Source organism: Heteronotia binoei, chromosome 1, assembly GCF_032191835.1.
Source record: "Heteronotia binoei isolate CCM8104 ecotype False Entrance Well chromosome 1, APGP_CSIRO_Hbin_v1, whole genome shotgun sequence".
Taxonomy (NCBI): Eukaryota; Metazoa; Chordata; class Lepidosauria; order Squamata; family Gekkonidae; genus Heteronotia; species Heteronotia binoei.
In genome coordinates this window covers 207670152-207958509 of record NC_083223.1, presented here as the reverse complement: position 1 = coordinate 207958509, position 288358 = coordinate 207670152, and the positions used below count along the sequence as shown (strand labels likewise).

Genomic DNA, 288358 nt, shown 5'->3' with positions numbered 1-288358 from the left:
TCTTGTTTCTGAGACATGTGTCTGACTGCAGATGAGCATTTCCCAGGTACAAGGTTGTTCTTCACATGTTAGAAATTCACCAGTTATCGTATTCATCGTGGTACCTCCGCTGGCCAGATGCAAGCAGTCACAGCTGTCCTTGTTCAACAATCTATTTTGTAGGTCTTAAGCCTGAATCAAGATTTTACATTGAGCAAAACTTGTAGTGAACCAGAATTCTTTACAGAGCCACAGCCCCTCCCAACATCTTTGCAGAATGCTGTCCCACCTGCCTGGTGAAAATGCCTTGTGAAAAAATCCATACAGCTCTCACCTACCTTGCACTATTTACATGTTCTGTAATTTCTGCACAACCTGTAGGACCAGCTTCGTATGCTGTTGCAGATGAGATTTTACACTCTGTTTAACGACTGGATGACTAAGAGTGTAAATTCAATACTGCTGATCACATAGAAGCTTCATGTCCTTTAAAGCCAGACAAGAGCAAATGAACAGTAAGATGATAGATGTAAGACGTGATGTAAAGGAAGACAGGGCTCCAGTGGCTTTTGTGTTTATTTATTTAAAAAACTGCCCTCCCCTGCAAGCAGATGTACTTGGATGGAAGAGGAAATGTTAGTGTGGGGTAGTGGTTAGCATGTTGAGTCAGAACTTGGGAGACCTGGGTTCAAATGTGTACTTGGCCACAAAACTAATTGGATGACCTTGGACCAGCTGTTCTTTCTCAGACTACCTCGCCTTACAGGGTTGTGGTCAAAAACAATGAAGGAGGGCAGAACCATGACCTTGTGTTAGTCACACATGTTCAACCTTAGCTTACCTCACAGGGTAACTTTAATTACCCCTTTATCTGGAGAAGTGTGCTTGCTCCAGGCCTGTAGCTACAGGGGGCCTGTGGGGGCATTGCCCCCTGACTTCCTGTAGGGTGCCCCCAACCTTCCCTCCCTCCCTCTGCCACCACCGTGGGAGTGAAAGCTGAGAGGCTGGGGGCTACCCCCTCCATCCCCCCATGATTTAAATTGCATAAGAGGGGTACCCACTGTCCCTCACATGCCATTTAAGGGGCTCACTGAATGGCGGGCCCTATAAATGGTGTTGGAGGGCAGTGGCTGCTCATGGGTTGCTCCAGTGCAATTTAGATCACGGAGAGGAAGGAAAAGGGCAGCCCCCAGCCTCTCAGCTTTCTCCCGTGGCCCCTCAAGAAGTGGCAATGGCAGGAGGGAAAATCAGGCACACTGACTTGAGTGCCCTGAGTCATAACGGTGGCAGCCAGGAAAGGGGAGCCACTAAATGGTGCCCCCTGACGTTTTTACACGCCCCCCAACTTTTAAAATCCTGGTTACGGACCTGGCTTGCCTGCAAAAGCATATACCTTGAATAAAATTTTGTTGGTCTTAAGAGGTGCCACTGAATTCAAATTATAATAAACTGTACCTGCAGAACTTCCGTCTTGTTCTATACAAGTGTAAGAGAGTAATGAGTCCTTTCACATTGGCATTTAGTCATACTGGAAATTAGTCAATTGTTATAATTTTTTCCAGCCTGTTTGTGTTGGCATGTTCTGATACTCTTTAGAGATGTGAACAGGTTTGGGAAGAAGTTGCAGCAGAAAATCATAGAGCATGCAAAGGTTATGCAATCAACAGCCCCTTCCAACAACACTTCTCTGTCACATATTTGTTCCACTCAGGGCTTGTTCACTATAAAAAGCCCAGCAGGAACTCATTTGCATATTAGGCCACACACCAAGCCAGCCAGAATTGCATTACTGCTCAAAAAAAGCCCTGATCCCACCCTTTCTTCCAGGGAAACAGGGCAGAATCTATAGCCCTTTCCTCCATTTTAATCTTTACAACAACTCTGTGAGGTAGATTAGGCTGAGAGAGAGTGATTAGCCCAAGGTCACCCTGCAAGCTTTATCATTCAGTGGGGATTCAGACCTGGATCTTCTCAGCCCAGCCCCCAAACTACTCTACTACCTTGGCTCTTACTCTTCTACTCCAAATCCCCCTCTTCAGAAACTATTTGTCTCTAGAAGGAGCTATTTCAATACATGTACTTGTGCATGTAGTCTGGCATTGCTCTCCAGCATTAAAACCATTCCTTTGCCATTTGACCTAGAGCTTTTGGAATTATGCTGTTTATTCGAATCATCATGGGTCTTAAAACATTCCCAGTGCTAAATATAGGCTGGTTTTATAAAAGCAGCATTGTTGAAAGAGGATGCATTTGGTTTCTCAGCTTTGATAGTTGGTTGAGGATAGTAACTTTTTTATTTTTGAGCAACACTCAAAAAGACAAAGTTTGTACTTTAAATGAATTTAGTTAGTAAAATTTTTCATCCCACCTCTCTTCAAGAAGGTCAAGGTAGCTACATCAATCTCCTTTCCTCCATATTGCCCCCGCAGCAACCCTGTGAGGAAGGTAAGCTGAGAGGGTCTGATTTGCCCAAGGTCTCCCAGTACATTTCATGGCAGAGTGGGAATCCCAGATCTTAATCCTGCAGGTTGACCATTACATCATGCTGGCTTGCACTCACAGACCATGCTAAAAGCAGGAGGCTGAAGTTGGTTCCTTATTCCCAGTTCTGTATTCATTCCTTATTCGTGAATTCAACCAAAAACACTGAGGAGAGTTTGAAAGCTCTGAACCCCAAAATAAGGTCTCATGAAAGCCTGCTAAAAGCCAGGCTTTCATGAGCCATAGTTGTTTATCTCATTGCCAGGGACACCAGGCCATATGGCAAACCTATAGACATTTGTCTGGTTACAAAATTATTCTTCCATAGATAACAAATATCTGGGTCAGCCTCAGTTTACTTCCCGACATTCCATGTACATTCAGACAGATAAGATGAAACACATCCTCAGTCTGCATGGTGAGAATCCACCCATTGCATCTGAAGTCCATAAAAATTTATGCTGGAATAAAATGTGTTAGACTATAAAGCCCACCAAGATTCTGGTCTACTTTTTGCTGAAACAGACTACTAGACCAGCACAATGTAGCTACCAGCCATCAGAGGCCATTCAGCATGGACTCTGGGGTTGAAAATTGTTGACTGCATTGTTAAATTTATTTAATTTTAATTCAATTTTAAATTGTTGTGTATTTCTGGAAATGTTGTCCCCCACCCAGAACCCTGTTTACAGGAAAGAACAGATTATAAATCAAATAAATTAATGAAAATTCCTGGAGATTTGGGGGTGGAGCCTGGGGAGGGCAGGGTTGGGGGGGAGAAGGAGCCTCAGCAGGGCATAATCCCACAGAAGCCACCCTCCAAAGCATTCAGCTTCTCCAGAAGAATGGGCCTCAGTAGTCTGGAGATCAGCCATAATTCCAAGAGATCTCCAGGCCCCACCTGGAGGCTTGCAGCCTTCACTCTTTTGTGCTCAAGCTATACCAAAAAAGGGGCAATTTTTTTAATAAACAAAGGGCAAATTTACAACAGTGGTTGTAGCCACCTAATGTTTCTACTGGTGGAAAAGGAAGCCAGGGTCCCCTTTGAGCACCCAAAGAGCCTTTGCTAGAGACCTTCAGATATAAAAGACAAAAGCAACAGGGACTGCAGTAAAGAAGAGAATTGCATCAGATTCAGTGAAAAAACTGGCTGGATTCCACTCAGTATTATTCGACTACCTGAGCATTCTAGCTGCAACCACTACTGCCACTCTGACAATAATCAACTGCACCTTGAAATACAAAACCAGGACACTCAACAGAGTGTGCTCATTTTGATTATGATCTAAAATTGTAGATATTTGTGTGTTGGTGGTCTCTGGTTGGTGTTGATTGAAGATTTATTGTTTACGTAATAGAGTATGGGGAGAACCTAACGACTGTTGGCACTGAGGCTCATCAGCTTGCGATAGAGTAATCAGATGAATTATGAGAGCTGAAGTCCCTTCACCCTTGCCAGTCTCCCACCTTCAGAGACATGGATTGTAGATGGGGAGGGGTTGTTATAAGCAGATAAGCCAAAACATTGGAAGGAATCCATTCCTGGCTTTTACAAATACCCAGAAGCAACGAATGCAATTGGCTTTGCCTGCTATAGTAGCCCTGAATGCTTGATGCTGTTCACCATGACATCAACTCTAGCCCCTTTCCTGGGGATGCTCAGAATTACAGTTACAACTCTACCAGCCGATCTACCTCCTTAGTTATCAATTTTACATCATATTGTAGGGCTCAGGATGCTTGTGTTTGCAGTTTTATGACAATAGAGTTGCCTTGATCAAGGCAATAGCATAATTGTATTGTCCTTATATTGTCCATCTAAACAAAGTTCCTTTGACTTCTGCAGAAGACTTACCAAAAGTATGGTATGAATGAGTTTGATATAATTCAATTTCTATAGCCAACTTGAACAATTGGAAACTCTAACAATGATACCAAACCCTTTGCTGGGGTCGCCAGCCTCCAGGCGGGGCCTGGAGATCTCCCACTTTTACAATTAGGGTTGCCGGGTCTGTGTTGGAAAATACCTGGAGACTTTGAGGGTGGATCCTGGAGAGAGGAGGGTTTGCAGAGGGGAGGGGCCTCAGCATGGTATAATGCCATAGAGCAGGGGTGGCCAACGGTAGCTCTCCAGATGTTTTTTGCCTACAACTCCCATGAGCCCCGGCCATTGGGGTTGATGGGAGTTGTAGGCAAAAAACATCTGGAGAGCTACCGTTGGCCACCCCTGCCATAGAGTCCACCCTTCAAAGCAACCCTATAATCTCCAGCTAGCAGTGATCAGCTCCCCTGGAGAAAATGGCTGCTTTTAAGGATGGAGTTTATGGCTTTGTACAATGCTGAGGCCCCTCCCCTCCCCAAACCCCACCCTCTCCTAGATACACCCTCAAAGTCTCCAGGTATTTTCCAACACAGACTTGGCAACCGTAATTGGTCTCACTGGTCCTTTTTTCAAGAGTTATGACACTTGTTACACGGTTCCAGTGCACTGTGGTAAGGCATTTGTACAGCACTTTCATAAACAGTCAGAAAAATTAATATGAGCACAGAGAAACCTATTTTATGGCCAAGGCTAGTTCCTCTCTCCCACACAAAGACATTTTCTTTTATCTGAGGCCTCTCTCAAACTCCAGCACACTTCCTCCTTGTTGCCAGGCAATGGCATTAGTTCTGTTGTGAACAAATGTTATGCAACCATTACAGTTCTGCTTTTCTTATTAAGGGGATGCACACCTTAGCCAAAAATGAAATGTTTCCTTTCTTCAGCCTCCCCCCCCCACCCCGAAAATGTATCCAGCCCAAGGGTGTTTCTAAAAAAGACTTTTTCTCAGGTCAGTGTATGGAATCAGTCAAGCCTTGTTTACTGGTTCCAGATGTGTGCAAGGTCTACGCTATAGCACTGTAACAGCCTCTACTCCTCCAGTTACTCAAAAGATAATGTTCTTGATTGGAATTTCCTATATAGGCATACCTCAAAGACACATTTTAGGAAAGTATGATTGTGCCTTTTGGGGGAAGCTAGGTTTTTTTTTTGGGGGGGGGGTCTTTTGGACTACTTGCTTTCATTACTGGTGTTCTCAATTCATTTGCTTCTTTTATGCCAGTTCATGCAATTGATTTTAAAAAATAGACACCAAAATAATAGAAGAAGAAGAAGAAGAAGAAGAAGATATTGGATTTATATCCCGCCCTCCACTCCGAAGAGTCTCAGAGCGGCTCACAATCTCCTTTACCTTCCTCCCCCACAACAGACACCCTGTGAGGTGGGTGGGGCTGGAGAGGACTCTCACAGCAGCTGCCCTTTCAAGGACAACCTCTGCCAGAGCTATGGCTGACCCAAGGCCATTCTAGCAGGTGCAAGTGGAGGAGTGGGGAATCAAACCCGGTTCTCCCAGATAAGAGTCTGCACACTTAACCACTACACCAAACTGGCTCTCCTGAAAATGATTGAAAATGTATTAATATTAATGTATTAAAATGTATTAATATTGAAAATGTATTAATATTAAGATGGAAAATTGGCATAAGAAAAGTGGATTTTTAAAAATTAGAAACATTTATGAGCCCACTTTCCCCCCAGATAACTTGAACTCAAGAAGAGCAACAATAAAATCAGTACAAGATAATACAATTCTAAATGGAAAAGAATTAAAGCAACCAGCATCAGAATAAAACTTAAACAATAAAGTTAAACAAAGATTAATGTATTTAAAAACACCCAAGATAATAATATTGAGGAGTCAAAGGCACACAAATAAAGGCTCATGAGTTCCATTTGCTCAAGACAGAAGCAGAATCAAAATGGGGAATTGGGTGTCAAACCAACAAAGATGAGAGAGGTTCAATAGCAACCCTACACATTTTAGAATACACACAAAAGAAATGAATTACATCTATGGGCAGTTGTGCATATATGCTCAGTGCAATAAGCTCGGGGCTGCTAAGCAACAAATCTGTTTCCTGAAGGCTAACAGTGGCTTACCTGAAGAAGCTGAGAGAGTCACGGAGTGTGTGGAGGACACTACAGGTTTGTGGTAGAAAGGTGCCATTCCCACACTGACAGTTTATCTACTGTGACTCCAAATAGAGGTATTGGGGCAGGATAGCATCATATACAGAGAAATTATCTTAAACAAGAAACTTGTTTCTCAGGTGATGAACTGCTATGCTCTTGAATAACTTATATGCCTTGGAATAGGCAGAGGTGGAAATTCCTGTTAGTGGTCATCATCATGTCCTTTAGAGCCTCTATGTTCCTTACTACTGAGCTCCCCACAAGAATGCAGAGCCCCACTACCTTATGTATGGGTGGGTAGGTTTTGCTGCTTTCATCACACAACAGGGGGTGGAGGAGGGGGCAGCAGCCAGTTTACTATTAGATATAAGTTTGGAAATTCTCACAAACTGGTAACGTGGAGCTGCTTGGCTCTCCTGTATCCTCTAGGCCAAGGGGATGGGGAGGGCCACAGAAGCAGCCCAGTGAAACTGACTTAATGTTTTCTCTGTTAAGAAAAATGTAATCCAAGATCTGAAGTATGTAACTAAGAACCTCTCCAAAGATGGAACTGATGCATTTTGCTGTTATTTAGGAAATATCAGTGCATAATTCCTTTGTTATAAAGTATCTAAAATTCAGTAAATACAGGGTGGGAGCATGCGTGTAGTGTACAATGTGCAGTAATGGCACCAACCTTGGGTGTCTTTCTCAGCACATGAATGTTTCGCAACTCATAATCCTTGAGTGTACTATGAGGTGAACTGCATTTTCCTAAGGCTTCCCAATCCCCAGATCCCAGCGGGGGATCCCCCATTTTCACAGGCTTCTCCCTGCCCCCAGCCAGCTGGCAGGCGGGGGAAGCCCCACCCCCCACAATCACCATGTAGTTTTAGAGCTCCTGCAGGTCCGTTTTTAAAATATGTGCCTTTAAGGCTGAGCAGGAAGGGCTTTGGAGAAGGGCCCCTCCCTTTCTTTTGCTTTCGTTTTCTAAGCAAGTAAAGTTCTGCAGGTACAAGACGCAGTAAGTATTTGTGTGTGAGAGAGAGGGAGGGGGCAGGGGATTCCCTGGTTTGGAGGCCCTCCCCCCCGCTTTAGAAAGCGTGGGGGGGGGAGGGAAATGTCTACTGGGCACTCCATTATTCCCTATGGAGAATGATTCCCATAGGGAATAATGGGGAATTGATCCGCGGGTATTGGGAGCTCTGGGGGGGGGCTATGTTTTGAGGTAGAGGCACCAAATTTTCAGTATAGCATCTAGTGCCTCTCCCCAAAATACCTGCCAAGTTTCAAAACGATTGGACCAGGGGGTCCAATTCTATGAGCCCCAAAAGATGGTGCCCCTATCCTTCATTATTTCCTATGGAAGAAAGGCATTTTAAAAGGTGTGCTGTTCCTTTAAATGTGATGGCCAGAACTCCCTTGGAGTTCAATTCTGCTTGTCACACCCTTGCTTCTGGCTCCACCCCAATGTCTCCTGGCTCCACCCCCAAAGTCTCCTGGCTCCGTCCCCAAAGTCCCCAGATATTTCTTGAATTGGACTTGGCAACCCTAATTTTCCTCCAGAAATTCTTTTACACCTACATGTGATTGTTATGAAGGATTAGAAGGTCTGGGAGTCTCTGGCATCTACAATGTTGCCACTGCCTAATGAAGGCTGCAGCAGCTGTCCTTTTTGCTGTTATGAAAGTTCTGGAGAAAGTGGAGCAATGAGAGGGCGTTTGTGAAAGAGTTGAGGTGGGGAGGCCAGTTTACCCTAGAGTGGCTCACAAGGGTCTGGGGGTGGAATGTGAAGTCTTTAGGCCTCATTGTATTCCCATCTATGTGACTGGTAGTGCAACAAAACTGGAATGGGGTGGAGTTTAATCCAAAGTGAGCCCAAATTATCTTGTTTAATCTAAAACAAGCCTGGGGAATGCTTAGCTATCACTAAATTAAGCTATGATAAATTATCTTCAGTATGTGGCGTTATCCATATTCACAGTATCTTCAAGTATCATTCAACATGTACAGTAATCCATATAAAACTACACCATAATTTCAGTTCTGCCTATATCCTTTTCCAGCAAAACAATACTTATTTCAGCCCAGAAAGTCTTGTTATGATTAAGTAGCCCTATGTGAGGTACTGTACTGGCAAAGCCAACTTTCCATTGTAACTTGTTCTTGTTGACTATTTCTCTTGTAAACTTGATAGGTGCCTGTCTCTATTTTCGCAAAGAACTTGGCTGAGGAATTCATCAGAATTAAACAACAACAGAGGTTTTAAAAATATCCAGTGGAATTCAGAAACAAACTAGAGAAATGTAGCCCACATCAGCAGAGCACGTGCATCTTTCAAATACACACATGTCAGTGTACCATTGCATAAGACTGATGGTTTTAATGTGAAGTGGAAGAACTGGGTAATGATGTCTAGAGCAACCATAAATAAATGATGAAAAGGTTTACCTGCTGCCAGTAATTTTTTATACTTACTTCCCATCCTAAAATGAGACTGAATTTATGTATTAGTTTTTGAAATTATAAGAGATTTACAGTGAAATTTTAAACAGAATTGAAGTCAATGGATTTGGGAATATTCTTAGAATTGTACTCTTAAGGAGAGGAAATATAAAGGCAATGATAGCAACGTCCTCACGGTGCCAAGATTCTTTGACTTGTGAGGCTAGCCAATTACAGTCACACAGTGAGACAAATTCCAGACAGCAAAAAGAGGTAAGAAAAGTTTTATTCAAATAAAGAACAACATACAGCCAAAGGTTCAGCTCAGTTGTTCACTGAGCTCCAGCTGTGTTCAAACTTTTATACTCTTAATCGCTCCTTCCCTTTACATCATTAATCTGATGCCACCGAGCATGCGCTCTTGCAAGTTCTTTGTCTCTAACATTCATTAATCTTACATTTAACAAACAAGATGTTGCTGGCTTATTTTCAACTTTACTGACCTTCCCATCCACAGGTGTGTTGTCAAAACTTCCTAATTAAAAATGAAATTAAAATCTTTCTAGACACTGACTTTCCTGTTACCTTTAATTGGCTCCTTTCCTAGACGTTCCATCTCTCATGAACTTATGACCTTAAACTCATATCGCAAGCAAAACTTATCTTTATATAGCAAAACTTAACTTTATATTGAATAATCTTGCTTCTACATACATAAAGATATATAAAAACACTTATTTATTAAGCATTCCTACAAAATATATAAAAAGAACTGATAATAATACTATATCAGCCATTTCTTAGAAAAATTGAACTTTTATATGGACTTCTCAACTTTTAAAATAACATAATCTGAAATAATTTATTTTTCTCTCTTGAATACCTTTTCTTGTTTATTCTCTAATTGATCAGGAAGCTTTTATTTGATTTTTGAAAATATTCCAGTTTCTTATCTTATGCAAAATGTAAACAAAACACTTTCCTTCTTTACCACATGAGGGCCTTCTTTGTATAGAAATAATTTTTGCTTCTCATTATCCCAATTTTCAGAGTTTGATCATTTACTTCCACGTAGGTCAAAGGTTTTAGACAGTAGTCATAAATCTAAAAACATCTGTTTTGTTAGAAGTATCTTCTAGTTAGCAATTTCTTGGATCCTGGCCTAATTGGCTGAAAATACTTTCCAGTAACAAGGTTCACCTTTGCTTGTTAAAAATAATGCTGATTGCAACAGGGTTTTTTAAATTCCTTGCTACTATCATAGAGTCTAAATGATCAAGCTGCTTATTTATGGATTTCTTTAGCTAATAATCCTTTAACAATTCAATATAACACAGTATTAAACATTTCAAAGCCTTGTGGTAAAACATACAATAGAGGAAAACTATTCTACATTTGAGTGCTAATAAATCATATTAACTAGCAAAGCCTCTCCTGTTGTCTGCCTCATTCAGAGACTCTTAATTCAATTACAATTTCTTTTAATCCGTGATGCTTAAAACTATTATTTTATAAACTTTCTCAGAATCTAAACTTTAAGCAACAGGTTTCTTAGGTAATATTAATATATTATATGCTAAAAACAACATTTTGGAGCTTTGAACTTCAGTTCACCTTTTGAAATGGTGAAAGGGCATTTTGCCAAGTTGTTTTTTCTGTTCAGAAACTTCATAAATTTCCAATTTTGACAGCTCGTTATTGCATTCCACTGTATGGCTTGTGGATAATGAGGACAGCTTAATTTAATTTGACAAAAAAAAACCAGGTTGCTTCTATCTTCTACTGTTGTCAACTGCTTTCTGGAGGCCCAAAGCCTGCTCCAGGAGATTTCCCAAAGATCTATGAAACAGCACTCATTTAGGCCTTGGGCTCACTCTACATTCAGTTCAATTGCTCAGGAAGAAGCAATTCATTTGCAAGTAGGGTTGCCAGCCTCCAGGTGGGGTCTGGAGATTGCCAGCTTTTACAACTGATCTCCAGTTGACAGAGACCAGCTCCCCTGGAGAAAATGGCTGCTTTGAAGGGTGGACTCTTCATGCTGTGGCCCCACCCCTCACCAAGCCCTGCCCTCTCCTGGATCCACCCCCAAAGTCTCCAGGTATTTTGACCTGGCAACCCTAGTTCTGGCCAGTGACTGCAAAGATGATTGACAAGCATTTGGCCATTTGGCACTTTAATTTATTTTAACTGAATTAACGTTTACTTTTCTAAAAGGAATGCACTAAATCAAATAATTTTGAACACTGTAGTTAGTGTTCTGAATTAAGTGTCCTTTTTTGGTATTTTCTATGACATCCTTTCAGTGTAAATGTAGTTACCCCACTGAAAAACTACAGGCTATGGATCTAGGATTGCCTGGAGAAAAATCTCCTGTACCTTTCATAGAAGTTTAATTTGTGGAAATGGGCAGCTGAAGCTTTTCACAGCACAGAGGTAAATAACATCACCTGGTAAATAACATCGCATTAAACCTCCATTAGCTCTCACTCCAGTCCAACTGACAACCATATATCATGGATATGAGCACAAGAGAGGCTCGAGGACAACTTAAATCTTGTGTATGAAAATACACTGCAAAGCAGGAAAGCTTTTAGTCACCACTCTTTTTAAATGGATGAAAGTTGCTGAAATAAACAGAAGTATTCCTCTAATTTAATTAGTAATTGTTAAAGTTAATTATGGATAAAGGGCCCAAGGGAACACTACAATAAACAGGATAAACCAGTTCACTGGACTCTAATGTTATTCTGTTGCTTCAGACCAACATGGCTACCCACTTGGATCTATGTTCATGGAAAGCACCACATTAAGCTGCATGGTATGGAACTCCAGTCCTTTTGTTAACCATCTTTTGTTAGCCGCCCTGAGCCACTTGTGGGAAGGGCGGGATATAAATCCCAAATAAATAAATAAATAAATAAATAAATAAATCTTTTTTTTTCTTTTTAAAGAAACCTAAGAATTATTCTTGCTGACTGTTGGCTGGTTTTGTCCTCAACTGTTTTTGAGCATCTTGCTTTGTATCATAGTGAATCTGGTCCTGCTCTGACGGATAGTCAAACAGGATCCCACACATTTCCTGGCTCTTCAGCTGGATGTAGGTAGAGGAAGCATCCCAACTGATTTGTTGTGTGATGAGGGATTATCATATTAGGGCTTCAGACAGCTTGAATTTTTGGCAGCTTGCTAACCACTCAATCTGGCAAGACTGAGGTGGAATGTGCGTGCGTGTATGTGTACGTTTTGCACATTTAGCACATCAGTTAGCAATAGAAAGCTTGCTTTAGCATTTTAGTGTTTTGTTTCATATCGGAGAGTTGACCAAAATGTGAAAAAATGCCAGAGATTATCTTAGTCTTTATAATATTAGCTTAATTTACAAATTTGCAGAGTATAAAAACTCATTTGTTATGAGGGCTGGATTTGACATAAATCAGACCTTGTTGGGCTGGGCCATGTGTGTCATAAAATGTAATGCCAGGTAGTAGAAATATAAACTTTATAAAGGACACAGACAAAACAAAGATTTTTTTAAAAACTTAAAATATGCTTAAAATATTAGCACTCTTGCAATATTTTGTTTATTTAACTGATAACTGACATATCTTGCTCTGAATTGTTGCATCAACATCTGGAGACAATGTATGTGCTGTAGCAATCTTGAGTATGCTGTTCAAGTATTGTTCAGGTGTGTGTCTGTAAGTTGGAGACCTACTTTTGCTTTATTGAGATTCATTACAGAAATCTCATGGTCAATGCTTTGTACCTAAGACCCAGGGGAAAAAATTAAATGACTGAGCACTGCAAGCTTCTGTACGTAAGTTGCTTAATGTGCTGGTCAGCCAATGGTCTGTAGCTCCTGCACAACTGAGCAAGCCTGGCAAAGCAAGCTGTGATGCAGAAGGAAGCAAGAGAGACAGAAGGATGCAGATGACAGTGAGTTGCTCGCAGGCCTGATAGGAGCCCTCTAGGGGCCTGATTTGGCTCTCAGGCTGCACATTTGACACTCCTGGATTAGAATTATTTAATTAATTAATATATATATATTTAGTCACTACTCACGTGAAGGGTCTTGTGGCAACTTACAATATTAAAACCAAAAGGTAAAAAACATAAATAACTAATATAAAATATTAATATTAAAATATGTAGTTATCACCATATTACTATTAAAACAGCCCAAACATGTTGCCCTCCAAAGGGCAACCTAAATAATTCAGCCTTGCATGCCATTTGGAAACTAAACAAGTCCAACAGGGTTCAGGTGTCATCCAAGATTGCATTCCACTAGGTAGAGACCACAACTGAGAAGACCCTTCCCCTGGTGATAGCTAATGAGCCATCCTGAGGCCAGGCACCTGCAAGAAGCCCTTGTAACCACAGCAGTGCACAAAGGGGTGTGGCTCCACCAATCATTTGTCATACCCCTTCAATCAGCTCTAGGGGTTGTGAAATCTGTCACAAGTTTTCTCCCAATGAGAGAAGGCATTTCTTTCCCTCCTCCTGCCTCCCTCCCAGGCTTTGACAATGAGGAAGAGATTCCAATGAGGGAGACGGAGACTGGCTCCTGAAAATCTAGCAGAGAGTTTGGAGACCATGGTTGGATGGATGAAGCAGAGCCGGCTGAAATTAAATCCTACAAAGATGGAGGTCCTGTAGCTGGGTTGGGGAGATCCATGGCTGGGGTGTCAACTCCTGACTCTTGACAGAGCGTATTTAACACTGGTGCCAACAGTGAAGAGTTTGGATGTGATACTGGATGCCGCCTTATCAATGCAGGGCCAGGTCACTAATGTTGCCAGAGTGGCGTTTTTACATCTGCATCAGCTCAAGCAACTAGCCCTTTTCCTGCCCCAAAGAGCCTTGCGCTCACAAGATCTACAACTACTGGTTACCCCCAGCCCAAAGGATGTCTTCCTAGCCTCCACCAGGGCCAAGGCTTCCTCAGCTCTGGCTCCAGCCTGGTGGAGTCAGCTTCCACTGGATATCAGGGCCCTGTGGGACCTTTTATCATTCCACAGGGCCTTTAAAACAGAGCTGTTTCCGCCAGGCCTTTGGGTGAGGTGGTGGGCGTCCGCCTCAGATTGGACTCCCTGCTCTAGTGCCCAACTTTTACTGAAGCACCACTGACTCAATTTACGTGGCCTTAATAGGTCTCTTTTAATTGCTGCTACCTTGAATTGTATTGTTTTAATGCTTTTAATCTATTGTAATTTATTGTAATGAGTCTTTAACTCTGCTTGTTGGAATCTGCCCTGAGTCTGTATGGGAAGGGTAGAATAACCCCCCCCCCCCCCCAAAAAAAATATATCAAGTCCATGGAATAGCTACCCTACATGGCCAAGAGATGGATTTGTCAAGGGAGGGTCAGGAGACCTACATTCCCTGGGAGTTTGTCACAGCTATCCTGAGCAGCCCCTGAATTATCAGGTTTGCCTGTGTATTGCTTAGAACAAAAACAATCATTAGGACCTGGCTTGGGCTATGGCAGAGTCTTTATACTGGTACCAGTATAATACTTGTTGATATATCAGCTGCAGGAATGTGCAACAGGTTTGTACTCTCCTCCCCATACCTCCAGTGTTCACCAATTCCCTCCTACAGCTGGAGATTACAGCAAACTATGGTTACTATGTCGTGCCTTGTTCCTGATGGCTACCATGTGATGTCTCCTGACATTTACTGCACAAAAAAGATTATTCTGATTTTGTTTCTATTTGCTTTAGCAAATCTTTTCTGCTTCACAGAAACCGTAAAGAACAGTTTAAAGGAAGGAAGTGATGAAAGGGTTTGTTATCAAACACCTCACACCAACAGTTCTTTAAGCTGACACAAGACCTTTCCATTGGTGGATGCAACAATGTACAAACCATATGATAAAGGCTGGCATAATGACATGGCATTAAAAGAACCCCTATTGTTCTGTGCTTCCCCTTTCACGAACAGTGGAAACTTCAGAACAACCCAACTGTTTCCTCTGGATGATTTAGTACAGGACACTTCTGGTGTACAGACTGACCAGAAAGAAGCATATAGGCGGTCAGTACTTTCCCCCTGCAAATCCTGCCGTCTCCACAAACAAAAATTAAAAAGGGAAGATTCCTCTCCCCCCCCCCCTCTTAACAATTCTGCCAGCCAAGCAAAACACTCCTTTAAATTCTCCTTTCCCCCACTACCTGCAATCACACTGAGTAAACTAGTGTGAAGGTTACCACCTATCATTTGGATTGCTGCCTTCCTTGGCTTATCAAATCATGCCAAAAGGTGAAAGAGCCCAAGATTACTAATATATCTTTAGTGAGGATAGTACTTGCACAACTTCTGAAAATTATAATTAGACCTTTCCTCAGTTATAACAATTGGACCTTTATAGGTCTATTTCCAACCTGATTAAGCTTTGTGGATGATTAACGTGAAGAAGTGAAATTAGAAATCTGATTTGAGCCCATTTCATTCCGCTTCAGACCTGGATATGAAACTGAAATGGCTTTAGTATTTCTAACAGGCAATCTTTGTCTACAAACTGATGGGTGCTGTGGCTGATTCTTGCTGATTTTTCTGTCCTTTTTGTAGATTTTGACTAAGTAGGTCATGATATTTTGATAAAGAGTTGGGAACTGGGGCAATGGATCTCAAATGGTTTCATTCTTCTTTGTCCAATGGGATGGAGAGAGTTTCTGTCAATGATGTAGTTATCAGGCTTATAGGATTTACTTTGTGGAATCTCTCAAGAGTCCATCCTATTCCTTTTAAATATCTTTGACAAGTCACTGAGTGAGAATACCCATCCATATAGGTTTGGCTCTCATCTCTGTATCTAAGCTTCTAACACCTGCTATTCATGCCCTGAATCAGTGTTAAGATGCTATGGTCAAGTTGCCGAAAGAGAATAAGCTAAAACTGAATTCAGACAAGATGGAGGTAATGTTGGTTGAGAAGGCTAATGTTCTAGAAGAGACCCCGCTGAATGTAGTACTGAATGTAGTAAGCATTGAAAGATCATGTAAAGCAATGGTCCCCCACCTTCTTGGTACTGGGGACCGGCCCCAGGGTCGACCCACCCACCATGGCCTCAGGGCCGGCAGGGTGGGGGCACCAAATTTACCCCCCATTCCCCTGCACAGCATCACCGCCCCCATGCCATGCAGCTTTACCGCACGCCCCCCCTCTCAGCGCCTCCGCAGCGGCAGGCGACCCACTGAAGAAGCAGCCCGCTGGAGTTCAGCTCCCTTGCCCCCCCCCCCCCGCACAACGAGGCTTGAGTCCCTCCTCCCACCGCTGCCTTCCCTCTCTCCCAGGCGCTGCAATGCAGCACGGTGCTCCGTCATCATCGTCATCCCCCCTCCCTCCCTCAGATCGTGCTGAAACTGGGCCTTACCAGCTTCACTGCAGCCGCACCATCTAACATTTGAAGTTCACGAGAAGGCTTCTCCCCCCTCCTTCCTGAAACCAGAAGTGAGGGGGGAGAAGCAAACTTCAAAGTGTTAGATGGCGTGGCTGCAGTGAAGCTGGTAAGGCCCAATTTCAGCGCTGCTCGACGCAATCTGATGATGACGGAGCGCCGTGCTGCATTGCAGCGCCGGGGAGAGAGGGAAGGCAGCGGCAGGGGGGAGACAGAGCTAAACTCCGTTGCAGCAGGAGGGTGTATGTGCCAGGCTTCATGGCCAGGTTGCAAACAGGCTGCGTCCCAGTAGCAATCCACAGTTCAGGGGTTGGGGAACCCTGATGTAAAGAGCTTTGAGGTGCTTACAGACCCAGTCTTATTGTTGGAAAAGCAGGTTGGTATGATTACAAAGAGTGTGTTCTTTCAGATATATTTTCCATGGTTCATAATCTATGAAGCTGATGGGCAGTAGGTTCAGGACAGACAAAAGGAAATACTACGTTACACAGAGAGTGATAAAAATGTGGAGTTTGCTATCGGAGGATATAGTGATGGCCACAGGAATAAACAGCTTTAAAATGGGATTAGATAGATTAATGGAGGACAAGTCTATCAATGGCTACTAGCCATGGTAGCTAGGGGAGCCTCCACATTCAGAGGCACTAATCCTCTGAATGCCAGAGCTAGGACCCAGGAGGCAACATCAGGGGAAGGCCTCAACCTGTACGCCCTGTTGTTGCCTGTCCAGAGGAACTGATTGGCCAGTGTTTGAGACAGAATACTGGACTAGATGGACCATTGGTTTGATCCAGCAGGGTTCTTCTCATCCGTGCTTTTTTTGAGCAGGAACGCACAGGAATGCAGTCCGGCTGGCTTGGCATTGGGGCATGTGGCCTAATGTGCAAATGAATTCCTGCTGAGCTTTTTCTACAAAAAGGCCCTATGTGAAACAATGGTGACATCAGGTGGTGTGGCCTAATATGCAAATGAGTTTATGCTGGGATTTCTACAAAAAAAGCCCTGTTTGTAATTATGTACTTTCTAGGCTGGAGTGCTATAATGTTAGGAGGAGCTGCCTTCAAAATGACTCAAAAGCTTTAGTTAGTATAGAGAATTTGGCAGCTTTGGTTTCATAAGAACATAAGAGAAGCCATGTTGGATCAGGCCAATGGCCCTTCCAGTCCAACACTCTGTATCACCCAGTGGCCAAAATACACACACACACACACACTGTGGCTAATAGCCACTGATGGACCTCTGCTCCATATTTTTATTCAATCCCCTCTTGAAGCTGGCTATGCTTGTAGCCACCACCACCTCCTGTGGCAGTGAATTCCACATGTTAATCACCCTTTGGGTGAAGAAGTACTTCCTTTTATCCGTTTTAACCTGACTGCTCAGCAATTTCATTGAATGCCCACGAGTTCTTGTATTGTGAGAAAGGGAGAAAAGGACTTCTTTCTCTACTTTCTCCATCCCATGCATAATCTTGTAAACCTCTATCATGTCACCCCGCAGTCGACGTTTCTCCAAGCTAAAGAGCCCCAAGCGTTTTAACCTTTCTTCATAGGGAAAGTGTTCCAACCCTTTAATCATTCTAGTTGCCCTTTTCTGGACGTTTTCCAATGCTATAATATCCTTTTTGAGGTGCGGTGACCAGAATTGCACACAGTACTCCAAATGAGACCGCATCATCTATTTATACAGGGGCATTATGATACTGGCTGATTTGTTTTCAATTCCCTTCCTAATAATTCCCAGCATTGCGTTGGCCTTTTCTATTGCAAACGCACACTGTCTTGACATTTTCAGTGAGTTATCTACCACGACCCCAAGATCTCTCTCTTGGTCATTCTCTGCCAGTTCACAACCCATCAACTTGTATTTGTAGCTGGGATTCTTGGCCCCCATGTGCATTACTTTTCACTCGGCCACATTGAACCTCATCTGCCACGTTGACGCCCACTCACCCAGCCTAAACAGATACCTTTGGAGTGCCTCACAATCCTCTCTGGTTCTCACCACCCTGAACAGTTTAGTGTCATCTGCAAACTTGGCCACTTCATTGCTTACTCCCAACTCCAGATCATTAATGAACAAGTTAAAGAGCATGGGACCCAATACTGAGCCCTGCGGCACCCCACTGCTTACCGTCTTCCACTGCGAAGACTGCCCATTTATACTCACTCTCTGCTTCCTATTAATTAGCCAGTTTTTGATCCACAAGAGGACCTGTCCTTTTACTCCATGACTCTCGAGTTTACTAAGGAATCTTTAATGAGGAACTTTATCAAAAGCTTTCTGGAAGTCAAGGTAAAGAACATCTGTTGGGTCCGCTTTGTCCACATGCTTGTTCACTCCCTCAAAGAACTGTAACAGGTTAGTGAGGCAAGATCTTCCCTTACAGAACTCTCAATAACTTGTGTTCATCAATGTGCCTACTCATTCTGTCCTTGATAATGGTTTCTACCAACTTTCTCGGTATTGAAGTCAGACTGACTGGCCTGTAATTTCCCGGATCTCCTTTGGAACCCTTTTTAAAGATGGGGGTGACATTTGCTACCTTCCAATTCTCAGGAACGGAGGCAGATTTCAATGAAAGATTACATATTTTTGTCAGGAGATCCACATGTTCAACTTTCAGTTCTTTCAGAACTCTTGGATGTATGCCATCCAGACCTGGTGACTTATTAGTTTTTAATTCGTCTATCAGTTGTAGGACCTCCTCTCTTGTCACCTCAATCTGACTCAGGCTTTTCAACACCCCTTCCAAAGTTAGTGGTTCTGGAGCGGGCAAACACTTCTCATCTTCCACAGTGAAGACAGAGGCAAAAAATGCATTCAGCTTCTCGGCCATTTCCCTATCCTCCTTCAGTAATCCTTTGACCCCTTGGTCATCCGAGGGCCCCACTGCCTCCTGGCTGGTTTCCTGCTTCTAATATATTTGAAGAAATTTTTATTGTTGGTCTTTATATTTTTGCAATATGCTCCTCATAGTCCCTTTTTGCCTGCCTGATCACAGTCTTGCATTTGATTTGCCACAGTCTGTGTTCCCTTTTATTAATCTCACTTGGACTAGCTTTCCACCGCTTAAAGGAGTCCTTCTTACCTTTTACAGCTTCCATTACTTTGTTTGTTAACCATGCAGGCCTTTTCTTATACCTGTTTGTGCCTTTCCTAACTTGTGATATATATTCTATCTGAGCTTCTAGGATTGTAGTTTTAAATAGCCTTCAAGCTTCCCCAAGGGTTTTGACTGTATTTACCTTTTCTTTCAATTTAACATGGTGGCAATGTTCCCTCTAAGCTGAGCTAGTGTGAGCTAGCTCACAGATTTTTAACCTCCAGCACACACATTTTTGACTTAGCTCAGGAAGGATTACCCCGGAACACAATAATGTATGCAGTAGCTCACAACTTTAATGCCAGTAGCTCACAAAGTAGAATTTTTGCTCACAAGACTCTGCAGCTTAGAGAGAACATTGCATGGTGGCGTATACTTTTAAAGCCCTTCACAACTTGGGATACACATACCTGAAGGATTCATCTGCCTGTATGTAACTGTTCACCCATTGATTACAATAACCGCCAACGGATCCGTGTTCTGCTTCTTAGCCATTTGGCCAATTCTGTGGAATAGCCTGCCAGGCAAGGTCCGCAGGGCACCATAATTATCTGTCTTTAGAAAGGCTTGCAAGAATATCCATGCTCAGAGTGCCTTTGGATGGGTGGTATCCAGGAGCTGTTTTGAGGGCATTTGTTGGGCTGTAAAAAATTTTATTTGGATTGTTTATGTATGAAGATGTTGGATTATGTACTTGTGATTTTGTGACCATATTTTTCCCTCTTGGTATATTGTTTAGTCCCTATAAATAAATACATTACCCAATAAATAAATTACCCAAATGCTTTATTAGGGATATTTCCAATGAATAGAATATGAGTTAGCCCTGTCATTTGCTGCATCAATGTTCTGAAAATTGTGTTTGTCAGAACCAAATTTAAATATTGGCTTACATCAAGGCTGGACCTGATAAGTCCTCAGAAGATGAGGGGGTTCAAGGCAATTGACTCTGCAGAGATCTCAGGAGACCCTGCAGTCCCTGGGTCCTCAGATACTCAGGATTCAAATAGGCCACCTGCCAAGACCATGGGACCAGCAAAACTCATGAACAGGAGCTGGACACAGATGTGGGGGCCACAGAACAGCCTGTCAGTGAAACCCACCCTCTGTCAGGGATCCCACATGCAGCCCCACAAGCTGCTGGCATGGAGGAGACAGATAGCCCAGGAAGAGGCTCAGCTTGGGCAGTGGAGTGCTTGGTTGGCCGCTCAGGACCTCTCCTCTGCCCATGAGGCTTGCCAGGGTCAAGATTTGATGTGAAGTTTTGCAGGATGCTGGATTAAGTCCCGCTGTAAGTCATTGCAGGATTCTTGTCTCACAAGCATTCCTTCACTCAAATGTTTATGTGCCTCAACAGATCCTGGTTTCATTGTCTTCGCTCTGGGCAGGTTTCTCTGTAGTTGGGGAATGCATGAGGATGTCACTGGGTGAGAAGCCATTATTAGGACAGAATGTCCATGTTTGTACAGTATGCAAAGCCATAATTAAGAAATACACCAAATTCAAATCAACATTCCAGTTTTGTATATCCAAATTAATCATAGTCTCACTAGCCATTGGTAGCCTAATTAAACCATGATTTTGCATGATCACAACTAAGCCATTGTTGTCTAATGCTGACAGACCTAGGCCTTTTTCTACCAGAGAAAGTTAATGGCTTCATGAAAATTGCTTTGCACCTCCTTTGCATTAGTGTAACACATGTGAAAAGTGTCAGATGCTATAGTGATTCCAGCATAGCTCTTTAATCTCTTTTTAAAAAACAGCAGCTATGTGATGCAGCGGTCACATAGCAGCAAAGCATCAATGCAGTAAATATCCAGTGCTTTGGCATGTGGTGCAAAGCTATCCTACATGACTCAGCCACATCATTTCAAACTGCATGTGCATTCATTTGGCTCCTTCTTGACATGCCCATTTGGTGGTCTTATGAACTGCCACTCTTTTGGGATATACAGTGAAAAATAAGGACATCTGTAAATAATGGGCACAATCCATTTTCATCCTCACTTGTTTCAGCAGGAGCTAAGCACATGTTTCTCTTTTTACATTGACATCAGTGAGACAGTGGTGTGCCAAAAGTTGGCTGGATTGTTCCAAATATCATTTAGGATCATAGCATCATGTAGACCCAAATGACTTGCCATTGGACATGCAATAAAAAATACTCCTAAATCTTCAAAGAACAACAACGATAACAAATGTTTTCTTTATAGACTTAGGTAGAAACCAAAGGTGGATTTCATTGTATTAGAGGCACTTTTGCATTCTGCTTTTCCCCTCCCATAAAATAAAAACGTTTAAATTAAAAAGTATTTCTTGAGAGGCTTAGGGACATAAAGCTAGCTGCAACTACACGGAAATTCCACCCAAAACACACCTCCAGCGATAAACAACCCAATAGAAAAACAGGCGCTCGGAACCCTAATGTGCACGGGCTTCATTCAAATGGATATTACCTAATTGGCTGGCTCAGCAAGGGTGGCCACTCTGAGTGTAGCTGCAAGGAGCCTCTCAAACAATGGGCTTCATTCAAATGGATATTACCTGATTGGCTGGCTCAGCAAGGGTGGCCAATCTGAATGCAGCTGCAAGGAGCCTCAGCCTCTCCAACAAAGGATCTTCATTTGAAGCTCCCAGTACACGACAACATTGTCATAAATGGAAGTACTAGGTCACTGTGTAATCTAATACACTCTCCAAGTAAATAAAAAACACATACTCTTCCCTAAGATAATGTTAACAAGCCTTCTATAGAGTTTCATCAAGAACAATATGCTTTAGGGGCTCAGACAAAGCTCCTTTAACAGAAGATGGGGATATATAAACCATGGGCTCTTCTCCATCAGAAGCTTTAGGAACTAGGACCTAAAACTTTTAATAGCCTCAATATCTTCAAATTTCTAATGTATACATGGTTAGGCTCCAATTCACATTGTGTCCCAGTGCGAAGGAGGAGTTCAGTAGTTGCAACTGGAGTCCTCACAAACCTGTCTCCAGGTCTGTCTCACTGAGCTATGGCCTTCCCCATAATATAATTCATATTATGTATAGCAATTAATGCTTTATCATCATGATATTAAAGGAAGGTGGGGAAATATAGCTCGGGTCCACCAGTAAATTTTCATTAATGGAAGGGGGTTTTGTCAATGGATTTTGTCAACTCTGCCCTCTCACTGCACATATATTTCACTGAGATATGATCCAGAGACCCCTCAGTTTGCTCCTCATGGTGTTCCTGTGTGTTCCCTGTCCTCTAGAAACAGTATTTCAGAGAGGATTTTCAGGCTGTGGCAGGAGTGGGAAAGTCACTGCTGAATCTAACCTGCTGCATATGAATCCTTACTTGTATGTTGAAGAATGCATGCAAACAGTGTGCTCACAGTGCTACATATGAGAACACCCAGCCAACATCTCACCATACTATTGTAGCCATGCTCTTGGTATCAATTTATCAGTGTTTGTTTATGTAAAACTGGCTTTGAAGGAAGGTGGCGCTGTAATTTGCATCATATCTCCAACCTGTATGCAAACAAATGGAAAGGTCAAGCTTGCAGTTCAAATGTGTCTCAACAAACAGACAGAAGTCTGAGCTTTGGAGCTGGCTGGGGAAAGTTTTGAGGCGCTGCAAGGAAGCTTGTGTCTCCATAGTTTCTGAGGCCTGACTGGGTAGCTGCCAGCTTCCCTTTGCAGCTATATTTGAAAATGAACAAGTATTACAAAACACAATGAGTCTCCAGTGTTCTTTCCTCACAAGGAAACTGGTTGTGAAAAAGATTGCCCCTTAAGGAAGTGGTGACTTAATATGATTTCGGGGGAGACTGGCGGCTGCAGCAATAAGAGCTAGGGTTGCCACCAGCTCTAGATTAGGAAATCCCTGGAGATTTTGGGGATGGAGCCTGAGGAGATTTGGGGAGGTGAGGGGAGGAGAAGGACCTCAGTGAGGGAGGAGGAGGAGATAAAGAGATTTGATTTATATCTTGCTCCTCACTACCCCAAGGAAGCAGTTTACAATCTCCTTTCCTTTTCCTACCCACAACGGATAGCCTGTGAGGTAGATGGAGCTGAGAGACCTCTATCATAAACTGTTCTTGAGATGAAGAGCTCTGTGAAAACTTGTGACTAACCTGAGGTCACATCAGCAGGTGGAGGTGGAGGAGTGGGGAATCAAACCTGGTTCTCCCAACAAGAGTCTGCACACTTAACCACCACACCAAACTGGCTCTCATGATACCATACACTTCACATTCCAAAGTAGTCATTTTCTCCAGGGGAACTGATTTCCAGGAGACCTCCAACCAGAACATGGAGGTTGGTAATCTTAAGAGAAGTGCAAGAGGATAGCCTGCTTTCTGGTTTACTAGATTTTTCACATTTTCCCTGTCAAAAGCTGAAACACACATTGACTGCATTTATTTTCACATTTATTTTGCTCTTTCTGTTTCCTTGTTAGACGTTTTCATTAAAACGTGACAATTCTATTTTCAACTGACTGTCAAAAAAACGACAGTTGAAAGGTTGATCAGCACATAAACCAGTAGTTAAATTCCACCTCAGCTGCAGGCAGATGAATCTTCTGATTCATTGTGGGAAGAGGGTGAGATTGTGGATGCTTGTGTCACAGTTGAATACAACCCATGATATCAAGATATGACCTGTAATCATTGAGTGCATCCCCATTAAAAAGATTCTTATAAACACCTTCATGATCAGGACTGCATAATTCACAGCTTTGCTGAGATGTCAAAATTCTTTCTCAGCAGGGAATTTACACATGGAATAATCTATTTTCAATGTATAGTAATCATTTGCAGGTGGTTTATGTTGTTTCAGAGTTTTTCTGCAAGAGGTTTTTTCCTCAGCTGTAGCCCCATACTGCTTTGGTTTATCCCCTAATTTCTGCATGCACTTCTATGCCTTTAGATTTCACTTCTCACTCCCAGGCTTTTTTTTGTTCGAGACCACTTGTACTCAGTTCTTTTGAGATCACTTTTACTGAGTCTTGTTCTTTTGAGACCATAAGAACATAAGAGAAGCCATGTAGATCAGGCCAATGGTCCATCCTGTCCAACACTCTGTGTCACACAGTGGCAAAAAAATGTGTGTGTGTGTGTGTGTATATATATATATATATATATATATATATATATATATATATATATATATATATATATATATATATATATATATATATATATATACACACACACACACACACACACACACACACACACACACTGTGGCTAATAGCCACTGATGGACCTCTGCTCCATATTTTTATCTTGAAGGTGGCTATGCTTGTGGCCGCCACCACCTCCTGTGGCAGTGAATTCCACATGTTAATCATCCTTTGGGTGAAGAAGTACTTCCTTTTATCCGTTTTAACCTGTCTGCTCAGCAATTTCATCGAATGCCCACGGGTTCTTGTATTGTGAGAAAGGGAGAAAAGTACTTCTTTCTCTACTTTCTCCATCCCATGCATTATCTTGTAAACCTCTACCTTGTCACCCTGCAGTCGACGTTTCTCCAAGCTAAAGAGTCCCAAGCGTTTCAACCTTTCTTCATAGGGAAAGTGTTCCAGCCCTTTAATCATTTTAGTTGCCCTTTTCTGGACTTTCTCCAATGCTATAATATCCTTTTTGAGGTGCGGCGACCAGAACTGCACACAGTACTCCAAATGAGACCGCACCATCGATTTATACAGGGGCATTATGATACTGGCGGATTTGTTTTCAATTCCCTTCCTAATAATTCCCAGCATGGTGTTGGCCTTTTTTATTGCAAACGCACACTGCCTTGACATTTTCAGTGAGTTATCTACCACGACCCCAAGATCTCTCTCTTGGTCATTTTCTGCCAGTTCACAACCAATCAACTTGTATTTGTAGCTGGGATTCTTGGCCCCAATGTGCATTACTTTGCACTTGGCCACATTGAACCGCATCTGCCACGTTGACGCCCACTCACCCAGTCTCAACAGATCCCTTTGGAGTTCCTCACAATCCTCTCTGGTTCTCACCACCCTGAACAATTTAGTGTCATCCGCAAACTTGGCCACTTCACTGCTCACTCCCAACTCTAAATCATTTATGAACAAGTTAAAGAGCATGGGACCCAGTACCGAGCCCTGCGGCACCCCACTGCTTACCATCCTCCACTGCGAAGACTGCCCATTTATATTCACTCTCTGCTTCCTATTAATTAGCCAGTTTTTGATCCACAAGAGGACCTGTCCTTTTACTCCATGACTCTCAAGCTTTCTAAGGAGCCTTTGATGAGGAACTTTATCAAAAGCTTTCTGGAAGTCAAGGTAAACAACATCTATCAGGTCTCCTTTGTGCACATGTTTGCTCACCCCCTCAAAGAAATGTAACAGGTTAGTGAGGCAAGATCTTCCCTTACAGAACCCATGCTGAGTCTTCCTCAATAACCCGTGTTCATCAATGTGCCTTCTCATTCTGTCCTTGATAATAGTTTCTACCAACTTTCCCGGTATTGAAGTCAGACTGACAGGCCTGTAATTTCCCGGATCTCCTCTGGAACCCTTTTTAAAGATAGGGGTGACATTTGCTAACTTCCAGTCCTCAGGAACGGAGGCAGATTTCAATGAAAGATTACAGATTTTTGTTAGAAGATCCACAAGTTCAACTTTGAGTTCTTTCAGAACTCTTGGATGTATGCCATCCAGACCTGGTGACTTATTAGTTTTTAATTTGTCTATCAGTTGTAGGACCTCCTCTTTTGTCACCTCAATCTGACTCAGGTCTTTCAACACCCCTTCCAAAATTAGTGGTTCTGGGGTGAGCAAAAAGTTCTCATCTTCCCCAGTGAAGATGGAGGCAAAAAATTCATTCAGCTTCTCAGCCATTTCCCTATCCTCCTTCAGTAATCCTTTTATCCCATGGTCATCCAAGGGCCCCACTGCCTCCCTGGCTGGTTTCCTACTTCTAATATATTTGAAGAAATTTTTATTGTTGGTGTTTATGTTTTTTGCAATATGCTCCTCATAGTCCCTTTTTGCCTGCCTGTGGCAATGGTTGATGGTAAGATGGAAATAGGTGTCTTGAAGGTCTATGAGTGCCATCCAAGTGTTCTTGGGAATTAGAGGAAGAATAGACTGCAGGGTGATCATGCGGAATTTTTTGTATTGGATATGACGGTTGAGTTCGTGGAGGTCCAGTATTAGACGTTGTTCTCCATCTTTCTTGGGACCAGGAATTATTGGGAATAGAACCCCATGCGATGGAATTGAGGTGATACTGGTTCTATGGCTGCCTTGGCCAGCAAGGCAGCGATCTCTTCCTGGAGGGGTAGAGAAGGAGGAGTAGGTATAAAGCGATGGTGCTTCGGGAGCAAAGCGAACTCTATGGTGTAACCCCTGTGGATGATCGCGAGGACCCATGAATCCGATGTTATGGATTCCCACATGGGGTAAAAGGGAAGCAGTCTTGTTGCACGGGGATGGAGATGATGTATTGGTGATGGTGGCATCAGCAAGTCAAAGAGAATGTTTCGGGGCCGTAGTCACCTTCTTAGTCGATTGTGGTCGTGGTCGCTGATGGAATGGTTGCTTGGCTGGTGGAGCTTTGCGTTTCCAATAATCATCTTGCCTGGGTGAACAGGGGCGCTTGTAGAAGGATGGTTTCCATCCTCTTTGCCTGTTAGTTTGAGGTTGTTGCTGGCTAACCCCTACTCTCTTGGCTCTCTTTCTGCTGTCATCTACTGTGGTTAAGATGTCATCAGTGGTTGCATTAAAAAGACCTTGGCCATCAAAGGGCAAATCTTCTATTTTAAACTTTATGTCAGGTTGAAGTGATGAGGAACGGAGCCAGGCATGCCTACGTAAGGCAATGGAGGTAGCCATGGTTCTCGAAGAGCAAGCAACAGCATGCTGGACTGAGTTGATTTGTTGCTTACTTACATGGTTAAGCTCTTGCAGTATCTTTGAAGCTTGTTTCTGTGAAGTTTCAGGTAAGGATGGAACCAATGTATTCAGTTGGGACGATAAATTGAAAGTATAGGCAGCGAAATAGGCCAAATAGTTATGAATTTTGGATGTAGCGGTGGAGAGGGAGTAGAGTTTTCTGCCCAATGTGTCCATCTTCTTTCCTTCTTTCTCCAGTGGAACAGGGTGACGTGTCTACTTTGATTTCGAGGACGAATGTACAATCATTGAATTTAAAGCAGGATGATTAAATAAGAAATTTGAATCTGGTGCATGTATTTTGTATAGGGATTCAATTCGTTTAGACGTTGGTGGAACTGAAGCTGGCTTATCCCAAGCTTCCTTCAATGCTTCTAAATGGACAGGCAGCATGGGTAAGAAGGATCCTGCAGGTAAATCAGCATGGACCAGGTCGTGGACCACGTCTGATACTCTCGGCAGATCTGTGGTTAGTTTTATGTTGAGTGTATTTGCCATGCTCGTGAGTAAATCCAGATAAGCTTTAGATCCCTCAGATGGAGATAGGTCAGCTGGCTTTGTAATGTCAGATGCAGGTGATGTTGGTGACGAGACTGAATGTGATGACTCAGAGTTTTCGGCTTCGGAATCCTTTGGAGCATCTATAGGAGTCGTGAGTCTGTCAAGTACCGGTGTCATCAAAGTTAAAGGTTTCGTCACCAGGGTAGGTTGGTCTGGTTGTACTGTATGTTTAGATAGAGCGGATGTCGAAGGAGCCAGTGATGTCTGCTTTGGTTCCTGTTGGAGTCAATAGTAGGCTTCGTCATGGTACCGGTGATGTGGATCTTCAATGTGCCTGTAATGAGCTTCTTCTTGGTACCGAGGTTGATAGGATTCCTCACAGTACCGGGGTTGGTCACGGTACCTATATCGGTATTCTACAGATGGTGATCTAGAAGGCCTGTGATGGTGTCAGTATGGAGATGGAGACTGAGATCTGGACTGGCTATAATAATATCGATCTCTACGTCTACTTGGAAATCTTTCTCGGTACCGACGAGCCAGGGATTCCCGATGGAGTGGGGAGATAGCAGAATCTTTAAATGTTCTTGGTGCCGATATGTCACGCAATGAATGCACCTCAGGTTGGGTTGTTGTGTTTGGATTCAAGGTGATGGTTCCATAGACTCCGTGGCTAAGATGTCTTTGGGCAGGGACTTGTGAATGGATGGTGACCAGGATCGAATCCATATGATCTCGTCAGCAATCACATCTGTGGGCATCGAAAGTTCTGGTGGAACAATTGGTGCCGTAGGTTTTGATACCGAAGTTTTCAATACCAAGGTTGTCAGATCCAGTTGGGTCCTCGAAGTTGACTTCGATGCAGCTTTCGACTCCTGCTGTCGCTTAGACAAAGGTTCCAAGTGGTGCTTTCTCTTTGGATTTGTCCGACTTTTTAGTATGTTTGATGGACTTAGGCTTACTGGGAGCCAATGCCACTGAAGCTGCTGGTTTTGCCACGTGATGAGTTTTGGGACCCAGAAGCGTGGGACATCACAGGCCGCAATAAAGACTCTAAAAGGTGACTCTTCAGCCTAGGGGCACGGTTTTTTCTCGCCTGTTTTCCAGATTGGCTGCAATGGGTACAAGTGTTGGTCCTGTGAGCCTCCCCCAAACAAAATAAGCACTGAGAGTGTCTGTCTGTTGAGGGGATTTTTGCCCTGCAGCGAGTACACTTTTTAAAAGTTGTTTTCGGATCCTTTCCTTCCATGCACCCAGGAGGGGGGGGAGGGAAAGGAAGATGAGGCGATAGTAAAGCGGGTAAATTTTTTTTTATACAATACCAGTAGAAAATCGAAGAAGATGAAGACAAAGACGGATGATGAAGGAATACGAAGGTTGAAGAAGGTAATAAGGCTAGTAAAGTTGAGGAGACGCAACGAGGAAGGACTATCCCGAGCGGCGGTTAGAAAGAAACTGGGTGGGTGGAGCGCCTTCCCCTCGTTCCAGGCATGCGCAGTGGATGCATGCTCCTCAGAGTGGGAGGGAATGCGCGCCAAAATAAATGCTTAGGCTAGCTTTAAATTCTCTGAGGTCGGTTTGTTCCAGCCGGAAAACCCATGTGTGGGACTGCACAGAGACCACGATGAAGATCACTACTGATGACAGCACTTTCCCTTGAAAATTCTAATTATTTAAGCCATCTTTGGAAGGAAATAAACTGACAACTGTAAAAATACATAGGGGGCAGTTGTGTAGAAAAATCCTGCCCAAACCAATTTCAGTATTTGTGCATCAACTCTCAAGAAAATCAGGAGTAACTCAAACATGGAGCAAAGGTCACAGAAAGTAAAATCGAGCTGCAAAGTGCATTGGAGTGCATTATTCAGTGTCTGTGAAAACTACGGTTGCCCAGTTGGACTCAGGAAATATCTGGGGATGTTGGGGGTGGAGCCAGGATACTTTGAGAATAGAGCCAGGAGCAAGGTTGTGACAAGCATGATTGAACTCCAAAGGGAGTTCTGGCCATCACATTTAAAGGGACCACACATCTTTTAAATGCCTTCCCTCAATTGGAAATAATAAGGGATAGGGGCACCCTCTTTTAGGGTTCATAGAATTGGACCCCTTGGTCTAATATTTTTGAAACTTGTGGGTGAGGAGAGGTACCAGTTGCTATGCTGAAAATTTGGTGCCTCTACCTCAAAAAACAGCCCCTCCTTGATACCTACAGCTTGATTCTCCATTATATCCTATAGGGAACCAGCCTCCATAGGGTACAATGGAGTGCCCAGCAGACATCCCTCTCCCCACTTTCTAATAAACCTGAAGTGGGGCTCCAGACCAGGGGATTTTCTATTATACCCTTTGGGGAATCGGTCTCCATAAGATATAATGGAGTGCCCTGCAGACATTCCTCCTCCCCCCGCTTTCCGAGAACCTGAAGTGGAGGGAGGGCCTCCAGACCAGGGGATCCCCCCCCAAACTGGGGACACAGAGCTTAATATAAAAGTACCCAGTCATTCAGTAGAACTGCGCATGCAAACACTGTGGCTTCAGCAGATACTCAGAATATAGTGGAACAGCTGTGTTAGTTCATTCCATTTTCAACTCATTCTCAAGTTAAGAATTAGATATACTGGTATGACTCTAACTGTTTAAATGTATTATACACCAATTGTTTGCACCTCAATCTACCTGCAAAACAATCTGCTGTATCTACAGGATGCAGGCGATATAAGGCTAGGCCCTCATTTCCTACTGCACATAAAAAAGGTAAAGGTAGTCCCTTGTGCAAGCACCAGTTGTTTTCGACTCTGGGGTGACGTTGCTTTCACAACGTTTTCACAGCAGACTTTTTACAGGGTGGTTTGCCATTGCCTTCCCCAGTCATCTACACTTTCTCCCCAGCAAGCTGGGTACTAATTTTACCGACTTCGGAAGGATGGAAGGCTGAGTCGACCTGGAGCCGGCTACCTGAACCAGCTTTCGCTGGGATCGAACTCAGGTCGTGAACAGAGGGCTCCGACTGCAATACTGCAGCTTTACCCTCTGTGCCACTCTACTACACATACTTACTCCCATTGACACCTCCAAGATCTATTTCTATCTTTGAACTAAGCTTGCACATTGAATAACTGGGGGATCATCCAGTTATCGCTTATGGGAACATGAATTGAGACAAAAAAGGGATTTTGGTCAGACAAGAGCAAGCTATTCTGAACAGAAAAACAAAAGGTTCAAAAATAAAGATATTAATATAATGGCAGGCAATGTGTTTATATGTGTATGCTCCCTTCAACTCACCTCCTTTCAGAATAACAAGTGTTTTGACATAATGGCATTGCCTATTATTTTAATGCACTGTATTATTATACTTTATACAAAGCCTTTCCACTAATTTTATACACTGATTCACCAAGAATGAAACAGATGATGGTGAAGGACAGTTCATTACCTCTAGAATAGGGTGTGTTTGGGCAGCTTTTGTCTGCAGTCCAAAAAAACCTGTTTCACAGCACATTGCAGCTGACTAAGAAGCATTCCAAAAACTTCATGAACTGTCAAATCGCCACCAAAAAAAAAGGATTTCGGTCTCCCTGCCTTACTCAACAAACAACCTTCCAAAGGAGATTATCTACAGTACACAGCATATGTATTTGCATGATTCAGTCTTGCTCAGTGTCTGATTCTGTAGCTCTTGGCATTTCACTTAAAGTCATGAAGTTGCTGGACACAAGAATCAGTGACTCAAATCGATCCAAAAGCGTTCTAAATTACCTCCTGAAATTCCCACCCAACCCCGTTCTTTGCCAAAACCCAGTTCCTTCTTTTTTCAAAACCTAGCACTTACATCCAAATACTGCACCTTTTAACTTGGCTAGCTTGTCACTCTTCATTTCCTCAATATTCTGTAGTACAAAACAAACCTTTGTTCAGATAATTTTTTTAAAATAGCAAAATATGGGTATAGGTTTATCTAAATGCTTCCCTTCTGTGTAACAAACCAGATTTTCATTTCACGTTTGACGACCCTGTACCAACTGTGCTCTGGGGTCACTCAACAAACAATCTTCCAAAGGAGATTATCTACAGCACCAACTAACAGTGCCTCAACAGACATGATCACTCAGATCCATAGGCCATTCAATCCCGAGCAGGTGTACCTTCAACTGGGGTTGTGCTCCCTAAGGCCTAAAAGTGTAAAAGTGTAAAATAAGTGTACTGCAGAGCAAGATTAACTATCATACCATGCCAACAGCCTCTGACAGATGGACAAGGAAACAGTTGGAATGGTCTAGCCTCATACCAAGGATGTTCACCGCCCCAGGCAAATCGAGGCTGCAACTGGCTGCAACATTTATTCTGTCCTCCTTATTTGAAAGCCAAGGAGGGGGGTGCTTGTAATGTCACCTAAAGACATCATTAAGAACATAGGAGCCCTGATGAATCAGGCTAATAGTCCATCTAGTCCAGTATCCTTTCTGTCACAGTGGCCTACCAGTTCCCTTGGAGAGCTAACAACAAGGCATAGAGGCCAAGGTCTTCCCCTGATGTTGCCTCCGGTATCCTGGCTCTGGGATTCAGAGGACTGGTGCCTCTAAATTTGGAGGTTTCCCTAGCTACCATAGCTAGTAGCCACAGATAAACTTATCCTCCATTAATTGATCTAATCCCTTTTTTAAACTGTTTATTCCTGTAACCATCACTACATCCTTTGGCAGCAAATTCCACATTTTAATCACTCTCTGTGTAATGTAGAATTTTGTTTTGTCCATCCTGAAACTAAAGGTAAAAGGTAAAGGTAGTCCCCTGTGCAAGCACCAGTCGTTTCCGACTGGGGTGACATCACATCATGATGTTTTCACGACAGACTTCTTAACGGTGTGGTTTGCCATTGCCTTCCCCAGTCATCCATTTCATTGGATGGTCTCTAAATTCCAGTCTTTTGGGAGAGAGAGAAACATTTATCTTTGTAACTCTCTCCATCCCATGCATAATTTTATAAACCTCTATCATGTCCTTCCTTAGTTGTCACTTTTCTGAACTGAGAAGTCCCTGATTCTTCTGCCTTTAATATTAGAAGAGTTGATTTTTATATCCCACCTTTCACTACCTGAAGGAGTCTCAAAGCAAATTACAATCACCTCCCCTTCCTCTCCCCTGTGAGTTATCATGATGATGATTATCAAAATCATTATCAATAACAACAACAATAACACTTAGATTTACATCCCACCCTTTCCGCCAAAGCAACACTTTGATTTACATCCCACCCTTTCCGCCAATCTCCTAGTTATCCCCGGGCCAAAAGAAGCCCGCTTAAAATCTACCAGGGACCGGGCCTTTTCTGTTATGGCCCCCTCCTGGTGGAACCAGCTGCCGGAAGAGGTGAGGGCCCTGAGGGACCTTGCCCAGTTCAGCAGGGTCTGTAAGACAACCCTCTTCTGGCTGGCTTATGACTAGCTGGTACAAGAAACCAGGTGCAGGTGTAGTTATAATAGAGGTTGCTGTCCCTAATGTTTTAAATGGTTTAAATGTCTTAAATGTCTTAAAATTTTAAATGTATTAATTATCTTAACTGTTTTTATGCTTAAATTGTACTTATGTGGAACTTTGTGCTGTGAGCCGCCCTGAGGCACTTGTTGGGAAGGGCGGGATAAAAATCATAAAATAAATAAATAAATAAATAAATAAATAAATAAATAAATAAATAAATAAGCAGGGTCAGGGCAGGTTACAACAAGAGTTAAAAGCAAGTAGATAACATTATATACAGAAAATAGATTAAAATATCAGATAGTTCACACAAAAAAACAACTGAACAAAGCAGTAGACAAGTTTCACCTTTAAGACCAACTAAGTTTTATTCAGAATGGTTGGTCTTAAAGGTGCACTTGTCTACTGCTTTGTTCTATTCTTCAAACCAATATGGCTGCCCACTTGGATTGAAAAACCAACTAACAGTGCCTCAACAGACATGATGACTCAGATCCATAGGCCATTCAATCCCAAGCGCCGAGGGCGGGGGAGGCCAGATAAAACGGCATCCTCCACCTTAGCTAAAAGCCTGGCAGAAGAGCTCTGTTTTGCAGGCCTTGTGGAACTGCAGCAGATCCTGCAGAGCCCTGATCTCCAAGGGGAGCTCATTCTCCCAGGCAGGTGAGCCAGATGTCTCTGGGGCTGGGGATCATCAGAAGATGTTGGTTAGCTGACTGTAAAGACTGCCAGGGCTCACCTGCCTGAGATGGAAAAAAGCAGATCTGGCTGTGGCAGTGACCTAGGCCTCCAAATCAAAGAGGCATCCAGGAATGCCTTCAAGCTCTTGGAACCCCATCAAAGGATGGGAGCCTGATTCCCAATCCCAGTTCTCTGCCGCCCAGACACAGGACATCCGTCTTCGATGGACTCAATTTCAGCCGGCTCTGTTGCAGCCATCCAGTCATGGCTTGTAATACTCCACCCAGCTCCTCTGGGACCAAGTCCAGGCAGCCATCCATTAGTAGATAGAGCTGAGTGTTATTTGCATATTGGTGCCAACTCAGCCCAGACCTCCAGAAGATCTGGATGAGGGGGTGTATTGGAGAGAGAATTGCTCACTGTGGCACACCACATTCTAATGGATGCCATTAGGACAACTGTCCCCCAAGCACCACTCTCTGTCCCCAACTGTGGAGAAAGGAAGCCAGTCACTGTAATGCATGCCCCCATATCCTCGCATTGGCAAGGCAGTGGGTCAACATATCATGGTCAACCATACTGAACACTGCTGACATATCAAGGAGTATCAACAGTGTCGATCTGCCTTGATCCAGATGTCTCCGGAGGCCATCCATTAAGGCAACCAGCACTGTCTCTGTCCCATGGGCAGAGCAGAAGCTGGACTGGAAGGGATCCAGGATGTTAGCATCCTCCAAGAAGGCCTGGAGCTGCATCACCACTGCCCCCTCCACTATCTTGCCCAGGAATGGCGAATTTGAAACTGGGTGGTAGTTTGTAAGGACAGTAGGGACCAGAGATGGTTGTCACGGCTGGGGCCGGGTCAGGCAAAGTCCAGGGGCAGTCCGAGGTCTGTAGCCAGTAAGCAGGAGGGTCCAAGGCACCAAATCCGAATCACTGTACAAGTATCGCAGGTCCGAGGTCCAGAAGCCGAGGTCAGGGAGTCCAGAAGTCACAAGCCAAAGTCAGGGAGTCCAGGAACCAAAGTCAAGCCGGAGTGGATGCTAGAACGTCAGGGAGATGACTAGTTGCTTCCACAAAGCCTCCTCCCAAAGCCTACAGCTATATAGCCCTCTGCTGGTTGTTGCCCATTTGGGCTAATTGCTGGCTCAGAGAGGCAGCCAGGATCCTGTTGCAACTCAAGCATCCTTGCTCTTAGAAGGGCCAGAATCCTCTCAAAACTCAGGGCTCAGGGAGCGTCTTGCTTGTGAGCGTGCCGCCCTCCTCCGATCCCTGAGGTCCTGACAGAGGCGGTCACGCACACGCGCCACCCGAGAGGGCGAGGCAGGGGGGCTGGGATCTTCTCCAGCAGGAGGCAGGGGCACAGTTTCTTCTGCAGGCTCAACTTCCTCTGCAGGATCCCCAGCACCCATGACAATGGTTTATTTTCTTTTTTTTTAGTTTTAAATTTTTATTGATTTTAGACATATGATAGGTACAGAAAGCATATGCAAAGGTACAGAAACAATAAGAGGGAGGGGGGATACAGAATGGGAAACCAGAACAAAGAAAGCAGCAAATATATCAGTTACATTTCTACCTCAAAACAAAATACCCAATTCTTTCTACCTGCAAGTATTGAATGTTCCCCTTATATAACCATTATATTCTACAGTCTTCATTTTTCATTATACACTTTTTACTAATCTGTTGCTTAAGATACAAGTCTAAATTATTATTCTTCAGCACATATAGATGCAAAAAGTCAGAGAGGTCACAACACAGAACTAACTGGCTAAATTTAACCATATTAAAAGTAAAAGCTAACTAGTTATTTTAGCGGTCTTCATTTGGATAAGCATAAAAAACATATCATTTCTTTATCCTTCTAACTTACTTATTTCAAATGGAGAGAAAGAAAGCAAATTTAAAATAACATAAAAAGTAGAGAGATAAAAAAGTGGAGAACAAAATACATAATAGTTTATCTGTCTCAATATAAACAGTTTCTCCAGTCAAACATATTAAGAGCAGATCTACAAGATTACAAAATAGTTGTGTTGTCTGCCTTATTAAAAATTGACCCACGTTAATTGTTTACTTATGTAAAATTCTTTTTAAAGCTTTTGGAGACTATAACTCCTATATCCATATTACTCTGAGAGGCACAAACCTAATATACCATAACAGCCACAACTCCCACACTTATTTATTTTTACCTAAAAAAAAAAAGAACAAAACGGCATCTATTGTCTCTATAGCCCGCTCTTTAATACATAGCTCTATTTAACTTTTTTTTTTAATGTAGAAAATAACAGACAGAAGAGAAGTATTCATGTCCCGAGAGTCTCAGTTGGCCTTTTGAAATCACACGTCAGTTCTTGTTAAGAGTTTCATATTAGCCAATTACCTACAGAAAGAAAAACAATTTAAAATCCCTTCTTCTTGAAAGTTTTCCACGTCTTGATTTTTTTACTGAAGTGTGCCTCTTCTTTCCTTAATACGTTCACCCATCTTGGTAAAAATAATAAAGCTCCCATGTAACCACTTTCTCTCAGAAAAGCTTTAGTTGGTCTTGATTTCTGGTCCTTAATAACTGCACAATCTAACTCCATTTTATTTTTCTTCGGCTCCTTTCCCAGCGGATCTTCATCCATTTGTCTCAACTCAACAGACTTCACCGGGATCTCTTTAACACCCTGCTCATGTAGATTTAAAGTTTCGCTGCCTTTCAAAATAAGAACTTCCATTTGCTTTTTTATCAACTCTGTTAATGAATTAATGTCCTGCTTTAAAGAGATTATGGTATCCATTATATCTTTTTAATGAAAATTTTCACTTTGCAATGCCATTTTTCTGTCTAATAATCAAAGTTGAAAAGTAACTCAGAAACCCAGTTAGATCTCCTCCAGCCATGTGTTCTGATTGCTGTCATTTCAGTCCCGCTCAAGCAACAAATACAAATCTCTCTAAAATATATCTATTTTTTGTTCAGACCAAATTATAACTGGGTAAGGGTCTCCTTGTCACTTATTTAATCATAAACCGGGTCGATTTAAGTATCTATATTCAGTCTAATTCAGATTGTTGCAAATGCTCAAAGTTGTTCTTTGTCTTTTTGAAGCCACACTAGTGGAAAAGTGGGGGGGAATCGACTTCTTTCCCTTCCTTTGAACTGTCCCATTTGTTGTTATATAAAACAACCCATTAGCCGATGGCATTGAAAAGCAAACTTACTTGTGAAGTAGAATTTCAGTGCCTAAGGTAGAAAAGCGATGCATCAGAAGCTTGTTAGAAGAAGAAAGCAAGTGGTCGGGTGTTCACCTCTTTCTGCCATAATGGCGGCTGTGGCGGCGGAGCACTGGAGCAAACAAGAAGGACAGGGAACAGCTGCGGCTATTTCCCTGGCTCCCTGTGGAGCCGCTTGCTGGCAGGAGACCTCTCCAGGGTCTCCCTAGAGATGCCATGGCTGCGGCACCTCTCCAACCGCCCGGTTTGGGGGGTTGCTAGAGACGAGCTCCGAGGACCCCCACTGAGCTTGAGGTGCCGAAGTCCGGAAGCGCTCTGGGATCAGAGATGGTTTCTTCAGGAGAGGGCAGACCATAGCCTCCTACAGAGCCCCTGGGAAAGTTCCCATTGAGAGGGACTGGTTGACAATCTCCTTCAGGGGGATTCGTACCTCATCACCACAAGTAGGTGAGGCTGAGAGAGCTCTGAGAAAACTGTGACTGATCCAAGGTCACCTAGCTGGCTTCATGTGGAGAAGTGGGGAATCAAACCCAGTTCTCCAGATTAGAGTCCATTGCTCTTAACCAGTACACCACACATAGGGAAGGTTTTCCAACCTCCTAATCATCTTGGTTGCCTTTCTCTGTACTTGTTCTGGCTCTTGAACCTTGAACCTTTTTGAGATACAGTGACCAGAACTGTACACAATATTCCAAATGAAGCTGCACCATAGATCTATACAGGGGCATTACAATATTGGCTGTTTTATTCTCAGTCCCTTTCCTAAAAATCCCAAACCTAGAGTTTGCCTTTTTCACTGCTGCAGCACACTGGGTTGACACTTTCATTGAGCTATCCACCATGACCCAAAGATCTTTTTCCCTCTCAGTCTCAGTGAGTTCCGATCCCATTAGCCTACACTTGAAGTTGGGTGTCAGGTCTTTGGTGCCCCTCCCGGTCCCCCGGCGTCGCCGTTGCCCCACCCGGGCACTCTGGGGCGTTCCCCGGAGGTCTCAGAAACAGGGGGGTGGGCACTGGGTTACTTCACCGCAGGCCCCCGTTCCCTCCTGGCTGTGCTATGGCTCCTGTCCCTCTCTCTCGCGAGGCAGCCTCTTTGCGCATCAGCCAGCTCTCCTCCGCGACCTCCTCCCTCCCTCCTTTTATGCTTCCCGACCCATCCTCCCCCCTCCCAGGACCTGCCCCTCTCTGGCTCCTCCCCCCTTCAAAGCCCCAGACGCCCAGGAGAGGTGCGTCGGGGCCGGGCTGACTGGGCGTGCCTCGGGCGTCCCAGCCCTCAGCGGCGTGCTGCAAGGGAGCGTCTCGTGCTGCGACGAGCTGAATGGCTCTCCCTCTTGCTCTCCGGCGTCTTGCCCCGGCCAGACCTCACGGACTCGAAGCCGGGCTCGCCGTCTGGGAGGCGTCGCTCGGGTGGCTGCTTTCGCCCCGTCAGTCGAGGTGAGGGGTGGGGCCTCCACAGGGGCTTGGAGAGGTGGGGGGGCTCTTGGGGCGATGCCGGGGGCTTGGAGCGGCTGGCAGGCGCCGGGGGGTCTCCTCCGCGCAGTCCCTGCCCGGGCTGGGCGGGACACCCCCCCCCGTGTCCCTTGCTTCTCCGCTTCCTCCTCGAAGACCCGGGAGAGGTAGTCGGCCACGCGGTGGTCGGCCCCGGCTTGATGGTGCACTGTGAAAGAAAAGGGGAGAAGAGACATATACCAGCGAAGGACTCGGTCATTGGAGTCCTTCATCCTCGACATCCACAGCAGGGGGGCGTGGTCCACCACTAACCGGAAAGGGTTGTTGGTGAGGTAGAATTTCAATGCCCCGACGGCCCACTTGACCGCCAGGGCCTCCTTTTCTACGGTGGAGTACGCCCGCTCGGCGGGCAGGAGCTTGTGGCTGATGAATAGGACCGGGCGTTCGTCCCAAGGGCCCCCCTGGAGCAGGGCTGCCCCGATACCGGTCCCCGAAGCATCTGTGTGCAACACAAAGGGCTGGGAGAAGTCCGGGTTTCTCAGCACGGGGTCTCGGGAGAGGCTCGTACGCAGTGCCTCAAACGCTGCGTCTTGGGCTGGCCCCCACTGGAGGACGTTCGGGCACGCCTTCCGCAGGCAGTCCGTCAACGGGGTGGCCACTGCCGCAAAGTTGGGGATAAATTTGCTGTAATAGCCCGCAAATCCCAAGAAGCGCCGTAGCTGCTTCTTGGTGCGCGGGCGGGGCTGCTGCTCCAGGGTGACGACCTTCTCTGGCAGGGGTCGGAGTTGGCCTTTCCCTACCAGGAACCCTAGATATTTTAGCTCCTGGAAGCCGAGGCGGCTTTTCCGCGGGTTAGCGTGGAGCCCGGCGGCCTGCAGGGCGTGGAGTACCTGGCGGAGGTGGAGCAGGTGGGCCTCCCAGGTGGGACTGCACACCACGATGTCGTCGATATAGGCCCGAGCGAAACCCTCGCATTGGGCTAGGGCCTTGTCCACCAGCCGCTGGAATGTGGCCGCAGCCCCATTCAAGCCAAAGGGCATGCGCTTGAATTGGAACAAGCCTTGTGGGGTGGCGAAAGCGGTCTTTTCTCTGTCGGCCGGGTGCATGGGCACCTGCCAATAGCCCTTGGTGAGGTCCAGGGCGGAGAGGTACCGGGCCTCCCCCAGCTGGTCGATTAGGATATCGGCCCGCGGCATCGGGTAGGCATCGAATTTGGCCAGTTTGTTCACTTCCCGATAGTCCACACAGAAGCGCACGCTGCCGTCGGGCTTTGGCACCAGGACCACCGGGCTGCGCCACTCACTCTGTGATGGTTCGATGACGTCGAGGCGCAGCATCTCCCTTACCTCCCGGGCGATCATGTCCCAGCGCTTCTGTGGGACGGGCCTCCACCGGGCGCGTGCCACCTGGCCTGCAGGGGTTACTACCCAGTGCTTGACCAGGGTGGTCAGGCCCGGCTGGTCGGAGAATACCGTCGGGCACTCGGCCAGGACCTTCTGCAGCTCCTGTCGCTGGCTGGGGGTGAGAGCGGCGTCCAACACCGGGCCTCCCCCGGCGCCCCCCGCGGTCGTCCAGGGCAGGGTTCCGTCCGGGAGCTCGCCCGGATCTTCGGCCACGAGCCCCTGCTCCGGCCGCGCCTCCCGCCGCACCCAGGCCTTTAGGCTGTTCACATGGAGGGTCTTCCTTTGGCGAGCACGAGGCCCGCACTGGACCTCGTACGTCAGGGGACCCAGGACTCGGGTGATTTGGAAGGGTCCCCGCCACGGGTCCCCCTGGCTCTGGCCCATCGCTCCCCTGTGGACCAGGACATCGTCTCCCGCCTGGAACCCGCGGGCCCTAGCGCCCTTGTCATAACGCCTCTTCTGGACCTCCTGGGCCTGTGCGAGGTTCTCCCGGGCCTCCCGCCGCACGTCTTCTAGGCGTCCCTGCAGCTGCCTGACGTACTCCTCCGGGGTCTCTTCCGGCACTGCTCTGCCTTGCACCCACTGCTCTCCGAGCAGGCCCAGGATGCCCCGGGGTTGCCGCCCGTACAGCAGCTCGAACGGGGAATACCCCAGGGATGCCTGGGGCGTCTCTCGGATGGCAAAGACCAGCGGGTCCACATAGAGGTCCCAGGCAGTGGGGTGGTCATATGCTGTCTTCCTCAGCATGGCCTTCAGGGTCTGGTTCATCCGCTCCACCAGCCCGTCAGTCTGGGGGTGGTGGACGGAGGTGAAGAGCTGCTTGATGTGCAGCGCCTGGCACACCTGCCGCATGAGGCTCGCCGTGAAGGGTGTGCCTCGGTCTGTGAGTATCTCCCGGGGCAACCCCACATGTGCGAAATAGTGCATCAAGGCCCTGGCCACGCCCGCGCTCTTCATGGTGGGCAGGGGGATAGCCTCCGGGTACCGGGTGGCGTAGTCCATGAGGACCAGGATGTAGCGGGCCCCACGAGGGGTGCGGGGTAGGGGCCCGACAAAGTCCATAGCCACTCGTTCGAACGGGACCCCCACTATGGGCAAGGGGGCTAGGGGGGCTTGCGGCTCGGCCCTAGACGCGAGGCGTTGGCAGATACCGCAGGAGCGACAGTAGGCCTGGACCTCCCGGGCTACGGAAGGCCAGAAGAAGTTGGCTAGCACCCGGGTCAGAGTATTCTTCACCCCCTGGTAGCCCGCCCATTGGTGGTCGTGGGCGCCCTTCAGGACCTCGGGCCGGTACCTGTGAGGGACCAACAGCTGCTTCCCGGGGCCCAGCCGCCCTTTTACCTCTCTGAACCACACGCCCTCTTCCCGGATGATTCGAGGGAGGCGCCGGCTCCGGCGCTCGTCTACAACCACCCCGTCTCGGACTGCTTCGTGCCGCCGCAGCGCCTCCAATTCTTCGTCTTCGGCCTGAGCCTCCACGAACTGCGGGTCCGCCGGCCACGCCTCTCGGCCACCCGCCACGGGACGTTCTGCGTTGGACGGGCCCTCCCCGGGGTCGCTGTCCTCTGTCTCCCCAGCGGGGGTGGCGTCATCATAACCGGCCCCGGCAGGCTGGCCTGGTCGGCCGGGGTTGGCTGCTTCCACTACGTCGCCAAAACGCGGAGCGTCCCGCCCGAGCAGTATTGGGTAGGGCAGGCTGCTTACTTTGGCGACCGGCACGCTCCAGTAGCGGCCTAAGTATTTCAGTGGGATGGACACCACCGGGCTTCTTTCGATGTGCCCATGGACGCACCGGATGGCGGCGGTGCGGATGACAGGCAGCGGGGCAGGCACCAAGTGGGCTCGTATCATAGACAGCGAGCTGCCGTTGTCGACCATGGCCTGCAGTTGCCGCCCTCCCAAGGACACCGGGATCGTCCAGGGGGGGGGGCGAGCCCCCGCCTCAGCCGTCTGCCAGGACTCTTCCCAGCTCACGTCGCACTCCATCAGGGGGCACTCGCGTTTGAGATGGCCCCACTGGCCACAGGTGAAGCAGGGCCCTATGTCTCCTGCTGGACGGCGGGCCTCCGGCGGCGGGTGCCCCTCCTTCTCCCCCTCGCGGCCTCCGGGGCGTAGACCAAGTCCGGGTAGCGCCGGGCGTGCTCCGGGCCTCCACCACCCCGGCGTGGCACGGGCCGGCGGCGTCCGCGCCCGGCCCCCCCGGTCTCCGGCCCCGGGCGCCCTCCCGGGTGTCGCTCCTGGGGCGGCCCGTCCGCCGGGTGGGGGCAAGCCCTTCCCTGGCTTGCCGCCCTCTGCGCGGAAGGGCAGGCCGCGGTGGTCGGCGGGCTGAAAGTTCTCCCACAGCTCCTGGACCTCGCTGAGACGGGTTGGCTTCCAGCAGGCCACCCAATGGCGGGTACGCGGCGGCAGCACCTGCAGCAGCTGCTCCACTACCACCAGCTCCACGATGCGCCGCCCGTCGCTGGTGGTGGGGTTGAGCCACCGGGTGGCGGCATCCTTGAGGGTCGCTATTGCTGAGCGTGGTCGCGTCTCCCCCGTAGGCAGCCAGGAACGCAGCTTCTGGCGGTGGGCCTCAGGCGTGATCTCCAGGCGGTCCAGGATGGCTGCCTTGAGCGCTGTATAGTCCGCCGCCTGAGCCCGCTCCAGGGCCTTCATGGCAGCTTGGGCCTCCCCGGTCAGGTAGGGTCCCAAAATAAAGGCCCACTGCTCTCTGGGCCAATGAGCGGCCTCAGCCACTCGCTCAAACGCTTCCAGGTATGCCTCGACATCGTCCTCCGCCCCCAGCTTCGTTAGAGGGGGCCAGGGGCTCCTCCCGGCGCCGAATGGTGTTGGCCCCGCCGGCTCCGGGCGGGCGAGGAGCGCCTGGTGAAGATCCCGCACGAGGGTGGCTTGGGCCGCCGTCTGCTGCTGGGTGACCTCCCGTAGGAGCTGCGCCTGGTGGTCTGCGAGCCACTGCCCAAACTGGGCCAAATCCACGGGGGTGGGGTTAGTGTCCATGGCGGCGGTCCGCCCCACGTGTATCACGGAGTCCTCACTTGACTCGTCCGTCGACGACTCGCTGGACTCCGGCTCAATGGTTGGGGTCGCCACTCGGCTTGAGTGCCACCCGGGCGGGGCCGGAATATGGGGGCGTGGTCGTCCTAGGCTCGGGAGAGTGCCCGCCTCCTCCACCACGTTGTCAGGTCTTTGGTGCCCCTCCCGGTCCCCCGGCGTCGCCGTTGCCCCACCCGGGCACTCTGGGGCGTTCCCCGGAGGTCTCAGAAACAGGGGGGTGGGCACTGGGTTACTTCACCGCAGGCCCCCGTTCCCTCCTGGCTGTGCTATGGCTCCTGTCCCTCTCTCTCGCGAGGCAGCCTCTTTGCGCATCAGCCAGCTCTCCTCCGCGACCTCCTCCCTCCCTCCTTTTATGCTTCCCGACCCATCCTCCCCCCTCCCAGGACCTGCCCCTCTCTGGCTCCTCCCCCCTTCAAAGCCCCAGACGCCCAGGAGAGGTGCGTCGGGGCCGGGCTGACTGGGCGTGCCTCGGGCGTCCCAGCCCTCAGCGGCGTGCTGCAAGGGAGCGTCTCGTGCTGCGACGAGCTGAATGGCTCTCCCTCTTGCTCTCCGGCGTCTTGCCCCGGCCAGACCTCACGGACTCGAAGCCGGGCTCGCCGTCTGGGAGGCGTCGCTCGGGTGGCTGCTTTCGCCCCGTCAGTCGAGGTGAGGCGTGGGGCCTCCACAGGGGCTTGGAGAGGTGGGGGGGCTCTTGGGGCGATGCCGGGGGCTTGGAGCGGCTGGCAGGCGCCGGGGGGTCTCCTCCGCGCAGTCCCTGCCCGGGCTGGGCGGGACATTAGGATTTTTTTGTCCCAATGTGCATCATTATCTTTGTGGGTTTTGAACTACATGCGTTGATCCATATTTGAAACATATGTATTGTGACTCCGAGAAGCAGCATCTTTGAGAGAAAAGGCTGAGGAAGGACCAAGAACTGAGGATACAAAACTGTGGAAAATCCTAGGAACACAGTCTCTTGGTTGGAATTTTACAGTTGAACACTGGAAGGCTCCATCCAAAGTTGCAGACCTACGAACTGATTCTGTAGAGGCAGTTGCCTGTTGGAACATTGAGAGGTAATAAGACTTTTGGGGGGGAGAGCAGAGCACCCTGTGTTTAGGTTTTGAGTAGCTGCAAATAATACATGACTGTATTTGATGAATGTTTAATTGAACTGCACTGATAGAATGTATATACACACTGAATGTGTGAAGGTATAATTATTTATCGCTGATTATTCTCACAGATTATTCTCTATACACACTAGCACCTGTTATATATCACTAACCCTTTTATCCAGGGGAGCTGATCTCTGCCAATTGGAGATCAGTTGTATAAGTGGGAGATCTTCAGGCCCCACGTGGAGACTTGGCAACTAAACAAGGGAAACACAGCCAAAGTTGAGAAAAATGTAGGAGACTGTGAAAAATTACTGTACAAAGAACAACTACAACTCGTGTAATACAGCTTAATACAAGAATTACACACTCTCCACAAACATATCAGCACTTAATTGCACTCTGCAATATATTGAGTATTTATGTTAATGGCGTTTAAAAACACCACAATCAACTTTTTAACAATAATACTTCTAAGAAAAACGTGTAAGGTTTGGCAGGTTTAAACAGCAATTACTTCTGTTAACTTAGAAGGGAAAAATGTCCTTTAACAAAGGCAGTGTGTGAAAAGGGGAAGCTAAAGTTCTTCATGGCATAGAGGCAAATAAAATCACTTGGTAAATAAAATTCCATTAAGTTTGTAGTTGTGTATGTGTGGACTAATGTTGCTAGTAATGGGGTTCCTGCCTGGCTCATTGGAGCCTTTTAGTCTGAGCTTGGGATCTGGGGAACAATGGGTCATAGGATCCAAATCCCTACTGCCCTGCTCCAATCACAGGCCCCCTGCTGGTTTAAACGATCCAGTGGTGTCCTAGTGTGGGAACCTTGAACTGTATATAGTTGGCCCAGTAATTCAGTCTTCTCCTAGTTTATAAATTACCATGCCGTAACTAATAAAGAGAGCTATGATCACTGCAACCGCATCTCCTCCTTGCATTGAACCCACTATATTATATCTGTATTAAAGGAACAGATCTCTTTTATCCCTGTGAGCAACTTGTTGACAACCCTAGTTTACTTCCTTTGTTATACCTGTTATGAAAAAAGAGTTATAAAATATTAAACTACAGTAAAGATTTGGGGACAAAAAAGTGCTGTGTAAAGCAGATGTAACTATAAGAGCATAAATTGGTATGAGCAGAGGGGCAGGAAAGGTCTTTCCTTTTTAATTCTTGGAATGCAGAATTTCTGCATATCTTTCAAGCAATATTTGCAGCTGCCAGTCACATGGTAAGAAGCCAGACACTGCAATTAGCAATCTTTTTGGGCCTCAAGATGATGAGCAATCTCCCCCACGCCAATGATGTAAATAGTGATTAAACCCACGAATAACTAATCCCTTGGTGACTCAATTCCAATTCAGAAGATTTATAAAATGCTGATTAATGTTCTTTTCCTTCAAAAGTTTCTGTTTACAAAGCACCTCTCTCTGCTATTAGCAACTTTGATATTCCCTAAAGATTGTCAAATTAAAACTGATCCACTAAGGCAGTGCCATCCAGGCACTTAATCTGTAATTCATTTTTTGTTCTGTTAACCCAGTGGCGCAGAGTTTATTTTTGGGCACTACCTACGCTACAAGCAGCAGTTGTTTGGTTTCTTAACATGACTCAGAGCTTAAAGGATCTGTTTGAATACAAAATAGTTTGCAACAAATAAGTAAGACTAAAAACACAAAGGGTGCTTCGTTCAGATAATTTGTGCTATGTTTCTGAGAAATACATAATGCCTATCTACCAGGATTCAAGACTAGTATCAAAATTAGGTGGCACAGACATATATAAAACTCCACAGTATAGCAGCATCTATTCCTCTCGTTTGGAATAGCAGTGATAGATGTAAGTATCAATGAATCAAACTCTGATCCAATTATTAGGTGGGCTGTCTTCCTCCCACCCCCCCACCCCCATAAGTGAATGTACCTACATTCAACTGAATTTTTGTTTCTTGTGTTTTTGTTATTAAATCCCACACAACCATCCTTTTAAGATGAAAAACTTATCTGGAGAGGAAGAGGGAAGTAGACTCATGATGTCTGTAATGTACTGTCGGAGATGTTCAGATGGCAACATGCTTTATTAGCGAGTACATCACAAAGACAACATGGCGGAGCCAGGTCCCTTGTTATATTTCCCAGAACAACCTTCTTTCTGGTCAGGTCCAATCCTGGCCAGTTAAACTTCTCGCCACTGATTGTCATAGGTGGGCTGTGTTCGTCCCTTCCAGGCACCGCCCCCAGGCGCGCTGTGCTGTACCTTCCGGGACGAATGCCAGACACAACATTCCTCCCCCCCCCAGTTCAAGATACATAGTCTTTCAAATGAGTGGGCAGCCGCTGCTCTCCATGCGACCGCCGAGGTTCGATCTGGGGAGCTGGAGCTGCTGCCTGGGGTTCGGTAACCGCTGGTTCCTCGCTTTGGGGCGCAGTCGGCACAGCATTGTCTCGAGCCTGCAGAAGTATCTCTCCCACCCTGTCCCTGTAAGGCTCCTCCGCCAGCAAACCTGGAGAGCCCGGCAGGGTCTCTTCTTGTGGCAGTCCCATGCTCTCCCCATTCCTTGCTCCCCCTAGCCCTGCCGGTTCTTCCAGCAGGGTGTGGCGGCGAAGTTGGTCTATGTGTCTGTGGAGGAGCTGCCCCCCTTCCAATGTGACCTTGTATGAGCAGGAACTGGTGAGCTGCAGCACCCGAGCTGGTATCCACTCCGGCCCGCTTGCAAAGTTCTTGGCATAGACCGGATCCCCCAGAAAGAACCCCCTAGTGGCCACCCTGGTCTCAGGGAAGCTGCAGAAGTCCAGGGCCCGGTCGGGGTGTAGCCTATCGAGCCGGTGGTTAACCTCCTGCCCATGAGTAGCTCGGCGGGGCTTATGCCCGTAGTCGGGTTAGGGTTGATCCTGTTCCCAAACAGGAAGGCGGACAGTCGGTGGTCCCAATCCCCTTGAAGTATGCAACCCAGGACCTCCTTGGTTGTGCAAACAATGGCCGTTAGTTGCAGGGTGAAAGGGAGCAAACCTTATGTGGAGGATGAGGTATCTATTCAGGAATTCCTGGAACTCCCGGGAGGTAAAAGTGGTGCCGTTGTCTGTCACTACGCTGTCAGGGATCCTGTGGGTGCAAAAAACCCTCCGTAAGGCTCTGACTGCAGCCACAGTGGATGTGGAATTAACTGGGATGACCTCCAGCCGCTTCGTGTAAGCATCCACCAAAATAAAGAATATTTGCCCCTGGTATGGCCCCGCAAAATCTAAGTGTAGCCAGGACCACGGCACTCGATTGGATTCCCAGTGGTGAACGGGGGCCCTGGGCAGAGTTGGCCGGGACTCTTGGCAGGGCGGGCACCTCCTAACCCACCCCTCTATCTCTTTATCCATCCCCGGCCACCATACATAGCTCCACGCCAGAGCTTTCATACGCACTATCCCAGGCTGCGTCTTGTGCAAGGCTTAGAGCACTCGCTTCCAGAGTGGGGAAGGGACCACCACTCTGCTGCCCCACAGAATACATCCTTTGTGTAAGGAGAGTTCCTCTCGGCAGGAAAGAAAAGGCCTGAATTCAGTGTCCAATTTGCCCGTGGGCCAACCCCTCCCCATCCAGTCCGAAACACGTGCAAAGATGCGGTCTCTACCCGTGGACCTGGCTACCTCAGTGGTGCGGAGGGGGCGCTCTGGTAGGGACTGCAGAAGCATCACGTGGTGGGCTGGAGCCAGATCGGGGTCCATCTCTGACAACGGAAGGTGGCTGAGGGCATCTGCATGGCCCATTGCCTTGCTGGGGCAGTAGACTAGCTTGTAGGTGTAGGAATTGAGGAACTCGTTCCACTGCAGGACCCGCTGTGACAGGATCTGCGGTGTCTGGCGGTCTGGGGCAAGTAGGCCGAGCAATGGCTTGTGGTCTGTGGCAATCGTGAAGCGCCTACTATACAGGTAGTTGTTGAATTTGTATACACCCACCACGATTGCCAATGCCTCCTTGTCTATTTGGGTGTAGTTGCGCTCAGCCTGGTTCAAGGTCCGAGAGTAATAGGCCACGGGGACCTCTCTCTCATCTGGGAGTTGGTGGCCCAGGATGGCGCCCACTCCGTAAGGGGAAGCATCACAGGCTAAAATCACGGGGAGGGACTTGTCAAAATGGTGGAGTACCTAGTTTGAAACCCAAGATGTCCTTGACTGTCTGGAAGGCTGCAGGCTGCTTTCTCCCCCAGACTCATGGGTCGCCCTTATCTAGGAGTCTGTGTAGGGGTTCAGCCAGGGCTGCTTTGTGGGGCAAGAATGAGTAGTAAAAGTTCAGGAGCCCCAAAAAACTTTGAAGCTCTGCCTTGCAAATGGGGGCTGGGGCCTGGACTTTCGCCCTGGTCTTGTCAGCTGTTGGGTGAATTCCGGCATCCACCGCAAACCCCAGGAACTCCACCCTTGGCACCTCAAGCGAGCACTTCTTCTGCTTCACCTTGAGACCCGCATTCTGGAAACGGCGGAACACCTCTCGAAGGCAGTGGCAGAACTTGTCGGCATTGGGTGCCACTATCGAAACGTCATCAAAAAGGTTGTACTCTGGGAATCCCTTTAAGGAGAGAGTCCATTAAACTTTGGAAAATTCCTGGAGCCACACTGAACCCAAATTGAAGCTTCTGCACCTTGAAAGCACCCCGGTGCGTAACAATGGTCTGAACCTCAGCTGTTTGCTCATCCACTGGAAGTTGTTGGTATGCTTGGGCCAAATCCAACTTCCCGAAAATCTTAGAGCCGGCCAGGGAGGCGAGGACATGACTGACCACCGAGACGGGGTATGGGTGGTCCTGTAGAGCTTAATTGTGCATTTGTAGATGCGCACATCTCCATTCGGCTTGACTGGGGTGACTATGGGGGTTTCCCAAGTGGTGTGGGAGACAGGCTCTAGCACTCCCTGGGCCACGAGGCAGTCCAGTTCGGCTTCAATTTTTGGCTTTAGCGCAAACAAAACCCGCTGACCCTTCAGCCTTAAGGGCCTAACCATAGGGTCCAGCTGCAGCACGATAGGTGGCCCCTTGTGGGTTCCCAGAGCCCCATTGAATACTTCCGGGAACTCCCAGCACACTAGGTGGAAATTGTGGGCCTGAATGTGGTCCGCCCCAACAATTTTGATGCCCAGGGGCTTAAACCAAGCCAATCCCAAAAGGGTGGTGAGCTGGCGCTTCACCACAAGTATGTCCAGGGCCCCTTTGAAATTTTTGAACTCCACCCTAACTCTGGCCCACCCCATGATCTGCACCAGATTCTTTTGGAAGTCTCGCAATATGAACTCCGTGGGCCGGAGGGCCGGCCGGTTGTGGGGGCAGAGTTTATTAAGGGTCTCCTCCGAAATTGTGGAGATGGAGGAGCCCGTGTCCAATTCCATCAGGCAGGGACCCCTTTCGATCAAGACCTGCACTTTGACCTTGTTGGGGGTTTCCAGGGGCAAGTTCATTACCTGGATGCTGTTTGAGGCCGTCGTGTGTGTGTCTGTTGAGTCGTAGTGTGCGAACTGGGGCCTCCTGTTGGTTCTGGCCCTGCAAGCCTGGGCGATGTGGCCCACTTTTCCACAGCTTTTGCAATCCTCGTTGCTGTAGGGGCAGTCTCGGTGCTCGTGTGGGTCCCCACTGCTGGTGCACTTGGTGCTTGGTTTCTCCGCTGCCTGTAGTCGGGTTGGTGTTTTCAGCCCGCTGTGCAGCTGGCGTTCCCCTTCCTCGTTGGAGCTGTCCGAGGTCGAGGCAGTGGCAGCCTGGTTCACGGAAGAGCTGGTGTGCATCTGTTTGAAGGTGGTTGCCTGTCGAAGTGCTTTTGCAAGGTCGATGTCTTTGTCCTCATATGCTAGCAACTTTTGGCGCATTTTCTCTTCCCGGACACCAACCGCGAAGCAGTCCAGCAGGATCTCTTCCAGGTCCCCCGTGAAATCGCATCTCAGGGCTAATCCATGGGGCTCTGCGAGATACTCGGTGGCGGGCTCGTGTAGAACGCATGCCTGCGTGTGAGACGGGACAGCTGGGGCGCCATGTGGTTCGTCATTACCTTGACTAGCTGGTCGTAGGTGGCCCTTGCAAGGGTGGTCGGCGCAATGAGTCGCTTCATCAGCTGGATGGTCTCCACCCCGCACGAACTTAGGAGAAGTGCCTTCTTCTTGGCTGCTGCCTCCATTTTGTGCAGCTCTATGTAGTAATTGGTCTGGTCTACCCATGATTCCCATAAGTTGGGCCGAGTGACATCGAATGCTGGATCGGTTTGTCCGGGAGCTGTAGCCATGACCTTGGTTGCGGAAGCAGAGCTTGGAGCGCAGGAGGCTGTTGGCTGCTCTCTGCTCACCGGTATCCCATCCTCGTTGCCAGTGTAATGTACTGAGGTCAGAGACATTCAGATGGCAACATGCTTTATTAGCGAGTACATCACAAAGACAACATGGCAGGGCCGGGTCCCCTGTTATATACATTTCCTGGAACAACTTTCTTCCTGGTCAGGTCCAATTCTGGCCAGTTAAACTTCCCGCCATTGATCATCATAGACAGGCTGTGTTCTTCCCTTCCAGGCACCGCCCCCAGGCACGCTGTGCTGTACCTGACAAACGCCAGACACAACAATGTCACAAGAGGTTGCCGAATTAGCACCTTTGATACCCAGTTATGTCTGCAAATAGGAAGAAAAAGCCCTTTTATGATTCTGTGAGAGAAAAGGTAGTGAATTTGAACAAAGTGGAGTGATTGTTCTTCTGTAACAGGCTGTGTTCATATTGTACACACCGGGACATACCAATGGAATCAGAATCACTATAGAAAATAGTATTTTTGAGACAAAAGTCCCCCTCCTCCCCTTCAGCCTTAAAGACGCAGGCACACCATCCAAAGAGGAAGACTTTCTCAAATAGAGACTGAAGCATCCAAAGGGGGAAAGGCACATGATGGCTGTTGGGGCAGAGCTTCCCCCCACACACCCACCAGCTGATTGGAGGCGGGAAGGAGCCTGGGAAAGCGGGAAAAACCCCTCTGGGACCTGGGGATTGGCAAACCTACATAGTCCCCAGCAGTTTCCTAAAGGAGACTCAGTTCTTCGTACCTCAAATCTCTTTGAGATGAACATTGGTTAGTTTACAGGAGCTGGCACGGTTCAATGATTAGTCAATTCATGCTGCCAATATACAGGGCCATCTTAACAGCATTATGGGCCCCAGGCAAAGCAGTGTACTGGGCCCCTATGACAACTACTCACAGGAATAAAAATGTAAACGGTCGATAAGTACTGCATCATACACAGATTAGTATGGGGCCCCTATGCTCGTGAGGCCCACAGGCAAGTGCCCATCAGGCCCATGCGTTAAGACAGCTCTGCCAATATAAGTTCTATGGGGCTAACGGAGTAGAATGTGCAAAATAAATTTAAATTAAACAAGATTTTTAACGCAACCACCTTCCAAAATGCAGAATAGCACAACAAAGATAGTTAAATACATAACTGTAACAGCAACTAGAAACCTGCAAAATATATAATCTTTATGACTGCTAGAAGCAATTAGTTAGGCCTTGAAATAAACTTATACACCATTCTGCAGATCCAAGCAGGGGCTCCCCAGGTTTTGGGAGCTTCTGCCTGCTGCTGGCAAGTTTACCATAGAGTTTTGCCCAAGTTGTGGGATAAATTAGAGTAATCTTCAATTGATAAAAGACTCTTTTTTTAATTAGATCCATATATCAGAATACCATCCTAAAAGTTAAATATAACAAGAAAGGACAGCTCACAGAACACATTACCACATGGAAGAGGGTCAGACAAGGATGTCTCCTTGCCCCTTTACTCTTTATTTTCTATATAAAGGATGTAGTAAAGCTATTTAATATAAACGAACATCATCCACCCAAATTGGCTCACAAACATATTTCAGTATTGCTTTATGCTGATGATGCCATTCTTCTCTCAAGAACTCCAGTGGGATTAAAAAGAGCTCTTAGTAGCTTTCCATATTGCAATGAACAGCAGCTTGTAATTAACTATAATAAAACCAAGGTAATGTCTTTTAATAAATCACCCAAAGTGAGACGCTGGTCAATGAATGGACAGTGTCTGTCCCAAGTTTCCTCCTTTAGATATTTGGGGATAGTGGCACAAGCCTCTGATGCCAGGGAGGCCCACAGTAATTATGTAGCGGACAAAGGAGAAAAGATGGCTTTGGGCATTATAAAGTTCTTTAAGTCAAAGCGGGGAAATTTGGTTCCAGCTGCCCTAAAGCTTTTCAAATTTAAGATCATACCACAATTACTGTACGGAACTTTTCTAGGCCCCTCTGAGTCTCGCTTTTTGCCTTTAGAACGGGTCCAATCTAAATTTTTAAGAGCAGTATTACGAGTCCCAAATTGTGTCTCAAATTCTACAATTCGATTAGAAACAGGGTTGGTGAAAATAACTGCCAGAATAACTTTCCTCATTAAACCTTTGGTTTAAGATATACAAAAACTCTTGCGGTCTTGCACCGTTAATTTTGCAGGATGATTTTCAATCAAACTGGCTTAAAGAAGTCCAAACTAAGTTAGCTCAGCTCGGACTTTTCCCTGATACATTTTTTCATTTGGGCCATGAACAGCTAGACAGCTTTTTAAGCAGAGTGGAAGACACAGAACGTCAGATTGACATCTCCAAATCACCAAACTTCATTGTTGCCTCCCAAAGACATTACCTTTTTCAACTGTCCCCTTATCTATATAGCCTGGAGAATGCCTAATATACTCTGGGTTCCACAGCCCAAATCAATGTGAATGGCTTGAGTTCCTCACCATTTCAACTTACAAGGTGCACAAGACAGGGATGCCCGTTATCACCTTTGCTTTTGCCATTTCTATCAAACTGTTAGTTATTAGGAACTATAATGCCTAATATACTATACTGATATGCAGCTGTTGGGGATGAGAAAATGAAGACTATTCAGGGGAACTGCACTGCTGTATTTTTACTTATTTATTTTAGGGAATGTGAAAGTCTCCTGGCTCTACCTCCAAAGTCCCCAGGTATTTTCTGAGTTACACTTGGCAACCCTAGTACCTAGTACCCTGTCTGTGGCTTGACCTTTTATGCTTCCCTCCCAGGTCCTGCCCCTTCCTGGCCAGTTTTCCCTCCACAATCTCAGTCGGAGGGATAGAAGGGATCCTTAGAGAAGTAGGCCCACCAGCAACTTCAATGTAGGCTTCTCCAGGCTGCACTAAGCCTAGGATCATGACATCCCCCAAACTTATTCTCTTCCATTCCCCCTTCCCCACTTTCAGAGACTACCTTTGCCCTACATGTTGCGATGTGATCTTTAGGGATTTCACCTTCTCATATTTTTCCATGTCCTTGCACAAAGTGTCTTCTCTTAAGGAGGCAACAGGAGAGTGGGTGCTGCCTGCAAAGTATGGGAGAGGGCTCTTTACCAACTGGACCCTCAGTCTGGAGCCAGAGTGCTGGCGGTGGATGCGACTTGCCTGTGGCAGCTCCTGCTTTCCAGATATCGTGGAACGGCTTCTCCCCCCCCCCCACACACACACACGCTACCTTTCCAAAGCCCTCTTCCATGTTTACTCTTGAAGGAAGAAAATGAAACTGGGGGCACCTAACCTTCCATTGTTATCTTGTCCCCAACATCCACTCAGACAGAACCCCACCAGCAACAAGGGCCAGCCCTAGAGAGTGTTGTGTGCCCAGGCAGAGTTGTCGTCACACTATACCCCCTCCACACACCCCCTCCCCCCCCTTGTCATATTTGCAGCACCTCTCCAGCTCCTGCCCCCCCCCCCGCCCCATGCTCAGAGGAGCGACTTTAGCCTCCTTCTTACCAAGTTGCTTCGACATGGGCATTTCCATAAAGCGTTCTCTTAAGAGAGCACACACCGTGATGGAACTTTACTCCCCCCTCCCTTCTGGAAGGGAATGGGGAGCGAAGCCTTGTCACATCGTGTGCTCTCTTAAGAGAACGCTTTACTGAGATGCCTGCTTTGAATGGCCAGGTAAGGGGGAGGCTGGTGCCGTTCCTCTGAGTGTGCAGGGGGGCTGGGGGTGGCAGGCAGGCCACCTTCTGCCCCCCCCCCCGTGCACTCAGAGGCCAATATGAAACTGGGAGGGAGAAGCCCAATTTGATGCCCCCCAGTAAATGCCTAATTTGTCTAGTGGCCGAGTCGGCCCAGCCAGCAGCAACTAAAGGGAGGTGGGGGGGGGGGAGATAGAAAAGCAGAAGCTTACATTTTTAAAAAATCTGCACAACCTAGTCAGCCAGCTCCCTGCAGGCTGCTGCCCTATCCTACTGTTTGTAGATTTTAAAAACTCTGGATGCTACACCCCCCCCTATATCACAAGTGAGTAAGTGACATTCCAACCTGATTTGAGAAAGTGTGGTTTTAAATTGTAGCTGTAGAATAAATACACCAGATGGCGTAAGACTGAGCAGGAACAGAAATCCAAAATCAAGTTTAAAGGGTTGCCCTGACCTAGAAAGCCCAGGGAAGCCGAATCTCATCAGATGTCAGAAGCTAAGCAGTGTTGACTCTGGCAAGTACTTGGATGGAAGATCTTGAAAATACCAAGTCGGGAGGGCAGAGGCAGGCTCTATTCAGCCACCTCTCTGAATATCCTCCAGGCCCCCAAGTAGGAGTGGGGACACATCAGAATAATATGAGGTGGTGTTGCCAGGGCAAAAGAGAGTTTGGTCTTTTCTAGACCTCTGGGGGCTCTTCTTTAATGTGATTAGTCAATTTCCTTTCCTCCTTTGAAAAGTTTGAAATCATTGCATAAGCACTTTGCAAAAAGGAATTCCTTTTCCTTGCTGTGGATATTGTTGCTACCATCTTATCACTGAACTCAAAAGAAGGTAGTTGCAGAGTGTGACTTTACATATTTCTACTATTATGACAAATGGGCAGAGGTTGGATCAATGAGCAAAATCTGAAGCCACATCAAATTCAGTGGACCTAATTCTGTGAGCTATGTTTGCCAGACTTCCTGTGGCTGTAGGTGCTGACTGGAATAAAATTAACACATTAAAGAAAAAGATCTCTATATGAATGTTTATAGTTGTTTGCTACAGCAGCATATCAACAAGATTGCAAGTTGTTGTTTTTCTAATAGTTGGTGCTGTGGGAGAGGGAAAAGACAGCAGCGGGAGTGGGGGGCAGTGGCTAGGACAAGGGGCATAGAAGTGGCTAGATGTGCACAGGCCCATCAAACGTGCTGCTCACTGTACAGACACCACTGAAAATGCTTTTGGTGTGATCCTGTCAAACACGGGTGTGCAAATATGGACACAGAAAAAAACACAGGGGAAAGTTGGGAAGAAAGTGGGAGACTGATGCAGTCTGGAAGACCAGCTGCAGCAAAATGCCCATGAGGAAATACCCACTTGACATGATGTTTGCATATAAGCTGTGTGGGAGCTGTTCTAAGCACCAAGAGAACAAAAGCATAGAAAATACCTGTCCAAAAGGGGGAAAGGACTGTATAAAATGTAGACTAGGAAGCAAACAGCAGCAAGGATGAAAGGTAAAAGATAATATGACCTATTTACACCAATGTGTTGTCAATATCAATATCTGGCAGCAAGAAAAAAAATTGTGAGGTTACACAAAAGGATGTAAAGGCAGCATTGTCTGGCTGCAGATTTTTTAAATAATACTGTTTGTTTCTTTGTTTTGAATGTAGACCAAACAACACTGAGGCCTCTTGTTTAAGCCATAAGAAGTGACGATTTAGGGTACACAGTGAAAGACAATCACGCTTTACTTGAGCGTAAATATTCTGGACCTGGAACAAAATGTCCAAACAAATCCTTCTATTTTCTATAAACACTGACAGGTTATAGCTGGTGGGATTCTAGTTTAGTTACATTAAAGCCCATTTATTTGTTAAAAATTAAGAAATTGGCACATGCCAATTAGGAAGACTAGCAATCAAAATAGTTAAAATTGGGTCTTTTCCTATTGAAGAGTAAGAAGTGATGATGGGATTTTTACTTGTATTTTGTTTCTACAATAATCACGTCTAAGAATCAACATCTCTCAGACCTGTACTTCCCCATTTACAACATGTAAAGCTTTCCTTGGGAATAAGGAATAAGGTGCACGTAGACACCTACATGTATAAACTCTGCTTCTGTAACCCATCCACCTTTTCTTTATGGCAATCAGACTGACGTAAATGGAGCCTCATATAAGCATTTACATGGCTAGACCACTCAGTTTGCCCTAAACACTCTACATATGCAAAGGGAAGAAGATGCAAATTCAAGGCTAAATTCCACCCCCCCCCCCCAAATTATATGCACACATGGGGCCAAAAAATATGAACTGAACCTCAGAATGTGGAGTTGGTTGCAGGCATGTATATTTTCAAGGTACATTCTCCTGGAGGGTGCATTGTGGCAATGAATGATGATGGTCACATACGGTTAAGGCTCTCGACCCAACCCCCACCCCTCCAAAAAAAACCCATATATCAATTGCCCACCCGGCTATCAATCATCAATTAGTATGGGCAAACCTGGCAGGTACAAAAAATCTCCAGATCAGAATCTGAGTCAGTAAAGAATTACTTTTCACCTGGAGAAACCAAAACCGCTGTGGGTCCTGAAGCAGAAAGACAACACAATACGGTGGCAAGAGCAGCTGGGAACAAGAAACAAAACGCGCCTCTTTTCAGATAAGACTCAAGATGAACTACAAGATGAACTAAAACCTCTGATTTTTTTTTAAAAAGTATTTTATTTTCAAGTTTTTCAGTCTTTTATCTTTTAACAAATATAAACAAAAGCATTATCTTATAAAATTATAAGCAGAAATGAGGCTATTCTAACAGAGACTAAACTTCAGAAAATTTAACAACATATTACATACTAGATTCAAAAATACAAACTTCAAAAATTCAAAAGTAAAACAAATCTTAATAGTACTAGTTTTTGGGAATAACTTTCATTTATTAATTCATGTAATTGTATTATTTAAACTATTGCTGTCTATTTTAACCAAATCATGCTTGTCATGTCTGTGAGCCGCCCTGAGCCCGCCTTCTGGCGGGGGAGGGCGGGATATAAAAATAAAATTTGCTTTGCTTTGCTTTGATTTAATATTCCGTTACAGAAAACCACATTGCCATAAATTCTTGATGTTTCTCCAACTGAAACGTAAATGGATTATTTACAATCTTCCCAGGACAAAATGATCCCACAATTTAGATTACCACATTTGTAAAGTAGGTACTTTTATGTCTTCCTAGGTATTGGCAACTGAAAAAAGAATTGAGATCAACTCCCACTCCCCCCATAGAAACTTTAATGCCAGTAGCTCACAACAGCTTTAATACCAGTAGCTCACAAAGTAGAATTTTTGTTCACAAGACTCTGCAGTTTAGAGGGAACATTGGTTACATTGTGTGAGGTTTTTTTAAAATTATTTCTACTAAAACTTGAACCCAAAAAGCCTTTCAAAAAGGACACTCCAGCCAACAATGTAAAAAATCACTTACTTGACAACATTGTTTCCAGCATGATTGATCAAAAGTGGGATTGATTCAATGCAATTTAGTACAAGAAAGGTACAACCTGGATAAGATTTTGAAGGTTTGAAATCTAATAGTAAATACCTTGGATGTGTTTGCAGGTGAACTCAAAATATTTTCCCACATCTCTTCTGTAATTTTAGTGTTTCAATCCATCTGCCAACTACTTTGATATGCTAATATTTTTGGTATTTAGCTCAATCAATAATTTGTAAATTTTAGATATTAAACCTGTAGTTTGACCATTATAATTTTTGAGTTCAAATTCAGTCAATGGTCTAGTAGAATTGTTTTGCAGAAGAGGGGAAGCTATTAAATTTGCTAGGTTTTTTTTTTTTTTTGTAGGAGTGCATAGGAACACAGTTCCATCTGGCTTGGCATCAGGGGATGTGGTCTAATATGCAAATGAGTTCCTACTGGGCTTTTTGTAGAATTTTGTGCAAAATTATGGTGGCATCAGGGAATGTGGCCTAATATGTAAATGAATTACTTCTGGGCTTTTTTTGTAGAAAAATTTGTGAATTTGCGTATCTTAACCAAACAACAGGAATGCCTAGTTTTTCTTTCAGTTGCATTCTTGTCAATAGGTGTCCCTTATTAACCAAATCATATAACTTAGTAATATCTGATTTTTGCCATATATCAAACACTTTATCCCCAGTCCATGGCAGGAATGATTTCTTGTTTTAAAAAGTAGATAAAGGTGAAATTTCTGGTGTAAAAAATGTTCTGTCTGTCCCATATTAATTACGTGTCTTTTAAAAATAAGTTTTGTGTTTTGTTCTTAGGCTATCAGTTGTTAAATTCCAAAGTATTTCTGAAATGGATATGGTAGAAATCTCTTCTATCTGCATCCAGTTTGTCGTATTTTCTTCCCTTAGTTTTCTGATGATGTTTATCAAGTTACATGCTTCCTAATAAAGTGCTAAATCAAGGAAATATAGACCACCTCTCCTATTTGGTCTTTGTAAAATGTTATAGTTCTAGTTTTCATGGAACCCCAAAAGAAATCCAACAAAGGTGGGGGGGTTTTGGCCATAATTTGAGATCTTTCTTTGATATAAATATTGGTATTGCCCTGAACAAAAATAGGAACTTAGGGAAAATAAAGCTTTTAATTTTTAAAAGGAAGTACTTCTTCACCCAAAGGGTGATTAACGTGTGGAATTCACTGCCACAGGAGGTGGTGGCAGCCACAAGCATAGCCACCTTCAAGAGGGGTTTAGATAAAAATATGGAGCAGAGGTCCATCAGTGGCTATTAGCCACAAATTGTGTGTGTGTATATATATAATTTTTTTTTTGGCCACTGTGTGAAACAGAGTGTTGGATTGGATGGGCCATTGGCCTGATCCAACATGCCTTCTCTTATGTTCTTATGTAATTAAACGAATTATATCTGCCCATGACAAATTAGTTTATTCCATAGTTTTAATCAAATCCTGCATATTTGTATGAATCACTTTATAGATACAAACAAATTATCTAAATCTACTGGAATTCTAATCCCTAGGTATTTCCAAGGCTCAACAATCCAAGAATGCGGGAAAATTGCCTTCAATTCAGGCTGCAAAGTAGGAGGCAAGTATGTCGGGGTGGGGTGGGGGGAATATATTTTGTTTGATCATTTTGTAAGCCAGAAAGTTTAGCAAATTTCCCAATTACTGAATAGATAGTACTAAATCATCTATGTAAAGTGATACTTTATGTTCTGTCTGACCAATCTTAATATCATGAATGTTCTTATTTATTCTAATTTCCTCAGCCAATAGTTCCATTGCCAAAGCAAAGAGAAGTGACAACCCTGTCTCATCCCTCTCTTTAGGGGAAATTAACTGAACTAATATAATTAATTCTAAGTGATGTTATGGAGTGAGAATAAATTGCCTTAATAGCCAATAATTTCCCCCCAAATCCCATCCTTTCTCTAGTAATTGTAATAAAAATTGTATTTTCATACTGTCAAAAGCCTTTTTAATGTCAACTGCAAGAATGATAGATTCCACTTTTTCTGCTTTGTTATCGGAGATTATATTCAATGCTCATTTTATGTTATCCATTAGAAATCTATGTAGTATAAAACTAGTCTGATCTTTGATATATTCTGGAATAATCTTCAACAGTCTGTTTGCCAAGGCTTTAGAAAAAAAATTTTGCATCCATGTTTAAAAGGAGAATTGGGCAATAGGAAGCTGGGCTTGTTAGATCTGTATTTTCTTTTGGGATAGCAATTAAATTTGCTTCCAGCCATGCCAAGAAACTGAGAGACACCTAAGTGTTTGTGTACTCAATGTCTGTATGTGTTATAAGTGTTTCAGGATTTGCACCAACAGTATGTCAAAGTTAACAGGCACTTAAGTAGTCCCAGGTGGAGACTAACTGGATACACCTGTGAAGTCAGCCCACAAATGACATAGATTGTTTAGATCTAGCCTTGACAGGTTAGCATCTAGAGTCAAGGCTAGATGACTGCTTGTAAATTAGATCTTGTCAGCGATTGGCTGACCAGTCAGCCAGCCTTGATAAAATCAGGCTAGGTGCCCACAAAAGGAGGAGCTTCTACTTTTCTAAGCCAGAACTCTTCTCCAGGAGAAGGTAACAACACAACCAGGTGAATGAGGATGAGACTTTGGAAGACATCTCTCTGGTGTTGTGGGCTTGTCAGCAGAAAAGTGTCAGTATTAATCTAGGGAATTAGCCAACTACTACACAGTCCAGTATAGGGAGATAGGCAAATTGTCTAAAGATTTTGTTTAAGTGTTCCTTTGTGCACAGTATGTTTGTTTTATTGGTTTTTATCATCCCATTTTGTGTTTCCCTTTCCCTCTGCATCATTCATCTTATCATGGCTGGCTAGTGTGCTGAATTTGGAGGACAGGACAGCCCCAGTAGTAATATGAGTCTATTGAATGGGCCTTCCACCTCAAAGCAATCTAAGTTCCCTTGAAACATTATAGTACAATTTCATTATCTATGTACTAAAGAGAGGATTCTTCGGGAAGTTCACCTCAAGGGTTTCTTACAACACAAAAACATGAAAATAACTGTCTTCCAGGACCTCTCACCCAACTCTTTACAAAAATGCAGAGATCTTAAAGTCATTACAGAAAAACTCAGCATAGCCAATATCTGCTACAAATGGACCCTCTTCTCCAAACTCCTCATTCATCGTGAACGCACTTTACTTCAGGCCAACTACCTACATTGCAGATTTTCCCTTCTAGAGAAGCTAAATCTGAAACTACCATCTGAGGAAAAGGATAGACTGAGAAAAGGTGTCACAAAGAAACCACTCCATTCTGATCCCTGGAAGAAAGCACTATTTTGTTTTGCCATAATGCAGTTAAATCTCACCATAGTTCACTCCACTGCATGTTTTCTCATTAGATATAGGTAGATGGGGAGAGTGTCGGGTTCTAACACTCTCCATTTGAAAAAAAATGATTTCTTGGTCAAAGGACAGGTCCACGATCCTTCTTACTTGGGCAAATTGACCCTAGTATCTGAGAATTAATCCTAAATTTAGAATAGTTAATTATGTTATATTGGGTTCTGCTAAAATGTTTTTGTTCACCTATTGGGTTAGCGCTGAGAGAGAGATTGACCATTCCCTTGTCTCCTCAGTAGCTTGGACTATAGTATTTTTTTCTGGTTCTTCTCTTTAATTGTTGTTATAACCCTTGCATGGTTGAATCTATTCAGGGGTGTATCTTTTTTTGCAACTGCTGGGAATCAACATACTATATGACAGGGTAGTCAAATTTGACAATAAGCTTGCATTAAGTCCCTCCTTGACCTCCAGGAGCCACATGCAGCTCATTCACATATATTGTGTGGCTCCCGGAGGTCAAGGAGGGACTGAATGCAGGCTTACTCTCAAGTAAGCATGCTTAACATTGGGACCTAAGTCAACCTCTGAGCACTGACCCATAGGTAGGTGACTAATTCTGTCAAGTGTGAAGCAGGGAAAGAGGGGGGACTAGGCAGGCTTACAAGCTTTTCTCCTCCACCACAGAGGTCGCTTGGAGACCTAGAGCGGGGAAAGAGAGTGCAAGAGCTGACATAGTCACTGGAAGGAGGGATGGAATTAAACAGGGTAGTGCAGGGTTCTCCCTTAGTTTCATAGCTCTTGTAGGAGCTGTATTTACTAACTTTGGCGTCAAGGCAAAGACAGATGCATAATGATGCAAACGGTGGCCAGTGATTTCTATGGTGCATATGTTTCCTTCTTCCACTGGTGCAAAAATAAAAAAACCCTAACATTTCCCTATGCTAGTTTTATGGGGATTGTTATTCCCAACTTTCAAAAAGTCTCCTCCTAGCATAGTTGTGTTGTAAAGTGCATACATATATATTTTATCTTTCTGTGCAAAAAAAATTAAGCTTCTTAAGACATGTAATATTTGTTCATGTCTTGCAGCTCTCAAACATGTGACTTTTATTCTACGTGGCTCTTACGTTAAGCAAGTTTGTCCACCCCTGCTGTATGACTTCTTTTATTCAAATATCTTTGCTAAATGTTTGTGATGGGTAACAATATGCAAGTGATTTTGCTAAACTGTTGTGACTTAAATGGTGTAAATGTAAATAAGTTACATCTGCAATAACTAAACTCCACCTTGACCTACTGTTTCTGCAGGAAATGCATTTTAAAAACAAAATACCACAAATTTTGAAATCCAAGAGGTTCCAATATCAATTTCAAGCAACAGAGGGATGGCAATCTTGCTATCTTCCAATATCAGACTGCAAAACATACAAATTAAAACAGACTCGAGAGAATGGTTTATTTTTTGAAGGGCAAATTAAATGAATCCTGGCAAACCTTAGCATCTATATATGCACCAAATAAACAACCAAATAATTTTTTTACATGAAGTGCTTTTAGAATTGACATTATTTGGAAAGGGAGAATTTATAATCAGAGGTGATCTAAATTATATAGCTGATAGGAGTTTAGACAGATCCTTCTCTAAAAAGCATTCTCATCAAAATCTTTAAAAAAAACCCCACACCTTAGCAAGTTACTTGATGAATTTGGCTTATGCATCATTTGGCACCTGCAACATACTGCTGAGAGGGACTACAGCTATTTTACCTCATGCCATAAAGTCTACATTCACTTTTGTTATCTGTTGAGAACTGATGAAGGGCTTTTAAAATCTGTAATCTGAACCAATATAGGATCTCAAATATGGTCAGATCATGCCTGGATTGGGTGCAAATTATGTCAGAACATGAATAATAAACATGAATTTCAATGGTTTTAAAATAAATCTTTTATTTGGTCAATCTTTTTAAAAATTGAATCAGAAATCTAACTATTTTGAAATCAATTGCATAATGATGTCCTCAGAAATGTTGTATGGGATGCTATTAAGGCCATCATCCAAGGAAGACTCATATCTCTGGCCTCATCCTATAAGCAGGAAAAAGAAAAATACAAGTTAGAGTATTTTAATGTCATATTGTTTTATTGGTTTTATTGTTTAAATTATTAATTATATTATCTATTGTTTATCTGTATCATGGTTTTACCATGTCTTGTTAGCCGCCCTGAGCCTGCCTAGGCGGGGAGGGCGGGGTATAAATAAAAGTTTTATTATTATTATTATTATTACTACTATCTAATATTCAAACCTCAGAATCCCCCCCCCACAGAAACCCCACAAAAAAAGTGTAGTACTAAAATTTATAGACAATAATCAAAAGGAAAAAATTGGAGACCATAGGAGTATCCAAAATTTAGAAAAACCCTTTGTACTTAAAACAACACTAGCATCAGACCCCTAAAACTCTACACAAGTTATCATGGAAAATTAGACAGAAAATGTCATCTAAATGTGCTGACCTTAAAAACCATAAATGCAACTTTACCTCCAACTCTAGAGAAATTCTCAAGTCCTCCTCCACATACTTAAAAAAATTATACACAACTGAGAGCCCCCCCCCACCGTGAATTAGGTGGTTTCTAACCTCTTTTAGCTCCTTTAAGAAAATAACCCTGGAACATAAAGATCTCATGGAACAACCAATTAACACTTCTAAAAATGTAAAGAACAAGTCCCACCGTGGGGATGGTTTTCCTGGCAAATTTTATATGTATCTTCATTTATTAGCCGATCCTCTCACTGCTTCTTGTAACTATTAATTTTTCAAGGAAAAATCGCTCAAATATATTATGAAACTAACATTATTGTAATTCCTAAAAAAAAAAAGACACCACCCTGAATCCTACAGACCAATTTCATTAATGAGAGATGGTAAATTTGTCATGCCCATACTAATCACTTAAACACTTTCATTACTCAACGCATTCATTCCAATCAGATGGGCTTTATGCCATATCAAAATAATGTAAGAAAAACTCTTAATCTCATATAGTACTCCCATGCTAACCAGGCTGAGACACTAATTTTAGCACTCAATGCAGAAAAGGGTTTTGATAGGCTAGAAATGAACTATTTAAATAATCCATATGTACTTTGGCAATTTTTTTTTTGCACACCATTCAGCTACTCTCTCTGGGTTCCACAGCCCAAATCAATGTGAATGGCTTGAGTTCCTCACCATTTCAACTTACAAGGTGCACAAGACAGGGATGCCCGTTATCACCTTTGCTTTTGCCATTTCTATCAAACTGTTAGTTATTAGGAAAAGGACTGATATAAAAGGAATCAACATCAATGGTCGTAGTTTCCAAATAAGCCTATTCACAGATGACATGGTTATATATCTCACAAATCTGATTTATTTAAAAACGGGTGAGGAACCTCTGTCCTGAGGGTCGTATGGGGCCCTCAAGATCACTTGGTCTGGCCCTCGGGGATTGCTGGGCTGAGCCAAGCCACATGGTGGCCTCCCTGGGGCCTGGCTGGTCAGCAGGGACTGTGGGGCCCAGCCACGCTGGTTGATGTGGGTCCTTGAAAAGTCACTGTCACAGTTCAGGTAAGTTTCCCCCTCATATATTTATTTCCCTTTCTTTCTATTTCTTCCCTCCATTTCTTTGTTTCCCTTAATCCCTCTTTCTTCCCCCTTTATTTCCCTTTCTTCTCCTCTTTCTTCCCCATTTATTTCCCTTTCATTTCCTTTCTTCCCCATTTCTTTATTTCCCTTTATCCCTCCCCCCCCAATTTGTTATTTTCCTTTCTTTGCATCTTCCACCATTACTTTCTCTCTTGCTCGCTCTTGGACCAGCTGCAGTTTCTGCATGAAGGAGGGAGGGAAGGGTGGCAGAGGTGCGGGTTGGGCGCCAGCTACCACCAGTTCAATTTGCACTTGAGTATCCCAGATGGTGTGGCCTAATATGCTAATATTAAGGAATGTGGTCTAATATACTAATGAGATCCTGCTGGGTTTTCTACAAAAAAAGCCCTGGACCTAGGCATTTGCCTAGGGTGGCGGGTCAGGGGGAGGTGCATGCCAAAGTAGGCTCTCCCCACATGACTTCAAATAGAAAAACAATTTTTTACATTAATTTTGCCAGCCTGAATAGTTCTCTCTTGGCAGAGCACTGCTTTTTAAGTTATTAATTTTGTATGACCCACGAATGATGTCATAAATATCCAAATGGCCCTTGGCAGAAAAAGGTTCCCCACCCCTGATTTAAAAGGACTGGAAGATGTGCTACAGAGTTTCAGTCATATTTCTGATTTAAAAATTAATAATACAAAATTGGAAATATACTCAATAAAACAAACCTCATATGCCTCTGAATCTATCAAAACAAACTATCCATTTAAATGGGGGGGGGGGAATCATGGAATTATTTAAGTACCACAATAACTTTAAACTTTCAAGAGACCTAAAAATATGTAATTATACAAGGTTAGCCAAAATAATCACCTTTTTAAAAGACCTAAAAAAAAAACAATCAAAATTGTCCTGGTTTGAAAGAATGCAATTAAAACCAATAGTTCCCTAACCTGGTGGAATCAGCTCCCTATGGAGATCCGGGCTCTACCTGGCTTTAGCCTCTCGTAGGGCCTGTAAAATGGAGCTGTTTCACCAGGCTTTTGGTTGAGGCAATGGGTATCTATTAGATCGGTTGGCCTTCCCTACTGTACTATTGTACGATTCTGCTGCACCATCCTGCTATACCAGGGGTGGGGAACCTCAGTCCCGAGGGCTGTATATGGCCCTTGAGGTTACTTGGTGTGGCCCTTGGGGATTGCTGGGCTGAACTGAGCCATGTGGCAGTCTCCCTAGGGCCTGGCTGGCCAGCGAGGATCGTGGGGCCCAACCACGCTGTGTAGCAGCCTCCTCAGGGCCAGTCAGGGATCACATGGCCCAGATGTAGTGTGCAGAACCCTCCCTGGAGCCTGGCCGGCCGGCCGGAATTGCTGCAGGGCCTGGAAACATTATTGTCACAGTTCAGTTTGCACTTGATTATCCCAGATGGTGTGGCCTAATATGCTGATATTAGGGGATGTAGTCTAATATGCTAATGAGTTCCTGCTGGGATTTTTCTACAAGGCATTTGCCTAGGGCGGCAGGCCGTGTGTGTGTGCGAGATTAGGCTCTCCCCACATGACTTCAAATGAAAAAACAATTATTTGCATTAATTTTGTGGGCCTGTCGGGTCTTCGGTACCCCTCCCGGTCTCCTGGCGTCGCCGTTGCCCCTCCCGGGCACTCTGGGGCGTTCCCCGGAGGTCTCAGAAACAGGGGGGTGGGCGCTGGGTTACTTCACCGCAGGCCCCTGTTCCCCTCCTGGCTGTGCTGCGGCTCCTGTCCCTCTCTCGCGCGAGGCAGCCTCTTTGAGCATCAGCCAGCTTCCTCAGCGACCTCCTCCCTTCCTCCTTTTATGCTTCCCGACCCAACCTTCCCCCTTCCCGGGTCCTGCCCCTCTCTGGCTCCTCCCCCCTTCAAAGCCCCAGACGCCTGGGCGAGGCGAGCCAGGGCGGGGCTGACTGGGCGTGCCTCGGGCGTCCTAGCCCTCGGCTGCGTGCTGCGATGGGGCGTCTCGCGCTGCGACGAGACGAACGGCTCTCCTCCTCCTGGCCCGGTGCTGGGCTCAGCTTCTCCCTCTTGCTCCCCGGCGTCTTGCCCTGGCCAGACTTCGCGGACTCGGAGTCGGGCTCGTCGTCTGGGAGGCGCTGCTCGGGTGGCTGCTGGCGCCCCGTCAGTCAAGGTGAGGGGTGGGGCCGCCATGGGGGCTTAGAGAGGTGGGGAAGGCTCTTGGGGCGACGACGAGGGCTTGGAACGGCTGGCAGGCGCCGGGGGGTCTCCCCCCCCGTGTCCCTCGCTTCTCCGCCTCCTCCTCGAAGACCCGGGAGAGGTAGTCGGCCCCGGCTTGATGGTGCACTGTGAAGGAAAAGGGGAGAAGAGACATATACCAGCGAAGGACTTGGTCATTGGAGTCCTTCATCCACGACATCCACAGCAGGGGGGCGTGGTCCACCACCAACCGAAAGGGTTGTTGGTGAGGTAGAACTTCAATGCCCCGACAGCCCACTTGACCGCCAGGGCCTCCTTTTCTACTGTGGAGTACGCCCGCTCGGCGGGCAGGAGCTTGCAGCTGATGAATAGCACCGGGCGTTCGTCCCCGGGGCCCCCCTGGAGCAGGGCCGCCCCGATACCGGTCCCCGAAGCATCCGTGTGTAACACAAAGGGCTGGGAGAAGTCCGGGTTGCTCAGCATGGGGTCATGGGAGAGGCTCTTACGCAGCACCTAGGGTGACCATAATGTCTGAAGGCCAGCCAGGGACACCTTGGGGGGGAAGGGGGGAGGCAGGGGTGTCCCGGAAACAGGAAGTGACGTCACTTCCGGTGACGGCACTTCCGGTGACGTCACTTCCGGTGATGTCATGCCACCGCCGGAAACAGGAAGTGACACCACTTCCTGTGACATCATTTCCCCGCGTCACCCTGCTTATGGCGGCAGGGCTCGGGGGAAGCGAGCTAGACTGCTGTTCTTTTGAGGGGTTATAGAGTGTTTCGAGCCCGTCCCTGTGGCATCGGTCCCATCATTGTGGGACCCAGGGGGCCGGCGCAGCGGCCCGCCGAAGCAGCCTGTCACTAATAACACAGGTTGAGATGCAGGACAGGAACCCGGAAGTGACCGACAGGCTGCTTCAGCGGGCCGCTGCGCCGGCCCCCTGGGCCCTACAACGATGGGACCGATGCCACAGGGACGGGCTCGAAACACTCTATAACCCCTCAAAAGAACAGCAGTCTAGCTCGCTTCCCCCGAGCCCTACCGCCATAAGCCTCAAGGGGGCTCATTTTGCGGCATCTCCCGGCGGGAGGGTGGCACCCGCACGGGACACATATCAAATGAAAGAGGGGGCACAGGGCTATCAGAAACAGCCGGCGGAGGGAGTCGGGAGACCACCCCACTGGGGGATCCACACCCCGAAAGTGATGAAGGTGGCGCAGATAGAGCCAACAGAGCAAACAGGACAAAATAAATAGGCTGCATTATGCAGCACAGTTGAGAAAGTGCCTTATCCCATATACTGATGAAGTAAATACAGGATCTGAGAACAAAATTGCACCAGAAGACACAAACACAAAGCTCCCTTACACTGAATCAGTGCTTGGGTCCACCAAAGTCAGTATTGTCACATAAGAACATAAGAGAAGCCATGTTGGATCAGGCCAATGGCCCATCCAGTCCAACACTTTGCGTCACATAAGAACATAACAGAAGCCCTGTTAGATCAGGCCAGTGGCCCATCCAGTCCAACACTCTGCGTCACATAAGAACATAAGAGAAGCCCTGTTGGATCAGGCCAGTGGCCCATCCAGTCCAAAACTCTGCGTCACATAAGAACATAAGAGAAGCCCTGTTGGATCAGGCCAGTGGCCCATCCAGTCCAACAGTCTGTGTCACATAAGAAGGGAGGGAGCGAAGGAAGGAAGGAAGGAAGGAAGGAAGGGAGGGAGGGAGGGAGGGAGGGAGGGAGGGAAGGGAAGGGAAGGGAGGGAGGGAAGGAGGGAAGGAAGGAGGGAAGGAAGGAAGAAAGAAAGGAAAGGAGGGGGGAGGGAAGGAAGACCACCCCCTCCCGCCAGCCCCCCCCCCGCTTTCGGCCCCCACCCTCCCTGCTTACCTTCTTCCAGGGCGGGTGACGGCCTCTCCTCCCGGCGGCTGGTGCTGCTGGCGAGGCTGGCGGCGGCTGCGGAGGCCGGGGAGGGCCTCCGCTGGTCTCTGGAGGACCTCCAGCGACCAGCGCCGGCCTCTCCGCAGCCTCCGCGGGTCGGCGCTGGTCCCTGGAGGCCCTCCAGAGTCTCTGGAAGGCCTTCCGGGACCAGCACCGGCTGCTGCGTGGCCTCTCCACGGCCTCCGCTGGTCGCTGGAGGCCCTCCAGAGTCTCTGGAGGGCCTCCAGCGACCAGCGGAGGCTGCGGAGAGGCCACCGCCGCCGGGCCCCGCGGGCGGGGAAGGCGGCGAGTGAGGGAGGGAGCGTCCCTGCGCGTGTGCAGGGGCCCTGCGCACGCGCAGGGACGGTCCCTCCCTCACTCGCCGCCTTCCCCGCCGGCACCCGCGGCCCACCGCCTCCGGGGCTGGCTAAACCGGGACCTCTAAATGGTCCCGGTATAGCCAGCCTGGGAGGCGGGAGTAGGGGGCCAGAACCGGGACATTCCCGGGTGCCCGGGACGGTCTGGCCACCCTAGCAGCGCCTCAAATGCTGCGTCCTGGGCTGGCCCCCACTGGAGGACATACGGGCACGCCTTCCGCAGGCTGTCCGTCAACGGGGTGGCCACTGCCGCAAAGTTGGGGATAAACTTGCTGCAGTAGCCCGCAAATCCCAAGAAGCGCCGTAGCTGCTTCTTGGTGCGTGGGCGGGGCTGCTGCTCCAGGGCGGACCTTCTCTGGCAGGGGTCGGAGTTGGCCTTTCCCTACTAGGAACCCTAGATATTTTAGCTCCTGGAAGCCAAGGCGGCTTTTCCGCGGGTTAGCGTGGAGCCCGGCGGCCTGCAGGGCTTGGAGTACCTGGCGGAGGTGGAGCAGGTGGGCCTCCCAGGTGGGACTACACAGCACGATGTCGTCGATATAGGCCCGAGCGTAACCCTCGCACTGGGCTAGGGCCTTGTCCACCAGTCGCAGGAACGTGGCCGCAGCCCCATTCAAGCCAAAGGTATGCGCTTGAATTGGAACAAGCCTTGTGGGGTGGCGAAGGCGGTCTTTTCCCTGTTGGCCGGGTGCATGGGCACCTGCCAATAGCCCTTGGTGAGGTCCAGGGCGGAGAGGTACCGGGCCTCCCCCAGCTGGTCGATCAGGATATCGGCCCGTGGCATCGGGTAGGCATCGAATTTGGCCAGTTTGTTCACTTCCTGGTAGTCCACACAGAAGCGCACGCTGCCGTCGGGCTTTGGCACCAGGACCACCGGGTTGCGCCACTCACTCTGTGATGGTTCGATGACGTCGAGGCACAGCATCTCCCCTACCTCCCGGGCGATAATGTCCCAGCGCTTCTGTGGGACGGGCCTCCAGCGGGCGCGTGCCACCTGGCCTGCGGGGGTTACTACCCGGTGCTTGACCAGGGTGGTCAGGCCCGGCTGGTCGGAGAATACCGTCGAGCACTCGGCCAGGACCTTCTGCAGCTCCTGCCGCTGGCTGGGGGTGAGAGCGGCGTCCAACACCGGGCCTCCCCCGGCGCCCCCTGCGGTCGTCCAGGGCAGGGTTCCGTCCTGGAGCTCGCCCGGATCTTCGGCCAAGAGCCCCTGCTCCGGCCGCGCTTCCCGCCGCACCCAGGCCTTTAGGCTGTTCACATGGAGGGTCTTCCTTTGGCGGGCGCGAGGCCCGCACTGGACCTCGTACGTCAGGGGACCTAGGACTCGGGTGATTTGGAAGGGTCCCCGCCACGGGTCCCCCTGGTTCTGGCCCATCGCTCCCCTGTGGACCAGGACGTTGTCTCCCACCTGGAACCCGCGGGCCTTGGTGCCCTTGTCATAACGCCTCTTCTGGGCCTCCTGGGCCTGTGCGAGGTTCTCCCGGGCCTCCCGCCACACGTCTTCCAGGCACTCCTGCAGCTGCCTGACGTACTCCTCCGGGGCCTCTTCTGGCACTGCTCTGCCTTGTACCCACTGCTCTCTGAGCAGGCCCAGGATGCCCCGGGGTTGCCGCCCATACAGCAGCTCGAACGGGGAATACCCCAGGGACGCCTGGGGCGTCTCTCGGATGGCAAAGACCACCGGGTCCACATAGAGATCCCAGGCAGTGGGGTGGTCATATGCTGTCTTCCTCAGCATGGCCTTCAGGGTCTGGTTCATCCGCTCCACCAGCCCGTCAGTCTGGGGGTGGTGGACGAAGGTGAAGTGCTGCTTGATGTGCAGCGTCTGGCACACCTGTCGCATGAGGCTCGCCGTGAAGGGTGTGCCTCGGTCTGTATCTCCCCAGGCAACCTCACATGTGCGAAATAGTGCATCAAGGCCCTGGCCATGCCCGTGTCATGGGTGCTGGGGACCCTGCAGAAGAAACCGAGCCTGCAGAAGCAACTGTGCCTCTGCCACCTGCACCAGTGCCCCTGCCTCCTGCTGAAGAAGATCCAAGCCCCCCTGCCTCGCCCTCTCGGGTGGCTCGTGTGCGTGACCGCCTCCGTCAGGACCTCAGGGATCGGAGGAGGGCGGCACGCTCACAAGCAAGACGCTCCCTGAGCCCTGAGTGGTGAAAGGATTCTGGCCCTTCTAAGTGTGAGGATGCTTAAGTTTCGGCAGGATCCTGGCTGCTGCTCTGAGACAGCAATTAGCCCAAATGAGCAACAGGCAGCAGAGGGCTATATAGCTGTGGGCTTTGGGAGGAGGCTTTGTGGAAGCAACTAGTCACATACCTGACATCCTAGCATCCACTCCGGCTCTTGACTTTGGCTTTTGGATTCCTGACTTTGGCTTGGACCTCTGGACCCCCTGACTTCGGCTTCTGAACCTCTGACCTGTGATACCTGGATTACGATTCTGTTTTGGCGCCTTGGACCCTCCTTGCTCACGAGTTGCCAACCTTGGACCGCCCCTGGACTTTGCCTGACTCAGCCCCAGCTCGTGACAGCCCACGCTCTTCATAGTGGGGAGGGGGATAGCCTCCGGGTACCGGGTGGCGTAGTCCATGAGGACCAGGATGTAGCGGGCCCCACGAGGGGTGCGGGGTAGGGGCCCCACAAAGTCCATGGCCACTCGTTCGAACGGAACCCCCACTATGGGCAAGAGGGGCTTGCGGCTCGGCCCTAGACGCGAGGCGTTGGCAGATGCCGCAGGAGCGACAGTAGGCCTGGACCTCCCGGGCTACGGAAGGCCAGAAGAAGTTGGCTAACACCCAGGTAAGAGTACTCTTCACCCCCTGGTGGCCTGCCCATTGGTGGTCGTGGGCGCCCTTCGGGCCGAAGCTGTGAGGGACCAACAGCTGTTTCCCCGGGCACAGCCGCTCTTTTACCTCTCTGAACCACACGCCCTCTTCCCGGATGATTCGAGGCAGGCGCCGGCTCCAGCGCTCGTCCACGACCACCCCGTCTCGGACTGCTTCGTGCCGTCGCAGCGCCTTCGCGGACTCGGAGTCGGGCTCGTCATCTGGGAGGCGCTGCTCGGGTGGCTGCTGGCACCCCGTCAGTCGAGGTGAGGGGTGGGGCTGCCACGGGGGCTTGGAGAGGTGGGGAAGGCTCTTGGGGCGACGACGAGGGCTTGGAACGGCTGGCAGGCGCCGGGGGGGTCTCCTCCGCGCAGTCCCCGCCCGGTCTGGGCAGGACAGGGCCTGAATCATTCTCCCTCTGTGGAGCACTGTTTTTAAGTTGATAATTTTTTATGGTCCGCGAATGATGTTATAAATATCCAAATAGCCCTTGGCAGAAAAAAGGTTCCCCACCCCTGTGCTATACTATTTTGTTATACCATCTTGCTGGACCATCCTGTTGTACTTTTACTAAATATTTTAACTGGTTTTTGTGATGTTACTGTGATTTTATTGTAATCTTATTACTACTTATGTACTCTGCTCTGAGCCCCCATGGGGGAACAGGCGGAATACATATAAACTAAAAATAATAGCAAAAAATAATAATAATTTTACTACCATTTATAAACTATAATAACAATCAAGAGAGGCAGAACAAAGGCCTTTAGTCAAGGTTTATATCAGTATCCTTTCCATTGTGAGATAATCCCATGTTATCCTATCCAAACCTTAGGAGTTGTGAGGGAGGGAGATTTCCAAGAGGAGTCAATTGTGGACTTCGCAGCTGTGCATAATATAGAAATTAAATCCCTCTTTGGGTCATTCCACAGGTGTTGCAACATTGAGTCAGGGTGTAATAGAATAGAGAGTTCTGTGATGAAGGAAATTTGGCCCTAAATTGATGACCAAAAATTCAAGATGAGAAAGGGTGAGGGGGGGGGGGTGTCGTTGTTGATGGCAGACGCCTGAAAGAACTGCTCCTTCAATCTGAACAAATCGCCCTTCCTCTGGTTTTTGGACCTCATCCTGCCTTTACAACATGGTCAGACGAACCCTAGGTAAGTCTAGATCTGCTAGGGCTTCTCAAAATCTGACCAAATATCTCCGCTCAGGAGAACAACACTGCGACTCCCCTCGGGCCCCGGAAGCCTTAGAGAAAATGGCGGGCGAAAATTCTCCTTTGGCTGAAGGGAATGCTGCTCTTTCAAATCAGACTTTTTTTGAAGCCATTTTCAAACTAGAAAAAAATCTTTTAGCCCGCATTGCACAGGATGAACTTTAAAAACTTTATATTGTATAATTTTATTGAACTGTTGTTAGCCGCCCTGAGCCTGCCTAGGCGGGGAGGGCGGGATATAAATAAAATTTATTATTATTATTATTATTATTATTAAAACCCTATTCAGGATGAACTTAAAAAACTAAATGAAACAATCACTGATGTGGCGCAGACGGCAAACGCTGCTTACCAAATAGCCACTCAGGCACAAAACAATCTCACAGCTCTAGTCCAAGCTAAGGAAAAAATTATGGTCTTAGAAAACAAATTGCATGAACACAATCTAAAATTCAGGTGGATAGCAGAAAAGGCAGAAGAGCACCACGGAGTTCGCATTTTATTAATCAGCTGGTTTGCCTCCACTCTCAGTTTAGAAGATTGCGTTGCCCCAGTCATTGAAACCGCTTTTCGCCTGGGGCCCCTTACACAGCGCTCTGCAGACTTTCCCCGCAATATCATTGCTACCTTCCCCGACACCCGCACCAAGCAATGCCTCCTTACCAAAGCTTGTCTCGAGAAAGGGCTGTTGTGTAACAATAAACAGATTCTTGTCCTTCTGGACTTAGCCCTCGAAACTTTGCAGCCCCGTAAAAATTGTGCCTGATTACTTCATTCCTTATGGATAACAAGATTCGATTCCGTTGGTCTACACCTGTACAAATCCTAGTAGTGCATCAGGGTCAAAGTTTGACGACATCGGACCTTACCATGGGAGGGAAACTTATCGCCGCCCTCCATCTTGAGCGGCCTGACTCCCCAGCATCCTCCTCATCTGACTGCTCTGATTCCCATATTCGACATTCCGCAGCAGGCCAGGCATCCCCAAGATACCCCAAAAAGACCTGAGTCTACAGCTAGCTAACTTTATTCCTACTTACTCTCTTATTATGGTTTCCTGCATGCACAGCAGCATGGCGGGATTTTTGGACACTTTAATTACTCTAGGCCGGAGTTAGGTTTTTATATGTGGTTTATCACTGTTTTGGATTGAGAAGGGGTTGTTCCCCTCTTGCAACAAGTTATTTAAAGCTTATAGCAAGTGTTGATTTTTGCTACTGCAGAAAATGATGAGAAAGGTTGTGTGTTTGTTATATGTGGGGTGTGTGTTGGGGATTGGGGGGTAGATTGTTGGGGGGTTTTGGGAGGTGGGGGGACAGGCTTTGTCTTTAACAGTATGTTTTATCTTTTTTCACACTATACTTTTTGTCTCTCTCTCTCCACTTTTGTCACCTACTGTTCGGGTCAGGCCTGTTGGTTGGCTCTCTTTTCTACTCTTTTTATTCTTCTTTATCTCCTAAAGGTCGACTTGTATCTAAAAGGTTATATATTTCTGCTTATACTTTAGTATCTTTTCCCTTCCAGCTAGTGGTGAATGTCCATAGGAGCTCAGTTTTGACTCTTATCGTTTCCCCCCGAGCTATTCAAAAGGGGATCCCCTGTAGACACCAGGCCTTGTTATATAGCCACCTACTTGCTACTTGGGTTTACTACAACTTACTTAGATAGCTCCATGGTTTATTTCTGTATTTGTTTTTCTGGTATGAACCACAGGTGCTCGCTCGCCCAAGCTATTTATATGGTTATCCCCTGTATTACTACTTCTATTCTACTCTTAATGCTATTTGGTGCATACTCAACTAAAGTAATCTCTATAACAAAGAGTATTTGGAGGGAGAAATCTGTTTTATTCTTTATATTTTTTGGCTTGGCATTATGACTATATTGTACACTCTAGCCTCAGGAAGGAGGTACTTCGTTTGAATTGCAATATTGTGGTTGGGAGGCTGGAAAAAATGAGCTGGTCACATTACTCTATAATACTTTTGATGGACTCTCCAATTAACTCATTCTTTTTTAATTTGGCGATATGACAGGGGATATCAAGCTAATTTCTTTAAACTGTTGTGGCCTCAATAACATCATAAAAAAGAAAAATACAATCGGCCCTCTGACTTTCACCTGACATCCTTTTTTTGCAAGAGACTCATTTGAAGAACACGGGGCATCCAGTTTTCCGGTCCAAACGCTTTCCCCTTCAATTCCAAGCAGCAGGCTCATCCAAATCTCGTGGGGTAGCTATTCTCATCTCCAATAAGGTACACTTTTCTTTCCTGACCCAAGAGGCAGACCCTTTAAAGCGCTACTTGTTTATTAAAGGTCATCTGGATGGTTCTCTATACACCTTTACCTGCTTATATGCTCCAAATGACAATCAAATCATATTCTTGCAGGAAATCCTTGCCAAACTGTCTCTTTTTCAAGAGGGTTATGTAGTAATGGACACTTCCTTTGTCTCCAATATTTGGCAAATAGAATTCTTGCAGCCGTAAGAATATAAACTGTTAAATACTCATCATCCTTTGGTATTTCATTTCTGACTAATGATAATAACATCACCTCTGGTTTAAATTGAATTTGTGTTCAGTATTTCCTTCACAAATTCATATATTCTCACCCAATTTTTTTTTGTAAACTTACAAGTCCACCATAAATGATAAAACGATCCTATTAAAGTTCTACATTTCCAACATTTAGGTGAAATAGACGAATTAATCCTAGTTAATTGAACCGGAGTTATGTACCATCTGTGGAACATTTTTTAAAAATTCTCTCTATAACTTACTGGTTTAATTATCTTATAATTAATTTTCCACAAAAGTGACCATGGTTCCAGATCAATGTTCTTCCCCAGATTTTGTGACCACTTAATCATCAATTCTTTCACTACTTCATCCCCTAACTTTATTTGCATCCAATAATTATAGATTGTTTTGTTTTATCTTCCTTTGTTAATAATATTTTGTCAAAGTCAAAATTTCCTTTTGTGAAACCTAGTAATTTGTCTTTGTTAAATCTGGATGAAATCTGCATCATTAGCCACCAATCTAATTTTATCCCTCTAGAGTCGAAGTCCTCCTTCCTTAATTTGTCATTTTCACCTAGCATGTCCTGATATCCAATTATCTTAGAATAATCCCATAATTGTGGCTGTGTTGATGCCTCTCCCGGTGATAGCCACCTAGGCATTTTGTTATATATCTTCCTTTTAATTTTTAACCAAACATTAATTAGTGCTTTGCGAATCAAATGATTTGTGAAATATTTATAACTTTATCAAAGATTTCAGGTTTTCACGGCTGGTAACATCATTAGGGTTTGTAGACTCTTTCGGGATCAAGTGCCAAGAAGGTCTGAGCGCCTGCTCCGGCTGCAACGCCACTGAGGATGTTCTCCGCAGCTGAGAACGAAACGTCTGGAAGGAAAACTTTCTCCAGTAGAACACGGCACTTGATCCCGAAAGATTCTACAAACCCTAATTTATAACTTTTTTCTGTATACCACATATTGGCATGCCAACCAGCTAACAAATTGAATCCCTCTAGTGTAAGGACTCGTTTATTTTCCAAGATAATCCAGTCTTCCAACCACACCATCACATTAGCTATATAGTAAGCTTCCCAATCCGGGAGGCCAAGACCACCATTTTCTTTTTTTTATCAGCTAAAATTCTCCATTTGATCCTTGGCTTCTTACCTTGCCAAACAAATAACTTAACCATTTGATCCAATTTAACAAAAAAGTCTTTCCTAATTGCAAAGTTAATTGTTTGAAATAAAAATATCACTCTTGGAAGAATATTCATCTTAATGAGGGCAATCCTACCCATAAAAGATAATTGCATATTTCCCCATTTTTTCAATGAAAGTTCAACCTCTTTTAACAAACTTGCAAAGTTGTTATCATAAATACCACTACATTTGTTTGTCAGGGTTATCCCTAAATACTTCACTTTCATTTCCCTTTTAAACCCTGTTCTTATCTCTAGGTTCTGAACATCTTGTATAGACATGTTCTTTGTTAAAATTTTGGATTTCTGGAAAAAAACAAACCTAAATTCTGAATGTGGGGTTTCGAAACCTGTAATCTGGGATGCGTTTAAAGCAATCCTCCGCGGTAAGTGTATTGCCCAGTTCCGCAGGGCCTGTAAGACAACCCTCTTCCGGCTGGCCTATGACTAGCTGGTACAAGCAACAAGAAATCAGGTGTAGTTATAATAGAGGTTGCTGTCCCTAATGTCTTAAATATTTAAATGGTTTAAATGCTTTAAATGTTTTAAAATTTTAAATGTATTAATTATTTTAACTGATTTATGCTTAAACTGTATTTATGTGGAACTCCGTGCTGTGAGCCGCCCTGAGCCACTTGTTGGGAAGGGCGGGATAGAAATTATAAAACTAACTAACTAACTAAATAAATAAATTTCACTGAGTGCGGCCTACAACAAAAGAAGACAAACCAGATTAGCTTTACAAAACTCTATTCAAGAGCTGCAAACCTTACATAAACTTATATGTGCTAAAAAGGTCTAGAAAAAATTATTAATCAAATGCAAAAACCTGGAATTACTGGAGTTCAATACCATCAAGAAAAATCTTCTGTTTACTAAACAGTATTGGTTTAGTCATCCAAGATCTTTAAAAATTCTTTCATGAAAACTCAGAACAGAAATCGCAGATAGACAAATTCATTTAATTAGAGATTTGGCAAAGAAAACTCCTTCATCCCCTACCAAAATTCGGCAAATTTTCCAAGACTTTTTTCAAAAGTTATATGCCTCTGAAAACCCGGACTCATCTTTTATTAACAGCTTCCTTAGTAAACATGAAATTCTTAAAAAATTGGATACAGCTCATACATCTTTTATGGATTTCCCAATTACAACTTTGGAAGTCCTCTCTGCTATCAAAAATGCCAAAATTAATAAGACCCCTGGTAGGGATGGCTTTCAGTCTGAATTCTATACATTCTTACGCCGTTCACTGAAATTTGCAACCATGTCTTGGACTGTGGCACAATTTCTGAGAATTGGAAGTTAGCAAAAATAATACTCTTACCCAAAAAAGAGAGGGATCTCTTAGACCCAAAATCATTTCGCCCAATTTCCCTTCTCAACACAGATTATAAATTCTTAACTTCTATTTTAACTGTTAGATTAAATTCTTTTACATTCATAAAAACCAGACAGGCTTTATTTTGCAATGACAAATTACAGACAACATCTATCAAACATTAAATATCATCCAATATGGCAAAGTCCAACCATATGAATCATGCATCTTGACTTTAGACATCAAGAAAACTTTCGATAGCGTAAAATCCACTTACTTTCAGTTTTAAAAACAATGGAATTTGGCCCTAAATTCCTCACAATTATAAATTCTTTTTATTCCTCTCCAAAAGCATTGCTATATATCAATGGGGTCTCAACACCTGATTTTTCTCTTTCCTGGGGGATCCTGCAAGGGTGTCCCCTATCTCCTCTGTTGTTCGCCATAGCTATCGAGCTGTTGGCGAACTATATCAGACAATCTTCATCAATCCTAGGTTTTAACATCAACAATAATGAATACAAAATCAGCCTGTTTGCTGACGACATGGCTCTTTATCTGCGAGACCCCTTAGTGTCATTGTTAGCATTGCCTCCTTTCTTCCTAGACTTCAGGAAATATTCTGATTTATCATTTAATCTATCTAAATCTATGATTTTCCCAATAAACATTTCACCAGCTACTCAATCCTCTCTTACAGACTCTTACCCTTATCGCTGGATTAGCTCCTCATGGTCATACCTGGGAATATTGATTCTTGTGGATCTTAAAGATCTTCTTAAATCTAACTATTCCACTGTATATCACCAAATCTCAACAACTCTTCATTCTTGGAACTCTTTAGTTCTGTCTTGGATCGAACGGATTAATACAATTAAGTCTTTCATTTCCCCAAAATTTCTTTATTTTGGGCTCTTCCTATTAACATTCCCGTTGCCTTATTTTGAAAGGGGCAGGCTTCATTGACAAATTTCATATGCGATGATAAACCCTCAAGAATCTGCTTTGCCACTATCCAGAGACCTAAAAATAAGGGTGGGCTAGCTTACCCTGATTTATATCTTTATTATAAAGCTTCTGTTCTCTCTTCCATGGTCACTGTACCGTATACACAACCGTGCCCGTTGTGAATTCACATCGAAGAGACTCATATCTCTCCGTACAAATACCATGAACTTTTGTGGTTAAAGAAGAAAGATCATCCCTCCGGGATTATAATCAACCCATTCAATCAGGCTCTAATTAATATTTGGGACCAAGTCTGGATGGTCTTGGCCTCAGATCTATCTATTCTTTCCTCCTTTTTAAAACAGCCTTGGTTCCCCCCAGCTCTCCATTTATCTTCTTTTTACATGTGGGAGTCTGCTTCATTGGTCTTTCTTTTTCAACTCTTCAGTAATAATAAAATTAAGACCAAAGCACAGCTTGAAAACACAGCATCCATCATTTTCTTAATAGCTCCCTTTTCCATAAGACAGCCTTGAGACCTAAAACTGATTTCGAACATTTATTTCTCATTCCTCTTTAAAACCCAAGAGTCTCATCTCTAAAATCTATCGTATTCTCTTACAGCAATTTTGTACTTCTTTGCCCTCTTATCGTGACAAATGGCACCGAGAATGTAAAGTCACTCTCACAATCACACAATGGGAGGCTGTATGGGAATCCGAAGCTTGTAGAACTAACTCTATAGTCACATTTCAACAAAATTACAAAACAATGTCAAGATGTTATCACATTCCTGCCCACTTTGCCCGCATTGACCCTCGTAACTCCCCCCTGTTGGCGAAACTGTGGGCTGACGGCCTCTCCAGTCCATTGTTGATGGGAATGTCCGATAGTCAATTTTTTTTGGCAAAAAGTTATATCCCAAGTGGAAATCATATCTGGTATTACTATTTCACGTCAAGTTGATGTCATTATTCTCAACAATTGGCAATCTGTAAAGGCATCGGTTTCCAAGTTCTCTTATTATTTCACTCGTAACAGCTGCCAAAACTAATTGCTCAGAACTGCAAATCCTCACTTAATTTGTCTATAGACAGTTCGATCCTTAAAATTTGGGATTTCATCACGATGGAAAAAAATCGCTGACATTGATATTTTAGATCCGGTAAAGGTAGCTCAGAACTTTTATGCAAAGTGGTACCCTATTTTGGATAAGATAGATGTTGACATCACCCTTTCTTCCTCACTTAACCAGTGGGTAATCCATAAGAAAATTATCCTCACTTGACTGTCTCCTCCCTAATAATTGTGTGTAAGTGTAGTGTGTATTCATGTATTGGCTATTGAGACTGTATCTCATTGTTCCCTAAGTATATCTTTGATATTTCTTGTACAAATGTGTTGACTATAAATAAAAATTGTTTGTGGGGGGGTGGGGGAAGATGAGAAGGCAGAACCACCAACAATGGAGAACGGAACCAGGAGACTGAGACTTAATAAAATTTGACTACTTGCTAAAACAGGATAGACTCCATTGCAAAGGATTCATCTCCAATATTTATTCCCTTTTAATCTCTACTGACGACAGCCCTAATCTGCCATATCAAAAAAAGTGGCAAAAAGATTGTGGAATTACTCTACTAAATTTGCATTGGAAGAAGATTTAGCACTCTAAACCATTTACATCTAAAACCATTAATATTAACTTCTCTCCTTTAGGATTATGACAAGATGTTACATGATACCAATACAAACACACCATATAAACCGTACCACCTCTCCTTTATGCTGGAAACTCTATGGTGCATCAAGGTCCTACATTCACTGTTGGTGGCAATGTCCCCAAATCCAGGCTTTTTGGAAGAAAATCCATTATAGCCAGAAAATAACAGCTATGTAGTACTATTAAAGCCTGAAACAGTTCTCTTGAGCCTATGGATAGATCTACCATTCCATCAATCTGAAAAGATTTAATTTTTATTTTATTACCACCTGCCAAAACACCATTGGTCCCAATCTGGAAGAAAAAATATTCCTCTGATATCATGATGGTACAAGGCAATTTGGGATTTATTATTATGAAAATCTTTGACCATTTACAATATACTAAAAACCTTCATTACCAGTCCTTGTTTCTTACCCTTTGGTGGCCCGTTATAGAATATATGAATACCCTGAGTATCACCAAGCCATTGGACTCACATCTTAATAGTTTTATAGCCTCAATAAGATTGTAGACTTCCATTATCCTTATTTTTCATTACAATTCTCATGTTGTAAGTTCTTATACAATCTTCATAGTTGCATCTCAACTCTTTATTTTATGCCTACCCAGTACTATACTGTTTAAAACCATGCCATATGCACAAATAATGTGATTGCTTTGTTTTGTTCTATTTGTAGTTATTGAACATTTGAAAAACGGGGTTTTTTTCTAGGAAATTTCAGTGAAAATTATTAACAAAAATGTGCTAGGCAGTAGCAGTAGATACATGAATTAAGAAGCCTTATTAGACACAACAGAAAATGATAGCTGCTCTGATAGATTTACTTGGGAGAAGATATTCTTTTTTAAACTTTCATTTATGGTTCATACCATAAGTAAGCATATGTAAAACAAAAGTCAGACGCAGGGACTTCAAAACTGACTGGGAAGCATAACAACTCTATTTTGCAGACATATCTGTGGAACAATATGAAAAAGAAACAGCCTTTGGTTGGATCTCTTCTGAATGCAGGCAGAGATAGAAGGGAGTATCATGCACACAGTAATTGCAATGTATCCTTTGCTGAATGCCTTCAGTTAATTACATTTCAGAATTAAGTGAAGACTTGCACATGCTTGTTTAGTAACATACTCTTGTGAATCCCCATTTATGAGCCTCAAACTGAGGAAGAGACAACACTTACAGAACCAGTTGCTTGGAGCTGAAGGTATGAAGGGGGGAAGCGTTATTTTGGCCCAGGGTAGGCCGTCTCCTTTGAAGAGGCAATATCACTCTATGGAGAATTCAAATGCCTTAGAATGAATTCAAAAAGCTCAGCTCAAAGAAGGTGATATCCTGACGACATGTCCTCCCTCCAGTGTTTATCATATATACTTAGGTACAACACATCTCTTCACAGTGGAGTAGGAAGCAAAAAAGAAAAGAAAAAGCCACCTTCAGGCGGCAGGAATCTGGTGGCAGACAAGATCATTTTAAGTGCACAAGAAAATTTAGTACACACAGTGAGAAGATAAATGGTTCTGGTATTGGTCTGGTACAGATGTTACTCGAGGCTAGCCCAATTTATCCCAGTTAATCCCTGGCTCTGGAGTGTTTGCTTTCTATTTTATGAGAGAGATTTATCATGAACACATTACAGATACCTGCGTCTTCCCCCCTCATGACCCATATCTTACCTTGCAGCAGCTTCCCTCCCTGACTTTCTCTTTACTGAAGCTCCAGTAACAGAAACAGTTCACAGGTAAAAAGGAGAAGGAAGGTTAAATTTCAACAGCCAACAGGTAGTGCAAGTGAACCATCCTTGGCTTTTGCTTCCTAGTAAGCACCCTTTTTCTCCCCAGGTGCCCTTTGCCCTGTTGGTGTCATTTGTTATTTTGATTTGGAGAAATAAGCTATTGGCAAGAAAAAGATCCTGCACTCCTCATTGAAAACCACCCTTTGCTGTTAAAATCTGACACCCCACCCCCCAATACTTCTACATACTTCATGGAGACAGCTTGATGGATAAACATGTATGAAACTGCCAATGTAGTGCCCAAGGACAAAAGCATGCATTAGAACACAAGGACTGTGGGCTGATCAGGGATCCTCTGATCTAGCAAACTGTTTCCGGCAGTGGTCAGCTAAATGTCTTCAGACATGGAAAGACCTCACTCCTTGTACCCAGTGCTATAGATTTAGGGGCATACTGCTTTCTGAACATGCTGAAAAATCAATTAAGCCATTATTAAAGCATATACTGTTTAACAAACCAGAATCAAAACATATCATCCACAATGAAAATCCAGTGAAAGCCAAAGTGGTGCCACACTGATGACCTGGATTCATTTCCCTCCTCCACTCCCAGTTACTCTTAGCTGAAATGCCTTTCAGCATTGTTGGGAAGACAGTGTGTGGGCAGGGCTGGTGTGCCTGCTAGGTACCTTAGGCTGTCGCCTAGGGTAATGGCCCTTGGGGATGCCAAATTAGGCACCCCACATTACTTGCAGTGGCAAGGAGACAGGCAGGGATTGATGGCAGTAGGGGGATGGGCAGCTGGCATGGGGAAAGACTGACTGCTGCTTGCTCCACCCAGGCCTACTGGAGTGTGCTGAGTGCATGGCTAGCTGTTCTGCCTGCCCAGCCCTGTTTGGCTCCCTTGTTGGTGTGGTGGCAGCAGCTGGGGAAGGAGGTGTGCCAGAGGATACCCACCTGCCTGGTGGGCAGTTGCTGGGGGCTGCGATGCACAGGGCCAGGACTCACCATGCCAGGGGGTGGCAGTGGCAGGGTACTGGCCTGGCTTTGCCTGCAGGTGGGAGAGAGGAAGGGCATAGTCCAGCGGGCAGGGTGGTGGGGCAGGAAGTCAGGGGCGGGGGGGGGGGCCTGTCAGCAGAGGGGGAGACTGGTGGAGTGGGGGGCTTTGCCTAGGGCACTAAAAAGCCTGGTACCAGGTCTTTGTGTGTGTGGGAACTATGCTCACCACTAGGGATGGGCATGAACTGGGAGAAATTGTGGTTCATTTCATTTAATGATTTGTTTGCTTTCTGACCTGGTTTGTAGTTTCGGAGGTATTAAACTCACCAGGAATCTTCCACAGACTTTTCTCCATCTGTCCTCCAAGTTTGGCAAAGATTGGATTTGGAATGTCTGAGTTATAGCCCCCCCCCCCCCCAAAGCAGGTGCCCCCAAGAAAGCTCAGCTTCAGCTCTCACTGCCAACTCTTCATGCTGCAGAATGGGAGCTCCATGACTGACTTCCTGAACTGCCAATCAAGCTATGGGTGTTTCTAGGGCTCTCAGAAGTCTACCCCCAGCACTGCCTAGCAATTAATTGAATCAGTTCCAAGCTGCCTGGGAAAACAAACTGCAAAGATGAAACAAACAGAGCACCATGGTCAGAAGTGGTTCGAAACAATCCACAGATAGACCTGATTTGTGCACGAATCACAATTAATTATACGAGGAGTGGCTAAACTGCGGCTCAGGAGCCACACATGGCTCTTTCACACACATTGTGTGGCTCTCAAAGCCCCCATTGGCTGGCTTGGGGAAGACATTTCTCACTTAAAGTTGCTTGCTTTCTACCTCTCCTGCCTTCTCCCTCACCCATCTGTTTCTTTCCCTTCCTCCCATCCATCCTGTGGCTCTCAAGCATCTGGCATTCATGTCTTATGGCTCTCAGACATCTGATGTTTATTCTGTGCAGCTCTTTTGTTAAGCAGGTTTGGCCACCCCTGCGTTATACAGTTCATGCCCATGCCCTACTCACCATCTTGACCTCCTTGGTAGCAAGATGGAAATCAGATACAAATATGATAGATAAAACAACAATGAAAGAGCTGGCTAAAAATTCTGTACTTTTGATTCCATATCCACTGCCTTGAGTCCAAGGAGATAAGATGGGATGGAAAAGTTTGAATTAAAATGAACAAAAAGCAAAATAGCCACTTAAGACACATCAGCCACAGGAAAAGGTTTGAGAAACAACTACTTACTTGGCAAGACAAAAAAAAAATCAAATGTGAGGGAGCAAATGATAATTTCCATTTCCATTTCAAAAAGCCTTTTAAGATAACTGCTTTCCCTATATCTCTTCGTAATGACTCCATAAATTAATTATGCATTGTCTGCTTAGAACTTACAGCAAATCATCTTCATTGAGATTGCTGTTTTACAACCCCATTTTTATAATTGTTTGCTTTTGTGGAGGAGGGGGGGGGGACACCATGCATCATCTTGAAGAAACTTTTTTAGACCTCTTCACATTTGCAATTCTAAATATGAGACTACATATTCTAAATATGAGACCACAACTGACTTCCCTCTACTTGGGAGGATGTTTTCTTACCTGCTACTTCCTGTTCCTTCCTTTCTTTTAACCATTTACCAATCCATATGATGACTTTCCCTCTTAAATCATGAACACTAAATTTTCTTAAGGTCTTTTTAGAGACAGACAAACCTACTTTGGAAACTTGGGCTGAACTAAAACCTCCATGTTTCATTTTAAATGATGCAAATAAAAGATACTATTCAGGGAAGACTGTGTGTGGCTGCAATAGGCATTTTCCAGGAAAGCAATCCAAAGAAAAGAATGAGAAAAAGGAGGCCCTCAAAGAACACAGGGGGAAAAAATCAAAAGGTATTCCACATTTGCTGGTGCAAGCTTGGAGCAAACATCTACAATCTCCACCCACTGGTGGAAACTTGGAGCAAACGGCCACAACCGCCACCCAAGAAATACGACAGAGCACCACTTGCGTCTCCGCACAAAAGGAAAACATAGTGAATTCTTCAAAAAGGAATATCAAATTAAGTCTTCAGATAACTGTTTGGTGAATATGCATTCCTAGAACTCAAAACACTTTGGACCAAGAAACAGCATAGTGCTCTGAATATGGGGCGTATGGTGATCCAAACCTGATTTGGGGGTTCAGAACTTATCCTCAGTATTTGTGGTTGGATTCATTAATAAGTTACAAATAAGGAACTAGGAAATATGAATAAAGAACAGAGAACCAGATTCAGCCTCCTACAGACATGAGAATGTGAACAGCTTTCCAGACTTACCCAGCAATGCTTTAGAAAACCCTAATGGCCTCCCTGGCCACTAAAACCTCCACTAAGAAGCTGGCACCTAGGAGAGGGACAGGTGCTTGGGTGGTTTAAGATGCCAGAAGGCTGACAGAACTAGATTTCTTGTTGCAGAAGTCAGGCTGATTGTTCCCGCCAGTCCACTTGCCACAGAAGTTATAGTGACAAACCTGTCATTTAAAAAAAAATCCCTTTTAACACAATGGCCACGTTCCAATTCTCCATTACAGATTTTCAATCCAAATGTGTTTTGCATAAAGTGAACCCCTGACATTTGCCGTCATGCCAGACAACCCCTCCAGGTGCTTCCTAAGAGTACTTATCAGTCACTCCTCTTCCTACTTATGACAGCTCACTGCTGATGTCCCTTTGTTTAATTTGAAATGTACCCTAGATATGTTTAGATTGGCTTACAACCATCTTTACTCATGAGATCACTGGATTTTAATGACTCCTCCACCTCCTCTAAATAAAGGGTATGTTTTTCTTTTGAAGAAATGTGGCATGCCCATTTCATATACATGATGGTTTTGCTGTCTATGCTGAAACTCCACCTTCCTAAAATGAATAATTATTATTGCAATGCAACTAGAATGCCAGTTTTGCAGTGGTGGTTTTATTTTCCTTGTATAATCTTTTAAAAAATGCCGAAACAAAATTAGGTCATTTTTCTTCTGCCCATGAAGAGAGGGATTACCCCCATTTCTTCATTTTAGAGGCTTCCAGAGCTTTCCATAGAAACCACAAAATGTGAGCACTTTCTCCCCAGTCTTCACCTCACTGACATGCAGACATGCTAGAAAGCTGGGGCAGAAGGGTGCTGTCTCTTGTCTTTGGTACCATGTCACCACCTCTGGTTTTGATAAATTTATCCCTTACTAGTCATCCAGAGGCACAACACCAAAAGGGGATCTTACAATGATGTGTCAAGCAGCCCAGGCCATAGGTAAGGAAGTGTGCAAGGGTTCTTAAACAACTTATTGAACTACAAGGCATGAACACACTGGTAACTAAGAGACAAATTTAGGTACAACTAAGTAAAATAAAATAACATGAATCTTCAAACATATGGTCCAGCACCCCCCAGTGTGGAACCTGGAAGCAACATCCTTCTCATCACTCATATCAAACCCTCCTTAATCCAACACCTGCTCTGAGGAATAACTTCCTTTTCAGATACGCTCCTAGGGTTGCCAGCCTCCAGATGGCTACTTAAACTTAAATGTCTTATGCCATATGGTCTAAATAACAGTTTAGACCTGTCCTTTTATTTGTGAGAATAGTCAGGCCAATCTGCTACATGATGAAATCACTAATAATTCACAGTTCTGTTACTTTAAGAAAGACAAATGTTAAGACAGACATCAGGTGTTTTGGATTAGCATTTTAAAGGCAGGCATCTCATACTGGTTGACTGCTTTGAGCCAAAAAGATATGCGAGTATTTTTTTTAAAATGTTATCTTTTTTTTTTTAAATGCAAATATGAACCCAAACACATGTTGCAATTTATATTACTGTAATTGGAAACGGTGGTAATTTTAAAAATATGATTATAGGCAATGATTTATGTTGTAAAGCAATCAACTGTGAAATGTTTTATTAATATACGTGAATGAAACTAGTTGCAGAATGACTAAAGAGCTGGCTCGCCAGTACTTGCAACTCCAGTATTTATTTCTCCTCCTTTACACAGACAGCAGTTCTTTCACAGTCTTAGAGTGATTCCGACTTTAAGCCCCAGTTAAGTCATACAGCCTGGGTGGGATGGGGGGGAAAGAATCCTCCTTCATCTCTCCTGCTGTATCTCACTGTCCTGCTGTCCTCTGTCTCCAGGCTCCTTCAAGGCTTCCCTCTTACTCAAGGATGGCCTCCCTTCCTTGTCCACCTCCCCCTCTAAATAGCCCACACCTCCACCTGGCTGCCCTTTCTCCAGCTGTTGGTGTTTTCCAGCTTACACCCCTTCAGACATGAATTTGAGCAGACTTTGGAGGATGGTGGAAGACAGAAGGGCCTGGCATGACTTTGTCCATTGGGTTGCAAAGAGTTGGACTCGACTGTGCGACTGAACAACTACAAAACCCCCTTCAGAGCCTTCTCCTCTTATGACAGGAGGCGTCTCGTCAGTCCCATCACAAAACTCTATTAACATCCCAGGCTGGAAGAAGCTATGTGAAATAGGATATGAAAGTCAATGTCCTGTTCCCATGGAAATTTGTTAAGAACATAAGAGAAGCCATGTTGGATCAGGCCAATGGCCCATCCAGTCCAACACTCTGTGTCACACAGTGGCCAAAATGTTATATACACACACAGACACTGTGGCTAATAGCCACTGATGGACCTCTGCTCCATATTTTTATCTAACCCCCTCTTGAAGGTGGCTATGCTTGTAGCTGCTATCACCTCCTGTGGCAGTGAATTCCACAAGTTAATCACCCTTTGGGTGAAGAAGTACCTCCTTTTATCCATTCTAACCCGACTGCTCAGCAATTTCATTGAATGCCCATGAGTTCGTGTATTGTGAGAAAGGCAGAAAAGTACTTTTCTCTACCTTCTCCATCCCATGCATAATCTTGTAAACCGCTATCATGTCACCCGCAGTCGACGTTTCTCCAAGGTAAAGAGCCCCAAGCGTTTTAACCTTTCTTCATAAGGAAAGTGTCCCAAACCTTTAATCATTCTAGTTGCCCTTTTCTGCACTTTTTCCAATGCTATAATATCCCTTTTGAGGTGCGGTGACCAGAATTGCACACAGTATTCCAAATGAGACCGTACCATCGATTTATACAGGGGCATTATGATACTGGCTGATTTGTTTGCAATTCCCTTCCTAATAATTGCCAGCATGGCGCTGGCCTTTTTTTATTGCAATCGCACACTGCCTTGACATTTTCAGTGAGTTATCTACCACGACCCCAAGATCTCTCTCTTGGTCAGTCTCTGCCAGTTCACACCCCATCAACTTGTATTTGTAGCTGGGATTCTTGGCCCCAATGTGCATTACTTTGCACTTGGCCACACTGAACCTCATCTGCCACGTTGACGCCCACTCACCCAGCCTCAACAGATCCCTTTGAAGTTCCTCACAATCCACTCTGGTTCTCACCACCCTGAACAACTTAGTGACATCTGCAAACTTGGCCACTTCATTGCTTACTCTCAACTCCAAATCATTTATGAACAAGTTAAAGAGCATGGGACCCAATACTGAGCCCTGCGGCACCCCATTGCTTACCGTCCTCCACTGCGAAGACTGCCCATTTATACTCACTTTCTGCTTCCTATTAATTAGTCAGTTTTTGATCCACAAGAGGACCTGTCCTTTTACTCCATGACTCTCGAGCTTACTAAGGAGCCTTTGATGAGGAACTTTATCAAAAGCTTTCTGGAAGTCAAGGTAAACAATATTGGATCTTCTTTGTCCACATGTTTGCTCACCTCCTCAAAGAACTGTAACAGGTTAGTGAGGCAAGATCTTCCCTTACAGAACCCATGCTGAGTCTTCCTCAATAACTCGTGTTCATCAATGTGCCTACTCATTCTGTCCTTGATAATGGTTTCTACCAACTTTCCCGGTATTGAAGTCAGACTGACTGGCCTGTAGTTTCCCGGATCTCCTCTGGAACCCTTTTTAAAGATGGGGGTGACATTTGCTACCTTCCAGTCCTCAGGAATGGAGGCAGATTTCAATGAAAGATTACAGATTTTGTCAGAAGATCCACAAGTTCAACTTTGAGTTCTTTCAGAACTCTTGGATGTATGCCATCCAGACCTGGTGACTTATTAGTTTTTAATTCGTCTATCAGTTGTAGGACCTCCTCTCGTCACCTCAATCTGACACAGGTCTTTCAACACCCCTTCCAATATAAGTGGTTCTGGAGCAGGCAAATACTTCTCATCTTCCACAGTGAAGATGGAGGCAAAAAATGCATTCAGCTTCTCAGCCATTTCCTATTCCTCCTTCAGTAATCCTTTGACTCCTTGGTCATCCAAGGGCCCTACTGCCTCCCTGGCTGGTTGCCTGCTCTAATATATTTGAAAAAATTTCTATTATTGGTCTTTATGTTTTTTGCAATACGCTCCTCATAGTCCCTTTTTACCTCTTTTATTAATCTCACTTGGACTAGCTTTCCACCGCTTAAAGGAGTCCTTCTTACCTTTTACAGCTTCCATTACTTTGTTTGTTAACCATGCAGGCCTTCTCTTATACCTGTTTGTGCTTTTCCTAAGTTGTGGTATATATTTTATCTGAGCTTCTAGGATTGTAGTTTTAAATAGCCTCCAAGCTTCCACAAGGGTTTTGACTGTATTTACCTTTCCTTTCAGTTTCCTCTTCACATGCCTCCTCATCTCAGAGAATTTACCCCTTTTAAAGGTAAACATGGTTGTGCCGGTCTTTTGGGGCAACTATTTATACAAATGGTGAAATCAATAACGTTATGGTCACTGCTCCCAAGTGGTGCGATCACTTTTACATCTCTCACCAAGTCTTGGGCATTACTTAGGACCAAATCCAGGATCGCCCCACCCCTGGTAGATTCAGAGACCATCTGCTCCATAGCACAGTCACTGAGAGCATCTAGAAACTCAATCTCTTTCTCTCGACCAGAACACATATTGACCCAATCAATCTGCGGGTAGTTAAAATCACCTATGATGACACAGTTTTTACGTCTAGCCACCATCTTTAAGCCTTCCATCATATTATAGTCGTCCTCTATCTTTTGATTTGGTGGGCGATAAACTCCCATAGTTAAATTTCCTTTTCCCTTCTAGAAATGCCCTCTATTTCAACCGAAAGCATTTCTAGAAGGGAATCTAATTCTCTGACCTCAGTCTTACTGGACCGTATGCCCTCTCTGACATACAGAGCCACCCCACCTCCAACCCTTCCCTCCCTATCCTTCTGATATAACTTATATCCAGGAATCACCGTGTTCTACTGATTCTCCTCATTCCACCAAGTTTCTGAAATTCCCACAATGTCTATGTTTTTTCCCAACACTAAACATTTCAACTCACCAATTTTACTTTGAACACTTCTAGGATTTGTGTACAAACATCTATAATTTCCCAGGCAAGCTAGGCCCGCCACCTTCCTCTTGCCACCTCGAGACTCTGGCAGGCAGTCCATTCTGTTTGTCACCATCACAGTGGACAACTCTGATCCATTACCTGGTAGGAAAGTAACAGCTAACCCTTCATCTCTTTGAGATGAGTCCTCCCGAACCAGAGACATTTCATCTCCTGTCAGCTTTCCCCCAAGATTTAGTTTAAAAACTGCTCTGCCACCTTTTTGATTTTAAGCGCCAGCAGCCTGGTTCCATCTGGGGACAAGTGGAGACGGTCTCTTTTGTACAGCCCCCGCTTGTTCCAGAAAGCACCCCAGTGCCTAATGAACTTAAACCCTTCCTCCTTACACCATCGTCTCATCCACACATTAAGACTTCTAATTTGTGCCTGTCTCTCCAGCCCTGCACGTGGAACAGGTAGCACTTCTGAGAAGGAGGTCCTAGCCTTAAGTCTCCTGCCTAGCAGCCTAAATTTTTCCTCCAGTACCTCACGACTGCATTTCCCCACATCGTTGGTGCCAACATGCACCACGACCATTGGCTCCTTCCCAGCACTATCAACCTTTCTACTACACGCGTAATGTCCACTACCTTCGCACCAGGCAAGCAAGTCACCATACGGTCAGTACGCGGTTTTGCCACCCAGCTGTCTACTTGCCTAAGGATGGAATCACCAACTACCAATTGTTTTGATTATCAGGGAGATTCCTGGAGATTTGTATTTACTTTGATGGAATTATTGCAAGTGCATTGTACATAAGTTATAAAAAGTGTGGTTAGATTTGTATAGTTTTAGTTATTTTATATCACTATAACCAGTTAGTTGTGGTTTGCTCAGCCTCCAGGTGGGGCCTGGAGATCTCCTGCTTTTACAACTGAACTCCAGTTGGCAGAGATCAGCGCCCATGGAGAAAATGGATGTTTGAAGGGTGGACTCTATGGCATTGTACCATACTGTGGCCCCTCCCCTCCCTAAACCCTGCTCTCTCCTGGATCCACCCGCAAAGTCTTCAGATATTTTCCAACACAAGACCTGGCAACCCTACCTTCCACATGGGCTCATGGACCCTCAGCCGATCTGAGTGCCAGGTGCTGGGGCTTAAGCCTACCACAACATGGTCTCTCCAATTAAAAGGTATTAACACACCAAAGAGACAGCATGTTTTCCCTTTGGGTTATAAAAAGCCTCTACATCTGGTGAAGTTTATCTTTCCCATACTCTGCCAGTCTCTGGAATACCATCAAACCCCACCCCCCATCTCCATAACAGTCACAGAATAACTTGCTCATCTTCCTCTCATTCACAACAGTGCCACTACTCATTGCATTCAATGGAACTTAACCTAGAAAAAAACCAATTCAGAGGCAAGGTTGAGAGCCACTCATGTCTCAGGAAACATTTAACAAAAACTAACCAGTATAGGGCTGAAGATCCCATGTGAGTGACTAGAACCCCCTAGACAAGGGAGGGTTCAAGGTGTCCTCCTAGTAGAATCATAGAGTCATGGAATTACCTCCAGGGTCATCTACTCCAACCCCCTGCAGAATTCAAGAAATTCACAAACATCTCTCCCCCCCACCCCCCTGGCGATACCTAACTCCATGCCCAGAAGATGGCAAAAAAATCCCTCCAGTATCCCTGGCAAAACTAGCCTGGAAAAAAATTGCTCCCTGACCCCAAAGTGAACAGCATTTCCCTGGGTGTGTAAGAAAACGGCAGAAGAACTAAGCACTGTTGCTTGCAACCCTTCCTGCCCTCCTCCTCACAATCTGTCGAAGTTTACAGAATCAGCAGTGCTGTTAGATGACCATTAAGCTTTTGTTTAAAAACCTCCAGAGAAGGAAAGTCCACTACCTCCTGCGGAAGCTTGCTCCACCAAGGAACTGCTCTGTCAGGAAGCTCTTTCAAATATTTTGTCAAAAATTCTTTTGATTTAATTTCAGCCCACTGGTTCTGGTCCACCCTTCTGGGGCAACAGAAAACAACTCCTCACTTTCCTCTATGTGACACTCCTTCAAGTACTTGAAGATGGTGATCATATCACCTCTCAGTCGACTCCTCTCCAGGCTAAACATACCTAGCTCATTTAACCTCTCCTTTCAGGAATTGATCTCCAGACTCTAGGGATGCGCAAAAAAAAAAAATTCGGAATTACACGGATTCGGAAGTATACGGGGGGGAAATTCGGAATCCCGTATATTTCTGAATTCCGTAGTCGGAATAGCCGCATATACGGTGGATGCGCGGCTATTTCCGAATATACGGCCCCATTATTCCCTATGTGCCATTGAAATCAATGGCAAATAGGGTGTATTTGAAGCCACCTGGAGGGGAGGGGGTTTGAGGGAGAGCCCCCAAATTTGCAGGGGACCTGCAGGGGACTCTCCCCTACAAACCCCCCAAGTCCCAAAAAGATTGGGCCAGGGGATCCCGTTCCAGGGGCACCCAAAGTGGGTGCCCCTATTCCACCATTATACCCTATGGGCCATTGAGAGAACTGTTTAATTGGACCTTTATATGAATACATGATTTTTCTTTTTCACATTTGCAGGAGAATGTTTTGACTCTTTGAACTTGTCTGCCATATAAAGGAGTCTTAGCTGTCTGCAGAAGCATTGGTAGTTGCATCCTCTGCACACAATATGACTTGATCAATTTTGTCTGGTAGTTATTGAGGTTCTAGTTGGGTCCTTTTCACCAATAAGAAACCTCAGGCCAAATCAGTTAACAACACCCCCCCCCTCCCAAAAACCAGAACCAGGAAAAAGGGGATGTGGAGAAACGCCATCTTGGTTAATGTTGGTGCTTGGTTGAAGGGGAACATGAAACTACTAGGCAGGCTGTGTGGCCTAGTCTTCCCTTCACTCCCCCCCTCCCTTCCGGAGTTAAACCATCAACTCTAGGGGGGAAAGCCTCCTAGAGGGGCAGGAAGTTCTTTAGCCTTCCCCTCATTCCCTCCTCCCTTCTGGAGTTAAACCAGCAACTCTAGGGGGAAAGCCTCCTAGAGGGGCAGGAAGTTCTTTTGGGTTTTTTTATTTGAATTAGGCGGGAAAAGTCCAGTCCTCGGCTGGCGCTCAGGGAGAGAGGTTGCCAGACTGTGGGCTCCTGCCTGTGGGACCCCAGGCAGTCATTCACAAGGTAGATCAAGTTTACACCAGGGATGAGAGGATGCGTTTAAATCCACCTTTTATTTGTCCTGCTTGTTGCTGTTCAGGTGCTGTGCTAAACTTTTACATGTGACTGTTTTTGTTTTTATTTTTCTTTCTCTTATTATTAAATATTTTTACTGTTTTGAACGCTGCAGTCAAACTCTGTACCACATAGATCCCCAACTGCTTAGACCACGCTGCTCTATGAAGGGGCCCCGGGGAAGGGGGAAGGCATGCAGTTGGATAAGGTGCCAATCCTCCAGGGGTTCCCCGAAGAAGTGCTGTGGTCTCTGAGATACCGAAGTAGAGGATGGCAGAGGACCTTGAGGCCTGGCCTCAGAGCTGGAGAGGGGGATTGGGAGTCCTGTTCCTCTCAATCTGAACCCCTGGACTGAGCAGGTGGTGGCAGCGAGCCCAAGTGGCCGAAGGAGAAATAGCTCCAGGAGTTGGCGACTCAATAGGGAGTTGACAGGACCAGGTCTGAAGGCAGAATCGGGCCGGTTCCATCACAGGGGACAACAGGACAGGAGGATGCAAAACTTGCACCAATAGAGAATAGATCCAAACAGAAGGCCAACACAAACTCAACTGTTAAAAAAGTGGCCTTTTAAACATTGAAAATGTGGCCAAACAGCCCCCCCCCCCCAAGAACCAGAAACAGAAGAGAAAAGGAACAACAGCAACACAACACAAACAGCAGCAACAAATCAAACACAGAAGCTTTTTAAAACAGTAAAAAGCTTAACTTTTAACAATACAGGAACTTTACCAACCCCTCCCCCCCAAAAAAAAACCTTCACCCTAACTCCAAGAAATCCAAGCCAACCAAATCAGGAAAAGTAAAAGCACACTGCACTTTTAAAAGTCCTCTCACTAAAGTAAGATATGGGCAAACTGGCAAAATCCCCCCCACCCCAGCAGAACCTCCAAACCCCAAATAAACTAGTACCCACCACCCAAATCTGGACAAGTAAAGGGACTCTGAGTCTTAAAACGTCCTTTTACCAACTAAAATAAAAACAAGAACCCCAAGACTGTCTTACCTTTTAGACGTGTTCTCTTATACCAAGCAAGTCTGGTAAGGCTGAGGCCAAGGGCCAGCACAGAACAAGCTCTCTCACACACAGATAAAAGAACAACATGGTTGCTGATGGCTGGAGGATCAGCTACACAAAAGCCCTTCAAAGCATGCATTTGCAATGCATTTTGCAAATGTATGCTTTGGACTGGCTGCTGGGGCTTCTCTTCCCCCTCCCCGATCCCAGGGAGGCTATGGGAGAGGCGGGAAAATGCTACCAAAGGCAGGAAAGGAGGCTAGCAGCTCCCCCAAGGCTGCAGAAGCCACTTTCCTGCCTTTTGCATTGACATCCGTATACTTCCGAATATTTATACGGAAGTATACAGGGAGCTATACTCGGCTCCCGCATAATGGGCCCCAATTGGAATCGGCTGTATGCGATTCCTCATACAGCCGAATCAGGGGTGATTTGGCGGTTGATTCAGTTCGGCCGAACCGAATGCACACCCCTACTCCAGACTCCTCACCATCTTGGTTGCCTTCCTCTGGACATGTTCCAGCTTGTCTGTATATCCTTCTTAAATTGTGGTGCCCAAAACTGAACACAATACTCTAAGGTGAAATCTAATCAGAGTGGAATAAAGTGATACCATCACTTTGTTCAGTCTGGACACTAAACTTCTGTTGATACAGCCCAAAATCACATTGGTTTTTTTTAGTTACTGAATTACACTGCTGACTCGTGTTCAGTGTATGGTTCACTAAGATCCCTAGATCCTTTTTGCACAGAATACTGACAAAACAAGTTTCCCCAATCCTATAATGCATTTGACTTTTTCTACTTAAATGCAGAACTTTACATTTATCTGCATTAAAATTCATTTTATTAGTTTAGCCCAATTTTCCAGCCCGTCAACATCATCCTGTATCTTGACTGTTTTCTACTGTATTTGAGACTCCTCAAAATTTAGTATCATCTGCAAATTTATTAATCATTCTCTCTATTCCTTCATCCAAATTCTTTGTAAAAATATTAAACAAAACAGGTCCCAGGATAGATCTTTGAGGCATTCCACTTATCACTCCTCTCCAAGAGCATGGGGAACCATTAACAAGCACTCTTTGGGTGTGATCAGTCAACCAGTTACAGATCCATCCTCTACCTCAAATGGAAGGAACCTTCACAAGAGCCAGTCTGGTGTAGTGGACCGGTTAAAAGTGGCAGACTGTAATCTGGAGAACCAGGTTTGATTCTCTGCTGAGTGACCTTTACCTCTCCACCCAACCTCCCCTTTGACCTTTATGGCCCCTCCTTTCCCTGCCGCTTTGGTGGCCCCCGCTCTCTCTGCCGCCACTGCTCTGGCGGCTCCCTTCCCCCTCCACGGTGCCTCCCCCTTCCTCCTGGTGAAGTGCTGGCTCCTGGGGCTCTTTCAAGGTGCCCCCACCATTGATCAGCGGGATAAGTGGCGCCGAGGCCAGTGGTTCCTATGCTGGCTTTCTGGCACACTCAGCACGTTTCTTTTGGGGGGGGAACCTTGAAAGAACCCCAGGAGCTGGCGCTTCACCAGGTGGGTGAACCGGAGGGGCCGCCAGAGCAGCAGAGAGCGTGGGGGACTGCCAGAGTGGGGGGCCCCTCCGCCTGATTTTTTTTCCCATGGGCCGCCCCACCAGAAATTTCTGGGCTACAGGCCTGCCTGCAGGATTCTAAGACACTTGTAGGTACAAAGGCAGGCACTGACTGCAGCCAGCACAATATACCTGAGCTTAGTAACAGAAAAGAAACAGTTACATAAAGGTCCTTCTCTTCCACTAAAAATAGAGAAAACAATAAATCCTGGATATTCCTAACAAAATCTTTTGTTTGTTTTAATTAGATTGTATCATCTAAATTCCAGGGAGTGGAATAAACAGTGGTAAATGCTTTACAGGCAGAAGTCTCGCCTCAGGCTTCAGTGCAGGCAGAGTTCTGCACCTACAGTATAACAAGTCAACTGCAGAACTGAAGCCACAGAGACTGTTAGTCAGTCCACTGCTTGTGGAACCTATGCAGAGCTCTCTTAATGCTTTAGATGGGTCAGTCTGCAGAAGCAGGAACACAAGAACCCCAATGCCCTTACCTATATGTATAGAGCAGAGGTGGGGAACCTTTTTTCTGCCAAGGGCCATGTGGATATTTATAACATCATTCATGGGCCATAAAAAACTATCAGCTTAAAAAATAGTGCTCCACCAAGGGAGAATGATTCAGGCCAGCAACATTAATGCAAATAATTGTTTTTCTATTTGAAGTCATATGGGGAGAGCTTAATCTGGCGCGCGTACACACACTTGGCCTGCCACCCTAGGCAAATGCATAGGTTCTACAAAAAAGCCCAGCAGGAACTCAGTAGCATATTAGACCACATCTCCTAATATTAGCATATTAGGTCGCACCATCTGGGATAATCAAGTGCAAACTGAACTGTGACAGTAACTTTTTCAGGCCCTACAGCAATTCTGGCTGGCCAGCTAGGCCTCAGGGAGGCTGCCGCACAGTACATCTGGGCCCTGTGATCTCTGCCTGGCCCTGGGGAGGATGCTGCACAGCGCGGCTGGGCCCCACAATCCTTGCTGGCCAGCCAGGCCCCAGGGAGGCTGCCACATGGCTTGGTTCAGCCCAGCAATCCCCAAGGGCCTCAAGGGCCGCATACGGCCCTCGGGACAGAGGTTCCCCACCCCTGGTATAGAGGTTTGCTGGTTCAGTTTGTTACTGCTTTTGCCTCAAACGCAACTTGCTTTTTTCAGCCATATAAGGGGCTTCAGCAAAAGCTTCAAAGAACTCCTTGACTTCTGAACCATGTGCATGTTTTCTCTGCTTTGTGTGAACGTATTTCATTGTATTATTGTAACAGAAGACAAATGCTTCAGTTCATCTTTCATTCAGTCAAGCATTCTCCAAGTATCCTTTGTTTGCTGGCTGAATGATAAGAAAATGTTATCCACAAAAGAACAAAAAACAACAGGCTTTGGTACAATACATTTTGAGAACTTGGTCTTGGCAGATAGTAGAACAATTTCTATATGGCTACAATTAACTTTGACCAAATACCAGTAAGGACTATATTAATAAAGACTCAGTGTACTTAAGAGTTTATTATTTTGAAACTAGAAGTCATCTTGCATCATTATATATTGTTCCAATTAAAGCTTTCCAGGTCTGTAGTTTAATATGACAGTTCATACACAATGTGTTGCTGCAATGAGTTTGAACTGTGAGCTGGAAAGGCCCTGGTTACAATCTAGGTTTGCCAGTCCCCAGGTCTGGGTGCGGGATTCCCAGTTTTGCAGGCTCCTCCCTGTCACCACCCACCCCACCCCACCAGTAAAGCCCCACCCCCACAGCCATTATGTGCCTTTAGATCTCAAGCAGGTTCAGAAGTTTGCATCTGCCTCTATTTTGGAAGGGTTGCATGTGCCTTTATACCTCAGTGAGACTGAAGCTGCGGGGGCAAGCAGGGAGGCAAGCAGGAAGAGCCATGTGTGTGAGACAGGAAGCCAGAGACCTGATTTCCTCTGTTCATTTTGCATTCCTTTCAGAAGCTGTTTGCATAGTAAAAGTAGGCTTTCCAACCCTCCCGCCCTGGCAGGGGAACCCCGAATTTTCAGCCTCCTCCCCCGCTCTTAAAAAATCTGGGGGTGGGGGGGGGAGAGAGAACATACCTGTAGGCATCATGTTGTTTTACAGCTTGGGATCTGTTTTTAAAATGTGTCCCTTTAAGGCTGCACAGGAAACAGGAACGGCCCCTCCCTTTCTTTTCCTGTGCAGCCTTGCTTTCGTTTTCACAGCGAGCAAATTCTGCTGGAAGAAGACCAAGTACGGTACGTATTTGTGTGTGTGTGAGAGAGAGAGGGAGGGGGCAGAGAGGGGGGATTCCCTGGGATGGAGGCCCTCCCCCCCCTTTAGAAAGCGTGGGGGGGAGGGAAATGTCTACTAGACACTCTGTTATTCCCTATGGAGAACAATAGGGAATTGATCCATGGGTATTGGGGGCTCTGGGGGGGCTATTTTTTGAGGTAGAGGCACCAGATTTTTAGTATAGCAGCTAGTGCCTCTCCCCAAAATACCCCCCAAGTTTCAAAAATATTGGACCAGAGGGTCCAATTCTATGAGCCCCAAAAGATGGTGCCCCTATCCTTAATTATTTCCTATGGAAGAAACGCATTTAAAAAGGCGTGCTGTCCCTTTAAATGTGATGGCCAGAACTCCCTTGGAGTTCAATTATGCTTGTCACATCCTTGTTCCTGGCTCCACTCCCAATGTCTCCTGGCTCCACCCCCAAAGTCTCCTGGCTCCACCCCCAAAGTCCCCAGATTTTTCTTTAATTGGACTTGGCAACCCTAAGTAAAAGGGACAGTAAAGAGTTAACTAGAACCTGAGTATGGGACTAGAGGAAAACGCCACCCACTAGACCTCTCTCTCTCTCTCTAAGTTGGTTGAGATACAGCAGATTGTTACATTCAGCAACTCCGGTGAATAAAGTTATTGATACCATTGCCCCAGGGAGATCACAAAAATGTGGGCATACGAACTGTTTATTTTGGCTGCTTTGTGAGTGTGCATGTGTGAGTTCATTTTCATTTTAGTAGAAGTGCAGCTGCTGTGGAACCATATGAATGCAAAAAAGTGGAGGAAAAAAAGACTATTCAGGGGAATTGCACTGCTGTATTTTTATTTATTTTTATGGAATAGGAAAGTCTCCTGGCTCCACCCCCAAAGTCCCCAGATATTTCCTGAGTTGGATGTGGCAACCCTATTCCAATCTTATGTACTGATAAATGAGTCAGTATCTTTCACCTTCACCCCACAACTTCATCTGCTGTACAGAAAGAATGCTGGCCTGTCTTGAAGGACTGCTATACAAATGGTTGCAATAATTTATATGCTTTGAACACTTACATAGCATTTCTATAATACTTTTCACACCATAATCCAAACATCTAGAGTAAAGAATTTAGAAATGCATATTGTATTCTAGCGTTTAACAGAATCAAATACTTAGACATAGAATTGTTAATTGGCCTGACAGTGCAAAAAAAAAAAAAGATTGTCCTCTAGGGCTTGAAAGCCTATCTGCCATATCAAATATTAACATGAATATAAATAAAAATGTTTTTTAAAATCTAATTTTTCAGCCTGCAGTGCTAATCTGACAGTGTCCAACTCATTACACAGCATATAATGCTATACATAGCAGTTGTTCAATAGGCTTTATCTTAACAGTACATAAAATTTACATTAAGCACTTGCCTGAGTAGCCATGCATTACCTCTCACTGTAGAATCGTATCGCTTACAGCAGATATGCCAGTTGTACATTGTGGCAGCAACCCTTAAAGGTTAGCTGGCAAGTTGTTAGGTATAATAAATAAATTTTAGAAATAAATAAATGCAGGATGAAATTACTGAAGTCTTATTGTGTATTCATGCAGTTTTAGTTTCAGGTTATTATGCACAAAGATGTTCTTACTTTACACATCATAACCCCAGTTCTCATTAAAAATCAGTTTCTAATTATTTTGATATAAATCTTGGCACTGAAAAAATAAACAGAAAATAGGAACTACCAAGTTGTTTTATGAAGACATTTTCCAACAGACAAATTTGGTTTAAAATAATTTCTACTCTTTACATTTTAGTCTTGGCAATTTAAAAATTATCATAAGAATTAACTCCTGCCAGAACTGAAACCAAGCAAATGAGACATATATAAACAAGTCTTCCTGTGTGCCTGAGTGTTAGTCTCTTAAGCAAACAGTATGCCCATGATGCTAAAATACAGCTATAAAGGAAAAGATCAGTGGTTAAACATGTCTGACTTTTGGAGATAATTCAAACGGAAAAAAAAATCCAGGTCATTGGCCTTATTAAACAGACCCCCGGCAATATTTACTCCTCCACAAATAGCACAGTCACATGAAATAAAACTACAGCAAGTAACGCCTGCAAAACAAAAGAACACTTTGCAGTCCAAAAATGCTAACGATGGCTGTGTTTACTGGACAGGATTAAGAGAGTTTATTGCACAGTCAGGCTATTGTGTCACATCTATGCAAAAGAAAAGTGAACCAAAACTCCCCTATTATTGGTGCTTTACCTTCTAGAACCAGAATGGAAATAGTGGAACTGTTCTGGGAGATCTGGTGGCACAAATTTCTGCAAGAATATCAGATATTCTGTGATAGCATTGCTGTCTTTATCATCCCTGCAGGACAGCACATACCATTTCAATATCTAAGCAACGCTCAGAACTGAGACCACAAGTAGCTGTGCTGGTCTTCAGAAAAATTCAAACACAAAAGTCATGTAAGCACCTTTTAACTGGCACTAACCAAAGTATCACAAAACAGCTTTTGAGTTCTCCAGGACTCTTCATGTAGCAGGATGGTTAATTAAAAAATACGGGAGATGGGAAAGAAGTGGTTTTCAGGCCATGGTGGAAGGTTTTTGGCCCATGTCTTTTCCCAGGATATGCTGCAGCCTTGATTAGATTACACAAAGCTGATTTCACCTTGAACCTTAGCCTTCTGAGAAGGATAAATGAAAAGGAAATCAACTGTTTTGAAAAGAACCTTTTAAAAAAAGTTTACAACAAAAAGCAACCTAAGTAGAAAAAAATTACTTGCATGAGAGCTGTTTATTGCCTTTTCCTCCCTCCCTTCACATCTTGGATGTTTAAAATAGCATGATATAACAAGGCATTTCAAAACTGTCTCAGAAAGCAACTTTTCAAATACTTCTTTCTGGAGGCAAATATAGGATAGGACAGGGATTAATTGTGAAAGTCACTTGCCAGAAAGCAGCTGAAAAACCCATTTTCAAATGTAAAATAATATGAAAGATCATTAGCAATCTACATGATCCACATTGCATTCTTTTCTTATATATGCAAAAGGACAGCTGTTGAAACATTTTGCAACAGTCTGTTAACTCCAGACATGGGTTCAGCTAAGGCCAATAGCACTGTTTGAAAAATTCCAGCGGAGTAGTCTGCTCCAGCCTGAGTAACCAAGTGGTTTGTGACACCGTAAAGACTAAGGCAGGGGTGGCCAACGGTAGCTCTCCAGATGTTTTTGGCCTACAACTCCCATCAGCCCCAGCCAGCATGGCCAATGGCTGAGGCTGATGGAAGTTGTAGGCAAAAGCATCTGGAGAGCTACCATTGGCCATCCCTGGACTAAGGAATTCAATTGTGGCCTAAAGAGCTAGATCCCACTTTATGCACAAAGTGTTAAATTCAATTGGCAGAGAGATATATATCCAAAGCTATAAACAGTGGGAGAGTTGGATGGTGGGGTGAATTATTACAAAGAAATATTTGAAAACCCAGTCTGCCAGCTTAAGGTGAGTGCCATTACATGGCAGGGCAATGCAGATCTAATCAAACAGTCCACTCAGAATAGGTATGGATCACTCCCAACTGTACTTGTAAAGAACCACCCAGTCTTTTACCACCTTCAGACTGGTTTAGTACTTCCATCATATCCCTGGATTTAGATGGAATGGGGGAAGGGCGACAGAACACACTGCATGTCATCCATATGTTGGGGATTCTGTACTTCAAACTCCACATGCTTTCTCCCAGCAGTTTCATGTAGATATTGAAAAAGATGGGAGATAAATGGGACCTTGGGGGGAAAAAACCACCAAACCCATGTGCAAAAGGTCAAGGAGAGCAAATTAAAATCTCCTAGCATCAGCCTCTGGGATCCATTCTCCAGGAAGGCTCAAAAGCAATATGGGATAGCACTGCTTAGGGTCATATTGGCTAGGCAGTCCAGAAGAATACCATGATATCAAATGCTACTGAGAGGCTGAGAAGAATCATCAAGGACAGGCCTCCCTTTGCAAGAACTATCACACCTTGAGTCAAGCACAATTTCTCTTTCCAGGCTTTAAAAAATAGCAAGTGGGATGTGTGACTGAGGTATGCTTCCTGACTGGCCAAATGGGGTGTGGGGACAGTTTAAGATCCTGGGGATATTTCCAAATAAAGAAATGGAGAGAAAGTTACCAGTTGGTAAGAGGGTTGTTTAAGGGCAATCTTGATTTGACAGGAAGCTTTGGTGGGCAATTTCAAATAGTTCCAGCTATACTTGTTCCAGCTGTATTTGTGAGAAATACAAGTGTGGGTACTGGTCTCTCTCTGGAATAATAATTATGTATCTACTTGAAGGAAAGTCAAGTATTTTCTCCCCAGGAGTGCTACCAGGAATTTTTTTTTTAAATTAGAACAGGGTGTTCATTTAATACATTCAGCATAGTTGTCCATCTAGGTAAACATGGCATCTTCTTCCACACAAGGTAATTGGATTAGGAGCAGTCTAATGATGGAGATTTGATTAGCAAAACCCACTGCATTTGTTTTGTACTATATCATTTTTATTTTTTCTTAATACTGGCTGCCCACAGTCATTAAGTGCTCCACTTGGAAATGATTTCTAGCAAGTACTAACTCATGCCAAGAATCTTCTAAGAAGCTGACAAGATGCTAAGTGGTAAACTTTCTGCTAGATGGATTGCATTGTTTTACAGTGCATTGGTAATAATCTCTTAGTCTCATGGTTCCTAACTCTTCTGTATGAAGATCAATCTCTTATTTGACAGATTAAATTTTCTTTTGAGGCCTCTGTATTCCCATCATGCCCCAACAGCAAACCTGCATATTACAGAACTGCTGCATTTCTGCAGATCTAAATATTTAACAATGGCAACAGAAATGAAAGAATTTCATGTACCGTACTTTCTATTTCAAGTAATATGATGAATAACTTTTGAATATTTGCTGAATTTATTTCAGTTCCAGTCTCCTGGTTTAAGATTAATCCTTTGTTATGCTTGTATGTCATTTTTTTCCAAGGTGCTTAAAGCAAATTTTAGCCTTGTAGGGTAGACTATGAAGTAGATTGTACCAAAGGCCACACAATACGTTTAGCAGCTTAGAGTCTGAATTTAGATCTCCCACAACTTAACCCATGTTCTAGCCACTGAAATACAATGGTCACAAATACATCTGACTATGCAGAATTGTGGCTACAATCACTTTACAAGCAGAAGATGAAGTAGTAAACCACTGTACCATTTTACACAATGGTACATGGAAACAATTAAATACTCCTAATTCAAAAAAGTACCCAGCTAGCGCAGTGGGGAAGGCAATGGCAAACCACACCATAAAAAGTCTGCCATGAAAATGTCATGATGTGACCTCAGCCCATGGATTGGTAACGATCCGGTGCTTGCACAGGGGACTACCTTTACCTTTTTAACTAAAAAAACAGTACAAGATTGGAAAATGTGGAGACCTGGCCAATAGAATCATTAAGAGTCAAACACAACTTTTTTTTTTTCCCAGGTTAATAACTGTTTTATTGGAAAAAGTTTTTATACAACCAAAGCATAAGGTAATACAAAGAGTACATGTAATTTGATGAGTACAACCAATCAAATACAACTAAAAAAAGGGAGCGAAGAAAATATTTGGCAGTAAACAATACATCATGGCTAACAAAAACCATATACATTAGAATAAATAAAAAAGAAAAGAAGAAAGAGGAGGGATAAACCAACGTCAAGATTACAAAGTACAGTAATATAAGAAAATTTATAACCACAAGAAGTCTTTGTAAAGTTTACTTTTGTTATGGGAATTGATGTAGAATGGGTCACTATCAATTTTTTCCAGTATGGGGAGCCAAATGAGTCAAACACAACTTAATGGTCCATTCATGGTCCTCCATGGTCAAGTTGGCTATAGAGAGGCTTAGACTTACGTAAATATAGAAAATACAGGCTTTTTTTTTTTAGCAGAATGCACAGGAACACAGTTCTGGCTGGCTTAGTAGCAGGGGCGTGTGGCCTAATATGCAAATAAGTTCTTGCTGGGCTTTTTCTAAAAAAAAAAAACCTCTGAGAAATCGTATTTTTCTTAAAATAAGTTGATAAAATAACTGATTCAACATCATTGGGTTCAAATTACAGGCTTAATAGTACCAACAGTGAGTGATTATAAACAGGTGGTGTGATTAAATATCATATGGCATTGTGTGTATAATAGCCAGAAGATCCTAGGATTGTCCGGCAGCTTCCAGTTCTGGCTCTTAGTGTTGTGCAATGGTGAGCTAGACTTGTTTTCAGGGGCTGAGAGAACTGCAACTGGCCCAAGGTCACTCAGCTGGCTTCATTTGGAGGAACTGGGAATCAAACATGGTTCTCCAAGATGGGTCCACTGCTTTTAACCACTACACCAAACTGGCTCCCTAGCTGGTGTGATGCTTTCTGAGTGACCTTGAGTAATATACACTTAGCTTAATGTACCTCACAGGAGTGCTGTGAGGGTAAAATGGAGGGAGAGGAGAAGGAGAAGAGTTCAATTTATATCTCACCCTTTACTTGGAGTCTCAGAGTGGCTTGCAATCTCCTTCCCTTCCCCTCACCAAAACAGACACCCTGTGAGGCTGAGAGAGCTCTGAGAGAGCTGTGACTGACCGAAGGTCACCCATCTGCTGCAAACAATGTAAGCTGCTTTTCTCACTGGGGAGAAAGGCAAAGTATAAATGAAGTAAATAAATAAATTCACTTTATAGTAAATGTAAGCAATCAGGATCAAATAAGAAAACATATTTGTATGTGATATTTGGCAATGATACCTGAGCACTTCATTAAAAATGATTTTGATTAAAATAAAGACCCAGAACTGTAATTAACAAATCTACTATAATATGAAATACTTCCAAAACTAATTTCCGTCTGAACAAATTCTCTAATAGATTGCAGCACAGTGCAAATTGAAGACAAACCATGAGCCCCAACAAAGTTGATCTCCTGATCTCAGTTCTCCTCCCTGTCTCAAATCATGTGATGCAATAGAGATAGCAGATGGTTTCTCAGACAAATTGTTCTTATATTATTTAAGGACTTGTATATATTGAAAGCCAGAGAGTCTGTACAATTTGCAGTAATCCTGTGGCCCTACCAAAATTCACATATAATAATAGTCCCTCTAAAATTACCCTAAAAACATATATACTTACAGTAAGAAATGTACGTGGTGTGTCTGTCCTAATTATCTGTCTGGTTCTGCAGTCCTCAACCCTGGACTAGTGGCAGGGGAGGAGGAGTGATTCCTTGAGTTCTTCAAATTTCAGTCTTCCAAAGCAAACTTTAGCAGGCACTGACTGAGGGTGGATTAGGCATTTTACTGGTCTATCAGTCATTATGTTCACCAGTGGACATCGTCTCTGAACTGGCAGAGGTGCTTCTCAGGTGTGGTGCTGGAGTGTACTGGGAAAGTGACTGTACTGGGGGACTTCAACATTCCTATAGATAGAGGATTCTTCACCAGGCCCAGTCTGGCCTTCTTTCAAATTGTGAGAGCCTCAGGACATGCAGAAGTCATACCTTGAATTTAATCTTTTGTACTGAACCCTTGAGGAAAGGTTTGGCTTCAGGGCTGAATGATATTGACAGGCTCCTGGGATCTGTGAATTGTGCTCTGGACCCCTGTCTATCCTGGTTGCTGGAATAATGTAAGAACCATATTAACAAGTCATTGATGCCTACCATAAATCAGTTACTGATTCAGTGTGCCTTCCCTTGGCTGCTCAAAGGGCCAGTTATCACTTTGTCTCTAATCTGCCCTTTCTGGGCATGTTGACTTGGAGGGCAGCAGTGGACCAACTCCAGTCAGTCTTGGACAATTCAGGTACTCTGAACTTTTTTCAGTCTAGTTTCAGGCCAGCCTACAGGACGGAGATAGCGCTAGTGGTTTTAGTTGATGATCTCTGCCCAAACTGTAGACAAAGGCCATTCCTAATTGCTGCTTGTATTGGATTTACCGACTGCCTTCAGTTCTGTAGACTGCATCATCTTGTTAAAATATTTGGAAGCAGTATTATGAGTTGTGTTCTGGATTTGTTTAAATCAGTCGTTATAGGCAGGACTCAAAGAGTTTCCAATATAAATGAATAATCAGTGTGCAGTTTATCCTGTGGAGTCATGCTATTCAGTCTCTACATAAAGCCTTTAGGAGAAGTCATTCATAGTGTTGCATCTGGATGCCATCAATATGCTGATGATACCCAGCTCTGACTCCCTCTATCAAGATTTCCTGGTGATATGTTAGAGGTCTTGAGCTATTGTCTGATTGCCATAGAATGAACAAACTGAAAATGAACCCTGATAAGACAAAAGTATCCTGGATAAAAAGCCTGAGGTCTTGATATTGTGGTCCCCACTTTCAGTGATGTTCAACTGATCCTTGCTGACTCAGTCAAGAGTTTAGGCATTACACTGAATCCAGCACTAGTGTAGAGAAGCAAGTTCATACAGGTGCAAAAAATATTTTCTTCCAATTTAGTTTTGCCCAGGAGATAGCCCCTACCTTGACTCACCCAATCTAGCCACTTTGATCCATACCATGATAGCCCTGAAATTAGATCACTGTAAAACAAGCCCCCTCTGATCTTAGAGACTCCAGCTGGTGAAGACTACTGCAACTCAGTTATCATCATGATTAATTACTCTGTTCAGATTTTAGCTTGTTTCAGATTTTTGTAACCCTAATCCTATCTCAATGCTTATCACAAGGTCACATCTTGATTACAGACCTACGCTATGTAATCCACTTTGACTCTCCATAAGAAATGCGTATTATAAATAATAAAATAAATGAACACCACTGAGAAAGTTTTGCTTTAGTTGGACTCCATGCTCCCCCATCTACTAGTAATTTGGCATCTGATATCACACTATATACACTAATACCGCTATATAATGTATTTCCCTGTGTCCACTTCCTTCCTCCTCAAAGCACAGAGTCAATTCTGGCTTTCTTCTATCTCTTTAGAGCAGAAGATGCTTCAAGGCAGCCAAGTAGTATTACTTCTGTGCAGGCCTTGAATTCAGCAGGAGTTCCCAGGAGCGCAGCTCCTGAACTTTTCTGAGGGTTTCCTCTCCTCCTCCCCACCTACCTTCCTTGCCCACTGAATAGTAGGTGCAGCTACATAACAATGCCTGGAAGAGCTCCACCGCTTATTTTTCTACAAAACGATCCCTGTTTGTGTGTCTCCATTTGGAAACAGCTGCCTTCAGGCTTGCCTTGGAACCACCAAAAGCTTTATGTCTGGCCTCAGTCCTCATTGTAGCTCTTCTGAGGCTGGCTACATCATGCATGTCCAGTCATTAAATGATGGTGTCAACTAGCCATTTTCAAAATTCCAGAAGTGCACAAGGGCTCAACAAGATAAGGGAACTGTTGTAAAACTTTAGTTTGCCCATGGCAAGCAAGCAAAAGCTTTGATGTCTTTGACTATTTATTTTGTAAGCTGCATTGTTTAATGTTAGCCAGTTGTATTAATTGTTACAGCTTTATGTTAACTATTCAATAATACTGTCATCACCGTACAAGACAGATAATTACTATTTTGTTAAGGAAATGGAGGATGGGAGATGCCCAAGACACGCTGAGAAATATATGGCTGATCTGAATTTTGAAGCCAGGACTCTCAGGTTCTACAAAGAACTATTCAAAGGATGTGGAAGAATGAACTCCCTCTCCCTAACCAGAGAGAAAGTGCATAGTGCAAATATTGAGGTGTCAAAACTGAAGTTCATCACAGATTTATTATATTTATCTCCTGCCCTTTACCCAAGTTCTTACTGGCATAAAGCATCATCTATCAAACCTTAGATCTTCCAGATATGACATCACAAGACTGCCTCACTTGCTCATAATCACAAAAATACTCAATTTGTGCTGAACTATTCAGCATATGAAGTTGAGTACATTAATAGTCCTCAAGAAAAAATTTCCTTGGCAATAGTATATTTCCTTTTCTTGTGCAAAGGGAGTATAATAAAAGCCCCAGAATTAATGCAAATGAATTAATCATGGGCCTTTGAAGTCAAACCTTAAAGGAATATATAGATTCTTGGTTGTGGCTAGAACACAAATTATCTACTGTTCACTTTGGAAGGTCTGAGGGGCTCAGATTCCATGGCATTTAACAGTAATTGTTTTCACAATGATACTTATTTGGTTTCTGCATTTTGTGCACAGATGGAAAGGCCTCCATTGGCTATAAAACTCACTAGGCAATGTTAGGCAATATGCTCTCCCTTAGCCTTAGCACCACATATGGGGATAAAGCTGGCCTGCCTTTCAGAGTAAAGATTAGTGGTGAAAGTACTGAAAACATTTTACACTAGTTTTTCCAGGTCATAAATGTCGTCAGACTGGCGTTTTTCCAACTACACCAGGTTAGGCAACTAGCCCCCTTCCTGCCTCACTCTGACTTAGCCACTGTAATCCATGCAACAGTCATCCCTAGGTTAAACTACTATAACTTGTTCAACATGGCCCTACTCTTGAAGCTGACCCAGAGGTTAGAACTGGTCCAGAATGCAGTGGCTTGGGTTCTTACAGGAACCTCGTTAAAAATGTACATTCAACCTACGCTTCGACACCTGCACTGGCTCCATAATGAATACCATGTCAGATTTAAGGTTTTGATTTTGACCTTTAAGGCCCTTAATGGTCAGGGACCAATGTACCTTCAGGACCACCTCTCCCAGTATGTCTCTCAGAGAGTGTTGTGCTCAGGTGAAAAAATTGGCTGGATGTCCCTGCTGTCCTCAACCAGAGCAAGAGCTTTCTCTGTCCTGGCTCTGATCTGATGGAACTCCCTGCTGACTGACATCCAGGCCTGTGGGATCTACTACAATTTTGCAGGGCCTGCAAGGCAGAGATGTTCCACCACGCATACGGTTGAGGATAGCAATGGTATGGTTAATCCTCTCTCCCCTCCTTCCTCTGCTGATTGGGTTAGAAGACCTGTAATTATGGTGCCTTAGGATCCAGGACCATGTTGAAAAGCTCTTAATTTTAACAGGTTAAATTATTATGTGCTTATAACTTGTTGTACACTGCCCTGAGCCCACCATCAAGGTCAGTATTAGTTGTAGATTTTCTGGACTGTATGGCCATGGACTTGGCATAGTAGTACCTGACATTTTGCCAGCAACTGTGACCAGCATCCTTGGAGGTATAACGCAGAAATACAGAGTTCTCTGTGTAAAAGTGAAAGGAAAGAAAAAGAAATGGTAGGAACTCGTATCCACTCAGGAAAGTGGGGAAAGGCCAAGTCATTCTCTTGTAGGAATTTCCCAGGCTGTGACATGTTAAAGGAAGAGCTTTCCTGAGGAGGTTCTTTTGTATATGGAGCTTTCCTTAGGAGGTCCTTTGCATATGGAATGTATCTTATCTCAAGTGCTGTTGTAAGCTGTGGAGCATTTTGTGTTTTCTAGGACTGGAAACCATGCCCTATTCCAGGGGTGGCCAATGGTAGCTCTCCAGATGTTTTTTGCCTACAACTCCCATCAGCCCCAGCCAGCATGGTCAACGGCTGGGGCTGATGGGAGTTGTAGGCAAAAAAAATCTGGAGAGCTACTGTTGGCCACCCCTGCGTATTTCTTTTTAAACTCTTTTCTGTTGAAATTTTCTTTCCTGTTGAAATTGTGTTTATGTTTGTGGATTTCAAAGGTCAGTATTGTCTACTCAGACTGGTAGCAGCTTTCCAGGGTCTCAGGAAAAGGTATGTCACATCACCTGCTGCCTGGACCTTTCAATGGAAGATGCCAGAAATTGAACCAGGGACCTTCTGCATGCAAAGCAGGTGTTTTTTCACTGAGCCACAGCCCCCTCCCATACATGAAGATGCCTTATACTGAATCAGACCACTGGCCCATCAAGGTCAGTAACGTCAACTCAGACTGGCAGCAGCTCTCCAGGGTCTCAGGCAGAGGTCTTTCACATCATCTACTGCCTGGTCTTTTCAGCTGCAGGTGCTGGGGATTGAATCTAGGACCTTCTACATGCAAAGCACATACTCTTCCACTGAGTCACAGCCCCTCCTCAACACAGCTCTCCTCTCAACACAGAAGCATCAAATAATGCAACAGGAATAGAAAGATTTATATAGAAGAATATGTACTCCGGTCTCAGGCCATTTTGAGGTTTATGGATCAAAACCAACACTTTGATTTCCACCAAAAACACACTGAATGCTAGCGAATATGCTGAATCCAGCAAGTCCCATTTAACAGCCCTGAAAATTCAGCATAGTTTTATTCCACTTTTCTATCTAAAGCTCTACAAAAACTTTTTAGAGGCATGACCACATAGAATATGCTGCAATGTATTGATGAAGCTCTACCCATGAGGCACTTGCTAGCACAACAGAAGTCGGTAAAACTGTTTTAATGTCATTTGAGCCTCTTATCAGGGTAAGATAGCACTTCAGAATGAGAACCTGGTTTTTACAGGACAGTGTAAACCTGTCTATTTTCAGATCCCACTAAAAGTACATTAACTCTGTAGCAAGGAGAGGTTCCATGGGTGCAGCTTCTTTATAGTGCAGACATGAAAGAAAATGTGACTTTGTTCCTTCCCAGAGTTTTTAATGGAATGGGATCTGATAAAGGATTGAGAAATATACACTCACTACTTTTTTCCTAACCCAGAAAGAACATAAACTGAGAACTTTATTTCAAGCTTATATAGTACTGCTCTCTGCAAACCCTCTAGAAAAGTGTTACAGTGCAATCCTAAACACATCCCAATGGACTAAGGGTATAAACCTGTTTAGGACTGCACTGTTAATGGAGAAAGTACATCTTGCACAACTCTCAGTACTACTAATCACTGAACAAAGCATGAGTTTTAAAAGTCTTCAGAGAAGGATGAAGAGTTTTGCAGATGTATTTTATCATGGCCTGGCTACATTTTCTTTCTGCCACCATTCAGAGAAACTCATTGATCCAAAGTTAATAATAATATATTTACCCTAACATACCACCGAAAGCAGGTGTTCCCAACCTTTCCAAACCTGTGGGGAATTCTGACACAGGGTGGTGGGCATAACTGCAAGATGACTGCTGCAAGAAGCAGAGCCAACCACAAAATTTCAAAGAGTGAAGACATGTGTAACTCCAATAGTAACTCTTCAGCATTTCAGGAAGAAGCTGTCTAACAGGATGCCTTTTACAATGAAAAGCTTGTTTAAAAACATTTTCTTGTGTACACACAGCTTACCTGCAGTTGCACTGTGAAGATCCTTGTGCTACAGTGGCAGCTGCTACCAAAGCAACTTTTAAAAAATCTGTATAACCAACCAACTCTCCAACGGCCAATCAGAAGCCCTGTAGGGCAAAGGCCCCACCTATACCTGCCTACTTTCTAAAAACACTTGGCGGGCACCATGGACCCTATGGTACCATATTGGGGACCCCTGATCTAGACTGACTTTTTATTGTTTCATGTACAAGCTTTTATTCGGGGAAAAAAACGATTACATGAACACATGAACTTTATTTGGGAAAAAAAAAGATTACATGAATGCAACAGACATTGTGACACAACACACCCATTAGTCACTGCTTCCCTTAACATGGCTTCATGACAGGCTGATATTCAATAGGCAAAGTCTCTACTTGTATTTTAAGGTGCTAAAATCCTGCAGAGAAGTGGAAAAAACCTACCGTAATGAAAAATATTCGTAAGCAGTAGGTTTTTAAAAGCCCGGGAGTGCCTTCAGCCTCAATGAGCACCACAGCCAGATCAGAGGGAATGGAACTATAGTCTATAGTAACCGGGCTTCTTCCACCCATGCCTACGCAAGTGCCATTAAACATTGCACATATTCAGGTCACAAGCAAACAAGAAAATAATTCGGCCCACCAAGTTGGGACGAGCATCACTTACCAGTGGGGGTAAACAAAACTAACTGGTCCTCCTTGCAAAAGGCGCAGGCAGCGCCACCGGTACCACAGAAGGCAGCGGAGGGGGGGGGTTCTTTTCCCTCCCCCGACTAAGTTCACGACCAACCAGAAAAAGAAAACAAACTCCATGCTCGCGTGCACAGGCACTCAAGGCGCTTCTTCAACCATTTCCCCGTCCTTCATTGGCTATCCGCTCAACCCAGCCCTGTGCTCGCAGCCCAATCTTCTTTCATTAGCTTCTCCCGCGTTCGACAATTCTGGCGTCACTCTCTCGGTTTCCTAAGGTCGAGTTGTTCCAGGTCCCCGCCTCTGAGGTAATTTGTGGCGCTTCTGCTTCTGGATTGGTTAGTTTCGCTTCTGCCAGTCATCCTTACACCGGGCTTCTCCAATGGCTGCTGCAAGCGTCTTCTGTTCCTTCCCTCCCTGCTCCTCACTCTGCCCCGCCCCCTTTTGGAACTCTGTCGTCCTTGTGGCTCGTTCGCTTCTCGCAACTTGTGCGGAAGATTCGTCCCCTGGTTGTTACGTTGGGCTGCGCGGAGAGGCTCCGCGGAAGAGGAAGCGGCGTCCCAGGAGAAGTGGTGCTAGGATGGGGCGCACGGCGGGCGAGCGAGTGACGAGATGTTAGCGGAAGAAGCCCGGGGGGCTCTCGACGGTGGCTGAGGAGGAGGCTGCTGCAGCAGCCCAGCCGCTCGCCCGACGGACCGCCTTCCTCTCTTTCCCGGCTAAACTCCGGCTCATGACAGCGAGTTCTTTGCGGGGCGGCCCAGGCAACCACAGCGAGCCTGGCTGAGAGGAATAACAGCGCCTCTTTCCCCTCAGGAGCCGGGGCGCTGCTGACAAAGTTTGCTGCAGGCGGAGACGGCACGGTTGCAGTGGCGGAAAGTTTTCCTGTCTTTTTTCTTCGTCTTTTAATGGTGGCTCTTTCCGATTGAGTCGAACGCGGGAGATTAAAGCGGAGCCTCGGTCGTGGATTAAGAACGTCCCCCCTTTGGAATCGACCCCCAGTTCACTCCAATTTTTGTGTGTGTCTGCCCCCCCCCCCTTGGAAGCCGTTGGGTTTTTCCGCCTTCGCCTAGTTTGGAAGCGACTTCTTCCGTGGGGATTGTGATTAAGAAGCTCTTCCCGTTCTCAACGGTGTTTGTTCAACAAGGTCTCCTTGATTCGATAGCCCTCGGGTCAAGAGCCTTTTTCTTGGTGGGAAGCTCCGCCCTTGTCGGGGCTGCTGGATCTAGAGTCTTCCTCCTCCCGTCCTCGGCAGGGGTATTCGATTAGGTGCCCCCCCCCCTCCGCCTGCTGAGCTTTCCCCTGCTGGTGTGAGATATATGCTTGAAGAGAGAGCCGTCGACCCCCCCTTGTGTCTTCTCCACGCGCAGCCATGTCTGCGGCTATCTCGGCCGCGGAGAAAGTGGATGGCTTCACGCGGAGATCGGTGCGCAAGGCTCAGAAGCAGAAGCGATCGCAGGGCTCCTCGCAGTTCCGGACGCAGAGCAGCCCAGTAGAGCTCGCCCCGCTGCCTCAGCTTAAAGGTAATTTGTTTGGCGGAACTAGCGGTAGGGAGCTCATCTGCCCTCGGGTTACAGGTGCCGCTGGGGGAAAGCACACGAAACAAACGCCGAGCGCCCTTCTTACACGCGCTCCTCCTTTTCCATTTCTCTCGTAGTTGTCTCCTATCATATTCTCCAAAACTAGATTGTTTCTTGTTCGGAAGCTCCTGCCCTCTAGCCTTATTCCTTGCTACTATTCCCGCCCCCTTTCCTCGGGTCTGGTAATGTACGAGTTGTTAGGCGTCTCATTTAAAGAGGGATTAACCGCTTTCTTGCATTTTGAGGATCTTGCATTTTTCGTCATTATGTCTGAGCCCTTGGGATTAAAGGCTTGTTTATCCTACTTTAAAGGAACTGGCATTTGGAATGTTCGCTTTATAGTTGTGCATCTGAGGTCGTAGTGGGGGAGATTTTGAGGCGGGTTGGGGGGACTATTCTGATGTGACATAAATTTACAAAAGAAACTTATTCAGGTTATATATATAAGCCTTATAAAATCCTTCCCCCCCAATTATGTTCAGAAAGCCATACGCTTGCCATCTGTCCTGCCTTTGTAGTGTCTTGCTTGATTTATTCGTTATTTTTTTCTGTTAGAAGTTGAAATGTTTGTGTTTGTTTTTGGAGTAGGAATGCTCACACAGTTTGACTATCAGAAGTTCATAGCATTGTTTGTTTAAACTATCAGCCATTTACTCCTGTGAATTTCTTTATCACTTGTTTGCCTTGGAAGAAACCAGTGCAGAAATATGTGACTTTGCATGGCAGACTGAGATTTCATACCTAAATATATAGTTTTCAGTTTATGTTTTAAATGAGGAAATATGGGCTGTTGCAGCTGTCAAAGAAAAATGTGAAATGTAGATTTAGCAGTGTGTTTTGACCATAATTCTTAATCCAAATGCGTTTTATATCAATGCTATGGTTCTTTTTTTTTTTTTTTAAAAAAGACGTGATTAGAAAGCAGTTTTTCTTGGTAAGCATTCATTTAATCTTGAAGCTTATTTGTAAATGCTGACGTATGTGCTCAGTTTTTGATACCCAGTTGCTGGAAGCTGCTTCACATATTACCAAGTTCTTACATGCAAAAGAAGAAGACTGCAGATTTTTACCCCGCCCTTCTCTCTGAGTCAGAGTCTCAGAGCGGCTTACAATCTCCTTCTCCCCCCACAACAGACACCCTGTGAGGTGGGTGGGGCTGAGAGATCTCACAGTAGCTGCCTTTTCAAGGACAACTCCTACAAGAGCTATGGCTGACCCAAGGCCATTCCAGCAGCTGCAAGTGAAGGAAGACTGGGAAATTGTATGATTTTTTGTCTACGTGCTAGCTTTAATCAATAACAATAGTTGTGGATAGATTGTTTGTATTTGTGAAGGAAAGTCTTAGTCAAATGCAACTTTTCAGTATTCATACATAGGTAAACTACCTATATGCTAGTAGGAGTGTAACATTTTGTGATGTGCAGGATCTCTTTTTGTGTAGAAATTTGCCTCTGTGAATGAAGCAGCCCTTAATTATAGATGGCCCCCATACATAATTTATGTTGACATTCACAGATTCATAGGATTGCATCCCATAGTCTGGGAGAGATGTCCAGATCGCAAGTCTGTGTTAAAAAGTTATGCCAATGAAAACTAAATTTCAACAGAACATCTGTTTAAATTTTGCCTACTCTGAAACTTTGATTACAATACTAATAATTCAGAAAGCAGATTCTTAGTGAAAGAATTCTCATATATAAGCTGCTGTTTCAGTATCTCTTACTATTTTTGAAAATGTGAAGTTATGAGGTGTCATGCACTTTTGTGGCAGATTTCTGGTTTTTGAGCTTGTTTTGTTCCTTCTTCTGGAAAACGGAGGAGGTAGTTAAGACTGGAGGGGAATATGTCTTGCAGGACTAGTAAATCCATGATGATCACCATGGTTGGTATTCAGTATATTCTCCTCAGAAAATGAGCACTAGCAATGGATGGAAAGTGCTATCAAGTTGCGCCTGATTTAAGGCAACCCTGTAGGGTTTTCAAGGCAAGAGGCAAACAGACGGCTTGCCATTGCCAGCTTCTGTGTAACAGTCCTGCACTTCATTGGTGGTCTCCCATCCAAGTACTCATTAGAGCTGATCCTGCTTAGCATCCAGGATCTGATGAAATTGGGCTATCCAGGTCCGGTTGCAGTAGTAATATACCAACATTGATATTTAGCAGTTCTGGAGTACAATTACCTAATAATAAACTAGTTATTGGTTGTAGATGCCCCACTTGTTTGCAGAGATTTCTGAATTGTGGTAGTAGTAATTATGCTAATTCTGTGTACATTTTCTTTAATGTGCATATTATTGTTGCACCAGGCCCAGGTTTGATTCCTCACATGGCAGGTTGCTGGGTTACTTTGAAACAGTCACATACTCTCAGCCTAAGCTACCATGACGCAGGGTTGTTGTGAGGATAAAAGAGGGGAGAAGAAAAGAACAATGTAAGCTGATTTGGGTCCCCATTAGGGAGAAAGGCAGGATGTAAATAGAGTAAGTAAATAAAAGAAAAGAATAAAGCAAGCAAAAAGGTCGTTCCAAGAGTTTACAGTCTGCACTCAAGTGGAGGTGAAGGAACAGGCAATGGTATAAGGGAATATGCCTGAAAACTCTCTTTAAACATATTTAGGTTTAATTTCAGTAGGACTTCACATTATGTAAATAATTGGTGTTGGAAAGTGCTGTCATGTTGCAGCTGACTCATGTTGACCATGTAGGATTTTCAGGGTAAGAGATGTTCAGAGGTGGTGCCTCTGCATAGTGACTCAAGACTTCCTTGGTGGTCTGTGATCCAAATACCTACCTGGATTGGTTTACCATATTTAGCTTCCATGATATTTTTTTTGGGGGGGGGGATTTGTGTATTCTTATGTGCATGTGAGTGTGCACCTGGAAGTCATGGTGACTGACCGCTACTGGGAGCATGTAGGATATTCAGAGAGGTGGCTCCAGTATTCCAAGGAGGTCTTCCATCCCAGTACTTGCCAGAGTCAGCCCTGCTTAGCTTCTGCGATTTGACAAGAGCAGGCTTGCCAGGGCTATCCAGGTCAGGGCTTAGCTTCTGAGGTTTGAAGAGATTGGGTTAGCATGGGCTATCCAGGTCAGGTCCACAGTCAGGGCCAGGTCAGTAATCCACAGTTACACATTAGATTGAAGTACATTAGATTTATTGTTGACCAACTGCTATCCTGTAATTCTTGTGTCTGTGTGTGGTCTCCCACCCCCTTGCTGTGAGTATGCCATGGGAAGGTATGAGAAGGAACCATGATGGACCTTGGTTCTATAAAATATGTCTGGAGTAGGAAAATAAAAATACCTAACTTTTACATTTATGTAGTTAGACACATACTGAATTTAATGTCTATTCAAGCTCATACTCTGATTTATGAAGAGTCTCACAATCCTGAATTTATTTAATCATATTAATCCAAGTTCATGAATGTCCTTGTGCTTGCTTTTAAATTGTGATGATTGTTCACTTATAATGATTTTAAATCTTAACTGCATGCTCATTAACAGATTGGTTAGGTGTTTGAACTGTTCTGTTGTATCAGAGATCTCCAGTAACATCCTACTTCACTGTAAAATGGTTTCAGATTCTGCAGATGTGTCCATAGTCCACTAACGTGGCCTGTGATGTGATAAACCATATTTTGATTATGAACATAAAAGAACTGATGGTTGTTCATTTTGGAAAATTACAACTGATTCTATGTGCAACCTGCAAGTGCTACTGCCCTTCTGGCAACTGCCTCTGACCTGCGTATCTAGGACAAATGTTTTCTTTACCTGTACTGAGAAGGAGGTGGTGTTCTGCAAAACTTTTTGTATGACTTAATAAGTCCTCTGTTCCCAGATTTTTTTCTGTATTTGGGGGAGTTTGTGATTCCAAGGTATTTTTCTTGGAAGGTAGCTCTAAGACTGAAGTGGAAGGATTTTCTTGAGATATCTGGGTATTATACGCAGTCTCTAAAACTGCATATTTATTTGGGGAAAGGTCACTTTTACTGCCTCTGTCCATGAGATAAAGTAATTCAGAGGGAATTGCTTGGCTGATTTAATTGAAGAGCAGTGGTCTTTGGCATTTTTTCTTCCCCATGGAAGTTTATTTACTTTCTTTGTATAACCATACCTTTTTCTACTGTCCAAAGTATGCAACAGCCAAAAGAGATTTCTTAGAAAATGGCTACTGAAGAACTTGGTCATTCCTGATACGTCAAGATTAAGATGACTTCTGAGCAGCCTCTGCAAAAGCTGCATTGTGGATATGGCAAGTTCTTGTTTTACTGTGATTTTTAATTTTTAAATTTTGTTTTATAGTGTTTAACAGCCTATGGGCTGTTAAACTCAAATAAACTTGACTTGGGGTTCTGCAGAAATGCCCAGTGTGAAGGCAAAGAAAATACCCTAACTATCTGTGTGAGATCAGGAGAAAGATTGAATTCTTTTTCACTGGACTTCTGCAGAAGCAGGCACTACTTGTGTCTTCTACAGCATAGAGAGCCAGCCACCAGGCCTCCTCTGCCAAAGGTCCTTGTATATGCCACAGGAAAACCTGAGAAGTTGGTGGTGAGTACGAATAATGGCTGGAGATTAATCTGAAGTAAAATTCATTTATTCCTGCACATGCTAGATATGTTTTGAGGAATACTTTGGGCCTTGTGGTATCAGTACTGTGTTTTGTATTATTGGCTTTTGTTTTGTGGTTTTCCTAAGGTATCACAGCTAATGATAGTGCAATAATTGTAATAGGCCTTATTGCATAATGTTGTGGCATTCTCTGAAAATGCATAGTTATGATGCAGTGTACTACAAACTTGCACAAGGCATGAATGACTTATCAGCTTCCATTCTGTCTGAGCAAAACAGGGTGTAAATCACACTGAATAAATGGTGAATGATGAGATGGATAACATGACAAGTGAGTTAAGAGTAGCATGGTCCTGGTCTCCTTGCAGAAAACAATCCATGTCTCACATATGCATGAGAATTCCATGTATGCAGTAGAACTTACTCCTGGCTTTTCTGTCCTGCAATCCATGCACCGTGTTAAAATCAGCATGTTAAATAATACTTTATTTAAAGTGCTTGCCATATAACAAACCTGTACAGTTTTTGACCCACTAAGATGAAAATGACCCACAATGTATCCACAATGTATTATAGCCTGCCAGATGCTTGGCAGCTTTCCCTGTTTTTGCAGTTTTAGGCAAACAGTAAAATGAGGAAGCTTACAAAATCCCTGATGGGTTGCATTCAGCTTGTGGAGTGGGTGTTCCATGAATTTTAGTTGCATGATAAGTCCTGCATTATAGGATATCGGGAATAGGGAGTGGCAAAATTGGGGGAAATAACCACTTTGTGGATCCCTGTGACAGGGTTAATTGTCACAGAACTGATAACGTTCCAAGTATTCTTTGGTTTGCAGCTTGTAATTAATGTAGACTTTCCAGTGGTAATGGCAGTTCTGCTTCTTGATGGGTATGTACAAGCCTAAATAAGTTATGCTGCATATTGAGAATATTGGAGTGCTTTGGGGGATCAAGGATCTGACAGCTGGGAAGAGAAGTATATAACCCTCTCTCAATATCGTATGTGTCTTAGCTGATAATTGTGTTGGTAGATGAGGCTACTCTGTAGCAAGAGAAGAGTTTCCTGTACCTTTCATTGTAGTAGACCTCCTTTTCATGACTTGTTCATAGTTATGGATAATATTTGTATAATGCTAGAATTATAATAGCTACCAATATATATCCTAGAAACAGGGAACTTCAAAAATTAGTACTTGTTTACAAAACATAAAGCCTTGCAAACATAGTGGGCAAGCTAGAAATTTTGGAGCACTAAAACTTCTGATGAAAAATACTTACAATTTTAGTTAGGTTTTTATAACTGAAGCTGCTATGTAGTAAATTAAACTGTTGGTGCATAAAGGTCAGTATTGTCTATTCTGACCAGCAGCAGCTCTCCAGGGTCTTATGTAGAGGTCTTTCACATTTCCTACCTGATTTTTTTCTTAAACAGCAGATGCTAGGAACTGAAATTCATGTTCCAAAGGAAACATTGTTACACCTCAACTAACCTTTTATTGGGGAATATTAATATTTCTTAACTCAAAATGGTGAGTCTACGAGAGGTGAAGTGAGCAAGGATCTCTGTCAATGTTTACGGGGATAGACCACTGAAAATCCTTTGGTTAATAATAGATTTCATTATAGGTATTGGTTTTCAAATAGCTACATCCCAATCAAACAATTTCAAGCATACAAGAGGAATACAGTGGTTAGCTGAATAAGTGTGGATGGGGAGAGGTGATACAATACCTAGATCTTACAGAGTAGGCTCAGTCAGAGGAAACACAAGGCCTCTGGAGGGTGATTTCTCTTGAGAAGAAGGGGGGCGAAGGCAGGAAGGGATGGAGGGAGAAGAGGATGGAGAAATCTAATCCTGACAGGTAGGATTGCCTGTTTTCTAGGGTAAATTATGTCACATCAAGCGATTCAATTACCCAATGAGGAAGCAGAGTGTCACACTAATGGAAAATCGGAGTGTCATATGTTGAATATCCAACCAGAGATCATTGTGTTGTAGTCCCATACCCCAGTAGAGGAATTTTAATAACACTGGCCAAATGACTTTTTTATGGCCCTGTTTTTCCAAACTGATTCATTTGAAGCTCCCCCAAAATGATAGATTTCTCCCTTAATGTCAAATATGGACAGGCATCCATCAAGTGTTCAGGAGATTGGTTGACTTTGATAGCCTTAGCAGTAATTAAAGAAAAATAGAAATTTTGTTAAAAGTCAGTTTCCCTGGCAGAAATGTGAGACCAGTTTATAGGTATACCACACATTCACAACAAGATGGCCACTTAACCTTTAGCCTTTGTGTTTCTGCTGTCTTGCCCTGAAGAATAACAGAACATATATATATATACACACACAAAACATTTGTTTGTGTTGCAGGGGTTCTGATAACCCTTATATTGTTTTTGTTTTAATAACAGGACTTAAAAGGTTGCCAAAAGAAGTGAAGGAACTTTTACAGCTCTGCCCACTACGTGTCCCTCTCTGGGCCTGGAATTCTTAATTTCCAGGAGGAGGAAGGTGGATGCTCTGTAGCCTTTCAGCACAGCCACCATGTTTGCCCAGTCTGTGAACCAGACTTGGCATCATGCCAGCCTGCTTGGGGCCTAGAAGAAAATGGATTTGTCTCTCTTATGTGCAAGAAAGACCATTCCAATTCAAATGGGCATTGCTGTGTCATGTTAATAGTCTAGGGTTACATTGCAATATCACATTCTAGGGGTGCTTGGCTTGGGAATCAGTACAGGGGTGTCTTTCTGGATATCAGCATGATACAACGTATTTTTCATTTTTGTGAAACAATAAAGTTGCCACTTATCCCTTGATACTAAAGTGGTATGACCTTCACAGTCTTCAAGCAGCAGTGCCTGGATGAAAATTTGTCAGGGATATCTAGTCTGATCCTGAGGGGTTGGGTTATACTACCTGAATGGCCCTTTCCAACTGTGTGATTCTAGGTATCATGTCACTGTGAAAATTCAGTACTTTTCTCTGATGAAATAATGCGTCAGTTTTGCACATTATGGAGTAATTTAATCTTGGTATTGTTGTCTTTCATGAACCCTTTACACAGTGTGACTATGACATCTTTCAGATTTACATGGACATCCTTCAGAGTCACATGGAAGTTGCCTCAGTGTTGTAGAATCATGTTGTTGGTATAGTTCCAAATGGCTGATGCATGCCAATGGAGAGAAGACGTTGTGCTGCTTGGCTCCTAAACCTAGAGCCATGGGTACATAAGAACATAAGAGAAGCCATGTTAGATCAGGCCAGTGGCCCATCCAGTCTAACACGCTTTGTCACACAGTGGCTAAAACCTAGGTGTCATCAGGAGATCTGCCAGCAGGGCCAGAACTCCAGAAGCCCTCCTACTATTGCTCCCCAAGCACCAAGAATACAGAGCATAACTGCCCTCGACACAGTGTTCCATCTATACCTTGTGGTTAATAGCCACTCATTCCATGTATTTATCTAATCCCCTCTCAAAGCTGTCTATGATTGTAGTAGCCACCACTTCTTGTGGCAGTGAATTCCATGTGTTAATTACTCTTTGGGTGAAGAAATACTTCCTTTTATCTGTTCTAAACCTGCTGCTCATTAATTTCATAGAGTGCTCATCATGAGTTCTTGTATAGTGAGAAAAGTACTACTTTCTCTAGACTACACATAATTTTGTAAGCTTCTATCGTGTCACCTTCAGTCGTCATTTCTTCAAAGAAACACAGAGCCCTAAGTGACAGGCTGCTCCAAGCAGTCTGATTGTTTATCATCAGCTGAACAGAGAAAGTCTGGATAGAGCTGCATGCTGAGGAGAGATTAAGTCAGATTTCTGCCTTGACTGAATTCAGTCTGATTTCAGCCCCTGAGAAGAGTTGAGTACAGACAGTTTTGGACTTCAGACCTGACTGAGAGCAGTTTAACACAGACAGGAGAACAGGGGAAAGTTGACAAGATAGTTTAGGAAGTTGGCAAAGACTCCCATTTGAGCCAGATAAAGGGGATAGATCTTTTAGTGAAAGAATTTCCCTACCCAGTCAGACAGGAGGTTAGCTCTGAAGAGTGCAGAGATCCCTGGTCTGGTGTGGTTAGAAACTGCATTTAAAGACCTTAAGAGTAAGTTAAAAACTCAAATAATGAGTACTGGTGTTTCAGGAGAAGGGGTTTAGGTACTGGAAAGAGTGTACTAGCCTTCTGGAAACCAAAAGAGTTGGTGAATACTCAAAGGCAGTGTACTAGAGTGTTTGGGAAAACACTGGAACAAAAGCCTCTTGACATAAAGATTTTAAATAATTGCAAATAGCTTAAGAAATTCTCCTTAGCCTGAAGTATAAGAATTAAAGTCTGTGCATGTACTGATTTTACCTCAGTCGTCTATATTGAGTTCCCTCAGGATTTTTACTCCTGAATTCCTCTGACTTTTCCCTTCAGTGTTAAATAAAATATCTTGTTAATCTGGAATATAAAAATGTCTCAAGTGCCATTAAAGTTAAAGGGGGGTCCCAATCCTTCCCTCAGGTTCCTGTGTTACACCTCAAACAACCTTTTATTGGGGAATATTAATATTTCTTAGCTCAAAATGGTAGGCCTACGAGAAGTGAGGTGTATAGGATCTATGTATACGGAGATAGACCACTGAAAATCCTTTGGTTAATAATGGATTTTATTATAGCATAGGTTTCAAATAGTTACATCCCAGTCAAACAATTTCAAGCATACGAGAGGAATTACAAAGAGGTTAGCTAAATCAGTATGGATGGGGGAAGGTGATACAATACCTAGATCTTTGCAGGGTAGGCTCAGTCAGAGGAAATTACGTCACATCACTCAATTAACCTACCCAATGAGGGGGCAGAGTGTCACACCAATGGAATATTGGGGTGTCATATGTGTAATATCCAATCAGAGACCATTCGTATCATAGATCCATACCCCACCATAGGAATTTTAATTACACTGGCCAAATGACTTTATGGCCTTGTTTTCCCCAAAACTGGTTCCTTTGAAGCTCCCCAAAAGTGATAGATTTCTCCCTTAGTGTCAACCATGGATGGGCATCCATCAAGTGGTCAGGGGACTGGCTGACTTTGATGGCCTTAGCAATTAATTAAAGAAAAATAGAAACTTTGTTAAAAGTCAAATTGTGAGATCAGTTTACAGGTTATACCACACATTCACACCAAGATGAGTACTTAGCCTCTAACCTTCGTGCTTCTGCTGCCTTGCTCTGAGGAATAACAGACAAGCCATTTATTTGTGTTGGAGGTTTCCTGGGTCATATGCTTTGATAACAGGACTTTTAAAGGTTGCCAAAAGAGTGAAGGAATTTTTATGGCACTGCCCACATTTGTCACTCTCTGTGCCCGAAACTTTTTCATTCCCAGGAGCAGAAAGATGGACGCTTCTCAACCTTTCAGCTGGCATCCTGTTTGTCTGGCTTGTGGACCAGAACCACATTACAGACCTGCTTTGGGTCAAGAAGGAACTGGATTTGTCTCCCTTATGTGCAAGAAAGACCATTCCCATTCAAATGGGCATTGCTATATCCAATTAATATTCTAGGGTTACATTGCAATATCACATTCCAGGGGTGCATGGCTTGGGAATAAGTACAGGGGTGTCTTCCTGGATATCACCTGGACTGAACAAACAGCCAACTTATTGTACTTTGAGAGGGTGAAACATCCAGAGTTCTTCAGCAAAGAAGAAAACACATTACTAGGAGTGGCTCAGTCACAAAAGGGAAAGAAAAACAGAGGGGAAATTATGTCTCTAAGGGAGGGATGAGGACGGGGACATGATACCCAGCTTTGACATCTCTCTCTGGAGCACCTCGCAATCCTCCCTGGTTCTCACTTTCCTTAACAATTTCGTTATCTGCAAACTTAGCCATTTCACTACTTCCTCTCAACACCGGATCATCAACGAACAAGTTAAAAAGCACTGGACCTAGTACCAAGCCCTGTGGTACCCCACTGCTTACCACCTTCCACTGTGAAAACTGCCCATTTATACTCACTCCTATTAACTAGTTTTTAATCCACAAGAGGATTTGTTCTCTTATCCCATGATTGCTGAGTTTACTTAGCAGTCTTTGATGAGGAACATCACCTAAGCTTTCTGGAAGTCTAGGTAAACAACATCTACTGGGTTACCCTTGTCCACATATTTGGTCACTCCCTGAAATAACTGAGGTTTTGCCAGTTATTGATCCCAGTCAACTCAGTGCATATGAAATTAGTCAGAAGTTTATTAGAGATCAATGAAGAGCAATGGACCATTGTGCTATGAAGCCATTGCTGAGAACAAGAGTACCTTACAAATAGATCCAATAATATACCAAGCAAAAAAAGTGTGCAAGCTAAAGCCAGCACCTCTCCATTAAGGTGTATAACATAGAAAATCTTCTTTGGATGCTCAGGGTTGTCTGACCGCAGTCAGATGTTACAATAGCTACCAGATAATAGTTTCCCTGCAAATGTCTTCTTCCTGTGCATCTTGTGAAAAGTTACAGCAAGCGAAATGCCAAAGTGGGCACAATTGGATACACATTTGAGCAAGGTAGAAAATGAATATACCGTTCAGATTATGATGGCATAATATAGGGGGTGCAGTATAATGCAAAGAAATAGGGATGATTGAACATGATAGAACACCTCAATACCTCACAACCAGCTGACACTTTGACCCAGTTGTCAGGGAACCTGACAGGCTGGTCCCCTGAAGATTCACCCCACTCCGCCCCCCTCCCCCAGGGAACTTTTTGTGGAAATCTTTCATTTTAATCCTTGGTTTCTTCCCAGCCCACACAAATTCTGAAATTTTCCTTCGCCATTTATCGAACTGTTTAGCATCTTTCACAATGGGAATAGTTTGAAACAGATACATTATCCTTGGTAGAATATTCATTTTTATTGCAGCTATTCTGCCCAACAATGACAAATTGAGCTTATTCCATTTTAGCACATCTTCCTCTATTCTACGCCATAACTTCTCATAATTATTTTTAAACAAATCAATATTTTTCATTGTTATCTCTACCCCTAGGTACTTTACCTTAGAGGTAACTTCACAGCCTGTTAGTCTTTGTAATTCTTGTCTATTTATCTGCATATTCTTACACAAAATTTTAGATTTTTCTTTATTTATGTAAAGTCCCGCCAACTCCCCAAACTCTTGTATTTTCATTAATAACAAAGGTGTAACTTGTATGGGGTTTTCATTTATAAACATTATATCATCAGCAAATGCTCTGTACTTGTAGGTATAGCCTTTTATTTGTAATCCTTCTAGATCTTTTTCTTCTTGAATCTGCATCAATAAAATTTCAAGAGTCATTATGAACAACAATGGTGAAAGCGGGCAACCTTGTCTAGTACCTTTGCTGATATTCATTTCTTCTGTAAGATCTGCATTCACACACAACCTTGCCCTCTGTTCAGAATATATTGCTTTTATCATTCTTATAAAGCTTTCTCCAAGCTCCATCTTATCCATTACTGCAAACATAAAGTCCCAGTTTAAGTTGTTGAATGCTTTCTCTGCATCTGCAAAGAATAGTGCTACTTCCTTTTCTGGATGTCTTTCATAATATTCTACAATATTTGCAACAGTTCTGATATTGTCTCTTATTTGTCTTTTGGGAAGAAAATCAGCTTGATCTTCCTTTATAAAATTTATCAAATATTGTTTAAGTCGTTCTGCCAGAATTCTTGTAAATATTTTGTAATCGTTATTCAAAAGCGAGATTGGTCTGTAGTTTTTCACATTTGTAGCATCTCTATCTTCTTTGGGTATCAAGGAAATAACGGCTTCTTTCCATGTATTTGGTACATTCCCTTCTGTTCTTATTACATTCATCAACTTCTGCAATTTTGGTACTAATTCATCCTTAAAAGTTTTAAAATATTTAGCTGTATATCCATCTGGCCCGGGAGCTTTCTCATTTTTCATCGCGTTGATTGCTGCTTCAATTTCTATTTTTTCAATTGGGTCATTTAAGACTTTTCTCATATTTTCCGTTAGGGGCTCAATTTTTAATTCTTGTAGATATTCATCTACCTTCTCTCTCTTTACTTCAGCACCTTTAAACAGCTTGGCATAGTACTTAAAAAATTCTCTTTTTATTCCCTCTTGAGTGACTACTTCTCTTCCATCTATCACGATCCTACTAATTATTTTGTTTTCTCTCTTTTTCTTCAATTGCCACGCCAAACACTTTCCCGTCTTATTTGCTCCTTCAAACGATTTCTGCTGGAGCCTTTTCAGGTTCCATTCCACTTCTTTGTTTAACAAATGCCTCAATTGAGTTTGTAATATTGAAATTTCCCTTTGAATTTTCTTTTTCCCTGGTCTTTTTTTCAGCTCCCCTTCTTTCTTCTTTATTTCATTTTGAATATCCAATAATTGTTTTTCTTTTTTCCTTTTGTCTTTATTGTTCAAAGTAATCAACAACCCTCTCATTACTGCTTTATAAGCATCCCAGACCACCTGAAAGTCAATATCTTCTTTATCATTCACTTGGAAAAAATCCTTAGTTTCTTTTTCTAGAAACGCCACTGTTTCTTTGCTCTGTAGTAAATCTTCATTCAGTCTCCATCTCCTTAATCTTTTAGACAATTTTGTAATCCACATTATTGGGTTATGATCAGCCCCAATTTTAGGTAAAATCTCTATCTTCCTTGTTATGAGACCTAAGTCTCTAGTTCCCCACAGCATGTCAATTCTAGAAAAAGTCTTATGTCTTGCAGAGAAAAAAGTATAGTCCCACACTTCAGGATTAAACTTCCTCCATATGTCTTCTAAGTTTTCTTGTTTAACTAATTCAAAGAAAGACTTTGGCAGCTTCCCTTCTTTCCCATCGCTTTTTTCCCCTCCAGATCTATCCAATGAGTTTTCGACTGTTCCATTAAAATCTCCCATTAAGAGTATTTGATCATAAGTCAACTCATCCAACTGTTGTATAATGTCTTTGAAAAAAGTGTCCTTTGCACCATTAGGTGCATATAGTCCCAATAACAGCGTTCTTTTCCCATTTAATATTATCTCAACTGCTATAAATCTTCCATCTTTATCTTTAAATACTAACTTTGGCTCCAATTCTTGTTTAATATAAAAAACTACTCCCCTTTTCTTCTGTTCAGCTAATGAAAAAAATTCCGTTCCCAATTGTTTGTTCCATAAAAATTTATAATCCTTTTGTTTAATGTGTACTTCTTGCAAGCAAATTATATTACAATTTTGCTTCTTGATCCAATGAAATGTTGCCCTTCTTTTTTGTGGAGAATTTAGTCCATTAACGTTCCAAGACAGTAATTTGTAATCCATCATGGTGCAAATTCTTTATTTTCTTCAAAAAATCTACTCAACTCCTGAGCATTTGTGATTGTAACTCGCTTCCCCTGAAGTTCAAAACTCAAACCTTCGGGTATTATCCATCTGAACCTTGTGCCATTGTCTTTCAGTTTTTCTGTCAACTTTTTGTATGTTCTCCTGTCGTTTATCACTTGTCTTGGCAGCTCCTTCATGATTCTCACTTTGCTGCCTCCTACTATCAGCGACTGTTCAAAGTTTTTGTTCATGATCCTTCCCACCATTTCCTTTGTCCTATATCTTATAACAACATCTCTTGGTAAATTGTTTTTCTTGGCAAAAAGTGAATTAACTCTATACATGTGATCATACATGTTTTTGGTCTCATCAGCATCTTCTTCTAGAAATTCTGCAATTATTTTTATTATATATCCTTTCAAGTCACCATTCTCTGCTTCAGGTACTCCTCTCAGACGTATCTGAGTTTCCATTAATTTACAGTCATGGATTGTCACTTTTTCTTGAATTTTCAACAAGGTGGTGTCATGTACTTTTACTTTCTCTTCCACCCCCTGCACTTTCTTAGCTGTTTCCTCAGGGGTTTTTTTGAGATCATCCACTTCTTTTTTAATCTCTGTAATAATTTCTTCCTTTAGTTCATCTATCATTCTCTTAACTCCTTTCATAATTCTGGCTTCCATGGCCTCCATTTGGTCCTGCATTATCTCTAATGAAAGAGCCCTTTGTCGGGTCTGCCTGGGTTCAGACATTTAGGCAAAAAGAAACAAAAAAACAAAGGGTTGGAAGAAATAAAAAAAATAAAAATACTACAAATTTCGGTCTCACAAATTACAAGTTTAACTACCAAATTCAAAAGATCTGAATTTACTCTTTTGGTTAAACTTTATTCTATCTTCTTCTGAGCTTCCTAGGCCAAGATATAAATTAAAAAAAAAAAAAAATTCCCCTTTAAAAATGACGAAATTTTTGACCTCACCAATTTGCAATCTGACAGTCAGGTTCAATAGTGTAGGGCTTGCCCTTTCGAGCAAGCCCAATTTCGCTGCTTTCTGAGCCCCCAAAGTCAAGATATTTGTGAAAGAAGTCTCTAAAATTTCCAAAATGGCGGCCGCGATTTTTTACTTCTTCTTCTTCAAAAAATTTCCCTTTCAAAATTACCCTAGGAGCCCACAAATAATGTAGCCAATAGTTCTTATCTTCTTACCCTTTTCCTGTTGATTCTAACAATTTTTAATGTCCCAAATTCTTTTTAAAAAGATGTTTTATATTTGGCCTCCCAGCAATGGCTGCCGATGTTTCTCTATGATATAGAGTAGGCTTTTTTTCTTTACTGCTTCCTGCCTCTGTCCCCTTCAACTCTCATGAAGATCTCACGATACTTGATGTACTTCCTGTCTTGCTCAGAAGTGCTGAAGGTCTGTGTCGCAGCAGCTTTTGTCTCGAGACCTCAAAACCACAGATAGACTAAACAATGGATTCCTTTTCACTTTTAGCAGTTTTTAGCACTGTCCTTTATATTTAAACAATCCAAACTTCACCCCTTCCTTCTTCTTCTTGCAAGCTTTATATTTTTCTTTCCCCCACCTTTTAATTTTGTCTCTTTAAGCTATAAATAGCTCCGGAATGAAAAGAAAACTTCTGTACCTTTTTCTCCACTTATCCAAGTTTCCACTGGTCTTTCAAAGCTTTAGTTGTTTAGAAATGTCCAAGAAGGTTAGGATCCTGACGAGCTTATATCAAATCAATGATTCTGAGAACTCTTGCAGACATTGGCTATGCAGACTTCGCGAGACCGCCTCAAAGCCTCAAAGAAGTCCCCTCCAGGGCTCCTTTTCAGCCAAGGTAAATCTCTTTTCAAAGTTTCCGTGCAAGTCTTGGACCTTTCTCTCACTGAGAAAAGTAGGCAGTGGGCATTAATTTGCCCTCTACTACCCCGAACAAGAGTTTTAGCCTGCCCCCGTTATGAGAGACAGCTCAGCTCGGCATTTTCCTCCCCCGGAAGTCCTCGCCACTTTTTGTGGAAATCTTTGATATGTTTGGGTGTGTTCATATTTGTTGATCTGACCCACTCATTTTGGGCTTCAGAAAATGGGTCCATTTGACCAGGTAGTACAGATTGCCTCTCTTGATCTTGGAATCCAGGATGCATTCAGTTTCACAGTGCAGTTGGCCACCAACCATTATGGGTGGGGGAACTGAAGGTTGCTGATGCCACTGGCGTGGTCCAGGGTCATGCTTCAGTAAACTCAAATGAGAGACCGGGTGTACATGTTTAAGGTTTTTTGATAAAACAACCTCCACACTTTGTTTATTTATCTAGTCACTTTAAACAGTCAAATATTTCCACCCCAGCCTCTTGGAAAACTTTGGCCCTCTCAAGCTCTTAGTGGAAATGTACACAGAGTCACCCACTTTGATGTTCCAGAGGGGTGACCAATGCTTATCTGCTTGTGCCTTGTAGTCCTATTTCCAGAGTCTCTTGATGAGTTCCCGCTGGGCTGCCAATTGAGCCCACCATTCCTGAAGGCCCCCTGGCAGTCCCAACTCTCCTCCCAGGATCCCTGGCATTGGCTTCCCTTCAAACCCATGCGTGATCTGGAACAGTGATTCTTCATCTGAGCTATGATAGCTATTACCGTATTTTTCGCTCCATAAGACGCACCTGAGCATAAGACGCACCTAGTTTTTAGAGCCGTTTGTGTGAATTTAGAGGCATTTGTGTGAATTTTTTGCAGTATTCGCTCCTTAAGACGCACACACTTTTCCCTCCACTTTTTTTGGGGGGGAAAGTGAGTCTTATGGTGCAAAAAATAGTATTCTGCAAAGGGGAGGAGCTCTACCGAGTTATCCTGCTGGAAGTTCACATAACACCATAAGAATTGCTCTAAAATTTGATTGGATCTCTCCAATAGCCTGTCCATTTCAGGATGGTAGGCAGAACTGAGTCCCTGCTTGGTCCCAGTAAGTTTTCAAAATTCCCTCCATAACCTGGCCATGAAATGGGGGCCCTTGTCCAAGATCACTCTATCAGGGAAGAGTGCAGTTTCACCACATGATTCATTAACAGCTTGGCTAGCTTTTTAGCCATCGGGATTTGCAAACACCGGATGAAGTGCGCCTGCTTAGAGAAGGTGTCCACCACTGTCAAAATGGTCATTTCCCCCTTGCTAGGGTGTAGGTTCATAATAAAGTCCATGGAGCTGGTCACTCATGGATGCAAAGGGGTCTCACGGTTTCAATAGCCCTGGAGGCTTCGCTCACTGCTTCTTTCCCATGATACAAACCAGGCACAAGATCACATATTGGAATATGGCCTTTCTCATGCCAGGCCACCAAAGCTGCCTTTGCACCAAATGCAAAGTTTTTTACAAATCCAAAATGTCCAGCTAGCTGATTATTGTGGTATTGGTGCAAGACCTTGCCCCTCAGTACCTCTAGCACATAGTTTATTTTCTTTATACAGGCATCTATCCTCCCCCCCCCTCAGGTCCCCTTTGAAGTCTAGATCCCCTTTGGCATCTAGCACCTCCTTCACCCTGGTGACCCAGGGGGTTGCATCAGTTTGTGGCTTCCTCATCTGACTATGGGTCACTGCCCCCTGCCCAGTTGAGCTTTGTTGAATAAAGAGTCAGTGATCTCTTCCCACTTGCTCTCATGCTGTGGTAGCTGGGAGAGAGCATTCACCAGTAAGTTGGACTTTCCAGGGAGGTGCTTCAGGGTGAAGAGCTGAGAGAAGAACTATACCCAGTATATCTGCTTGGCTTCTAAGAAGTGGTGAGAACATAATGCCTCAAAAGTTTTTGTGATCAGTCCAAATTTCAAAAGGGACTTCCATACCCTCTAACCAGTGGCACCAAGTCTCTAGGGTGAGTTTCACCACCACTGCCCCTTTTATCCCACACCAACCAATTGCATCCAGTCTCTGAAAATTTCCTGGATGCATACATGCAGGGGTGGAATTTACCATCCTCCCCCTTTAGTAACAACACCCCACCCATTGCAACATCTCTGGCATCAACTTGGATAGTAAAGCTCTTATTTTCATCAGGGTGTAACAGCATGGGCTCAGATAGAAACAGTTTTCTCAGTTTCTGAAATGTCCACTGGCACTCCCTTGACCAAACCAGCTTTGCCCCTGGCCACTTCCCTTCTGAGCCTTTCTCTTTTGTTTTGAGGAGGTCCGTCAGGGGTAGGGCTACCTGGATGAAGTTCTTTATAAATGGGCAGTAGAAATTGGCAAACCCAAAAAAGGACCATAGTTAGTGCCAGGTTTGGGGGGGGGGGGGGGGGGCTTCCAGACTTTGGCAGGGTCCATCTCCAGTTAACAAGTGCCAACAAGTTAACAAGCAGGAGAACATTTTTAATTGTTTTTACAAATATAGGGATGGGCGAAGATTTTTTTTTAAAGCATACAAAGGGGAAAATCCTGCAACCCAGTCTCTCAGTAAGAAAGGCTAGTCCCATGGAGCACTCTTTTTAGGAGGCAGAATTCAGAAAAGAATTAAGCAAATGGGCACCCCCCCGCCCCCCAGGGTGGAAAGAGCAATTCATTTGTTGCCTCCTAGGATAATGTACCCAGGCATGACGGGACATCTTCCTTATCTCAAACAAAAATAGACTATCAGCTCAAAACCCTTTCCGTAATTGTTGATGTATGAGTATGAAGTTAAACTATTCTAATGAAGTTTTTATAGCTATTGAATCCATTTGATTTGGTGTGAAAAAATATAAATATAAATTATAAATAGGGCTCTAGACCACATAATGACAATTGGTCTAGACCACCAGTTTATTTCCATCTGTTTGAAGAACTAAGTCTAAATTTAATCAACATAGCTACAATCTAACTCAACATGAAAGCAATAAACATGGGAAAAGAAATTTAATACTAAGCTGGCAATGAACATGTAGAAGATTTAAATAGAAAAATTCTTCTGTTCTTCTATTGAAGACTGTCAATAGATTCTATATTTAGCAATTACTGTTCATGAAAACTAACTTTTTTTTTAAAAAACAAGCATACTAAGGATAAGAGGTCACTTAAAGAACTTAAGTTCAAGAATAGTTGTTTAGAAGACATGGAAACTTTGCATAGCTATGTGAAAACATTTAATAATACTTAATAGTTTTTAAAAGCCTACATATTAAAAACCCATTACAAAGCTTCTCTTCATTCTTCATTTTTAGAAGTTATTTCTAAAAAATAACTTTTTAAAGCAGGATTCCTAAATACTCTTTAGAGGAAAAGTTCATACCAAAGAATTGGCATGCAATGGAAGGTATATTTACAACTGAAAATTAGGCATCTGCATTCAAAAAGTAAATAAAACCTGATTGAAGTTTAACTAACCCAAGATTTGACTTTTGTATCCAAATAATGTCATATTAGGCTATTTTTCCTGGTAGTTTCATAATGTCTGCAGCTGCATTTCCCCCCCAGCTTTCATTTCCCTGCACCATCTTTACATTTCCATTCCATTTAGGCACACGAGTTAATGGAAGGACTGTAAAGAGGGAGAGAGGCTCAGCAAGAATGTGCTTCCCAGATATACTGCCCAACCAGTTTCAGTGTTCTCTGCTACACTGCTAAGGTATTAGTCTAACTGCAGACAAGGACAAGTGCTTTTGTTTTCATACACTGAGAAAAGGTGGGAGATTCAAACAGAAGTCTTTAATAACAGCAAAATCCAGCACTTTTGAACAGAGATAAGCACTTTGTTAATATAGTCTATTGGAATTGGAGAACCTAACACTGTCTCCTTCCTTGTGTCTCCCCCCCCCCACACACACACATCAAGAAAGAGCATGCTCTCCATCTTTCCATCTTTGACACCATGGACGCAGCACATGCATACTGTATTTGTATCTATGCACCTAATTAGATTAGATCTTATCCCTATCTCTCATCTATACTATCTAGAATGGAGTTCCCCAATACAGAACTCTTTTTAGTTTGAAACTGACAATTGGTTCAATGTAGCTTTCTATCTGTGCTGGCACACACGCACGCACACACAAATACAGAGAACCAAGCTGTCTAGTGCACTTTCCTATATACTAACATAGTGTATAAGGCAAAAGGGCTTAAAGATTAAAATTTTCCAGAAATTTTGAAGCCACCGGGGGGGGGGGCGGGAACTGCTTTGGAGAGAGGTTTTCTGGAGGAGAAAATGGGTTTTTTTGAGGAGGGGGGATTAAATACATGTAGTACTTGCTATTCTAGCAAACTTTAACTGATTTTACTGCTTCAGCAATAGAAAATGCATTGTGTATCAGCATATAAAATTTCAATATTTGAAATATTTATCTAATTTAAATGCCTTAGGTTTCTATAAGCAAAATTACAAAAACATTCCATATTTAAAAATGCAAGCTGATGCACGCTATGTTACTTTAGCCCATATACCTTAGTTTTTGCTATTTATAAAGTAGTAAAAATAGAAGTTAAACAGAAAAAACAAGTTTTCTGTTAGATAACATAAAATGTATCATTTGGTCAGAAAAAAAGGGTCATATGAAGGGTCAATAATAATATTTGCTCAAGATTCCTGAAGTAAATGTACCAATCAGTAGTCTGGCGTCTGGAACTGCATTGCCCCAAGAAGGAGTGCTCAAGCTTGCTACTGACTAGGAGAGTGAAGCAGCTCTGCTCAAAGCTTATGAGGTTGATGGCGCTGTGCACTGGAGTAGTGTCAGCTACCTCACTAATGGTCAGGGCATTAGTCAGAAACTGATGAAATAATTCTCAGATCTCAGTCAGAATGTCACTGCCTGTTTTGGCAAACTAGAGAATGTGGCTCCATTTGTGTCTGATGCTTGCTTGGACTGAGTGAAATTCTCAGTGAGAGCCATAGTGTCTTAACATGAAGATAGTTTCAGAGGGTAGTCATTCCCACTGGTATCTTATGAAGGGGGGCATGATTGCGCTCTCTCTTTTTTTTTTTTTTTGGAAGGGCTGTCACTTAGAGGAGGGCAGGGAGCTGTTGGCAGCAGAGGATAGGACTCACAATAATGGGTTTAAATTGAAGGCAGGAAGGTACTGACTAGATATTAGGAAAAACCTTTTTACAGGAAGAGTTGTTCAACAGTAGAATGAGCTATCTCTAGGCAGGTGGTAAGCTCCCCCTCACTAGCAATCTTTAAGCAGCAGCTGGACAAACACTTGTCAGGGATGCTCTAGGCCGATCCTGAATTAAGCAGGGGTTTGGACTACATAGCCTGTATGGCCCGGAACTTCCAATGATCTGATTTGATTATTCTAAGGGAGTGTTGACTCTCAAAATCTTGTTGATTTCTAAGGTGCTAGTGGACTTGAATCATAGTGGTCAAACACCATTTGTGGTTGAGTACTTGCAGAGTAGATCCTTAATGAAATTCTAATGAGGCTTTTTTAGCCCTTCCTGGGAAGGAATGTTTTTAAAGATAGCCTTGATGAAATATTCAGAAACTAAAGACAAGAAGAAAGAAGTGTCATTCTCATTTGACAGGGCTCTGACGGTAATGGGTATCAGTCCTTTTGAACAAATAGACACCTGCTCATGTTTTAAGGTGGCTGTCGGAATCCATACCACGTATCCTGTCATGTTTGTATTTCTCTTTCTGAGTTGTGTTAACATACAACTTTCACTGTCTTTCTATGTAGTATATCATGGGGTCATGTGTACTGTTATTAGAATGGTTTGTGCATGGTTATTTTGTCTCACACAGTGAGACCATTAAGGGCTGCCTGGAATGCAGGGCCTCCTCCCTCCTTCCTTCTACATCATCTGGAGGTTGAGGCTGGGAAGGCTGAGATAAGGAAGATGAGTTCACTGTGAATTGTTTCATCAAGAGATATGTCTTTGAAGTTCTGGAACAGGGGGAAGCCCGGGTTGTTCTGAAATTATTTAAAGCTGTCGGTAGGTTTTCACTTCTGGCAAGACATCCGTATGGAAGGGTCTGAACTAGTAAATATCAATAAAGCTTCACCTATGTTTTCATAAGCAGAAGTCTATCTCAGTGTTACTTGACAAAATCTCACAGTGACTTCAAAAGACTGTCCTCAAATATAAGACAAAATTATAGGGTCCAGCATCTGGCTGAATTCATCAGCTTACTCTTCTAGAAACAAGAAGATGGGAAAGCAACAAAACCATTTCAACTGATGTCAGATAAATGTTGGTGGGTGGAAGACTTTAGGAGCTGAAAGCTCCACTTCTAACAGACATGGTCAAAGAATTCTCTAACAGGATAGGTCAAAGAATTCTCCACTGTCCCATGTAACAGGTTTTTGAATTCTGTGGTATCCTGATCCCAGAAGAATGTCAGTGCACACTTGATGCAATAAATCATCTTCTAGACATCTATGCCAATTACATCCATTGTTGCAAAGCTTTTCTGGAAATTTATTTTCTTCACTAATCTGAAAAAAACCCAGGATCTAGAGACCAGTGTTAGACCACTTGTTTTTAAACAGGTTTATGTGATACAGGTATTTCAAGATGAAAACTTTAAAAAGCATTGCAAATACTCACAATTGATCCTCCTGCCAGCAGTGTATATCCATATTCCAGTTTCCTCCATGTTAACACTTCAGATCTATCTTCAGAGGTCTACATTTTTAGAACAAAAGATGTTCACAAAATAATTATCCTGATAGTAGTGTCCTTGCAAGGTGGTCCATAATACAAGAAAGCAGTCAAGGACCCTATACTCCTCCATTCACTTTCTTATAGATCACATATTCATAATCAATTACCGAAAAAGTCAGTTGATTCCGCTGCAAGCGAAACATCAGTCTAAAAAAACTGAGACATGCTTTACACAGGGATCTGTGAATTTAGTCTTAAGAGAAGGGAAGTATTATTCCATTCTTGGATTATCATGTTTAGTGTTCTTGAAGACTAATTTTATGCAGGACTTTTTTTTGTAGAAAAAGCCATTGTTTCACACAGGGCTTTTTGTTGGAAAAGCCCAGCAGGAACTCATTTGCATATTAGGCCACATCCCTGATGCCAAGCCAACTGGAACTGTGTTCCTGCTATTTAAAAGTCCTGGTTTTATGTAGTGTGGAAAGTACTCACACTTAGATTTGCTCTGTAGAATACTTGTTGCTGTTTCATACAATAATGGGCGGACACTGAAGTAGTATATGAGATGAATCCTTCACCATACAGAGTACAAGCAAAATTAACTATTTTCAAAGTTTGAGTTCAGTGGCACCTTTAAGACCAACAAAGTTTTATTCAAGGTATAAGCTTTCATGTGCATGCACATTTCATCGTGTGCATGCACATGAAACCTCATAGCTTGAATAAAACTTTGTTGGTCTTAAAGGGTATCATTAGATGCTAACTTTGTTCTGTTGCTTCAGATCAACACAACCGTGAACCTAGATTTTCACTTAAACTGAATGGAGAGCCCTTACACTATTTCTTAGGAGAAGTATTATCTCCAACTTCCTGTCCCTATGGTACAAAGTGCAGGCCTAAGAAAATATTGAGAAAACTGTTTATTTCTCTTCTTTTTTTCAGTTTTTACAACAGAAAAATGGGAAAGTTTAGAGAGCCCTGAACAAAAAAATCTGAAACGTTCTACTTTGAAATACATAAAGTGTTTTTAAAATAAAATAAACTTGGAATGTGTAATATGAAGACTTTGTCTCTCTGCTATCACCTAGCAAGGGAGAAGAAGAAACAGGCCCCTTGTGCAATCTTTTGCTCCAACATAAGACCAGACCAGAGAAATAAAAGATTAGATTTGTTGCCCACTAAGGCAGTTTATTCATCTCTTCTTCAGGCATGCAGCATAATCTAATCTCCCTTTCAGTTCCAAAGTGTCAGATCTTGATCTAGTCAGAGTGAGAAGTGTGTTAGGAGGATATCACTGAACGGGATAACTGTTCTACTTATCTGTTTATTGCTAGCCAATGCTGTTGGTTATGGAATTGGGGAGAGGGGAGGGGGACGCCTCAAAGCCAAAATGACAAAGCTATAAAGGTTTCCCCTGGTCAGTAGAGAAGGTCATTCCTTTTCCTAAGTGTGTTGAGTCATCCATAAAAGAAGAATAAATGAAACTGCTGTTCTGACGATCTGGAGTTTGCTGAAGGATTGTATGAAATACTCAAAGGTATCTGGAGTTTGCTGAAGGATTGTATGAAATACTCAAAGGTATTCCACTGGATGTACTGGTGACAACTCTGTTGTCAGCATTGAGAGGGCTCTCTTAAAACTGTGGTCACCAGCCTTTTAGGTACGGTGACCCACAAACAATACTCCCTCTAAGCCATGGAGTCTTGTGAGCAAAAGTTCTACTTTATAAGCTACTAGCATTAAAGTTGTGAGCTACTGCATAAATTAGTTTGCTCTGGGGCCATCCTTCCTGAACTAAGACAAAAATGTGTGAGCTGGAGGCTATTTCACACTAACTCAGTTTAGAAGGAACACTGCCCACAAATCTAAATTTATTTGATATGGTGACTCCGGATGGGCACAAACCTCATCATGAACCTAATTGTGTGACAAACATTGCCAGTTCTTCGTTCATGAACTCAAGGTTTGTGCCCATCTCAATTCATGACCCTCCAACAACCTTCCATGTGGAGTTTGTATTTGGAAGAGAGGGAGAGTAAGAGGGATAGCTGAAATGGCTTGCATCCATTTTTGCCTGTTAGGCTGAAATAAATGCAAACCATTTCAGTGAACCCTTTCATGGGGGGGGGGGGGGAGTAAAAGGAATTGCTGAAAATTTATTTATTTATTCATTTCCTTAGGTTTATATTCCACCCTTCCCACAAGTGGTCTCAGAGTGGGCCACAACAATAAATTACAAAAAACTAAAACAATTAGAAATAAACACCAACGTAACAGTTAAAACAGCTACAAAGGTAGGCATTGTGCAGATTATAGTTCAGCAGTCTTAAAGCTGGGAGAAGCTGAACCATAGCCAAGCTATGAAGGTCTGTTAGTAGCCGTGTAGAGTTTAAAGCTGCATCAGGGAGGCCAACTGATGGATGCTCACTGCCTCATCCAAAGGACTGGCGGAACAGCTCCATCTTGCAGGACCTGCAAAACTGTAATAGGTCTTGCAGGACCCTGATCTCAGCTGGGAGCATGTTCCACCAAGGCAGAAAAGGCCCTGGCCCTGACCAAGGCTAAGTGAACATCCTCTGGGCCAAGGACAACAAGCAAATGGTCCACAGAGCTCAAAGCTTTCCAGGGCACATACAGGGAGAAGTGGTCCCTTAGATATGTTGGTGCCAGGTTTTTAAAGGTTATCTCCAGTATCTTGGAACAAATCTAGCATCCAATTGATAGCCAGTGCAATTGGCGGAGCACCAGCTGAATGCGTGTCCGCACAGGTATTGCAGTCAGCAGGCATGCTGCTGCATTTTGTACCAGCTGGAGTTTCTGGATCAGCCTCAAGGGTAAGCCCACATAAAGCAAGTTACAGTAATCAAGCCTGGAAGTGACTGTTGCATGGATGGATCAGTGTAGCCAAGTCCTAGGCAGAGAGATAGGGAACCAGCTGCCTGGTCTGCTGTAGATGATAAAAGGCAGACCTGGCAGCTGTGATGACCTGGGCCTCCACAGAAAGTGAGGCATCCAGAGTCAACCCTAGGCCCCTCACCTTCTGGGCTGGCACCAGCTGTGCCCTGTTTAGGGTAGGGAACCTGATTCCTGATCCTACCTCTTCCCAGCTCAGGACCTCCAATGTTGGATTGAACTTATGGTAATTGGCTCTGCTGTAACCACCCAGTCATTGTCTCCAAAGCCCTGTCCAAGCTCTCTGAGGCAGAGTCAGGGCAATTGTCTAGCAAGAGATAGAGCTGGGTGTCATCAGCATATTGATGGCAACCCAGCCCAAGCCACAGGACTGGCTGGGAGAGGGGGCACATCTAGATGTTAAATAACATTGGCAAGAGGATTATCCTCTGTGGCACTCCACAGTCTAGTGGTCATTGTGGGGAGACCCTCTCACTGAGTGTCAGCGTTTGTCCCCAGCTATGAAGGAAAGAGGAAATCCATTGCAGGGTAATTTCCCAAACTCCTATGTCAGTGAGGCGGTGGGTCATAAGATTGTAATTGGCCATTTCAAATGCTTCTGTTACATCTAAAAGCAGCAGCAGCACCAACCCGTCTTGATCCAGATTTCTTTGGAGGTCATCCGTGAGGGCAACCAGTGCTTTCTCTGTCCTGTGGCCAGGGTGGAAGCCAGACTGGAATGGGTCAAGGATGAAAGCATCATCCAAGAAAGCCTGAAATGACTTGCACGTATTTGTAATCAGATATTAGTGCAACGTCACATGAAAAATAGCCTAGTTTTCAACCTCAGTACAGTATAAGGGGCTTAATGTGGTATAAGCTGTGAAAGCGCTTCTAGTTTCTGTCTAAACTTAGAAGACGGACATGGTTCTTTTACCACTTCATAAGAAGCACCGTGCATGAGAGTGTAGATCTACTCAGCAGCTGTTTACTCAGAATTGCTTAATGCTGAGTGTTATGCCACTTTTAACCACCTTCAGAATGGTTAATATGTATTCAGAGCCTGTGTTGTGATAACACATTAACACTATGTAGAGAAATTAAGCCAGTCTGTTACAGCAACCAGTTCCATCCATAAAACTTGTCATGCTTTGGAAAGGGTATTTTTAGGATGTGTTAGGGCATTTTTAAGAGGGCTTTTAAAAGGAGTTTTACTAAAAGCCTCAGGGTGTGTATTAGGGTGGTGGTGGTCAAATATGATTATCTCGCTGTAGTGCTAAGGAAATGTTTTAACAGGAAAGAGGCTTAACAAGTCTTCTGAGTGAAGAGTTTACAAGCCTCTCCCCAAGGTCAAGTACCTGGGAGTGGGGACCTCCTGTTGTTATCAGTTCCTCTGCCAGCCAGGCCAGGGCTGGAGTTTGAGGAGGCATGCCCAGGAAGTGCTGGAATAAGGAGATGTGCAAAGGGGTTGGTGGTGGGGAGTGGTGATACATCTCCCCTAGGAGATAGAAGGCAGTGAGGTGCTGTGGCAGAAGTCAGGTTGCTAAAGAGCAGCATTAAGATGGAGCCCACAGATACGTGCCTCTTTCTCTCCTCACTTTTCCATGTACTTTAAAAAGCTCCTGCCCACTCTTCTTCCAGCTACTGTCTGTAAAGGTACTTGTTGCTGAATGACTGTTTCCCTTCATTGTGGAAAAGGGAGGAGGAGGTAGGAAGACAGAGAAGAAGAGGAGAGAGCATATGACACAGTGGGCAAGACAAGCTGGTTATGTTTCTTTTTGTCCAAACTACAGTCATGTGAACCAGGAAGTGTCTTGTCAGTATTGTCTGTAGGGGGCAAAAGGGTGGGCATAAGAATCAAGAAGCTAGCCAAAGTGTCATCTTTCATGGCAGTCATGTTCTTATACTTATTCAGATTTGCTTCCTTTGTGCTAGTGGCTAGGTACATGCTACAGTATCAGAAAGGCCAGAAAATTGTTCCTTATGTCAGAGTCCTCACAAGCTATGCAAGCTGTTCAGTCAAACAGCTGAAGAACAGGGTGTTAGTGTTAGAACAGGTTGTGGCTCTGTTTTAGAGTATCTGCTTGACATGCAGAAGCTCCCAGGTTCAATCCCCTGACAGTAGGTGATGTGCAAGACCTTGCGACCCTGGAGAGCTGCTGCCAGTCTGAGTAGACAGGACTGATGATGGACCAAGGATCTGATTCAGTATAAGGCAACTTCATGTGCTCCTGTGAGATTCTGTGACTCCAGGCTGCTGACAGGGGAGAGTGGCTGCATGAGTTCTTACATAGATTACTGCAAAATGAATATACATCATTGTCTCTCCATAGAGATCTGAAAACCACCCTCCCCAAGTTCCTCCTGTCATCAACATATTTGAGTTTGTGTAAACAACAGTGTTTAATAGGCACCTATTAACAAGTGGGACAATAGAGCCAGTGTCATTCTAGGAGCATTGTATGGGCATACACAGACACACATTACTATGCCCAAGATGCATATGAGGTGGAAGGAGGGGCTAATATTCCTCAGTTTCTTGCAGATTATGTGATTCTGCAAGGAAAGTGTGAGATCCATCACTGAAGTACTTCAGAAGGCAGTTTCTAACGTTGATCCTACATTGGTGTATGTTGATGGTCCTCATCAACTGCCATTGCAGCGAATATCTTAGGTTTACTTATGAAAGCAATTGTTACTAATTTTGAACTATTCCATTCTGTCTGACTATAATGCCCAATGTGTTTATGGAGCATATGGTATGGTGGTGGCACACCTCAGACCAGTGAGATTCATATTGATTGATTTTGATTTATTTATTCAATTTGATGGATGGCTCCATCCCTGCTGGTGTCGGGCTCTGGGCAATGTACAACAGTGTATAATAAATACATTAAAACCAATAAAACCAGTTAACGAGTAACAAATTATAAACCCAATGGTGTCCTGCTAAAATTCTTCTCATCCAGATTACTGGCTGTTCATTGGTGAGGGGATCTGGTGGGGAGAAGGGTGCCTGCTCAGCAACCATTGAAGGCCTGGCAGAACATCTCTGCCTTACAGGCTTTGCAGAACTGTAGAAGATCTCTCAGAGCCCTGGTGTCATCTGGCAGAGAGTTCCACCAGGTCGGGGCCAGAACCGAAAAAGTCTTGGCCCTTGTTGAGGACAGCCAGACCTCTTTAGGGCCAGGGATCACCAGCAGGTTTCGGCCAGTAGAGCATAGTTCACTTCCAGAGACATAGCCATGTCAAGTTGTTCATCTGGTCTGCAACAAGGGAAAGTGCACTGAGAAATACTGGGATCTCATCCTGTACTCCCAAGAAATACTGCCTAATTCTCAGTCTAGCGAAGAATACTGACTCCATTATCCTACCGCTTTCTACCACTATGACCTCTTGTGGGTAATCACAGAAGTAGCAAAAGAAAAGCTCTTCTTGTTTTGTAGTCCAAAAACTGAAGAAGTTGACAGCAGTCTCCCCTCAGTGGATGTGATATTCCAGGATTTCTTTCCTGGATGTTGCTCCATGGCTGAGATTCCACATGGGCCTTTCTCCATTTCCAGCAAGACATTCTCCTTAAGTGGTCAGTGCAAATCTGATTGAATAAGAGAGTTGGAAGAAGTTTGTGTTGATGGACAGAAGAAAGCAAGCTGCATGGGAGAAGATGTTTATGGCTCGGGTAACTAGAGATGTGAGCTTGCTGGCCTGGAAAGCCCACCTGCAGAAGTTCTTGGCTTGTATGATATCAGCTCTGTTTCCACGTGAAATTGACTTACACTGAATCAGACCATGGGTCCATCAAAGGCAATACTGTCTGCTTAGATTGGTAGTGCCTCCACAGAGTCTTGGGGTTAAGATCTTTCACATCACCTGTCTGCTGATCTGTTTAACTGGAGATGTAGGGAACGGAATCTGGGACTTTCTACATGCCAGTAGATGTTCAGCTACTGAGACATAGCCTCTCCCCTAGGCTTAAGGACATTGGATACAGGAAGAGAGTCAGTAAAACATAAACTGTCTAGAGCTTAGGGCTGGCCAGCTGGCATTTTGAAGGCTTTCTATCCTGGAGTCTGTCACAGTAAATGCTTTTTAAAACCCAGATAGCAGCAAATCAGTTAAGTCAATAGGAAGCCAGTACTCTTCTGGAATGGGCGGAGAGGCATATAACAATAATAGCAGAACATTTATGTGGAATAACCAGCTTGGATGCAGAATGGCTCAGCTCTAGCGTGTCAAGTGGGGAGTGGTACTCAAAACAAGTAACATTCAATCAGATAGTGAGGACGTTCAGAACTCCAGAGGTGATTGCAAGACTGCTACTTCACCAGATAGGACACAGCAGATAGACATTGCCGTATTGCATTTACCCTAGGGCAAGAGTGGCCAAACTTGCTTAACTTAAGAGGCACATAGAAAAAATGTCAGATTTTGAGAGCCACAAGACATGAACAAATTACACATCTTTATTAAAACTTGTAATACTTTCTTTGCACAGAATGATACATATGTATGCACTTTTCAACACGACCATGCTAGAAAGAGACTTTTTAAAAAGCTGGGAATAACAGTCCCCATAAGACCAGCATAGGGAAATGTTAGGAAAAAATTTTTGTGCCAGAAGAAAACACACAGGTAGCATATAAATCACTGGCCACTGTTTGCATCATTATGCATCTCTCTTTGCTTTGGCACCACGGTTAGTAAATTCATTTCCTAGAGGAGCTATGAAACTAAAGGGGAATCCTACACAGTTCTCTTTAATTTCGTCCCTCCTTCCAGTGGCTTCCTCAGTTTTTGCGCTCTCTTTCCCCACTCTAGGTCTCTGGTTGGCCTATGTGATGAAGGAGAAAAGCTTGCAAGCCTACCTTTATCCCCTTCCTTCCCCTCTTCACATCGAGCAGAAATAGTCACCTACCTATGGGTCAGTGCTCAGATAACTGACTGAGGTCCTGATGCCAAGCATGCTTACTTGAGAATAAGCCTGCATTAAGTTCCTCCTTATCCTCCAGGAGCCACACAATATGTGTGAAATAGCTGCATGTGGCTCCCAAGCCACAGTCTGCTACCCCTGGGCTAGGGCCATTTATACACGTCGCGCCATTGATTTTCATTATAATCAGTGTGAGAGTCAGAGTGGTGTAGTGGTTAAGAGCAGTGGACTCTAACCTGGAGGATCAGGTTTGATTCCCCACTCCTCCACATGAAGCCTGCTGGGTGACCTTTGGTCAGTCACAGTTTTTTCAGAACTCTCAGCCCCGCCTGTTGTGGGGAGAGGAAGGGAAGGCAATTGTAAGCCGCTTTGAGACTCCTTTAGGTAGAGAAAAGTAGGGTGTAAAACTTACTCTTTTTCTAATCAAAATTATCAAACAGGAAAAGGTGAACATCACCTCTGTGCCCCTAGATGGACCTAGGATACTGGTTTTCCAGACTCATAGTGATGCATATTAAAGTCCCCTGGAGGCTTCTGTTGGAGAAGTAAAATCTTCAGCCCAGCAGAGGTGTTGTCCAGATGTGCTTTAGACCAGATTCTGAAGCTGAACTTGCTGAAGCTGGTGGCAGTGATAACTAGTATACTAGGAAACCAAAGATGGGTGTCCCACTTGCATGTTATCTACATCCAGAGTGTTTTCTGAAGGTCCTTTGTCTATTGTTGAGATAGGTTTGGAGGCTAGTCTGTCTCTGAATCCTACTGGGAGAGATTATTCATCAGTCGGGATACTCCTCTGTCTCACAGATAGAAGGAGCACCTACAGTAAATCCACCATGCCTTGCTCACGGCAGTCTTGCTTGCAATGATTTATTGTCCCGGTGTACAGAGTTGGACCCTGGTGCCTTCAGCTGCCCCACCATGTGCCTTTCCCAGCTTTCTTCACCTTCAGTTCTTTCAGAACATGCGCCTCCTCTAATTTCCACCCCCCAGAGCAGGAGTGATTGTGTTTAAATCTTCTGAACCTGCACCTGGAGGTGTTCTATCCTCCCAGTGCTCCCAGCTGGGCTTCATTCCCTCACATATATATAGTTGATTCAAGTATGAGAAGGAAGGGAGGATGGGAAAGGGTGGTGGTGGTAATGAGCCATATTTTCCCACTGCTTTATTCAGTGTTGTGTTAAACTTAGACTTGACAATAATTTTTATAAATATGACATAGCTAAAGATATTTTTTTATTATTTATCTTTTATTAAATTTTATATATGTTACAATGAACAAATAATTATTAGGGTTTGTAGAATCTTTCGGGCTCAAGTGCCGTGTTCTACTGGAGAAAGTTTTTCTTCCAGACGTTTCGTTCTCAGCTGCGGAGAACATCCTCAGTGGCGTTGCAGCCGGAGCAGGCGCTCTGACCTTCTTGGCTGCTGTGCATTGAGTGAGGCCAGGGCTGCTGGAGAGCTGCTCTTTCTAGGCTGGAGGGGGTGTGGTGAAAGAGCAATAGGTTTGTGGATGTGCCCATTGTTTGGTGGGGCTTCCTGGAAGGGTAGTGATAAGGAAACTGGCTGTTGAATGTGACCATTGTTCTGTGTTAATTGCTGGGAGGGTTGGAAGGGGTGTGAAGATAAGGAAGATGGTTGTTGACTGTGCTGATTGTTCTGTGGAATATGCTGAAAATCTTTGATAACAAATAATTAATTTACATACATCAAAACAGACCACTCATCAAACACCCAGTAACCCATCACCATAGTCACCTCTACTAATCTGTCTCTGCCTATTACTTGCCTAATCTCCAATGTTGCTCTCTGGTTGCCACCAGCCCCCACAGTACGAGAGTAATTTCATTTGCACTGCAATGCCCTTTATGTCCTTCCGCCCTAATCCAGTGCGCCCTAGAGAGCTGTCAAAAAGGATGACCAAATTTCGTCAAACTGCTGAGATTGCATCAAACGTCGATAAACTATCCTTTCCTCTACCGCCAGTGCGAGCATTTCTTCTAACCAGAGAGCTACAGTGCCTGATAAATCTGTTCTCCACATCCGCATAATAATCCTCTTAGCAGTCATCAGTGCCCGGCTAAAGATATTTTTTTAAAAAATATGACAGGGCTAAAGATATCAAAACTCAGTACAATAAAGCATAAAAAAGTTAGAGGTAGTCCCCTGTGCAAGCACCAGTCGTTTCTGACTCTGGGATAATGTCACATCACAACGTTTTCACGGCAGACTTTTTACGGGGTGGTTTGCCATTGCCTTCCCCAGTCATCTACACTTTACCCCCAGCAAGCTGGGTACTCATTTTACTGACCTCGGAAGGATGGAAGGCTGAGTCAACCTGGAGCCAGCTACCTGAACCCACCTTCCACCAGGATCGAACTCAGGTTGCGAGCAGAGCTTGGACTGCAGTACTGCAGCTTACCATTCAGTGCCACAGGGCTCCTATAAAATAAAGCATAATGATGAATGAATTCTTAAAATAATGCTCAAAACTATAGACTTAAGTTGTGGGGCCAGTTTTAAAAAAAGCAAGATGAAAAAAAAGACAGTCTGCCTTTTCTTGTAGTCTAATCTAAAAAGTCACAAAAGTGTGTATGGAAGAGACTGGGTTTCTAACATGTACTTCTGCTCTGTTTCCCCTCCAATTCCTCTAGTTTTAAAGTTAAGTATGCTAAGATTTTTTAAACTGAAGTAACTGAGAATGGGACTTTGGATTAGCTGATTCCCTTATGTGTTCTCAATGCAAATGTAATAAACAGAAGGAAAGAGATTGTATGTTTATGGAATTATCTCATGCCCTCGTTTGTTTTATTTATCTGCTCTGAACCAGTAAATTTCCTGTTGAGTGTATGGCTATAAGTGGCGAGCCTGTTTTCAAGTTTTGTATTCTGTCCCATAATAGAAATAGTTGACTGCTGTTTTAGGTAGGCAATGAGAAATTGGACTGTTCTGAGGAATGGCATCTCCTGTTTCTATTATGGGGCTGTTCATATTATGTAAATAGAGAGGGAATTCCCTGTAGAGTGTACTACTGCAGAACCACTCAGTTCTGGGGCTAGCTCCATAGGCCTGAAACTCAGCCTAGCATAGCTAAGCTTGAGGATAAAATATGTTGGAGGCTGCTTATCCAGTTTTGAACCTCAGTGGTACAATGTGTGTCTTGTGGCTCCCTAAATTATGCATATGAAGAAAATAGCAAACCCCCCCCCAGCTCTGATTCACTCCTCTCAGCATATTCTAAGATTGAAATTGCCTTGTTCCCATTGATAATTGTAGAGAGTAAAAGAAAGTATGTCCCTGTTCATTCTCCTGGACTATTAGCTATGTGGATCCTCCATGCTGTTTCAAATCTACATGAAGAAGAAGAATTGCAGATTTATACCCCGCCCTTCTCTCTGAATCAGAGACTCAGAGCAGCTTACAATCTCCTTTATGTTCTCCCCCCACAACAGACACCCTGTGAGGTGGGTGGGGCTGAGAGAGCTATCACAGCTGCTGCCCTTTCAAGGACAACCTCTACGATAGCTATGGCTAACCCAAGGCCATTCCAGCAGGTACAAGTGGAGGAGTGGGGGAATCAAACCCGGTTCTCCCAGATAAGAGTCCACACACTTAACCACTATACCAAACTGGCTCAAACTGAAATAATTTAGAGAGATTGTCCAGGGATTTGGATAAGTTTATCACTATACTGCTGGCACTTCCAACTCTATTACTGAACAGCTGAGTCAGATCTGGAAGTCCTTAGCTGGTGTTTGGAGAAAGTAATGGAATGGATGAGTTCCAATAAACTGAAATTCAATCCATATAAAACTGGTTTATTCCTGAGTATCAGCCTCTGTGACATGAAATTAGGAACTAGCCTGTTTTGGAGGGGGTTGCATTCCTCCTGTAAGAATACACTTATAGATTGGGGATGCTGCTTTGTCTGGAATTGCAATTAGAGACTCAGGTTTCTCCATGGCATGTACTATCTTTCAGCAGCATCAGCTTCAGTTGCCAGCTGCAGCTCTTCCTTGAGAACTAGATTTGCCTACAGTGTTCCATGTTCTAGTCACATCCAGATTATGTTGTTATAACATGTCCTCTTTGCCTTTAAAGACGTTAGTACAAAATGCCATGGCTAGGTCAAAAAATTAGATATAGGAAGCATATTACCCCCATGCTAAAAAATCTTCACTGACTGGACTTGTTTCCAAGGCACAATTCAAAGTATTGTTTCTTACTTTTTTAGTGTTCCAAATGGTTTAGGACCAAGGTACTTGAAGGGTTGACTTTTTCCATACAACCCTGCTTACCAGTTAAGATCTCCATCCCAAACTATGTCTGTGGAATAAGGCAAGGGGTAAACAGGGCTTGTTCGGTAGTAATAGGTAGTTCTCTCCCAGAAGCTAGGTTGATGTCTACCATTTAGAACTCTAATTAAGACCTTTATTTGCCCAGGCTTCTAGTCAAGTCATTTTTCTGGCTGTCTTTTAGTATTTTCAGTGATACGTCATAATTTATGCTGACATTGTTTGTGTTTTTATTGAGCCTTTGCTGTTAATTGCTTGCTTATTTGCCAGTTGATCATACTAATTTTACAGTTTTTTGTCTGGGTTGCTCTTTCTGTGTTAGGCTTCTGTTTAATTGCAATTGTTCTATAATTTTGTGTTACTTATGAGCTAGTTTATTTCTTATGAGCTAGCTATGTTACTTATGAGCTAGTTTAGATGGCTTTGTTCTAGAGTAGGGGTGGCCAACAGATGTTTTTTTGCTGGCTGGGGCTGATGGGAGTTGTAGGCAAAATACATCTGGAAAGCTATCATTGGCCATCCCTGTTCTAGAGAAATAGCATTGAAATGTGCCAGCAAAAAATGAAATTATGGATGCAATGTGATAGTGGAAAATGACATCAACTTGCAGCCAATTTATGATCGCTCTGTAGAGTTTTCAAGGCAAGAGACGAACAGAGATGGTTTGTCATTGGATGCCTCTTAATCATGTTTCTATCAAATTCCTTGAACTGCCAAGATGAGGCTCATTAAGAAATAAATGGTGATCTGGATAGGCATTAGGCTAAATTGGAGAACTTGAGATGCATCTTGAGCGTACCTGAGAGTTTATCATACTGATAGTAGTAGACCTGGCACTGAAATCATCAAGGGTCATCAAATGTTAGGAAACAAGTGGATAAGAAATTATAAAGTGAGCTTCTCTCATAGATGCAGAGCTATGACCAGAATGAACTTTAAATGTATCAGTGAAGACTCTGGTTTTTAACTTGCCAGTTATATATAGATCCTAGGTATTAAAAGTCAGGTTGTCAGGGTAACATGATGCTATGTAATCTTGTGGACTATATCTGCAACTGCAGCTGTTAGAAAAATATTTTGTTTTAAAAGTCTTAGTTACTATTTTTTATAATTTACATACATCTGAAGTCTTGACTATAATAACAACCTTTTGAGATAAACTGAGTAATTTTACCAGCCTATATGGGATTATTGGGTATGATGAGCTGTGGTGTCACTAATAAGCAGATGAAACCTAGTCCTACCTTTCTTCTCCAGCTAATCCTGGGGAATATATTGATGTTCTGAACTGGTGCTTGGAATTGGGCTGGATGAGGGCGAACAAGCTGAATCCTGATTCTGACAAGACACATTCTCTGGGTTGGTAGAAAAGCAAACCAGGGACTTGAAGTCTTTCCTGTCTTGGATGGAGTTATACTTCCTCTCTGAAAAACCAGGTTCACAGCTTGGGAGTGCTACTTGACGCAGCAGTCACCTTAGAAAACCAGGTGACTTCTTTTGTCTTACTTTGGCTGGTGCATCAGCTGTGCCAGTTCCTGGTTCATTCAGAACTAGCCACAGTGATCCATGCCTTAGTTACATCTAGACTGGACTACTGCAGTGCTCTCTGGACTAATCTTAAACAGTGTTTGGAAGCTGCAGCTGGTTCAGAATGCTGTGGCTAGACTGCTGGTTGGGGCTACCTACTGGGACTGTGTGACCTTGCTAGTACAGCTGGCTACCGGTCCACTCCCAAGCGCAATTCAAGCTGTTGGTTTTGTCCTTTGAAGCCATACATGACTTGTGACCAGGGTGTCTGAAGGACCATCTTCTCCCATATGTTCCTGCCCAAGGAATTAAGATCACAGGGAGAGGCTCTCCTGACTGTCCTGCCAATAAAAAATACTGGTCTGGGGGGCACTTGTGAGAGAGAACCTTTTTATTGGAACAACCCCCTTAAGGAGATGCTCCTGATCCCCTCGCTTTCGATCTGCAGGAGACAGTTGAAGACAGTTTTATTTAGAACTTCATTTAACTAATTTGGTTTTTATTTATTGGCAATCCTATTTGAGTTTAAATTGTAATCTTTTATGGGGGGGCGGGTCATAATCATTGTTTCATTTACATTGTAAGCTTCCTTGAGTTTTGCAAGTTAGAAAGGCAGCTAATAAATGTTTTAAATAAATATTGACAAATAACTGTTCTGAAATTAGCAGAAGTTCAGAAACATACCAGATGTGTGGGTCGCTAGTTCAGAACTCTGGAAAGAATGAAGTGTTCTGCTAAAGTTCTTTAACTATGATCCCTTAATGAGGTGAAAAGTATCCGTAATGTGACTATTTTGGTTAAATCTGTGGACAAGTACGTGCTTTGAAAACATCTCCAATACTTTTATGTCATTTTATTCAGACCTAAATACTGTTGGTAGGTTTGCTTTACTCTGATCACACATATGAAAACACTTTGATACATTCTCTTGTGTTTTCAGTTACTGGTATTGCAGTCCTGAAGCATTTGCCAGTCCCTGCCTTTACTTCTGATTTTGTGTGCTCAGATGTTGGACTTGCTAATGTAGTACTGAGCTGGGGACATTTTGCTTCAATGTAAGCCACAAAATTGTTTCTAAATATACACAGTTCAAAATGGGCTTTGTGTTAGGCTGCTCCAGGGCTGACTTCAGCCATGTTGAAGTAATCTTACTTTAAAAATAACCTTCCACTCCAGGGTTCTCCTGTTCTTTTAATATACCAACTTTTTGCATATTTGTCCTTGTTGGGAATTGCTACTTAAATCCAGAATTTATTATGGTACTGTAAAAACTGTCCTTGTTTCACTCCCTCACCCCATGTTGGGCATTTTCCTAGTTTTTATATGTTCCTCTCTGTCGTCTGGTGTCATAGATTGTAAGGGAAGGGCAATGTGTACTATGAGAGGGAACTGGGAATCACAGTCACAAGACTACAGTGAGGAGTACTGGATGAAGACCATGACATGCTGCATAGGAACAACAACTGTGAAGTCAAAAACCATATTCAACTTCCTTTGTTCTGGCTTAGAGAGCAATCCTAAGTGGATCTACTCTGAATTCTGCTATGGCCTATTCAGTAGAGCTTACTCTCAGAAAAGTGTCCTTAGAATTGCACTGCAAATCTTCCTTTTATGCAGTGTAAGCATTAAAGCATTAAACTAAATAAAGCTTGGGAATAGGATGACTGAGTAGACCTTGTGATAAATATTTGTAAAATTATGGGAGAAATACAGAGAGGGGTGAAACCATCTCTTATAGTGCTACTTCTAGAGGACATCTAGTGTGGTGGTACATTCAGGATGGAAAATAAGTGTTTTATACAGTACACAGTTGACCTAAAGAATTCATTGCCATGAAATATTGCATACCAACTGGCATAAGTGATTCTAAACATTACTGAATCCTGCAACTTATTGAAGATATGTCTACAAACAGCTGTTAAGCTATATTAACTAAAAATAGAAAAAAGACAGACATCTGATTTCAGGATGTTGGGGATGAACAGTCCTCCGAATATTCTGCTTTTGATACATGACTGAGTTAGACAGGCATTTTGTCTGACCTAGTGTGACAGGTTCTTTTCACTAAGAGTGTGGCCAGGTGGCGCTGCCTACCTCTATAGGAGTACCCCACCTGAATAAGGGGACCCCAAGCTAAGGAAACAAAATTGGTTCTTTTCAGAAACAGGCCAAGGAGACACTCTCTTTCAAAATAGCAGAGAAACATGCTTGGGCCTGGCCTTGATTACAATACAGGCTTCTCCTGGTCTGGCTACTTTCTCCCTCTCAACTGAATGATGAGATGTTTATGGGTTCAGCAGGTAATGTATTGTTTCTGTCTTAATCCTCAGCCAACTGATTAAGTGGCCATCTCCCTGCTTCCTTACTGCAACTCAGCCTATCTTTTGTTTAACCCTATGGTAATGTCTGGCACCTGAACGAATCCTTTGTCTTCTGTGCTTACTCCTCCTCAGGGTATCTCTGCTAAATTGCTTAACCATTAAAAACCCATCCTGACCCATTCTAACCTATACTGACAAACATTATTTGGGGGAGGGACAGTGGCTCAGTGGTAGAGCATCTGCTTGGGAAGCAGAAGGTCCCAGGTTCAATCCCTGGCATCTCCAAAAAAGGGTCCAGGCAAACATGTGTGAAAAAAACTCAGCTTGAGACCCTGGAGAGCCGCTGCCAGTCTGAGAAGACAATACTGACTTTGATGGACCAAAGGTCTGATTCAGTATAAGGCAGCTACATATGTTCATATATGTTCATTATTGAGTCAGCCTAACCTATTGTTTCAACCTAGAAATCCATTCACCCAAGAAAGATACATCATCACCTATTAAGGCGCAATCAGAGCTCTGTGAGGGTCTTCAACCCTTCAAACTTTATAAAACATGAGAGCAAGCCACACCTCCTTGTTCAGTCAGTCTGAACACATGTAGACAGATTGTCCCCTCCCCCTTACTCTAAGTAAGGGGCCCCTCAGACATGGCACGATGGCTGTGCATGTGTCTATCTTTAATATCTAAATGGACCTCTGCACATCTGGACAGGTAGTATTGCCTTTGTAATAAACCCGAAAAGCCCCTATCTCTCACCTCTATTTTTCCTAGCCCTTGAATATGTGTATTTTATTGTTTGTGTGTGTGATTGTGCCTTTTACATATTTTTCTAGTAAACATAAAATATATTCAATCTGGAGTCTTTTCTTCCTGAGACCAGACCTCTGTATCATTGGTAAAGATCTCAGCTTCTAATTCGTTCTTCCAAGTCTCCGTCTTGCTAATTTCCCCATCTTAAAAAGGAGACCCCAGCATTTCCTGTAACAAGAGTATACTACCAAACCTACAGTACCTTAATGAGAGCACAAAATTCTCAATTTAGTCAGAACTATGCAGCATAACACATGTGTAACTCTACATAAGTATCTCAAGCTGTTGAGCCAAAAGCTATCATTTAAGTAACAGGATTTTGGAGGTGTCCCTCTAAGTAGAGCTAGTCTTTCTCCCTCTGAGATGGAACACATCTTGATAGGGTGATTCCCACTGTCCAGTCAAGGAAGGCAGGAACTAATTTTAAGGTTCCCGTCTTCAGCATCAAGGGAGTCACCCTCTCCAGTTTATTTCCTGCCTCAGAAGGAAGATAAGCTAGGCAAATGGACACCCCTATCTCATCTGCTTTCTAACAGGAGTCAAGTAGCACCTTTAAGACCAACAAACTTTTATTCAGAATGTAAGCTTTCATGTGCATGCACACTTCTTCAGATGATCTATCATCTGTTTTCTGTTTCTTTTCTTGCTCTTCCCTCCCATTGATTTTGCCTTGCCCTCTGCCCATTCTCTCTCCCCACCCCCCCAAAAAAAATCCTGGGAATGTGGACAGCAAAAAAGAAAAAAGAGCCCTGCAGACACCCCGTATATTCAGCTGCTGAGAGTGGGAAAGCATGTGGCAGCTGATTAAGGAATGACACACCTGCAAGACAACAATGATTTCTCCTCAGCAGGGTAGACAGAGGTAGACAAGGCACAAAAGAGACTGCTGACCCTTTGGTACATTGCCAAGAAAAATTGCCTCACTGCAAGTGTGCCTAGGCCAGTAGCTGAATTGGGCTGCATGGCTTAAGAGTTCAGCCATTTTGAACCAACCTATTCTGCAGGAACCCCTTCTCACAAGAGTTGCTCACTGGAGAAAATGTCTGTAAAGGCAGTGGATGTCTCCACCAAGTTCTAGCCAAGTGTTCTAGTGAAGTCAAGCCAGCCTCCCTGTAAGATAACCAATCCAACATTGGAGACCCTAATGCCCCCCAGTTGGATTCTAGTTACAGCAGCAATTCCAGCCCTGGTAACATAAGACCTTTTGGGCCAAATCAATTTTTGACCAGATCTTATGTCCTTTTATTAAGCAAGCTATGTGGGAGGGGTTTGGAAATATCTGCCACAGCCTCATGTCTAACCTTAGTTTCTCCATATAGTTCCATTCCATTTCTTCTTCTTCCCCCTCTCCTGCCTCTTGGGACAGGAGAGGGCCCAACAAACACAGGATCAGCGATCACAGGTTTTCAAGTCTTCACACCTGGCCAACTAAGACAACCCAAAAAGGAGTCCCCCCCCAAAAAAGGAAGCATTAGGCTGGGACTCAGAAACTTTCTCTGATTCAGAGGCAGAGGGAGGGGAGCAAAATAGGGAGGATGTAGAGATACCAGAGTGACCAAATAGATTCTTTAAGGCTGAGGATTATCAGTACTTAACTTACCCAAAACACTTATTGCGTTAGAAGTCCCAACAGCCTCCAGAGGTCAAGAAGCCCTCTGATTCTAAGCAAGGGTCTAGACCCAAAGGGAACAAGGAGTTTCTTTCCAGATCAGAACCTAGAGAAAGAGTGGTTTCTATCTCTGCATACTTGGAAGAACAACTAAAATCTGAATGGCTTCAAACAATGGCAAATAGACAAGGCCCTAATTACCTTAAAAATTATACACCCTTCCATTCCAAAGCCATTGTCACAGCTTATTCTTTTCATGGAGATAGGCTATTTGGAGATTGTTTGGACAAAATCCTTGTGGAAACAAAATATAAGAAGAAAGCTTTGCCTAAAAACTTGAGGTGTATGGATAGAAGGAAAGTGCAGTGGGGCCTCCTTTCACACCCAGCACATTTAATCAAGATTCAGGAAAGGCCAAAGAAGTTCCTCCTGGAACCAATCAAGACTGTTCTACAGAGGAGGAGGGCAACTATCCAGATTCGCTAGACAACTCAGTCCTCAATCCAAAGAGTTGATCAGGACAGGGAACATTGCAAAGCATGCCACCAGCAGCATCCTGGTGGGAGGACAGCTTCTATTCAAGGAAACCTGGATCCAACCTTAAGCAGAAGGGTTTTGCAACAGAATTCTCCAGTGTTCCACCAGAATGCTTCATACGGTCACCAGTTTCAAAAAGACCAGAAAAATGACAAAGGACTGTTAAGGCAATTTGACACCTCTGTTTGATAAATGCCATTTCCAGACAAGAAGTCAGGAGTCTGCTCCATATTTTTTACAGTGCCAAAGAGAAATGGAGATTGGAGGGCTATCCTGGACCTAAAATTCCTGAATAGACTTATCAAAGTGAGGCACTTCAGGATGGAATCTCTACACTCCATCATCTACAGTGATTCTATGCACTGTAGTTCAGTTAATGGAATCTCTGCAACCAGGAGAGTTTCTGACCACCAGCCTCACAGAGGCGTACATAAGCACAGACGTACTGGTGATGAGTCACCACATCAGCCATGGGCCTGTCAGTTGCCACTCAAGTTCTGTTGCATTCCATTGGTTGAGTCCAATTAGTGTCATATGCAACTTGAACCTTCACTATTCAGCTGAAAATTGCCATTGGCTATTATTGCCCATGGTCTCTATAGTGAGGTTCTTTGCATCAGAAAGAAGTGAAAATTAGTTCAATTTTGTACCAGAAGTAACTGTGACAGCTGCAATAGGGCTGTCTCTTTGGCAGCAGACAATCAGTAGAGCTAAGCTATTTGCCCACAGCAACCTCAGCTATCAGACAGCACATTTTCTAGTTAGCATTTCCAGTATTCTAGAAGCCAAGTGACTGCAGGCGGGGCACCTTGATCAGACATCACCCTTCTAAAGAGGGGAGAGCAGTCTAACTCCATCCCTCTAAGGAAGAGAGTGCCTGTCACCATTCCAGCTTCAGCATCTGTGTGACTGTCATCATGCCCCCCTGCACCCCCCATAATTATTCTTCCTTATCTCCATTCAAAGGGCTTTGAGACACCAAAAACATGGGGACACATACCCATGCGGGGGGGGGGGGGAGCTGGCATCTGTTTCAGCTGTGGAGTGGGTGGGAAGACAGCAAGGGTGGGGAGGTGAATGAAGGCCAAGGGTTGGTTGGTGGGCGGGAAGACAGAAAGGGTGGGGGGAGTAGTCAGTCATGGGTGGGGGGAGTAGTGGAATGCCAAGGGTGTAGGGGTAATTGAGAGGAAGGGGTTTTTTGAGAGGAGTGAATACCTTCCCTTAGGTGGATGAGTGGAAAGACAGCAAGGATGGGGGGGGGGCACTCACCAGAGCCTCTTTCTAGAGCCTGCTGTATTTTCCCCCACAACAGGCCTTATTCCTAGTTTATCAATAAGGATGTTATTTGTTGTTTCCAGTGCAGAGTTTCTTCCAATCAAGAGGTCTGGCCCTATAGAATCAGCCTACCCTCTGAGACTTGATTTTGTAGACCATGTATAGGCAATATAAAAGTACTTAAACTTGCTTTTAAAGTGTAGCTCATAGAATTATTTTCAGGTCCCATGCCTCCACAGTTCATGTGGAGCTTTCTACCTGCTTTTGGGAAAGGGCTTTCTTCTGCATAGTATGCACTGGAAAGGGGGAAGGAGGTAGTCTTAGGGGTCCAAGAACATTTAAAACTGAGGTTCCTTTGGTTCTTTAAGAACTGCTGGACTGAAAAAATTGAATTGCATATGTCCACTGTATAAGGTTTTCGATTGTGTTTCATAGTTAGGGTCTTGGTGTTACATTTGACCCGCCATGGGCACAAATGGTAGAAAATAGTATATATTGAATAAACTATAGTTATTAAAAGATATTTGGGAAATAAAAGTGTCTAGTTCTAAAATGGAAGTACTAAAGAGATGTATATCCCTCCACCATTGGAGAAAGTTGAAAAACACACCTATTTCCCCCTGGTTTTTAAAATATCTACCTCTGTCTGCTGTACTGTTGGTTGTGTTGTCTGCATTTATTGTACCATTAACTACACTAATAGTGTCTACCACAGAATCTTTGGTATGAGCTTGCACAGCTTGTGTTAAGTGTATTCTCTTATTCAAAATATAATCTGGCCAACGCAGACCCGACAAAGTGCTACCAGCTTCCGAACCCTGCTGCTATTCTGGAATGATCGTTTCACTTCTCTTACATACATTTCAAGTAAATTTCGGGGTAGTTGGAGGGAACCAGAGTCCTTATAGAGTAGTGGTCCCCAACCTTTTTTGGCCCCAAGGCCGGCCTGCCGACCATGACCCCAGGGCTGGCAGGGTGGGGGCACCCAATTCAGCCACCCCCCACCCTCCATGGTGTTTCCTCCTCCCTCCTTCACTCCCCGCACAGCCTCCTCCCTTTTTCCTCTCCCCGTTTCCTCCTCTCTCCTTCGCCCTCCGTGCAGCCTTGCTTCCTCCTCCTTCCCCCGTTTTCCTTCTTCACTGCAGACCCCCCCCCCCCAGCCTTGCCACTCCTCTAACCATTTTCACCATTTTAAGGCCGGGGAATGGGCCATGAAGTGCCTCCCAGTTCAACCCCCCCCCCCCAGTCAGCTGATGGGCAGGAAGACTGCCGCAGCATCAGCGAGTGACGCTGCCCTTGCCTCCTTCCCTTCCTTGGCCTTAAAATGGTGAAAACGAGGAAGAGGAGGCACCGTGGGGGGGAGGGAAGCAACGAGGCTGTGGGGGAGGCAGCAAGGCTGCGTGGCCCGTTTCAAACAGGCCGTGGCCCAGTACCAGTCCCCGGTCCGGGGGTTGAGGACCCCTGTTATAGAGGAAAGTACAATGCTAATTCCAAATTTCTTTTGAAGAAGAGAGCTCCCTATACACATGGAGAATTTACACTGACTTACTGATCTCCCCTGACTAAGAATCTAGATCAATCTTTAGAAATATAGAGTCAGACCTGTGTTCACTTTAGTTCAGAATTGTCTGCTTGGTCAGAGCTAATATTCAAGGTCTTTTCTAGCACACGTTTCCTGAAATCTTTTAAAAGGAGAAGAGTATTAAACCTGGGATCCTTTGCATGCAAAAGATGTACTCTTCTACTGAGTGAGTGTATATGAGATTTCCTTATATGGATTTAAATGCTTGATCTGTCTGTATGTGCTGTGCCATTGAGCCATAGCTGCTTCCTGTGGACAAAAGGACCTTGCTGACAGGCATCACATCAAAAGAACCCCAGTATGACTGAGTTCATTTGGTGTAGCCCAACATATTTTGTACAGTGATGCTGAAGGGAGAATAGAAGTATAGAGACTACATACATAGGCTGGCTTCAACGTGTAACTGCTGAGAGAGCATAAGATTTGGTATTTCCCAGTTTGTATATATTGCATTTCCATTATTGGAGCTTGTGGCAGATGTTCACTTCTGTATATTACCACACAGATTTGGAATCCTAGTGGTAAAATGGTGTTATCATTGCCTCCCCTTTACAGATGCCACCTCAAATGAACAGCAAGACCTCTTTTGTCAGAAGCTGCAACAATGTTGTGTATTGTTTGATTTCATGGACTCTGTCTCAGACTTGAGGAGCAAAGAAATTAAAAGAGCGACGCTGAATGAACTGGTGGAATATGTTTCAACAAATCGTGGTGTGATTATTGAATCAGCATATTGTGATATAGTGAAAATGGTAAGTAACTAATTGAAGTGGTGTGTTCTTTTGGATACCTTTAAAATGAAACTTAATACTGCTTGCTTAACTGGGTTTGTGTTCTAAATTACCTTTCTGTGTTAGAACAGTACCTTGGCTGGCACTTTCAACTAGCTGTCACTAAATTGATCAAAATTGGTTATACTCTTTGGAGCAGAAATCCGCTTGTCCACCACTTGGCTTTTTGAAATTGGCTGTGTGGTGACTAAATTTTTTTGTGGGGGGGGGGCATAAAATGCCGCTGCAGCAGCTGCCACCCCCTCCCCTCCTGCAACTTTGCCCCCCCTGTCACCCCCTGCAGTACCTCCTCCTCCCTCCGTCATACTTTTAAGGCCCAGGGAAGGGTTGGTGAAGCACTGCTCCAGGTTCTTTAAAAGGCAACTGGCGCAGAAGGCTGACCACTTGGCTCTTATGCAGACCCACCCCCAGTGCTGCTTATGAGCACGCCAGAGGGGCATAGGAGCCCAGTGGCCAGCCTTCTGCGTGGGTTTTCCTGATTGGTGTGTGTGTGGGGGGGGTCGCCTTTTAAAGAGCCCGGAGCAGTGCTTCACCGCCCATTCCCTGGGCCTTAAAAGTGTGATGGAGGGAGGAGGAGAAGGCGCTGCCAGGGGGGCGCAGAGCTGCAGGAGGGGAGGGGGTGGCAGCTGCTGCAGCGGCATTTTACCCGCCGATCAGGTGTTCGATGGGGGGCAGGCAGCTTCTGCCTGGGGTCTCAGCCCAATGGTGGGGCCACAGAGCTTTAAGGGGGGGTTGAATGGGGTGGCCTGGCCCTTCATAGCTATGGGCCTGTTCCAGTGACAACTGTCACAATGGTAACATTTGCCCAGAGGCACTCTAATTCTATTTGTATGCCTTGGAATTTTATGATCTTCTGTTCTGCCTTTTCTATACTGCTGTCTCCTGGGATTGTGGCATCAGTGATCCAAACCCTATTTCTGATTTTGTCTACAGTTGTGGTATTGGGGGTATAATGCTTCAAATGTTTATCTGTTTGTAATCAGAAGTCTCAAAGAATCTTTGTTTAATAATTCTCCATGATCCTGTCTAGTTTGTGCGCCTGTGAATTTCTGGCTGATAGTAAGCCATATTTTTTGCAAAGCTTCCAGTGCAACATAGCTGCAATTCTATTTTGAAGTTTTTTTCTAGTCATTTTGAGCAATTTTACTGCAGGCACTGATCTTGTGGTGGACTGTTTCATCCTTTGCCTTGCAAAGTCGACATTTGCTGTCATCATTGATTTTTTTACTCTTTCATACTATTTCATATATTCATTTTGAGTGCCTGTTCTTGTGTAGTTAGAATTAAGCCTTCCATTTCTTTATCCAAGTGCCCATTTTGGAGCTACTTCCAGGTATTTTCATTATCAACTTAGGTCTCATCGTCTTTCAAATACTGTACATGCAAGTACTTTTCTTTCCAGTTGTCAAAGTGAGTTTTGATTTTATTATTATTATTAATATTATTATTAGTTTACTGTTGCCCTTAGGTGAAGAGCTATTGACTGAGGCAAGCCCTTTAAGAAACATAGTTGTTGCTTGTATGCAGTACAGTGGGAGATCTTTAGAGTCTTTTTTTTTCTCCCCAAAGAACTAAGTTCTTCCCTTGGTTTACCCCACCTCCCCAAACACAAGTACAATCTTCAATATTGACTGAAGGGTTTTTTTTTTATTTTAAAATACATCCCTCTGAGCAGTTTCAGGATTAAAGGGGACTCAGCCCTTAACTGTGCCAGCAATTCAAAAGTGGTTTGTAAAGTTATGATGGTATGTTTTACTAAGTCTAAGTCTTTTTGCCTTAAGGCCTTTTATGAATGTTGTGAAAGGCAGGACTTCTTTTGAGCTGGAACGCACAGGAACACAGTTCAAGCCGGCTTGCTGTCAGGGGGTGTAGCCTAATATGCAAATGAGTTCATGCTGGGCTTTTTTTACAAAAAAACCCCTGGTGAAAGGTAATGGTAAGATAAGATAGTGAGAATTAGTTGCACTAAAAAGGGAGAGTTTGGAGAGGGACTTGAAATTACCGTATTTTTCGGTCCATTGGACGCTCCGGACCATAAGACGCAGGTGCCTGGCTGGCAGACAAGGGCGAGATCGCTTCCTCCACCCCCACCGCAAACCCAGCACTTCGCAGGGAGCGATCTCGCCGCTTGTCTCCCAGCCAGGTACGCAGGCGCTGGCGTGCTTCCCCCGCGCCTGCGTGCCTGGCTGGGAGACAAGCGGCGAGATCGCTCCCTGTGAAGTGTTGGGTTTGCGGTGGGGGCGGAGGGAGCGATCTCGCCGCTTGTCTCCCAGCCAGGCATGCAGGCACGGAAAAAGCATGCCGCCCCCTCCGCAAACCCAGCGCTTCGCGAAGCGCTGGGTTTGCAGAGGGGGGGTGGTTCCTCTGTGCCTGGCTTCAGCTGCTGCTTATAGCAAGTGCTGGGATCGGAGGCTTGGCTGCCTCCGATCCCAGCCCTTGCTATAAGCAGCAGCTGAAGCCAGGCAGACAGGCACAGAGGAAGCACCCCCCCCCTCCGCAAACCCAGCGCTTCGCAAGCGCCGGCTGTGGAGGGGGCGGCGTGCTTTCTCCCTGCCTGTTTGCATGGCTTCAGCGCTGATGCTTAAAGCAAGCGCTGGGATCGGAGGGCGGAGGGAGCGATCCTGGCGCTTGCTGTAAGCGTCAGAGCTGGAGCCAGGCAGGCAGGCGCAGGGAAGCGCCGGGACGGAGGCAGCGGATCACCCCCCCCCCCGAGGAAGGTACGTATGGTACCTTCACTCCATAAGACGCACACACTTCCCCCCCACACTTTTTTTGGGGGGGAGGAAGTGGGTCTTATGGTGCGAAAAATACGGTACTTTTCTTGTGATTTTTCAAACACATATAGGAGATACGTTTTATTCTATCAGTTTTGATTATTGGAACACATTTTGCTTTAAAAATCACCTTAACTTAATTGAGGAACATTTGGGCAGGAATAATACAAGACAATACGTTACATCTCAAGGTTCCTCTCCTCTTTCACCCTCTTTAGGTCCTCTTCACTTTCTGCCAGTAGGGTGGTGTCATCTGCATATCTAAGATTGTTGATGTTTTCCCCAGCAACCTTAATTGTGGTTTGTAATTCATCCAGGCCGGCATTTCGCATGATATACTCTGCATATAAATTTAATAGGGTGACAATTTACATCCTTGTTCAACTCCTTTCCCTATTCTAAACCAATCAATTGTTCCATACCCTGTTCTGACAGTTGCTTCTAAATTGGGAAGGGTAGCAAATACAGTAGAAGACGGAGTCAGGATACAAGATGATCTTGACAGGTTGGAAAACTAGGGTAAAACAAATAAAATTCATGTTAACAGGAATAAATGTAAAGTTCTGCATATAGGTATGAAAAATCAAATGCATAATGATAGAATGGGGAACTTGTCTTGGCAATAGTCTGTGCGAAAAAGATCTAGAGGCCTTAGTTAGTGGATCATACACGGAACATGACTCAGTGGTGTGATGTGGTAGCTAAAAAGGCGAATGAGATTTGGGGCTGTATCAACAATAGTGTCCAGATCACACAAAGTGATGGCATCGCTTTGCTCTGCTCTGGTTAGACCTCACGCCTAGAATATTATGTTCAGTTTTGGGCACTGCAATTTAAGAAGACTATAGACAAGCTGGAATGTGTCCAGAGGAGGGCAACAAAGATGGTGAGGGGTCTGGAGACCATGTCCTATAAGGAAAGGCAGGAGAGGCGACGACTGAGAGGTGATATGATCACCATCTTCAAGTACTTAAAGGGCTGTCATATGGAGGATGATGCAGAGTTGCTTTGTGTTGCCCCAGGTCGGACCTAAACCAGCTGGTTGAAATTAAATCAAAAGAGTTTCTGGCTAACTTTAGGAAGAACCTTCTGATACGGCAGTTCCACAGACTTCCTCAGGAGGTGGTGGGCTCTCCTTTGGAGGTTTGAAATAGAGGCTAAATGGCTATCTGGCAGCATCCTGATTCTGTGAACTTAAGCAGATTGTGAGAAGGAGAGCAGGAAGGGTTGCATCAGTGCTTAGTTCTCGTGGCCCTTTCTTACACACCCAGGGAAATGCTGTTTGCCACTTTGGTGTCAGACAGCAATTTTTCTCCAGGCCAGTTTGCCAGGGAACCTGGAGTTTTTTTTTTTTTTCTGGGGGAGGGAGGAGGGTTACTATCTTCTAGGCATGGAGTAGGTGTCACTGGGTGTATGTGTAGGGGAGAGGTACTTGTGAATTTCCTGCATTGTTCAGGGGGTTGGACTAGATCAGGGGTCCTCAAACTTTTTAAATAGGGGGCCAGTTCACTGTCCCTCAGACTGTTGGAGGGCCGGACTGCCGTTACTGTACAAGCCTGCGGGCCGTCAGTTCTCCGTCTTCTGCATCTCTCTCCCTTCCCCACACCACACACCTCGGCCTGGGAACTCACCTCACCTCGGTATCACCTCACACTCTGTCTCCGCCGCCTCAGCCCAGTGCCGGAAGTGTGCGTTGCTAACGCGAGTTTAGGTCGAACGTCACTTCCGGTCTGATTTTTCCATAACCTGGCGGGCCGCATAAACGTCCTCAGCGGGCCGTAGTTTGAGGACCCCTGGACTAGATGATCCTGGAGGTCCCTTCCAACTGTATGATTCTGTGATCTTGAGAGAGTTCTAGACCTTCCTACATTGAGGCATAGCTCTGGAAGATATGGAGCAGTAGAAATAAGGATTGCTATAAGATATGTTGGTTGCCTTTCCCATACAGCTGAATAATGAAACAATCACTCATGGGAGGATTTTTAAGTTTCCAGAGCTCTCAGTTGTTATTCTTGGAAGAAAATGGGAGCAGAATATACTACTAACATAGGATTCAGCTTCTCAGTAGTGTACTTTGATTTCAGTCTCTCCTAGATCGCATTTACAAAATCTGGGTGATGCTTATGTTTTGAAAAGGTTTTGCACCATGGTTTGAGAGATACTTTAATACCATTTTATGGCAGTTATTGAGCTCATCTTGTTTTTATTGGCTGTTGACTCTCAGTCAATAATGTTTTTTTTTTAATTGCTACAGTTTGAGGACTCTAGAAGAATGATGTTGTTACATGCCCTGAGCCTGCCTCGGCGGGATGGGCAGGATATAAACCCCATCAGTCAATCAATCAATAAAATATCACATCTTTGAAAGTTACAAAGATAAGTTGTAAATTGGAATATTCTTTAGCAAATGGCTGCAGTACCAAGTGTTCACAAATGAAGCTCTAATAAAGTTCACAGGGTTTTTTAGTCTTCCTTTTTCTTTCTTTGACAAGCCTAGAAATTCTGAAAAGGCCCATAAATGGTCTGGGACCTTCAGTGCCACCCTTCCTGATATATCCCCCAAAGAGTGTTGCGTAGTAGTGACCAAAATCTGCTGATGATTTCTGGCCCAAAGAGCACCTGGCTGTCCTCAACCAGGGCCAAGGCCTTCTCGGCCCTGGCTCCAACCTGGTGGAGTCCCCTTCCTGGGGAGATCACAGCCCTGTGAGACTTGTTACAGTGCCACAGGGCTTGCAAAACAGAGTTGTTCTGCTGGGTGTATAGTTGAGGGCAACAATGGGCTCCATCTTGACAGTTTCCATCTTGGTTTGGCCTTCCCCTTTCCCCTTCCTTCTTCCCCTTTTCCTTCTCATCAAACAGCTAGACCTTAGTGCCACCTGAGATTCACACCATCTTTTAGCTGTCTAGTGGGAAGCATTTATTGTGTGTTTTATTGGATTAATTATATCTATATCAGTTTTATGAATGTTTTTACAAATGATGTTACCCACTGTGAGCCTGGTTTCTGGGGAGAGCAGGTTATACATTTTAACAACAATGACAACAATAATCTGAAGTGAAGCCAGACTTCTTTAAATTGTAATTTTCAAGTAGCATTGTCAAAGACTCCTGCCTGAGATCTTGAGTACCGGTAGTTGCTGAAGCTTATCTGACAGTACTAAACCAGGCAGAGCACAGTGCTGATCCTGTACAAGTAGATTTATACGTTGAGTTCCTCTGATACTGCAGAAGCATGTCTTGTTTTTGAAGAGAGCACTGCATGCACATTCTTTTCTCTAGCCTATCTTTTTGAGTGTTCATACGACAGTGATTAAGTGTATGCTTTGTATGAATAACTTCAGCTCAGTCTGTGTTCTCCCAGTTGAGAGATTTCTGCAAGACTGAAAAAGACTGATGCCTGTTTGAGAAGACCATACTGAGCTAGCAGTGCAGTTCTAAGGAGAATTGTACCTTTCTACTGCCTGTAGACCAATGGTTTGATCTTGTAGAAGGCATGTTCACATGCATCAGTATACAATTGCAGTTTTGGAATAAAGAGCTAAGTAGTTATAAGACCTGCTTTGTCTATTTTATGTAAAACTAAATTGAATATTTATTTTAATGAAGTAATTCTTTTTTTCCAGATTAGTTCTAATATCTTCAGAACACTCCCACCAAGTGAAAATCCAGATTTTGATCCAGAAGAAGATGAACCAACATTAGAAGCCTCCTGGCCCCATATACAGGTATATTATTTCTTGGTTTTCCAAATTATGCTGCGGTGAGTTAATGTCTTGCGGGTAGTGTGCTGCCCTAGCAATTTTGGAAGTGCAATGTATTCCTTTCATAAGTATCTTACATGTGTTGGTGTATGCTGTTGTGCTTTCTCTGTCACTCTATCTACAGTGTGATTTCCCTTCTATCTTTTACCCCCAAGCTCTTGGAATTTGCTGTTTTGGTATTTCTAACTCTTCTCTTTGTCTTCCTGGCTTCTGCCCTCTGCCTTTCACTCTGCCCTAACTATACAATTACCAATTATCTTGCTGCCAAAACTAAATGTCTCATCTGGTTTTCATTCTTGCTTTGTTTTTTGTTTGTTTGTTTTTTTGTTTTGCTGCTGCCCTGGATACATTCTTCTCTTGTTCGACTCCTTTGTGTTTTAGCTAGGATTTTCTAGGGCCTTAGTGCTAATGACACTTTGCTTTTAAACCAGAGTTTGTCTTCCACTTCTAGCCATGGCTTTAGGCTATGGATACTGCTTCAGTATAGATATAATACTATTGTAATCAGTCAGAAAACCTTTCATCTACCAAACCTAAGATAAGTCTTTGTTATCTGACTGAACCATCACAGGAGGACACAGGTGGTTTCTTAATAGCTTGAGCAGTGTGAGGTTTGGTTGGCTAAAACTGCTATATTGAATTTATTTGAACATATTCCTGCTGTCTCTTCTAGCTGACTCTTGGCACTGTGTAAGTTTTTTGTCTCTTGGAGATTTATGGATTCATTGCCTGTGAATACATATTTTCTAAAAAAAAAATTTGTTCTTTCATAGCTGGTGTATGAATTTTTCCTGAGATTTTTAGAGAGTCCTGATTTTCAGCCTAGCATTGCAAAGCGTCATATTGACCAGAAGTTTGTACAGCAGGTAAATAATCATCTGAAATGCTTAGCCTGTTGCTTTGCTTTTGCTAAGTGTAATCATGGTGTTGTATTGGGATGGGGGGGAATTGACCAAACTTCTTAAGCTGTATCCCTTAAGTATTGTAGCTTGTTTAGAAACATTAGGCTCATTTCAGAGTGAATTATTAATGCCTGAGTTGCATAGAAATAATGTGGTTTAACTATGAGTAAAATCTAATTATAATGGGATTTATGATGGAGTCTAATTTCGTATGGTTCATGTCTGTTGATGGACTTATTGCAGGTTATAATGTTACTAATCAGAATGCATCATGAAGCAGTTGCTTTATTATATTGTTTTTAAGTGGGTTTTGAGGGATTCCCAGTCTGCATGTGTGTGAAGTAATTTATTTGTGGCAAAATACTGAGGGTGGGGGGAGAGTCATGGCAGAACTTTTTTTTTATTCCGCTAAGTTAAGCTCTATCAGGAACTGAAATAATAAGTAATACTTTATTAATAGCTGTTGGAGCTTTTTGATAGTGAAGATCCACGAGAGCGTGACTTCTTAAAAACTGTTCTTCATCGAATTTATGGCAAGTTCCTTGGATTAAGAGCATTCATCAGAAAACAAATCAACAATATTTTTCTCAGGTATAATATATGCAGTTCTTTATGGAAGCATTAAGAACAAGGATGTGTTCTGAGGGCACATTTTAAAATGACCTTACTGAACTTTAAGTGGGTTGGGTAAATGCTGCCTTGGGAAACCTGTGTAGCATGATGGAAGACAGGTTAGAAGGAAATTTAGTCTGTATGTAAAGTGTGGTCAAGTCACAGCTGACTCATGGCAACCCCAGCAAGGGGCTTGTAAGACAAGTGAGAAGCAGAGGTGGTTTGCCATTGCCTTCCTCTGCCTTCCTTGGTGGTCTCCCTTCCAAGTACTGACCCTGATTAGCTTCCGAGATCTAACAAGATCAGGCTATACCATACTACCTTCTCAGGAAATGTAATAAATGATGTGTCAGCCCTGCAACTAAGAACACTATTGCTCACCAACAAATAAAAACAGCTATTACAAAATTTATTATTATTAAAGTAATTCAGAAGAAGAAATTCACCTTTCCTCTCTGACAGAAAGAAAAGCAGAATCTTTTTTGCCCAAACTGATGCATGTCATATCTTCTGTATAGAAATAAGTCTCACTGAGTTCCATGGGTCCTATTTCCATAAAGCGGGATGTACATGTCCACTGTAGTCCAGAATTGGACCTCCCGGTGCCCATTGTTTTGTTTTTAACCTAAAGGCAGCTGCAAGGGGCTGCCATTTGCTTGGCAGTACTGTGGGAAGAATTTTAATCCCTCTAGTGCCATTTTCCTGATGTGTTTTCCACAATGAGACAGTGTTAAAATCCCTTCCCCTTGCTGCCTTAGCAAACTGGCAGCCTCATGCTTCTGCTTCTAATAAAAAACAAAGATGTTGGGTGGGGGGGAGGGGTTCAGTTGCCAGATTTCCTGTGCAACTGTAGTTTGGCCCTTATCTTCCTGTTAAGTGTTTCTAGGATTTCAGCAGAAGAATCTTTCAACGGTTTTCTCCTGAAAAATGTTAAATGGCTTTAGCTTTTTACTCTTAGGAAAAACAAATGTCACCAACCTTACAGATTCCAGGCTCTGAGCATGCATGTGAAGGTAAACACAGCAGATAATCCCGCTGACTCAGACACAGAAGTGAGACTGTACAAAAAACAGCTGCTGCCACAACCATGCTGTTAGTAAAACAAAGTAGGAGACTTCAAGCATGAAAGTGAAAGCATGAAAACCTTAGTCATTCACTCCTTAGTTTTGAGTGCTCATTTAACACTGCACTGGGCATATCCAGTGAATTCATTTTTTAAAGGGTCAGACTGAAGATAACCTGTGTAGTGGAGAATTGATCATCCTGATCCACTGGGATCAACTGCATACCCTTCCCAAAGGACCAGTTGAATGGTAATTTGGAAGTGTGATGAATGTTTTTTTAAAAAGAGCTAGTCCCTTGACTTCTGTCACATTGTAGCATGACCAAGAAATTGAATTCAGGGTATGGTTGTGTACATAGGAACTGGCTCATTTATAAGGTCCTAATGCATTCTGTGGGATGAAGTAAGCAGGTTGAATGCAGGACACAGGGAAAGCAAAAGTCCAGTCCTCAGCTGAGATGGATCATCGTGTGCAGGGACTAGTTTAAAGGTGCTCCAGAGTGTCCACTTTAACTCTTACTTGGTTCTGTTGGAGGGAAACTAGGGCACCAGGGCTACATACTGGTGTACACAAAGAATGCAGGAGTAGGGTTGTGACATTTCCAGAAATTTTGGAGCCATGGAGGAGAAAAATGCCACCCTCCCCAAAAAAGCAAAAGGGGCGGGGAGGGGAGTTGAAGTATATGCAATACTTTATTCACCTTTTAAAAACATAAAATGAATAATTTATAGCTTAAATTTTCCAGCCTCTGTTTAGATTTAGGCTTCCTTTGTCTCATATGTTGAATTGTACCTTTAATAGGTTTATATATGAAACAGAACATTTCAATGGTGTTGCTGAACTCCTTGAGATACTAGGAAGGTATGCTTATTCTTTTACTAAATAGCCATTCAGATAATGGGGTTGCCTTTCTCATTTGCAGGTTATATTGGCAGAAACTTTGGACCTAATATGCAAAAGACTTGCTGTTTGTCATTTTTATTTTTAATTACTAAGTTACAGTCAAATTGGATGCAACAGCATCATCTCCATCTGTTGAAACAGCAAAAGGGACACCTGGCTAAGGAATCTTCCCTCCATTTGCTGCTTACCTTCCTGTAGCTTCTTTTTCAGAACACTCATCTCATTGGCTGAACTCTGATGCCAGAAGTGATCAAGGTGAAGGGCTGCAGGGAGGTAACTGCAAACATGGGTAGGATTCAGTAACCATTTCCTGCTAAAATTGAACCACCAGAGCCCTCTCTCTGTATGGTTGGGGCTGGTCTGTGTTGAAAACTCACAAAACTGTCATAACTGCCTCTTAATGGGGCCTTTTGTTTCATTTTGATCTTTCAAAGTGAAAATTAGCTTTGATACCTAAGGTTGCTTTTAGCTAATACATTAATCCTCAGGTTCAATCCCTGGCATCACCAGTTAAAAGGATCAAGTAGAAGGTGATGTGAAAGACCTCAGCCTGAGACCCTGGATGGCCACTGTCAGTCTAAATAGACAATACTGACTTTGATGGACTAAGGATCTGATTCCGTATAAGGCAGCTTCATGTGTTCATGTGTCTCAAAGCAGCTTCAGGAGCATTGCATCAGCACATTGCAAATTGTTTGTCTAAATTAATGATATCACTCATGTATCAAGAACTTTTGAAATGCTCTGATGCTATTACTATAAAATGACTACAGCTAACAAAAGTTTTCTGAACATATAGTCTGTAAGTGGGGCCTGCGAGACTAATGCGGGGAGAGGAATCCCTTTTCCCTCCCCACCAAGCCCATTGTGGCCCCAGGCTTTCTGGCAGCTGGGTCCAGCATGGAGACTGGCAGCTGCCACCAGGCCTGTTGTGAGTCCCAGGCTGTCCCTGGGCTGTCCCACCACTGGGCCCAGAAGCCGCCCTGAGTCCGCTTGCGGAGAGGGTGGGATATAAGTCGAACGTAATAAATAAATAAATGTGCTGGCAGCAGCATGCCCAGTGTGGCTTCTGGGCTACACGGCCACCACTGGGCCCAGCATGGAGCCCTGAGCTGTGCTGCTGTCCAGCCTGGTGCATCTCCCAGGCTGCGTGGCTGCTGTCAGTGCTGGACCCTACTGTGCAGCTCCCTTTGCCTGCCAAAGGTAAGTTTTTTTATTTTTCAGGGGATTTAAACACCCCCCCCCAGTGTATTTTTTTTTAAATTTTGAGATTTTTCTGCAAACCTGGGAAGTGCCCCAAGTTTGCAGAAAAAAAATGTGTTTAGCCTCCATATGGCCCTGATCTGCAAACTTAGCTATTCACATATTAGGGGCCTAATAGTATATAGATTAAAGAGCCCCATGGCGCAGAGTGGTAAAGCTGCAGTACTGCAGTCCTAAGCTCTGCTCACAACCTGAGTTTGATCCCGGCGGAAGCTGAGTTCAGGTAGCCAGCTCCAGGTTGACTCAGGCTTCCATCCTTCCGAGGTCGGTAAAATGAGTACCCAGCTTGCTGGGGGGAAAGTGTAGATGACTGGGGAAGGCAATGGCAAACCACCCCGTAAAAAAGTCTGCCGTGAAAACGTCATGAAGTGACGTCACCCCAGAGTCGAAAACGACTGGTGCTTGCACAGGGGACTACCTTTACCTTCTAGTATATAGACTGTATCTTTTTCAAAACATTAGACAGTTTGTATTCCTGTCATGTGACTTTGCTGAGATTATACATTACAGACATTTCTTCCTGTTCAAATACTGGTGCGATTCAGGAATGTAATTTATGAAGCATTATTGCCAGTGGGGATTAAAGAGCAGTATTGTCTGCTTATGATTAACAAGCGAAATACTGTCTAGCCTGGAAAAAGTAGGGTGGACTTAAGCTCATCTTCAAAGCATGAAATGGGTATTGTGAGGCTTCCTTCAGTTTTTATGAATAGGTTGTATGGGCAGCACTTCTGTGAAAGGGGGAAAAAGCATAAATTTAATCTGATCACATGCATGTCTGATTCTGTATCCATGCTAGATGAATAATGCCAAAAATAGACTCGTGCCCTTGTTTTGTAACAACCTTCATGCTGTTTATACGCTTTTTCTTATATATTATGGAATAAATTGTTGGAAAGGTCCCTGAATTGGTACAAAATTGACTGCTTTGAATCTTTTTTGGTGTTGCTTTGTAACATCAAAAGCACTTCCTGCATGAACAGTATAAAGCTCTGTATCTGAATGCCAACATGAGGGAACAAAACTGGTTGGCAGCTCCTGAGAAATGCTGCTCATTGCTGCCATCTTCAGCTGCAGGATTAAGAAGTTTATAGTCAGAAGAGAATGGAGAGGTTTGCCCTGTGCTGGTTTTGTAGCTGCTTCATATTTATGAAGTAAATCTGGGACTAGGGTTGCCAGAGAGACTTCTGAGTGGGTATGTAAGTGTGGGTGGTGCTGCTTTTTGAATATTAACAGTATGTTTTATTCTTTAATCTACTGCTTAAAATTTCATAAATAATGTTTCTTGTCTACTGTCTTTTCCAGTATTATCAATGGGTTTGCATTGCCCCTGAAAGCAGAGCACAAGCAGTTCCTTATGAAGGTTCTTATTCCTATGCACACTGCAAAAGGATTAGCTTTATTTCATGCACAGGTATGTCTAGCTGTCAGAGAATCATTTTTGTAATGAATTAAATATATTTAATGCTATTGTGGTTAAAGTTTAGTCAGTTAGTGCAGTACACACATTTGATTTTGAATAGGGGGAATAAAAAGGAAAGCATGCTTTGCCACTGACGTAGGCTGTAAGATTTTAAAATGCTTCATACAATAGATATGTTTTTTTCTAAAGAAATTATCCAACTGTGTCTAGGTATACGGTTACAAATAATATTCCTTGTATTTATTTATTTATTTAGAATTTATATCCCGCCCTTCCCACAAGTGGCTCAGGGCGGCTTCCAACAGTAAATCCAGCATAAAATTAAACAATATTTAAATATGAAGGAATTAAACATTTAAAACAGATAAAACCTTAAAAATTAATAAATATTCTAAATATAAAAGAGGAAAAATGGCAAGTTGCATTAAATTCTCAAGCTAGGTATAAGCTAGCCGGAAGAGGGTCGTCTTACAGGCCCTGCGGAACTGAACAAGGTCCCGCAGGGCCCTCACCTCCTCCGGCAGCTGATTCCACCATGTAGGGGCCATAACAGAGAAGGCCCTTTCTCTGGTGGCTTTCAAGCGGGCTTCTTTTGGCCCAGGGATAGTAAGGAGATTTTGTGTTCCCGACCTCAGTACTCTCTGGGGAACGTGTGGGGAGAGACGGTCCTTCAGGTAGACAGGTCCCAAGCCATTAATTTGTTTTTTTGAATCAAGTGCTTCTGTTACAGATGACTGATACATTGCACATTTGTAAAAATAAATGTTTGAAAGACAGCTTTTAATCACAGCTCAGTGGTAGATCTGCTCTATTTTTTGAACAAGTTCCAAATGAACATGAGTAGGGTTGTACACTTTTTTTAAAAATTGGTATTTTTCCATTTGGGTCTATTGGGCACCCCCTCCAAAATAAATAAATAAATAAATTGGTATTTCTAAAAAATCCCAGATCTCAATATTGGTATGGTATTCGGATCTGGAATTTTTCAGAAATCCTGAAGTTTTTTGGGGTCCAATATACCCAAGAAGAAAAACACTGGTTTAAAAAAAAAAAAAAGCAAGCCTGATCCTGGGGCAGGCTCGGCTTCTCCTGCAGAGTGGTTTAAACAGCACTGCAGGAGAAGCTGGCCCTGGGATCTGTGTGCCATGGGGAGGTCTCTCCTCACCACAGACAGAACCTGGCTGAGATGGCATCTCTTGCACTTTAAACCATGCTGCAGGAAAAGCCAACTCCAGAATCTGCTGTGCCATAGGAAGCAGATTGCTCCCTGCGGCACAGCAGCTTCTGGAGTTGGCTTCTCCTGCAGCCTGTTTTAAATTAGGCTGCATGAGAAGCTGACACCAAGCCGAGCTGGTGGGAACAGTCTGCTCCCCCAAGCACAGCTGATCCTCACACTGTCTTTTGCAGTCCCTTTAAACTTTAAAGGAACTTTGAAACTTTAAAGGGACTGCAGTCAAAGCCAACAAACATCTGAAAGGTGGGAGGAGATTTCTCTCACCTCTCCACTGTTTTCGGATCTACCAGTAATTTCTGAATATACCCAGGATTTTCTCAGGATTTTTTTTTTCCTGAGAAAACCCAGATACATTTAGGAAGTCAAAATATACCCCAAAATAATGGGTATTTTTTTCAGCTCAGGTAGATCTGAATACACGCCCTTGAACAGGAGTAATGATGTTATACTTCATGTCGACACTGAGCATGTATGAGGCCTGTTAAGACACTAGCAGTAGAAACTGCTATATCTGTGCAAAAGTAAGCCGTTATGCAAACTTTGATCATAGTGGAAGTGAAAATACAAAAAATCGGCAGCAAATGCAAGTACAGCTTAGATGGTGGTGGTGATGGTAGTTGTGCTCAGGTACTTCCTAAAATTTCTTTGGATGTCATGCCCTGATCCTTGGACCAGCAGAAAAGGGAAACACAAACCAATAGATCCTGCATGTACTTGAATGTGGAAAATCCACTTTTGGTCCTGAAGTAGGAAGAACTCTTTCAAGGATTGCTCCCTGAATCAGTCATTCACAATTTTGTGCTGTGGAAAGGAGCAACATACAGAGCATGCAAGCCTGAGGCCTCAATCAGAGTTTAAACCACAGCACTGGGGAGAACTTCTTGTAATCACCAAGTATGTGTCCCACAATGCATCTCATGGACATGCTTAAATATTTGAAACTGGTGAGGCTTAACCGAATACCACAACAATGAACTGAAGCCACTATTGTTGTCATTAATAAGAATTGATTTCTGCTTTTGTGTTTTAGTTGGCCTATTGTGTAGTTCAGTTCCTGGAGAAAGATATGACATTAACGGAGCCGGTGAGTGTTATTAACGGCTGTGGCTACATACTTGAATAACACTTGTGGGAATGTGTAGGATGTCTACACTGCTTTTAATTTACACAAGAATAAATTGGAAGCTGTTGCTTTATTAAATTTAACTGCTTTAATGTTTTAAATTCATATATGTAATAAAAACTGTGTGCTTCAGTCTCCATGGCTTTCCATCATATCTGTCATATTCAAAGTCAAATTTTTTGTCCCTTTTGTCCCCAAATACTAAATGTTCACATCTCAAGCCAGTTAGATGTAGTGGTTGTGTGTGGATTCTAATCTGGGAGAGCCGGGTTTGATTCCCCACTCCTCCACATGCATCTGCTGAATGACCTTGGGTCAGTCCCAGTTCACTCAAGAGCAGTCCTTGAAAGAGCTCTCTCACTCCCGCCTACCTCATAGGGTGTCTGTTGTGGGGAGGGAAGGGAAAGGAGATTGTAAGCGGCTCTGGGACTCCAAGTGAAAGGTGGGGCATAAATCGAATCTCCCTCTCCTCCTCCTCCTTTATATGGGGAGTTATGTAGAAGAGGTTTTTTGAAAAAATTATGTGTGAGAAGTATGGAAACACAAGCATCAAAACATTTGTGCTTTCTGTCCTCTCACCTAATATTTATGGATCAAAGAAAACAAATAAAATGAAATTTAACAGGGATAAATGTAAAGTTCTGCATTTAAGTAGGAAAAATCAAATACATAATTATAGGATGGGGAGACTTCTCTTGGCATTAGTCTGTTTAAAAAGAATCTAGGGGTCTTAGTGGATCATACACTGAACATGGCTCAGCAGTGTGGTGCGGTAGCTAAAAAGTTAAATGCGATTTTGGACTGTATCAACAGAAGTATAGTGTCCAGATCACACAAAGGGAAGGTATTGCTTTACTCTGCTCTGGTTAGACCTCACCTAGAGTATTGTATTCAGTTTTGGGCTCCACAATTTAAGGATATAGACAAGCTGGAATGTGTCCAGAGGAGGGCAAAGAAGATGGTGAGGGATCTGGAGACCATGTCCTACAAGGAAAGGCTGAAGGAGCTTGGGCATGTTTAGCCTGGAGAGGAGATGACTGAGAGGTGATATGATCAACATGTTCAAGTACTTGAAGGGCTGTCGGTACAAGGTTTTCTGTTGCCCCAGAAGGGCAGACCAGAACCAATGGGCTGAAATTAAATCAGGAGAGTTTTCAGCTAAACATTAGGAAGAACTTCCTGACAGAGTGGTTACTCAGTGGAACAGGCTTCCTCAGGGGATGGTGGGCTCTCCTTCCTTGGAGGTTTTTAAATAAAGGCTAAATGGCCATCTGACAGCAATGCTGATTCCTTGAACTTAGGCAGATCATGAGAAGGAAGGCAGGAAGGGTTGCATCAATGTTTAGTTCTCCTGGCCCTTTCTTACATGCCCAGGGAAATGCTGTTCAGCAGTAATTTTTCTCCAGGCCAGTTTTGCCTAGAGGGTGGTTTTGGGGTTTTTTTTGCCATCTTCTTGGCATGCAACAGGTATCTGTGGGGGGGGGGGGAGAGGTGCTTGTGAATTTCCTGCATTGTTCAGGGGGTTGGACTTGATAACCCTGGAGATCCCTTCCAGCTTTAGAATTTTATGATTCTATGGAAGTAAATAAAATGACTGCAGTCATACTTTTTATTCATGTCTGCCCGTTATATGTGCAGCAGAGGGGGAAGTGATCTTTGCACAAGTGTTCATGTCCTGCCCCATCTTACAACTTGATTTTTTTTTTGTTTGCCCTAGATTGTTTTCTCCCAGCTGGCTCCATTGGTGAAAGTAAGCCACGCTGGGAGAAAAGATCCCAGAACTTGGGAAGTTAAGGCTGAGGAAGATTCAGCTCACTTGTCTATCTAGTCCTTTTGATGTAAACATCAGATTCCTCCCAGTCTGTTTATGGCTACCAGCAGTTGACCCGCTGACTACCAGTGTAATTCAGTGTAAAGGCAGAGTTGGGGGTGGGGGGGAGATTGTAAATATATCTTGCCCTTTGCCAGGAAATGTTAGTCTCGTTGACTTATCTATGTCAGGCAGCCCCAGGTCAAGTTTGATGTTAGTGGAGCTGAAAAGCCAAGTTTGTTTCTTGACCCCCAAAATGCTTTAGTCATGACACTTCAGAAGGGTTTTTCTTAATTCTAGATAATGCAAATGAATGGTACACCATCCTGTGTCATACTTTGCTTTGGAGCAGTGTGATAGGGGTTGTTGGGTGAGTCTCCATTCCCTTGCTCAGTGACTCCAGGCTGGTTTATTTACAAGTCATCTTCCTTAGATTCTAGACTGTTTAAGTAGAAACATAGTCACATTCCCCTAGTTTTGAGCACAAAAGAATAATACTTCAGATGAGTCTGTCTGCTCCCTGACTGATCACTCCAATGGGAACACAGGCAGTCCAGGCTCATGGTAACCCAGCTGTGACACCTGCCCAACTGACAAAGCAGGAATTGTAGAAGTCATATCACTTATTGTGCTTGAATGTCCAGGGTATTTAAAATAATTGAATTGAATACTTGTTACTGCACTTTGTTGTTTTGTCTTAACAACACTGGAACTATATACATTTATTAACAGTACTTACTTTGATAAACACTTCATACGCGTGTTGATGTTTAATGTAAATTTACATTAATGTTTAATGTAAATTTTTTGTAGCATTTTCGTCCATAATTAGTCAGATATTAAAATGTGTGTTCCAGCTTTCTGTTATGCACAAGGCAACTAAGAAAACCAAAATGGCATAAAGGAATTTTTAAATCAGTAGAAAATTGCAGGTTGGAGTTGCACTGTTGCTAGTAATTTGAAGAATCCTCAAAGGTTTGCCCAAATATGAGCCATTGAGGCAACAGAAGCAGTTCTCCACACTTGAAGGTTGAAAAACTGCTTCCTATTTCCCCTAGTGCTAGAAACAACTGATACCATCTGCTTTTAAGACTACCAAATTTTTATGAAACTATATAATACACTAATGCAGCTATGCTCAAGACACTTCCTGTCAAATTATATTTTTATTTAAGAAAATATTATCCTACCTCTCGGCCATAGGCTTCCAAGACATCATCATCAAAAGACCCATTAAAAGATTTTAAAACATTTAGACAAGAAAAACAGCTGTTAATGCCCATGACGAATGTAAACACCAAATCAGCAAGATATGAAAAACCCTAATTAATTTATGAGCAGTATGAGAAGATAATTGAATCAGACATGCACACAAAACACACACATATGTATGTATGAATTCAAATAACATGTCAAAGTCCTGGATGAATATTTTAATCTGATGCTTAAAATGGAGAGGGCTATGTGTCGAGTAGACAGTTGTGGGGTGAGAATTCTGTAGTGACACTACAGAAAAGGATTTGGATCTTATGGATCTGTTCTGCTAATGGGAAGCTTTCTTCTGGTTTCAGAAGCCTTCTGGTAAAACAAGAGGCCTTGTTATTTTGAACTACTTCACCTCAAGGTGAGAATATGCAGAGCAAGGCCTTAGCGAAAGATCTTAAGTGCTGGGCAAGTTCATATGTGAGCCAGTGCTCCTTTGTGTGTTCTAGACCCAGGCAGTACATCAGCATTTGAATTGTTTCCAGAAGTAAATAGATAGCAATGCAGTTATTTTAGACTGGGGGGATATGTTTCTGGTAACTTGCAGCAATCAGTGATCTTTCCATGCTGTTTGTACCTTCTGAAGATTTTCAAAGACAGCCCTTTCTGAAGCCTGTTACTGTAGTCCAGTCTGTATGTGGTCAAAGTGTGGCCAGATCAAAGATGAACAAAAAGTATATGTGCAATAGAACCTTATCCTCCATGTGTAAATCCTGTGGTGAATGAGACCATTTCCTCTTCGGAAGAGCTGACAATTGTCAGGATGAACTGATGGGATGAAGACAACTAGGCTAGGAAAATCTCATTGGCCCTGGATCACTATGTTTTTTTCATCCTGGATAAAAGTAGTGAATCCTTCTGATATAACATCAGAACATTGGCTGCTACATTCTGGATTCCCAGAACCAGGAACGAGGCCCCAGATTTGCCCAGCACCGTGCTGTCCACATCTGGGGAAGGGGTTACAGAGCTTTCTCTCACTTGTGGGGAAACATTACTTTAAAGCAGGCACATGGAAACTAAGAGCTTCTTTGACTGTTCCAAAGCAGCACATTAACCACTAAACCACAAGATTGTATTGAGATGTTATTTCTTTGTTTGTGTGTATATGTACATGTGTGAATGACAGCCTGGAGAGTTTCTTCCTTGCATACACCCATTTGCTCTAGCCCACAGTGGGAAGGGAGCAAACGCCAGGTAACTGTGGATTCTGAGTTAGGTTAGAAATCATTCTCTATTCTGTTTTATTTCTTAGAATCTGGTCCCTCATTCTGTAGCTTGTATATCTTCAAGAGATAGTGGAGTAAAGTTTTATGTTGGTCAACAAATTAAAAAATTGCTTTGATTCCTTCCAATGAGCCTTGTCATGCCCTCTTTACTGAATAGCCCTGTTTGATGTTTCTTTTGGTATCAAATTGGTGAGGGGATGTGCTTCAGGAGGTGGTAGCAGCCACCCGAAAGTTTTAAGAGCATTGGGGAGCAAAAAGGGATTTCCATAGGGAAGTTTGGATTTAACATAAAAACATAAGAAGAGCACTGCTGGATCAGAGCAGTGGTCCATCTAGTCCAACGTCTTGCCTCACATAGTGGCCAACCAGTTCTTCTGGAAGACCAACAATAGGGCATAGAGGCTGAAGCCTCCCCGTGATGTCGCCTCCTGGCTGTCGGATTCAGAGGATTAGTGCCTCTGAATATGGAGGTTCCCCTCAGTCACTATGGCTAGTTGTCATTGATAGACTTTTAAAGCTGTTTATTCCTGTGGGGCCATCACTATATCCTCTGATAGCAAATTCCACATTTCAATCACTCTCTGTGTAAAGTGGTATTTCCTTTTGTCCATCCTAAGTTTACAGCCCATCAGCTTCACTGGATGCCCTCTTAGGAGAGGGAGAAAAAATTATCTTTATCCAGTCTCCACCTCATACATAATTTTATGACCCTTAGTCATCTCTTTTCTAGACTGAAAAGTCCCAGATTTTCACCCTTTCCTTATATGGAAGTCATGTTAGTTGCCTTCCCTTGGACAAAACAGATTCCCTGTAGCATCTGGGTGAGTTGCATCTTACTTGTCTGCTTGCTGGATGGGTGTAGGGAAAGAGCGTAACCTGAGAGGAGGTGGCATTTTTACAAGCCCAAGATGCACACATGCTTTTTGAGGAAGGGTATAAACCTGACCAGCCCAGGCCAGCTCTTTAATCTTAGGTTGGCAGTATTATTAGCTAACAACATCTCAGTCATGTATGGTTTGAGCTTTGATTTACTGACATCAAGCCTTTTACCACCTCTAGATAAGTGAAAGCAGAAATTTGGCTACAGTTTATTTCTATTTGGCCACTCATTTGTGGAGCTGCGATTGTTCCTTGTGAAGCAAAACTTAGCCATAATTCATGCTATGGTTCCAGGTTAAATTGCTGTAACAAGTTCTGTGTGAGCTGCCTTTGAGGCTTTTTGGAAGCTTTAGGGAGTACAGAGTGCTGGCAATCAAGCTCTTATCAGCAGTTGGATACAGCTAACCATATTGCCCCTGTATTGAGAGATCTGCACAAGCAATAGTGCTGGTTAATAAGGGCAGGTTACCTGCTATTCTCTCCACCAGCTGAGATCCTGCTTTGTTTCCGACACCTATAGAAGTGAGATGGATAGTAAAGATGAGTTGTTTACAGGGTTATGCTCGGCATGTTTGCTTTTTCCTATGAAGCTTGCCTAGCATCTACTTTTAGGCACCAGATTAAGGTAATTTGTTCACCCAGGCCTTTACTTGAGTTCTTCCCGCAACCATCTTACCATTTTAGTGACCTATCCATTTTATTGTATTTTGGCTCATTGTGTGTTTAACACACTTTATTCTTGCAGATTTGATGCTCAACTTTATTGTTTTTTGGTTTCATTGTTGTTTTTGTTGTTGTCTTTTATGTTAGCTTTGTGCTTTTAAAAACGTTTTACTTTTTAAATGCTGACAATTTGGTATGAGCAGTCACGCTTTTCTGAAGATGGGATGGATAGTGTTGTCTGTATATTGATATTTCATGCCAAAATTCTGGATGATTTCTCTCAGCAGTTTTATATACATCTTGCATAGCATTGAAAGCAAAATGGAGTTCTACAGTTTCTCCTGCTATAAATGCCAGGAATCCAAGCAGTTGTCCCAGCACCACCTTCTGATACTAGTCAGCCACATGGGCACCCAGCCATCACAGAATATGGCCCTCATTTCCAAATATTTCAACTGGAGAGACACCTGTGACTTGATACCATTGACAAGTGTACTTTTTTGTTGTACTGCTTTTCCCCTCTCCTCAAATCCCCCAAGCAACAGTTGCCTATCAGGGCCTGGTTCCAAAGCTAGACCTCAAACTAGATAACCTATCTCCTCCAAGGAAGGCCTGTAGAGGTCTCATTGCTGCCTCCTTCAAGACAGTGAGAACATACTTTCTTTAAGGAAATATTACTCACTTCTTGGACCCAGCTGTAAAAATCCCTGCCATATAGATGTGTGCAGCCAAGATGGTCATGGGCAGCTATAGTCTTCTCCTCTGTGTAACTTGTCCTCCTCTTTGGATCACAAGAATTGAAAGATACCATTAGATATGACTATCTCCTGACTGATAGTGGTGAAACATTATTCCTGCATTGCTTTGCCAGGCAGTGAGAGTGGCAATTAATTCAGTTTGATGCTGAGGACGGTTGAAGGACTGAGATTTTTAAATGCCCTCACTTGCTAGACATTTATCTACAGGAGACCCAGTGTTGAGAGCTGACATTCTGGCACAGTCGCCGGGGCACTAGGAGGGCCACTGCCAACCACAGTATCACCACCTGCCCCTGTCTCTCTGCCCAGTGACTGGATTGGGTGCTCCTCCCTCCTGGGACATTCTCTTTTAGTATGTGCACCATGCTGAAGCTTGGCCCTTCCTTTCCCAGAGCAAGGTAAGGCAGTGAAGGAAGGGCTATTAGTCATTGTCTGCCTGGGTGAGCTGAGCATCTGTAGGAGCTTGGAGCTACTGCTTCTGTTTATTCACCTCAGCTTGCCCCTCTTGCTGAGTAGCAGCAGTGAGAGTGGGTTCCCCTTGAGGAGTGGACAGCAGCAGCTGCTTCTCACCCTTAGGCAGACAGGGGGCAAGCAGTTGAGCTGCCCCTGGTGCTCATGTTATCACTGCTGTTCATTTACCTGCTTGTTCACTCATCTTTCTTGGCGCAGTGGCAGCTTCCAGTGTTTTTGTCTGTTTAGGGTATTTCTGTTCCATCTCTTCAGAGTCCTTGCAAGAAGTCCCTCTCCTGCCCAGAAGGAGGAGGCAGCAGAGATGCTCTTAATAGCAGCAATTGCTTCTCATCTGCTGGAGTTGCAGAATGGAGGGAAGGGCAGCGTGATGTGGGCCCATCAAAACCTCAAACTGGCTCTGATGTAACATTCTGTAAAATTAAGATTAAGAAAACCCCCAGTGTCAGTTAATTAGAAGAGATAATTGAGCAAATATTTTTAAAATGCCATTTTCCCAGGCATAAAATAGAGGCTGCTAACATATGTAAAAGGGCACGGATTAGGGGGCCGGTGTGGTATAGTCTGTTGGACTAGGATTTGAAAGTTTCAGGTTCATATTCTTACTTGGCCATGAAGTGCGCTTGGTGACTGTGTGCCAGTCACCAAATCTCCTACATTATAAAGTGGCTGTGAGGTTAAAAGGGAAAAGGGTATCATGTATATTGTCCTGAGGGCCTTGGTGGAAGGATGAGATAAAAATGTAATTAGAGAATCTTCAAGTAAACAGGAAAACTGATTTAAGGTAAGTATGTTGAATTCCAAGAGGAGTATTTAAGACTCTTGAACAAATTACATATATTTCCATATTTGTCACAAATAGCTTTACATGTAAAACCAGCTTATAAATTGTCATCTGAAATTTGTAAATGAAACATGCTGAGATATAGCTGAAACAAAAGCATTGTTTTGAATACAATGTAAAGTCAAACATAATTATAATGTAATTCTTGTCTGTCCGCACACTTTGCTCAGATTGTGGGCCGATGGGCCCGTCTTCTTACCTGAAGAGCTACTGGCAGCCTGAAGCAAGTTGAGTCAGCTGGGCCCCCATAGAGGCTATTTGACTCAGCTTGCTTTAGGGCTGTTTTAACATCCCAGTCCACCCCTGATTTGGTTCAGTTTGCAACTATCTTAGTACATATATTCTGACTCAACTTTTTTATTTTATTTTTACAATGTAGGTTATCAGAGGATTGCTTAAATTTTGGCCAAAAACATGCAGCCAGAAAGAGGTCAGTTTTTTATTCATTTCTACATTTCTTCTTACGGAAGGGTAGCACAGACTGACAAGAGTTGAAATATTTTATCCCCACTATAAGTAGAATTCTAGTTGCATATTTGAAATAATTTACTTTTGAGCTGAAGGCTATTTTTGGGCTGAGAGCCAGCAAGGTGTAGTAGTAAAGAGCAGCAGACTCTAATCTGGAGAACCAGGTTTGATCCCCCACTCTTCCACATGAAGCCTTCTTGCTTGGGCCAGTCATAGTTCTCTTGAGAACTCTCAGCCCCACCTACCTCATAAGGTGCTTGCTGTGGGGAAAGGAAGAGAAGGTGATTTTACACCACTTTGAGACTTCTTAGGGTATAGAAAAGTAGGGTATAAAAACAAACTCCCAAGTTCACCTCTGTGGATGTACTCCACTACTCATGCACATAGAAATCCATTAAAGGTGGAAACAATGTTGTTGATCCCTACCCTCTTTCCAAGTGCCTGCGTAAGGTAATACAAAGAGCTGTTAATAGGAAATGTGAAATCTGTGCATGCCAGACTTACCTTGCTCTCCCCATCTGCTTGATCAATAACACAAGCTGCATTGGAGGACATTGAAAGGCGACATGGAGGAAAATATGTTCCATGCTTCCTAATATGCAGAGGAGAGAGGGTTCTGAGCACTATGGGATCCTTCTGTGCATGAACATTGGTTCAATTATAGCTTTGTAGGAAGTTGCTGCAGCTTTACTGTAAGGGAATATTTTAACCTGGTGATGTAGTTATAGTTTTAAAATGGAACTTTAGTAGTAGTAGCAGTTAATGATCTCAGTAACAGTTGTATCTGTTGGCTCCCTTCTGTGAATATACTTGACTACTGTGAATAATATTTTTTCTGTTCAAAGTCTGAAAAAGATTTATGCTTCATAACTTTACTGTGCGGCTATACACCTGTGTGGACTAGGTGTATAGGTCATATACATGAGGTTGGATTCAAAGTTGTCTTCTGCTGGTAGAAGGGCATTTCCACAGTGGATGAAGGAACTTTTGCCAATTCCTCTGTCCCACTACAGATTTCACACTGCTTTGCTACACAATTTCTAAAGCAACGAACCTCCAGGGAGTACAGCAGGTTCCAGCATGAAAGGGGAGGGGAAAAGAGACTTGTGGTCCTTTAGATCCAACCAATGGTGGGGAGCCCTACTTGACTGTAAATATATATTTTGTATAAAAGTATCTCTAGTCCACTTACCTTTTTTTGCGTATGTATTTTTTCTTTAACAGGTAATGTTTTTAGGTGAAATTGAAGAAATCCTGGATGTAATAGAACCAACGCAATTTAAAAAAATACAGGAACCTCTCTTTAAGCAGATAGCCAAGTGTGTGTCAAGTTCACATTTTCAGGTATAATTTGGCACATTCAACTTTTATTTGTGATTTGTATTACCCAACTTAATTGATCTGAATTCTGGAATGTATATTTCAGGTTGCAGAAAGGGCTTTGTACTTCTGGAATAATGACTACATTCTTGGTCTGATTGAAGAGAACATTGATAAAATTCTGCCAATTATGTTTGGTAGTTTATACAAGATTTCCAAAGAACATTGGAATCCGTATGTACTCTTTACCATTCACTCTTCTAAAAGTACCTTATATATATATAGTAATCCAACTTGTGCCAAAAGAATAAAATTGAATAAACAGGGAAATATCTGTTATTTCAAAGCTCCCTAAATCAGGGATCTGCGGACCAGTACCGGTTGGTGACCTGTTAGCAACCGTGCTGTGAGTTGTATAATTATTTCATTATATATCACAATGTAGTAATAATAATAACAAGAAGACAACATTGGATTTATATCCTGCCCTCCACTCCAAATTTCAGAGTCTCAGAGCAGCTTACAATCTCCTTTACCTTCCTCTCCCACAACAGACACCCTGTGAGGTGGATGGGGCTGAAAGAGCTCTCCCCAGAAGCTACCTTTTCAAGGACAATTCTGTGAAAGCTAAGGCTGACCCAAAGCCATTCCAGCAGCTGCAAGTGGAGGAGTGGGAAATCAAACCCAATTCTCCCAGATAAGAGTCCACACACTTAACCACCACAGCAGAGGACTAGCTAAACAAACTGTGGTGACCACTATAATCACTGTTTATTTGTCATGTTCCAAATCCAGAAGTAGTGTTCAAGGTGAGAAACTGGGGTATAGTCAGGCAGGGTAAGAGAAGATGTCTACTAATGGCAGAGAACTCCTACTTTGATTCTTGCTGTGAGGGCACAAATTCCCATCCCAGCTGAGAGCTGCCATGGGCCTAGTGTTGTTCCTGTATGCTTTTGCCAAGCTGCTAGGCAATATTGGGTGTCAACCCTGGGCCTGCTGCAGCTGGGTGTTTGGGTGGCCAAATTGAAGTGAAACCTTTTTCCTAATTTAGTATGTTTTTAGTGTAGAAATGTTTTCATATTTGCCACCTGGGAAGGGGAGCCTATTTGGGTGAAAAATTAGCTGTGACACCCCTTGTCCACTTACACAGAGTGCCCACTACCCTGTACAGCCTCTCTTCTTCAGGTTATGGTTTCTAAGTCGGTCAGGATGACACATTCACCACCCTTGTCTCTTTTAAAATATACAGAGAGTTATGATCATCACACATCTCAGGTGTTTTCTCTTATTCCCAGTGACATGCAAAGACAGGGTAGTCTGATTAGAAGCCGGGGGAACATTTGAAGGGTCAGCTGCTGCAGCTCCCACAGTGGGGAGAAGAGATTACCTGAGAAGGGGTGGTTTGGGAAAAGGGCGGGGGAGATGGCTTGAGAATAATGGGTAGGGGGAGAAAGAGGGGGATGAGAGAGGGGGGGAAGAGTGACATAAAAGGGATAAGGGTAGAAAGAGGGGGTTAGGAAAGATTGATAAATAAGGGATGGAAGCAGAAAGAGAAGGGAAGGATACAACAGCTGGGTAATGCCCCATCTTCACAAATTTCTTGTGGGTCCACCCTTGTTTATATAATTTTAGGTGATTTGATTTTGAACTGAGTTCTTGTAAGCACAAGGAATTAAACAATCTCTTGAATGTGTAGTATTTGAATTGGATCTGAATGATATTATTTTAATCTCTATTAAAAAGGCATTCTATATATTGCTGTTATATAATTACACTTGCATAGTTGTTTTTTATTTGTGCCAGCCAGCCATTTTATTACCTCCGAGCTATTTAATATTGCAGGAGTCATTCACTGGATAAGTTGGCACTACCCTACTGCTTTAAAGCTTCATTAATCAAAAGCAGAGACTGGGTCAAACATCTTCCATGTACATATTAAGTCAAGAGAGAAAACATCTGCTTTAAAGCTGCCATTCAAATTGCATTGCTGCCTGGTACTTTACATAAGAGGCTACAGAATGAAAACAGCAGTTGAACATATTTAGAACAGATGTTCTAATGCAACAGTCAGTTCCCTAATGTGCTCCTGTTCTTTTTGATCTAGGACCATTGTAGCATTAGTATATAACGTGCTGAAAACACTGATGGAGTTGAATGGAAAACTATTTGATGAACTCACAAGCTCTTACAAAGCAGAGAGACAAAGGTATTTTCTTTGATGCTTGCTTTGAAAGTATCATCTGAATTGTATCCTGATTTTGGGATTAAGACAACTTTGTGGCTTTTTTAAAAGTTGTGAATCATTCTGTCTGCATCAAACAACCTCTTTCCCTTCAATTCTCTTTCACATCCATTTATCATATGAAGCTTTTGCCTGGACTGTTCAAGCCTTGCATTTTCTGTTCAATCTGCTAGCAGTCAGGTCATTGCTGTTGTTTTCTACTTAGTAGTTTTTGTCTTGTGGTAGGAAATGAGTGTGTTCATACAGCACCCTAGCATATGTTGGAGACCAGAGAAGATCGTCGTCCCTAGTGCAGATTAATGCTTGACAAATCTGATACACTTAGAAAAAACATCTTCAAAGGATGGCTGCTCTTTGACAAAGCTGAGCAGTCCAAGGATATTCTCAGAAGCCTCTTTGGTGAGAACCAGTTTGGTGTAGTGGTTAAGTGCACAGACTCTTATCTGGGAGAACCAGGTTTGATTCCCCACTCTTCCACTTGCAGCTGCTGGAGTGGCCTTGGGTCAGCCATAGGTCTCACAGAAATTGTCCTTGAAAGGGCAGCTTCTGTGAGAGGTTTCTCAACCTCCCCTACCCCATGCAGTAGGGGAGGTTGAGAAACCTCTCACAGAAGCTGTTGTGGGGAAGGAAGGTAAAGGAGATTGTAAGCCATTCTGAGTGAAGGGTGGGGTATAAAATCCGATATCATCTTCTTCTTTCTCCTACCCTTGCAGAGAACTTTTCACTCTTTAATTCTAAATAGATTATCATGCACAACTGTCGTCCCAGATGAAGCTGCCTTGGCATAGATGCCACCTCTGAGCTAGCAAGTGCTAAGATGATGCCCATGGACAATTGGCTACTCCTGTTCTATACAAGTATCAGAGGAGCTCCTAGAAGACGTTCTTGACTCTTTAAGCCAGGGGTTCCTAACGTGGTGTCCACAGGTGCTGTGACACTCGTTGACACCTTTGTTGTGCCCACCAAGTGTTTTTAGAAAGTGGGTGAGACCAGGTGGGGCTTTTTGCCAGTAGAGCTGTTGATTTGCTGTGCAGATTTTAAAAAATTTGTTTCAACAATAGCTGTCACCACAGTGCAACGATTTTCACTGTTTTACTGTGGGTGTTCATTTTTAAAAGTGAGCCACCCCGAGCCTGCTTTGGCAGGGAAGATGGGGTATAAATCGAATAAACTAAACTAAACGGTAAAATTAAACAGTAATTCTACCTGAAATGTTGAAGTTACTATTAGAGTTATACATAGCTTCATTCCCTGACATTTTGTTGTTGGCTCCATTTCCTGTGGCAGCTGTTCTGTAGTTGCACCTACCCCTCTGAGGTCAGAATTCCAAGGATGCTCATAGGCTTGAAAAGATTGGGGACCCTGCTTTAAGCAGCTGAACAGAGAGTTAAAATAGTCATGTGGATATTCACCATCTAGAGATGCAGTGCCAAACCAAGTGACATATTAGTGCAAGAAAAGAGCCTTTTATGGTTTGTAGATTTCCTTGCTTGTATGATTCTGTTTCTGCAGTGATCTTGCTTCCAGACACTATTGCATGTTCAGAATGGCTGAGTATCTCCTTGGTAAGCACCTGTCACTTGAGTAAAGCAGCAGTTTTCATGAGATGTAGTCTAGAGCCAGTAACACATAGCAGTACAATTAGATCATTAATTGGAAATGTGTGCTGCTTCAAAAGATTTAGCAAATTGATCTGTAGGCAGTGAAAAAAATGTGCTGACTGTAAATCACATTTTTTCAAGGACTCTTGAAAGCAACAGAGGATTAATATCTTGCATTCTGATCCTTCAGTCCATCTCTGCCTTTCAAACAATTCTAACAGCAGGCCTCAGTTAAAATGGTTGTTCATTATTCATCTAAATAAGGTTCAGGAGTAAAAATAAACGATCCCCAGTTTTGGAAGTGTGCACAAAGAAGGTATGTTTTGGTCATCGTAGTAGCTTCATGGGACTTGAGGGTCACATGGCAGAGGTGGGGGAAGCACCCCTCCCTCAGTTCTCTTCTTGCCACCATGAGGATGTGCTTCTACAAGCTGCTTCATGGGGCCTCAAAAGGTAGTCTACTGAGGTTTTCCATGAAGAGAGGATTTGACCTACAGAATTGTTAGGATGGCTCTTTTTAAAAAATACAGGGAGTGTGAAGCAAAAATGGCCCAAAATGAAGACCACAGCTCCTGTCAGAGAGTCACAGAATGGCTACATGCACAGCTTGCTGGTGCCTGACCCCTAAAGCCCATGAAGGCAGAGCTGCAAGGCTTAAAGTAGCACTATAGGGAAAAGCCCTGGGCACCCCAGACCCCTACGAGGATAAACAGGCTTAGATGGGAAAGGGGGCAAGGGCCCACTCAGGGGCTTCAGCACCAACACCCTCAACATTGGAACTGTAGTTACAAACCTCTGTTCTGAGGTTGGCAGTGGAGCTGCCCCTCCAAAAAAAAGCTAAGAAAAGGGTGAAACACTCCTGCCACAGCCTGACCAGATTGTCATCACGTTGACACCATTCAGTCTCACCTTGGAACCAACAGTCCCCATCTCCACAGAACCAGACTTCACCATCGACTCGAGATCGTGGATCCTCCCTGCCTTGAACATGTTGGGCTGAATCCCTTCAGAGTGAGCTGTTGATGCTGGCAATCTTTAGATTGAGGTCCCCTGGATGCCCAAATTTGACTCAAGATCAGCCAAGTTCAAGTCTCAAGATCAGCCCATTCTTACATCCTAAGACATCTTGGCCATTGAGGTGGACTACCAGGTCCCCAGAGTCACTGGAAGATGAGGTTTCAAGGTATCCCTTCAGGGCCATCTGTGTCGCAAGACAAAAGGCAGCCAGAGCAACAGCCATCATCACAGCAAAATCTCTGGAGCCGTTTACATCATGATGCTACCACATTGGGGATCCTGAGCAACAGCGCAGGTTCCATACCCATGGCAGCCTCAAAAGAATGCTTCCAGATCCAAAGCGACATCACCATGAACAATTCCAATCTGAGGGAGAGACCCTTCATCAGGGATCCAGCTCTGAAGACATGCTCTACCAGATCTCAGAAGTGGGTTCAGAGAGTACTTTGATGCCCTTCCCAGATGATGCGCGCACTGACCCATCAGCTCCTCCCACAGAGGACCTTAAAATGTACTCTGAACAATTGACCTGAATGGCAAAAGCCCTGGAGTTGGAATTCCATGCTCTGGAACCTGATCCTATAACGAAAGTGTTATATAGCCCCAACTCGGATCCTGTGGCTCTCCCTATGCTTCAAGGATGCAAGAGACAGCTATGGCCAAGCTAGCCTCCACCCCAACTTTGTCTAAGAAACTGGAGAATCTCTGTGATCAGGGAAGTGGGCTGTGACTGCTTGTTTCACCATCCCCAAGTGAATTCCATAGTGCTGGAAGTCCTTTCACAGAAGGAAGAACACGCAGTCATTCATCCCCCTTGACAAGGAAGGCAGGAAGCTAGACTTGTTGGGAAGAAAGATCTACTTGTCCGGTGCAGTGAGATTGATGGTGGCCAATTTTAAGGTAGTGATGGGCCACTATCAAATGTTGCTGTGGGGTGCAGGAGGTAAGATAGAAGACCTGCCATTTGAAGGTCAAGAGCTCTTTAATGACCAAACTGATACAGTTTTGGACCACATTAGGTCCAAAGCTGACAGCCAAGTCTTTCAGTATAACCTACAATTAATCAATGCCCTATAAACCAAGGTACTGCCCAAGGCAAACTCAGAGGTATATCGTAGCCAAGAATACAGATACCAGCTCCCCAGCAAGGCTAAAGACTGCCCTACATTCAACAACCTCAGTCAAAATGGCAGGAAGGAACCCATCTCACTGCCCTAGGAGCCAGCATTTTAGAAGTGCTCCCCTTCACGTGACTAAATTCTGACCAGTTGTTCCTGGATAGGTAATCTAAGTTCTTTCATAGTTGGTGCCAAGTTACTGTTGACTTGTGGGTGTTATCAATAATAAAGAGGGGAAATGTTTGGAATTTAAATCACTTCCTCCACTTCAGTGTTCACTGGTCCAGCCTGCAATCCATTGCCCTTCTTGTTGCAGGAGGTAGCTTCTCTTTTGACTAATGGTGCAATTACAAAACTCACCCTCAGGGAAGACTCAAAGAGCTGCTCTAGATATTTTGCCACTGACAAAAAAGGGGGTAGGACCTAAGATCCCTGAATAAGTATTTACAGGTCCCTAAATTCTGTTGTCTATTCATGAAGTGATATCTCTCACAGGCCCAAATGTCTGGTTTACTACTTTAGACTTAAAGGGTGCATATTTCCATATTTTGATCTATGGACCCTGTGGGAAATACTTAAGATTTTGTTACTCAAGGGCTACTTATGAGTATACAGTGCTACCCTTTGGTCTAGCAATAATACCTGAAATATTTACTAGGTGTGTGGCAGAGGCCATAGCTCATTTAAGGTTAAGGGGGTGCACAGTGTACCCTTACTTAGATGACTGGCTCTTCATAGAATCCCCAGATAAGCTGACTGACTGCAAGTTTGAACTTTGCCCTTGACACTATTCAGTCCCTGGGCTTCCTAGTGAATTGGGAAATGGCCTGCCTAACTCCCATCCAATCTATTGAATTCATCAGGGTGTCCCTGACTGCCTTAGACAGGAAGGCTTACCTCCCCCTAGCAAGGAAGCCCTTGTGAAAAAGTTTTTATCCAGCAGGTATCTATCAGCTAAGTCCATTCAGAGACTCCTAGGATACATGGCTTCAACCACAGTGGTGGTCCCATATGCAAGCTTACGCATAAGGTCATTACAGAATTGGTTCATAAGGAAGTTTGACTTGAATTCTGAACCCAGATGGAAAAAATTATTAGCCCCTGAAACCCACTGTAAGGTCCCTCATTGTTACCCAAATAGGCGGTTGTAATGGACTCAGGCACGGAGCCTGGGAGCTGGGAACAGCTTGAAACGATTGGCTGGGACGCAGCCATGGTAACGAAATTGAGAGAGGCTTGCAGTGAAGAAAAACGCCTCAAAGTTTTAGTTTTGGGGGTTGGAGCTTGTGTACTAAACAGTGGAGTAGAGACTGGGTATTGAAAGTGAGGAGTTGCTGTGTGAAGCAACTGGACAAGGAGCGGAGAACAGCCAGTGGGGCTGAGTTCCTTGGGAGACAGAAGTAAATAAAACCTTCTGTCAGTGAGAGAGTTTCTGGTCAGAAGGGGGTAACAGCCAGGCACTTTCTGTGAGGCAAAACTCTCTGTGGGGTTCTGTCAGCACAACAGGGCAGACTCCTAATTTAAACTGAGAACATGCAAACACTCTGAAAGGAGGACTGGATTCTGGTGGCTAGGAGGGAATCCCAAGATTCAGACTAGGAATCTAACTGGGTGGGTCACACAGGAGTGAGGGGCTGGAAATTAGCTCTCAAAGGTGTAGTCCTGTATGCTAGTGTGTATGTCTGTGAGGGAAAAGTTATCTGGCACAAGTCAGGAGTCCTCTGGGTGGAAAAGAGTGAATGCCAGTTTATTATTTTTATTATTTGTGAAGCCTGAGAATAGGGCTAGAGCATGAACTCTGCAAAGTGTTCCTAGTGCCAAGAAGGCACTGCCTGTGCCTGTCCAAAGTTTTAAAGCCTGCCTGTTTATAATTATATTAGTATCTCAGCCTGACAAACCTCTAGTGTTTAGTTGATTATTTTGCCAACCATCTGCCTGCCAAGTGATTTGTTTTTAATACAACTAATTAATATTAGGGCATTATTGGTCCCTGAGACCTCAAGGAGTCCCTCTAGGGATCCAATCCCATAAAATTCACTTTTTCACTGACATTTGCCTTGCAGGATGGGGTGCTACTATTAGGGATTAAGGGTGAGGGGTAAATAGATTAAAAGGGAGTCCACTCTTCACATCAGTCTATTAGAATTGAGAGCCATCAAACTCGCTCTCACTTCTTTTGCAGAGATCACCAGAGGAAGACATGTTCTGGTAGCAATGGACAACATCACAGCAAAGGTCTACCTAAACAAGCAGGAAGGCATGGGATCCATGTGCCTGTGCAGAGAGGCCACTTATCTGGCAGTGGGCAATAAGACACAGGGTACAGCTGACAGCAGTTCACATAGCCAATCTAGACAGCAGACAACCTAAGCAGGGATGCAAATGCAGAACAAGAGTGGTCTGTATCAGACCACTGCCTGGCCCCAATCTTCACGTAATGGGGGGTCACCAAGAGATCTGTTTGCATCAACAGACAACAAAAAATGCCATCTTTCCTGCTCCAGGGCAGTCAAGGACATAGGTTCTTTGGGGGATGCCTTCCAAAGGTGATGGCATGGCCATCTTTTTTATATGTTCTTCCCCTATTGGTATCTTCCACAGGGTAGTTTCCAAGGTGAAGGCAGACCAGACATCATGTGTATTTCCGGCCCTTGTTGGCGCTGAAGTGTTTGGTTCCCCACACGGTGTAAACTGGCCTGAGGGCAGTACATAACACTGCCCCAGATTATTGCCTCCTTCACATAAGCCCAGTTTGCCACTCAGAGATGGGATCCTTGCATGTGACAGCTTGGTTGATCCTGCAGCAGGAGAGCTTTCATAAAAGGTAGAAAAGGTTATTACGGCCTCCTGTAAACCCACAATAAGAAAGTCATATAGGTATAAATGGAAGGGGTTTGTTCACTGGAGGGACAAGCAACAGCTTGATCCACAGTCTTGTAGTTTGGGGGATTTTTGACTACCTCCTAGAATTGCAAGAAGAGGGTTTAGCAGCCTCATCAATAAAAGTTCACTTGGCTGCAATATCCACTCACCATAATACAGTTAAGGGGCAGTCAGTTTTCTCTGTACCCAAGTCCAAAAAATTTCTGAAAGGGTTAATTAACATGTTTCCTCCCATTGTCCCCCTGTACAAACAATGGGGTTTGTCCCTAGTCCTATCAAAATTAATGTATAAACCATTAGAACCCAAGGCCGATGCTGAGTTGTCATTTATTTCTTGTAAGACTGCCTTATTATTGGCAGTCTCTTCTGCCAGAAGAGTAGGTGAACTCCATGCACTTCAATGTGATCCCCCCTTTATCAAGTTCCATCTGGACAAAGTTGTCCTCAGGCTTAGCCTGGAATTTCTCCTTAAAGTGTTGTGGTAATTCCCCCTCAATCAGGACATCCTCCTCTCAGTGTTTTTCTCATCCCTGACATCTCCATCAGAACAAACACTACACACTCTAGTTGCGAGGAGGGCTCTTCTTTTTTATATAAAAAGGGCACAAGAATTCAGGACAAATAGGGACCTGTTCATGTTTTTTAGAGGCCTGAATAAAGGGAACATTGCTTCAGTGCACTCTGTCTCTTGATGGGTGGTTTCAGCAATCAGAAAAGCTTATGAGGCTATGGTCTCTTGCCCTGTGCCCCTAAAAGTGAGAGCCCAGGCTTCTTCAGCTGCTTTCTGTTCCAGCCTTGCACTGAAGGATGTTTGTAAAGTAGCGACATGGTCCACTTCCTCTATGTTTGTCAAACACTACTTGATGGATGTGGACTCCACAAAAGACGCTGCAGTGGGGAAGGCAGTGATACAGGTGGTTTTTCATTGATCATCCCACATTGATCATCCTTGGTAAGTGAGCGTGCCATTCTTCCATGTGGTACTGTACAGAAGCCATGATGATGAAAACAGGATTGTGCTTCCCTGTAACTGTTGTTCCATCGAGTGGCCTTCTGTGCAGGCACACATCTCTCCCTCCTTTTCCCCACTGTGGGCTGTCAACAGGGCAGGGGTCGCCTCTGCGGTGAAGAGAACTGAGGGAGGAATGCTCACCTACATCTGTCACATGACCCTTTGGATGGGAAAAGGGATCACTGTAGACAAGAGGGGAGAGGGAGCACTCTAGAGCCTAGAAATGTCTTTTAAAAGCTTGGAAGCTCTTCTCCATGTTTGCCCTGCAATCTTGCAGTCCCGTGTGCTCCTGCATAGAAGGCCACTCTATGAACAGTGGTTACAGGTAAGTACAACCCTGTTTTATCTGCATGAAGCTTTAGTTGTAGAATGTGCTTGCATTCTCTGTGTCACACACAAACACACACATCTTCTCATGTGTATTTACAAATCCAGTAAAGCAAGCCTTTGTAGATAAAAGCTATTAATCTTGACATTATTTTGATCTGGATGCTCTTTATCCCTGTGGTAGGAGTGCCCAGTGGTCAAAGACAATTATTCCTCTTTCCTACAGAGAGAAGAAGAAAGAGCTAGACCGTGAAGAACTATGGAGGAAGCTGGAGGAACTAAAGCTAAAAAAAGCCCTGCCTGAGCAGGCTAGCACACCCACAATAAATACACAATCTGAAGACGAAGTGCCAAGTGAAAATGACTCCTTCACAGGATCCACTTTTTTACATATGTAAAATACAGAAGAGAAACCTCATCAGTATATTTGAAATGGCCTATTTTTTTCCTCTGGCAAAATGTAAATGAAAGTTTTTCGACAGAAATACAATAATTGAATGTGACATTTACACAGCATATTGTAAAGTTGTCTAATCAGTGCTATATTATTACTTTTGACTTTTCACAAATGACTTTTATCATCCATAAAATGTGTGATTTTAATTATGGGAGTGGTGAAAATTGACTTGAATTTTTTTCTTTTTTTATTGTGTGTTGCACATAGGTATAGAAGTCAGCTATTTACGTTTTCCCCTTACATGCTTTTCACATTACTGCAGGTTTGGCTGAGATTTCTAGAAGAAACTTCTAGTTATGCTGTATTTTCTCAAATGAAACTTAAGCTACAATCTTACACAAATTTGGGAGTAAGTCCTGTTGACCCAGTTGGTCTTTTTTTCTGAGTAAACACACATAGGATTGGGTTGCAGGGTATATTTTATCTGAATGAGATACTTTTCTGTGCATTGGCATTAACACAGATTTCAAAGTTGTTACTGCACCAAGCATTCCAGAGAACAAAGCTTATGGGGGTGAAGTATGTGAGGGGGGAGGTTAAATAGAGCACAAGTTAAAAATGTGATACCACACGTTGTGTACACTGACTGGATAGGGAGGAAGCAGCTTCTCCGGATGTCTTGCTGCCACTTGGTCATCACATCTCTGCCTTTAGTCAGGCATTCAGGCATTGTGATTCTTGTTTTATAACTGAGGATGGCATTTCCTTTTGAGCATTTCACTAGAGCTCCTAATGGCCCCAGAGTTCTTAAACACCACAGCAGTTCTGTTTTGAGCTGACTCTGCAAGGTAGAGGCTTCAGTTCCGCAGTTCTTATGTAGAAATGAAATACCTGTCTGAGAAATAATTCCTTGTTTTGTTTAATGAAAATACAGTGCTCTTATTTAAGTTGGGAAAAGCTGACTTCACCAAGTCTTTTGTCTGTTTTTAACCAATCAGGTGGGGATTTTTTCTGGGGGGGGGCAGATCTTTCTATCAGAGTACCATTCCAATCTCCTTAAATTGCAATTGTGTGGAAAACAGTTTTGTATTGAGGGAATGAGCAGCATTCAATAAAGTCTTTATGTTTGTAATTAGTTTTGTAGTTTAACCACACTGTACAAAAGAATGGGTGTATTGGTGGTTTCTCTAGAAATGTATTTAAATTATTGCAGCACTCAGGAAAATGTAGGACTAACCAAAATATTGGGTTGGATCGGGCACCTAGAGCACTTTTAAAGGTAGAAATGCAAGAAGACTGCACTAATCACTTGCACAAAATATTGCACAACCAATTTCTGGGAACTATATAGTTTCTGGAATGAAGGTGTAAGATATTGCACAAGATGGTGTGCAAGCAGAACCATACTAGATCCCTTTGTTTCCACTTATTGATCGCTGGATCCAAGCCATGGTGTCGAACTGAAGAGGATTACATGTCAAACTGATTGGACATAAATCAGTGTATGGTGACATTTTAGATAGACTCTTCTGCAGGATGGAACTTGCATTGCTGTACTGAAGAGGCTGTTCCTATATTTTATAATAATTGATATGTCTTTCATGACACTAATCTCTGGTTTTAAGTATCCACAAATTAGGCCGCTATGAGAATTAAGAGATATTGAAGTTGGTTATTTATTTTATTTATATCCTGCTCTCCCCACCGAAGGCAGGCTCACTGGTTAGGGTCAAAATGACCAACAAGATAAAAACATTGGTAATGCATAAAGCATAAGACAATGATATATGGAAAAGCAAGTGTTACAAAACATAATAGAAAACAGAATCCTCTATTTAGATAAAAAAATTTCCTCATGTTAAGAATTGGGATGTAGGCTAACTTAGTGGCAGCAACTTCACAGCATTTTGACAACACTTTGCTTCTCCAGTTCACACTCTTGTAATGTGATGAATCTGTTCTTGGGCACTGGGCTATAACAGTTTTGTCAAGAAGAACTGCTTCAGCCATAATATGTTATGATTTCCTATAAGGCAGTTTCTTATATGGTTTATACGTACACATGAAAGCTGCATTATACTCAGTGTTGCCTGCTCTTTCTGGTAAGTAGCTTTCCAGGGTCTCAGGCAGAAGTCTTTCACATCACCTGCTATTTGAGTCTCTTAACTAGAAAGGCTTGAGTCTCTTAACTAGAAAGGCTGAGGATTGAACCATCTCACAGAGGTCTGAGAGGAGCAGAGCAGCTCTGATAGCTGATTGATAGATTGAACCATTGAGTCTCTTAACTAGAAAGGCTGAAGATTGAACCATCTCACAGAGGTCTGAGAGGAGCAGAGCAGCTCTGATAGCTGAGACAGCTGGAGAAATTGCTGAGAATTTCTGAGTTTTGAAGGACTTCATTCTGAGGTTTGTGGGGCTGCCTAAAATTCTGAGGTGTGATAGCTGGGGAACTGCTCTTTGTTTGGTTGACTGGGCTAAGGGTGAAAGAGATTGAGAGTGATTGCTGCTGATTGCTGAGGAGTGCCTCTGCTCCACCCTCTTTGCATTTTAAGCTGCGCCTTGCCAAAGGCGTGAGCTAAAGGGCTCTTGGCCTGTGGCTCTTCGGCTAGGGGCTCTCTAAGGACCAGGAACCCAGATCCCTGATTTCCTTGTTCTCCCAATAAGGTAAGTTCCCAATAAGGTAAGGTAAGTTGACCCTCCAGAAGGGGAGCCACTTAAACAGCATTTAAAGAGGACTGTATATTTTACAATATATATATATAATAAAGATAGAATGCCAGCAGGGGGTTGGGGGCTTTCCAGTGTTTTGCACTGAGTGTCACATGTATGACTTTCTGCCCAAAGGACAGAAGTCTTGGGTGTGTGCTTGATGCAAGGAGCTCCTGGTCCTCAAGGAACGAGTTTGTACCCTTGAGGCTGAGGTGACTGCCCTGGAGAAGCAGAGACGGTCAGTTAGGCACTTGGGGAAGACTCTCGGGGGTGTATTAGATGAGCCCCACTCTGAATGTAGCAGCCCCGTTGCTGCCAGAGAGCGTGAGGGTCGAGAGGGAACAGGGCACCATGCTGAGGATAAGGGGAATGCGCCCTCAGAAAGGACCTCTTCTTCGGTTGGTGAGCGGAAGTCCTTTCGCGCCAAGGAACCATCCCTGAGCAGGGGGAGAGGGGTTTTTTTGGTAGGTGGTGATTCGATCCTTAGGCAAGTAGACAGCTGGGTGGCGAAACCGCGTAATGACCGTATGGTGACTTGCCTGCCTGGTGCGAAGGTAGCGGACATTACACGTGTAGTAGATAGGCTGATAGACAGTGCTGGGGAGAGCCTGTGGTCGTGGTGCATGTTGGCACCAACGATGTGGGGAAATGCAGTCGTGAGATCCTGGAGGAAAGATTTAGGCTGCTAGGTGGGAGACTTAAGGCCAGGACCTCTAAGGTAGCCTTCTCAGAAGTGCTACCTGTTCCACGTGCAGGGCAGGAGAGACAGGCACAAATTAGAAGTCTCAATGAGTGGATGAGACAATGGTGTAAGGAGGAAGGGTTTAAGTTAGGCACTGGGATGCTTTCTGGAACAAGCGGGAGCAGTACAAAAGAGACGGTCTCCACTTGTCCCCGGATGGAACCAGGCTGCTGGCGCTTAAAATCAAAAAGGTGGCAGCAGTTTTTAAACTAAATCTTGGGGGAAAGCCGACAGGAGATGAAATGTCTCTGGTTCGGGAGGACTCTTCTCAAAGAGATGAAGGGTTAACTGCTATTTTTCTACCGGGTAACGGACTGGAGTTGTCCGCTGTGAAGGTGACAAACAGTATGGACTGTCTGCCAGAGTCTCAAGGCGGCAGGAGGAAGGTGGCGGGCCTAGCTTGCCTGGGAAATTATAGATGTTTGTATGCAGATGCTAGAAGTGTTCGAAGTAAAATTGGTGAATTGGAATGTTTAGTGTTGGGAGAAAACATAGACATTGTGGGAATTTCAGTAACTTGGTGGAATGAGGAGAATCAGTGGGACACGGTGATTCCTGGATATAAGCTATATCGGAAGGATAGAGAGGGAAGGGTTGGAGGTGGGGTGGCTCTGTATGTCAGAGAGGATATACGGTCTAGTAAGACTGAGGTCAGAGAATTAGATTCACTTTTAGAAATGCTTTGGGTTGAAATAGAGGGCCCAAAAGGAAATTTAACTATGGGAGTTTGTTATCGCCCACCAAATCAAAAGAGAGAGGACGATTATAATATGATGGAAGGCTTAAAGATAGCAGCTAAACGTAAAAACTGTGTCGTGATAGGTGATTTTAACTACCCGCAGATTGATTGGGTCAATATGTTTTCTGGTCGAGAGAAAGAGATTGAGTTTCTTGATGCTCTCAATGACTGTGCTATGGAGCAGATGGTCTCAGAACCTACCAGGGGTGGGGCGATCCTGGATTTGGTCCTAAGTAATGCCCAAGAGTTGGTGAGAGATGTAAAAGTGATTGCGCCACTTGGGAGCAGTGACCATAATGTTATTGATTTCACCGTTTGTATAAATAGGGAGTTGCCCAAAAAGACCGCCACAACCACATTTAACTTTAAAAGGGGTAAATACACTGAGATGAGTAGGCATGTGAGGAGGAAACTGAAAGGAAAGGTACATACGGCATTTGAAGGAACTGGCCTGAAACTGGCCCATATTATTTTTGAACCAATTAAGGCAATATGTTCAAACTGACAGTTACTAGTATCAAGGGTGCAACCTTGCTTTCACTGAAGTTGCTGGTGCAGCTGCCAGTAAATTTAGTAGAGCTGGATTGTACCCTGCAAGTGTTGCATCCAGAATTGCAAAAAGCAGGAGCTCATAGTCTTTTAAAAAGCTGCACACAAATGTAATTTCTTGAAACACTTTACACAGACACATTTTAGCCAAAATGGAATGCTTGATTAAATTCCAGTGCTTTCAGTATTCTGTCCTGCAGAAATGGGTCCTTTTGACCATTCACCTTTCTGAAACAGTGTAAACCTTTAGTAGTCTAAATTAGTAATTTAAACCAGGACCACGGGATTAACTCATTACCACTGGGTTCCTTAGTAGAGACAATCAGCTTTAAGATGGGCAGGAATGTTAAGTTAACTAGTCTTGGTTTTGCTTTACTACTAAAGACTTGTCCAAACATACTAGATGATATTACAAAAGGTTAATCATTATTTCAGCAGTCTCCCTATGTCATCATAGCTTCATAAAGAAGCTTATGTTTAAAAAGAGCTTGGACTTGATAGGAGTTCTTACAAACACTAATTTCTAAAACTTCAAGAGTTTGGGTATGATACCCCAGCAAAACAAGTAGGCCTGACAATGCAGTTTCTCTGTGCAGGTCAACTGTTGTACTGATTTAGTCTCAAGTCATTTGATTCTCCAGTGAATTACAGAGCTTTCCCAGTGGTGCTTCTGGTCCTCAGCTTATGTGGTTCAAGACTTGACTTCTTCTCTTGAGATGCCGTTTTCGGATTTTTATCATCCATTTCACACTTAGTTTAGCAAAATCAGCTGCTTTAAATAATGCCAGGAAGATACCACAGAGAAGTGCAATCATGTTCCAGGGATTTGCAGTGACAATCTATGGAAACAAAACAACTTTATATTTTAAGCTATAAACTTATAATGCAAATATTTCCAAAATGTATTCATTTTCAGACCTTTGTTCTCAAGTGGTTTCACTGCTTACCTGCTTCATATAGGAGTCTTCTTGCATGGTAATTCTCTTCCTCCCATTCTCAACCCCACCCCCTGCCAATTTTGGTCCCACTTGTCCAAGTGAGACAGTCTGTGGCATGGGAGTAAGTTGCCATCCACTATTGCTGGAAGAGCAGAAGTAGCAGCAAGCTGTTTCATAAATCGAAAAAGTCCCCATTGGGGAAAACTGGCACTTATAACAGGGTCCACAGAGCTCAATTTTTCGTTCACATGGTCAAAACTTCAGCCACCATACACACATTCCTGAATGCACAACATTAAATATGCAGGTGCATCCTTATTCTGGAAAAGTATGTGAATCCTTGTTTCTTCCCACCTACCTTGCTGAAGAGGAAGAGCAGAAGAGAGCAAGGCCTTGCATTCTTCTGCTTTTCCTCTTCAGCAAGTCTTGATGCATAAAACATGACTGTCTATGACTTTCAGATTTTTCTTTAAGGTTTCAAGCAAAGTTGCTGTCCAGCCTGCTACTGAAGATAAGAGTTGCAAAGGACTGAACCAGGAGCAAGGTATGCGTTCACTGTTGAATCTCTCGGAACCTAACTGAACATCAGGCCTTTTGCCTGTTTTAATGTTTGACAGAAAACATAAGCATAGAAAACTGCAGAGGTGTGCATTTGGAAATTAAGTTATCCAAATATTCATTCCCTTTTGTGATATTGAATCTGATTGCTAAAAGTTTATAAACTTTGGAAAGACCGGTCTGGCCCCATGGCTGCACACAGTGACAGCAGCAAAGGACAAGAGGAGCTCTGTGAATAAACTGGATGTCCCAACAGGTATTTTCTGTATGGCCTTTGCACCTTCTGCTCCTCACTGCATTGTCTCTGACTTTGATTTTGCTTGTGAGGAAAAGGATGGGTTGCTCACTTGCAATTCCATTTTCTGCAGTGGTGCTTGGCCTGTCTGCCTGCTTGCAGATGTTTTGCTTGTACACTCTGAATGCAGGTACTGCTGGTTCAGGCAGACCATGCATCACGTCCTTTGTGAAGTACTCTGTTTGCAGGGAATAAAAACAAGTATTCCAGTTGTACTTTCTAGCAAGCTGCTGCAGCCTCATTTGGCGGGGGAGAGGTAAGAGAGATAAAGAGAGATAAGGTCCTCCAGTCTCTAAATTCTATTTTTGTTTAAAAATACATTCTCAATCTTTTCTTGAAAACCCTTTTAAAGAAACTATCCAACTTGTGTCTGTTCCACACATGAGATTGTTACTGTTTATAAATCAGATATGCTTTCTGTCTGAAACTAGGAAGGTACAATGATTGCTTTGGGGGGGGGGGCTGTAATTCCTGACAGCGTTATGTTGACTGGGTGGAGAATTTCAGTTGTTAGAAACTCCTTTTAAATCAGTAGGAAAAAAGCGAAAGATTTATGCAATCAGAAGAGAAACCAGAGTATCCGCTGGAGTATTCAGTTTCAGGTCTGCCAATTTCTGAACAAGCTCTGCAATTCCCTTTCTTTTTCATAGTTATAACAACAACCACTACTGCTCAGATATCTGCATACTATCATCTCTTTCGTTAAGATCCTATCTCAGTATCAGTAACATAGTAACACTGCAGTAGTATACCAAGGTCTAAGTTCATTGTCAATACCCTATTTCAGCAAGTTAGCCATACAGGCCTCATTCTGTACAATGTATAACAGAGTCCCCAAATGCCATAGACTGTTAGAAAGCAGGTTATTAATCTACCTTGACCAATTAGCAGCAAGGGTCCCAAGGTTTTGTTTTTTTTAATGTAACAGCTTTGCTAAAATTAGAACCCAATGAATATTCAACAGGGAAATCAAATGCAAGGTATGATGGTTTAATATCTAGACATGTTGCCCTATCAGCAGCCCAGGACACAGAGTTCAAAGACCGCCACAACAGCTATATCAAAAGTTAATTAGACTACCTAATCAATTAGGTCAAGGAACACCTACAGTCACCGGAATGTCCATTTACTGTAAAGTCATACCTATTGCTCCTTAATTTATGGTTGATTGCCTATACTGTCCCTTCAGTAATGTTCCATTTATTCCTGCCAAATGTAGGATAAACGAATAATAGCAGATGGCAAGTCAAGTACTGAGACTGTGAAACTAAAGTACAGATATTCAAAAATAGTTATTTAAATGGTTAAGAGGTATAAAGAATGATCTTGTTGCTGAAAATATGTTTTAAAAAACAACAAAATATGCTTTGTTGTTTGTTTGTTAGTGGTCTGTACTTTTATAACTTATCTGATGACATGGAATCAGTGAGGTATGACTCTTCTGACCAATAAACAACACTGTGCAGATCATAATAATTTTAATTTAATTAGTTTTATATTTTGTATTGTGTTTGTGAAGTCAAAGGTATTTTAAAATACAACCAAATTACACTGTATTAAATTTCTAATGGACAATTTTAATAATCTGATGACTGGAACAAATTTATACTATGGACTTTTTGTAGATACCTACTGTATTGCAGTGTTACATCATAATAAAGTTTTTAATTTATTTTCTTTTGATTTATATGTCGCCCACTCCACAAGTGGACTCTGGGCAGCTAACAGTCATAGTAAAAACAATTTGGATTACAGTTTTAAAACAATAAAAGTATTTTAAAAGGTTAAAAAAGAAATCAGTAGGGAAAAAATACAAGAACAGGTTAAATAACTAAAAAGTACTAAATTATTTAGGCTTAAAATATAAAAACTGCATGTAGAAGATAGGTAGATTGCAATGCTAATCCACCTGTCTCATTTATGCTGGGTATGAGCAAGACAGCTTCCCCCACAGTTTCCCTTCTCACCTCTCTTGGGGGGGGGGGGGGTGTTAATTCAATTTAAGTTCAAGATCATGACACTGAACTCACCATTCCTGTCAAAAACAACCAGGGCTGCATATGGCCTTTGTGGTCATGGTGACAGAAGCAGGAATCATGGTGATCAGAAGCAGGAATACAGCTGGCTTTCCCACAAAGCTCCTGAAATGGTGAGTTTTCAGGAGCTGTGCTGCCTTGGGCTGCTAAAGGAAATTAAAAAGTGCTACTGCCAGAAGGATGGCTTTTTTGCTGTTGATACTCCACTGTTGGTGATTTGTACTGCAAGCATTACAGGAAGGCCAAAAGCAGCAGGAGTGGGAAAAGGCAGCTCTAGCAGAAATTACAACAGCTTCCTTTGCGTTGTCTCCCCCCACCCCACCCCACCACCAGTTTACAGGGAGAGTTTTCTCCTTTGGATTTCCAGAATATCCACCCCTTCTTCTCTCTAAACTCAAAGGAAAAGTATCACGGGTTTCGCTGAGGAAAGGAAAAAGGGGTTATGCTCTGAAGAACTATCCACATGGCAAAAACACATTTGTGAACAAATCTCCCCTTTGAATGACATGGTCCTTGTCTACCTCAGTGCTCAGACTCAATCCTAATGATATCTTGCAAGTTACCTTTGACAACATTTTCTGCACAAGAATTCAGATATGGCACCTACAAACAGCCACAGTGTTTGGAAGTTACCATTTTTTTAAAAAGGGCCTCACACAAAACACGCACATGATTAAGATCTACTCACGTCTTGAACTTCCTGGATAAAAGGATCTTTCCATTCAAACACCACAAAAAACAGTTGGTCACCCCCTGCTTCTCTCCTCCGCTCAATGTAGTTAACCACGCTGATCTAACAACAGAGCAAGAAGAATATTTGCCATTACTTGCACCAGTTTCAGTGTATACGTTCCTTTCTAGGAGTTACATTCACTCTTGCAGATCATAGTTACCTGTAAAACCATCTTTATTAACCCTCCCCCCCCCACAGAGAGTTGAGAAGGGAAACTGTGGGGGAAGGCTATCCAGCTTCATCGTTGCTTCAAATCACACAAGGCATCTTGCAGGATGAACAAGTGACAGACAGTGTGCACCCATCCACTTTGAAGCATGGGGAAAAATGTAAAGGTAAGGAATAGGATTCCTACTGCGCATTCTATAAACAGCTTTTGGAGGGAGGGAAAGAGGTGGCTGTGGGTGTGATTTGTTTCTGCATTATTAATTAATTGATTAATTAATTAAATTTGTTTAATCACCCCATCCCAGCTAGTGCTGGGTGATTTACATCAGTAATATAATATACTACGAAGTTAAAACCCTTAAAATAGTATAACTAAAACATTTTGTTACACCCCCAATGGCAGCCTGCTACTTCTATAATTCCAGACTATAGGCATCATATGTGGGGGGGATGAAGAATGAGGGTGCCAGCTAGGCAACTGTCACTGCCCCTAATCAAAAGCCTGGCAGAACATCTTACAGGCCGTGCAGAATTGTAAAAGGTCCTGCAGGGCCCTGATGTCATCTGGCAGAGAGTTCCACCAGGCCAGGGCCAGAACTGAAAAAGTCCTGGCATGTGGAAGACAGCCGGACCTCTCTAGGGCCAGGGATCACCAGCAAGTTGCTACCAGCAGAGCGTAACACTCTTCCAGGGACATAGAGGAGGCGTTGGTATCTTTACAGATACATCCGTATCTTTAAAGTCTAGTTCAGCCCCAAGCAAAGGAATGCAGTCATGGCCTCTTTATTGTCTTTCCCCCGCCTCCTTGGGTGTACTGACAGCTGTGAAGAGAGCTCTATATGTGCTGCAGCCTAGGTGGAAGCATGGGCAGGTAAAGGAACAAGGGAAATGATGGTTGAAGGATGCTGTTGAAGATACAGAACACCATTCCAGGTTGTCATCTGGTAAACCTACCTTACCCAGGGACAATTATTTTAGCTGTGGTAAATATTTCACACTTAAGAAAAGGAAGGTTCTATCTTTAATTCTTGCTGTTGGACAAAATTGGTTCACTTGATCATATTGGATACATGACACATTTTTATTGCTTTTCTTCTGGTACTATGTAACTTTTTCCAAACAGGCTCATCTCTGATCTTAATCGATCCTGCCACCACAAATAATGGCATGTTTACACTTCTAATACAATACCTGATTTGGTGGCTGGGAAAACAGTGGATCCTTCTGTTTTATTTTCTGGACTCTTCTTTCAGGATGAAATTATCTCAGGCATTCCTGGCCTCTGACATTCTGCACATGGTAGCTACTTCTGGAAAGAAGGATGCAGGTGGACACTGGTCCTTCCAAAAGACCTATTGTTCCTTCCAAGTAAGCTACAGCTGTATACTGTATACTGAAACATGTGGCTTCTAAAGCAGGCAGTGTGCACTCATGCACACAAAATGAATGGTTTCCTGCAGCACACTGCTGCCTAATGCCACTAATTTGGCAGAAGCCTCATTTTCAAATGTCAAGCTAAGTAACAATTAGCTTTACTTTTTGGCTCTGCCACTGTTAACCACTGCTAAGACCTACAGGCTTTCATCTCCAGCACGAAAGGACCTAAGCCCACAAAACATTTAGGCTATCATGCATGATGACGATATGCCATGAGACTTCCAGGTGGTAGTAGAAGTCTCTGGCACCTAAGAGTCCCCAGCTCTGTGTCAGAAGTGGCCCTATGTCTCCAGAAGTTGTACATAGCTCCCAAGAAACAAATCACACCAACAGATCCCAAAGTCTCTGTGATACTTTTCTATGCAATATGCTCTTCTACACCTGCACCCCGCCCCCCACAAAAAAAAACAGTAGAGGTTTACTTGGGTTTTGAGACCAAGCCCCAAGTACTTGCTCTACCTCACATGTGCTATTTAATATTAGGACACTTGTAAAATTCCTAAACTCATAACTGAGCACAAAGATCTGGGTCTGTGGGAGAAGTCTGGCACCTCAGTTTAAACAGGTCTATTACTATGGATGTGTTACTGGTAGGATGGAAGCTGAGATAATTTGAATTTACAGTTCTGTGTTTTTCCTGGAGTTCACTAAAGCAAGCAGAGCTGCTTGTTATGGGAACCTGATACAGAATTAGCTGTTTGGGATTTTTATTCTAAAGGAATGTGCTTTATATGCATTTTAGCAGGTGATGAATCTCCTGTTCTCATTCAAGGGCAACTAAACTCTATAGCACTGGCAATGGACTTCTTGCTCATAGAACTGAAATGTCCATGGAATGGGGGGAAATGCAGAATAATGAAACTACTAAAGTTGTGCTTAGGGATTGCGAACTGCCACATGGGACCTGGAGATCTTCCAAAATTACTGCTGATCTTCACATGAAAGCGCCTTATCAGGCCCTTGGTCTATCAAAGTCAGTATTGTCTACTCATACTGGCAGCGGCCCTCACATCACCTACTGTCAGATCTTTTAACTGGAGATAGTGGGGATTGAACCTGTGACCTGCATGCTGAGCAGCTGCTCTACCACTTAGCCATAGCCCTTTTAGGCTTCACGGATAAGTTCCTCTGGAAGAAATGGTTGCTTTGAAGGTGGGTTCTATGGCGTTATATCCTGCTGAAGGCCCTCCCTTCACCCTGCTCTCCCCAGGCTCCACCCCAAAATCTCTAGGAATTTCCAAGTTGTCCAACCCTTTGTCTAACCTGATAAGCCTTCAGAACCCTTATCAAAGCATGGTTGCAGGAAGGGTAGCTCCTGGATGAGTGAACAGCGACAGATATCCTTGCTGCCAGACACTGCCAAGAAGCCGCATTAAGTTTTTTTACCTCCTGTCTGAATTCAACTGTCTCCCTGCCATCTTCTTCTTTTGTTTTCACCAAAGACATTTTCACCCAGGTTCGAAAACCACCAGAGAATTTCCAGCTGGAGTAGGAGCTTTCACACTTCTTCATAAATTCCGACTTGTTTGGACTGCAGTGAGGGAGAGGCAAGAGAAAAAGTCAAATACACTTTGCTACATAAGATTCATTACCTTAAGGGGGAGGGGGGAAACACAGCAAGGTTTCACAGGCCTGAGTTTTCACATAGTATTTGCTTGCTTGGGTCCAAGACCTTAAGCACAATCCACTCCTTCACAGCAAGGACAGCAAAAGGATCTTGAGGGAGGCCTGAAAATATGGATGGCTAAATTACTCCCCCAGAACCTTTCCAAATAAAAAGTACAGGGACATCATAGCTTAGTTGAACTAGTACTCAAAATACAGCGGTTGGACAAATGTGGTTGCACACTCTTCAGGAGAGTCCCTCTGTATTCCGCAGAGCTCAAAAAGGGAGATTCTGACAATTACGATGAATAATTCAGTTGCATATTTTTAATTGCTGGACTAATTGGCAAGCCATTGCGCAAGCTCTGTATTCAAAGGCAAGTTTCTCAAAAATAGAATAGTGCATCTGCACAGTATGTCTAATCCAATCCTATGCTTTTCCTCTAAAGAATAGCTTTGTGGTACAAAGCTGGCTACTGTTCAAGCTTGGTTTAAAAATAGGCTGAAAGATGTTTTCATGCTAGTTGATTGAAGCAAGGGTAAGGGACATTAAAATGGCCCCTGGGCACTGTTAACTTCCTTAATATATGCATGAATTTTTATCAGTCCTCTCTAATACCTTTTTAGAGAGCATTACACAACTTTATCTACAGTTGTGCTTTATGATGAACACAGGAACTGGAAAACTCCCAATTCCTTAGGAACTATGGTTCTGGGCAGCTGTCTTGGTTACAAAAAACCCCACTAGAAACAAAAGCCATGTAATCCCAACTGATCTCCAGACTACAGTTATCAGTCCCCCTGGTAGAAATGGCTGCTTTCGAATGTGGGCTCCATGGTATTATACATAATTGAAGTCCCTCCCTTCACCCTCAACTGTAAAACAGTGTTCTCCAGAACTCTTCATGAGGATTGATTTATGTGGTGAGAAAATCATGGATGACACCCTCCATGATGTGAAAGACTTCTGCCTGAGGCCCTGGACAGCCACTGTCAGCCTGACAACACTTGGATGGACCAAGGTTCTTATTCAGTGTAAGGCAGCTTCATGTGTTCACACACAAAACCCCTCATTCTTCATTATGATTTCTTGTAAGGGATTTTATTGCTTCATTGCAGGCCTCTTGCCAGGAAAATGGGATACCACACACACACACACAAAGCACAAAAAAGTGGGGGAGGGGCCATGGAACTGGCCCTACTTACCCACGGAAAAAATTCTTAAGGCGGAATCTCTCTGCACCTGACTACTAAATGCTATTTAGAACCATTTTTATAATACAGATGGTAAAATATAAGAGACCATTTGAAGACTAATCCAGTAGCACCTTTTTTTTTAAATTTAAATTTTTTTATTAGCATTTTTTTTAAATAACATAACAATAACCAAAAACTCACCCCAACATGGGGTCCATAACATTGCTTTGCATGTGCCATCCCATTTGATATTGTCAGCATATTATTTCAAAAAAGACATCCTCAAGGAGTACATAAAAGTAACATTTCGTAAACCAGTGAATTACATCTAATTCCAGGTTAATAAATCATAAAATTCATATATTTTGCCGGCAGTTTTCCAAATATAGTACCTGCACTATTCACATAGTTAAGGAAGGAGAACCACTTTTGTAAGAACCAATCTCCTGCTTTAGTGTCATCTAGTATAGCAATAGTAGTAGTTAGTTTGTCCTGTATCAGGACATCCCACACCTTTGAGCACCAATTCTGGAGTGGAGGCGTTTCTGGTTGTTTCCAATATGAAGCCAAGGTAATTTTACCTGCAAGCAAAAGTAACGCAACCAGTTTCTGTTTTGTTGTTGAGAGCACCTGGTCGGGCCATAGATTTAGCAATACCACTGCAGGGGTACAAGGGATACTAATCCCTATTATTTTTGATATTATTTCCAGAATAGACTTCCAGAAATCAGTTACCTTGGGACACTCCCACCAACAGTGGAAGAATGAACCTTGAAGCCCACACCCCTTCCAACAGCGAGGATCGGCCTTCACCCTTGCCTTGAAAAGGTTAAGGGGAGTTGTATACCATCTTGCAAGCACTTTATAGTTCTGTAGGCGAAAGTATAATGATTTAGACTTAAATAAAGACGATGCCCAAAGTCGATTCCATTGGTCTTCGTTAATTGAGATTGCACAGTCCTTTTGCCAGCTATTTTGATGTACAGAGGGGCATTTCCAAGCTTTTTGGTTTAAAAGAATATAAATCATAGAAATAACTCCTTTAACAGAACTGATACCTTTGTTGATTAATTTCTCAACCAGGTTCAATGGCCTAATATGCATTACAATAGGTATCACCTGGTGTAGCGCATGATGTACTTGTAAGTACTGGAACCACGGGATAGTGATCTTGAATTTATTTTCCAATTGGGAGTGGGAACACAATTTGCCATTTATTGTAATGTCAGTTAATTTAAATATATTGTTTTCCCTCCAGATTTTAAATTGGGACCTGTCTTTACCTGGGGGAAACCAGGATTGACCAAGGAAGGCCATAACTGGGGAAGAGGCCGGTGCAATAGTATTTCTCCATTGGTCCCAAAGTTGAAGGGTAAATTTTAAAAATGGATTTGAGATATTAAACTCCCTTCTATCTGCTCTCGGGGACCAAATAAATTCGTGTAGAAGTAAATTGGGCAAGTTGGCCTTTTCAATTTGGATCCATGCAGGGTGGGAGTGCGGTGATGCATACAGAACGATGACTCTCAGTTGTGCGGCCACAAAATATTTGTCCAGTAGTGGGGCTGCCAGACCTCCCATATTACCTGGTTTGGTTAATAACGACAGGGCAATTCTGAGTTTGCGATAGTTCCACAGGAAGGATGACCACTGTGACTGCCATCGAGAAAGCTCCTTCTTGGGGACAGAAATTGGTAAGTTTTGAAATAAAAACAAAAAGCGTGGTAACAAAAAGGACTTGAGCAGGTCAATTTTTTCTAGTAAAGAAAAGTTGAGTTTAGACCAGCCAGATAAAGAGGAGGTCATAGATCTTGATAGGGGGCCATAGTTGGCTTGGAATAGATCCTCCAGTTTCAGTGGAATTTGAATACCTAGATGTCTCCATGATTTGGAGACCCACTTAAAAGATAGGGAGGATTTTATAAGTGACTGGAGACTTGCAGGAATCTTAATAGGGTATATTTCTGATTTAGTTAGATTTATAGTGAATCCTGAGTGTTTGCCGAATTCTTCCAAGTTTGCTTTAAGATGATTCAATGAGGATAGAGGATCAGTTAAATAAAACACCATGTCATCTGCGAATAGGCTTATTTTATATTCATATTCATTCACTCGGATGCCAGATATTTTAGATGAGGATCTAGTAGCGTGGGCAAGAGGCTCTACGGAGAGAGCAAACAATAACGGGGATAGAGGGCAACCTTGTCTGGTGCCTCTATGAAGGTAAAGTTCGTCGGATCTAAATGAGTTGGTAATTATCTGGGTCGAAGGGGCACTGTATATCGCAGCTATAGTTTTACAAAAGTTTGGGCCAAAATTCATGTATTGCAGTAAAGTCTTCAAGTAGTCAACCTCCACTTTGTCAAAAGCCTTTTCGGCGTCTAACGAGAAAATCAAAGAGGGGGAAGGGGCCAACTTTGCCAGGTGGATCAGATTTAAAGATTTGCGGATGTTATCTGTGATGGAACGGCCAGGCATAAAGCCTGCTTGATCAGGATGGATATAATATGTGATGATTTTTTTTAACCGTTCCGCCAACATAGTAGAAAATTTTTTGAAATCATGATTTAAAACAGAAATGGGACGATAAGATGCGGGGTTAAGCTTATCCTTACCTTGTTTGGGAATAAGAATTGTTCTGGACTCCAGCCAACTAGGAGGCAATTGACCGTCCTTCAGGACAGTGTTGCAGGTCTCAAGGAGGGGGTTTAATAACAAGGATTTAAATAATTTATAAAATTCCGAAGGGAACCCATCCCTACCAGTAGCTTTATATCCATAAGAACATAAGAACATAAGAGAAGCCATGTTGGATCAGGCCAACGGCCCATCAAGTCCAACACTCTGTGTCACACAGTGGCAAAAAATGTTATATACACACATACACTGTGGCTAATAGCCACTGATGGACCTCTGCTCCATATTTTTATCTAAACCCCTCTTGAAGGTGGCTATACTTGTGGCCGCCACCACCTCCTGTGGCAGTGAATTCCACATGTTAATCACCCTTTGGGTGAAGAAGTACTTCCTTTTATCCGTTTTAACCTGTCTGCTCAGCAATTTCATCGAATGCCCACGAGTTCTTGTATTGTGAGAAAGGGAGAAAAGTACTTCTTTCTCTACTTTCTCCATTCCATGCATTATCTTGTAAACCTCTATCATGTCACCCCGCAGTCGACGTTTCTCCAAGCTAAAGAGTCCCAAGCGTTTCAACCTTTCTTCATAGGGAAAGTGCTCCAGCCCTTTAATCTGAAGGAGGATAGGGAAATGGCTGAAAAGCTAAATGAATTTTTTGCCTCCGTCTTCACTGTAGAAGACGAGAACTTTTTGCCCGCCCCAGAACCACTAATTTTGGAAGGGGTGTTGAAAGACCTGAGTCAGATTGAGGTGACAAATGAGGAGGTCCTACAACTGATAGACAAATTAAAAACTAATAAGTCACCGGGTCCGGATGGCATACATCCGAGAGTTCTGAAGGAACTCAAAGTTGAACTTGTGGATCTTCTAACAAAAATCTGTAATCTTTCATTGAAATCTGCCTCCATTCCTGAGGACTGGAAGGTAGCAAATGTCACCCCCATCTTTAAAAAAGGTTCCAGAGGAGATCCGGGAAACTACAGGCCAGTCAGTCTGACTTCAATACCGGGAAAGTTGGTAGAAACCATTATCAAGGACAGAATGAGTAGGCACATTGATGAACACGGGTTATTGAGGAAGACTCAGCATGGGTTCTGCAAGGGAAGATCTTGCCTCACTAACCTGTTGCATTTCTTTGAGGGGGTGAACAAACATGTGGACAAAGGAGACCCGATAGATGTTGTTTACCTTGACTTCCAGAAAGCTTTTGATAAAGTTCCTCATCAAAGGCTCCTTAGAAAGCTTGAGAATCATGGAGTAAAAGGACAGGTCCTCTTGTGGATCAAAAACTGGCTGAGTAATAGGAAGCAGAGAGTGAGTATAAATGGGCAGTCTTCGCAGTGGAGGACGGTAAGCAGTGGGGTGCCGCAGGGCTCGGTACTGGGTCCCATGCTTTTTAACTTGTTCATAAATGATTTAGAGTTCGGAGTGAGCAGTGAAGTGGCCAAGTTTGCGGATGACACTAAATTGTTCAGGGTGGTGAGAACCAGAGAGGATTGTGAGGAACTCCAAAGGGATCTGTTGAGGCTGGGTGAGTGGGCGTCAACGTGGCAGATGCAGTTCAATGTGGCCAAGTGCAAAGTAATGCACATTGGGGCTAAGAATCCCAGCTACAAATACAAGTTGATGGGGTGTGAACTGGCAGAGACTGATCAAGAGAGAGATCTTGGGGTCATGATAGATAACTCACTGAAAGTGTCAAGACAGTGTGCGTTTGCAATAAAAAAGGCCAATGCCATGCTGGGAATTATTAGGAAGGGAATTGAAAACAAATCAGCCAGTATCATAATGCCCCTGTATAAATCGATGGTGCGGTCTCATTTGGAGTACTGTGTGCAGTTCTGGTCGCCGCACCTCAAAAAGGATATTATAGCTTTAGAGAAGGTGCAGAGAAGGGCAACTAGAATGATTAAAGGGCTGGAGCACTTTCCCTATGAAGAAAGGTTGAAACGCTTGGGACTCTTTAGCTTGGAGAAACGTCGACTGCGGGGTGACATGATAGAGGTTTACAAGATAATGCATGGAATGGAGAAAGTAGAGAAAGAAGTACTTTTCTCCCTTTCTCACAATACAAGAACTCGTGGGCATTCGATGAAATTGCTGAGCAGACAGGTTAAGACGGATAAAAGGAAGTACTTCTTCACCCAAAGGGTGATTAACATGTGGAATTCACTGCCACAGGAGGTGGTGGCGGCCACAAGTATAGCCACCTTCAAGAGGGGTTTAGATAAAAATATGGAGCACAGGTCCATCAGTGGCTATTAGCCACAGTGTATGGAGCACAGGTCCACCAGTGGCTATTAGCCACAGTGTATGTGTGTATATAACATTTTTTGCCACTGTGTGACACAGAGTGTTGGACTTGATGGGCCGTTGGCCTGATCCAACATGGCTTCTCTTATGTTCTCTTAATCATTCTAGTTGCCCTTCTCTGCACCTTCTCTAAAGCTATAATATCCTTTTTGAGGTGCGGCGACCAGAACTGCACACAGTACTCCAAATGAGACCGCACCATCGATTTATACAGGGGCATTATGATACTGGCTGATTTGTTTTCAATTCCCTTCCTAATAATTCCCAGCATGGCATTGGCCTTTTTTATTGCAAACGCAATAATCCAGTAGCACCTTTAAGACTAACAAATTTTATTGTAGCATGAGCTTTCAGAGAATCAGACAGTATCATAGCACCATGTCAGCTGCCGATTTAAGAGAGATCATGAAAGCTTCCAGTGCACAGGGAGGGGGAAATGGTTGCTGCCAGGGGACTGGGGCAGGGGAAATGAGGAAACACCTGCCTCGAGGGAGTCCTGTTGTTGTTGTGCTGTATCAGCAGTCGCAAATTTGGAAAAAAACACAAACTGCACTCTCAAAATTGTATGTATGTTTTTTACAACAAATGACCCTTTAACTTAACTCCACCCTTTGCCTATTTAGGGAGCCAGTCTAGATGAGGGATCCCCAAACTTTTTTTTTCTTTTCAGTTTTTAACGTTTATTTTGGACATATATGGAAACACAAAAATAAAGAATAAAACAAATTATCTACATCTGTTATCCACTTATACAGTTTAAATTCATATTAAGAGAGGTTGATTGTGGTTAATTCCAGTCTTAGTAACATCTCCTACTTAAATAAAATTACTAATATAACAATAGTATTTTCATGAATATATCAGTTAAATCAGTTAAATCACTTTTTTTCCAACCAATTATAGAATTTTTCCCATTTTTCCAAAGCTTCACTTTTTGACATCCCTCTAACTAAATTAGTTAGAACGTCCAGTTCGGCAACCTGTAATATTTTCTGAACCAATTCATCTTGCTGGGGGCAAGCCCTTTGTCTCCAAAATTTAGAAAAAAGAGTTCTAGCCGCCGTCAAGATATACACTGCTATATATTCATCTTCTCGAGGGATTTCGTTTCTGACAAAGGAGAGTAACATTAACTCTGATTTAAGTTGTATATTTATCTTTGATATCTCAGAAAGCATTCTGTGAACACCTACCCAATATCTTTTCGCTATTTTACATGTCCACCACAAGTGGTAGAACGAGCCATTCGTTATACCACACTTCCAACACTTCGAAGAGATGGTAGGGTTGATTTTATTCCGTTGGACCGGCGGGATCCCCAAACTTTTTGAGCCTGCAGGCGCATTTGGCATTCTGACATGGCACGGTGGGTGTAGCAACAAAATGGCTGCTGCTGGAGGTGGGCTTGGCCAAAACATGATTGCCACAGCTTAACTTTAGTAACAGAGCAGATTCTTGTGTTGTAGTGGCAGCTGCTGCCAAAGCAACTTGAAAAAACCAACTGCAGCTGACATGGTGCTATAATACTGTCTGATTCTCTGAATGCCCAGTTTTCATTTCCCCCCCAAAAAACATTTCTGTTGCCTTTTCTTGCAGAGATAAGGCATAGCTCCTGCAGCAAAAGGTTCTGTAGACTTTTTGAAAAAGAAAGCTGAGAATTCACCTGACTGACACATCATCTATATATGATGTGTGACCCCCATCCACGGACACCTAAAATTTGCAGATTGGGACCACATTAAAGAGATTATTCTGCAAACTTCCCAGGGTTGCAGGAAAATCTGAAATCCCCCCTCCCAATTTTCTTCTTTAAAAACCATTGTCTTTCAATGTGCAGACAATGCATATACCACTTCTTCTACATGTTAGTGATGAAGAGTGGCTGGGAACCACAGTGGCCAGGGGGTTGGCAGCAGCAATCAGGGAAGAGAAGCAGCAGCAAGAAGGCAGTGACCCTAGGAGACACACCTGACCCAGCTGCATGGGCACTCAGGGGGGGGGGGGGGCAGGACTGGGAACAGAAATGGAGGGCGAAGATGCTGCAGACCTGGTGGCAAGATCAGGAGACCACGGTAATCCTGGCAGCATCACTGTTGGGAGGGGCAGGTGCTGTAGTAGTCCCAGCAATACTGCTGTTGGTGAGGGGCAGAAAGCCAAGATAGGGGAAGAGATCCCCCTTCATGAGCATCAGAGGTCCCCACTTGTCTTTATACTAATAGCAAAGAAGGTTTGCAGAAACGTGAAATAAAAGGGGTTTTTTAAAAAAAAAATTTATAGGAGTGCCTGTAGATTTACGCAACAGAACCCTTTAGTGCCTGCTGCTAGGCAATCACAGTATTCCAGGATGGGTTTCTGTGAGTAAAAAGGCAGGTGGAGGGGACATGTAGTGGTTAAGAGCAGCAGGCTCTAATCTGGAGAACATGGTTCGATTCCCCACTCCTCCATGCAAAACCTGCTGGGTGACCTTGGGTCAGTTGCAGTTCTCTCAGAACTCTCTCAGCCCCACCTACAACACAAGGTGCCTGTTGTGGGGAGTGGAAGAGAAGGTAATTATAAGCCACTCTGAGATTCCTTTGGGCAGAGAAAGAGGGGTATAAAAACTAACTCTTCTATATTGTCCCGTCCCCCCTCCCCCCCCCGGCCTATTTGGGCTGTTGAGAGAAGACTCATTAGAGTCAGCGTTGATTAGGGTTGCTACTCCCGTTTGGGAAATTCCTGGAGATTTTGTGGTGGAGTTTAAGGAGGGCAGGGTTTGGGGAGGGGAGAGGCCTCAGCCAAATATAATACCATGGAGTCCATCCTCCAGAGTAGTCATTTTCTCCAGGGGACAGATCTATGTTGCCTGGGGTTCAGTTCTAATTCTAGGAGATCTTCAAGTCCCACGTGGAGGCTGGAAACTCTAGGCTTGGAAGCAACTGCTGGGTGATGATACCACCCAACTTGCATGACTCAGTTAGGCCTGGCTGCTTGCTACTGGTCAACAGTAGCCAGTGTGGTACAGCAGTTAGAGCTTCAGAGTAGCAGCTGGGAGACCCAGGTTAGAATCCCCATCTTGCTATGAAAGCTCATGGGGTCTTGTGGGATCAGTCACATAATTTCACTCTAACCCACCTCACTGAGTTGTTGTGAGAAAAGAAAAGGAGAGGAAAATAATGTAAACTGCTTTGGTTCCCATTGTGGAGAAAGGTGGGGAATAAATGAAATAAATAATAAATATAGCTGAAGATGGGGCATAGATAAAAGGCAGGTGGAGTATGGCTGAGAAGAAAAGAAAGAGGCAGGGGAAAGGGAGAGGATATGGGGGTTGCCAGGAGGTGGGAAAGAGAAAATAGTGAAAGCAAGGTACCACTCCACAAATCCTTGAGGGTTCCCTGCCATATAAGTGGGCCTGACACAACTAAGCCACAGTTTTCCTTGATAGAGGCTGCCAAGGCAGGAAGGGAGGGGAAACTTATGACAGAAGGGCAGATAAAAGTAGGCTGGCTGTTGGGAGGGAAGGAGATAGGGTTACCAATTCCAGGTTCGAAAATTCCTAGTGATTTTGGGAGTGAAGCCTGGGGAAGGTGGGATTTGAGGAGGGGAGAGACCTCAGAGGGATACAATGCCACAGACTCCATCCTCCAAAGCAGCCTTTCCTTCAGGGGAACTAGGGCTGCCAACCTCCAGATGAGGTCTGGGGATCACCTGGAATTACAACTGCTCTCCAGCTAACCAAGATCAGTTCCTCTGGAGAAAATGGCTGCTTTGGAACGTGAACTCTGTAACATTATACCCTGGCTGGGGTCACTTCCCTCCCTCACAAGACTCCACAGCTTAAAGGAAGTATAGGTTGGGAAAATTGCTGTGATTCCAAATTATATCCAGGACCTATCTGGAGGTTGGCAACCCCAGAAGATAAGGAAGCAGGAAAAGGAGCTGGGCTCTGGGGGCTTTCAGGAAGGGAAAAGAGGAATAGTTGGGGCAGGGAAAATCAGATGCCTCCCACAAGTTCTTGTGGGTTTCCAGTTGTAACATTTATAATATTCAAATACTGTTTTGGAGTTTTTTTAAATATTTTCCCATGCTGTTAGAAAGAATGGGGCAGGGAAAATAGTGCTGGCTTAAGTGGGACCCGGAAGACCTATCCTTTCCCATCTCCATGGGTGCCATGTGAGTCTTTCCCAAAACACTACTGTGGCACAGCAGTTTTGGGAAAGATCACAGAAAGATGGACAAAATCTGGGAGGACCACAGAAGCCCCACAATGCTCTGTAGAAGTGGGGAGGGGGTGATGGTGTTTCCTGCCAGCATGCAAGTGGAGGCAAACAGCCCATGTGTTAAGTGCCCTAACAAGCCCAGGTTTGAGTGACAGTAGAGAGGCAATTATTTACAAATTAAGTTTTTCAAAACTCAGCAGTAAGAAAATACAAGTTAAAAACACACAATCTGGTGTGAAAGTTGCATTACTAATGACATTACAGGCACTGTCCAATACATGTCCACAACCACTACTGTTCAAGTATCTGTAATACACTTACAACCACAATAGAAACAACAGCTACCTGCAATTTCTTCCCATTAGGGTTGCCAAGTCCAATTCAAGAAATATCTGGGGACTTCGGGGGTGGAGCCAGGAGACATTAGGGGCGGAGCCAGGAGCAAGGGTGTGACAAGCATAATTGAACTTCAAGGGAGTTCTGGCCATCACATTTAAAGGGACTACATATCTTTTAAATCCCTTCCCTCCATAGGAAATAATGAAGGATAGGGGCACCTTCTTTTGGGGCTCATAGAATTGGACCTCCTGGTCCAATATTTTTGAAACTTGGAGGGTATTTTGGGGAGAGGTACTGGATGCTATGCTGCAAATCTGGTGCCTCAATCTCAAAAAATAGCAACCCCCCCCAGCCCCCGATACCCGCAGATCAATTCTCCATTATTTCCTATGAGAAGAAGTCTCCAAAGGGAATAATAGAGTTCCCTCCCCTCCCCTCCCCCCATCTTCTCTCTGTCACTCACACACACGCTTAACTGTCTCTGGTGCAAGTGGGTAGCCTTGTTGGTCTGAAGCAGTAGAACAAAGCAGGAGTCTCTGATGCCTCCACAAGGAGGTCTGGAAAGTACAGGGGCTACGCTGCTCTTTTACACACACACACTCACTTATCCGAAAGGAAAGCAAAACAAACAGAGGGGCTGCACCCTCAGAAGTCTGCTGTTGCTAACCCTTCCCCATGAAGTACTTCCTGCTCCAATTTAAAGGCACACACACTTTTTAAAACTGGACCTGTTTGCAGGTCCTGCCCAAGATCTAGAGGTACAGGATGGCTGAGGGGGAGGAGCTTCCCCCGCCGGCCAGCTGGCTGGGGGCGGGGAGAAGCCTGTAAAACCAGGGAATCCCCCGCTGAGACCTGGGGATTGGGAAGCCTACTTCCCATATTCACACATCAAAATATCTACATCTTTCTGTACTTCAGAGACAGTTTCTCCAGTAACCAAAACACTTCCCTGAGGATACACATTAAGATCTCACCAACAACTGAATCATAGCTATGCACTATCAAAAACATATGGAAAGGTTATTTTAAAATATTGTTGCAAAGTAGATTTTTTCTTCTAGACAAGTTACTTATGTGAGGAAACTCCTGATGGAAATGTGATTTATGCAGCAATGAATGTTTCCATCAACTGTGTCTGCAAGAGTTTTTAGTTCCATTATCAGCCGGGCAAGCCTCTTAATTATTCATTCTTACTCATTTCATTTTGAAAAGCCCTTCCATACAAGCTAATTATAGGTTTCCACAGCAGCCAATGTAAAAAACCCAAAAAAAGACAACACGTGGATTCTGAAGTATGATTCACACCAAGCTTCATTTATACGGAAAGTTTCTAAGCAGTCAATTGCCCAGAATTCACTTAGATGCAGCATTTTACTCGGAATGCTTAGTTAAAGAAAAAGAAGATAATATTGGATTTATATGCCGCCCTCCACTCCGAATCTCAGAGTGGCTTACAATCTCCTTCATCTTCCTCCCCCACAACAGACACCCTGTGAGGTGGGTGGGGCTTAGAGAACTCTCACAGCAGCTGCCCTTTCAAAGACAACCTCTGCCAGAGCTATGGCTGACCCAAGGCCATTCCAGCAGGTGCAAGTAGAGGAGTGGGGAATCAAACCCGTTTCTCCCAGATAAGAGTCTGCGCACTTAACCACTACACCAAACTGGCTCTCTTAAAGGATCATTTTGCAGCCTGCCAAAACATATCAAGTGCTGCTTTGTTTCCTAGAGGGATAGAATTTCTTCATGCATACACACACATTGAGAGGACAAACACTGCTTGCTTATTATGGTGCAAATGGACATGCACATCAATGGATTGCTTCCTTGCCCTCCTCCAGTTAAGACCCAAAGGCATCCACTAACCACATGGCTGGTGACTCTACGTCAGTGTTAAATGGAAGCCTGGAAAACAATGAGCATTTCCTTGCCACAGGCTTTAAATGGCTTAATGCCATTTCTTCTCCCCAAGGGTACTCCTGGAAAAGCTGTCTGGAAAGGGAGAGGCTAGATATCCCTAGCACAAAATTTTCAGCACTATCACCACACTACAATTCCCAAGATTCTTAGGAACATCATGACAGTTAAACTGGAATAAAAGGATATCCCCCTGTAAGCCAAAAGTGGAACAATAATCCTGATTTTTGCAGAACAATTCCTACTGTGTCACATGTGCTGACTCCAAAAACCCCAGCACTGTACTGCATCTGAAACAGCACACAAGAAACAGTACAAGCCCTGTATGGCTTGCAGGTGGTGGATCAGCATATTAGAGATGCCAACACAAGGTTTCACAGGTCTGTACTAGTAAAATGCCTTTATTGTGCAGGAAATGTGTGAATCAGAGAGACACATTTCAGTTTATCACCCTGATTCAGTAAGAAACAACACAGGTTATGCAACTACAGATGTGCAACCCCATTTCACAGAATAATAGTTGGAAGGGACCTCCAGGGTAATCTAGTCCAACCCCCTGCACAAAACTCCTGCAGGAAACTCACAAATACCTCCCCCTAAATTCACAGGATCCTCAATGCTGTCAGATGGCCATCTAGCCTCTATTTAAAAACCTCCAAGGAAGGAGAGCCCACCACTTCCCGAGGAAGCCTGTTCCACTGAGGAACCGCTCTAACGGTCAGGAAGTTCTTCCTAAGGTTGAGCTAGAAACTCTTTTGATTTAATTTCAACCCACTGGTCTTGGTCCTACCTTCTGGGGCCACAGAAAACAATTCTGCACCATCCTCGAGATGACAGCCCTTCAGGTACTTGAAGATGGTGATCATATCACCTCTCAGCCGCCTCCTCTCCAGGCTAAACATCCCCAGCTCCTTCAACCTTTCTTCATAGGACATGGTCTCCAGACCCCTCACCATCTTTGTCGCCCTCCTCTGGACCCGTTCCAGCTTATCTATATCCTTAAAATGTGGTGCCCCAAACTGAACACAGTTCTCCAGGTGAGGTCTTACCAGAGCAGAGTAAAGCAATACCATCATTTCACGTGATCCAGACACTATACTTTTGCACTGCAATGCTCATTGGGTCCTAGTGAATTAGCAAGATTCAGCTTGATGTAGTTGGGAATGAAGACCCAAGAAACACAGAGCTGGAAGTTACCCCAAGAGTCCAATTCCCTGCACAATGCGGGATATTTAGGTACTCCCCCTCCCACTCCCCTAGTGACCCCTACTCTATGCCAAGAGGAAGACAAAAAAAACCCTCCAGTATCCCTGGGCCAATCTGACCTGGATGCAAATTCTTTCTTGATGCCAAAGTGGCAATCACTATTACCCTGGGCATGTAAGAAAGGGCCACAAGATCTGAGCACTGGCTCATCCCTTCCTGCCCTACCTCTCACAATCTGCCTAAATTTATGGCAAGTCCAAACATGGGTCCATCCCATTTCTATGTGAAGTGGGGATGGGGACATAACTCAAAGAACTGCAGAGCTGAATGCAAGATGTGTAAAACAGCTTTCCTGCATATGGTTCTCCCTCCTGCCCTCAAGAGTATGTCTCCCAGCTGGGCCCTGTTCCAATCAGCCTTGCTTTCAGGTGGCCATCTGGCCTCTGCTTAAAAGCCTCCAAAGAAGGAGAGCCCACCACCTCATGAGGAAGCCTGTTCCACTGAGGAACTACTGTCAGGAGCTCTGCATAGCTGGAACCAGGCTTTTTGGTGTTTTTATTGGATAGAAAACATGACTATACCTGTTGAGGAATTCCTGGAAAGAGGAAAAAAGAAGGTAGTCTATTGCACTGAAATCCTGGTCTGTCTCATTTAGGTGGAACTGCATGAACACCAGTTCTCGTTTCTTCACTTCCTGAGGTCCTTGGACAATCACGGCATGTTTCTATGAGCACAAGGAGCACAGAAGGCACATGACAAGAGATGACAAAAGGAAATATTGGCCTCCTAAGTCAGCTTATCAGAGATCAGGGCAAGACTTATCAGAAGTCAGGGCAAAGACATCTTGGGTCTAAAACAAATATACCCCCAATATACCCAAACTTTTAAAAATGCAGTTCCATTTTCTGTACATACAATGCAAAAGGGTAACCACTGCCAGCCTTTTCACATAACGAGAGTAAGAATTACTGACACTCCAAGCAAAAGGAGACTTAGGAAATCAGACAGTTTGACTGTCTAATGGAACTTCAGGGAATAGTAGTAGTGGTTAGTATTCGTTCAGTGCATTAGAAATGCTAAAATCATTCCACATTTGTTACTCTGTAATACTTCTAACAGTTCTCTAAGGTAGGCTAGTATCACCTTCGCTATATTCTAGCTGGGCACTGAAGTGGAGAGAAAAGATGCTCCAGTATTCACATAACTGATAATCAATTCCTGAAGCAGCCATATATGTAACAGACAAATCAGCCTGCCTTTGAAGAGAAGGAATCAAGATTTCCCACTTCAGTCTGAACACCACCAAAACTTGCAGGATCGATCTGAACAGAGTCCATAGTGGAGCAGACAACCCATGTACTGCAGGTAGAAATGGTGCTATTAAACCATCCACTTCAAATGTTCCATCTTTCTCCAGTCTAAGGCTCCACTTCCATCACCTCCAAGGCTCTAACCACAAGTAAAAGACCTTTGTTTTTAAACATGGATCCATCCCATTTCTATGTGAAGTGGGGATGGGGACATAACTCAAAGAGCTGAAGGGCTGAATGCAAGATGTGCAAAACAGCTTTCCTGCATATGGTTCTCCCTCCTGCCCTCAAGAGTATGTCTCCCAGCTGGGCCCTGTTCCAGTATTAGATGTCATGTAAGAAATATTAGGAGCGGTAGGCAACAGGGGAAGAGCCCCATGGCACAGAGTGGTAAAGCTGCAGTACTGCATTCCTAAGCTCTGCTCATGACCTGAGTTCAATCCCAGCGGAAGCTGGGTTCAGGTAGCCAGCTCAAGGTTGACTCAGCCTTTCATCCTTCTGAGGTTGGTAAAATGAGTACCCAGCTTGCTGGGGGGATAGTGTAGATGACTGGGGAAGGCAATGGCAAACCACCCCGTAAAAAATCTGTCGTGAAAATGTTGTGAAAGCAGTGTCACCCCAGAGTTGGAAACAACTGGTGCTTGCACAGGGGACTACCTTTACCTTTTTTTTAAAAAAACGCAACAGGGGAAGGGGGGAGGTCCACATTGCTGCCTGTGTGACCATTTGGTTCTCTAAAGAGAGATGTGATTAGGGTAGACTTGTGTTTAAACTTGTGGGTCTGCCAGCTTCATGTGTGCTATGCTTAAGTCAGTCTCAATATTAGGCAAATGTAGACATAATTAACCAGATTTCACATATGTATCAGCATTTTATCCACTTCACTCTTATTTATACACAGTAGTATATGAGCATGCAGAATAAGATCAACTTGCTGAAGGTGTTTCAAACTAAACTTGGAAAGTTTCACAGCTGTGGAACATCATTTGTGTCTTTGGACTTTGGTTCTTCATTTGAATCATTACCTTGGTTTGATTAGTAAAAGGATCTGTGTAGTTGACTCTTTTAGTAGTGCAGTCGATTTTTCCTGGCTGACCTGGGTTGACCAGAGGTAAAATATAATCATAGTAGTGATGCTTACAGGTCAGTAGTTCAGCCTTCCCTGGGTACAGGGCAATGCCTGTAATGGGGATAAAAGATGGAAGGAGAGTGTTACATTCATTCATTCATTCATTCATTCATTTATTTTATATTCTGCCCCATCCTGCAAAGTGAGCTTATTTCTTATAAACTTGGTGAACCACAAACATCACACACACCACCAGCATCGCAAAAACTGCAGTCAACTTCATACAGTATGTTCTGTGGAATTTAGGCTAGAATCTGAGGCTACAATTGGGGACTTGTGGGTGCCAGAGCTATGCTAGTCATGAACTTGGGCCAGGCCACACTGGTCAATAATACAACACATGTTTTCCTCATAGACGTCCAAAATTCAGTGCTTGATCTTGTGAAACAGGATCAGGAAAGATCAGCACCCAGATAGTCAGTGTCAGACCAGGCAAAGCAGACAATACCGGGCTAGATAAACTAAAGACCTGATATACTGCAAATATACCAAAAATATTGTGCAAATCACACTATTAAATAGCTTGTACAAATTAAATATATTATGTAGAACATACAAAAATTGTCAAAAATTCAAAACATTTTAGCCAAACAGAAGTCTCAAATGTAATATTTCAGGGAGGACCCCTCAAAGTCTCTTAATTTCTCAAAGAGAGTACTCAGACTCAAAAACAAAGTTCCAAAGGAGTCCCTCCGTTGCTTGTTGGCTTCCGAAGGAAAAATTCTTGCCTTCATGCAACCACCGGTTTTTAATTGCGTTCCGCTGATCCTTCAGCTTCCTCATAAGCCAACTGAAATTCACAGCCAAGTTTTCTCTGAAATGGGCATCTGAGAGAAAACTTGGCTGTGAATTTCAGTTAGCTTATGAGGAAGCTGCAGGAGCAGCAGAACGCAATTAAAAACCGGTGGTTGCGTGAAGGCAAGAATTTTTCCTTCGGAAGCCAACAAGCAACGGAGGCTCTCCTTTGGAACTTTGTTTTTGAGTCTGAGTACTCTCTTTGAGAAATTAAGAGACTTTGAGGGGTCCTTCCTGAAATATTACATTTGAGACCTGTTTGGCTAAAATGTTTTGAATTTTTGTATGCTCTACATAATATATTTAAGGAGGCTATGCTGCTTTTACAACCCACAGGGGGACAATAGCAAGATCCTGCAATTGAGAACAGATGGTAGAAGACAGCTCACTAGATTTACAGAAGACTAGTCATTCTCTTTTGGTATGTAAAATGTCATTAAAGAAATTTAGACCAGCATACCTCAAGGACTTTCGCCAACATGAGCCCATCCATACACTCAGTTCACCTGGAGAGGCCCTGCTCTACATCCTACAGCTTTCAAAGATTTGGTGAGTGGAAAAATATGGTGGCAGCATCAAGCCTGTGGAACTCCCTCCTCCATGAAGCTCTTCTGGCCCTATCATTTGAAAATTGGTGAAGACCTTTTTGTTCAGAAGCATTTTCAACTTCAGTCTTAATTCTTCCTCTTTTTGTGTGTTGCTTTGCCTGGTTTTAGCCTGCTGGTATTTTAATATTTTGTCTATTTTATATTTCTTATCAAATTGATTGCTCTTGTAAGATGATCTTCTTTAGCCTGAAAGGCCCAATAATCCCCCCTCCCCCAAAATGGGCATATTAATGACCTACTTCATAGAATTGTTATGCACTGAGACTTGGGATGTCTAACAGGATTTTCAGCACTACCATGAAACTACAGGTCACAGGGTGCTCTGGGGGAAAGCAACAACTGGTTTACAGGGACAGTGCTGAAGTGTTCAGTCCAAGCAATGGAGAAGTGTCAATCTGTTAACATATAAAGAGCAGTTTCAGAGGCTGTCTGGTTCCCCCCAAAATGTGCAGTTTAGCTTCCAGTCTTACCAGGAGCATCATAAAAAGGCACCTCCTTGTAAGAGACAGACATCACAGGGTGCTTGAGCTTTTCTCTGAAGTCAGTGATGGTTTGATAGACTAGGAAAACAGCTACAGCCATAAGCAGAAGATAAATGAAGAGGAGAATTACTGAGAAGACATTCTTCAGGCAGGACTTGCTGAAACGCATTGAAGGGCTGTTGCTCTCTAGGAATAAAACACACATCCAAGTCAGAATTTCAAGATGTTCCAAATTTAAAAAGTTAGAACCGTGACCGTGATGTGCCATCCTGGTTTCATCTACAAAACTCTTTTTAAAAGCCTTTGGCTCCTCAAGATGATTGCTTTTTGGGTCGCTTTGAATTGTAAAGCTTTTAATACCTTTGCTTCTAGCATTATATTTTTGTACTGTTTTTATTGTTGTAACTCCCCTTGAGTCCCGGTTGTCTGGGAGAAAGGCAAGCTTGAAATGTTTTAAATAAAGAGAAAGAACAATATGTCAAGACAAGAAATAATAATCAGGGCATCAGAGCACTCATTCAATCACATTACTGATCACTTGGGAACCTATAGGTCAGCAGTCTTCACCTGGAAGGATACTTGAGCTTCCATCTTCTTCATCCACTTCTTCTGTTCCGGCCATCAGTCCAGAAGCTACTTGTTCCATATCTTCATTAAGCTTCAAATAATAATTTAAAAAAATTAAACAATCATAACTGAGTGACAGAACAGACACAGCACTGCATTTCCACCTACCCAACTTTCATCAGTTGCTTGGTGAAGGCACTTGGGTAAGTAATACTACTGAGGCCCAATTACATATGGTTATGTGGAGGCTACTTGAAATACTCTCCATGTTAGGCTGCTCTAAAGAGTAGCAGTTGGCCAGATTATGCAGGGAGTCTACAAGCCACTGCTAACCACCGACTGTACCTAGCAATAACATTGATTCTCCAGTCAACAGGAGAGATCCGTCTAGTGAAGAGAGATCCCTCTAATGGCCAGATCAAACAGAGGAAAGGAAGGAGCTGTGGTTAAAAAAAAGAATCATTGTCGGCTTCCAGTCTGAGATTCCAGCTGAGCTGACGTCTCCTGAATAAGGGGAAAACTTAATTCTTTGTTCAGGGTAGTAAGAAGCCTTTCTGGGGCTTCCTGCCTACATTTCTCAGATAGAGATTTGTCCAGGATTACATACAGAAAACTTTGAGGCGGTTAACCTCGGCTGATGATAGATCTCGGAGGGGGTCTTTCTGAGGCATTGAGGACCGGCGGAGAAAAGTGACGTCGTTCAACATCTACAAAGGATTAAAGAGCCATTTAATTGGCATAAGCCTGTCTGGATCTCATTCTCTTTTGGGACTGATAAACATCTGAGAACTGACAAGACTGAAGTTTAAGAGGCATAGCCGATAAAGGTACTTTGATTACAATCTCTCGCTCCGGGACTTTTCTAAGCTAATCTAAATAACATTGGAAGGTGGGAAAAATCGAATAACAAAGAAAGAGAGGGGAGGAAGAGGAAACCTGAAATTTGGACTCTGTTAAATCAAAGACTTTGACAGAATCTGGGACAGAAAAGAGTTGTTTTGAATACCTGAGGTCACTGACGTATGCTTTGGTGTTATGGCTCTGCACATGCAATCAACACAACAAGCATTCTAAAGACCGCGATATTTGGAGAACGTGAACTGGCCTTAGTGAACCAGGAAGTAAAAGCTGAAGGTGAGAGGAGCAAAAAGAAGGCCTTTGCTAGGAATTTTAACCATAGAGAAATTATGATCGCCATTTTGAAGAAGGGAAAATTGCCAAAAACTGTTAAAAATCAATATTTCAGCCCAGGAAGGTCGGAGAAGGGCAAAATTAGTCTTATTTTAAAGAGCAAGTTCTAAGCTACTAGACTTGGTGTTGGATTTAGAATTGGAGTTTTTGGATTTTTGAAGGGTTTTTTTTTTTATGTCAGAAGAAAGACAAACTCGTGCAAGAGCCCACTCTTTGGATAAAATGCAAAGTCAGTTTGATACCATGGAGGCCAGGATCATGAAGGATGTAGAGAAGATGTTAACAGCTTGTAAAAAAGAGCTTAAGAAGGATATTGGAGACCTTAAAAAAGAAGTTGAAGATTTTAAAAATGAGTTGGGTATGGTTACAAACAGAGTCAAGGATGTTGAAGAGAAAGTTGATGTACATGCTTCCACCTTATTAAAGCTTCAAGAGAAGGTAACAGTACATGACTGCAGATTAATGGAAACTCAAGTGCGTCTGAGAGGAATACCTGAAGGGGAGGGAACTGATTTAATGGACTATATGGTGAAAATAATTGCTGACTATTTAGAGGAAGATCCTGAAAGGTCCAGAAACATGTTTGACAGTATCTATAGAGTTAATTCATCATATGCAAAAGATAAAGGCTTACCAAGAGATATAGTTATAAAACTAAGGACAAAAGACATGGCAGGGAAAATTCTGAATAAAAATTTTCAAAAGGCTCTGATAGTGGAAGGGAGCAGAGTCAAAATAATGAAAGAGCTGCCAAGACAAGTGATAAACGACTGGAAGAAATACAAGAGGTTAACAGAGAAGCTATGTGCTGAGGGAACGAGATATAGATGGATAATACCCGAAGGTTTGGGCTTTGAGCAACATGGAAGAAGGATTACAATAAGGAATGAGCAAGAGATGTGTAGTTTTTTTGAAGAGAATAAAGACTTTGCATCATAATGGATTACAAGTTATTATCTTGGAATATAAATGGACTAAATTCACCACAAAAATGAAAAGCAACATTTCATTGGATTAAAAAACAAAAATGTAATATAATTTGTTTACAGGAAGTTAATATACAACAAAAGGATTACAAATTTTTGTGGAACAAAGAATTGGGGTTGGAATTTTTTTCATTGGCGGATCAAAAGAAAAGGGGTGTGGTCTTTTACATTAAAGAACAATTAGAACCAAAAATGATATTTAAAGATAAAGATGGAAGATATATAGCAGTGGAAGTGATGATGGATGCAAAGAAAACGTTGTTACTAGGACTATATGCACCTAATGGAGCAAAAGATTTTTTTTTAAAGACATTAATCGACAGTTGGATGAAGTGTCCTATGACCAGATCTTGATGATGGGTGATTTCAATGGAACAATACAAAACAATATAGATAGGTCTGGCCAAAAGAGCAATCATAAAGAAGGGAGACTGCCAAAATCATTTTTTGAGTTGGTTAAACAAAGTTTGGAGGATATTTGGAGAAAATTGAACCCTGAAGTAAGAGACTATACTTTCTTTTCAGCAAGACATAATCCTTTTTCTAGAATTGATATGTTATGGGGCTCTAAAAGTTTGGGCCTCATAACTAGAAAAGTAGAGATTCTACCAAAGATATGTGCAGATCATAATCCAATATTTTGGGCTACAAAATTGCAAAAGAAAACAAGACGATGGAGAATAAATGAGGATTTGTTACAAGATAAAGATATTGTGACATTTCTAGAAAAAGAAACTATAGCTTTTTTCCAAATAAATGATACTGATGATATAGAATTCCAGACGGTTTGGGATACTTACAAAGCAGTAATGAGAGGACTATTGATTACATTGAATAATAAAGATAAGAGGGCAAAAGAAAAGCAGATGTTGGACATTCAAAATGAAATAAAGAAAAAAGAAGGGGGACTAAGAAAAAGATCAGGGAAAAAGAAATCAATAAGGGAAATTACTATATTACAAGCCCAAGTAAGTCATTTGTTAAATAAAGAATTAGAATGGAATTTTAAAAGTTTGCAACAAAAATCATTTGAAGGTGTGAATAAACCTGGGAAGTATTTAGCTTAGCAACTGAAGAAAAAGAAAGAAAATAAAATTATTAATAAAATTGTGGCTAGCGGAAAAGAGATAGTAGACCAAGAAGGAATTAAAAGAGAATTTTTTAAATATTATGCAAATTTATTCAAAGGTGTGAAAAGAAAAAAAGAAAAAATGGAAGAGTATTTATGAAATATTAAAATAGCACCCTTGACTGAGTATATGAAAAAAGATTTTGAATGATCCAATAGAAAAAATTGAAATTGAAGCAGCAATAAATGTAATGAAAGTAGATAAGGCTCCTGGGCCGGATGGATATACAACTAAATTTTATAAAACTCTCAAAGATGAGATGGTACCAAAATTGCAAAAATTGATTAACACAATAAGAATAAAAGGGAAAATTCCAAATACTTGGAAAGAAGCTGTAATCTCATTGATTTCCAAGGAAGATAGAGATGTCACAAATGTAAAGAACTATAGACCAATTTCATTATTAAACAATGACTATAAGATATATACAAGAATCTTGGCAGAACGACTCAAGCAATATTTGATTAATTTTATAAAGGAAGATCAAGCGGGATTTCTCCCTAAAAGGCAAATAAGAGACAATGTAAGAACTGTTGTAAATATTGTAGAATATTATGAGAAACATCCAGAAAAAGAGATGGCGTTATTTTTTGTAGATGCAGAAAAAGCCTTTGATAATCTGAATTGAGACTTTATGTTTGCAGTAATGGAAAAAATAAATCTGGGAGAGCATTTTATAAGAATGACAAAAGCAATATATATGGATCAACATGCAAAATTGTGTATAAATGCAGACCTTACAAATGAAATGAAGGTGAGCAAAGGTACAAGACAAGGATGTCCGCTTTCACCATTGTTATTTATAATGACTCTTGAAATTCTGCTAATGCAAATACAAGACGACAAAGAGATAGAAGGATTGAAAATTAGAGGATTTTCTTATAAATATAGAGCATTTGCAGACGATATTGTGTTTATAACTGAAAATCCGATACAAGTGGTACCTTTGTTGCTAGCTAAGATAAAAGAATATGGAGAAATGGCAGGACTCTATATAAATAAAGAGAAATCGAAATTTTTATGTAAAAATATGCAACTAAATAAACAGAAAGAATTGCAGAGTTTAACAGGATGTGAAGTCACTTCTAAAGTTAAATATCTAGGTCTAGAAATAACAATGAAGAACATTGATGTGTACAAAAACAACTATGAAAAGTTGTGGTGTAAGATGGATGAAGATATGATGAAATGGAATAGACTTAATCTGTCTTTGTTGGGTAGGATTGCTGCAATTAAGATGAACATTTTGCCAAGAATAATGTATTTGTTCCAAACTATTCCGATTGTGAAAGATAGTAAACAATTTAATATGGCAAAGGAAGATCTCAGAATTTGTATGGGCTGGGAAAAAACCAAGGATTAAGATGAAAAATTTAACGGATGCTAAAGAGAGGGGAGGATTTCAGCTTCCAGATTTAAGATTATATCATGATGCAGTTTGTTTGACGTGGATAAAGGATTGGATGATGCTGTTAAATAAAAAGCTTTTATTGTTAGAAGCTCATGGAAATAAATTCGGCTGGCATGCTTATATGTACTATGGGGGAAAAAAGATGGATGGTCTTTTTTCTCACCATTATATTAGAAACAACTTGTTACATACATGGATAAAATACAAGAAATATGGTGATGAAAGAAAGCCATTATGGATAGTGCCAGCAGAAGTAATAAAAATAACAGTTGAATCTGATGAAGAGAGAGGGTTGTCATATAATCAACTGCTAAAGATCCAAGGTGATAAAGTTGAATTAAAATCTGCCGAAGAGCTAAACAACAAGTATGACTGGTTTCAAATGCAACAAATAAAAAGTTTGATGGAGAATGATATTAAATCTGATGGAATTAGACGCGAGCAAATGGAAAGGTTCTGTTTGGAGATAATGAAAAATTAATATCGAAAATATATAAATTACTGTTGAAATGGTCTACAGAAGAAGAAGTAGTAAAATCTCAAATGATTAAATGGGCAATTAATGTAAATAAGGAAATACAGATGGATACATGGGAATATCTTTGGAAGAACTCTATGAGAATATCAACATGTCAGAGTATTAAAGAGAACTGTTTCAAAATGATGTATAGGTAGTATATGACTCCGAAAAAACTGGCAAAGATGAGTAAAAAGATGTCGGATAGATGTTGGAAATGTAAGAAACATGAAGGTTCTTTTTATCATATTTGGTGGACTTGTGGAAAAGCGAAAAAGTTTTGGCAGATGATACAACAAGAAATATCTAAAATTTTGGGATATGACTTTAAGAAAGTTGCAGAGACTTTTCTGTTGGGATTACAAATAGAAAAATTTCCAAAAGAAGGTAGAACTCTAATTTGGTACTTGCTCTCAGCTGCTAGGACACTGTATGCACAGTTGTGGAAGCAAGAAAAAATACCAGAGAAATGGGTCTGGATCGTGAAAGTTTTATCGTGGAGTGAGATGGACAAACTAACAAGAACTTTAAGAGACTATGATTTGGAAGTGTTTAAAAGGGAGTGGAAGAAATTTAGAGGATATATAGAGAAAGAGTGGAATGTAAAAAGACATTGGACAATTTTTTAATAATGAGTATGAGAAAAGGGAGAAATTGAACTTTGATTGGTTAAGGATACCTTTATAAGTGAACTCGGTGGGAGTCTAGTAACGAAGGGAGGGGGGATTAGAAAATATCATATGGGTTAGGGATAGTAATGATATAAACAGACATTGTTACCATATGTTATTAATAAAATTGTTTAAACACAAAAAAAGAATCATTGTCCTAGACTTCGGGATGTATGGAAATGGTTTTATTGTATATTCTGTTTTTAATATTTTATGTTGTTTTTATTTGTTGTTAGCCACCCTGAGCCCATCAGGGGAGGGCAGGATATAAATCTGATTAAATAAATAAATAATAAAATTAACTTTTCTACAAGTTATTGATGTTGTGTAAAAAAGATACCTCATGGAGGTGAGATAATTGGCTTCCACATGATCACCCATACAGACCAATCTTCAGCCTCTTTGGTAATTTATTGAAGGACTGCTCTCTCCTGGATTAAAATGCCTGTGTGCTGAGGTCCTGAGGTTCCGACAGTCACAGACAGGCCATTATACAGTGGAAGGAAAGGAAAGGAAAAGGAAAGGTCCCCTGTGCAAGCACCAGTTATTTCCAACTCTGGGTTGACGTTGCTTTCACAGTGTTTTCATGGGGTGGTTTGCCATTGCCTTCCCCAGTCTTTTACACTTTCTCCCCAGCAAGCTGGGTACTCATTTTACCGACCTCAGAAGGTTGGAAAGCTGAGTCAACCTTGGGCTGGCTACCTGAATCCAGCTTCCACCAAATCGAACTCAGGTCATGAGCAGAGAGTTCAAACCACAGTACTGCAGTACTGCTGCTTTACCACTCTGCACCACGGGGCCGCTTATATAGTGGAAAGCCGTCCTCAAATTAAAAAAAAAGTTTACAAAAAGAGAGATGAGAGGACTGACAAAAGTGTCCTATACAAAATGAAAATTACAGATGGGCCATGCTTCAGAAAGCTTCACAGAGTTCCAAACATCACCAGTCACAAATGCCAGGTTGCCATCAGCACTTGTAGTGTGTGGCACACATGGCTTCATGCCAATGCATAATCATGCTAAAGCATAGCAGTGCTCTGTAGCTCCGAAACAGTACAGAGGCTTCTCTTGGCACCCATAGAAAGGCTCCTGTTTGCAACTATCAGTCATTCATTCTCCATGGTGTGCACACCTTCAGCCATGTCAGTGCTTAGACTGCCTTCTTTTTCAAGATGCCATTCCTTCTGCTTTCTACTGCACCAGGAGGAGCAGAAAAAGGAAGGGATAATCAAGGCCCAGCAATCCACTTTCAACATGAGTCATCTTACCTGAAAAGACCCACTTCATGGATGAATACACAGGGCCATGAATAAGGGAGTGAACTCTGGCCTTGACTCAGGTTTGTATGGTTAAGAATAAAATAGGGACTTGGATCCAGCAGAATGCTTTCATTAATTTCTACCCAAGGAGCACAAATTTCTCACATCCTCCCCCATCCTGCTGCAGTCCAAAACATCCCTTCCCAACTGCCTTTCCCCAAGAGCAGCATTTCAGGAGGCATATTCCACAGCAGCAGAAGAGGGCAGGCAAGAAAACTGTAGTCAGTGGTATAAAAATTTCCACCTATGGGAACACTCCATTGGCCTCTTGGTGTGGGAGGGGATTTGGCAAGTTTCTGGACCTCATAATTATTGAAGAAATTAGAATGTTATTTTCTGCTAAATGTTTGAAACCTAGAAAGGCACAGCATTTGGTTAGGGTTTTTTTTTGTTTGTTTTTTTAACTCAGCACAGCTCTTCAGTGCCTGTTATGCTTGTCTGTACCTGGTTACCAGGCATATACAGGCATAGGTTAATCTCCCCTCTCTTGTTCCTCCTTCCCTAGGGAAAAGACAACCCTAGAGATGAGCTCAGTCTAAGCAATTCACAGGATTGTTGATTGAGGAATTTCCTCTGCTTCAGAATAAATCTTATTGGTTCGTAACGTGTTAATTCAGCATAAAGTCTGTTTGATTTCCACTTGCTGCAAAACAAACAACAACCAAATTCACAGGCCATTGTCTCATTATACTTCATCTCAATGTCCCCAGATAACACCCCACTGAACACCTTTCAAAGCAGCAATGCAGACCAGATGCTTCCTTCCTTCATCATGCAAAGCCCAGGGCCCAGTCTGCCAGGACATTTTTGTCAATGTCACCAGCTTGTCGCATCAGATTGACATTATCGCTACATGCTGCACAGCATCTAATCTGAGAACTGAAAGAACATAACTGTAGGCATGTCACAACAAAAGATTTTGCTTCCTTTTGTTCATTTCCTCTACATTCCTTCTTCTCTGGGCTTTCTCAAACAAACCTACAGATCATTGCTATGGCGTATTTTTTTCATCTACCTCTTTAAACATAATCTGAGGTTGTTGTTTTTTCTTACAGTAAAAAACTGTTTTCTGAGCATGACTCTTCTACAATAGTAGAGGGTTACTGAAGGTCCTTAGGCTCAGAGTTGAGGGGCATACTTGGACATCAACCAAAGCCCCAGGCCTATAAAGTAGCATTACTTTGGTTAGAAAAGGGTTGGGGGGGGGGCATCGCTGAACAACAGCTGATGCATTTCTGTAAAGCTCCAGCTCTCTCCCTTCTAACTCGCAGCATTTCGGCTACTTCGCGGACATAAAAACTTTCCTTACCAATGGGAAAACCTCTCAGTCTTATACTAACAATACTAACTGCATTTTTAAAGACATTTTTGATGAAAACTTAATACTTTTAATCAAATCTTATTTATTGTAAGACTTATTAAGGAAGACTAAATTAATTTTGGTGGTTCTATTCTTAATTGTAAACTGTTTACTTAATGCGGGGAATATTTGGTTAATTCGTGATGGACTACATGGTTGTTTTTAAGGCTTTTTAAGGAAAAACAAAAACAAAAAAAATACTTTATTATTATTATTGTTATGACACTGAATTTTTATATGAGGTTAACCTAGTTGATTTTTATAACTACTGAAATAGGTTTGAGAACTTACAGTAATTATATTAAATATAGATAAAATTTGTAACAAAGTTTTCCATATACGCAGTGTTTAAGTTTTATACGGATTAATAACTTATAGATTTTTATATGTAGGTTACGGCAAGTTTTACTATGGTGTTGACTCTAAGGTCATCTCAGTTGATACCTCACAACAAGCGCTATTCAGTTGTTGAAGAGGAGGTAGTATCTTCATTGTCTGCTGTATGTTACAGAAAGGGAGGGGGGAAAGGGATGTTTATTTTGAATTGTTCTCACACAAGCGGGTTGTGTCTCCCTCGAAGTGTAGGAAGGTTTCAGATTAGGGAGAATAGCTTGGTGACTCCCTTTAAGTTAGTAGGTTGGTAAGTTCTTGGAACGTTAGCCCTCATTTGGGCTTGAGTGGTAGAGTCTGATCTCTACTCTTAGTTCTGTGTTCACTTTTTAGTATATTTTGTATTTATTTTATTTATTGATTTTATTTGTTTTGATTAACAACTATCCTTAGTAATTTCAAGTCAATGTCTCAGAACTGCAAAGGTCTCAGTAATCAAATTAAGTGTAGATGTATAACCAACTTGCTATTTAAAGAAAGAGCTAACATTATGTTTCTGCAGGAAACCCACCAAAAGTCCAGAGCCAAACAACTTTTGAAAACCTCATGATTCACCCAAACATTTCAGGCCTTCGGCACTTCTAAATCAAAAGGAGTGGCAATTCTCATTCCAATGCCAATCAACAAAGGTAGATCCTTCTGGACGCTATATATTTGTTCAAGGTATGCTAAATGGTACCCCAGTTACCCTGGCATCAATTTATGTTCCTAACAAGACCCAAATTGATTTTATCAAATCCACTCCAGAAGAACTAAATTCTTTCCAAAAAGGAGAAGTCATTTTAATATCATTTCCAACCCTGTTTACAATAAAAAAGAAGAAGAAGAAGATATTGGATTTATATCCCGCCCTCCACTCCGAAGAGTCTCAGAGCGGCTCACAATCTCCTTTACCTTCCTCCCCCACAACAGACACCCTGTGAGGTGGGCGGGGCTGAGAGAGCTCTCCCAGAAGCTGTCCTTTCAAGGACAACCTCTGCCAGAGCTATGGCTGACCCAAGGCCATTTTGGAGAAATGGCATATGAAATATGGTGGCAAAAAAACTCTCAGGAAATTAACCCAAGAGAGAAAAAAATTAGAGCTCTTGGAAATCTCCAAGGTCCAAAAGGATATGATGTACTTGCATCAGAAATACATTACTAGGTCATCAAGATCACTTAAGTTATTGAAACATAGGGTCTCTCACCAGAAAGCTAGTTCTTTAATCCATGCTATTAAATCACCTGCTGGTCAGGTAGTGACAAACTCAAAAGATATTGCTGCTTCCTTTTTTCAGTTCTATAAAAACTTATATACAACATCAAACCTAAGTGAGAACTTAATTTCTGAATATTTAAAATCTATTAATTTTAATACAGTTTTAACGCAGGAGCACTCTTCTTTTTTAGACAAACCAATTTCTTTGACCCAACTGAATTTGGCCATCGCTAAAATTAAGACTAACAAGGCTGTTGGGAGAGATGGCTTCCCAACTGAATTTTATAAGCATTTAAGGCGCAAATTGCAGAACACCTCCTAAATACATGTAATTTTATTATGTCCTCTGGTACCCTACCTAGCTCTTGGAAAGAAGCAAAAAGTTATTGTAATCCACAAGGCAGGAAAGGATAAATTGAGTACATCCTCATACCGCCCTATATTTATTTTAAATCACAAATTTAAAGTTTTTTCTACCATTCTAGCTGAAGGATTAAATAAGATCATATCGCACTACATTAATAACAATCAATCTGGCTTCATCCTGGGTCGATCTATTAATGATAATGTTTGTAGAACCCTTAATATGATTCACTACTGCAGAGCATCTAAGATTCCTTGGCTAATTCACTCGACGCTGAAAAAGCGTTTGACAAATTGGAAATTCCTTTTTTGAAATCAGTATTAAATTTGATGCAATTTGGTCCCAACTTTGTTCGTTCTATAGATGCCATATACAATGCACCAAATGCCCAAATTTCTATTAATCAATTCAGAACTGATAATCTGACTTTAAATAGGGGCACTAAGGGATGTCCGTTATCCCCAATTTTATTTGCGTTGTTATTAGAGCCGCTGGCTCATGCAGTCAGGGAAGATCCAGAAATGGAAGGCATTGTTCTGAAGGATAGGTCACATAAAATTAGACTTTTTGCTGATGTTACTTTTTTTCCTTAATAATCCTCGTCTCCCTAAAAAAAATTAAAAATAATTATAGACCAATTTAGTGTACATTCTGGATTTACTGTAAATTTTTTAAAATCAGATGAGTTCAGGGCTTACACCACACGCAAGGAAGAACTATCAGCACACAAGGGATGTCTGTTATGGGGGAACAGGGTGGTGGTGCCCCCCCTCACTGCGGAAACAAGTGCTGGGGGCCCTTCATGAAACACATCCTGGAATTCTACGAATGAAGGCCCTAGCCCGCAGTTATGTATGGTGGCCGGGGATGGACGAGGAAATAGAGGGGTGGGTCCGGAGGTGCAAAACGTGCCAGGAATCCAGACCCGAACCACCCAGCGCCCCCGCGCAACGCTGGGAAACACACAGGAAGCAGTGGTCAAGACTGCACATAGACTTTGCAGGACCCTTCCAGGGCCAAATATTCTTCATCTTGGTGGACACCTACACCAAGTGGCTAGATGTCATCCCGGTCGCTTCAACCTCGACAGCGGCGGCCATCCGGGCGCTTTGAAGGGCTCTGAGCACACACGGCATTCCGGACACCATAGTCTCGGACAACGGGACCGCCTTCACCTCCTGGGAATTCTGGGAGTTCATGCAGAGATACCTGATACAACACATCAGGTCCGCCCCCTTCCATCCGGCCACCAACGGCCAAGCCGAGCGGATGGTGCGCACCACAAAGGAAGCACTGGGCTGCATTGTGCAGGGGGATTGGGACCACCACCTAGCCGCCTTCCTATTCGATAATAAGATAACTCCCAACCCAGTCACGGGGGTTAGCCCAGCCGAGCTTCTGATGGGATAGAGCCTAATCATGAGATTAGACAGGCTGCACCCCGACCGAGCCACCGACATCCAAAATTCCCCGGAAATCAGAGAAGCAGCCTGAGGATTTTTCTCAGGGGATCCTGTATACGCCAGGAACTATGGGTGCGGCCCCGAATGGGTAGAAGGCCGGGTGCTGAGAGTAATAGGGTCCCGACATTACGAGGTGTCCACCGTGGGAGGCAATGCATTGTGGAGGCATATTGACCAAATACGTCGCCGCACATTGCCGCCAGAACTGGCCGCAATACGGAGCGAAGAGGGGCTCACAGCCGCGCCCCCACAGACGTTTATCCCAACACTGCAGACCGCTCCACCCAATCAGGAGGTAGAGCCCAACCACAGCGAGGGCAACTCCCAGGGAATGGGGCCACCAGATGTGTTGCAAGGCACAAACAACCCCGGACCGGCAGTGCTCCCATGAGGGAAAACCGTCGCCCCGGCTGCAGCAGAGGCGGCGGCCCCGGCAGCTCCGGCGACCACTCCGACTCAACCAGTCATGCCAAGGCGGTCTACCCGGGAGCGCACGGCCCCCGCATACTTGCGGGACTATGTGTCCTGAGCTAGGGGGGAGGAGTGTTATGTATTGAACATAAGTTACCTGGCCGCATGGCGATCGCTACTAAAGGCGACCCCCTGGGTCCCCGGATGGAGCTCGCCATTCACCCCGCCCATCAAGATCTGTGGCGGGAAGTTTGACCAACCAGGATTGGCCTGGTTGGAGGAGGGGGGTTGTTCCGGGTACTGTATATAAGCGGGGCCCGGCCCCCGTGTTCCCTCTCTTGTAATGTGCTACTGAATAAACTATGTTGCCTTCAAACCGTCTCGGTTCTCAGTACATTACAGGTATGATTTGGAGGAGAGCAGAACAGAAGTACCAGGTGGCCACTCTGGAACAGTACAGGGAGTAGAACCCCAGAAAGTGGTAAGGAGAGTATTGGGGATGCAGAGGAAGGCGGCAACCCCAGTGCAATGACTGTGGAAGTATTCTAGAGAAACTGGGGTGTATATGAGCAGAACAGAAAGGAAACCCCAGGCAGCAGAACCCCAGAAAGCAGAGGGGTGGGTGTTAGATATGTAGGGGGGGGGACTCAAGGCAATGACTGTGGAACAATTCAGACAGGAACCCCAGGAGGAAGGGGGGAGGTGTTGGAGGGGAGCAGAAAGGAACCCCCAGGCAGCAACTCTGGAACAATGCAGGCAACAGACCCCCAGATAGTGGTAGGGTGGGTGACAGAGATGCAGAGGAAAGAGGCAACCCTGATGCATTGAGAGTAGAACGCCTGAAGGAGGAAACCCATAAAAAAATTGGAATGAATTGGAGATGAGCAGAAAGGGAACCCCAGAATAGGGTGGGATATAAATCCAAACATTAAATTAAATTAAAATTAAACTGGTGTGGGGAGGGTGTTAGAGATACAGAGGAATGAGGCAACCTCTACTGAATAATGACAATAGGGGGAGGGACCTTTTTCTGCACACAGACAGTCCCCCAATCCTAAACAACCCATCACCCACAATAATACATCTAATCTGAACACACACTGGTACCAGAGCTTGCAGTAAACCCAAATGCCAACTTTGCTGCCGCATATACTCAGACAACACAATCACTGGATCCAACAACATCAACTACACCGTTTCATTTGCTCATTCTAACATCGTATATGCTCATTCTAACATCATATATGCCATTTAAGGCCAACAATGCCCTTCAGTTCTTAACTCACCAATCTCCCATTCTAGTCTGTTTCTGAAATTCTTTGACAATACAATAGCTACTTTTAGGTCCCCCACTGAATGTCCTGGAAGATCGAAGTATTCTCCTACAGGTTTCTTTTGTGATTCCAGATGTCAGATTTGTGTCCATTTATCATTTGGCATAGGGTTTGACCTGTTTGCCCTATGTAAAGAACTGAAGGGCATTGTTGGCCTTAAATGGCATATATGATGTTAGAATGAGCATACACAATGTTATAAATATATAAATCTTTTTTTTTTTCATATGACTAATCAAATAGGAAAGGAAAAACTGGGGCAAGAGAGGCTTGTGATAGAAGCAAAATCTTGCTGACAATGTTTTAAAAACTATACTAAGAAAACTCAGAGTGATGAGTGTATAGTTGGTGCAGGGACTTTGAGATTGATTGTAGTGATATGTTATCACAATGCACCAAATTTCCGTATTAGTGTACCATACCAACTACTGAAACTAATCTTATCTTTTCCTTGAAAGCAGCAGCCAGACTATTCACTTGCATTCAAAAGCTTGCTGCCACCTTAATCTTGGCTCTGGGAACACTGACAAGTTTGCTGGTTTGTCATCCAGGATAACAACAATATTCATGTTCATTAATACAGCTTCTGTTTTCATGTTCATCAGTGAAGATCATTGTTACAGTATGCTTGATGTTTTTGGAACGATTCATGTAAACTGTCTCCATAGTCTTACATCACAGCTAGAAAACTTTCAGGATCCTCTCCATATGGTTTAGTTGCATGGGATCCTCCCCCTTTTATCTTCACACCAACAGAGACCAGAACACAACTTTTCGTACTGTGTGTCCAGTAATCTATGCAGTCTTTAATGATGCATCACCAGCCAGTGTTTTCCCTGGCTCTGACAGCAGCCCACCCACCAACCCCACACAGTTAACACATGGAATTCACTGCCACAGCCTCAAGAGGGGATTGGATATGGAGTAGAGATCCATCCGTGACTATTAGTCACAGCATATTGTTGGAATTCTCTTGTCTGGGGCAGTGATGCTCTGTATTCTTGGCGTTTGGGGAGGGCAACAGTGGGAGGGCTTCTAGTGTCAGCAAGATTTTGCTTCCATCACAAGCCTCCCTTACCCCAGTTTTTCCTTTCCTATTTGATGTCATATTTAGTGTGTTTTTATCCCACTCTTCCTTTAAGAAGCACAGATGATTCTCTCTTCAATCAGTTACACTGAGAGAGAGCACCCAATGGTATTCCAGTGAGTTTCAGGGCAAGTTTCTGGTCCCACCATGCGGGTAAACAAGCAGCAATTTGTGTGAGAAACTGCAGCATGCACCAGACATTGAAAAGGAAATCACACAGGGCAACACAATCAGAGCCATCATATAAATTAAGTGTTGTACTGAAATTAAATGGGCGATCAATATGCTGTGATGCAAAGGAGAGCTCTTCCAGGAAGGGAACGGGGCCAGGGAGTAATTTAATATAGGATGAAAGCGCTCCCCTGTTGTATTACAAGCTGGAAAGAATCAGATGTTCCATCCGCAGCGATGAGTTTCTAAGGGAACACTAGATTTATCTATTTTCAATATTACTTGTCTATTTGAACTTGAAAAGTTATTGCGTATTTTGCGGAGTTCTGCGCTTCCCTGTCAGTAATCCTAACCCCTTTAGAAAAATGCCTGCGTACTCGAGGGGAGGGGCGGGCACAAACTCCTACTCAGTCCGTCCGGTCCTCTGCATGTTCACTGGCAGGCACGCCTTCCTGAAGATTTCTCATTGCCAAGTAAATGTGCATAGGATCGCAGCCTCAACTCCACATACTCTTTTTTACCACCGGCAGTATTTTGTTTTGGGTTGCTTTTCTAGGTAGCTGGGCACGCAGCTGCAAGTATCCAGCCTGAAAGTGAAGTCAGAGCCGCAAAGCACTTTTCCGGTGCACGATAAAGTTGCTCAGCAAACAGTAAAACGAGCACGCACGATAATGCTTCATTCCTCGCACCGGGTCCCAAGAACTCCGCGACTACTTCAGCTCAAACAACTTTGCCTCCCGCCTCCCCGCGCGCTCTCCCACCAGTACCTCCTCGTACGATGGCGAGAGCTCTTGTCTAATCATGGCATCTGCGAAGAAAATGTGGGGAAAGGAGCTGGACGTAGCAGCTCAAGAAGTGAAGGGCTGGTGTCACAGTTGAGGGCTAAACAGAAGTCAGTCAGCGAAGGAGCCGCGGAAGCTCCACAATACCCTTCATAAAATGTACATGTTATCAGATGGGAGGTAAGCAAAGTTCAACGCAAGCGCACAAAGCTCTCTTCTCCTCCTCCTCCTCCCCCCCCCCCCCGATACCGCTAATCTACTCTATTTCACGGCTCTGAGCCTTAGTCATTGGTCGAAGAGAACCGCACGCCGGGAAATGTAGTTCACGAGACTGGAGGCGACTGATGCACTAGATTTAGAAACAAACTCAGTAATGCCATTGTAGCGCCGAGCTATGTTTTCCAATTAAAAGTGTTAAATGATTTGAGTAAAAAATTAGGGCTGCAATATTTAGTCAGTTTGTGACGAATGCTTAAAACCTTTTGATAGTATAAAAAGTCCCCCTTTTAAAAAAAGAAATGTTAATTATTATTAAAACCTAGGAAATTTGCAAGTGTTGGTTCAGTACTAGAAGTGGCATTCCTACTATGTTACACAGGAAAGATTGCCTCTTTTAAGAAGCCATCTGTTGTGGCACTGGTGTATTTAATTGCAAGGTAAAATCCCTGAATGTTTAAATGAATTCATCACTTCAAATACATACAAGTAATTTTCTTTGTGTCACTAATGTTATAATAATATTCTTATGGATCCCAGTTGCTGTATGGATACTCCATCTAGCGCTTGTTTGCTCTGAGACTCAAGGCTGGTTACAAAATTTAACTATTTGTGGAACAAGAGAGATCTGAATAAACTGTTGATTGAGCTTTGTTTGAGGTGGCCAAGGGACCAGAATTTTGATATCCTCTTGAAAAATAAAGCATCAAGTAAAAATATAATCCAATAAAAGGAAGAGATATTTCCATTTCTAATGTAATCTTTCACCAGAACTATGTGGGGTAGAGCAATGGTCTTCAACCCATGGGTTGGGGACCCTCAAGTGGATTGTGGAGCTACATCTGCTGGGTCAATCTCTGTAGAGTTGCCATTATACTTACAGGCTTTGGGGAGGGAAGGGACCTCAGCCCTCCTTCCAAAAGAGCCAGTTTTGCCAGAGGAACTGATCTCTGTTGTCTGGTGATTAGTTGTAATTCCAGGAGATCTTCTAGGGCTGCCAGACTCCAGGTGGGGCCTGAAGATCTCCTGCTTTTACAACTGATCTCCAACTGGCAGAGATCAGCTCCCCTGGAGAAAATAGCTGCTTCAAAGAGTGGACTCTATGGCATGTAGGGTTGCCAAGTCCAATTTAAGAAATATCTGGGGACTTTGGGGTGGAGCCAGGAGACATTAGGGGTGGAGCCAAGATCAAGGCTGTGACAAGCATAATTGACTCCCAAGGGAGTTCTGGCCATCACATTTAAAGGGACAGCACACCCTTTCAATGCCTTCCTTCCATAGAAAATAATGAAGGATAGGGGCACCTTCTTTTGAGGCTCATAGAATTGGACCCCCTGGTCCAGTCTTTTTGAAACTTGGGGGGTATTTTGGGGAGAGGCACTTGATGCTGTGCTGAAAATTTGGTGCCTCTATCTCAAAAAACAGCTCCGCCCTGAGCCCCAGATTCCCATGGATAAATTCTCCATTATTTTCTATGGGAATAAATCTCCATAGGGAATAACAGAGTTCCCAGCAGACATTTCCCTCCCCTCCCCCCGCTTTGTGACGACCCTGAAGCAGGGGGAGGGCCTCCAAACCCGGGGATCCCCTGCCCCCACCTGGGGATTGGCAACCCTAATGGCATGGTATCATGTTGAGGCCCTTCCCTTCCCCTCCCCTAACCCTGCCCTCTCTTGGATCCACCCCCAAAGTCTCCAAGTATTTTTCCAACACAGACCTGGCAACCCTAAGATCTTCAGTCCTGGGGCTGGCAAGCTTATGTCAGGTGATTGTCTGCCACAGGCTAGCAGCTCAGTGAGTCCAATGTGCAGAGATTCCTAGGTCTGGAAAGGTAGAAGACCACAGAGATAAAGCACAGACAAAGGTTGTTGTTGCTATATGTGGTCTGCCTTCAGCAGCAGTATGGGAGGGGGGTACTAATCCAGAGCAGCAAATTGTCAGTAAGTGATTTCTCATATTTTTACCATTAAAGATGAGAGGAGAATTTGACCTTCCTGCCTCACTCACCAGGGTCTCTTAGACCATCTGATTCCAGAATGCCTGTGCCTGTCATCATTAAATGCAGTCAGACAAATATTTCTTGAAAACATTTTATGTTGTGACCTGCCCTGAGCCTGCTTTGGCGGGGATGGCAGGATAGAAATGCAATCAATCAATAAACAATACATAAATAACATGAACTGCCTTTCTCTCTTGTGAAACTCAAGGTGGCTTACTATATAAACAAAATTATTATAAAAAATAAAAACATTAATAAAACAACAATTTTAAAAACATATAACAGGTTTTTAAACAACTCAGTTTAACAACTCCAGTTAGGATTGCCAATAAATAAAAACTAAATAAAACTGTCTTCAATTGTGTCCTGAAAATCAACAGTGAGGGATCCAGGTGCATCTCTCTGGGAAGGTTGTCCCCTAATCCTAGGGCTGCAAGTAATGCACTTTGGTAGATTAATCAAATAAAGGGGTTTTTTTCGGGGGGGGGGGGGGAGGTTGGTTTGTTTTGCCCAGACCTAGCATGAGAGATCTACATGCAGAAGCAAGACTGATGGAATCTCAGAAAGGTCACCTGCTTAACCTTTCTGCAGACAGTCTACTATGCCACTTTGCTTTGAAATGCTGGAGTTTACCAACTGGTACTTATTTGCGATTAGATGCTGCTGTTATACTTATGAAGCAAGGGTCACCAATGGGGACTGTGTGCTAGCATGTACTACAGATCAGCATTTTCATGGTCTTGTTGTATTATTTACATTTATAGACCGTCCTTCAAGACAAGGCAGAATACATTAAAAGAAACATAATTTAATTGCAATTTACAATAAAATCATTATTTAGTATGAAAAGCATCATGCTGGGATCTTATGTGACAATCAAAATACGAAATATATATGGCACTTAAATATGAACAGGGGTATAGCCAGGATTTTAAAAATCAGGGGGCTTTTTTAAAAGTCGAGGGGCACCCTTTCCCATCCACTGTGGGGTTTGCCGCTTCTCATAAGCTTTCTTCTGGCATAAAAAGGGGGGGGGGGAAGCAGGCTTCATCCCAGAGGGCTCCCTAGAAGGGGGCAGTGCCCCCATAGCTCTCCCTGTGGCTACAGGCCTGAATATAAAACATACGTTTTAATTTGCAAGGAAATATATTTCAATATTTCAATCATTCATATTCTTGGGCCTCTTGAAATTCACCTGCTGACCATACCCTTAAAATATATTTTAATATTTTCCTGTGTGGATGTTGTAATCATGGTATAACTATATACACATACGTAATGGAATAGTTTGCACCTCCTCTAATATTTGCATGGCTTGGTTTGGTGCTATTGGGCGGAGCTCTAATTCCAGTTTTGTACACTGCAGTAGCTATTGTTTGTTGGAGTTGTCTCCTTGTAAATAAACAGTTGATGTTTTGAGCCAGTTTGTGTCTGCGGAGTGGACCTGAGAATGGCGGCCTGCTTGAATGCTCTGACCTGGGAACCCACAGCAAAAGAGGGACATTATGGTGTCAGACGTTGGCCAGCATCTCCTTTGACTAGGAGGTTCCAGATTGCGTTCCTCATAAAGCAGTGGAGCATTTCTAGCCTCCACAAAGCTTATATTCAGGGGACAACTGGACAAGATGAAATGGTACCTTGAAGTCACCAAGGCTGAAAAAGAGTCTGAGGATTACAAAATTGCAGTCTTGCTTCTCTGCACAGAAGATAAAGCCCTTGAAGTTTATAATAATATCCAAGGTTTGTTTGCAGATCCTAACAAGAAGGCCCTGTCAGAGATTTTAACAGCTTCCCAGACTGTGAACCCAGAAAGAACACAGTGTTCTAGATACCAGTTCTGGCAACTGCAATATAACGAGGCTACTGGAATAGATATCACTGAACTTAAAAAAAAAAAGCGCATCACTGTGAGTTATGGGACCCTTCAAGCTCTCACGTTAAGGGACAAGACTATATTCAGTATAACTGTGATAGCAGACTCCTGGAGAAACCTGGGATGGCTTGTAAAATGAAAAGTAGTAAGACACCCGGGACTCTTCAGCCCCGACACTGGCCCAGCGGGTGGGTAAGGAGGAAACGTCCAAAAGGGAAAAAAAAAAGGAATGGGGGGGAGGGAGCTTAGGCGTCGCGGGCAGGGCAGGGCAGAGCGTGTGAAATGGAAGCGGGGGGGGGGGGGAGTGCTGGTGCAGCAGCGTTTCTTCGCAGGCCCTTCCTCGGCCTCTCTTGCTCACGCCGCGCAGGAGACAGCAGCTCTCCGCCTCGCCATGGCCGGCAGCTTCAGCCAGGCTCTTGCTCTTCTCGCGTTGCTCCTGCTGGGATGCCAAGAGGCGCGGCTTGAGCAGGAGCTGCGTTTCAAGCCTGTGCCCCGGCAGAAGCCCGTCAGGCTCTTCACCGACACCGAGCTGGCCAGGTACAACGGGCAGGAGGTAAGTAGGGCCACAACGGCGGGGAAAGACTGCCGCTGCCCGCTGGCAGGGTCGGCCTTGGCCTAGGACTAGGTCGCCGGCCCTTGCCGCGCTTCAAGCCAAGCCCGGCTTCTGCTGCTTCGCTGGGTCACCGTGGGCTGTGTTGCTCTTTCTGGTCCACACGTTTGCAGAGACTTCGCGCTAGACTAAGAAAGCTTTCCTAATTCTCCAGTAAGGGGGGGGGGGCGAATATAAAATACGAACAGACACAATATGAAAACACCGTATCAATAGATAGAACGCGATCGCTTCTGTCGTTAGGTCTGTGAGAGAAGTGAATCAAACATTTGGTAACTATGAATACTTGCTTGGGAGTTAATCCCATGGAGCTCCATGCAACTCTTGGTAGTGTTGCCATTTACTTAGCCTTTCCGAAAATACTCTTTAAAGCTCATTTATCCAAATGCGGGTTCTTTGCAGACGGGAGAGTTCAGCATATTTTCATGGGGCTCGCTAGCATGTTTGCCCGGCAAGGCTCACAAATTCGAAGACAAAGTTTTCTCAACTTGCACATGCATCTTTTCCTTTGGTGATCACAAATTTAATGCCTGCTTGCTGTAAAAAGCAGGAGTCAAGTGCACCTTTAAGACCAACCAAATTTTATTCAGAATGTAAGCTTTCGTGTGCTCTCTAAGCACATTTCATCAGACAAGGGAATCAGTTTTATATTCGTACGGGGGGAGGGAGGCGTCTTAACGTAATTCCTACCAATCACCAGTCAAAGGAGGCAGGCGCTAGGCATCCATTTCCCATTTCCAGGGGGTAGGGTCCTACACGCATCCGTTCCTTTCCTGGTTAAAAGCCGCGCTGCGGGGGTGTTCAGGAGTGGGCTCTCCTTTTCGGCCTCATTGCTCGGCTAGCCTTGCCCCTCTCCTCGGAAGGCATGAGAAGAGAAGCAGTCCTTTAATTGCTTCCTCTTGTAAGCAAGACTCTTCAGACGAATTCTTTCATTGCTGCTCCTTCCCCAGCCAGCTCCCAGACGCAGCAAGCAAGAACGCCCCTTCAGGGGCCCGGCTCAGGAGCTCAGGCTGGGGAAAGGGAGAGAAGAGCGCAATGACGCGGAGCTACGAAGGGCAGAGAAAGAAGAGGAACTTGTCGAGGAAATTGCTCCGTGCTTTGCAGGGCCCCACGACGCCGGCTTAGCCCCCGCAGCTCCCCCAGTGCAACTCAACCCTACACCCAGAGGTATTTGTTACAGACTTGCGTTCACCGCAGACCGGTCTGGGGGCTCCTCAGTATCTGCAGTTCAACTAGGGGGCTGAGACAAGGGATGGCGGAAGAATTTATGTGGCTGCAAAAGGGCACTCTCGAGGCGGCCACAGGAGGGTGCAAGAGATTAAGAGGTCGCTCACCGGCTTGTTCTTTCAGAGGAGAAATTCTGGCTCGTAGTGCTCAGTTCATTCGCAGGGATGGGGGGGGACTGGCTAACGAAGGCAGCCCAACAAATGGAGACCCTTCATAAAAAGATTCGCATCAAAGGAAATTATCCAGCCAGAGCCTCTCTTCTTCAATCCAGATGACTACCAGTCCCTACCAGTTAGAGCTGTTTCAGCACTAGAGCCATCTAAACATCTACACTGTCTAGTGAAATGCTCCCGAAAGGCAAGCCTAAGGACAATGAAAATCCCTCTCCCCCCTCCCAGGCTAACAGAAAAGAAATGGGTAGTCTGTATTCCAGAATTCTCTGCAAAGACAAATGAGGGCAGAGTTATCTTCCCTCCTCTCAAACAGACAAATCTTAAGTGCCAAAAAATTCTATACTGGGGTCCCTGATGTGACTTAATATCAAAGCAATCAGATGCGCTTTCAGCATTTTCTATTTTTGTACATATTTTATTTTAGAAAAAAAATCTAGAGGGGATACAAAAAGAAAAAGAGGACTTATATATATATATATATATATATATATATATATATATATATATATATATATATATATATATATATATATATATATATTACAGTGTTTAAAACAAAATATTTCTCCTCAACATCCCCTTCATTTTTTAAGACATTATCTATAAAATATAGTGGTCGGACCACTACTTTCAGAGCACTTTTATATTCAGTCTTTTAAATTTCATAACTGATCTATTTTGCAACCATATTATTAGTTTCATCATAATTTCATTCACAGTCAATATTACATGTTTTTCCACTTCAATATACTTGCTACAACTTTTAGCAGGTAATAGAGTAGAAAGGAAAGTCTGTTATATATCTCATGATAAAATAAAAGATGTTTCTGCTCAAAATCTACCTCCTTGTACATTTATATAAGCCGCCCTGAGCCACTTGTGGGAAGGGCGGGATACAAATCCCGAATAAATAAATAAATAAATAAATATATTCAAGATGTTGTAAGGAAAGCCCCCTACTTCTCATACATATGGACATCGTGATCACCAGTATGGTTGCCAGGGTGCCTGGAGTTTTGACTCTCACACATCTGCTCTAAGAAGTGGACTTTGCTTACAGCTTCTAAGGCTTATGTGGCAGCTTTGTATTCTACACCTCTGGATGCGTGTTAGCCAGAACTCTGCTCCTTGTGTGCCCAGTCTTGGCCGCTGCAGTGGAAGAAGCCAGGCCACCATGTTTCCATGAACCAAAGGCTAACACCACCAGAATCCATCTTGCTTTCCTGATTCCATCTCCAGCATCTGCTTCAGCTTTTGCATAAGGCGATCAAGCTTATCCAAGCATACCCTACCAGACCACTCAAGCCTTTTGTCTAACGAAACCCAGAACAAAGACGGCTGCTCAGAAGATGATGAGAAAGAGGAAGAACATCTCCTGTCTCAACTAAGTCTTTTGTCCACACTGGGGATACCTAGGCCAGTATTTGATTCTCTATTATCACTTTTTCAGATAATCCCATTTAACCTTAAGTATCCAGCCATTCCCATTCTTACCCCAGTCTAACACCTTGGAGCCGCCTTAGGCCATATTGCAACTTGGAAATTTCCAGGTTCACAGGACTAAGGTGAAGTTCATTGGTTAAAGCTGACACCCGATTGGATGTCACCAAAGGACTCACCATTGGCTCTGCTAATGTCCAGCCTTCATGGTCATCACAGAGCCTCCCATCTCTCCTCCCCGTCACCTCCCATCCCCTAAGGGGTCTAAGGGTAGTCTATTTAACCTCTGACCCAACTCCACTCATGTGTGCTTCTATCAGCAACCCATATTCCGCTGCATAGATCCATCCCCGATTCCTGATCAGTTTCGGGTCCTCCCCCATTCCCTCAACTGTCGCCACCGGAGCCTTCCTTGAAGTCTGCGAGAGGTAAATATTACCCTGTCTGTCTACCCTTATATGTTCCCCTATCAATCTATCTGTGTTTCTTAGACCTGTGTGAATGTGTGATTGTTTTGTATTTTTATCTTGTGTGGAAGAACTATTATTCGAAATAAATTACAATTGGTTTTTATTAAATTAGAGTCCTCTTATTGAGCATTACCCTCTGGATGGTTGAGCCTGGTATATATTGGTAAAAAGATTCCTAGTGAGCCAGGTGCCCACCTAACTAATTCCCCAACCTCTTTTTGAGGGCATTTCGGCTTACAATGTGACATTGAAAACTTGTTCTCATTCTGCTACCTCAAGATATAGTGGTCCGTTTCACTCATAAGAAAACACATGATACAATTTTGAAGAAGCAGAGAACCCCCACAAAGCAGCAAATCAAGAAGTGCAAATCTTTCAGGATCTACCAAAAAGTGTATTAAGGAAGAGGAAAGACACAGGGCATCACACCCCAAAATAGTTTTGATTTGTTCACTCTTAGCCAGCTAACCATAGCAGCCAGGTAGCTATTCAGGACCTCCACTGGGGATCACATGGATAAGTTAAAGCTCACTACCTTGGAAATCTTGCTGGTCTTTATTTTATTTACTTAAAATTTGTATGCCGCCCACTCCACATAGCGACTCTGGGTGGCTCACAATCATAATACAACAATAACAATACTTTATGATTATAAAATCAAACACATATAATCAGTTTATAATACTTTAAAATGGTGCTATAAAATTCTTACATAGGCGATCCAGCTTCATTTTAGTTCTTAACTCTGTATTACTCTATTAGGTGTCATATAGATAGATGGTAGTATTCAGCAACATAATAGTGGCAGTTCCTCACGCAGTAGTTATTGTAGGCGTGCCGGAAAAAGGTCAGTTTTACAGGCCCTGTGGAGGCGCTACTGGATTTAAATCTCTTCTGATGCAGGCCAGCACATCTACCCACCTGAAACTGTCTTCATGGATAAAAGAGTGGCATTTGGGGGGCACATGCTGGTGATATGTTGATCTTCTGTAAATACGTTGACTAATGTGGGCTGTGCCGGTATTCATAGGAGTGCCAGTAACTTGAATATATAAGATGACTAGGCATCCAAAATAGTTGCTAGGATAATGTCACAAAAATAAATACCTAGGTATGCTGAGTCATCATCAAGAAGCATCTGTGTTGATGAATTGATCTATCACTCTGGATTTCAGTAGATATTGGGATTGGTTAGCTCACTATAGAAGGTAGCTGCCCCTCCTTTGTAATATATGTAAGGTATTCAGCTTGCTTTGCTGTTGTATTATCGATCAAGAGTAGTCCACACTCTGATAAAATTATTTACTCTTTTGATTAGATGCTGTTCTAATGTGTTTTTTGCATGGTATCCTTTGGATACTTGACTGCCTAGCCTCATTTTTGTAGTAACATCTTCTGTCTCATTTACTCTTTGGCTGTGTGTGCACATGAGTGTGAATCTCTATGCATCTGATAATCTGAGCTGTGTTTATGAAAGTGTATGGCATGTATGTGTTAGTCTTTTAAAGTGTCACAAGAGTTTATATTATTCCAACTTGCTATAAGCTGCTTTCGAGTTCAGAAAAAAAGTAGGATAAAAGTTGCTCTATATTAAGGTTGCTGGGGATTATGATGCTTTTAAATGCCATTTTGGTTTCTAAAACATATTTCTTTTTAAAAATGTCTTTTCAGGAGGGTCAGCCTATCTACATAGCCATTAAAGGAGTGGTGTTTGATGTTACTTCTGGAAAAGGTGAGTTAAGTTTGAAAAAAGAGAAGCAAGGACTCCCAGTTGAAACATTAGTATCACAGCCTCAGACATGTGATGTTTATGTTTATTTTATTTATATCCCGCCCTCCCCGCTGAAGCAGGCTCAGGGCGACTGAGCACAGCACAACATTCCCCCCCCCCTTTGTCTGGCAAAATGTTAGCAGGCAGGAAAAAACTTAATTTGAACCCAAATCTTACAAAAGGAGATCCTACTAAAGATCTTTGCTTTGTGGCATAGTAGCAACTGGTGATTCAAGACACCTCAACGGCCCTGGAATTATTTATTTTTAAAGCCTCTGAAAGCTTTTTGGAATGTTTTGGCAATCTATTCCTCTTCTGGGTGAGAAAACTATCAACAGCATCAAGGGGGCAGCCTTGTTCACAAAAACACAAACTACTGCTTTCTAGATTTTTTTTTAAAAGGATCCCTCTTTTAAGTGTGATACAAAATGCAGAATGGTGACATCTGGAAGCACAGAACACAAGTGTCTTGGAGAGCCAGAAGTGAAGATGGAAAAACTTCCAGAAATTTTGATGGGAAAAAATTCCATTTCCCCTACCCCTCAGGGTAAAAAAGGAAATTTTAAGAAAAATGGGGGGAAGCAATATTAGTACTCTTTACAGACTGAAGGTCACATTGTTACTTTGGGAACATACAATGCAGTGTACATAAACTGGCTTGGCATAAAAGTATCACATCTGATGTATTAAAAGTCCAATTGTTCAGAAAATAATCACAAATCGAATTTACTTTTTAAATGCTATTTTTGTTACAAATGGAACTACTAGATTCTGAAATGTAAGGAACATCTGAATTATAAGGAACCTCTTTTGCCAGTTTATGACAGCATGAAACCTTTTTCCTTCTTGTGACCACTGCAGTGCACCCTAGAAACAGAAATGCATCTTTCTCTTGCATTTGAGAATTGTATCCTCAGTATTTGAATGTTCCAGCATTTGCTTATCCTCAGTGTATAGAAATTGCAATGATTTGATACTTTTACATAGACTGACATGCTACATAGTTTTAAGAAATAATATTGGAGGATCAAATGTATGAACACCTTGTCATAAACTGGAGGTTGTTGCTAGGCCAATGTCAGCCCCACCCTGGGGACAAACAGGAATGCAGCCTTTGCTGATTGGTTGGAATACTGACTGATTCCGCTGCCGATATATGTGATTGCGCAATAGTTGTCAGAGTCGGAACATTACTGCCATCTCCAGCAACCCCAGTTGGATTCTGTGCCATCACACCACCAGCAGACAAACGAAAAAGCTCCCTGGGTGCCAAGGAACACCACCAGCAGAACCGCAAAAGTCGCCTTCATGGTTGCAAAGGTGAAGCGAGAGCAGCCTCCTCGTCCTTCTCCAGTGACACCTCTGGCTCTTTGCACGTGGGCACTGCTGCCTCATGCATCTGATCTTCTTAAGGAGCTGGACCTGCTGCACAGCAAATCCTTCACCTGCTTCTCCATCAAAAATGCTGTCAAGGGATTTCTTTTTCAGGGCTGGACATATCGGGTTTTTGTTATCTCATTTTTAATTTATAACAGCTGTGTGGGGTAAGTTAGAGGTTGAGTGATGATGACATATCCAGCACTATCCAGTGAGATTTATTAATCCAGGTTTCTCCAGTTCAACACCAGTCCTACTGTATCATGATGGCAAGCTTGAATATAGCTAAGGAGGGCTTTGCATGCTGCTGTTTGCACTGTTCTGTTATGCAGGACATAATCCTGGTAGTCACACAAATGCCAGTGTGAGCCTTCCCCAGTGATTTCTCACAGGTCTCCTGTTTGTATTTTGCTTATCCCTGCCCTTTAGGTTTCCCAAACACTGGTACAGGAACAAGTTGATCAATACAGGATGGATGTTAGCTAATATTTATATACAAAAGTAAATAGATGACATCAGAAGAAAGTAAAATGATATTTACAACACAACAGGCAAACAAAGATAACCATTTTAGATTTTATACTGGAAATGTGTATCTTCATATCAACTGTCTGCACACATGTCTCCTTTCAGATCACAGCCCTTCACTTTCTTTTAAAAGGAATCCTTGGAAATCCTCCCCTCTTGTTTTCTCACTCTAAAACATACCCTGCCCTTCAACTTTCCCAACTGGCCACCAGCTAATTCACTTGTCTGACTAGATTAGCTGGTTGCCTCCTACTCTGACGTTCTGTACACTGCATAATGCCATATTTAATACAGTGGGGGCTCTGAATCCCATGCATGTTTTAGACGTATGTAATTAACAAAATCTGCAAATCACTTTTATGATCACAGAGTAGATGCTAAGCAGCATTCGATGGTCATGAGCCTGCTTTGGCAGGGAGGGCAGGATATAAATAAAATATAAATCAAATTTTTAAAAAAATGTTTCCCTTTTTGTATAATCGGGTCTAAGGTCCTCAGAGATAGAATCTAATTTTTTTACTGGCACTGTGAAGGGACTAGACAGTCACTCAAAGTTTTGTCCAAAAATGTACCAGAATGTATTAAAGAAGCATCTAAGTTTTAGGCCTCTGAACCTGCTTGTAGGGGAGGATGGGATATCAATAAAATGAAATAAATAAATATTGATATTTGGAGTTTTCTAGCTTAGTTAACAGTTTTCTCACATTTAAACTGTTGCCCTCCAATAAAATGTGTCAGCCTTTGAAACGTCACAGACATCAAGTGTGCGCCTGTCAACGCAACCCTGTGCAGAAAGCTTAACTCTGCATGGCGACCCGCTTCTCCTGTTATGACACACACACATAAGCAGTGCTTGTGTTCCACTTCAGGCAAACTTCTAGTGGTACCTGGCCCTCAGGTAACTTGTTTATCTCCGACAGGAACAAGGGCTGAAGAACATTCCACTGCGGGATCTGCTGCATGGAATTCCTGCAGGACCTGTACAATGGAATTGTTCCTCCAGGCATTCCACTGAGGCAGTCTTACTGAGCCCGCTATCAGTTCTTCTGATCAGAGTGTCAGTGTGTTAAATTATTTTGTAGAATATTTGTATTTTTATTTATATTGTTAACCACTCTGGGCCTTGACTGTCAGGGAGAGTGGGATAAAAATCTAAACAAATAAATAGCATCTTTATAGAGGTAAACAAATTTGGGTTTTGTTTCATTGCTATGTTCTTTTCTTGGACAGAGTTTTATGGAAAAGGAGCCTCATACAATGCACTAGTTGGGAAGGATTCAACTCAGGGAATTGCAAAGATGTCCCTTGATCCTGCGGATCTCACTCATGATACAGTAAGGAAAAGAGTTGCCTGTTCCATGGTGGCATGTGTCTTGTATGTCATTTACTTGCATGCATCCTTCTGGCTGTTGGTGGGTGCTGGCTGGCCCAAGCGCATGCTGTATCATAGATGGGGAGGAGGACAGGGAGCAAAGAGACTGAAGAAACACAGCTGCCTGATGGGGCCCTTAGTTCATGGATCTGAGCAATCTCAAATCTGCCAGCTACTTGTTTTTCTCTTGCATATTGTTATATTTCTTGTAAAAGCAAACATGACTATTTTTGCTCTCTCCCTCCTCCCACTCTTCTCTTCTCTTTTCACATTCATATTCTATTGAGACTGGACTCACTGCAGAAGAGCTGCAATCTCTGGATGAAACCTTCAATAATGTCTACAAAGCCAAGTATCCCATTGTTGGCTACACTGCCCAAAGAATTCTCAATGAGGATGGCAGCCCCAATTCAAATTTCAAACCCGAAGATCAGCCACATTTCAATATTAAGGATGAGTTTTGACCAATGAATGAATTCCAGTAATCCATGGATGCTCACCTTGTTTTACGTCACAATAAGGACAGAAAACTGACTTTGTTATCAAAAATAGGAACGTGACTTTGAATGAATAGCATGGCGTGCCCACATTTCTGAAGTCTTTCTGGATAAAGCTATGTACAACATTATGATCATTTTACAAAGCTCCTGCAACTAATGAATTAGTAAATTATTGGGTGGAGCCCTCGAAGGAGTCTCAGCAGGGGGGAAATTAAGAAATTTCACCCATCCAAATAGAGGTGGCTGTAAGCCTAAATGCCCTCAAAATGAGGTTGGGGAATTAGTTAGGTGGGCATCTGGCTCACTTGGAATCTTTTACCAATGTATACAAGAATACACGTCCAGAAAAGTAATGCTTAGATACTTGGGACTCTAATTTAGTGAAATCAATTATAATTTATTAAGAAAAATATAGTCTTCCATACAAGCTAAAAATACACATACAATCATACATACACACAGTCCTAGGAAATATAGATAGATGGATAGGGGAACATATAAGGGTAGACACACAGGGTAATATTACCTATCGTAGTCTTCAAGGAAGGCTCCAATGGCGACAAAAGAGGACGGGGGAAATGGACCCAAAACTGTGGCCAGAATTGGGGATGGATCTAGACCAGGGGTCCTCAACCTACGGCCCGCGGGCCAGATGCGGCCCGCTGAGGACGTTTATGCGGCCCGCCGGGTTATGGCAAAATCAGACCGGAAGTGACGTTCGACCTAAACTTGCGTTAGCAACGCACACTTCCAGCACTGGGCTGAGGCGGCAGAGACAGAGTGTGAGGTGATACCGAGGTGAGGTGAGTTCCCAGGCCAGGGTGTGTGGTGTGGGGAAGGGAGAGAGATGCAGAAGACGGAGAACTGACGGCCCGCGGCCTTGTACAGTAACGGCAGTCCGGCCCTCCAACAGTCTGAGGGACAGTGAACTGGCCCCCTATTTAAAAAGGTTGAGGACCCCTGATCTAGACAGTGGAATTGGGATACTGCTAGAAGCACACATGAGTGGAGTTGGGTCAGAGGTTATAAGGACTCCCTTGAGCTCTCAAGGGATGGGAGGTAGGAGGGAGGAGAAAGGGGAGGCTTTGCAATGACCAGGAGGGCTGGACTATTGCAGAGCCAATAGCAAGTTCCTTGGTGGCACCTAATTGGGTACCTGCTCTTGACCAATGAGCTTGCCTGGATCCTGGGTACCTGAAAGAATCTTCCTGATTAGAACAGGCCATGGGGTGGCTCCGAAGTGACAGAAGTGATTACTGGGTGGGGAACACTTAAGATTAGATGGACTTATCTGAAAAGGTGACAATAGAGAATCAAATATTGACCTAGGTATCACCCGGTTTAGACAAAAGACTTGGCTCATGCAGGAGATGGTCTTCCTCTTTCTTAGTCTTCTTCCTGGCACCAATCTTTGTCCTGGGTTTTGTTAGACAAAGGCTTGAGTGGTCTGGCAGGATCCATGCCTGGATAAGCTTGATTGCCTTATGCAAAAGCTGAAGCAGATGCTGGAGATTGAATCAGGAAAACAAGATGGATTCTGGTGGTGTTAGCCCTTTGGTTCATGGAAACAGGCTGGGAACTGTTTGCTTGTACAGTTCATGGTGGCATGGCTTCCTTTACTGCAGCGGCCAAGACTGGGCACACAAGGAGCAGAGTTCTGGCTAACACCCATCAGAGATGTATAATGCAGCTGCAAAGCTGAGGCTTATAGTATCCACATAAGCCTTAGAAACCATGGGCAAAGTCCACTTCTTAGAGCAGATGTGTGAGAGTCAAAACTCCAGGCACCCTGGCAACCATACTGGTGATCACGATGTCCATATGTATGAAAAGTAGGGGGCTTTCCTTACATGGCCTTGTTGGCTTGTTCATGTTTCCCCCTCTGATGTAGTCAGGAGTACAATTTTTGAAAATGGAAATTCATGGGTAGAAGCACCGGGTAATTCTTGACTAGCAGATGCTGTGTGTAAAACAGGAATATCATTCCTTCCATTTGAGTTTCTTGGGCACATCTGACTAGCCACTGTTAAGGGTTCTTGATTAACTGTGCTTTTGGTTAAAGTGAGCAAGGCATTCCTTATGTTCCCAGAGGTGTGATGTACTGTGGTACTTTTGTGCTGATACCGTAGATGGGTGTGTGTGTGTGAAGACTTCACAAACCCCATAGCTATTTCCTTCTACACTGCAAATACTGGAGGAACTTATGAGAAAAGACTCAGATGTCTGTGGATTGTGGAGGCTGGAAGTGTTTGGTATACAGGCCTAACCATTTGGTCACTATTATCAAAGATTCACATGCTTACAAGTTTACTATAATTTCATTGCGACTTGGGTACTTGCTTAATAACAAAATTAAACTAGGGTGTAAACAACATCCCCTATCTCATTCTGTCTCCCCAACATGGCATTGCTGCAGAAAAATTTTAATTGGTCCCCTTATGAAGACAGCCCATGAGAGATTTAAGCCATTTACACTGTTTAAAGCAGCTAGAAATTGCTGGAAGCCAAAGTCTGTAGAGTTAGCTGCTAGAAGAAAGTAGGTCAGTGAGAGAGAGTTTATCCAAGGATAATCTTAGATGAGAATATGAGAAAAAAAAACTATTCTGGGGAGAAAGATGTTTTGGTTTTTGGAGATGGGAAAGAATTAGAAAAGGAGGAAGTTCTCACCAGACAGTGTCTAAGTTCTAAAGACAGAGGGACATTGGCCAGTACCATATGCAGTTGCAGCTGGTGAGAAAAGTGTCAGACTATCCTGGGAGAGAGATATTATCTGAGATAAGTGATAAAGTTCTCAGGCCTTTATGTACCTTTATAAGCCTTAGAAATTTCCCGCAATCTTGCTGCTTGCATCAGAGAACCAAAAGGCCATCTCTGGGCAGGTCAAGCCAAGAAAGCAGAGTTAAAGATCTTTAACTTAAGATGTGGGCTGATAGAACTTAGAAAAGAAATGTGGGAGGATCATGCAATCAGCACACCAACCTGCTTCCCTATAATTCTGATAACACAAGAGCACAAGATCCTTACACCCGTGTTCAAACCGCACTTCTGCTTCCTCAGATAAATCTATTCCTGACAACTGCTGAGCTGGTATTAGTTTCTGTAGACAAGGCAGACACGACCTCATGGTAATGGGGGAGATGTCTTCCTGTGAGTGCTTTGTCTGTTGCGATGCGGTAAGCTTAATTATTTTTGGTGTTAGTGGAACAGGAATAAATAAACCCTTGCTCAGAGAGGCAAGGCAGAGCATCTTCTCTCCTCAACATGCGTGTTGTGTTCATCCCAACAGAGAAAGATTGAGAGTTTCAGAATTTTAGTAGACTTAGATTCTTAGACAGGTATATTATAAGAGGTTATTAATTGAGAAATAGAGTAAGTCTAACTATTGAAACTGGAAAGTGTTTACCTGGATTCTATCTGAGTTTTAATTGTGTTTTAACTGTAAGCATAATGTAATAGTGGTAGCTAACTGTTTTGCTTTTCTATATATAGCTTAAGAGCACTGTCCTGAGAGAAAACGAGTACAATGAAGCTTATCTGTTGTTTTGAAAAACTACTGGATCTCATGTATAAGGTTCCTGAGAATTTCAGGTTGTTTTGGGGAACTGTAGGTACAGAAAGTGTGTATGAAATATATTTAAAGAAAATTTTCCAACAGGCACCTCAGCAAGCATGTGGGACAAAAACCAAACATGCATGCACAATCAGGCAAATGTCCAGATATCTGCTGTCTCCTGGATCCATACAAAGACAGAAAGCACACAACCAGCTCGCACCTGGTGTAAGACAAGCGGGCAGAACAGCACCCCCTTGGCCTCCTTTCTCCACAAAAGAAAGCTTACACATTCTGTCTTCGGTCAGATTAGCTTTCACTGCCTTTTAGAGTGTTACTAGGATATTGTGTTTATTTGTAACAAGACTAGCATGTACAGTTTGGAAGCAGAAATGCATATTTCTGCCTTATTTATATTTATTTCAGTTTGTGTTATAATAAATATTGTTCTGAATCATTTTTCAAAAGAAAAACCATTTCATTGTTGTCCAGTTGACCTTCTTTATCAGTTACCAGCCACAGGTTTGAGTTCGTTTCATATCTAAGCCGGAGTCTTTCCCAAATTATTATTCCCTTCAGGATCCCTGATGAATGGGGCGGGGGGGGGGGGGGAATCCTGGTTTCTGGTGAGGGTTTTTTTGTTTTTATTTAGAAAAAAGGACTTACTCAGGAAACTACCCAGTGTCTTTCAGACGTTTTTATTCCTTTTAGTAAAGTAGATAAAATCAGATATTAGTACTAGCGGTGTGCATTCGGTTCGGCTGCATTCATTCCATATAAAGCCAAATCAGATTCCCGAAAAACAGCTGATTTGGCTGTATTCATTCTGTATAGAGCCAAATCAGATTCTCTGATCTGATTCGGGAGCCATATACTGCAGATGCAAATTGCCGCCGAAATTCGACCCCATTATACCCTGCAGCTGGGGGGCAGGGGGTTTGAGGTAGAGGCTCCAAATTTGCAGGGCTGCTGCAGGAGCCTCTCCCCCACGGAGAGGGGTCCAATTCTAGAGGCACCCAAATAGGGCCCTTTCCACCTATGATGGGGAAAAAGCAATCAGTCACTTTCCCCACTGTAATTACAGTGGGAAAAGTGCCTCTGGGGGGAAAGGGGTTTGAGTGAGAGGCACCAAATTTGCAGGGCTGCTTCTGGTGCCTTTCTCTCACAGAACCCCCAATTTCCAAAAGGATTGGACCAAGAGGTTCAACTCTAGGGGCACCATCTATGATGAGAAAACCTACCCCAGGCAGCAGTCAGATTCTCCTAGAGAATCTCTGCAGTCAAGTCAACTGTGCTGAGGGTGCTAGCTTGCAAGGAATATAGTTGCCCAGCAGAACAAGTGCTACTGTGTCAATGGTAGTGCAATGCACAGGACCTTAATTCAAATTAGAGAATCTCTCAGATTTAAAAATTGGGATGCGGGCTTTCTGTAGGGACTGCAGCACAGAACCAGTGCATTGAGCACATGAGTGCCAAGCAGCAGAGATGGGGCATGGACTTTCCACATACAAAGGTGTTGCATACTGAACCATAGCCCTACATAAGGAATACCTGTGGAAAATCCTTTAATACTACACTGTAAGAAAATTTTTTTTAGAAACTAGCACAAGACTTGGGTTTCAAAAGAAGCTTCTGAGATTTAAGGCTGCTCAAGAGGGACCTTAACTTATGTGGCAAAGAGTTGTATGGATAGCACCTCTATGAAGCAGAGAAAGAGTTGAGACAGTCAGTCTCCTGGCCACGAGGGCCACATATTCAGCCTGAGATAATAATGCCATATCAGAAGAATCACAGATAGAGTCTAAGGGGACAGTTTCCCTGCTAATGCATGAGGCAGAGGGTTCCGTAAGCCAGGGTCTTTGAGGCAACACCACAGCAAGGCGGCTTAACATACAGAAAGGGATATATTAGCAGGAATATAACTAAAAGTCTGACGGCCACAAGAGAAAAACCACCCAGGTGGTAAGAAAATATGGCCATAATTTCTGGTTACATTAATTGTTGTATTACATTTCCACAAGGGGGTACCTGTTTGCAGGCAACCGTGCAATGGCTTATGGTGGGAGCAATTTATCATCTGTGCACAAGTAATATTTTCATGGTTAGCCACATATGGGGTATATAAAGTTAAGGCATCAGCTGGAAGCTTATAGGTGGGAACACCCCAGTTGGGTAAAGAGATCTGGGATTCATTTAAAAATGTACTAAGAACCGTATTGTTTCCTACAGTTCCTGGAGCCTTGCAAACGGGAATCAGACAGGTTCCTATATGTAAACTGTGTTGTGTCAAGCAAAAATGTGAAACATTGTTAATTTTAGCTAAGCATTCCCAAATATTAAACTGAAGACAATCTCCAAAACTAATCATTTTGACAAGAGACAAAATACTGCCTTTGTTGATTAATTTTTCCAGAGGATTAAGTGATCTATTAGCCATAACTATTGGGATTATTTAGTGCAGAGCGTGGTGTACTTGAGTATATTGATACCAAGGGATAGAAATTTTGAATTTGTGCTCCAGTTGACGGTGGGTACTCAGTTTGCCATTAGTTGTTACATCCATAAGTTTGAATATATTATTATCCCTCCACAATTTAAATTGATTTTTGTCCTTGCCTGGGGGAAACCAAGATTGTCCCAAAAAGGCCATCAATGGTGAGGAGGCTGGAGAGAGTGCATTTCTCCATTGGTCCCATATTTGCGATGTGTGTTTAAGAAACGGATTAGACAAAGCATACTCCTTTCTGTCAGTTTTAGAATTCCAAATGAATTCGTATAATAATAAGAACATAAGAGAAGCCATGTTGGATCAGGCCAATGACCCATCCAGTCCAACACTCTGTATCACACAATGGCCAAAAAAATGCAGTGGCAGTGAATTCCACATGTTAATCACCCTTTGGATGAAGAAGTACTTCCTTTAATCCGTTTTAACCTGACTGCTCAGCAATTTCATCGAATGCCAACGAGTTCTTGTATTGTGAGAAAGGGAGAAAAAGACTTCTTTCTCTACTTTCTCCATCCCATGCATTATCTTGTAAACCTCTATCATGTCACCCCGCAATCAATGTTTCTCCAAGCTAAAGAGCGCCAAGCGTTTTAACCTTTCTTCATAGGGAAAGTGTTCCAACCCTTTAATCATTCTAGTTGCCCTTTTCTGGACTTTTCCCAATGCTATAATATCCTTTTTGAGGTGTGGTGACCAGAATTGCACACAGTATTCCAAATGAGACCGCACCATCGATTTATACAGGGGCATTATGATACTGGCTGATATCATGATACCTAATACATTAGGTAGGTCAGTTTTTTCAATTTGAACCCAAGATGGGGGTCTCATAGGGGGAGGCATATAATACAATATGTCTTAGTTTAGCTGCCACAAAATATTTATCAATCAGAGGGACGGCTAGTCCACCCATTTTACGAGGTTTCGCAAGGAGTGATAGGGCAATTCTTGGTTTCTGATTGTTCCATAAAAAGGAGGTCCATTGTGATTGCCAGCTTGTTAGGTCTTTTCATAGGACTGGTATAGGGAGATTTTGGAACAAAAAAAGGAGACAAGGAAGAAGAAAAAATTTAATAAGATCTACTTTTTCTAATATAGAACATTCCCCTATTGTTAAAGTCATAGATTTACTTACAGGTCCATAATTAACGTGATACAAATCCAATTGATTCAGCGGGAATAAGATACCTAGATGTCTCCATGTTTTTGTGACCCATTTAAAGGGTAAAGCTGACATAACTGACTCTTACAACTTCTGAGGGATATTAATCAGGTATATTTCTGACTTATTAAAGTTGATCGAAAAACCTGAGTAATTACTAAATTCATCTAGTTTATCTTTAAGAGATGTTAAGGACTTAAGGGGATTACTTAGATAAAACACCATTTAGTCAGCAAAAAGACTAGCTTTATAGACAACATTATTGACTGAAATGTCTGTAATTTCTGAAGAATTCCGAATTGCATAGGTGAAGGGTTCAACTGTTAGGGCAAATAAAAGTGGGGAGAGAGGGCAGCTCTGTCAGGTACCTCTATAAAGATGTAATTCATCTGATCTATAAAAATTAGTAGTGATTTGTGTGGAGGGGGAACTATAAATGGCAAAAATAGATTTCAAAAACGTGGACCAAAATTCATATAGCTAAGTAAGGTTTTTAAGTAATTTACTTCGACATCAAACACTTTTTCGGTGTCTAGAGACAGAATTAATGATGGAACTTGTGAGGATTTTGCTAGATGAATCAGATTGAGTGATTTACGAATATTGTCTGTAATAGTTGGGGCCTTTTCCATCTGACTTCTGAGCTGGCAGGTCACATTGCACCAGGGAGTGATCTGAAATACTTCGTACTTCAATGCTTGCATTTTCAATCAGATTGATCAATGAAGGAGAAACTAATAAGAAATCAATTCTAGAATAAGAATTATGGACATTAGAAAAAAAAGTATAGCCTCTGCTCTTAGGATTCAAAGTATACCAAACGTCAATCAAATTACAAGAATGAAAAATAGAATTTAGTTCTGTAAGGGAGGATGATTTTTGATGGACTGGTATAATTTGATTTATCTAGTTTCAGGTTTGCCACAAAATTTAGGTCTCCTCCCACAAGAACATTGCCATGCTGGAAAGATTGCAATTCCAAAAATGTTTCCCTGAGAAAATTTAGCTGACCACTATTTGGTGCATAGATTGAGGCAATAGTGATACTGACTCCATCCAGTTCACCTTTGACAAATAAAAATCTGCCCTTCAGATCTTTCTTAGTTTGCTGACAGACAAATGGAGTATGCTTTGAAATCAAAATGGCTACCCCCCTGGCTTTAGAGGAGCCAGGAGCCTGATAAGATTGAGAGAACCAATGAGATTTGAGTATATTAGGAGCTGTAACCTTTAGATGCATTTCCTGAAGACACACTATATTAAGTTTACCCTTCTCAAGATAATTGGCAATCCTTTTACGTTTAATGGGGTTTTTAAAGCCTCTACAGTTCCACGAGGCAAACGTTAGGCTGTGTGACATTATGTTAGTAGTAGTACCTTAAAGGCTTGGAGAAAGCTAAGAAGACTGAACAACCAAATTCGTTTTTCAACTTGTATCCCACCACACTCTACAGTCACCAGCACTTAGAACTAATGCTGGCCGTTAAACCAATACTGAATAAAAAACCAAACACAAACACCCCAATCTTGGGAACCAGTTTCACCAGCCCTATTCCTAGGAGGGAAAGGGAGAAATACACTTGGTACGTCCTTTGAGATTTTCACTCCTTTTAATTGTTTTTGAAGAGTGGTTTTCAATGTCTGATTAGCATGTTCCACAATAGCTTGACCCGTGGAATTATACGGAATGCCATGCCAGATTTGAATGTTCCATTGTGTTCAAAAAGCAACAAATTCAGAAGAACTATATGCTGGGGCGTTACCAGTTTTCAACAGTTGTGGACGACCCATTACTGCAAAGGCAGAAATAAGGTGAGCCAGGACGTGTTTGGTGGCTTCACCACGGTGGGCAGTAGCCCAAAGATACCCAGAGTATGTGTCTATGCAAACATGGACACAGTATCAGAGTTTTAAGGAAGCTATATGGGTAACATCCATTTGCCAAAGCTTGTTAGGGAACACTTCCCCTATGAAGAAAGGTTAAAACGCTTGAGGCTCCTTAGCTTGTAGAAATGTCAACTGCGGGGTGACATGATAGAGGTTTACAAGCTTATGCATGGGATGGAGAAAGCAGAGAAAGAAGTACTTTTCTCCCTTTCTCACAATACAATAACTCGTGGGCATTCGATGAAATTGCTGAGCAGAAAGGTTAAAACGGACAAAAGGAAGTACTTCTTCACCCGACGGGTGAGTAACATGTGGAATTCACTGCCACAGGAGGTGGTGGAGGCTACAAGCATAGCCAGCTTCAAGAGGGGATTGGATAAAAATATGGAGCAGAGTAGGGCAACGTAGTATAGTTAACAACCTATTGCCCATTCTCATTCTGTGCATATGTTACCGGGCATACCAATAAAAAGTCAGCCAGCTCTATCCCTATCAACGCACCCTTGTCCTGTTCCTGCCGTACCTTTTTTTGAAAGGCACTTTCCACAGGTTTTTGTTCCTTCTGTCCAGTATCTACCAGAGGGACAGGAGGAGTGATAGCAGGAGGATGCAACTGAACATTAGAATAGGAGGGAGGCGGCTGAGTGCTACGTTGAGAGGGGGAAAGAGCGTCGGGACCACAGGTACCAACAGCATGATAACAGTGGAACCACAACTGCAGGGTTTCCACCAGAGCTCATGGTTCAGCATGAAGATCTGTGCCAATTCTCTGCCAGTCAGATACCCTGAGGGACCCGCCCTCTGGGTACCAAGGGCATTGCTGCCCAATTTCTTTTACCAGTCCCTGAACATTAGATTCAGAAATAGCCTGCCCCGTCTTTCTAAGGAAATAGGTCAATTCCTTGGCATGTGCTTTCTGTTTCTAAGAAAGCAAAGCCCCCATACTCACCCTGAAGGGGATTCCCGAAGGAATGAAGAAGGTGCACCAAAGTCTGTTCCAGACGGAGTGAGTAGGTGGTGTGCCCCACGTTGGGTGCCACATGAAACAGAGAACGAGTTGAGACAGTCTTCCGGCCACAGCGTGAGCTGACCTGCTGGGTCTTCCCCAGCCTTTTATTGAGTCATACAAGGTAATCACGAGACATAGTCTGAGGTAGATAGCTGAGTGGTACAAAACTGTTTAGTCAGAGCATGAGACGTGCTTGAGAGCAGAAACCAATAATCATGTTTACTGAACTTAGCATTTTTCCATAAGAATGCACAAAGTTCGCTGTGCTCTGTTCCTTATTAACCTTTCAGGTGTGCCTGAAAGGTCAAGGAGCAAGGTGGAGTCACTTCACCTCTAGTCGTCTTTTAAAAGCAAGTAACATGGAAATCTGTCACTGCACTATATTTATTCTAGTTCTTGGTTCTGGCATGGCACACACCTGAAGAAAGAAGCATTCCTATGATAACAAAGCTGAGAGAGACCAGTCACTGCAAAAACACTCAAAACCCAGGAACCCCCAGGACTTCATAGAGATATCAGCTTCCTCTCTCAGTGGACATAATAATTTGCTCAGCTCTTAATTTTCCCCAGAATTCAGACTCTGTTGGTTTTAGAAGAGCAACTAGTCTCTTTTTATAGAGTGTCCCTGTTTAGGGTGAGTGCCTGCTTGGGATGGGTTAGGGTTTTATTTTGCGATGGGGGGTGGGTTGGTCAAGTCTTTAGAAGTTAAATTTTTGTTCAAGTTTAAAAGCTTGTAGAAATATTGCAGTACTTTCTTTCAAGATATGACTATATTATTGCTGTTATTATTTTGTTGCTGGATGCAGGCAGGGTGTTTTTTTCACTGTTGTTAATTGGTTGGTTAAATTTCTGATCACAAGTTGTGTTAGTGGTTATTTGCAAATTTAATTATTGTTACTGTTTTGTGGATGTTAACAGATGTTTTAAAAGTTTACTGGTGTTTCCTTTGTTGCTTAGGGGTAGATGGGCAGCTGCTGTTGTGGGGTTGTGTCTTCTGATTTGGTACTTCTGGATACTGTTGTTGCTTTTTTGCATTTTTTTTTTGCTGCATGTGTGATTTGTTGTGAACGTAGGATTGGTTTTTTGAAGTTTTTTTTTTCCCATTCTGGTTGCTGGGGAGGGGACTGGTGGTGGGTGTCAGTGGGTTGCTGTGTTTCTCTGTGTTGTTTTGTCTTATACAGACTTGTGTTTTTGCCCTTTTTTCCTGGGTGGGCCTTGAAGCTAGTGTTACCGATATAGTCTTGTGTTACTCTTTGTGGCTTGCTTCCTCTGGTTGCCTAATGACTCCTCCTATCTTCGTTGCAGTTTGAAATCAGGTTTGGATTCATTTGATTGATATATTGATTGACACATATTGATTGGGTCAATATGTGTTCTGGTCGAGAGAAAGAGATTGAGTTTCTTGATGCTCTCAATAACTGTGCTATGGAGCAGATGGTCTCAGAAACTACCAGGGGTGGGGCGATCCTGGATTTGGTCCTAAGTAATGCCAAAGACTTGATAAGAGATGTAAAAGTGATTGCGCTGCTTGGGAGCAGTGACCATAACGTTATTGATTTCACCATTTGTATAAATAGGGAGTTGCCCAAAAAGACCGCCACAACCACGTTTAACTTTAAAAGGGGTAAATTCTCTGAGATGAGGAGGCATGTGAGGAGGAAACTGAAAGGAAAGGTAAATATGGTCAAAACACTTGGGGAAGCTTGGAGACTATTTAAAACTATAATCCTAGAAGTTCAGATAAAATACATACCACAAGTTAGGAAAGGCACAAACAGGCATAAGAAAAGGCCTGCATGGTTAACAAACAAAGTAATGGAAGCTGTAAAAAGTAAGAAGGACTCCTTTAAGCGGTGGAAAACCAGTCCAAGTGAGATTAGTAAAAGGGAACACAGGCAGTGGCAAATCAAATGCAAGACTGTAATCAGGCAGGCAAAACGGGACTATGAGGAGCATATTGCAAAAAACATAAACACCAACAATAAAAATTTCTTCAAACATATTAGAAGTAGGAAACCAGCCAGGGAGGCAGTGGGGCCCTTGGATGACCATGGGGTAAAAGGATTACTGAAGGAGGATAGAGAAATGGCTGAGAAGCTGAATGCATTTTTTGCCTCCGTCTTCACTGTGGAAGATGAGAACTTTTTGCCCACCCCAGAACCACTAATTTTGGAAGGGGTGTTGAAAGACCTGAGTCAGACTGAGGTGACAAAAGAGGAGGTCCTACAACTGATAGACAAATTAAAAACTAATAACTCACCGGGTCCGGATGGCATACATCCAGAAAGCTTTTGATAAAGTTCTTCATCAAAGGCTCCTTAGAAAGCTTGAGAGTCATGGAGTAAAAGGACAGGTCCTCTTGTGGATCAAAAAATGGCTGAGTAATAGGAAGCAGAGAGTGAGTATAAATGGGCAGTCTACGCAGTGGAGGACGGTAAGCAGTGGGGTGCCGCAGGGCTCGGTACTGGGTCCCATGCTCTTTAACTTGTTCATAAATGATTTAGAGTTGAGAGTGAGCAGTGAAGTGGCCAAGTTTGCGGATGACACTAAATTGTTCAGGGTGGTGAGAACCAGAGAGGATTGTGAGGAACTCCAAAGGGACCTGTTGAGGCTGGGTGAGTGGGCGTCAACGTGGCAGATGCCGTTCAGTGTGGCCAAGTGCAAAGTAATGCACATTGGGGCCAAGAATCCCAGCTACAAATACAAGTTGATGGGTTGTGAACTGGCAGAGACTGACCAAGAGAGAGATCTTGGGGTCGTGGTAGATAACTCACTGAAAATGTCAAGACAGTGTGCGTTTGCAATAAAAAAGGCCAACGCCATGCTGAGAATTATTAGGAAGGGAATTGAAAACAAATCAGCCAGTCTCATAATGCCCCTGTATAAATCGATGGTGCGGTCTCATTTGGAGTTCTGTGTGCAGTTCTGGTCGCCGCACCTCAAAAAGGATATTATAGCATTGGAGAAAGTCCAGAAAAGGGCAACTAGAATGATTAAAGGGCTGGAACACTTTCCCTATGAAGAAAGGTTGAAACGCTTGGGACTCTTTAGCTTGGAGAAACGTCGACTGCGGGGTGACATGATAGAGGTTTACAAGATAATGCATGGGATGGAGAAAGTAGAGAAAGAGGTACTTTTCTCCCTTTCTCACAATACAAGAACTCGTGGGCATTCGATGAAATTGCTGAGCAGACATGTTAAAACAGATAAAAGGAAGTACTTCTTCACCCAAAGGGTGATTAACATGTGGAATTCACTGCCACAAAAGGTGGTGGCGGCCACAAGTATAGCCACCTTCAAGAAGGGTTTAGATAAAAATATGGAGCAGAGGTCCATCAGTGCCTATTAGCCGTAGTGTGTGTGTGTGTGTGTATATATATAAATTTTTTGGCCATTGTGTGACACAGAGTGTTGGACTGGATGGGCCATTGGCCTGATCCAACATGGCTTCTCTTATGTTCTTATGATTTTGGCTTTATTTGGGGGGGGGGGGCATTGTTGTTGGGCTGGTTGATGGTCAGGAAGAACCAGTTAGAGTCAAGACACATAATAAGACCTGGGTGTTCACCAAGTATAACTTACAATGGAGCAAGGGAAGAATACAGCAGCACACAGTTACAAATTTGAACACCTAAATGTGAGAGACTGACATTTAGAAGTGTGCCAGTGGCACCTCAAGACAAGCAAAGGACAATGCTAGGTGGTATAAGCAACATCAGAGCTTCAATGAAAAGGGTGTCCCCTCATATTTCATATGGGGGAATTTGTTGCCAGAAAGCAACATTAGATTCTACATGCCAAAATAACAGAGTAGTAACTGCAGCTAGAAGTGAATAAACATATTAAACAAGAGCAAAAAAACTGCAATTTTGGATTCAGAACATAAGAACATAAGAGAAGCCATGTTAGATCAGGGCAATGGCCCACACACACGCACACACACTGTGGCTAATAGCCACTGATGGACCTCTGCTCCATATTTTTATCTAACCTCCTCTTGAAGGTGGCTATGTTTGTGGCCGCCACCACCTCCTGTGGCAGTGAATTCCACATGTTAATCACCCTTTGGGTGAAGAAGTACTTCCTTTTATCTGTTTTAACATGTCTGCTCAGCAATTTCATCGAGTGCCCACGAGTTCTTGTATTGTGAGAAAGGGAGAAAAGTATTTCTTTCTCTACTTTCTCCATCCCATGCATTATCTTGTAAACCTCTATCATGTCACCCCGCAGTCGACATTTCTCCAAGCTAAAGAGCCCTAAGCGTTTCAACCTTTCTTCATAGGGAAAGTGTTCCAGCCCTTTAATCATTCTAGTTGCCCTTTTCTGGACTTTCTCCAATACTATAATATCCTTTTTGAGGTGCGGCAACCAAAACTGCACACAGTACTTCAAATGAGACCGCACCATCGATTTATACAGGGGCATTATGAGACTGGCTGATTTGTTTTCAATTCCCTTCCTAATAATTCCCAGCATGGCGTTGGCCTTTTTTATTGCAAACGCACACTGTCTTGACATTTTCAGTGAATTATCTACCACGACCCCAAGATCTTTCTCATGGTCAGTCTCTGCCAGTTCACACCCCATCAACTTGTATTTGTAGCTGGGATTCTTGGCCCCAATGTGCATTACTTTGCACTTGGCCACATTGAACCGCATCTGCCACGTTGACGCCCACTCACCCAGCCTCAACAGATCCCTTTGGAGTTCCTCACAATCCTCTCTGGTTCTCACCACCCTGAACAATTTTGTGTCATCCGCAAACTTGGCCACTTCACCGCTCACTCTCAACTCTAAATCATTTATGAACAAGTTAAAGAGCATGGGACCCAGTACCGAGCCCTGCGGCACCCCTCTGCTTACTGTCCTCCACTGCGAAGACTGCCGATTTATACTCACTCTCTGCTTCCTATTACTCAGCCAGTTTTTGATCCACAAGAGGACCTGTCCTTTTACTCCATGACTCTCAAGCTTTCTAAGGAGCCTTTGATGAGGAACTTTATCAAAAGCTTTCTGGAAGTCAAGGTAAACAACATCTATCGGGTCTCCTTTGTCCACATGTTTGTTCACCCCCTCAAAGAAATGTAGCAGGTTAGTGAGGCATGATCTTCCGCTACAGAACCCATGCTGAGTCTTCTTCAATAACTCGTGTTCATCAATGTGCCTACTCATTCTGTCCTTGATAATGGTTTCTACCAACTTCCCCGGTATTGAAGTGAGACTGACAGGCCTGTAATTTCCCGGATCTCCTCTGGAACCCTTTTTAAAGATGGGGGTGACATTTGCTACCTTCCAGTCCTCAGGAACGGAGGCAGATTTCAATGAAAGATTACAGATTTTTGTTAGAAGATCCACAAGTTCAACTTTGAGTTCTTTCAGAACTCTTGGATGTATGCCATCCGGACCCGGTGACTTATTCGTTTTTAATTTGTCTATTAGTTGTAGGACCTCCTCTTTTGTCACCTCAATCTGACTCAGGTCTTTCAACACCCCTTCCAACATTAGCGGTTCAGGGGTGGGCAAAAAGTTCTCATCTTCCACAGTGAAGACGGAGGCAAAAATGCATTCAGCTTCTCAGCCATTTCCCTATCCTCCTTCAGTAATCCTTTTACCCCATGGTCATCCAAGGGCCCCACTGCCTCACTGGCTGGTTTCCTACTTCTGATACAGGTACTGATGGGGTTAATAACATGCCTGAGAACTAAGTTTGACTGCAGTGGCACCTTTAAGAGCAACACAATCTGTTTTCTGTGAAAAGCTGAGAACTAAACAACTTAGTTATTAATTGTTATGTCTACTGAGAAAGGAAGTCAATATCTCTGTTATGTCCTGGGGGTTCCATTGTGTTGACTTTTTATGATGACTGGTCTCTCAGCTTTGATATGATAAAAAAAAGAATGCTTCTCTCTTTGGGAATGTGCCATGCCAGAACCAAGATGTAGGATAAGTATGGTGCAATGACAGGTTCCCAAGATACTTGCTTTTAAAAGAAGAGCAGAGGTGATATTTGCATGCCACTTGGCATGTCAGTCAAGGTTCTCTTTGAGCAGCCTTGATATTTCATCAGCTTCTTTTAACTCCCAAGTGGCCTAGTTTCCAAGATTTTCTTTCAGTGACAAACAACGAGTGGAGTATTGAGGGATCCACATAGGTATTTCTTCTGTGGGGCTGTGGTTCAGTGGGCAGATGCTTGACATGCAGGAAGTCCATGTCCCATCTCTGCTGTATGGCAGTAGTGCATTCAATGCACTGGTTCTGTGCAGCAGTCCTTGCAGAGAGCCACCACCCAAATTTTTTAATGAGAGAGATTCTCTAGTTTGATCTAATGTACTGTTTGTGCCAATGACAGTAGCATGGTGGCATTGGTTATGCTTGGGGTCATGGCACTGCCCGTGGGGGAGAGGCCGCTGCAGCTGCTCTGCAGATCTGGGGGCTTTCCCTCAAACCCTCTGCTCCCTAGAATCAGTTTTCCCACTGTTATTACAGTGGGAAAACTTTCCCCCCACCATTGGGAGAAATTGGTCTTTTTGGGTGCCCCTAGAATGGGAATCCCCTAGTCCATTCTTTTTGAAACTTGGGAGTTCTGTAGGGAAAAGGCCCTTGCAATTGTCCTGCAAATTTGAGGCCTCTACCTCAAACCTCCTCCCCTCCAGCTGCCTTTCATTATATCCTATTTTGCCATTGACTTCAATGGCCTATAGCAGGGGTGGCCAACAGTAGCTCTCCAGATGTTTTTTGCCTACAACTCCCATCAGCCCCAGTCAGCCCCAGTCAGCATGGCCAATGGCTGGCACTGATGGAAGTTGTAGACAAAAAACATCTGGAGAGCTACCGTTGGCCACCCCTGGCCTATAGGGTATAATGGAGAGATGGGGGGGACCCTCTTTGGATGCCAACAGAATTGGGTGTCAGTGTATGTGCAGGCGACAGACCACTGCTGACAGCAAAGGATCTAATTGACATTAGATGATCTGGCTGACAGGGGCATCTGGAAGACAGCTAGATTGCATCAGCCAGAGTGATGTGACCATGACTCAGCACTAAACCTGATTGGTCACTTACTTAGAGGACATGTATAAATGTACAGTAGTACTTTGCTACTTGTTGGAGGTTGTATGGTGAATTGTGTGCGGAGCATTTTGCTAGTCTGTATTATAGTTGTAAATAAATGTATATAGCTAATTGCAGCTGTGTACAAGACTTGATTCCTTTGCGTCTTCAGAAACCTCTCTCACTAAACGCGGAAGACCAACATTGGGTCCCCTGGTCTAATCTTTTGAGAACTGGGGGGTTCTGTAGGAGACAAGACCCTGCAGCTCTCCTGCAAATTTGGAGCCTCTACATCGGACTACTTCGCCTCCAGCTGCCTTTCATTATACCCTATTTTGCCATTGATTTCAATGGCCCATAGAGTATAATGGGGCTGTATATTCGGGAACAGCCAGATATCTCCCGAATCACATTCAGCTACCAAATCTGCTATTAATATATATATGGCCTCCCAAATTTTTTAGCCCCAAATACCCCAAAATCTGAATTTCCCCAATTTTTTTTTCTGTTGCACATCCCTAATTAGTACCCCTGTGTAGGTTGGGTACCGAAACCTCATCATATTGTATCATAAAAATACATTATATAATTGCTACATGAAGATGAAACTCTTTAGAGCTCCTGTGCCAAAAGCATTGATGTCAACAAAGAAGGTAAAGTGGCTTTCAAGACAAAGAAGGCACCAACCAAAGACATTTTCATCGGTTTGATTTAAGCAATGTACATAAATCTTTCTGCCACCAGAGAGCAATATAGTCCAGACAATAAGAGTGTACAATGTTAAGTAACTGGCAGGCAAATGTGGATACCGGCAACTGGGATTGGAAAATTTCTATTTTATTGAAACTTAACAAAATTGTACAAATGACTGTAGAATAGAACTATGACTTGAATTACATAAAGATATTAATGAGCAATGTTGTGTATTCTTACAGATATTTTTTATCAGTGCTTAGACACATATAATTTATCACCTTAAGCACCCTAAATCCCTGTTCTAAACTAAGTTTACACTTAATTCTTTACAGATTTCATCGTATTTCCAACATGATGAAAGGCATCCAGCTTTGCAAAAAGATTTCTTGTAAATATGGTCTTTCCCCTGATTTTTTTAAAATAAGGAGATCTTGTCTATTAATGTGATAAACTGGAACTTGCACAACAAAGAATTGTTTGATCTCCCAGTATAACCTACTACACCAACCTGCTAGAAGAATAAAATGGAGATAGGGCAACTCTTGTTTACAACTAGAGCTACTCAAAGAAAGAGGATAAAAATTAGACAGATGTGCCCTATTAAAAGTTTGTAATGCAATTGTGTAAACATTTACATAGATATTATTTTGGGGTTACTCAACTCACATTGAACTAAAGGAGACATGTTTTGGTCCCACTGAGATTCTTAGAGTTAGGAGTAGCTTGGTAGGCAGAAATACTCTGTAAAGCCTCCTTAGCTGATTTCACCACAATATCCACATGGGTCTATCTGTGTGCTGATAATCTGCTTCAACCCAGTAGGTGGTCAGAGTGCACACAATGCAGTTCTGAATAACAACCACCATAATAATGCACCTGAAAAACTAGGTACTGTACAATGATTATGTTTAACAGAACAAGCCGTGCCTGCAGGCTAGCAGTCTTAAAAAGACACTGCTATAGGTAAAAGCCACTTGTGGGAAGGGCGGGATATAAATCTTAAATAAATAAAAAAAAATAAAAATAAAAGGAAGTTCTACAGCTGAAGCTAAGGAAGGCTGGCCTTGTAAACTGCCTTGATAAGCAACTGTATGGGAACCAGGTGGAAGTCCCTCTTGAGCTCTTCTAAGGAGCAGTGGGGATACATTAAAGTATATATCTCACAGAAGCATTTTGTATGCAGGTGTGAGTTCAAGTTAACCAATGATTTAAGGGATTCCTCTGCTCTGGAGAAGGAATACCTGCCTCTGTACTGAGGGAGACAGATGAAATGGAATAGAGCAGGCCCTGGCTTGTCCACCTCCAACTTTGCCTTTCAAAGGACTTACTCATTGTAAATTGTATGGGAGGAAATGGATTATGAAAGTGGGAACTCATATTTTCTCCTAACTGCACCATCTTTGTTTGTTATATAGAAAAAGAATTCATGTTCCTCAGTGAAAAGCATTTTATTCAATTAAAAATTAAAGAGTTAATATATCCTTTGTATTTATTTAATATGTAGAATATTTTAAGCCCACTTTTCTTCCAGGAAACTGCGAGCTAAGGCCTGATTTGTGTATACTAAAGTATACCAGAGATGGCATAGCATTTACTAGCATAGATTGTATGGGGTTTTTTTTGGGGGGGGGGGGACTAGTTCAACTAAATTTAAGGGATTAGAGTAAATAACCTTCTATTTTTATTGTCATCCAGCTTTTAAGTTTTGACTATGTCAGGGGAAATAGATTAAAAAATATTATCACAGTTTTATGAATTCTTTCTCTCTATGCCTGTCTCAAAGCTTGGTTGCATGGTTCTATCCCACTCAAGCATAGAGCATGCAGAGTCATCGTGCAGCCTCCCATGAAATCCCTGTTGATCTGCCCAGTAGCAGGAGTGCCCTACCACAGTGTTCCAAACATAGCACCATCAGATCAGAGACCACCATACCAAGTTCCATAAATCATGATAAAAGATAGAGTTTGGGTACCCTGGGGCAGCAGAATTTCTGTGACTTCTAAACTTTTTAAAAAATTAACCTGGTGATAAGATGGGCATGAGACCCCCTTAAAGATGGTGCCAGGGATGGACAGTGCATGAGCTTCCTTAGAATGGCCGCTTTGGAAGCCTGAATGGACCAGAGTCATTTCTTACACTGTTACAGCTGCTGTCAAGGGCAAGGCAGAGACACAAATGACTGGGGATGGGGGCATGGCAGGGATGCCCAGAGAAACTAGTTTGGAGGAGCAAAGGGACCTCAAAGGCCCACCGTTAGGAGAGCAAAGAAGCAGCTTTGTGGATTAAATATGTACTTTGTAGAATGAAAAAAAAATGTCTTTTAAATCTATGCTATAGATTTTTAGAGCTTGACAGGGGAGGGCAGGATATAAATATAAAAAATAACAAATAGTATAATGTGACTATAATTAATATAGTAGGGGAGTAAAAAAATACCAGAAAACGTTGGAGAGAGGACTAGGAACCCCTTGCTACCCCTTGGGATCATCCTGAGGTGGGAGTTGGCACCACCCTGTGCCCCCACATTCTGCTCATTGGTTATTCAGCCAAGTGCATTCCTGTTCACACAGAGTCTAGCAATGCAATCCTAAGCAGGATTTTTCATTCAGCCCACTCAGTGGGTATGGACAGATGAGTTTCATTGTAAGGCAAGCACACCAGCATTATCATGCATAGCAGGGGAGCACTATACCAGCATGGTCATTGCACTGTAATCCTCACATGGCCCCACAAGTGTCTGCTTTGTGCAGGTAGCTGTGTGTTATCAGCTCCTGGTGTAACCCTGAAGCACCAAAGCATACGAACCTGCTTCATCTGGTTGCTGTTTTAGATCACCATTGTAGTACCTGTGTCTGAACCAGGACAGAACAGACATAGTTGTTGAGCTCTTCCAAGGAAAGATTGGCTTGGTTTGGTCCATAATGAACTACCTACATGCAGAGAACAAAAAGACTCCTGTTTCCAGGCCAGGCTCTTGGGCACCTTTAACCCAGCACAAAGTTACACAAAAGTGTTTTTAGATACAAAGAAAATGAGGAAATAAAACATTCCTTAATTGCTGCAGTGTATTCCCCTGAGAGTCAAATGATCCCTCACATTGTGCTGAATCATGTCAGCCTGCTTCACACCAGGGCAGAATAAGGGATAGAGGATTCTGGAACTGACAGGCAGTGTGAATGAGTTGGATCAGCCAAAGGATGTATATGATGGGGAGAGAGGAGGCCCTGAAAATTCTGTTGAGATTCTGGGTGATACAGAAATCATAAGACATTCTTAATCTTTAAAAATGCATCCACACTTTCATTGAATTTCATTTCAGTGCTTCTCCTGATTGTCCTGTGCATTTCCTGTACTTGCACTCCTTTTCCATCATTGTTTTGGAGGAAAGGATATGGGGTAAGAATTTAATAAATAAAATGCATAGGGCCTATAAAATTCCTCATTGTGAATCTTTATACCAGAAGTGTCAAATTAATCTGTCACAAGAACTGAGTCTGACATAAATGTCACTTTGTTGGGCCAGGCCATGCATGCCATAAAATGTAACACGAGGCTCTGGAAATATAAACTATAAAAATTATTTCAGATGCCTGTGGATGGCAATAGCAGGCTTAATTGGATTATGTGTGATATGCTGAGAGGTAGTAGGCATGGAGATACCAGTGTTGGTATCTCAGTTCCATCCAGGAGGATGCAAAGAATAAATGGACGTAATGCTGACATTAGAAACCACAACATTCAGGTGCTGACCTAAGAGGAATTTCAAAAGAAAATTTCAAAGGGAAATGTTTTTTAAAAGTTTCAAAAAAATTGATGTTCAAAATTCAATAATCCAACAATGTGACTATAATTAATCCAATAATGTGACAATAATACAAATAACTTAGGTAATCAATGTCAACAGTCATAATATAATACAACAATGTTTCTGTATACTTAGATAACTTTATCAATATCTAAAAGTAAAGGGAAATAAATATTATAACTGGTTTGCACTATAGGAATTTACCCTACTGTTTTGTTCCATCTTATAAGTCAAATTAGCCAACTCATCTTCAAAAAGTTGTAATATCTATGTCCCTGAAGACATACTTTATTTTCAAGTATGTCATCTAGTTTTTCCAAAATTGGAAACTATCTTTTAAAATAAACAGAAGGGACAAAAGAGGAGTCATAATTAGATAAAGTGTCTGATATTCTATCCATTATTAAGTGATCCTAGATCTTAAGATACCTGTTCTTGATGGCTGGGATGCCTTTAGTCGTCTCACATGATGCTATTGTGGTTTTACCTGCTGATATAAGAATAATCAAAAGACCCTTTCTGACTTGTGGGATCTGAACTTCTTGCAAATAGTTCAGCAATATCATTTCAGGTTTTAAAGGGATTCTGTAACCTGTTGAATATACGATTTGGGATAATAAATATACTATTAGATAAATATACTATATGGGAAATTTGAGAGACTGCTGAATTGCAATTTACAATGAAGTTCAAGGCAATGCATCCTCCAGGACTGAATTGAGAGCTAGTTTTCCTGTCTCATTACCAATGTGTGCTATTATCATTTAGCATCTAAAATCATCCACTCTCCAAGATGTAAGGGCCAATCCAGATGTTCTAATTCCTAATCATGGTCTTTTTGAAAGAAATCTAGATGGGAATAGGGAAATCCAATTTTTTTAAAAAAAACTTTTCAGAATAAGCCAAAATAATGTCCTCATTGTACATTGTGCTTGTCAGAAGAACCCATCCATCTACCATCCCAATAGAGCCAGTTTGGTGTAGTGGTTAAGTGCACAGACTCTTCTCTGGAATGCTGGAATGGCTTTGGGTCAGCCATAGCTCTCATAGGAGTTGTCCTTGAAAGGGCAGCTGCTGTAAGAGCTCTCTCAGCCCTACCTACCTCACAGGGTGTCTGTTGCAGGGGATGGGGGAGGTAAAGGAGATTGTGACTGCTTTGAGACTCAGAGTATAGGGTGGGATATAAATCCAATATCATCATCTTCTCTGTATGAAGAAGTGTGCTCACGAACAAAAACTTATACCTGGAATCTTTGTTTTCTCTCTCTCTCTTTCTTCCCCCTCCCTTCCTCCCCAAAGGAGGAGGAGCAGCCCCAGAGAAGGAAACAGAAGCTCTGTGTGTGAAAAAGGGGGGAGGGGGGGCTTGTTTTTGTATCTCTCCCTCAGGAAGCAGCCACAGAGCTCTTTGTGTGTTAGGGGGGGAGGGGGGAGAGAAGGCAGGGAAGAGGCGGAAAGCAAAGAGTCGCTGAGGGAGCTGGTGGGGGGGAGCAAGCTATGGTGCAGCAGCAGCCCTGGAAAATTAAACAGGAGAAGGAAGTTGCTTGTGGGCCAGACTTGAGCCCTGTAGGGGCCAGACCTGGCTCGCGGGCTGCGTGTTTGACACTATCAGGCCATAAAGATAGACCGTGTTCTTTTTAAATGCTCTGTTGCCTCCACAAAGGTGTTTTGGTCCAGCTTGGGTCTCAAAACATAGTGGGCTTATTCACAGCTTCTACATGACATTATGGTTGTATTCATGCACCTTCCAGTTTCCCCCCAATTTTGCTGCCATCTCTTCTAAACCTGCTGTGCTATGATGCTTTATTAAAGATCACAGTAAAAAAAGGGTGGATTAAAAAGAGCAGGTTATTCCTGGTCCTGGCCACATTGGTGTCATTTGCACTGCCCTACCACTCCCCTGCAGCTGCCATTTCCCCCCTCACCTCCAGAGGGATCTGGGGACATTTTTATCTTAAGCAGTAATTGACATATTGCTATAGCATAATGCAGGGCTTTTTTGTAGCAGGAACTCCTTTGCATATAAGGCCACACAGCCCTGATGTAGCCAATCCTCCTGGAGCTTACAGTAGGCCCTGTACTAAGAGCCCTGTAAGCCCTTGGAAGACTGGCTACATTGGGGTGTGTGGCCTAATGCAAAGGAGTTGCTGCTACAAAAAATGCTCTGGTGATATGTTAATTGAACATATGAACATGAACATATGAAGCTGCCTTATACTGAATCAGATCCTTGGTCCATCAAAGTCAGTATTGTCTTCTCAGACTGGCAGCGGCTCTCCAGAGTCTCAAGCTGAGGTTTTCACACCTATTTGCCTGGACCCTTTTTTGGAGATGCCGGGGATTGAACCTGGGACCTTCTGCTTCCCAAGCAGATGCTCTATCACTGAGCCACCGTCCCTCCCCTGAGCCACCGTCCCTCCCCTCATTATCATTTGGGAGGAGGGGGGGACCAAGCCCTTTGGTAGTGGGGGGAATGGCAGCCACAGAGTACTGGGGCAGAGAAAGTGTGAGGAAACCCACTGGATGGTTGCTCAAATGTATTTGCAGCAACAAGAGAAGCAGATGGGGCACCGTTACTGTATGGAAGCAGCCTATGTGTCTATAATAGCAGATACTAATCAGATCCTCAGCTAGGTAAGGCAGGATGCATTTTTAATTATACCCACATTTCTCTGTATGTTTCTTTAGACAATTAAGGGGCACAATTGTATCCTACCCATTAGCAAAATCTCTTCATTGTAGACTTGTATTAATATATTGACATATCGAATTCTCAACATGGCCCTATCTGTGGATACTTAAACCTGCTGATTGGGGCCATGGACAGAAAAGTTATCTCCTACAATCCTGAAAACCCCGGGTTTGCACAAAAATTTGAAATCTAAAGGGAAAAATGCACGGGGGGGGGGGGTTTAAAATCCTCCCCAAGAATTAAAAAAATGGCACATGTCACTTTAAAAAACAAATGGTCTCTCAATGGCCACTGTGGAGTTTGGTGGAAAACCACAACAGTATTGCTAGGCTTGAAGGTTAGCAATACTGTAGTGGTTTTCTACCAAGTAAGCAAGGGGCAGCAACCTTTCTATCAATGGGTAGTAACCTTCCCAGGACTGTTTTGGCCTTTCAGGGTGGACTCAGTCATGCCAGGCATGGCAGCAACCACTCAGCAACTTGATACCATGTAACTTGCATGACTCTCCCAGGCTTGGCTGCTTGCTAGCCATGAAAGCCAGTGTGCTGTAGTGATTAGTTCAAATTCCAACTCTCCTGTGTAAGTGCACTGGGTGACCTTGTGCCTATTCTACCTCACAGGGTAAAAATAGAGAAGATAATGATGTAAGCTGCTTTGGGTTCTCATTTTGGAGAAAAGTAGAGTATAAATGGACTAAATAAATTATAAATATATGAATGTTAGTTGCAGGAGCAGATAGCAGGTTGGTGAGTGAGATGGAGAGAAGGTGCAGGCCTCATTTTGGGCAGGAGCTCATGGGAGCGGAGCTCCAGAACCTCTGAATTTTCTTGTGCTCTTTCTTTCTTACCCCTCCCCTCCAAATAATTGCTTCTGGGCTTCATTGTTCATCCCCCCTGTGATAATTTTGCTGAACAAATTTTGACATACTTTCATAATATTTCCCCCCACACAAAATGGGGAAAATAACCAAAACATATAAAGCAGACAAATGGAAATCATCATCATGCCACTGTGACCACACAGGAGAAAGTAATTTTAGAAGTCTGATGGGAGTAAGGTTTTATTATGACAATTATAATTCAAGAAGCATTTTAAGGTAGATGCTGAAATGATATAATTTAGCACACCTGGTGATGGCTGGGATGAACTCATTAGCATATCCAAATGAGTTATGCCAATGAGTTGTGCTAATGAGCTCCTGCACTTCTTTTTCTACAAATTACCCCTGGGTAGGTGGAAAGGAGAGAAGGAAACAGGAGAAGGGGAGAGGCTACAGGGGCTTACAGGGAAAGGAAAGAGCAAATAGTGGGGGAAAGGAAAAATGACACACACACACACACACACCCTGCAAAACCTTGCAGATCCCCTACTTGTAATGTTCTGTACCTGAAATGGAGTTTTCATTCTGCTTGATAAAGAGTTCTGTTCAGCTCAAAACTCCCTCTCACTGGAGGGTCACTCTCTCTCAACCTAACTTGCTTTGCAGGCTTGTTGTGAAGATAAAATAGAACAGGGAGAACAATGTAAGTCACTTTGAGTCCCCAGTGGGAAGAAAAGTAGAGTATAAATATCAAAATAAAATAAGCTTTGTGTGTGCCTGTACACTGAGGAGTTGATTCAGTGCAAGAAGTGCTTTGACTAGCTTGTGCTTTTTATTTTCTGAGACCAGTGCAACAGCCTCAGGCATCTAACTAATCTGAGCAGATCTGTTTGCAAGCTCTTGCTAAAACATTTCATCACACTGCCCTCTGCACAGGCAGCACAAAAAAGGGGGGGGGGGGTCTGGCCACTTTGGAGCGGGAGTCTTGCTGGCATAATTTTTTTCCTTGCAAGTCTAGCCACACAGTTAACCTTTTGTGCTGTTCAAACATTAAGAGGAGAGTGAGCGAAAAACTTTCACAGATGCATCAACAATGATGCAAATTCTGAAACACCAGGAATGACTGGCAGTTTTGTCAAATGCTGCAATACATGAGAAATGTGCCATACAGATGTAATGCTGTGAAATACTTCACATTGTAGTAAAAGTTGGTAACGTGTTCTGGGAAAAATACAGCACTGAGTCAAGTGATGGGGATTTCCCAGGTGTACTGCGTGTGTGTTTCTTTCTCGCAACGTGCACAGCAGGGAACAGTCCATGGATTGTGATCCATATGATGATGGTTATGTGTTGCTTTCTTCAAAGTCTGGGTGTGAATAGAATACAGCCCAGCAGATGTCACTTTCTTTTGAGAGTCCTCTCCTGCTTTGGTGGCTGTCTGATTGTAATTTCCATCAGAGAAATTACTGTGGAGTGAGATAAACAACAAGCATTTATTTATTATTTTCAATTTATAACCGGCCGTCCCCAAGAATCAGCTCAGGGTGGTAACAATATATAATGGAACCATAGGGTTTGGCAGAACAATGTAAAATAACAGGTTCCTGAGAACGCATCCCTATGTGTCTTCACTAAGAAAGAATTCCCACTGAATTAACTGGAATTTATTTCAAACTAATACACATTAGATTGTGTCTGTGACAGACTGCATTCTTCTTCATATTATTATTATTATTTTGTTTATTTATATTCCACCCATTCCCCCATAGGGGCTCAGAGCGGAGTACAACATAAATAATAAAACCACAATAAAATCAGAACAACATAATAATAAAAAACCCAATTACAATATTTACAACAAAATGGTCCAGCAGGACAGCATAATAAAATGATGTAGCAGGACAGTAGAGCAAATCAGTGCAGTAGGATAGTACAGTAGTGTGATAGGGGAGGCCAACCGATCTAATATGGCCGAGGACCTGCCTACTTGAGGGACCGTCTCTCCCCATACGAACCCCAGAGAGCACTGAGGTCAGCAGGGAAGAACCAGCTGACTATCCCTGGACCAAAGGAGGCCAAACTTCAAAATACTCGTACATGGGCCTTCTCCATCGCAGCTCCACACCTATGGAACCAGCTCCCGGAAGAAGTACGAGCCCTGCGGTGCCTTGACCAGTTCCGCAGGGCCTGCAAGACCACCCTTTTTAGGATGGCCTTTGCTGGCTGAGAGACTACTGTTGGGTGACTTTCGCTACTATCATTTTATAAATGGAATTAGCACCTGGAAATCTGTATTGTATTTGGTTAATTGGAATGTTTTAAAGCTAATGTGATTTTAAACTTTGTGTAACTATATGAAAATGTTGTTAGCCACCCTGAGCCCGCTTCGGCGGAGAGGGCGGGATATAAATAAAATTTTATTATTATTATTATTATTAATAATAATAAATAGATGCCCGCTGCCTCACCCAAAGACCTGGCGGAACAGCTCCGTTTTGCAGGCCCTACAAAAGGCTAACAAGCCAGGTAGGGCCCAGATCTTCATAGGGAGCTGATTCCACCAGGTTGGGGCCAGGACCAAAAAGGACCTGGCCCTGGTACAGGCCAAGGGGGCATCTCTTGGGCTGGGGATAGTCAGCCTATCTTGGGAGGTCGAACGAAGCAACCTCCGGGGCATATATGGGAAGGGACAGTCCCACAGGTATGTTGGTCCCAGGCCACGCAAGGCTTTAAAAGTCAAAACTAGTACCTTGAAATGGATCCAGGGGCAGAAGATGGTCTGCCATCCATCAACAGATAGAGCTGGGTGTCATCAGCATACTGATGACAACCTAGTCCAAGACCTCGGGCAAATCTGGACAAGGGGGCTCATATAGATGTTAAATAATATGGGCGAGAGAATAGCTCCCTGCGGCACTCCACATGTAAGTGGGTGTCGCAGGGAGGTCTGCTCGCCCAACATCACTCTTTGTCCCCGTCCCCAGAGGAAGGAGGAAAATCATTGCAAGGCTATCCCCCATATTCTGGTGATAGTGAGGCGTTGGGTCAGTAGATCATAGTCGACCGTGTCAAACACTGCTGACAGGTCGAGCAGAATCAGCAGCCTTGATCTGCCTTGATCCAGATGTCTTCTTACGTCATCTGTGAGGGCGACTACTATTGTCTCTGTCCCATGGCCCATGCGGAAACCAGACTGGAATGGGTCCAGGGTGAATGTTTCATCCAGGAAAACCTGTAGTTGCTCTGACACTGCTTTCTCAACTACCTTTCCCAGGAACGATAAGTTCGAAACTGGGCGGTAGTTAGTTAGAACCATAGGGTCTAATGAGGGTTTCTTCAAAAGTGGCTGCATTACCGCCTCCTTTAATTTCTCTGGGAATGTCTCGCTTGTCCTGGTGGAGAATCAAGATTTTTTCTGTGAAATATGTCGCAAAGGCCTCAGAACCAATATCCAATTCTCTATCTTTTTGGTTGTGTGATGACAAAGTTGTCAAAGTCCGAATCACTCTAAATAATTGTGCTGGGTGCAACCTGTTAATGTAAAAAAAGTTACTACAACTTTTCTGCTTAATAGCAGACAGCTCAAGGGATGTATTGGCCCAAGTTAATAACTTCCTGTGCTACTCCACTAGGTGCAAAGCATGCTGTGGAAGTGATTATATTGCATCCAACTTGGGGTGACTGAGGTATGGTTGTGTGTGAGTGCCTTCTTCCATGCTACCCCTGCTAGTGGTGGGGGGGCCCCTAATTTTGTTTGGACACTACATTGATTCTATTACTTTAAAAGAGATTAAGTAAAACATTTGGTTACTGTCCAAAGTATGTGGCACATAATTGTAATGTAGTGTTTGTGAACAGTGAGCTTTTTTTGACAATGCTCTGGAAACTAAATGTTGGCTCTATGCCAAGAGATAGCACAAGTCATCAGTTTCACTTCCCTCTAGATGAGTGGTCTTCAGTATTCCCAGACATGCAACCCACTCTGCATAGGACCCACCAAGGTACAAGCATATGACAGGAAGTCATATGACATCACAGTTACAGAGCCATGTCACAGAAAGACTAAAAGTCAGAATTATGACTTAACTGGTGTTAAAGACAAGACTGTAGGCAGCAAATCAAGAAGGCAGGAGAGTAACTGTTGCTTTTGTTAGAGAATTTGCACGCAGCAGAAAACACTGAAGAAGAGGGACAGGCAAACACAGGAATTAATAGACAAGAGAGATAACTGTATTCAACAGTGGAATATATTTACCAGGGCAGTATCCAATATTCAGAGTCGTTGCCAGGCCAAGGTCATACACAGTAATCAGTACACACTTCAGTAGATAACAGTATACACCAGTAAGTATACACAGCACGATCCAAGCACAGTAGCACAGGATCAACACAAGCAGTGTTTGCTGCCACCTGGACAGTGAGTCTCTCAGTACCCACAATCCTTACAGGCAAGCAGAGAAAGCTCACTGAGCTTCCCTAAATACACACATCAATCATGCAAGCTCACCAGAGGTTGCATCAGCTCTGTGAGTCAGCACAAAGCCTAATTACAGGTGAGGTCATTCCACCTTTCCTCAGTAACAGGTAACAGCTGGGCCATGATGCGGCATGACTCAGCATGACATTGCAGAAACAACATTACTATTACTAAGATGGAGTCAGTCAGCCATTTTAGGACTGATTTCCAACAGCTTTGGAGTAGGAGTTGATTTGCCATCTTTCTAAAACAGCATTGATAACTGGCAAATCAGGCTCATGTTAAAAGGCACAGCTTTTCCTGGCAAGAATATTAGCATGGGAAAGTTACCCCTGTTGAATTTCTGGTTATGATGCAGCTGTTAGACATCATACCTCTTTCAGCAAAATGGCAACTCTAAGCCATAGCAATGAAGCTCTATATTGCCATCTCTTGTGTGGGAGCCAGTGTGGTATAGTGGCCTAAGTGTCTGACAAGGATCTGTGAGACCCAGGATGGAATCCCCCCTCTGCCATGGAAGACCACTGGGTGACTTTGGGCCACTTACACACTCTCAACCTAACCTACCTCACAGGGTTATTGTAAATAAAATGGAGAGGAGAATGATGTAAGCTGCTTCAAGTTCCCTTTGGGGAGAAAGGTGAAGTAGAAATAAAACAAACAAACATTCTTCTGAGCTGAACCACGGTGAGCACTGTCTCAGATTAAGCCACTGGCCTTCCCAACAATTTAACAAAAGATCCAAGACCTCAGAATGGAAACTATGCACCTCATGCGTGTCTAGTAAAGTCCAGAAGATGTAGCCCAAGTTCTGATGCAACTTGCCACTTCTGCTGTTTCCTTGTGAGCTAGCATACGCTGGAACTCTTTTGCTGCTTTGTATAGAATATTCACCAGAGTGGAACTCTTTGCTGCTCCAGTAACTGTGCTGTATGGAGGCAGTTGTTGTTGTTCAGTCGCACAGTCCAGCTCTTTGCAACCCCATGGACAAAGTCATGCCAGGCCCTCCTGTCTTCCACCATCCCCCAAAGTCTGCTCAAAAGAAATACTATTTGCTGGCATATAAGACGACTGGGCATATAAGACGACCCCCCAACATTTCCACTCAAAATATAGATTTTGTTATATACCCCCTCTTCCGCACACCTTCCATTACAGTACCTGTCATTGTCACCATTGTACGGCCGCAGCACAACCGCAGCACCTCCGGCCCGCCCCTGCATCTCCCTGTGACTGGCACAAGTGCGCATGTGCGAGCTCTGCGTAGACAAGGGGCGGGCCGGAGCGCCGCTGCTTCCCGCCGAGCAGAACAGGCCAGTCACGCCGAAAAGGCTGGCACCCCTGTCTCGCTGCTGATGCTCGCCGCAGCCACGCCAATGACCCGCTGCGGCCGCATTGGATACCGCGCGATACTGGATGGTATGTAGAATGAGGTGGGCGGGCATCGGGAGGCCACTATGAGCATCGGAAGGCCACTATGGGCAGCTATGTCTATCCCAACTGAAGTGCACCCGGCGTATAAGACGACCCCCCCCCCCTTGGAGGCATGTTTTTCAGGGCAAAAAAATAGTCTTATATGCCAGCAAATACTGTAGATAAAATTAAGGTGTAAAGAAACAGGCCTATCTCAAAGAGATCTGAAGTGACCTGGTTTATTCTTCATTGCAAGTGGCATGCTTGGGAGCAGAGGCTTAGAAGAGTTTGAATTGCATGCTAATCACAACCTAAAAATTCCTTCCCAATTAGATAGAAATATAAGAAGAGCCCTGCTGGATTAGATTAGTGGTCCATCTAGTATAGCATCCTATCTCAGACAGTGACCAATCCCTGTAATTAAATGTTAACAAATTATTGTGTCAGGTTGTAATCTTAGTAATTAAACATGGAAAAGCCACAAACATTACCCCCGATCAAGGAATACAGTAATTTTCATTGTTGTTTCCAGAATGCATCTCATTGAAGCTGTTGACTTAAGTTGTGATAAATATCTGGAGAGATTTGCTCTTCTCTTTGCTTGTGGTACAGTGTGGTTTGGAGCACACATTTCAATCTGTGGAGGAACTGAGGGTGGAAAGGGCAATCCAATGGTGGTGAATCTTGGAATATGGTTAGAATCTGACGGACTTTTCAAACCTGCCTAGAAGAGGCAGAAGAGCTTAAAAACCTGAGAATACCTCAACAGTCTTTTTTTTATTGCCTTCACACACTGGGTCAACATTTTCAGTGAGTTATCTATCATGACTCCAAGATCTCTCTTTTGGTCAGTCTCCGCCAGTTAAGATGCCAGGTGTGGCCCTAGGGCACACGGTTCCCTAGGCAAGCCCACCACCCTCCTTCATGGAGCTGCAACCCCTGCCTGCACCCTTCTGCCCCACACAGGGGCACATGTGACAAAGTAGGGCAAGGAGGACACCCAGGCAGCTCCAGCCCCTGTTCTGTGGTGCTCTCTTTAAGCACCACAGAGAAATGGCACGCCAGCCAGCTGGCTTCGCTTAATCTCCCTTCCAGTTCTGGAATGGAGAGCAGGCTGGCGCGCAAGCCCTCTGCAGCATTTAAACAGAGGCCAGGAGCACCCTCCCCACCCTACTTTGCCACGTGTGCCCCTTGGGGGGGAACAGTGCACGTGGCAGGGCATGGCACCACCACAGAGGACGGCAGCAGGTGGTAGCTGGGGCATTTGCCTAGGGCACTGGGAGAGGGGGAGGGCCCAATTTGGCACCCCCCCCAGCCTGGCACCCTAGACAAATGCCTAATTTGCCTTGTGGCAGGGCTGCCTCTGTTCAGACCCCATCAATGTGTATTTATAAGTATTTTTGGCTCCAGTGTACATTACTTTGCACCTGCCCATGCTGAACCTCATTTGACACATTGACACCCACAATCCCTGGTTCTCACCAACCTGAACAATGTAGTGTCATCCACAAATTCAGCCACTTCACTGCTTACTCCCACCTCCAAATCATTAATGAACTAGTTTAAAAGCACCAGAGTGCTCACATGCCTTTACTGTTCACAGTATCTATTTAATTCTCTAGTAATACTTCATTGAGGGGGAGGGGGAGTGGGCTCCCTCTTGGGTATCCTGCCCCCCCAGGGAAAG

General features: G+C 43.4%; 3 protein-coding genes and 1 long non-coding RNA gene across 5 annotated transcripts; 2 read left to right on the top strand and 2 right to left on the bottom strand.

Annotated features, from left to right (window-relative positions):
- Positions 1 to 62983: 62983 nt before the first annotated feature.
- LOC132577381 (uncharacterized) lies at positions 62984 to 113798 on the bottom strand. The gene is made up of 3 exons (XR_009555824.1): positions 113059 to 113798; positions 77275 to 77366; positions 62984 to 63141 (listed from the first exon to the last, which is right to left on the bottom strand). It is a non-coding gene; the product is annotated as an uncharacterized LOC132577381 (long non-coding RNA).
- A 120-nt stretch (positions 113799 to 113918) lies between these two features.
- PPP2R5A (protein phosphatase 2 regulatory subunit B'alpha) lies at positions 113919 to 196193 on the top strand. Its single transcript, XM_060247126.1, has 13 exons — positions 113919 to 114601; positions 159468 to 159664; positions 166101 to 166202; positions 167012 to 167104; positions 167601 to 167731; positions 169618 to 169677; positions 172288 to 172396; positions 174670 to 174723; positions 183056 to 183106; positions 184369 to 184488; positions 184571 to 184698; positions 186569 to 186670; positions 194891 to 196193. Exons 1-13 carry the CDS (start codon positions 114451 to 114453, stop codon positions 195060 to 195062), a joined length of 1470 nt encoding a protein of 489 aa, XP_060103109.1. The 5' UTR covers positions 113919 to 114450; the 3' UTR covers positions 195063 to 196193.
- A 3695-nt stretch (positions 196194 to 199888) lies between these two features.
- PACC1 (proton activated chloride channel 1) lies at positions 199889 to 242292 on the bottom strand. Of its 2 annotated transcripts, XM_060247065.1 has the most exons (8): positions 242034 to 242292; positions 226264 to 226354; positions 225685 to 225882; positions 223708 to 223862; positions 221954 to 222096; positions 207352 to 207496; positions 204316 to 204420; positions 199889 to 200639 (listed from the first exon to the last, which is right to left on the bottom strand). In XM_060247065.1, exons 1-8 carry the CDS (start codon positions 242067 to 242069, stop codon positions 200478 to 200480), a joined length of 1035 nt encoding a protein of 344 aa, XP_060103048.1. In that variant the 5' UTR covers positions 242070 to 242292; the 3' UTR covers positions 199889 to 200477. The 2 variants fall into 2 exon arrangements, with proteins under 2 accessions (XP_060103048.1, XP_060103056.1); XM_060247073.1 differs by lacking the exon at positions 242034 to 242292 and having other exon boundaries at positions 226228 to 226354.
- Positions 242293 to 246440: 4148 nt separating this feature from the next.
- Positions 246441 to 255732, top strand: NENF (neudesin neurotrophic factor). The gene is made up of 4 exons (XM_060259539.1): positions 246441 to 246689; positions 251728 to 251788; positions 254963 to 255066; positions 255392 to 255732. The coding sequence occupies exons 1-4, from the start codon at positions 246528 to 246530 to the stop codon at positions 255566 to 255568; spliced, it is 504 nt and encodes a 167-aa protein (XP_060115522.1). The 5' UTR covers positions 246441 to 246527; the 3' UTR covers positions 255569 to 255732.
- The last annotated feature ends 32626 nt before the right edge of the window (positions 255733 to 288358 follow it).

Coding starts and splice junctions, on each gene's coding strand:
- PPP2R5A (XM_060247126.1), top strand. CDS start 114,451: ATGTCTGCGGCTATCTCGGCCGCGGAGAAAGTGGATGGCTTCACGCGG. Junction 184,489..184,570: donor TGTCAAGTTCACATTTTCAG/GTATAATTTGGC, acceptor TGTATATTTCAG/GTTGCAGAAAGGGCTTTGTA. Junction 184,699..186,568: donor TCCAAAGAACATTGGAATCC/GTATGTACTCTT, acceptor TTTTTGATCTAG/GACCATTGTAGCATTAGTAT.
- NENF (XM_060259539.1), top strand. CDS start 246,528: ATGGCCGGCAGCTTCAGCCAGGCTCTTGCTCTTCTCGCGTTGCTCCTG. Junction 246,690..251,727: donor CCAGGTACAACGGGCAGGAG/GTAAGTAGGGCC, acceptor ATGTCTTTTCAG/GAGGGTCAGCCTATCTACAT. Junction 255,067..255,391: donor CGGATCTCACTCATGATACA/GTAAGGAAAAGA, acceptor TATTCTATTGAG/ACTGGACTCACTGCAGAAGA.
- PACC1 (XM_060247065.1), bottom strand. CDS start 242,069: ATGATTAGACAAGAGCTCTCGCCATCGTACGAGGAG. Junction 225,883..226,263: donor AAGCTCAAGTATCCTTCCAG/GTGAAGACTGCT, acceptor TTTTATTCCTAG/AGAGCAACAGCCCTTCAATG. Junction 200,640..204,315: donor TTATCCAGGAAGTTCAAGAC/GTGAGTAGATCT, acceptor TTGTTTCCATAG/ATTGTCACTGCAAATCCCTG.